This window comes from Panicum hallii, chromosome 1 (genome assembly GCF_002211085.1).
Source record: "Panicum hallii strain FIL2 chromosome 1, PHallii_v3.1, whole genome shotgun sequence".
Lineage (NCBI taxonomy): Eukaryota > Viridiplantae > Streptophyta > Magnoliopsida > Poales > Poaceae > Panicum > Panicum hallii.
This window is the reverse complement of record NC_038042.1, coordinates 56339401-56584169: the sequence shown is the minus strand read 5'-3', so window position 1 is coordinate 56584169 and position 244769 is coordinate 56339401. Positions and strand designations below refer to the sequence as shown.

Genomic DNA, 244769 nt, shown 5'->3' with positions numbered 1-244769 from the left:
AGTATGGACCTAGAACTTGGTCGTCCTTTGGTCGAGGATGCGGGCCGAGGCTCTAGCCAATCGGCCGGCTGGTTGGGACCAGAGGCCTAGACAGTCTAGAAAAAGTCACGGCCCATGAGGGCGCCCGTTTGATCCACACGTGATCTTAGGCCATCCACAATTCTAGTAGGGAGTGGGCCCGCTGGGGACCAGGTCTCTGGACCCGTCAATCACCATATCAATTCACCAAAGCACCGACCCGTTATAAAAGCTCATGTCGTCGTTTAACCGACGCATATAATTATGTTGAACCTTGTATATGGATTTTCACTACAATTTGGATATTTTGATAGCGATTTGGACTATCTTGTATGTGTATTGGACTCCATTCATAAAATCTAGAAATTCTACAAACTTAATCCTACAAATTTAATCTCATAAACTCGTTAATCTCATTAACTGTATTATCACGCAATCACCAAAATCTCGGTCACGTTCCTTAAACAATGCCGGCAGGTGCGCGGGTGCGCGGAAGAAGGCTGAAGGCAGATGCATGTATGTTGGCCTCGATCTCCTTTCCAAGGCGCCGCGACGGCGACAGGAGCCAAAAGGGGAGGATACGGCGTGCCGCCGAAGACAAACCCATGATTGCATCGAACTGCAAAACTGTCCGATGTGGTAGAGTCAGACTTCCGGTAGTCAGTGAACGGTCAGGGTCCATGTCCAGGGGTTTCAAAGCCACTCACACCACAGGTAGAGAGCGAGTGGCTGCTTAATCCAGAATTCTTATTTAACCACCCGCTTAGATCTCTTTTGGTTTTTACGAATTAACTTTAGCTCCTTTGTATAAAAAATCTTATTATTTAAAAATATTAAATAAAATTTTTCTAAAACACTTTTTCACATATCAGTGCTAATTCGCAAGAAAAAATTAATGGGTCTAATTAATCCATAATTTGCAATATTGATGCTACAGTAACCATCTGCTAATGGTGGATTAATATATCTCATTAGATTCGTCTCACGAATTAGCCCCGAAATTCTACAATTAAGTTTATAATTAGATTTCATTTAATACTTCTAAATAAATTTTTTTTACGTGACAGGGCTTGCACCTGACTATGTCTCCGGAGATTAACTGGCCTGCTGCTGGTGTCAACGGTGTCAAGTAATATTGATCTTGACAATCAGTAAAAACTTTCTTTTTCGGATTGTTTTCCTTGTTCAATGCAAACAGTAAACTTGGCCTGCTGCTAGTGTCAGCTACCTATCTTTCAGGTCAGTGACTGATATAGGGGCATCTAGGCAGCTACACCCAACTAACCCAAGTGCCCTCCCTACCCGGAAGCCGGAACAAAGGACACCGTCCAATGTGTAAACCACTGCACAAACGGTACGGCATTTATCAGCAATGTCGCGACTCGCGCGCGGCCTCTTTCCGCGGCGCGCATGCATTCTATAATCGGTGCCCAAATCCTTCTTGACTTGTGCCGGCCAGCCTTGCAACTTGCTGCCCTCGATCACAACCTGCGGTCGAACTGGACGGCATGAAACGAGACGAAAGAACCGAAGCCGCCGCGCGCGGCGACGCGGAAGCGATTCCTTCGTCGATCGCTCCACTCCCTCGAGAATAGAGATGTTCATGCTCTCGGTCTACTCCTATCTGACGCAGATCGGACGCTTCCTCCCAGCTTTCGCATCGCCTTTCGCACGCGCGTGCTCGATCGTGCTCGTGCAGATAGGTATCCAGGCACCTCGGTGGCCAGGCGGAGCACTCGTCAACCCGAGGGGCGCCTGGATATCCACGTTCCCGGCCTATCCCGTGTACGCCACTGACTTATGCCTCATCGGGGAGGAGTTTTTAACCAAACCGGAGGCGGGGTAACTGGGCGGGTAACTTTTTGGCCCGGGGGAGGGGCCGGGGTTGGAGGAGAGGAAGGTTTTCTGTGGGAGGACGACGACGACGGAGGCGATGCGGATCCTAACAGGAGCGCACCACGCCCTGCCGGCACGGGAGCCCGCACCAGGGCGATGCATCAGCAAGCACTACTGGCCAGCCAGCAGCTGGCGAGCAGGACGCGCGCGCGCCGTGCCCTGATTGCCTCCATTAGCGAGGAGGTGGAGGTGGATGCCGGCCCCGCCGTCTCTCTCCCGCGTGGTCACTTGCGAAAAGGCGCGGCGCCACCGCGATGCCGATGTGTGCTCTCCTCGACCCCTAGCTCCGCCCTAGCTAGCTAACTGCTCTCTCGTGCCTTCGTTATTCTTTGCTTGGACGGATCGAGGAGGAGGCACGACGGACGGATGATGTCTGACGAATGCTTTTCTCATTCTTCTCTGAGTGTGGGAGTTGCGTGTCCGCGACTAGTGTCTTTTTCGCTGACCCATGGACAGGCTGCACTTGTTGAGCTCAGAGGTGTGCGTGTGGCTCAACGGTTAAGATCGACTGATCGATGGATGCAGCAAGGTCGTAGGGCCAAATAATGATACGAAATCTGTATTTGAGCCAGCATTGGCATAGCCTAACGCCTACATGTTTGAAAGCAAAAGCCCTACGAGCTAGTAAGACATCTCCTCGCAATGGTTCACCTGATCAGCCATCTCTTCCGATTCCGTGGCAGGTTGAAACACAACCGTGAAGGAAAGGAGAGAGAGTGCTGCTACTAACTATGGATTAGTATCTCACAATCAACTCTCTCCTCCACGCAAAATAAATAATGCCGTGAATCTCTCTATAGCTAGGTGATTGTACCTTGTTGGAGATACCCAAGAGACGTCTGCATCTCGAAAACCAAGACAACGGCATGCCTAGTGTTGGAATAGGAGTCAGTCACCTTTTAAGATGTAGTGCCGTCGAAATATGGAAAACGAGAAATAATGTTTATTCGTACAAAATACAGGTATCTTCAGGATCAAATGTAGTCAAATTTACATCACGTGAAACACACAAGGTTGGGTTTCTCAAAGAATAATAAACCTACATCCTATGGGTCGTTGTAAAAATGGCATAGCTGCGTAGTTTAGGTTGTATATTCGTCAAGCATTTTGAATTTTTTTTATGGATTTTATAATTTTTTAAAAGAGTTATTTTGGATATTAGTCACAATTGACTTGAACCCTAGAAATAAAAACTAGAAACAAAAACTTATGATATATACTTGACTGAATCTTACACGTAAACAATGGATTTTTTTTAAATAACCCTCGCATGCGACCCTAGCTGATTGTGAAGATCTGAGTGGCACCATATCCGTGGGCCTAGGGCAGAGGTATAGTTACGGTCAATGTTTAGTAATATAAGCTCATTATGAAGAATTCCAGAATATATAACTCTACTTGAAATTCTACTCCCACCATGTAGTTTAGGCTTCATGTTGGTCAAACTTTTTTGAGTTACCATCAATATAAAAATTTTACAGTATTGGTATATGAGAAATATTTTTAACATATTTGATTACCATTGTTGGAAACATCACGTTTTCAGTGCTGATATTTTAAACCAACTACATTTTGAATTGGAAGAAGTATGTTCAATGTATATTGCAAGTCAAAGTGCCATACATATCGTGGCGATGCTTATATTTGGGATTGGAGGGAGTATGTTCAAGAGGTGGTTTTAGGAAATTGATGGCGACTTGACAAGCACCACCAGGGTGGTTATTGGAGCGATGATTATGATGAGTAGAACGGCGACGGTTATCGGCCGCGAGTCCCATCTGGTAGAAAGCTACATACCGCAAAACCAACCAAATCTAAACGAATTAATCTAGCCTAAAAACCCTACCACTGGTACACCAAACCTGCGGTGACGACTAGGTGAGATGCGCGGACGAAGCACGGTGAAATTTCTATTGAGTTAGGTCGGTGACAGCGTGCCGGCTAGCTGCTTCGAGAAGGAAGCCAGCAGAGAGACGGTGTGCTTGGCTACTGGAGTCAACGAGGCATCGTTTAGTGGATGGAGAGAGTGGGAGAAACGGGTTAGAGCAAAAGCCTTCTATTTCGTTCTGTCATGACGATTTGGAAAAAAGAAAAAAATAGAAACAACACAAGAACGACGATAAAGCCAAATTGCCAGCCCTCACATGGGAACTGTCCTTGGTTCTCTGCTTTCTTTTCGGCGGCATAGCCTTCGGCTTTCGAGTTAACCTGACGACGATCGAAGAGAATAACCTGACGACGATCGAAGAGAATAACATGTCATTTGTCCGGCAGCCCAGTATCGATGCCATATCTTATCAGATGATTAACAACATGTTCCATAATCCATTCTCTGCTCTCCCTAATCGTCCACGATGTTGTCGACAAGCACTAGCCAACTGGGGCCGTCAGATCTGAGAGACTGAGACCACTACCCAGGCAGGTCCAGCTCACTCCCACAGGGCTTGACCTGACGGCTCTGACGACAGTTAGTTCCTCCTCCCTGCAGCTAGCCGCAAGTATTCGATCCGATCGACCTCCTCTTCGACCGGGCAGCTGAAAAAGATGCCTAACACGTAGCGGCGTAGCCTCTACGTACAGGAAAAAGGTCACGCGGGGAAAGCTGGAGCAGGGCGGAGGGGAGAGCGAGGAGGTCGCCGATGGGCTCCTCCTTTCGCCGGAAGTGGAATATTAAACAAGGAACAATTAGCTAAGCCAGCACTGCAACAGACAGCCGGGTGCCGGTGACTCGGATCCATCAATGGCTGCACTTGGCATCTCGGCTCATCCAACTTCGATAGCTACTCCCTGCTGCTGTCCTGCGCCCACAGCCACAGTGTGATGAGGGCGCGCGCGGCTATATAAATGGTTCGGTGAGCTCGCTGCCTCCTCACTCCCATAGCTGCTTAACTGATTGTCTTCGATCAGAGGAGCTCGAGAGGTAGTAGCCAGCTCGTAGAAGTGAGTGTGTCAGGAAGAAGAAGAAGAGGCTTAATTACTAGCTTGGAGTTGTGAGAGAAATTAGTATTCGATCATCAGGCAGAATGGGTGTGGGGAAAGTTCTGAACGATGTGAAGCCGTACCTGGCCATGATCCTGCTGCAGGTAGGGTTCGCCGGGATGTACATCGTCGCCGTCGCCTCCCTCAAGCGCGGGATGAGCCACTTCGTCCTCGTCGTGTACAGGAACCTCGTCGCCACCGCCGTCATGGCGCCCTTCGCGCTCTGGTTCGAGAGGTAATAATCATGTCCGCTCCATCATCCATCCATCACCCCCCCTCCCCCACCATGTCATGCATCCATACTCGATCCATAGTTGTCTAGCTTTTCCACTTCGTACGTGCTTCGTTCATAGACGCATGATGATAGATGCTGCATGCAGAATCATGATCGTCAGCGTTTCATGTCATGCAAGAGCATACACCAGGAGAGAAAACAAGAGCTGCGACATGCATGCACTCGCATTCGTGTTCTGATGTTCATCCATCACACAGGAGGGTGTCCAACTGGCAACTTGTTAGTCACGCATCGGATCTAGTTAGTTCATCCATTTTGTCTGCAGAGCCGACGACGACGACGTAGCACTTCACTGGTCGCTTTTCACATGGTGCATGGTCCACGACCAGCACTTCCACATTCTAAAATCGGCAACATAAAGCAGCACGTCTATTCTATTTCCCTACCTGCATCCTGAACAAAAAGTACATTCTCTCGCGGCCATCGCTGTCATCAAGTGTTGTTAAATCAGAATACGTACACAGAGAAGAATTTTTTTTTATTTTTGTGGCCTAAAATCATAGTACACGCTACTGGACCACCATGGCCCAGATGTCACCAGACAGTAGTCCATTCAGGGTGATATGATGGTGGTGCATGAACTGCATGCGTGCACAGTTGACCGTGCAGTAGTTTTGTCTTTGGGATGGATTGCACGCATGCCAGGTCAGCCATTGAACTTGCCACATGCCCTGTGCCCTGTTTTACTATTTCTATTTGCATCTTTGTTTCTCTCTACTTAACTGTGCTCCCCATTGCAACGTGATGCAGGAGCGTGAGGCCGAAGATGACCTTCACCATCTTCCTCAAGATCATGGGGCTCGCCTTTCTCGAGTACGTGCAAATCATCATCTACTACCACCAATAGCACACCAATGGCAACACTACTACAGATAGAGATGTAGATAGATCTCAATTAATTAAGCACGTGCATGTGAACCCGTTGGTGCAGGCCGGTGCTCGATCAGAACCTGTACTACATGGGGGCGAACCTGACCTCCGCCGGCTTCGCGTCGGCGCTGATCAACGTCCTCCCCGCCGTCACATTCGTCATGGCGCTCATCCTGCGGATGGAGAGGGTGCGGCTGCGGAGCATGCACAGCCAGGCCAAGATCGTGGGCACGGCCCTCACCGTCGCCGGCGCGGTGCTCATGATCCTGTACCACGGGCCCGTGATGCAGTTCCCATGGACCAAGGGGCAGCACCACGATGCCGCCGCCGCCGCCGCCCAGGCCGCCGGCAGCGGCTTCCTCGCGGGGACTATTTACGTCATCGCCGCCTGCGTCGCGTGGTCGGGCTTCTTCGTCCTCCAGTCCAACACGCTGCAGAGCTACCCCGCGGAGCTGTCGCTGACGGCGCTCATCTGCCTCATGGGCTCGCTGATGAGCGGCGCCGTCGCGCTCGTCGCCGAGCGCCGCAACACCCACGCCTGGGTCATCGGCTTCGACACCCGCCTCTTCACCGCCGTCTACGCCGTAAGCTAGTCTCTTCCCGGCACGCGCTGTTCTTACTGAGTGTGCATCGTCGTAAGTGCATGTCCCCTGACAGCAGCAGCCATGGACTGTTGTGCTGTGATTCCTTCCAGGGCATTGTGTGCTCCGGCGTGGCCTACTACGTGCAAGGTCTCGTGTCGAGGCAACGAGGCCCGGTGTTCGTCACAGCCTTCAACCCTCTGTGCATGATCGTAACCTCCGTCATGGGCTCCATCATACTCAAGGAACAGATCACACTTGGAAGGTACGGGTACTACGAAACGTGCAGTCCACGTGCAGTGTATGCATGGTTCTATATGCTTAATTTATACATCATATCCAGATATTTCTGAAGATAAACAGGTATATATACAAAAAAAAATTGTAGTACTACTAGTACTATGTACTAGCAGCTAGTGCTAATGCCCCTTTGTTCGTTCAGTGTCATCGGCGCAGTGATCATCGTGTTAGGCCTGTACGCGCTCATCTGGGGCAAGAGCAAGGACCACGAGAACCAGGTCGCCGACGTCTCCGCGTCCGGCGGCTCCAAGGGCGGTGCAGCGGCCGGCGAGCTGCCCATCACCTTGGCAGCGCAGCCCAACGGCAACGGCAAGCACGAGCAGCTTGGCAACACCCGCGGCCACGTCTTCGACGTCGAGACCCCAGCGACCAACGGCCACTACTAGTACTCCTATACATACTCCTAAAAGCATCAACGACTCCATCGTCGATCCATAGATCGACTGAGTTGGAGCATACGTGTGGTGCGATTTTTCCTTCTTCTTCTTTCTTCCGTTCTGTTAGTTCCTCCTGAAATTCTTGTGAGAGAGTGCTAGAGAGAGAGAGAGACAGAGGTGGACCCTTACCTGATGTAATGGATAAGGCCAGGACGTACGTGACCGGGTTGCTTAATCAATCAGCAAAGATCGATCAGCTCTTCTGCTTACGTAGAGCTGGAATTAATTACTCCATCAGTGCTTACTAATGCCCTTCCTTTAATCCGCTTAATGCGATCGGCCGAGACGACGATCGATCAGCCTCGCAATTGCCTGCTCCCTTGGTGCACCCACTAATTGCGGGCTTTTCCTTGCTAATTGCTGCCTGAATCGACATGGAACCCCCCAAATGTGCTCGCTTTGGGGATGTCACACGTTGATTCCTGTCATTTTCTGCTTTAATTCTCTATGCTTACTGGTTAGTAGTGGCTGTCAAAGATTGCTTTTAAAAATGCAAGTGGAGATGCGTATCTGCTGACACTCTTATCACTGGGGGGCTGTGGCTCGTTCTGTATTCTTCCGACTATGGCGGGAGATGGGAATGTGGAAAGAGTAGAAGACCAACAGGCGTTGACTCTTCTTCCCCTCTGCCTCCGCGTTGAATAGACAACACCAAGCAAGGCATCGGAGGCCCAAAGGAAGGCCCGGGTCGAGAGCATGATGCCTGCAAGGGCGCAAGGCCCATTTCTTCTCCGTGCAGACGCTTTCTTCTTCCTCGATCCTCACCTCCGGCTTGGTCACCGGCTCACCGCTGCTTGCCTGCTTGGTTCGATGGGAATCGGAACCCCAGGTCTCCATCGATTCGAGCGGGCGCGGCTGGTAGAGCAGAGGAGCGGAGGGCCGGAGCGGAGCGACATGTAAGGGTACTATTTTCTGCTTCTGGAAGGGACGGAAAGGCGGCGGCGGCCGCCGGTGAAGGCCCGGAGGATGAGGGGAGAGACCGAGCACCCAACCAGGGTACTTTGCAAAATAAATATTTAAATAAGGGGCCTATTTGCATATATTCGGATCGCGATTATTAACTGCGATCCGGGGGTTATATGTAAATTCTAGGGGTCAATTTGCATATAACCGGATCGCGATTACTAATCGCGATTACTAATCGCGATCCGAATCAGGGGGTTATTTATAAAATTTCGAGGGGGACTTCTGCAAATATTTCTCCGGGAACATGGCACGAGCTAGCACAGCCACCGCCGACCTCCGCTAGCCCCATCGGCCGCGGCCAAGTATGCAGCTTGGCGAGGCTCGCAGATGGCGCTGGCTGCGCTAGTATTATCCCCCGCATGAACTGAAGGCATCCGCCATCCCACCCTCTCGTCACCTCGCCGCGATATTCGCCGAACTCGCCGCCGCCCTCCGGCGAGCTTGTAAAGAATGTATTTGGAGCTTGCTCATCAACTAATGGCGTTCACTTTCATTTATACTCGAGTTACAAGCTCGCCGGCCGTTGGCAGATCCGAACTGCACGGCACGTTAATCACGCACACAGAGCACTACGCGTTCCACATGTTTCCCTGAGAACTCGGTCACTAACTATCTTGATCTGATCCTAGAACGTGACACACATGCATATACGGTTCATAATACACACCGTATACGATACATTTACATGTACACAAGACACCTACATTCTTAACACGCACCCTCAATCACAACCGTGCTGACAGAGGTTGAGATTGCTGCATATCAAACTGAATGGTGACTTGGACAATGGCTTTGTAAATATATCTGCTATCTGCTCTTTTGATGATATGAACCGAACTTGCAGTGCTCTTCTTGCTACTTGCTCTCGAACAAAATGAAAATGAATTTCTATGTGTTTTGTTCTGGCATGGAACATAGGATTGGAAGTCATATATGTAGCTCCTAAATTATCACACCACAATACAGGGGCATTCCACTGAAAAATTCCCAGTTCTTTCAACAGAGACTGAATCCAAATCAACTCTGCAGCCACATTAGCAATTGCTTTGTACTCTGATTCTGTGCTTGATCTAGAAACTGTAGGTTGTTTCTTTGAACTCCATGACACCAGATTTGATCCCATTTTAACTGCAAACCCACCTGTAGAACGTCGATCATCCGGACAGCCTGCCCAATCTGCATCAGAGAAGGCATTCAATGTATTGTCAGACTTCTGAAATTGCAACTTCTGATCAAGAGTTCCTTTCACATATCTGAGTACTCTTTTTACTGCTGCCCAGTATTTATCCGTGGGTCCTTAAACATATTGGCTTACTTTATTTACTGCAAAAGAAAGATCAGGCCTGGTGATGGTCAAGTATTGGAGTGCTCCCACGGTACTTCTATACTGAAACTGCTGTTCTTCGTTCAGAGTATACCCTGCATCTTTTGTTAACTTTTCTGTGGCTGCCATAGGAGTTGAAATTGGTCTGCACTTATCCATTTTTGCTCTTCTCAATATATCCTGAGCATATCTCTTCTGTGATAGTGCAAGTCTTCCTCTTTCATGCTGTACTTCAATACCAAGAAAATACTAAAGTTTTCCTAGATCTTTAACTGCAAACTGTGAAGTAAGTTGCTTGACCAATATATCTGTTGCCACTGCAGAAGAACTTGCTATAATGATATCATCCACATAGATGAGCAAATACATTGTGAGATCCTTCTTCTTCAGAATAAATAAGGATGTATCTGCTTGTGAGGAAACAAAATCAAGTTCCTGCAATACCTGGGTTAACCTTGAATGCCATGCTCTAGGAGCCTGTTTCAGTCCATACAGAGCCTTATGCAGTTTGCAGATGTAGTTTGAAGGTACTGAGGAATACAGAGCCTTATGCAGTTTGCAGATGTAGTTTGAAGGTACTGAGGAATTCTCATAGCCAGGTGATTGCTTCATAAAAACTTCCCAGTGGTTGGCTTTACTACAGGACTAAAGGTTTCTGAATAATCAATTCCAAATCTTTGTTTGAAACCCTTTGCTACCAATCTGGCTTTATATCTCTCTACTGATCCATCTGCTCTTCTCTTTATCTTGTAAACCCATCTACTGTCAATCAAATTAATTCCTTTCTTGGAAGGCACTAAAGACCAGGTCTGGTTTTTCAGCAAAGCTGCATATTCTGTGTCCATGGCCTGTCTCCATTCTTTATATTTCAGAGCTTCACTCAAGCTACCAGGTTCTTTAACTGGTTTTGCCACATTTTCCAGAGTAGCTGCAGCATTGTACCTCACAGTTCCATCTGTAAACTCCTTAGGCTTCACAATATTATCCCTCAGTCTTGTTCTCATCTGATGCAGAGGTTGAACAACAGACTATACAGCTTCTGCAGTTTCTGATTGTTCAACAGATGGAGTAGTAGAAGTGCCCATTGTGTCATCTTCTGACCCTGCAATAGAAAGGTCAACTCCATCAGATTCATTAGCTACAGGTTGAGATGGCTCAACCTCAGTTAGTAAATCATTTGTTACTGGGCTGCTTGGAGAAGATGAATTAGAGACAGACTCTATTGTCGGATGGATGTTGAAAGGATCGATGGACCAAGAGGGCGGGTGAATTGGGCCTTTTTCAATTTCTAAAACAAGATAAAGCAACCTTAACCTATGCAAAACTAGAAAGGCACCAATTCACCAACCGGGTAACTAAACTACTTACGCAAGCTAGGAAGGATAAAAAGAGACAAAGCCTAGCAAGGTAGAGCTCACTAGTGATCCCTAAATCAAGCACATGAATGAATTGCATGAAAGATAATGCTTGAATAAGTAAAGTGGACAAGGGACAACCGGATTTTTTCCCGTGGTATCGATGTGTTGGCACACACCCCTAATCCACGTTGTGACACTCACAAAGAGTATTGTCACCTCCCAAGTCACCAAGACGAGGGCGCTCACTAAGAGTCTCCGTTCACCATCCCGGTGTGGTGGAGATCAAGCCACGTACAATCTTCTTCTCCGGGCTTCCACAATCCTTGGCAAGCTCCGCGAGAATCACCTCGATCACCAAGATCGCCTAGGTGATGCCAATCACCAAGAGTAATAAGCTAAGGCCTTCACTTGAGTAAGAACCAATCACCAAGAATGGATGCACACAAGCTTCTCTCTACTCAAGTCCTTAATCTTGCTTCTTGAATGATTGAATGACCAAGTGTATGAAAAGATGAAGCTCAAGGTGGCTCTTGACTATAGTATGTGTGTTTGGGTGTTGCCTAGTGTCAAGAGTATTAGAATGACCCATTGGAGGGGTATATATAGGCAGCTCACACGAATAGAGCCGTTGGAGAAAAAGCTGCCAGAAAACTGCGTAGCGCCGGTTAATCCGACGTCCCCCCAATAGTCATCGTCGGTTTAACCGGTGAATGTAAACTGCCCCTTCTGAAAATAGCCGTTACATCTTGGTCAGATTAACCGTCGTTGCATCGGTTTAACCGGTGAGTGTAGTCATCCATTGAACAACTGAAGAACCAAGTTACTGGACAACTGCACCGACGTCCAATTTCAAATAGCGTCGGTTTAACCGGTGAGTGTAGTTGTCCACTGATCAACTAAAAACCAAGTCTCTGGACAACTGCACCGATGTTAAATTTAAATATCGTCGGTTGAACCGGTGTATAGACTTGTCCAGACCCTGCTGACCTCGTTTAACCGACGTATAGAAAACTTGAGGCGTCGGTTAAACCGGTGTTAAGGATTTTTCTGACTTTGTGTTTTCTGACTTGAGTCTTGAATGAAATCCAAATATTTCTTGAGATATAAGTTGAGAGCCACTTATTTGAACTTCTAGAAACCTGAGTGACCATTGTGTGCATCCATTTTCAAATGACCATGTCCATGTTCAAGTTACTAAGTCTAAACCCCTCTTAATAGTGCGATCACTACAAAACTATAAAACCTATACCAACCTAAGTGTCCTTCTCAACCTTATGACACTTAGGACTAGAAAGATCCTTAGTCTTGACATATTATTGAGTTGAATGCCGAGATCGCCTTTTGGAATAATGAAAATTAGGGGCCTCTTTTGACATATAACCAAATGAGCGATAATGATCTATAAATCTGCACAAACTCATTAGTCACAATAATGGTTGTCATTAATCACCAAAACATACCTTGAGGGCCTAGATGCTTACAGATGTCAGTTAGGAACTCTTCAGTGTAACAGACAGTTGGCAAGGAAATGGGTTGTGGATCAGCAGAGGCAGTGTTTTGGTTTTGATCGGGAATGGTTTTGAAAGGGAATTGATTTTCATCAAAGACAACATCTCTTGAGATGTAGACACGACCTGTTTCTCTATCCAGGCATTTGTATCCTTTGTGGTTTGGGCTGTAACCAATAAAGACACACTGTTTGGATCTGAAACTCAGTTTCTTAGAATTATATGCCCTCAAGTTTGGCCAACAAGCTGACCCAAAAACTCTAAGGATTTTATAATCAGGTTGGGAGCCAAGAAGTCTGAAGATAGGAGTTTCATTGTTTATAGTTCTACTTGGCAGCCTGTTTATAAGAAAACATGCAGATTGGAATGCATCATCCCAGAATCTGACAGGCATATGAGGTTGGGCTAAGAGGGTAATTCCAGTTTCTACAATGTGTCTATGTTTCCTTTCAACTAACCCATTTTGCTGATGAGTATGTGGGCTGGACAGCTGATATTTGATCCCTACTTTGCTGAAATACTTATGCAGTTTCAGGTATTCACCCCCACTGTCAGATTGAACAGTTAAGATCTTTTTGTTCAAAAATCTCTCAACTTGAGTTTGGAACTGAAGGAACATAGATTCAACATCAGATTTATATTTCAAGAAGTAAATCCATGTAAATCGGCTATAATCATCAACAAAACTGACATAGTAACTAAAACCATTTACAGACCTCCTAGCTGGACCCCACACATCAGTGTGGATTAGTTCTAAGGGTCTAGTAGTGGTATGAGCTACAGAAGAAAATGGCAATTGATGAGACTTCCCCTGTTGACATGCATCACAGATGCCAGGGTTTTTATTTTGCACTAAAGGAAGATGATTTCCAGCCAAAATCTGATGAATAACAGCAGATGAAGGATGGCCTAGCCGATAGTGCCAAAGATCTTCAGTGTTCCTAGCAGTGAAGAGAGCTCGACTGATGTTTTTATTTGGGAAGTGGTAAAGTCCATTGGTGCAGCTTCCTTTAAGAAGAATGGTCTTCGTTGCTTGATCCTTAATAAGAAAATGTGTGGGATAAAATTCAGCATAAGCATCATTATCAGCAACTAATCTATGGACAGAGAGAAGGTGTCTATTGATTTCAGGAACATGAAGGATGCCTTTTAAATGAATAGGTCTATGTGCAGCAGTAACAAATGAATTACCAATATGAGTTATAGCCAAACCTGTGCCATTTGCCACCTGAAGCCGATCACTGCCATTGTACCTTTCCTTCACAGAGAGGCGCTCAAGATCATTTGTCACATGGTCAGTTGCTCCTGTGTCGGCATACCAGTTGGTGTCAACTGCATAACCACTTGCTGCCATTGCTGCAACACGATTGGTGTCTTGGGCCACATAATTCTGATCAAAATGATGGTAACACGCCGATGCAACATGGTTGTCACGGAAACAGATCTGGCAAAAAGCTTTCTGTCCAGCGCTAGTGTTACCTTGGTTGGTATTCTTACCACCACGCCCACCAAAGTTGCGGCCTCCATTGCCGCCACGGCCACGGCCACGCCCCCGGCCGTTCTGGTTGAAATTGCCGTTGCCACCACGTCCTTGAGTGCGGCTGACTTGGTTCACCTGGGATCCTCCAGTGTTCTTCTGAATTCTCAGCTCATGGCTGAGCATGTGGGCGTAGACATCATTGATGGTGAAGACATCATTGCGGGTGGTAAGACTAGTGACCAGAGATTCTGTGACGCCCTGAAAATTTACTCAATAAAATCATGCACTAGAGCGATTCGGTTCAACGTCAAAACCCTAACCGGAGCGTTGTTCCGTTCCGCACCACTCGTCCACGCGCGACCGTCCGCCGTAATTAACGCAGACGCGACCCCCTTCCTTTTCCCCTCTCCTCGTGCCGCGCGCATGGCCGACCGGCCGCGACCAATGCCGCAAGTAGCGCCGACGCTCCTCGTGCCGCGAGCGAACCCCCGCGCGCGCGTGGCCGACCGGCCGCGGTCGCCGCCGCGATCGGCGCCGGCGCGTCCTTTTTTTCCCTCTCTCTTTTTCTCTTTTTCTCCCTCCCATTTCTTCCTTTTCTTTTCTTTTTCCAACCTCTCTCTCTTTTTCTTTCTCTCCTTTCCTCTCTCCCCTTTTCCTTTTTCTTTTCCCTTTTTCCTCCCTCCTTTCTTTTTCCCTCTTCCCTTCTCCTCCCCTCTCTCTTTCCCCTGACTCTGCTCCCGAGCGCCCGAGCGCCGCTGCGCGCTGGCCCCGCCCGGCCGTGCCGCACGCGCACGCGCCGTAGCGCGCCACGCCGCGCCGCGCCCCTGGCCCGCGCCACGCGTGCCGTGCGCGCACACGCCCACGCTCGGCGCCGCGACGCCGCATCGCCCGCCGCGCCGCGCGGCGCCCGCGTGCGCCTACCCCGCGCGTGCCGCGCCGCCCGTCGATTGGCCGCACCGCACGCTGCTGCCGCACACCGCCGCCGTCCTGCACCTCCGCGCCGCTCGCCGGCCCCCCTCACCGGCCACCGCCCTCCGCTGCCCCGGCCGCCTATAAAAGGGGCCGAGGAGCACCCCCAGCCTCCCACAAACGCCGCCGCACACCTGGCCCCTCCTCTCCTGGCCTCCCCCGCCGCCGCGCCGAGCCGCCGTGAGCCACCGCCGCCGCCCCCGTGGGCGCGCTCCCTCGCCCCACCCCGGCCCGAGGTGAGGCCGGGGATCAGTCCCCCTTGCTCCCCTGCCCCTTTTTCCCCCTACCCCGGGCCACTCTTGAGCCCTGGCCGGCCGGCGCCGCCCGCCACCGGCGCCCTGCCTCCCCTCCTCTGTTTTGCACGGGGGAGAGGAAGGAGAAGGGTGTTTTTACCCAAACCCCCTCCCCTTTCTGGTTTTTTTCTCAAAAACCCCCTCCTTCCTATGAGCATCCCCTTATTCACTTCCCTTTTACAAAAGAAACCCCGTGCTTTCCATTAATTCAAATAGAACCCTCTAATACTTGAACCTAGATACACTTGACACTCTTTAGCATGCCCCGAGAATTTATAAGATTTACAAAAAGGCCCTCGCTCTTTCCGGATACTTACGAATAAACCCCTAGAGCCCTGTTTAACCACCCGAACCCCTTTAGCTCGTCATTTTATGTGCGAAACGACCTCCGATTGACCCGAAACTTTACCACTCCACTTCTAGTATAGTTTTAGCTATGCCATTAAGAAACCACCCAGAGATATTGCCCCTAACTCCGTAACCGAATTATTTCCGATTCAAGCCTATCGGTAAAAGCTTTTAGTTCTTTCGCTTGATTGTGTGTCTGTTTGTTTGCGTCGTAGGACACGGAGTGAACGACGAGGTTCCCGACCGCGACCAAGCGACTGAGGACCAGTACTGCGACCCCGAACCCGAAGGGCAGTGCTCCGATCAGGACTTTCCGCAAGGGTTTGACGATGGCAAGTTCAATTCCGCCCTTTGATGCATGTTTCTGTCCTAGTTTTTATAAACACAACCCAGTGGCCTGTTTTATAAAATTGCATTGTTTTGCGTGTTGAAAACATGGTAGGATAGCCACCCTTGCCGTGATAGCCATACCTTGAATACCTGATTTTATAAAGAAAAATGCGTGTGTGTGGGAAAGGGTAAAGTGTGGATTTGAGAAACGAGTCGGACGGGATGGATGGCATTTCTGGGTGAATTGCCGTTGGTGTGCTCGTACCTGTGTGGTTGAGCGAGGAAGGGAGATATCCATCCTGTCACCCCTAAGGACCGAGTTGATGTGACATCTCACCTAGCTTCCTGTCGTGCAAGCCACTTGACCGTTGTATGGGCAACGGCTTGGCCTAGCCCCACTAGTTAGTCTGATAGCCATCGGGAGAGCTGGGAGCGACGGGTGATCAAGGAGACGGGATAAGCTCTGTGTGACTTATGCCCCGGTTAAACCTCGGTGATAGGTCGAATGACCCCTTGATAGATCCCGTGGTGGCTAGTCAGGTCTAGCTAAGGTGGGTAAGGGCTTCGATGGGATCTGCACCGGCACTAAGGTGTTCGTGCTGTGGTACCCCGCCTGTGGGTAAAGTTGCACACCTCTGCAGAGTTAAAATCTATTCGAATAGCCGTGCCCACGGTACTGGGCAAGTTACGGTGTGGTCACATAACTAGCGTTTTCTCTCTGGGAAGGGTTGATCTGGTGTGAGTTGTTTGAAAAGTATCCGGCAATAGTGCTGTGTGCTACGACGGACGGGGAGTCCGGTAGCGGCTTGAAACTTGGATCCGTGAGGATCGACATTGTGCATTCTTAGACACTTGTTTTGAAAAATGCTTTTAAAACGAACCCTGGCATATAATTGTGTTTCCGCAAAAGAACCGTAACTTTATCCTTGGATTATCCTGTGCATCTAATTCTGTTATAACCCCCCCCCCCCCGTGGGTGTGATTGGACTTGCTGAGTACGTTTGTACTCACCCCGTTCTTACTTTACAGTGGAGGATCCCGACTACATCCCAGAGAACGACGAGTAGGGTCCCGTCCTGCACCCAGTCTTGCCTGTGGGTGAGGTCACCGTCGGAGCTCCGCATGGCGCAAGACTCTGATGATCCCTTGTTCGTAGCTAGTGTAGTTGTGTGGGTTCTGGTTGTAATCCTCGCGATAGTGGCGCTTCACTGCCCATTACCGCGTAGAGTTGTACGGTGATGTACCATCTGATGTAATAAAAGTGTTATCAGCCTCCTGGGACTGATAAAGTGACACTTTTAAGTCTCCCCTGATGGGGGGGGACGCTTCAGGTGGTATCAGAGCCGTAGGCTGGCCGTAGGACGTGACCCTAGGAACGAAACCCCTTTTCAAGCCCTAGGGTTTGTTCGGACTTAGATATTTTTCTACACTGACACTCACCACTGGTTTTTACCCTGTTCCAGATGGCTGACAACGGATGGGTCAACGGAGTCTGCTACGCAGAGCCTGGCCTCCCTAAGTTATTGTTGCTCAGCCTGGAACGCGTTGGGGTTATGGAAACGCCGGAGTACGCCTACCGAGAATACATCTCCGGCGGCACCCTTCGGTGCGACACGATGATCTTTGTGGAGAGAAGCACCCGCTACCCTGATGTGGACCCTTGGTTCGTCTCCACCACTGGCTTTCGCTTCCCCGACACGTACCGAAAAGCCGCCCGTAAAGCCCTACGCCGACTGCGTGTGCTCTATAGGCACCACCTTCAGCGGACTCCTATGGGAATTTTTCCCACCCGCTGAGGGAAGAGGGCGCACTTGGATTGTCCGAATGAGGGGACTTGGACGAGAAGAAGAAGACCTGGAAGACACGGTCTCCCACCTGTCCATCTACCTCACTGGCTTGGATGCACTCTGCCGCGAACAGTCGGCACAACTGAAGAAGCTAATCCAGGGGATTGAAAAGATAACCCAGGAGCTGGAGGAACAACGGACAAGAGCTGCAACCGCCGAGTATTCCTTAGCCGCCTTCCAAGTCCAGATGCAAGAATACGAGACCCGCAACGGAATAGGTGGATGGATAGAGGAAGAAGAAGAAGAACCCATGGAGACCCATTGGGATAAGGGTACACAGACCGAAAACGAGATGGATCGGTTCCTTCCAATAAAGAAGCGCTCCATCAGGACCGAGGAAGAATCCCCATTATAGGATTAGCACCCCTAGCAAAAGCCCTACCCTAATGACCACGTATCCATGAAAACTGTACCACCCTTGTTGTAATAATAAATATCATCTACTCTCTTTTGCACCTGTACCAGGCTGTTTACCCTACTTCTGTTTCAGATGGCTGAGGAAGGATGGACCCAGGGCGACTGCCAAGCTGCACCTGGCTTCCCCAGCCTTTTGATCGACACCCTGGAAGGCCTTGGCGTTACGGAGCGCCCAAGGTACTACAGCCGAGAGTACGAGCACCATGGTACCCTCCGCTGCAGGGTGATCCTGGTCATCGCCAGGAGCAACCGCTACCCCGACATCCAGCCTTGGCGAGCGACCACCACAGGATTTAGACACCAAGATACCTACCCCCTGGCCATCAGAAAAGCACTCCGTTATTTGTGCCGGATTTTTGAAGAACACCTCGCCCCCACGCCAGCGAAGTTCTTCCCGCCGGCCATCAGGACCCCAGTCTGGGAAGCACGCATGAGAAACCTGGAGCGACGACGCCACGAAGAAGGCCCCCTGTACCAAGTGGCTACTTATCTAGCCGCCCTGGACCACCTCTTTGATGAGCAAGCCAACCTTCTGAGGGAGCAGACCCATCGAGCCGAGCAAGCAGAGCTCGCAGTGAGACTGCAGCAGATTCGAGCCGCCCATGCTGAGGCAAGAGCCGCAGCCGCGGTTAGCAGCGAAGCCGTAGCCCAAGAAAGCCTCAGGCAAGCTCGAGACCGGCGTATGCAAGATTGGACCCGTAGCGGAACGCCAGTCCCGGCAATTGGAGAAGACCATGTTTTACTCGGGACACCCGTCATAGGATGGGGGACGCTCTTTGGAAGCACACCAGCACCACCCGAGAACCCTGAAAGCTCTGCTGCCGCCGTCGAGGGAGACGCTGCGGCGCAACCCTCGACCAATGGAAATCCAGAGGAAGGCGAGCAGGGATCACTCACACTTCCCGCCCCAGAAGAAGGCCTGCCCCGCGAGTAGAATGACCGACGCCACCCTAGCGATGTACACCCCAGCCCCTTTTGTTTAAGTCGTGCCTTGGGACATGACCCTGGACGAGTAGTACGAGACCTAGTCTCACCCTAAGTTGTACCCCCTGGTAGTAATAAAGTTGTTTGTGCCCTTGCTTGTAATGTTGTGTGCTGTGTTGTTGTATGCGGCTTGTTTATATAGCTACCGGCAGAAGGTAGATTCTGCCTTATATACATACGAATTAAACAACTTAAATATCACATAATCGTAACCCTAGTTTACCCAATCAACAGGTGACCCCCCGGAACGTCGCGAGGGCCTCCCGTGGCCGGAACCCCGTAGCCGCTAGTGTCGGAGCACATTCCGTTGAACAAGATCTTCCCCGAGGAGAACAAGAAGTAAGCCAGAACCAAGGAGGAAGTCAAGAAGGAGAACAACTACCACCACCTCCACCCCTCGGAGACCTGGCGCAGATCATCCATAACCAGACCCTCATACTGGAGACTCTGGCGAATGCCCTCATTAACCGGCAGCCTCGAGGGCAGAATATGAACGACAAGCTGACGGCCTTTCTAAGGACCAAGCCACCAACCTTCGCCGGATCCTGCAACCCGTTGGATGCTGACGACTGGTTGCGAGTAATTCAGAGGAAGCTCGAACCATTCGAATGCCAGGACCGGGATAAAGTCCTTCTGGCAGCCCACCAGCTCACCGGAACGGCATTATCCTGGTGGGAAAACTATTGTGCCGCAGCCGAAGATGCCTCTACCATCACCTGGGGAGAATTCGTAAGGGAGTTCCGCCGCTACCACATTCCTTCAGCCACTATGAAGCGCAAGGCAGATGAATTCCGCGCACTACAACAAGGAACCATGTCAGTAGAAGAATACACCCACCGGTTCATAGAATTGGCCCGGTACGCGCCGGAAGAAGTGAATGACGACGATAAGAAACAAGACATGTTCAAGAAGGGGTTAAGCCCAGAACTCCGGACCTTGCTTACTCCCCAGATCTATCCGGACTTCAACACCCTAATGAACAAGGCCATCCTCACGGAAAGGGCCAAGGCCGAAGAAAGAAAGGACAACAAACGCAAGTTCTTGGAAAGTAAGGCTCGCCAACAAGACCGTTTCCAGAAGCCGAGAAATTCCAGCTATACTGCACCAGGAACTCAGGCCCCAATGCAGTATAGAACTCAGTCCCAGGTGACAGGATCACAGGCCCCGCCTAGAAGCCAGAATACCTCGAGGGCCCCGCAAAGCAATGCAAGTCAGGCCACCCCCGACAACAACAATGTTAGAGCTTGTTTCAACTGCCGAGAGACAGGGCACTTCATCGCCAATTGCCCCTACGCCAAGAATAAGCCGGCCACGTCAGCCTTCTCCAACACGGTGAATGGGCCCAGACCAGCCCTGACCGGTGCTAACCGAGTGCCCGTCCGCAACAACGACGGCAGCCAGCAAATGAAGCAGCAATCCTTTGGACGAGCCCGCGTCAACCACATCGACGCGCAGGAGGCTCAAGAAGCTCAAGGCGTAGTGCTCGGTGAGTACTTAGTCAACTCAGCTCTGGCGACAGTATTATTTGATTCTGGAGCATCACACTCGTTTATATCCTCGAGCTATGTGGAGAAGCACAAAATACCTACAGTACTACTAAAAACACCCCTATTAACCCGGACGCCTGGAGGCGACATAAATTGTCAATTAGGTTGTCCCCGGGTAAGGATCAATTTAAGTGGGGTAGACTTCCTAGCAGATTTGGTAGTACTTAAGCCTGGGGGAATAGACGTAATCCTTGGAATGGATTGGTTAAGCCGACACAATGGCCTCATAGGCTGCACCGACAAAGTGGTACACTTAACAAACCACGAAGGAGTACAAGTGATCTGCCATACCCGGGATAGTAAATTTGACCCAATGGTGTTTAACATGGAAGCCCAGCCCTTAGAAGGAGTCCCGGTGGTGAACGAATACCCAGATGTTTTTCCCGAGGAACTTCCCGGTATGCCACCAGACAGGGATATAGAGTTCGTCATTGACCTTATCCCTGGAACCTCCCCTATAGCCAAAAGACCCTATAGGATGGCGGCATCTGAGTTGACGGAATTAAAGAAACAACTAGAAGAACTGCAACGCATTGGTTTCATCAGACCAAGCTCGTCGCCGTGGGGAGCCCCAGTGCTGTTTGTCAAGAAGAAGGATGGGAGTATGAGGTTGTGCGTGGACTACCGAGCACTGAACGAGGTTACCATTAAGAACAAGTACCCCCTCCCCAGGATTGATGACCTTTTCGATCAGCTAAAAGGAGCCAAGTACTTTTCCAAGATCGATCTAAGGTCAGGATATTTTCAGCTTAAGATTAAGGAAAGTGACATCCCTAAGACAGCTTTCGTCACCCGCTACGGGCAGTTTGAGTTCACCGTAATGTCCTTTGGACTAACCAATGCCCCTGCCTATTTTATGAACCTCATGAACAAAGTGTTTATGGACGAGCTGGATAAGTTTGTCGTAGTCTTTATCGACGACATACTTATCTACTCTAAGAGTATTCAGGAACATGAGCAACATCTGCGGGTAGCATTGGAAAAGCTAAGGGCACATAGGTTATATGCCAAGTTCAGCAAGTGCGACTTCTGGCTGGAGAGAGTAGCTTTTCTTGGTCACATTCTGACTGCGGAAGGCGTAGCAGTGGACCCAGAGAAGGTCGAAGCTGTTTCCAATTGGCAGCGACCAACTAACGTCAGTGAAATCAGGAGCTTCCTTGGGTTAGCCGGGTACTATCGGAGATTTATCGAGGGATTCTCCAAGATAGCCCGACCCATGACGGAACTTCTTAAGAAGGAGAAGAAGTTCGCCTGGACAGAAAGTTGTGAAAGAAGTTTTCAAGAGTTGAAACGAAGGTTGACAACCGCCCCAGTGCTGACTCTACCGGACATCCATCGGGACTTTGTCATTTATTGTGACGCATCCCGACAAGGATTAGGGTGCGTACTGATGCAAGATGGGAAGGTTGTTGCATATGCCTCCCGCCAACTCAAGACTCATGAGCAGAACTATCCGACCCATGATTTGGAACTAGCAGCCGTAGTGCATGCCCTTAAGATTTGGAGACATTACCTGATCGGAAATAAGTGTGAGGTTTACACCGACCACAAGAGTCTGAAGTATATCTTTACCCAGCCGGATTTAAATTTAAGGCAGAGAAGATGGTTGGAGTTGGTCAAGGACTATAATTTGGAAATTCAGTATCACCCCGGAAAGGCGAACGTGGTAGCCGATGCCTTAAGCCGAAAAACCTATGGACCCAAGGACGACCACCTATGCGAGGAAATGGCACGGTTAAATGTGCACATCGTTCCTCGAGGTTCCAGTCAGGTGCTAAACGTCCAATCGACATTAGAGGATAAGATTAGAGAAGCCCAAAGCTCGGATCAGGAGTTAATGAGGGTCCGTAAGCAAACTGGAGAAAACAAAGCGCCGGGCTTCCGAGTAGACGATAAGGGAACATTATGGTACGAGGATAGGATTTGTGTACCCCAAAATGGAGACTTCCGGCAGATGATCATGGACGAAGCCCATAACTCGGCCTACTCCATCCACCCAGGATCCACTAAAATGTATATGGACATAAGACAAAAATATTGGTGGAATGGAATGAAAGCGGATATTGCGCGATTTGTGGCGCAGTGTGATACTTGCCAAAGGATCAAGGCCGAACATCAAAAGCCGGCAGGATTATTGCAACCCCTACCCATTCCAGTTTGGAAATGGGATGAGATAGGGATGGACTTTGTAGTAGGACTGCCCCGAACACAGAAGGGACACGATTCCATATGGGTAATTGTGGATCGACTCACTAAATCGGCACATTTCATACCCGTAAGGACCACTTATGGCGGAGAAAAGTTGGCAAAACTTTACGTGGAAAATATAGTGAAGTTACATGGAGTGCCCAGCAGAATCGTCTCGGATAGAGGGACCCAATTTACATCTAGGTTTTGGAAAAGCCTACACAAAGCCATGGGCACTAAGTTAGACTTTAGCTCCGCATACCACCCACAGACGGATGGTCAAACCGAGAGGGTGAATCAGATCATGGAAGATATGCTGAGAGCGTGTGTCCTGACCTATGGAAATGATTGGGAACAGAGTCTGCCCTATGCAGAATTCTCGTACAACAATAGTTACCAAGCCAGCCTGGGCATGTCGCCATTCGAAGCTCTCTACGGAAGAAAGTGCAAAACCCCTCTAATGTGGTCGGAAGTTGGGGAACGTGCCCTAGTAGGACCCGCACTTATAAAAGAAGCTGAGGAAAGAGTAGCGGAGATCCGCGAGAAATTGAAAGCAGCTCAGTCCCGACAGAAGAGCTATGCAGACAAGAAGAGGCGGGAAATAAGTTTCAACCCGGGAGAATTTGTTTATCTCAAAGTCTCACCCATTCGGGGGACACGAAGATTTCAAGTGCAAGGAAAGTTGGCCCCTCGATACATTGGACCGTATCGAGTTCTAAAGAAAGTCGGAGCGGTAGCATACCGACTGGAGTTACCAGAAGAAATGTCGGACATACATCCAGTATTTCATGTTTCGCAACTAAGGAAGTGTTTGAGAGTACCCGAGGGTGAACACGTGCCGGTAGAAACAATAGACCTGCAGCCGGATTTGCGATATCAGGAAGTGCCGGTCAAGATTCTAGACACTGTCACTAAGAGGACCAGAAACTCCGAAGTACGGATATGCAGAGTTCAGTGGAGCAGACACGGAGTAGAAGAAGCGACCTGGGAGCGCGAAGAGGCTCTGAAGAAGGAATTTCCCCATCTGTTTAGGAGCCAGCCGAATCTCGAGGACGAGATTCATTTAAGTGGGGTAGGTTTGTGACGCCCTGAAAATTTACTCAATAAAATCATGCACTAGAGCGATTCGGTTCAACGTCAAAACCCTAACCGGAGCGTTGTTCCGTTCCGCACCACTCGTCCACGCGCGACCGTCCGCCGTAATTAACGCAGACGCGACCCCCTTCCTTTTCCCCTCTCCTCGTGCCGCGCGCATGGCCGACCGGCCGCGACCAATGCCGCAAGTAGCGCCGACGCTCCTCGTGCCGCGAGCGAACCCCCGCGCGCGCGTGGCCGACCGGCCGCGGTCGCCGCCGCGATCGGCGCCGGCGCGTCCTTTTTTTCCCTCTCTCTTTTTCTCTTTTTCTCCCTCCCATTTCTTCCTTTTCTTTTCTTTTTCCAACCTCTCTCTCTTTTTCTTTCTCTCCTTTCCTCTCTCCCCTTTTCCTTTTTCTTTTCCCTTTTTCCTCCCTCCTTTCTTTTTCCCTCTTCCCTTCTCCTCCCCTCTCTCTTTCCCCTGACTCTGCTCCCGAGCGCCCGAGCGCCGCTGCGCGCTGGCCCCGCCCGGCCGTGCCGCACGCGCACGCGCCGTAGCGCGCCACGCCGCGCCGCGCCCCTGGCCCGCGCCACGCGTGCCGTGCGCGCACACGCCCACGCTCGGCGCCGCGACGCCGCATCGCCCGCCGCGCCGCGCGGCGCCCGCGTGCGCCTACCCGCGCGTGCCGCGCCGCCCGTCGATTGGCCGCACCGCACGCTGCTGCCGCACACCGCCGCCGTCCTGCACCTCCGCGCCGCTCGCCGGCCCCCTCACCGGCCACCGCCCTCCGCTGCCCCGGCCGCCTATAAAAGGGGCCGAGGAGCACCCCAGCCTCCCACAAACGCCGCCGCACACCTGGCCCCTCCTCTCCTGGCCTCCCCCGCCGCCGCGCCGAGCCGCCGTGAGCCACCGCCGCCGCCCCGTGGGCGCGCTCCCTCGCCCCACCCCGGCCCGAGGTGAGGCCGGGGATCAGTCCCCCTTGCTCCCCTGCCCCTTTTTCCCCCTACCCCGGGCCACTCTTGAGCCCTGGCCGGCCGGCGCCGCCCGCCACCGGCGCCCTGCCTCCCCTCCTCTGTTTTGCACGGGGGAGAGGAAGGAGAAGGGTGTTTTTACCCAAACCCCCTCCCCTTTCTGGTTTTTTTCTCAAAAACCCCCTCCTTCCTATGAGCATCCCCTTATTCACTTCCCTTTTACAAAAGAAACCCCGTGCTTTCCATTAATTCAAATAGAACCCTCTAATACTTGAACCTAGATACACTTGACACTCTTTAGCATGCCCCGAGAATTTATAAGATTTACAAAAAGGCCCTCGCTCTTTCCGGATACTTACGAATAAACCCCTAGAGCCCTGTTTAACCACCCGAACCCCTTTAGCTCGTCATTTTATGTGCGAAACGACCTCCGATTGACCCGAAACTTTACCACTCCACTTCTAGTATAGTTTTAGCTATGCCATTAAGAAACCACCCAGAGATATTGCCCCTAACTCCGTAACCGAATTATTTCCGATTCAAGCCTATCGGTAAAAGCTTTTAGTTCTTTCGCTTGATTGTGTGTCTGTTTGTTTGCGTCGTAGGACACGGAGTGAACGACGAGGTTCCCGACCGCGACCAAGCGACTGAGGACCAGTACTGCGACCCCGAACCCGAAGGGCAGTGCTCCGATCAGGACTTTCCGCAAGGGTTTGACGATGGCAAGTTCAATTCCGCCCTTTGATGCATGTTTCTGTCCTAGTTTTTATAAACACAACCCAGTGGCCTGTTTTATAAAATTGCATTGTTTTGCGTGTTGAAAACATGGTAGGATAGCCACCCTTGCCGTGATAGCCATACCTTGAATACCTGATTTTATAAAGAAAAATGCGTGTGTGTGGGAAAGGGTAAAGTGTGGATTTGAGAAACGAGTCGGACGGGATGGATGGCATTTCTGGGTGAATTGCCGTTGGTGTGCTCGTACCTGTGTGGTTGAGCGAGGAAGGGAGATATCCATCCTGTCACCCCTAAGGACCGAGTTGATGTGACATCTCACCTAGCTTCCTGTCGTGCAAGCCACTTGACCGTTGTATGGGCAACGGCTTGGCCTAGCCCCACTAGTTAGTCTGATAGCCATCGGGAGAGCTGGGAGCGACGGGTGATCAAGGAGACGGGATAAGCTCTGTGTGACTTATGCCCCGGTTAAACCTCGGTGATAGGTCGAATGACCCCTTGATAGATCCCGTGGTGGCTAGTCAGGTCTAGCTAAGGTGGGTAAGGGCTTCGATGGGATCTGCACCGGCACTAAGGTGTTCGTGCTGTGGTACCCCGCCTGTGGGTAAAGTTGCACACCTCTGCAGAGTTAAAATCTATTCGAATAGCCGTGCCCACGGTACTGGGCAAGTTACGGTGTGGTCACATAACTAGCGTTTTCTCTCTGGGAAGGGTTGATCTGGTGTGAGTTGTTTGAAAAGTATCCGGCAATAGTGCTGTGTGCTACGACGGACGGGGAGTCCGGTAGCGGCTTGAAACTTGGATCCGTGAGGATCGACATTGTGCATTCTTAGACACTTGTTTTGAAAAATGCTTTTAAAACGAACCCTGGCATATAATTGTGTTTCCGCAAAAGAACCGTAACTTTATCCTTGGATTATCCTGTGCATCTAATTCTGTTATAACCCCCCCCCGTGGGTGTGATTGGACTTGCTGAGTACGTTTGTACTCACCCCGTTCTTACTTTACAGTGGAGGATCCCGACTACATCCCAGAGAACGACGAGTAGGGTCCCGTCCTGCACCCAGTCTTGCCTGTGGGTGAGGTCACCGTCGGAGCTCCGCATGGCGCAAGACTCTGATGATCCCTTGTTCGTAGCTAGTGTAGTTGTGTGGGTTCTGGTTGTAATCCTCGCGATAGTGGCGCTTCACTGCCCATTACCGCGTAGAGTTGTACGGTGATGTACCATCTGATGTAATAAAAGTGTTATCAGCCTCCTGGGACTGATAAAGTGACACTTTTAAGTCTCCCCTGATGGGGGGGGACGCTTCAGATTCATACTCCGATCCCAATCCTCCGAGCAGGTACGATATGACCTCGTCGTCTTCAAGTCGTTTGCCGATCACAGCTAGGGTGTCGGCCAGACTCTTCACCTTGCGGAAGTATTCAGCGATGGACATGTCCTTCTTCTGAATGTTGGCGAGCTGCATCCTGATCTGCATGATTTGGGCACGTGAACTCGCGGCGAAAGCGCGTTCAACGGCGCACCAGACATCACGCGCCGAGGTGCACCCAACCACCTGTGCCAGAACACTTTCACTCAAGGATGCAAGCATAGCACTCATTACCAGCTGATCTTGTTGGTACTAGTGGCTGAACTCTGGGTTCACCACTTGCTGCACGGTGCCGTCGCTGCCTATCTGGGCGATGGTCGTCGGAGGACGTTCACTTGTCCCGTCGATGTACCCCATGAGCCTCTGGCTTCTCAGATAGGGGAACAACTGCATTGTCCACAACAGAAAGTTCTCACCAGTGAGCTTGACTGTAACCATCTGGCTGAACGCCGGGACGGAGACCACCCCGGCTTGCATTGATGGCGTCGCTCCTGGAGCTTGGGCGCCGACGACAGAGCTCGACTGAGAGTTGGTCGTCGACATGATTTTTTTTCTTGCGTGGATTGGATAGTAGCTCTGGTACCATGTAAAGAATGTATTTGGAGCTTGCTCATCAACTGATGGCGTTCACTTTCATTTATACTCGAGTTACAGGCTCGCCGGCCGTTGGCAGATCCGAACTGCATGGCACGTTAATCATGCACACAGAGCACTACGTGTTCCACACGTTTCCCTGAGAACTCGGTCACTAACTATCTTGATCTGATCCTATAATGTGACACACATGCATATACGGTTCATAATACACACCGTATACGATACATTTACATGTACATAAGACACCTACATTCTTAACAGAGCTCTCCATCTTGCGAGCAGGAGCTTCCGTTTCTTCAATTCTCAAGAATCCCTGTCTTGTGCTCTCGCCCTTGAGCGCCCGGGTGTGCCGGCCATGGATCGCGGTGACCAGGCAGCTTAATTTCCTGGCCGATCCACGCCTTCACGGCATGGTGCGCTGCTTACTGCCTGCGCATATGCTTTCGTGGTGGCAGCCAGGAGGTGTTGACGGGGAGGAGGCCAAGAGGAGGTCAGAGAAAGCTGATGGCGCCGTCGACTAGAAACCCCGTCCAGTGGCAGCTGGATGCCATCATGATGCAAGCGTTTATCATGGTATGGATAATGGATCTCGGACAAAAACAGAAGCCACCGATATATTAAAGGCCATATATGCTTGCTGTTCCTCGCCACATTGTGCCTCTACCGTTGCCCTCTGCAACTGCAATCAGCCATCAGCCACCGTGATGGTGAGGACAGGCGTAGATAGCCATACAGCCACAGAGAAGGGAATGCTGAGGCAGCCAGGTGTGGTGGCTTGAGGGGAGAAGAACAAGACTCCTCCCTTGCCGCCATCAACTTCTCATCTCCAGGCCACCAAGGCTTAGAGGATATGCAGTCTGTTAGTTTCTGTTGCTTTCTTCTGCATTGTTCTCCCTCCAACGGCTGCTAGCCCGCCGCTCACGTGATGCTCGATCAATGTCTGAATGGGGATTGCATTTTGTTTGCTGTATTATTCAAGATTAAATGCTGTTGATTTGATTCCTGGCCGTTCTGTTCAGCAGAGCATGCACCATTTATTCGTCAAATCAGCAGGCCTCAGCTTCTCTTTTCAGGCTAGCACCATTTTAGGCCATATTTTTTAGCACTCTTTTCATGATGTTTGTGTATCCATATTGCATATTGACTTATTGAGCAACACAGTCTAGCTGACGAGTTTAATTGATAAGTTGCTTAACGAGATTGAAACCAGTTGTTATTCTATTTCAATTGCTGGTAATTTGCAGGAAGAAAAGCTTCAGAGATTGATCCATCTAGACGAAATCACCAGGTGAAATTTCAACCATAAGTATGGGTATGGCAAATGTTCTGTTCGATTGATTGCCTCAGTACTTGCCCTTGTCAATATAATAAATGGGTAGTACGAATTACATAGAATAATTGCTCCAACAGATTTATATTATTTTTCTTGGTTTAAAAAATAAGTAGAAGTATTAACCTTTTTGTTGCCACTGGGAATTTTGTGCCTTAACCTGTAATATCTGATGAATATTAGTGAGAACAGGCCACAATGAGTTATCTTGCTTACCCAGACAATTTATAGTTCTGTTGTGCTCATGTAATGTGCTTTCGGGTCAACCGCTAGCATCAGTACATAAAGTTTTTATAGATCAGTTTCCAGTTCAAATAAATAGAGAAATATTACTTCTAAGAATTGAGATCGTTGGGTAGAGCCGTAGGAATCAGTGTATGTGCTACCATAATTATGTGGTACTGAACCATGCAACATTGAATATATGATGGTAATTAGCAACTATGAAACATTTGCAAAATTTTTAATGCTGACTACTCAGTACATCATAATATAAATGTCGTACTAATCATTCAATGTCTCACTCGCATTGTAGCAAAATGTTTACGGCTTCTCAGTTTAACAATATTTTTTCTACAGTCTCAGTTTACTGAATCCTGATGATGAGCACCAAGAATAACAAGGACAGTAAGCCCTGAAAGGCTGAAAGCTCTTTGGCATGCGGCATAACCTGATCATGAACTGCTCCAGGAGAAACACTGAATTCAGAGCAGAGCAAGCAAGGAATTCTCATTGATGGGCTGTCCATGGGATCAAAATCATGCTTTATCGGTGTTGTTTTTTATCCTATTTTGCTTCAAAAACATATTGATAGGAATTGTACCATACTCAACAAAGATATCTTCAGTTCACACTGATCGAAGATGGTTCTTTTGTGGCTGGACGTGTGAGTGTGACGACGAAGCCCACACTGACCGTACAGGCGAAAAAACGAGTTGGTTTTGCACTGATTTTTGGAGAATTCAGATTTCAACCCATGGCTGAAAAGTTCGATTCCAGACGACAAGTCGGCAACCAGAGGTGACAACCAGTATCAATCCACCAGATCTTTGGAGAATTCAGATTTCAGCCATCAAGTTCATCTTTATCATTAACCAGACATTGAATTCATCTTAATCTATCATTTGTTGGTGCGGAATATTTTGCATCTTATCAGATTGAAAAGGATGGATCCGGCCGGAGTAGTTTGCTAGAGAAACAGAAACAATTCATTCATGTTGTTACCTGTAAAGTTTTGGCCTAATCACCTGTGAAAGATTCAGTTTAGATATTTCTTTTTTCTTTTTGCGAAGAAGATTCAGTTTAGATGTGCCTCTTGCCTTTCTCTCAAGTGGTCTAACCGTAGAATTCTTTGAGCAAAATGCAGTCCTTTGTTTTTGAGCAAAATTCACTGCCTTGGCATAGACAAAATTCAATCTGTTTTCCAATTGCTTTCGTCCTGTCTGCGATACAGTACAAATTTCGAGAATTTATTTATTTCTTCAGATTGCGAACAACAAGCTTTGACACGTCATAACGGGCCCCGCTTGTCATACCCCGTCGCGTGAAGACGGCATCACGTGATCACGTCACGTGCGCCCCTCTCTTTCAAAACTGCTCCCCGACTTCTTCAGCCGTCTCCAGCTGACAGGTTCCCTTCCTCCCCGAGCGACTCCGGGAGGCGGAGATCCCTAGGCCGGCGGCCAAGATGGCGGCCGCGCTGGCCCTCGCGGTTGTGCTTGCCGTCGCGTCGCTCCACGCTGAGGCGGTGTGGCTGGACGTGCCGCAGTCGGGGACCAAGTGCGTGTCGGAGGAGATCCAGTCCAACGTCGTAGTGCTCGCCGACTACTCCATCATGTACGAGTCCCACCCCTACTCCCACCCCACCATCGCCGTCAAGGTAATCTGTTCTCTTCCCGCGATTCTGTTCTTCGCCTTTCCCTGATTCTGTGTAGCGAACCTTGATGTGGATGCCGATTAGTCTGGAATGCTAGAGTTTTAATCCAAGGTGATTTTCTGCATTAAATGGAGCTGAGCAGTGTAAAAAAATTGGATTTACTGGGTCCTGGGGCTGCACGCTTCCGGATACCAAGAATTTTGAATTTATTAGGAACTGAACTACCTGCCAATGATGATGCTCAATTGCTCAATTTCGTGCTGCAGATGTGCAGAAACTTGTGCCTTTTTATTTTAGTGTATTCATTTTACTATGAGTAAATTGTTCATTTTCGTTAACCTGTTTCCCGGCTGAAAAGCAAGGAATTTGTTGCCATCTACTACTTGAGCACTCTATGTCTGTATCTAGACTTGTTTTGCTTGTATGATTAGTCATGTACTTTTAGTTTGTCAAAAAGCTGGCTCTAGGCCTGCTGCTTTAATTAGATTCCAATTACATAATTCATGTTGATGATGCAGTTTTGATTCTTAAACCATGCTGGTTCATTCTGTCTAAGTAATTGTGGTTTCCACCTAGGATGATTCATGTTGATGATGCAGCATTGATTCTCAAACTCATGAGCCGGACAGAATATTAGGTGATTCATCTTAGGGGATCTGGATATTTCTTTTCCAGTGAACTATGTAAAAATTCCATGAGGTTAAGAAGTAGACGGTAAAACTGTAATCAATAAGAATCGTTCTAGTGCAATGGAATAAGAAGGCATGACAAACAGGGAAAATTGAATAAGTTAGAGCACTGAGGTGAGCCAGTGAGAGCTGAGCTCAGCTTTTTATATACCTTTTTTATATTTAAAAATCCATTTATGTCTACTACTCTAAGTTTTGTGCCTTTGTCTAAGGAAAAGCTAAGGTAACAGGCATGATAAGATACCTTAACTGACTTTTAGATCTTGTAAATTAGCAGAGTCAAAAGATTATTCTTGTCCGCATCACCCCCATAATACAGAGTAAAGAATCGGCTTCATTCCTCACCTTAGATTCAATGTGCATTGAACATCCTTTGATCAACATCTAGGTACTGAGCGTATGTTCTGTTATGTTGAGGAGTGCCTATAGTCGTTTTAAGGATGTGTGAATGGCATGATTTTCAAGTATAAATATATTTCAAGGTCAAATTTTTCGACTTCAGACAAGTCTCAGTATGCAGTAAAGAAATGCTAGTTCATTCTGATCGAGTTTCCGATTTGCTTCTTCTGTTGTTGAGAATATCGAGACTTGTCCGAAGTTGAAAAATCTGATTTATGAATTAATGGTATACTGTAAACTCTTCCTATCATTTTTATAAAAAATCTGATGCTTTGTCCAGGTTACTTCACCATTCGGGAACACCTTACATCACAATGAGAATGCTACAGTTGGTCAATTTGCATTCACAACTGCTGAAGCTGGAAACTACCTTGCATGCTTCTGGATAGATAGTGCAGAGAAAGGATCAGGAGTATCTGTGAATCTTGACTGGAAGATTGGGTTTGCAACAAAGGACTGGGATGCTATTGCTAAGAAAGAAAAAATTGAGGTTGGTCGTTGGAATATGAACTGTAGTACCAAACCACATTTCTGTCCTAGTGTCATGACTCATGAACTCATATTCAATGCAGTATTTGGTGTTGTCAGTTGAATGCAGCCTCCCTTTTTTTTTTCTGCAGGGTGTAGAGCTAGAGCTTCGGAAACTTGAAGTCGCAGTACAAGCTATTCATCAGAATTTGATCTACCTTAAAGCAAGGCAAGTCATCTCTTCCACCTGTCTGTGGAAACACCTTTTATAGCTATATCTGTTCTGGCAATTGAGTCTTCTAATTAAACATAAATTTGGCATATTGGCACTAGAATGTGCTTGTGTCCTGGAGATATCAGTTCTGTGGATTTCAACTTCCAATCTGCTGTATAGCAGAGGGTTTGTTTTACCTTTTCTTTAGAAGATCTTTTGCTAATGAACTTACTACCTTAAAAGTTGTTCCTATGACAAATGGGTACGTGTGAGATGGGAAGCCTACAGATTTCTTGCCCTATAGGATTTTCAGGTAGCGGCCTCGCTAATGATTGCTTTGATCTGTCCATGCAGGGAAGCAGAGATGCGAACTGTGAGTGAGAAAACAAACGCAAGGGTAGCCTGGTTCAGTATTCTGTCACTAGGTGTCTGCATTGCGGTATCAATCTTGCAATTGTGGCATCTTCAAGGGTTCTTCAGAAAGAAGAAGCTCATTTAGATCTACTCGTCTGATGTTGCACTGTGCCTCAAATGTTGTTCATCTTGAAGGAGACGATTTTGTCTTATTTGGAACGTTTCACACCAGTGTTGGCTGATGAGCAAGTTGTACTGTATGTAATTTAACTACGTTTGAATGGAATATCTATGTTTCTGGGAAGTTTTGCACATCTTCAGGCTTAGGCACATAGATATAACCAGGATATTCCATCCTGGCATGTTGTATAATCAGAGGTGAACACATCTCGGCTGCAAAATTTGTGACTACATGGGTTCTTGTTGCCTTCCAATTGTTATTACCGATGCTAGCTCTTGGAAATGACGATCCTATGAGATGCCGAAGTACGACGCTACGAGTACAAAGCGTAGGTGTGAGCTAGAAAAGGGGCAGATTTCTTGGTGCCGCTTGGGAATTTGTACAGCGCTGTGGTACACCGCCTACACCGAGTACTGGTGCCAAGAAATCTTATCAGGAGCATTGTAAGCACCAACGGAACATCTTGTTTTGTTTTTGCTCATCACAACGTGATGCACGCTCGCACTGACCTTACTTTGGGACATCACTTCGCAACAACTGTATTGACTGTCTTGGATGCACAAAATTGAAATTGGGGAAATTGATAGGGACGCAAAATAAACGGAAGGCCTTCTGCAGCAGCACTTTACTGGATCAAACTCGTTTTCATGTTTGGTTTGACAACAGATCAAACTGGTGGTAAATCCAATCAATTCGACCATCATTCTGCCGCTAAATCCTGGCGTCTCAGCGTGACGCAACTGCAACAGCTTTTAGACCAACTATTGGAGTTCATGTGCAACTTACCAATATACCTGGAGTTTTTCTGCAAGTAGCACAAAAATAAGTCTGGTTCTTAAACAAGAAAAAAAAAGCTTTTCCTAGTGCCTCTTGATGCAACTAGATGGAAAACTGTAGAAGAACAAAAGTCAAAACAACCGGAGCTAGAACCCTTTTTCTACGTTCAAAACTAAACCAACAACCATTGACAGCCGGCCTATGTTGTTATCGTTGGGAACGTTCTCATCCACCGCTCCTAACACCCAAACCCGTCCCCATTCACGTCGCCGTTGCGGCAACGGCGAGCACCAGTGCCAGCTTTTCGGTTGCCCCCCAACGCAACGCAGCCGCCGCCTCCAGCTTAGATGATCCCTCCACACTGACGAGCCGAAGAGAAACGAGTGCCAGATGCGCTCGCCATGGGCAAGGCCGGTCGCGCTGAACCTGAGCAGGCCTTCCCCAACGCTGCGCCGGCGGCCAGGTTCAGCCGCTGCCGTTGTGGGGCAGTCGCCGGCAAGGTGGTCAGTGCAACGTGCGTCTCTGTGCTCCTCCTGGCCGTCGGCGGCTTCCTCTCGGCCTTCTTCATGCTGCTTCATCTCCGGGCATCAGGAGGAGGGGTCCCTGATGACCCTGACATACTCGCAGGTAAGTCCAGGGACTTCACTCATTCCGTAGAAGAACAACTAATTCAAAGGCTACATGTTACAGCTCCTTCAAAAAAAACAAATAAGGCAAAATCTTCAGTAAAGAAGAACATGAAAACACAACTTGTGTATAGCAGAACAGCAGTTCGTCCAGTTCTCCCCCCGCATTCTTTTACCTTCTTTTAACACCCAAAGATTCGTTTCTCAAGCAGAAATCGAGGCAGGCTTCATTTTGTTAGTGCCAGAGTCACAGATAGCTTCACAAGGCGGGACGCTTGAAAAGGAGATATATAACCAAATAGGCGTGCCCAATAGTAAGGTATGAAGTTCACTTCAGTACCACAAACAATTTGCCAAGTAACTGAATATTGGATGAAAATTCTGCAGGTTTCAGTTTCCATGCGTCCATACAATTATACGAATACCACTTATGTGAAATTTGGTGTTCTTCCAGACCCAAGAAATACCTCCATGAGCATAAAATCCATCAAGGCACTAAGAACATCTTTGATAAGACTTACACTTCAGCAGCTGAATTTATCTCTGACGCCATCTACTTTCGGAGACCCACTTTGCTTAGAGATCCTGGGATTCCCAGGAGGGATTACAGTGTTGCTTCCACATAATGCTTCCCGTGCAGACTCAATTCAGCCTATTTTCAGCATCACATTTGACTTGACAATTCGTGAAGTAAGAGAATTTCTTGAGGAGATGAAGAGTGAGCTTGCATTAATATTGCAGCAGACACCAGATGAGGTCACCCCCACTCTATCCCTCTCGTGCGCTAAATTCACATGTACCTTGAATATTTTTTCCTTTAAAGATCTTGACATGAAGTCGCAGCATATTTATGCAAAAATGCAAATGCAGGAATTATTTGTCAAGTTAACAAATACGAATGGCTCAACGGTTGCAACACCAGTTACAGTCCAAGTTTCCATTTCCCTGATAGATCGCAGCAATTTTCTACAGCCTTACAGGCTGAAACAGCTAGCCCAAATCATCACAGAATGGAGTTCAAGGAACCTTGGTCTAAATACCTCAATTTTTGGCAGAATTAGAGATCTGAAGTTGTCTCCAATCCTGGAAGCTTTCCTTCCATCCTGTGCTCCTAGCATGCCTCCAACACCAACACCATCCCTATTCTGGCCTCCAATATCAGAGCACCCAAAAACCAATACATACCGGGATTTTTCATGCCCTGCTTTGGTGAAAAGACAAAACGAAGCCACTCCGCATCGCAGGTTAATGGGTGTATCTTCCATGGTGATTTCTCCACAATTGTCAACATGGCTTCACAGGAAATATGCATCTGAAGGCAAGAAAAACAGCATTGCAGTGGTAGAACCAACATTCATTGCGCCAGTACCGGAACCAAAGAAAGTAAGTTGTTTTAGGTTTTATCAAGACAGCTCTAAAATTTATTAAGTTTTTGTTATAAGATTGATTTACATCTTGTTAATGAAAAACACATAGCTTATCTTAGCATTGTTGCAACTGCGAAGCTTGATATTACCTCAAAATTAGAGTGCATGGCATTACATGGAGACAGGACTTTGGATATATGCATGTTGGTTGCTTGTCTGAAACTCTGAATATTGTTTCTGCAGTGAATGGTCTCTAGTACTTCAACAGTTGAGTAAGTTTCCAAAGCTCTGGTGTGTTCATGCAGTTTATACCACAGCATGATCCTTCAATGCCGTTTTCTGGTTACACCAAGGTGGGTATGAAGTAGTTGTACCTAGGCTAACGTTGTAAGGAATTTCAGTCAAGTGTAAATAGAAAATGGGAAGTTATTTACCAGAAAGCTGGATAACTCCCAGGCTCCAGGTATAATAGTGGGGCAACAACAATTAAATGGCTGCCCATCTGTCAGTTAAAATAACTTTACCCATTGCCCCCAGCATCTCATGCATTCTTGTTCACGTGGGTTTACTGGTGAATCTTGTTTCAGCATTGAAGTTTCTCTATACTTCTGGTTTTATGCCCTTCTACTTCTGTGTGCCTAGATTTCACTCCTTATTCCATGAGGTGGTCTGTTCAATTATCTGTATTTCCCTATAAGATCATTGACCATCATGACGTATATTTTTGAGGATCCAACATAAATATTTGGATGTAACCTAAAAGAATTACTTATAGAATGCAATTCAGGAAAAATGAAAAGCATGTATCTCAATCAACGAAGTTTACGACACACATTATGGTATCAATTGATAATCTTACAGCTGGAGTTATCGATTCATAAAATAAACTCATATTCTTTTCACCAAAAAATGCCTCCTTAGTCCTTACTGATCAAACACAGAACAAATTTTCTTCTGTATGAGCTCCACACTCAGACGGGGCGATAATCTGGGAAGTATTTCCTGCAATGTGAGTATGGAACGACAAAAGGATTAGGGAGGAGCTGCACGAAACAAAGTACTTTCATGAAGCATGCTTCGTAGTTGGTATATAGCAAGGGAAAGCTTGAACCCAAAGGGGGTAGAGGCGAGCAAATCGAATAAGAGAATAATGCAATGATACCTCGGTCCCGTCGGGGAGCACCTTGGCCAGCACTGGGATCTCGTACTGGTACAGCCGCTCCCACTCCGGATTCGTCGTGATGTCCCTCTCCTAATTGGCACCCGAAATCCAAGTCAAGCAAACATCTATCTCGGAACGAACTAGTTAATAACTTAATACAGTACATAGTAGCAGACTAGTAGTAGAAGGAGCTAGCAAATGCATGGGCGAGCAAATTGGCTTGCCTGGAGCTCGAGGGACGCGAGGGAGTATGGCGTGCCAGCGAGCAGGGAGGCGGCGTGGAGCTTCTCCTTGAGCCCGTCACAGAGGCAGCAACCCGGCTTGGTGTACAGTACCAGCCTCCTCTTCGACTTCGAGGCCTCGCCGGCCGCAGCTGCGGCGCAGAGGGCGCGGAGATTAGGCCGGCGGCCACACGGCGCGAGGCGGGAAGCGGCGCGCGGGAGCGCGGACAGCGCCGCCGCCATCGGCTCGGCTCGGTTGCTTTACTTGCTTTGCTCGGCGGCGGGTTATTGCCGACGAGGCAGAAGCGTTGGCCGCGCGGTAAGTGGTGACGGCATGACGCGCGGCGGCGCGGGTCAGGTTGGGGGTATGGGTGGTTGCTCGTCCGCGGGCCGGGCGCATAATCCGAACGCCCCGTCAGCAGATATGGGCTGCATATGGGCTAAGTGCGGACTAGTGGGTTTGCGGGCCACATTAGGCCCAGTCTCGATTCGTCGTTCAACTTCAAACTCCTCGTCGCCTCCCTCTCTCGGCGACGGCCGCCAAGTCGCCTCCCGCAAGGCCGCAATCCCACCGACCTCGGTGCCGACGAGGACGGGGAGTAAGATGCCCTCCCTCTCCAGGAAAAGCCTCGAGATTGATCCGGATCCTCTGATCTCAGGCCCTCTAGTCTGCCCATTGGCCAGCGGCACTCGTCCACCCTCACTACCCAGCACGCACGCATCCACACAGCCCCCGATGGTGTAGGAGATCTTCTGCGCATCCGGTGGCTTCGTGGCTAGAGGTTTCCCCACCGATGAAATCAGTGTATGGTTTTAATGAAGGGAGAGGAGAGATCGTGTTCCGAGTAAAATGCTGCGAGAAAGGATCAGTTACGCCAATCAATGATTATTTTTTCAGTGAAGATTATTTTTGCAGGATATTTCAATTGCAGTCATATAATGCACATCCTAATGTCTAATTTCTGACCCAAGAGATTCTCTCATTTGCGTAGATTTGTGTCATGTCTACACTTGAAGTGAAAACTGCACTACAATACTGGAAAGCCACAACTGACATGATGTGCCTGATAATCGCAATTGTTCTTTATGCTAGCTAATTCAGAAATTTCCTAAAGGGAATCATTATCGCAGTGACTTAACTCCTCCAGCTGTTGTGCTGTAGATAACTGTTGGACTGTCCATGCTCCGGTGTTCTGCATTGGAATAAGCCGCCACCCAATGTCTCTGAAAGTGGAAAGGTTGCTATCATGCTATGGCTAAATTTAATCTTGATTTAGATGCATGCTTCCTACTCCGTAATATGGATGAGCATTCCCACCCTTGAATAGTTCTCCAATGTCTGGTCCCTTTTTAGTTCAGTACTACTATTCAATGGCCCAATGGATGTTCCTGATCTGCTATTATATTTGTATAGGGGAAAGGTTCATGGGCTCTGGGCTTGCTTGTGATGAGATGGTGCTACTACTCTGTTTGATGTCAACTTGTTGATGTGATTAAAAGAATACTAGTTTAAGGTAAACTTTTAGCAGCTGTTTATTGTCATTAGCAAGATTTATCAGAACAGATCGTATTTTGTTGGTTACATAAATCAGTCTGTACTTAGGGATGCAAGCGGGTGGGCTTTGCCGCAGGCCCACTGGCAAAACCCGCACCGCAATTCAGCCCGCATAGATGAAGCGGTGCTACGCGGCTTGCCAACGGGGCCCAGCGGCGCCGCGGAGCCTGCAAGAAGAAAGGGTGAGGTCCCGGTTCGAGGGATAGAGGCGGCGGCGCCCCGGCCGAGCGCGTCCACCCTGCCTGCGCCCCCCCCCCCCCCCCCCCCCCGGGAAGAGCTGCGGATCACTAATGGTATCAATGTCTGTAAAATCAACAGGAGTGAGAATCCTATTGTCACCAACGAATAGTTCCCCTTCCCCATCTGTGTTGCTTCCAAGTAAGTGACTATATAACTGTTAGATCGTTTATGCATTCAATTACTACTTTTGCATAGTAGATGCTGTCCTAGTAGCCAAGTGTTTGCTGCTAGGTAAAGGCACAATATTTCATTGTCGATGTGCTGCTCACATTTTAAATCTGATAGTTCAAGAAGGTTTGCTTGCCATGAGCAATGCTGTCACAAGGATTAGGGAGAGTGTAAAGTATGTGAAGAGCTCACAAGGACGTAAACAAAGGTTTGAGAAGATGATTAAAGAAGTAGGGATAGCTTGTGATAAACGACCTCCACTTGATGTTGCAACCCGGTGGAATTCCACATATCAAATGCTCAAAGTGTGCTCTGGAGTATGAGAAGGCATTTGAATCTCTGACCCGTGAGGACAGTCAGTATGTACATCAGCCTTAAGGAATGGAAGATGGCCAAGAAGCTTTGTGACATCCTGAAGACATTTTAGAAATATTGGGATCTATGTTTCTTGCAAATATGTGTTCCAGTCATCTTGGACCCTAGATTTAAGTTGGATTTTCTTGAGTTTCGTCTAAGCAAATGTTTTGGTGAATCATCACAATACTTCCCTATAGTTGAGAAGATATTCCGAGATCTCTTCGACGAATATAACTGTGGCAGAACCAACCTAAATTATACCGGCTCGAGTACGCGAGTCCACTCCCGAGGGCTCCAACGTGCTTCAAACGGTATAATCCCTTGGCCTGTCGGGTAACGTCCCGATAAACCACCGATCAAATAAGGTTACCTCACACGAGGGTGAGTCCAGAGATACAGTCACCATCATATTTTACATCACAGGAAATTACAATACAAGAGTTTCTTAAAACAGTACGAAGTTTCAAACTTAGGGAAAACATTACAAACTGTTAAGGTTATGATTTTTGGCAGCGGAGAACATACGCGAGGATTTACAATAAGTTGTCAAGACGGATGTCATGCTAAGCCCGGGCACGACATCACTCGGTATCATCAGTGTTGGCTGGGGACGGATCCCATTCCACGGACCAACCATCTGGAAGAGTACAGGACCAAGGCAGGGAAAGAGTAGGGTCTTCAAAAACTTTACCTGAAAAACATATAACTAGCAAAACTGAGTATACTAATACTCAGCAAGGCTTACCCGGGATTGGGTATACTTTAGCCCGTAACTAGACTCATGAAGGCATTTCAATGGTTCTGGGTTTATTTTTAGCTGAAAAGCAACATTTCAATGGTTCTGGGTTTATTTTTAGCTGAAAAGCAACAAAGAGTAGGTCCTTAATTTTGACTTTTAGCTTTCAAGTTCTATGTGATTATTCATTCTAGGTAGGCACCTATAGCTATTCAGGCATGGTAAATACTTTAGCCAAACATCATCTTTGATAATCATGAAATTTCTCTTGTTACTCTATGTGGTAAAGGGATCAAGCAGTCTCAATCCTCGTGAGAAGCGGACGATTCTGAATCGAATTCAACCTTGCAAGGTAAACCTAACTCACACGCTTGGAACACCAAAGGGTCGTTCCGAAGCAACCGTTTGCCTTTCATTCCGACTCGTGGATCAGATCCACCACAAGCGACTGCAGGACCATACGCACTTCCAAAGTGCAGGACATACGTCTGTAGCGCGACTACAAAACCCGTATTCCTGGTTGCCCTTGCAACACGTATTCCCACATGTCGAATCAAGTAACAGGAAGAACCAAAATACGAGTGGTGGGAGGTATGTCCACTCCTCGGGCCGATTGGCTACTAGGCTTGCCGCTCACCCAAAACTCACGGCATGTGGTTAGTACTTTCAAACGCTTAACCCCGATCACCACACACTGCTACCTTATCAATTTCAACAACACAGACGGGGTATCACCTCCACCACGATACCTCACAAAACTCCCGTCCGTCATCCTTATAGTGATAACAGGAATGTAAACATTACAACTCCTATATCGCGCGAGTGACAGGAATTCACTCGACTTCTACCGGTCCTATTAGCATAGCAGCTAGTCGGACTCAAGTTCTAGTGTTCAGTACATCGGTTCCTGGAATTATGCAACTAGGGTTCCAAGCAATTCCTAAGAACTTAATGCATAGAATTACATAAATAAATATAGATTGCAGTGTAATTAAAATAGTGGGTTATGTCCGGGGCTTGCCTTTACTGGTGGGGCTGAAGTCAGAAATGTCAATATCTTCCGAACTTTGGTTCGGGGCTTCAGTTAATCCCTTGGTGACGTTCACTTAGTCTTTAGAAACATCCTCTGCAGACTTCTGAGAGATCTCGTAGGTACCGTTTGCAGAAGTAGTCGTATCTACATGCAATGCAACATTACATTCAAGGTGTGCACATAAAACTATCTTACTTCACAATAAAGTTGCAATCCAACACTCATTTAACATACTACTCACATAACAACCAGAAAGATCTGAACTAAACTTAGACAGAGCTTTAGGAGGACAACTAATTAGAATTGGCTACTTGTTGAAGATTACAACAGAGCCGATTGGAACAACAGGGGTTTAGCCGATAGAATTGGCAAAGGAGAGAACCATCTACACAGTACTAAGAGATCTGCTGATTTCTGTTTGAAAGAGAAATCAGTAGGAGCAATCTCGGTATATGAGTAGAAAAGATTAGCCGATTTGATTCACCTGAGGTTAAATCGGCTGATATGGAGAGGAACGTTGAAGGTATAATACTTCAAGGACAGAAAAAGGGAGGATTTTGCCGATTGGATTATCAGCATGTTTCTGGTCTATCTAATTGGTTGGTGTATCGGCTTGCCTTATTCGACGAGGGTGCATCAGGTTTAGCCGATTGATGTGTTTAGGTCGTGTCTAACAGAGGTGTGTCTACTGTGCTATCTTGTTGATCCAGGGTTGTGTACTTTGGCCTATGTAGCCGATTTGATAGGTGCATCGAATTCCTAATTAATCGATGAAAGCATCGATTACGTTAGCAGAGGGTGATTCCTAAAGCAGCTGCGTCTTAATTGAGATGTACTTAAGTGTTATCCTAGGTAACTAGGTGTGGTTGTGTCGGCTCGATTACGTCAGCACAACAATTAAGTGACGTACAGCCGATTGGAGTGTGGTTGAGGGTATGTGACCGATAGATATATAGCCGATCTTTGTCGATAAATCGGCTGGTAGAAGTGTGTGGATAAGGATGGGAAAACTAAGGATTAATCGGCAATAACCGATATGGAAAAAACTAGAATCGGCTTGGATCAGTCGATAGCAAGAATCTTAAGATCGTGTGTGCATCTCCGATACATCGACTATGTGCAGCCGATGTAGGACAGAACAAAAGAATTGTATCGGCAGTAGCTGATATGAGAAAGATAACAATCATATCAGCTAACCAGCCGATGGTAGAAGCATATCAAAAGAAATGCATCGGCTGACAACTGTTACACAGAAACATCATAAACTCAAAGGAAACAGATGCTTAGCGGCTGAGCTGATAGCCGACGCTGAAGCATAACTGCAAAGATGTATTAACTAAGCAGCAGATATACACGGACTAATAAGGATTCCTATACGAAAGTGGCTTAAGGAAACTGCAATCAAAACAAGGACAAAGTCTTGATGGCAGGGACATGAGCACTCGTGGAAAAGGATTAACTAAATATCACACATCTCTACTTAAGACATACATCCTATGATTTACCCTTTTAGCCACAACACATGCATATCATACAAGGTACAATAAAGCACTCATTCCCTAATACTTAACCTAGACCACACTTCAAAGACTTCAACTCAAGATCACAACATAAACTTGTGAACTTTGACCTAAAGAATCAAATAAAACTGATTTTGTATTTTTATGAACTTCTTACTAAAATCTATGAAATGTAGTTGTTCACTGGTTTGAAATAAGGAAGGCTCTGGAAATTTTACATAGAATACCCTATAACTTTCTAAATCAAAGCAATTAAGTCCCTGGTCAGGAAAAACAGAGAACAGGAAGATAACGACGATGTTCCCGCAAAGGAGTCGCCGGCATTAGGAAGATTCAGTGAATTAGGGCAAACCTTGGGGTAGCCTTGGTTGGGGAGGAGAATAGGTGGAAAGTGAATTCCCGTGGCGAGTAGAATCAACGATAAAAAGAGCTCGACTGTGGCGAAGTTCCGTGGGTGACGAAGAAGCTTGCCAGGGAATTGTAGTGGGTGGAGGATAACCGAAGAGGTATTCCTCACAGTGATACGTGATGATGGCGGTTGGCTTTGCCATGGCGATGATGTTTCAGCGAAGGGATCCGAAGAGGCTCGATAAGAGGGTCCAGGAGTTTCTTCGAGGTGGTGTGGTCTTGCTCAGCGATCAACGAGGGAAAGGTACTGCTGGATGTCGTGGACTCATGGAAGAAGCCGATAGGGCCGGATTGGTTCGCTATGCCGACTCCTTCGCGAACCTCAGGGTTTTTCTGCACACGGCTAAGCCTTCTCTGCTCACGCACGTGTGCCGCTGAAGCATGGCCGGCACACCCGCGTAGCTTCCTACAGGAACGCCGCGCCTGGTCGCATCTCCGGTGCGCCGCTTCTGCTCTGCTCTCACACCACTGGCCCTCAACTTGCTCGCGCGTGGTCTGTTGCTTTGCATACGCACGCACCTGCGGAAACGAATCGAGTCGGCCACTGGCAAAACACTTCCGCTCGCACTCACGAACGCGCCGGTTCAATTCCGCTCGGACCTCCGGGTCCTGCAACTTCGCCGTCCTCTCCACCTACTGTGACACCATCAGGGCCGGCCTACCACCGCCACTGGTCTTGCGCTGCGCGTCAAATCTACGCTGCGTTGCTCCTGCCTCGACCTCCGTATGGATGAAGGGGGCTCGTCGTGCCTGGCTGCACCGCATCTCCTCCGAGCTCGTCATGCCCGACCGCCGCCTTCACTTCGCCGCTTCTCCTTCCGGCTCGCTTCGCCATAACCGCTCCTCCGCCTCTGCTGCTCCACTACTCTCTTGCGCGTGTCTCTGCTGCACGCACGTCCACTCCCTGCTACTTCTCTTCCTCCTCATCTGCTAGACCCGCGTTCACCTCGGCCTTGTCGCGCCGCACCTGCGCACCGTTGCCCTGCACACCATCGCAATATCCGCCCGACGGCGTCCTGCACCCTTGACGCCTCGTCCAGCAGCAGGACCTTCGCATTCTTCAGCACCGCACGCGCCAGCATATCGTCAAACACCTTGGCTGCGTCCTCGATACGGCTAAACTTGCACCACCCAGAGATCACCGTGGCGTAATCAGGGTCGACGCCACCGCGTTCCCGCATCTCGCGCATGACCTCAAGAGCCGCCTGGACTTGGCCGTGCGCCTGCCCCATCAGCCGCTCGCCCGCTCACGCGCGTCTGTCCGCGCTGCTGTTGCTCCACCCGTGTGCCTAGGCCGCTTCGCTCATGCACCGCCCGCGAGCCGCTCCTGCGCCGCCGCCGCGCACGTCTGCTGCCTCACCCGCGCCAGCGCCGCCCGCGCGCTCCGCCGTGCGTCGCCCACGCACGCCTGCTGCCGCTCGCGCGCCCCGCTCTGGCGCTTGCGCTGCTCGTCCACAGCCGCGCGAGCCGCGCCCACGCGCCAACGCTCCGCTTCCGAGCCGAGCCGCCCGCCGCGCGCGCCCTGCATCCGCGCGCCCCTCCAACACTGCGCTCCACGCCTGCGCATGCTGCCGCCCGAGCCGAACTGCAGCCGCGTCGCGCACGCCCTGCGCCAGCGCGCTCGCCCGCGCCGGCGCCTGCTCGCGCCGCGCGCCGCCGCTTGGGGCAGGAGCGCCCCTGGGCGCCGCCCTGAGTGAACAGAGGGAGGGAGGGAGGAAGCAAATGAGCGCCCCCAGTGGAAAGGAAAAGAAAGCGCCCGGGAGAAGATAAACAGAGAGAGAAAGGAAAAACAGAGAAGAAGGAGGAATGGAATTCCCCAAGGATTTATGCGCAATTTCAGAAAACTGCAAGGGCCTTTCTGTAAAGCATAATTTCCCATCAATCTAAATTCCTAATGAAGAAATGCCCAAAATGAAAGTTGGAGAGTTTTTCAAACTCTACAACATTGCTTTAGGGCCCAAGTTCATGTAACATCCCAATTTTCATCACTTTGAAGAAGATGCAAGGCAACTCTCTAAGACTTTCTCCATTAAGCAAAAGCGAGATATTTTTAAGGCAACTCTCTAGATCCTTAGCCACTAAGCCATAGTGAGATATTTTCAAGACAACTCTCTAGATCCTTAGCCACTAAGCAATAGTGAGATATTTTCAAGGCAACTCTCTAGATCCTTAGCCCCTAAGCAAGAACAAAATATTCTCAAGGATCCTTCTCCACTAAGTAAGGGGGGAGATATTTTCCATGGAAGACTCTAGAAATAGTAATAAATAAAATTTTGAAAATGTTAAGATATTTTGGAATTCTCTAGAAGGAGGACACTTGTCCTAATACCATGGCTTCCCTTGACCTATAAATAGAGCCTCCTCCTTGCCATGACATCCACCCATGAGCAAGGTAGATAGGTTATGGTAGGGCTAGGAGGGTTAGTGCTGGACTAGCCACTTAAAGGCGCGTGTTCCTTCGGGACTTTGCCGCTCCAATAAGGTAAGTGTTTTTATAAGCGTTAGCCTCCTAGTTAAACTTAAGTACTTAGTATATAAGTTGTGATTCAAAAGAACCCGGTACACTAAGTAACCAGAAGCCTCTCAAGTCACCGCACCACGCCCTAATTCTCAGATAATCATAACAGCGCCTACTTCCTTCGCAATAACTTCATCATCCCCTGGAAACCACAAAGTACTCACACCATTGACCTTGGAATAAACCGTCATGCACAGTGCCGGCCGAGATATTTTTCCGCCGCGCACGCTCGCTCTCTCCCGCGCACGCGCGACACGCCGGCCCCACAACGGGACCGCGCACTGCCGCCGGCACCGCGCCGTGCCGCCCACCTCCGTGTCCCCACCTCGCCCACGCCACCGCAGCGTCCTCGCCGGCTTTGCCGCCTCGACGCTCGCGCCTTCAGCACCGTCACTGTTTGAGTTGACGGCGAGCTGCTGCAGCCCACGCTGTCGCCCGTCCCCGTGCGACGCCGCTGCTACTCCCCTCGCCTATAAAAGGAGCGAGGCCGTGACGAACTCCATCACCAGCCCAAGCACACCGAGCCGCTTCACTCCGCTAGCTGAACCACTCCTCACGAGCCCAGCTCACTCACGAGACGAAGCCCCAACAGTTGACCCTATTCCTCGAGCTGTTGCACGCCAAGGTGAGATGGCAGGCAGCCCCGACCATTAACTCCGCAATACTAATAAAGGCCCAAAACATCCACCAGGCCGTGAGCACCTAACCCAAATCATTCTATTTAAGTACCAACCAAAACTATAAACCCAATATCTCCTTCATATCAACTCCTATTGTCATTTCCATTTGAGCTTATTTTATAGCTTGCTTGTCGGTTGTGCCGTTTCCGCCCGTACATCACGGAGTGACCGAGGAGGAGCCTGCCAAGGAGCCAGAAGACCCATACCGCGAGCAGGAAGCCGCCGCCAACGACGCATACGTAAGCGAAGGCAAGTTTCATCGACCCCTACGTGAGCGGTTGCATCCATGTGAGGACGTCTAGTTGTAGCCCTGGTTTAGGAATTTGGCTGAGGCTAGGGCAGCTGGGTATGCTGGAAGCCGGCGCTACCGTGGTGGTAGACTGGCAGGTGAGTGCTACCGTGGAGGTAGGCTCGAGTTGATGTGTTGAGGGATGACTGCTGCCCTGGCGAACCATAAGGACCGAGTTGTTTTGACATCTCACCTAGCTTACCTTAGTACGACCACAGGTTCCGTTATGGGGCGAACTTAGCCTAATCCCGCTGTTTAGCCTGACGGTCGCGGGGATGTTTCATGGGTATAGACCATTGTGGTCAGGGCCCGAGGGTTTGTGCGGCCGGGCTGGGGCGTGACCACGGCTGGGTGTCGGCTATGTCGATTGTCCGTGCGGGCAGTTGAGCTTGTGGGTACAGTGTACGACCTCTGCAGAGTGTAGAATCCATTCGAATGGTCCGTGTCCACGGAATGGACAAGCTACGGTGTGGTCCTAACAACTAGTGAGCTACCTACTGTGGGTTGTGTCGGGAAGAAGGGCGTACCATGAGTTGCATTACATATGCATTGTGGTTAATGTGAGTCATGCATGGCATTCCCCTCCCGTAGGGTGAGGTGGAACTTGCTGAGTACTCTTGTACTCAACTCTTGTTGATTTTTCTCCAGAGGATCCCGACTTTGTTCCAGAAGACTGTGAGTAGATCGTGTCCGCACCCAAGCTGGTCGAGTGGAGTCGTGATGGATGAAGAGCTAGTCCTCCACGCCGTCATGATAGTCACTATCCTATGTTTGAGTTGTGTAGCTCTGTGTTGTCGCATTACTCCTCGTGTACTTGTAGAATAAAGCTCTGTATGACTCTGGACTCCACTTGATGTAACATGTATTATGCCGGAGACTTTGTTCGGTAATTAATACATGGTTTAGCCTTGATCTTCGGGTCGGGGCGCTTCAGTTCAAAAACTCAAAACTTGCATCTTTACACGCGAAATTTTGAACAAAAGTTGGATTTGAATTACTTTTGTCCTAAAGAGTGAAATTTTATAACATTTAGGACCTAAATGCAAGCATTTATGACACGTCATGATGACGGGATAGACACGTCATAATGATTGGATCGACATGTCATGATGACTTGCACCTTTTACACTTTAGTCCTAAGTAATTTTGAAAGTTACTTTTGTAAACCAAATACTTGCATAAAAGGACTTGTACTTTTATAAAATTACATAAATACCCCTATTTTCACAACTTTACCCAAATTTTTATACAATTCAACACATGCATTTTAATGCAACTTTTGGATAAATATATATTTTTTTACAAGATATAAAGTAAGAAAAATATATTTGCAAAACCACCCTTCACTTATTTTGAAGTTACCTTCTATCCAATTACATTTTACAAAAACAACCCTAGGTTTTTCTGTAATTACAAAAATACCCTTTTTATTTGCACTTTAATTTTTCAAAAGCTTCACATAAACACACACAAGCTTTACACTAACAAGCACATACTTCACACTAACAAATTATGTGCCTAGTTTACAAGTACTTGATTGTCATAATAACTCACAATCAAGTGACGATACTCATGATTATGCAAAGTCAAATAGTAGTGTTGAAACCTATGTTGGTAGAACCAACCCTTGGGCAGATTGGAGCTTACACCACAACTTGAATCAAAGAAGAAGGGTGAGCGAACTCGATAAGTATTTGGAAGAAGAAACAATCCCTACGGATGCTCCTTTTGACATTCTGCAATATTGGAAGACATCTTCCGCTACATGTCCAATACTTGCACGTATGGCACGAGACATATTAGCCGTTCCAGCATCAATGGTGGCATCCGAATCAGCTTTTTCTAGTGGAGAGAAAATTATCAATGACTACAGAAGCAGGTTGACTAGCGAGACAGTGGAAGCATTGATCTGTCTCCAAAATTGGATCAGGGGGAAGGGGAATGGTATGTCACCCATGATGAAATAGCTAATCCATTTCAATTATTTCAATTATTTGCCTAATCCATTTCAATTATTTCAGACAATATCACCCATGATGAAATAGCTGGACACTCAATTGGAGATGATCAGATGATGAAACTTAATCCAGGTAAATCTTCAGCCCAAGCTTTTACTAAGTAGCTGAAGAGACTCAAAATTGGGCAGGCTGGCTGCCTGATTGGACTGAAGCCAGCATATGGTTCAGACTTCAGATTTTGTGAAATCCTGAATGATCACTAACAGGCAGCATACCTAGTACGATTCAGAAGTAAAACGAACTTGTGTCGATAAAGTTTTAGTGATACAAATGTCAACTTTTATCCTGACTAAGTGCAGCCATAAAGTTTTTATTAGAGATTACAGATCTACCATCTGAATGACTTTTTTTTTGAGATTGCAGCTAGATGATTGATGTCATAAAGGAGAGTTCATGAAGCTTATCATCTCTTTGGTGGCCAGTTGCTTATGATTTGATACTACACGTAGGAGCATATAGTCTATTTAACAATGTAAAAATATGTTTCGCAAGATTACTAGTAGTTCAAACGGCACTCTTTGTAATGTGTTTACTTTAATATTATTTATTGTTATTGTGATAGACAAATACAAATTATGACCGGTAATTACTTTGCCACGATTCCTTTCAAAAATGAGTTTTATTTTTTCTAATTTTTGAAGAATTTTGCTAAACCTGTGTAATACACTAGTACAATTATCCTGCATGCCAGTTCAGCCACTTCCTGCATAGCGGGGAGCATTCCTGCATGACCGCGTGCCGTTTCTTCCAGCGGGCGCGGCCAGTTCCCCCTAACTATCCAGCGGGGAGCATGCGGACTGCCGCGAAGTTCCGCAAAAATAATACGGCGATATGCGGGCTGCCGCGTTGCTCCGCAAACAATCGTGGCTCGTGCGGACGCGGGGCGGGCAGCTGCAACCCGCCCCGCTTGCAACCGTATCAGTGATCCTTTTTCTAATTCATTCAGTACGAACTAATAGGCATTACCATTTCTTGGTTCTCTTCTAATGGGGTTATCACTACTTTTGTGTAGGTCAGGTTGACAGGACACACTAATTATAATTTAAAGATTGATGCCCTAAAACAGCAGACGACGTTCCTGCTCCCTGTAGTTGGTAATTTGGTATGTTTTGTTACGATACTAGTATAGTTTTGTATTTCCGTATAATCTTTTCTTAACCAACAGTAAGTATCATCTTCACTTACTCTGTCATAACCACTTTATGGTGCTTTTGCCAGTAATTTTATGTTGTATTCAGTTAAAGGTGTGAATGCAATCTTACTTTCACTATCATTTGAAGATTGCTGAATATATGCCTGCAGCAATCCATATGCTGTTAAGCACTATCAACATTCCACGGGGGGATTGCTGCAGGGTAGGTCTACTGCTCCAGAAAAATATGCAGGTACCCTTTCACCAGAATATCTGGGTAATACTGCACACATCCGGTGGTTTTCTAAACAGTTGAAATGTACTAGTTTTTACGGTATGATCTTATTTCATATACATTCATCCATGAACTGATAACATAAAACTTAGAAATATGCGGTAGTTTGATCTGAGCCGTTGGGTTGTAGTTCTGTGGCCCATATCAAGGTGGAGATGGAGACTAGTCATCACTAGCATTCAGTGATTGTAAAAGGCAGATCACTGAGGTGATAGTTGCAAGCACTATTAGCTCAAGTAGGTAGTAGTTGGAATCTCTTTATGTAAAAAGTTTTTGCAGGATAGCTGTCGCTAATTCCTAAAACTTTGCAGCACATTCCTTCTTTATTCCCAAATCTCCTTGCAACATAGCCTGGTTTAAATCTGAAACTTTTGAAATGGTCTTGAATACTGTTGTCGGTTGATGTGGATCTTAGGTTTAAAAGTACAAAAGAACCGAAATTCTAATGTCCCAGATTCTGGATCTCGATGGGTGTTGTAACTTGTAAAGGATGATCAAGTGAGTCTTGATTCCGGCAAAACGTCTGCTCCTCTTTGGCAAAAGCTATCCCTAACCATTGGTCAGACAGCACACTCACACAAGTAGAAGAAACCTGTGCAGCACAGTTATTCGATGGTCGTCCTTTTCTGGAGCAAGAAGTGTTGCAATGTTTTCTGAATAAGTGAACAGAAGATTTTTTTAATCACCCTAACATCAAGTACTAACCCGTATACAGCAGGAAACAGTAACTGCGCAAAGTTGGGCAGGAGATCTGAAACCTAAAACTAAGCTACAAAAACGCAACCTCATGCACCAGGAATCCCAGCTGTTAGGCAAGCAAGTAGGTAACTGATACCCCTGCAAGTTCTCCAGCAGGCAGAATTCTCATACCTTTAGCTACTACTAGTCAGGTTAACACCCTCCCCTCACATGCACAATAGAAAACCCATCGCCCAAAAGGCAAGACGCGAATCATCTTGCACGCTCGCACGTACCCGGAAGCTTCCCAACCCATCCGCTGTCCCCTGCTCCTAATGCAGTCCAGCTCCTTGCCGGCGAGGCCTGAAAGATACGCCTGCAAGGGTTAACCACTCCCGCTGTCCATTTCCGTCCACTTTGACGATCCATCCGACGAGCCCCGAAAAGAGAGCGAGGGGGAAAAAAACACGAGCTGATGGATGGATGGATGGCTCTCGTAAAGCGATCGCATCATATCGGAGGATCTTTTCTTCTTCTTCTGCGGGCTAGGCTGTTAAACCGCGTCGCTCGTGGGCCTCTGACGGCAGCTGATCCGTTGGCTTGCGCGCGCTTATTTATGAGCAATCTGCTGACCTCTCCGAGACCTGTTCTTGCTCCTCTTCGTCGCGGGACACCTGTCTGAGGCGGACGTCTGCTGCTGCATGTTGCGAGATAAGGGAAAGATCTGAAAGCAATGTCGCCCGATTCAATGTGGCGCTAGCGAACGAGTATAGTATCCGATCAGGATGTGATGTTAATTCCGTTTGAAAAATGGGGCCAGGGTTTTTGGTCGCTAGCTTGCCTTCCTGGATTTTGACCCTCCTGAATTTCAGGTTCTCCATCGCAGTTACAGAAGACCGTCTTTTGTCTACCTCTCTCTTGTCAGTGTATGTCATCTTTCTTATATGTGTACCGTGGCAAACAGGCAGTCGAACATTACCGGCACTAAACTACGGAATAGTCGTGGTCAGGCTGGATATCATGAGGTCATCATGCATAGGCAGCCTTGTTCACTGCATCTTTTCCTTTGATGGTTGAAAGTTGCAGCACTCAATCTGATGTGTCGTCGAGGGATGCTCGTCGGCAGGCCGTGCCTTTCACACAATGTGCTCCCAGAGAAACACTGATTCATGACGGCCATCTCTTTGTTTTGTTTGTTTTCCTCGATGCGATGACAGGTGTCTTAGAAAGTGAGTGCAGGTTGGTACGTGTACTACAATATTACCATGTGTGCGTGCTCTCACAGTAGGGATTCCTTTCAGAATTCAGAAGGCAGCACTTTCAGAGTTCTAGTAGCAATGGTAAAGCACCCACCTGATCATAATGTTTAGCTTTCTGACCACATTTTAGTTGTAAACCTTAATCAAGCATCGCATCATGTGAAAAAGGCTAACTAAACATCGCATCATGTGACCACCGTTCACTGACTTGACTGAGAGACTACACGTACGCTCATACAAACTACAATCGTCTGGACGCCATTTTATTTTTACCTATCTTTTTCTTTCCTCCATCATACAGGATTAAGCCAAGAAAGAAAAAGAGCCAGAGCCCTATGCATCCTACTTTGACCAACTAGTGCCTGGTCGGTAATTAGATACTCGTACACTCCGGCATCCTGAGCAATTAGAGGCAGTGTAAAACTCCTGCAGCCATGCCCTACCTGCCCCCCTGGGCCAACAGAACCCCAGCCAGCCCAATGAATGCATTGCACCAAGAACATCTTCCCGATTAAACAAGTACACAACCGAGGCCGCAGGGTATCTTCCCGGAGGAGGGATATCTTTTCTCACCGTTTGCATCGCATAAACAAGCTCATCCTGAACAGGTCATGGGGAATCCGTAGTATTGTTTTACTACTAGTAGCAGTGGCGGTAGCTTCCTTGGACCAATCGCATGACATGGGCACACGGAGACCACCAGCTAGCCGAGCATGAGATTTTCTGCGTGCTCTGTGCGGCTGCTGCTAGCTTCCTACTAGCTAGCTAGTAGGTTCAGTTCAGTTCAGATGTTCAATGGCGACGATGGCATGCAGCAGCATGGCAGTCGGATCGTGCAGGGCCGAGCCGCCGAGGGCAGGGCATGATGGCATGGCGTGGCCGTGGTCCGTGGAGTGTGTATGTACGGAGGAGAGGAAAGTGAGGACATGGAGATGGAGGGGACGCCCCAAGTCAAGATCGGGCACGCGGTGGGGCTCGGATCCGGAGGGCAGCAGATGGTGCCCTGGAACCATGCGGCGGCGGCGTCATGCCGGGGACCCGGAGTTGGACTAGCCGGCCAATCAACCACGCTTTTCGATCTGGACTAAAACGACCATTTCTCTGCATGCTTACCGGTGTACGGCTTCCTGTAGCGATGGCTCATGGCTGAATGCCGGCCTGGCTGGCACCGGCCGTGTGGAACGACGCAGACTGATCTGGAGCATTTGCGGTGCAAGCTGATCTGATGGGTATCGATCGTTCAGTAGTTGCATAGCTGATGTTCAGTGCGCGACTGCGAGCTCCTCATTCATTGTTCCCTGCGTTGCATCAGTACGTGAAACAGGTCACGAAAGCTACGCGTCTGTGTTCATCAACAACAGTCGTCGGACAATCTTGACGGTTGGTGTGTTTGAATTCTGAGGTGAGAAAGCATGGCGTTTGTGAATGTGGGAACCCTACTTGTTGCTCGCTGACAGTGCCGACGTATACATGCGCTCAAATAAACCATGCATTGCGTCGATGGAGGACGAGGATAGGTTTGCGTTCATACAGGCTGAACTCTTCAAGCAACTGCCTGAAGTCCTGATCCAAGGCTGCTTACGCTGGCACGATGCGCTCACCGTCACTTGTGGCACATTTTTGTCATTCCTCCCGTGGATTAAATCGGCACAGCAACGCGCCTTCGAACTAGCTAGTTGTAGCTCAAGCTGCAGTACAGTGAGCATGTGCTCGAGTCTCACGCCGTACAGATCGATCGCACGGCAGCCAGTGCCAGCCGGATCATGTACTGACCGATGCGATGCCCCCACAGAACCCAGCAGATCGATCATCGAGGACGACGAGAGTCCTACGCAGAGCTACGTCAGCGCGACCAAAGCACGGAAGGAAAAGGAAGCATCGCTATCCGGGCACCCCCGGAGCGGAGAGAAATCCCCCACCACACCACCCATCATTTCATTCCCTTGCCCAGTCGCGGCCGCCCATGGACACAGGGACAGGGCACGGTAGCTGATCGATCTCGAGGCCATATCCCTCTCATCACCTGTCCGCATCAGCTCGACGCGGTTTGCGGTCGGAGGCCAGTGCGGCTCCAGCTAGCAGCTGCCCCGCGACTGACCAAAGCTATGCCCAAACGCTAGCGGAACCCACCCCCACCTCCGTACGCGCCGGTTGGTTGGTTGGTTGTTGTGCCGAGCGTGCCCAGGCCGTGCCAGGGCTCCCCGTCTGCTGACGCCGCGCGCGCCCGACCCCCCTGACGGCCTGACCCCTCCTCTGCCTCGGCGCGGCGCCTCCAGCTCTCCGCCATATCCAACGATCGGGTCGCCGTCGCGGCGTCGCCCCCACACCGTGCGCCAGCTCCCTCGGACGAAGCTGCGCGCGAAGGCGCGCCCTGCCCCCCGCCGCGCATGTTACCGGCCGGTGGCACGGTGTCGCGCGCGGCGCCCTGGCACGCGGCGCTCCACCTGGCAAACAGGTTCGAGGCGCGCGCGTGGTTTCTCACTACTGTGCACGCGCGCAGCTCGGCATGTCCGCGCCCGTGCGGGCTGCCAGAATTCCGCCGCCGCCGGGGACGCTGATCCAAGCGCGTGCCAGGCTGCCAGTGCTCTGCGCCCTGGGCGACGCCGCGCTCGCGTGCCGTACGGCCGGGGAGACGCCGGACGCTCGAGACCGACGGAATCTGCCGCGCCTGCCGATGGTCTCCGCTGAACATTGGCCAGGCCGGGGGCGCATGTGCCCGCCGGGTTATCTTCTCTGCGCGGAGCGGAGGTAGAGGGGGATGGGCGGCGCACAGTGCGTTCCTGTGCGTGGTCAACCGGCCGGCTGTTCGCGGCGGAAAGTAATTTCGGCACATGGTTAAGTGATGGGACTTTTGCTCAGCTGGGTGATGGCCTGATGGGTGTGTTAGCAGCTTAAAATCTAAAGTGATTAGACTTTTTCCTCAGGTTGTCTCGCGTATCGCTAGCTGGCCGGCCCTGCTGGACATGTAAACGGGCGTCGACGGTGTGGCGTGGCTAGCCAGTGGAGCGTGCTTGATGATCTGATCTGAACAAGTTTTGAGTACATGGTTAGCGTGACGAGCGGTGACGTATTGAGTGTTGACTGGTGACTGAACCTATGTTTATAGCAGTATAATCTGTCGGGGCAGCCGTGTATACAAATCAACCTTCAAAGACGACATGGTAAACACAGACAGAAGGCTAGCAAGAAGCCCAACAAGCAATCTATGGAGTACGCACTACACGAACGTTGGTCTACTGCTACTAGCACCGCTACGCCAACCACCAAAACCGGCAGAACAACCAGGCGAGTCCGGTTTGCACATCTGTGCAGCACAGAATGATGATCGATCGATGGATCGGAGCACGGCACGCCAGCACTAATCATACTTATCATGTAGTATCATCCATGTCCATTGCATGCTGCTGCTCGTGGCTTATCCACACTTGAGTACACTGGAAGCATACGACCTGTCCTCGCCGAGCCGCTCGCTGACATGCTGCGTACTCCCTCCGTGCATATCATATCCTAGCGTTTTCCTCTGAATTATAGCGGAACGGGAGCAGTACGATCGAATACCGACGCCAAGTGCAGGCAATACCAGCGTGATGTGATCAAAATCGGTATAAAATTGGGCCGCGCCACACGCACAGCTAAACGAGGCGAGACAAATAATCTGGTGCGGCCGCGCCCTATAAATAAGCCACCGGACGCTGCGCTCCGCACCAGCCGATAGCCACACACACACCTACCCCAGCTAGCCACTGCCACGCTCGTCGCATTGCGTTTCCTCGACCGAGCTGAGCTCTTGCACTCCTCCTAAACCGTCGGCATCACGCATCGAACTCTGCTAGCAGCCAGAGCATTGATCGTCGTAGGGACAGGCGGCGTCAGGGCCCGCGACATGGTGAAGGGCGGCGCGCATCAGCTGCAGGACGCGGCGGCCGACGGCAATGCGGCGGCGGCTGCGAGGCAGCAGGGCGCGGGCTGCGGCGGCGGGAAGCGCCAGTACAAGGGCGTGCGCATGCGGAGCTGGGGCTCGTGGGTGTCGGAGATCCGGGCGCCCAACCAGAAGACGCGGATATGGCTCGGCTCCTACTCCACCGCCGAGGCCGCCGCTCGCGCCTACGACGCCGCGCTGCTCTGCCTCAAGGGCTCCGCCGCCGACCTCAACTTCCCCGTGCACCTCCCCTTCCACATCCCCGCCGCAGCCATGTCGCCCAAGTCCATCCAGCGCGTCGCCGCCGCCGCGGCCGCCAACGCCGGGTGCAGCCCGCTGCAGGCCGGCGCGCCCTACTACCCCGCCGCCGCGGCCATCAACGCCGCCACCCCGCCGTGCAGCTACGGCGACGCCTCGTCGGGCGCGAGCTCCCCGGAGACCGGGAACGCCGGCCAGTACTACCGGACGGCGCACGACGACGTGGACGTGACGGGGGACGCGGACCTCGCCGCGCTCGCGGACATCGAGGCCTTCTTCCAGTCGCCCAAGTGCATGGAGTACGCCATGATGGACCCATGCAGCTCCTTCTTCGCTCCAGCGCCCATGGCGACGGACGCGGCCGGTGAATGGGAGGAGGAAGGTGAGATCAACCTCTGGAGCTTCTCCTCCGTCAACTGATCGATCGGCTGCTAGCTCCTCCACCAGACATCAGCTCGGTGGTCAAACCTCAAGTGATCATCATCATTCATCAACTCAATACTGACTGATTAATCACTACCGCAACAGACGTGATCAAGAATTGGTCACGGTATAATAAACATTATTATATATATACGATTAAGGATTATTTGATTCATATAAACTACTAGAAGTTAATTATTGTACTGCATACTAGTGCTAGGCTAATTGTGCAATGTGGGGGAGCTCTCATGGAGCTACATGTTTTAAGGCAGCTTTCCATGGAGTCAACCTCCTCTCATCAGTTGCATGCCATGCTATGGTGTAGAATCTGTGTGTTCTGCAAGTGCAAGTAATGAAATATGATGATGTACTCCTACTTGTGTCCAAAGCATTGTCCCTTTTACTATTTCAGCCATTGGATGATACCATATACTAATGTACTATTATAGTATCTTGTAGATGCTGGATTTCTGGGATCCTTGTGACTGAAAATTTTGTGTGGGCCATGTATGACTTCTTATGGGCCCTAGTGGCTTGCCCTATGCCCTTTTTTTGTGATTATACTAATACACAGGAACAAAACTTCTCATTATGTTAAACCTGAACCTCAGGTGTGAGATTTTCATGCTTTAAGCTACTGCGGTAAGGGAAGGAAAGGAAAGGAACAGGATCTGTTACTAACTAGAACTCTGATTTGGAAAAGGAAGAAATCACGATCAGGCGTCTCCTGGACAGTGAAAATTCAGGCCGGCGTTGCTTCTACTGTTCTACTGCTTCTGTCACTAGATTTAAATGATGAGGAAATGTACAAATGGAGTAATTGTCGGTGCGAGTTCAACAACACATACTCATGTCAAAGCAGTAAGATCCAAGCAAGGAGGGACGGATTCCAGTAAAAAAAGAGAAAACCCAAAAGGAACAGAAAATTCACTTTGTACAGCCACCATCTAGATTTGAATGACGAGGAACCTGACTTTCAAAGAGAGTGAACACGAGCTGCTCGACCTCGGCTCCTCGTCATATGCCCGATTCGAGAGCCACTCGATTGAATTCCGAGCCGAGCTCAAGCCTCATTCTAGGCTGGCGAGCCGAGCTCGAACTGCTCGGCAAGCTCGCTGGCGTTGCAGAAGCACGTATGACGTCATATATTATTCCTGGTCCAATTCGACCCCCTGACTCCAAGGCCCAAGAGGCTTTTTTCCCGAATCGGAGCCTGACTCGAATCTTCGGCTTTCCTTAAACTTCGACGTCCACGCTGCCTGCAGCCGGCCCACGAGATTCGCCGTCCAATCGATCTCGCGCTCGAGGCTCGGCTCGCGCTCGAGCTCGGCTCGTCGACAGCCCTGTCCCTCGCATCCGCATCCGAGAAACCGAGACGCCCTAAGCGCTAGCAGCCGGTCTTCCCTCTACTCGCCCGCCGCCGCCGCCGCCATCGCCGTCGCCGTCGCCAGCCATGGGGTACAGGAAGGACCAACTCCTCGCGCGCCTCCAGGTCGGTACCCGCTTCCGTACTCGGCATCGTCCTTCTATTGCTCCCACTCCCAGCCTTCTCGGACTGTTTCCTCGCGTGGCGCCATGGCCACGGAGATCTACCAAATCGGCACTCTGGCCACACCAGTGCCCTGTCTCTATCGTCATCCATATACTTCCTTCGAGCTTGAATTTGTTGGGAATTAGCTTGGCCGTAAACCCAGCGCTAAAAGGCGCGAATTTCTCCCTGAATATGCATAAATCGAAGTGCGAATAGTGCATTTATATCAGATGACTGTCTCTAGATGTTGCAACCTGAAAACAGTATGCTTCCTAGCATCACCGTGGAACTTGCCAGTTAGATTTCAATTTGGTGCTATTTGTCTTCTTCAGGAGCTCAAGATTGACTTCACGTGCTACGATCACCCTGTCGTGTTGACGGTGGAGGAACAGGTCAGTGAACCAAGGAGTCTGTACTTTTGTTCTGCGATGGTTTCTGATAAATCATTGTCAGTGCTAATTGACCTTTTATTTGGTTTTGCCAGGCCAAACATGTTGGCCATTTAGGAGGTGCTTTGAGTAAAAATTTACTCTTGAAGGTATGTTTGTTGCAACTGATGGCATGTAGTTCTCACTGATTCACATGATTTGATGCATTGATGTTCCTGAATTCTGAGTTTCAGGACAAGAAGCATCGGTTATATGTTGTTTCTGCCCTTGCTGAAACCAAAGTTGACATGAAAAGTAAGTAACTTTGCCAATGATTACATCTTATTGTTGCTTATTTGGGCATTGTGTTAATTAATTTTGTTTTCCTTAAAATTCTAGTTCTTTCCCAACGTCTTGGTTTGGGAAAAGGCGGTCTACGAATGGCTCCTGAGGAAAATCTTCTGCAAGTACTTCAGGTCAGCCACTTATATGCTGTTTTAGAACTTTCAATTAATCATAGGAGCAATGATGCCAAAATAACACGGTGCATCTTTGAGTTTCATAATTCATGAGCATCATGGGGGCGTAATAGTGTCCTTAAGTTTACCAGTTTCACTGAAAGAAACATGCAAATAAATTTGCTGCTACTATTTGTTGAGTCAGGACCTCCTCTGTTGTTCTGTAGAGAGCTTCATCGTTACCAATTGTGTACTCTCAATGTGCCTTATTTGCTGGAAGCTTTGCTTGATAAGTTCAACAACAGAATTTTCTGTTTGTATTGAAGGTTTCTCCAGATGATAAAGTTTCTGATTAGTGATTACTGTTTATTTGGTTCAACACACGAAGAAACTTTCTTTCTCTTCATGTTTAGTGAGGGGATTACTTGTCTTAGGTGCATGTGGGCTTTGTTAAGATTCTAATTGAATGGCTCAGTTATTTACTGTTTTCCTTAAATGACTTGCTAATCTATTTTGTCTTCGTATTATGTCCAGGTGCCCTTAGGGTGTGTTACTCCCTTTGCATTAATAAATGAGTCTGCAAGGTATGGAGTCTTTCTCTGACTGTATGATTGGCTGTCTCTTATCTTTATCAATTATGATACCCTGATTGATGGGAAGTTGTTACCTACCATAATTTTGTCCCAACTGTGATATGATAGTAGTGGGAGTCTGGCCCATGATTTGTGAATCATATTTCTGATAGCATTATAGAATCTGTTACTGTTGAAAGATAGACCGCTTGAGTGTTTTCAATCTCCTTCTTTCTTTCCAAGATGTTTTTTTTTTCATGCCTAAATTACTTCTGCTTCATAGCGCTCTACTATTCTGTACTCGGAAGTAGGGTCTTGCTATTTTTCTATGGCCTTTTCAAGTAATCTATTTAACTGATTCATACAATTGTGTTTTCGTGGGCAGTGCTGTTTCACTATTACTTGATAAAGGTTTCAAGTCTAAACAGACCTGCTACTTCCATCCACTGACAAATGATGTGACGATTGGTATGCTTCAGATAACAACACTTCTTTTACTTATGGCATTCCATTTCTTTAACTACTGATAATTTATAGCTGCTATTCTCGAATGAAAACTGTATGTTGGTCACCCATGATGCTTCCGTGAAATTATGCAAATGATGTACCCTGACCTGGATAATGGTATATACATATCCTTAAGTTTGATCTTTGATTTCTAATGTGCTTCCTCTCAGCTCTTAGCTCAAGCAATCTGGACAAGTTTATCATCTCCATTGGAAAGCAACCAGCATATGTGAACTTCGAGGTAATACTTGGATCGCCTATGCTTTCATTTTTATTTTTTTGAAATAAATATGCTTTCACTTTGAATTGGAGAGATATGTTGATATCAATGCTGTGATGCAGGATGCACCAGCTGTTGGTAAGGATAGTCCTCCTGATCTAGCACATCTGGTGCCATCTGGTGTCCCAAATTCCTCAGAACAACCAGTTGAGAACACGACACCTACTAATGTTCCTCATCAAAATAATGTGCCCAAAGCGACAGGTCAGCTATTGACGCATGCCATACTTCTTTCGAATTTCATCCCTTGCAGCTATTTCCTTAGTATGTACTGTTATATCATATATGACAGGAAAAGAGAAGTGCTTGGTAGCACTAAGCCACTAACCATCATAGTGCAAGGAGGTTGCAACATTTTGTTGCTTATTGTTCATTGCGTGCTTATATATACATGCATTTTATTTGTAGCTTTTACTGAGCTTAGGATTTCTTAAATTTCAATAGTCAAGCATGATAATTTGTCCATGATCAGAAGTGAAGGCTAAGCCCAAAGTTCAGAGCAAGGGCCCAGAAACGTTGCAGAGCAAAGTAGATAAACCTACTAATGCTTCCAGTGTTGACAACTTTGTAAATGATGTGTTTGACATCATCTCCCCATTGTTCTTGTCTGAGGTAAGCCAGAGAGCTTATCTACAATACCCTTCAATATAGTGTCTGCACATTGTGTTGATAGCATTGTTGTGCAGGCATTGAAGAAATTGGATATTAAAAAAGAAGAGCTTTCTTCTATCATAGATGGCATTAGGGGACGGGCTGCCCCAGATTTGGAGAGTATAGCGGTTGGTTTCTCTACTGCTCTTTTTAGAATACCTCATTTTTTTTCATGCATGATTAAACACATTAAAATTCTGCTTTATTCTAAAGTGTATTAAATTATGTATGATTATGTATGCTGTGAAGAGGGACCTCTTCGTTTGAAATTTCCCAGCTGAACTTAAGCTGAAATAATTCCTCACTCATGCAATGCAACTTAACTTCATTTCTATGCTATAAGGCTCTATGTCAGGTATCTCAATACCTACATTTGTGAGGGATCATTGGCCCATGTCAAGTGGGAAAATGTAAATTTAAGCTTCATTATGCATTTCAACACATAATCGTGAACAAGTTTGGTCCAATACAATAATATAAAGCTGATGTTTAGTGATATATGTGCGGTTTCATTTTAGTATATCCACTAATAATAACAGAGGAGCCCATTTTTCTAACATGCAGGACCTTTGCCTTTAACGTTGCTAAGCATAGCTAACCTGGATGTTTTCCTTGCAGAGGAGTCTGAAGAGTGCATCATACACCTCAGGGTTTCACGCTGGCTTTGAAACCATGCTAAATCGTGGTTTAAGCGGCCGACCCTCTCGGAACTAAATAGGATAGTTTGATACAAGAGACAGGAATCTGATTTTTACATTTGTGTATGCTATTGACTATTGAGTGAAATCGACCTATCTATGACTTCCACATTCCCATGTTTTTTTATTTGGTCAATTTCTTTCTGAGAGTTGATTGATCAATGAGAAAAAATTTCACCACACCGTGCGATTTTCCATAGAACATGTTTTTACAAGATTCTGCAACTCGTCTGCCAACATCTTCCACATCACATAGAATGTCTGCTGCATGTTCAGAAACTAATGTTACCATGATCGTATGATACATCATTAACTGTACATGGAGCCTGCCTTGAATTTGACATGTTCCTTTAACTATGTGTAATTTACACGCCATTTACAGCTGGGCTCCATTTCATTTTCACAAGAGAGCAAGCCTACATCTTCACAACAGGCTTCCACCATTCACATTGAACTGACAGAACAGCTGCAGAGTTAACCTGCAATTCATCAATTTGCTGTTAGGTTGCTAGCACGGCGGCATTTTTGAACTAGGATGAGAACCTGATCAGAACACTTAACTGGGATACGATTACGTCTCCACGGAAGCAGTTACTTCTAGAAGAGAAACAGAGAGCGCCACCACGCGTAGAATGCTGAAAGCAAATGCAAGATGAGAAAAACAGCTTGGAGCAAGCGAAGTTGATTGAACGGCAGGTCACAATCAACTTTGCGTGTTCCTCCATTATGTCGTGATGTCGTCGTGGTACAACGTCCATGAAAGACGTTTTGAGCTTTCGACATGGCTCAGACGAAGAACGAGAAGAGAAAAACACAGCTTGCCATGAGAACGAAAGACTGGAGGGCCGTCATGTCATTACCGCCGGCGTCGGCCGCGTCGTGCTGCCTGCCGCGGCGCCTGTGCTCCCACGCGTCGTCGGGGTCGTCCAGCTCCCGCGGCGGCCACAGCCACGAGAAGGGGCCCCACCGCACCATCGTCGGGGGCTCTCTGTCCCGCTCCCTGTTCCCGGTGCCGCCGCGAGGTGCGGCCTGCTGGCTGCTGCCGTTGGAGCCCCCGCCGGGCAGCTGGTAACGGCAGACCGGGCAGGAGTTGTGGAGGCGGAGCCACGGCACGATGCAGTCGGAGTGGTGACGGCTTACGGCAGCTCTGCCGCGCCCGCCTCCCCGAGCTCGAAGTCCTCCTTGCACACGGGGCACTGCGGGCCGTCCGACAGGTGCGCCTCGGTGATCCGCACCGTCGGGAGCGAGTCGATGGCCGACGACGGCGCCGGCGCAGGACCCGGCCGGTCGTTCTGGGTGAGCTCCTCGATGAGGTTGTTCAGGTTCGGCCCCGTGAAGTAGTTTCCGGGGTCGATGGCCGGGGGCGTGGACGGCCGCCGTGGCACCGGCGGCGGCGGCGGGGAGGGCACACGCCGCCGGGGCGGCGCCGGTGCAGGCGACGGAGCCGGCGCTGGAGCAGGTTGCCGGAACGCGCGGCCTGGTACTGTTGTCGGCTCCCCGCCGTATATGACCCAGCGGCGCGGGTGGCCGTCGTACTGGTGCTGCGGGTGGAACGGGTGCGGGAGGAAGTGCGGCGGCGGCGGGAACGCGGGGCGCGGCGGCGCGTCGATCTCGTGGAGGAAGCGGCCGAAGCAGCGCGGGCAGAAGACGTCGGTGGACGGGTAGGAGATGATGCGGAGCGCGCGGGCGCACTGGTAGCACCAGTACATGCGGCACGTCCGGTGCCGCGTGCCGCCGCCGTGGTGCGCGGGCGCCGCCGTCGACATGAGCCGGCTGGGCGCAGTTCCTTGCGTCGCGTCGGTTCGAATGCCTGATCAGCTGTAGCTCTCGGAAAAGATCGCTTGGGAGCTCTGCATGAGGTGAGGCGGCGCTGGTTTTAAAGCAACGGCAGGGTTTGATTGGTTGGGAGTTCCTGGAAATTGAGGCACGGGTGGGAAAGGATGGCTTCGCGGGGAGACGAAAGCGATCCTGCAGCGAGGTGAAGTGAGGTGAGCTTGAGCTCGTAGGGGGGCGTGCGGTGTTCGGCGAGGGTGACTTGTGCGTGGTGCCAAAGCGCGAGTTGCTTGCCGGGCAGGAGGCGATGGAGATGGCGCGAGGGGGGAAGTAACTAACTAGCTGTGGACGGTTGGTTGGCTTGGGCGTGCGAGCAAGGCAAAAACAGCTGCCAGGAGCGCGTGATGGGCCTGTGGCCCGAGTAGGCCATTTCTTTGGCAGTGCTCAGCCCAGCCAGGGCCCAGACGTGCCCAGCTAAGTCATTCGTCACGCCATCTGTGCGCATTTTTCTGACCAAAGCAAAAGCCTCCATCCGTCTATCGTGCGGGTGTGGACCTGACCGTCGGTCCATCAATCGGGCGGCCCCCTCCTGGAAGGCCACGGAGCCGCATCTGGCCCCGCGAATCTACATGGGTCAAGGGGACGACAAGCACAAGACCGTCCCGGTGGAATGTTGATTTGCATATCCTGGGCACCAATCTACTTCCCGTCGCCGTCAGTCGTCGCGGCTCAAGGGCACGAGCCAGGGCCCACGGCGTGCGGACATGCATGGAAAAACAAGGGACATTAGCTAGGCACCGACCATTTCACCACCAACATATAAATGTGGAGTAAGGAGATTAGAACGAAAGAAAGCCGATGGGAAAAGCCGAAAAGGTACTTCCAAAATTGCTCATCTGATCTTATCAGAAGGTAATTAGGTTTAGCCCATCCAAAAGATTATAAATGCTGCGAGAAATGTTTAACACGTCTTATTGGGCGTAGGTTACATAAAGTGGGCCGTTCGCACCCCAACTCCAGCCGCAAACGGCGCCACCAACCGAGCGCTGGGACCTCAGTCGCTGGGCCCCACACTCAGCGAACCCCGCTCCGCCGCCGCAGCCACCAAAGAGGTCGATGCCCTAGCAAGTTGGAATCCCGCCCCTTCATATTCGCCTCCGCCTCGTCGTCGAAGCCACGCGACCGTGAGAGCTCGCGGAGAGCACCACCAGCCCCTCCAAGCCCCACGAGAGGGACGAATCTTCCGAATCTCTCGGCGGCGATGGCGCTCTTCGACCGCTCCCGCGAGTCGCTCCTCCCGAGCTTCCTCTACGCCTCCTCCTCCTCGGCGCGCTCCTTCGCCGCCACCCCCTCGAGCCTCTCCGTCCCCGTCCCCGCCCCGGCCCCGGCCGCAGCTGCAGCTGGTGGCGGCGCGCCGTCCTCGATCCAGGCGCCCAAGGAGAAGATCGAGCTCTACTCGCCGGCGTTCTACGCCGCCTGCACGGCCGGAGGGATCGCCAGCTGCGGGCTCACCCACATGGCCGTCACCCCTCTCGACCTCGTCAAGTGCAACATGCAGGTGAGCGGGCAGCGGTCTAGATCTGCGGGCTCGATGCTTCCGGGCACCATTTCGGGGAAATCTGCGCGGATCTGGCGGTGCCTGGTTAGCTTAGTGCGGGGCTCGGTAGTTGTGTGCTTCTGATCTCCATTTTCGCACTTCATGATCCGATGCGTGAATCTTCCGCTTCCTACTAGTCACTATACGTGAAGTTTTGCATTGCGCTTTGTCTGGCTCGTGTAGGAGTTTGTGAGTAGTGCTGTTTGCTAGTAGATGAGTAGCTGTTGAGTGGATAGCGATTGCATCAGGCTCCCGTTTGAGTTTAGTAGTTGCTTCAGGTAGATTTTTGAAGGCGTAGCTAGCCCTCTGAGCTTGATCACTGTGCTTTACCCCTGTGAACAGCCAATGTTGTTAATAGCCACACCTTTTGTTTTGTCCTGACATGCTCTCTGTTTATTCCAACACAAGGTGCCTTTTGTTTTCTCTCTGTTGGAATTGGTGACTAGGATATGCTAGTTCTCTAAGAGCACAGCTTTCAACATTTCTGTTAATTATAACTTTGTAGTTGTGTTCATGTCTCCCTACCAAAATCATTTAATTGTAATACAAACCAAATTGATGAATTTGTTGTCAAATGGCTATCAATTAGGATAGGCATGATCAGGTTTGGAACCAAATGAACCATAATTGTGAATTGTGACAGTTGGCTTGTTTGGTTTAATAGGTTGATTTCAATTCTGCCTGTCTAAACTTGTGAACACTTTCTATTTATGGCTTTATGCATGTATTTGTGCAATTTTGGTCCAGTAGAACGAACTTTTACCAATTTAACTCAATACTTTAAACAACTGTTTTAGTTTGTAATCTGGTATCTGCCTAGCTAACTCTCTGGTTTCGCTAACCCATAAAACTTCACTCCCTGTTCAGTGGAGTGTCATTTTCTCTGTTTATCTACTGTGACGTTTAATTAATAGTTTGAGATAGATAGATAATCAGTACAGTCATTATCTGATGAATTGTGTGAGAAACAAATGATGACATGCTTGCATTAAGGATTTTGGTAATAACACGTTGTGGTTTTATTTTGCAGATCGATCCAGTGAAATACAAGAGCATCTCATCTGGATTCGGTGTCCTGTTAAAGGAGCAAGGGGCTAGGGGCTTCTTCAGGGGATGGGTGCCTACCTTGCTTGGTTACAGTGCTCAGGGGGCTTGCAAGTTTGGCTTCTATGAGTTCTTCAAGAAGTACTACTCAGATATTGCAGGGCCTGAGTATGCCCAGAAGTACAAGACTCTAATCTATCTGGCAGGTTCTGCTTCTGCTGAGGTAATTGCTGATGTGGCTCTCTGCCCCTTTGAAGCTGTGAAGGTACGTGTGCAGACGCAGCCTGGATTTGCTCGTGGGTTGAGTGATGGGCTCCCCAAATTTGTCCGATCTGAGGGTGCTCTCGGGTAAGTAAATGTGCTTGCTCAAAATCATCATGATTTGACACTTTCTTGTCCTCTATGTTAACAGATCTTACTGCTTAATAATTTTAGGCTCTACAAGGGACTTGTTCCTCTCTGGGGTCGTCAGATTCCCTGTAAGTTCATATCTGTTATCATCTTGGTACATTCATCTTTTTTTTTTTAACTTCATTTGCATTAAGTGACTGCTGGAAAGTTGTGGGTCACATGGAAATGCTCTAGGAACTAATCTTGTCTGTGTGGGACAACTCTCTTGATGTCTTGACACCTTGTGAACCGACTATTTTTTTTAATGTCTCTGTTGTTACACCAATCATTTCAGCTTTATGATAATTCCCTATAATTATTTATTCTGTAGAACTATTTGTTATACTTTTGTTCACCCACTTTATAGAGTTTCTTCACCTTCTTTTTAGTGGTTTTCACTAGAGTTCACCTTTCTCTAAAATCCAGGACATCAACACATATTTTGTCAAAAATGCATGTATTGTACTCTGTATTTGAACAATCAATTTATCTGTTGCACGTGGCCCAACAAGAAGAGAACCCATACCACTCTGTTTCAGTTTTGGTATCTTCCAGTATCAGCTTTAAATTGTTTGCAAATTTTTTTATTGGGATTTCCATTTTGATTAGAAAAGCATGATAGCCGTTTATTAAAAAGGCTTTGGATGCTGTAGTTGTCTATCAAGCACTATGAGCTTTAGTGGAGGTTTTCTTCACACAAGTCGACTGCTTCCTAGATTGTTCCATACATTTTATTTAGGTATGTAGAATTGCATGACACCAACTAAATAAAGATGTCTGTTGATATTTTATACCAGGAATCTCATAGTATCGCCATAGTTAACAGCTGTAGTCTTGACATTTCCTCTAAGCAGAAATTGATGTAACTTTAAACCTTTACTATGCAGTGTGGAGCTCCCATGCCCTGTTTCTTAGTGATTATGTTCATTTTCTTAGTTGTATTATATTATTTGCTCTTATATAAGCTATCTTCTCCTGTTATAAGATGTACTCATAAGTTTAATTCTTGCATGATGCGTGCAGATACCATGATGAAGTTTGCTTCCTTTGAGACCATTGTTGAGCTTATCTACAAGCATGCTATGCCTGTTCCCAAGTCTGAGTGCAGCAAGATGACCCAGTTGGGTATCAGCTTTGCTGGTGGCTATATTGCTGGTGTCTTCTGTGCTGTTGTTTCTCACCCGGCTGACAACCTTGTGTCTTTCCTGAACAATGCCAAGGGTGCTACAGTGGGTGATGTAAGCATATTCCAGCTTTTGCCTCAAACCTTATTTTCTTGTCATACTTATGAGATGTTGGTTAACTATGATATTGCTTTCTGTTAATTGACTGTATGTATTCTTGCAGGCTGTTAAGAAGTTTGGTCTCGTGGGTCTTTTCACCAGAGGACTTCCTATTCGTATTGTCATGATTGGTACCCTTACTGGAGCTCAGTGGGGAATTTATGATGCTTTCAAAGTCATGGTTGGACTGTGAGTATCCCCTGCTTCTTTGCAAGAGCTAAATTCTTTTGATATATCACCAATTAATGGTTTACTTTGTTTCCTCTTTCAGCCCAACAACTGGTGGTGTTACACCTGCCCCAGCAGAGGCTGAATCGAAAGCCAGCGCTTGATTTTTTCTGTATCCCCGGAGATGGTATTTGGTGGATGGAATTGTATCAGTCACTCAAGAGCTTAGTTCCCAAGCTTTTGTTTTTTTCTTAACGGATGATTTGTCCGTCATCCTTTTGATGAGAGGAACTCATTAAACAGGTGAAAACAGGCGAAATAGATCTTTTTTTGCCCCCAGGAAAAGTTTATGCTCGATGCATAATAATTTCTAGGACAGCAAGACTGTTAGAGCGAAGATTTTGTTTACCTCCTATACCGAGGAATGCTCACAAGTCACATCATGGAGTTTCTGGAAGCATGCACCAAATTTGATGCTCTTCATTTTGCCCTTGTTCTGAACTACAACTCATTTGCTCCGTTTCTTTGTAACTAATTTGCTCCCTTTTTCTCTTTACTCTGCATCACTGGCTCTAGTTGTTCAAAATTTTCAAATCGAACATTTGCGTTGCCTCTTTCATTTGGCCCATTTAACGGTGTCGGGTGAGCATTCTATCATTGTCCTAGTTTCATCTCTCGACATTTCTATCAAACAGATCACTGCACTTTACATGCAGAGACGTCTTGTCGATCATCTCTTTGAGAAATTTTATGACTTGCCACCAGACCATTTCCTTGAGTTGTATAGCTGATTGGATTCTATCATGAGCAACAATGTACATAAAGATTTTGGTTTCAAATGTACTCTACAACTCCATATTCTCAGTACCGTATATCTATCACTTGCTGGTCTCTGACTCCAATTCAAAGGACAGAAACCTGTAGAGTTGACCATTCCGCGAGGAACTAGCAGGCGTGTATCCGTGGTCAATGCATGAGGGTATTTCGGCCTTTCATCCTCACCCCCTTTGAATTTCTTTTCTTCTTTATCTGTTAAAAGGAGAAGAGTGGGAGAGTCGAGTTCATTCATTGTCAAATAGTGTTTGGGTCCGGTTATGTTGTAGTGTTGGTTCTGCTCGAGCTATGCGTCAGTTCGCCTAGAGTGTTTGCCTGATTGGTTGGCTGCAGGATGAGGTGGTCTAGAGTGTTTGCCTTAAGTATTTCAAAAGCTTTGCGATGGAATGTTAGATCTCTTGTCTAAATGCGGCTCGTGACTTGCTTGTAATGGTTGCTCGATCTCATGCTGATGTTATCTTTTCATCATGTGCACGGCCTAAAATCTGAACACTGCTCCTGTTGCAACTTTAGGCCTGATGCTGACATTCTGTCGTGTCGTTGTTGACTTTCTTGCTACCATGAAGCCGGCGATCGGGCTTTATTAAGTTTTGTGCCACTTGCATAATACTAGTAGCAAACAGTCTTTATCACCAACTGTTACAGGCTTCCCCATACCGTGCAGCAACCTGAACGGAGCAACTACGGCAGTCTGCCGGGCTTCCGCCGACTGAGCCACTGAACCACCCCCCGGAGCCGCACGAACGCCGGCCGTGGATGCACACGCCACCGCCCAGCTCACTCCGCTGCCCGCACAAGCATCTTGCCGACTCAGGATCCTGATGCATGCATCTAACGGCGTGGACACGGCCCGCATAACCAGCTCAGGCTCAGCTCAATACGTTGGTATAAATTATATAGCGCATCAAGATGCTTCTAAAATACAATTGCAACTTTGCAAGGAGATAAGAAAAACAAGTCCCAGAAGCCAAAAGAAAAACGGCTCTACCAGACGAGCACATCAACGTTCAAGAATGGTCATTGTTTAACTAGCTAGCCTACGAGTTTTTGTAGGTCGGGTGAAGGTACGAGTTGGACAGTGGCCTGCATCTTTGGGCTCTGCCGCCAGTGAGCTGAGACCATGGCCTTGAGAAAACTGACATGAGAAGCTCTGGGAACGAGCCCGGCAGTGAATTTCCTATTGGCTGCTCTTTTTCCTGGCTAAACTTGTCTCCAACTCTCACCAACTCTCCATGAGACCATGATTGTGCACTGAGCATTTGAGCTCAGGTTTAGTTTTTACGCCCACTTGCACGTACGCCAATTGCCTACCGGCGGGGGCGCAGCGCCTCATGTGAGCTCCGCGTCATCTCCCGCGAGATCTGGGAGGGGTGGCCGCGCGGAATCGTGCGTGCTCGATAAACAAATGGCCCTGGGCGGCCAGCCGGCGCGCGAGAAGAGGCGAGGCGGAGACCGGAGAGGCCGCATGAATCATCATGGATGACATGGCCGGCGCACTAAGGCCGACTCCAGCGGCGTCCTGTAAAAGGTTCGGTTCTCTATTAACGGAGGCTACTGTAGCACCGTATCGCTCCATCGGTATTCTCCAACGCGTGCGGTAAAATGAAGGATATCGCCTGCGTCCCGCACAGAGGGGCGGCGCGGGCGGCGGGGAGGCGGGACGGCGCGACTGCGCGGGCGGCGGGGCTGCGGGGCGGCGCGGGAGGGGGGGGGGGCTGCGGGGCGGCGCGACTGCAGGGGTGGCGGGGCGGCGGACGGCGCGACTGTAGGGGCGGCGGGACGGCGGGACGGCGCGACTGCAGGGGCGGCGGGGCGCGGCGCGGCCGGCGGGGCACGGCAGGGGCGGCGGGGGCGGCGGCCGGCGGGGAGCGGCAGGGGCGGCGGGGGCGGCGGCCGGCGGGGCGCGGCAGGGGCGGCAGGAGAGGCGACCGGCGGGGCGCGGGAGGGGCGACGGCACCGTTCGGGAGCGGGAGCGGTTGGAAGAAAGGATAGAAAAGTAATATAAGATTGTGGGGTACAGAAGATGGAAATAGAGGATGTTGTTGGAGTTAAGTTTGGTATAGAGAATGAAGTTGATATGGAGGAAAAAGATAAAGGATGGGATTCGAAGGATACTATTTCATAGGTACTGTAACTGACAGCAGAACAAGCAAAATAGTGACACGATTAGTAGTTAGTACTAGTACAGCTGCTGTCATTTTGCCTCGTTCCAGCGGGCAATCATTAGCGATCCATTTCTTTGCTCGTTTTATGTGGAAGTAACAAGACAAAGTGCAGTCTCGATGTTCATCGTTTGGTTTCCTGAATGAGGAAAAAAAATACTAGTAGTGCACACAGGGTCAGATTCAGAATATAAGAGCACAGCGTTCTGCTGTTTCGTTCTCTGAAAAGACGTTCGATCCATCGATTACTCTTTCCTATCCCTAGATCCGGACGAGTAGCCGTTGAGCTGGGTCGTTTCTTGGACGGTTTCCATGGATGAAGAAGCCTTGCTGTGCTGATGGCTCCTGGTAGGACACCAAGCGCAGGCACCATAAACAATCTCATCCGCCCACGCTGCCGGCGATTCGCGCACGACGTTCAACCTCGCCACCATCCCGCGGGCTCCGAATTTATTCAGCGGTGGCGAAACAGGCGGCGGCAGGCGGGCAGCCGCACCTGCGCCTGCACGCCGACGACGCAGCACGCCAGCACCGGCCGCAAGTCGTCGTCGCGTTGCATTATTTTTATATGTCCAGCACCGCCACCCAGATCCCACCGCGGCCAATGGCGCTCGAGTCAACTGCCCTGCCACAAACCCAGCCTCCCCCGGCCCGCCATGCCTTCGTCACGCACGCCTGCGCCTACCCCACCGCCGAACGCCCGGTGCCAATGCTATGAGCCCGCCGATCCACGGGCGCACCGATGCCGACGCGTCCCCCACTCGCCGTCCTGCTGCTGCTCCTCCTCCTCGGCGCCGCCTCGCTCCGGGCGCGCGGCGGCAGGATCGCCACGGAGGTGCTCGCCCCGGACTTCTCGGCGTCGTACCTGCTCTTCATCGACACCTTCGGCGTGTTCCTCGCGTCCCGGAGCGGCGCATTCCAGGCTGTGGTGCACAACCCGGCGGGGCAGCAGGAGCGGTTCTACCTCGCCGTGCTCCACGCGCCGTCCAAGACCTGCGTCTGGGTCGCCAACCGCGCCGCGCCCCTCACCGACCGCGCCGCGCCGCTGCAGCTCACGGCGCGGGGGCTCTCCGTCGAGGACCCCAACGGCACGACCATCTGGTCCACGCCGCCGTTCGGCGAACCCGTGGCCGCGCTCCGCCTCGACGACCGCGGCAACCTCGCGCTGCTCGACGCGAGGAACGCCACGCTCTGGCAGTCGTTCGACCGCCCCACGGACACCATCGTGTCCTCGCAGAGGCTCACCGCCGGGGCGTTCCTGGCGTCCGCCGCGTCGGACTCCGACTATTCGGAGGGGGACTACCGGCTCAACGTGACGGCGGCCGATGCGGTGCTCACGTGGATGGGCTCCATGTACTGGCGGCTCTCCAATGACGCCAGCTCGACCATGGACAGGGGCGGCACCGTCGCGTACATGGCCGTGAACGGCACCGGGCTGTACCTTCTCGCGGCGGACGGCGGGGTCATCATCCAGGTCTCTTTGCCGGCAGCCGAGCTGCGAATTGTTAAGCTTGGCTATGATGGGAAGCTGCAGATCTCAAGCTTCGCGTCGGCGAACTCATCGAGGACGCCGATGGACGGCGGGTTCGCTGCGCCGACCGACGGGTGCGCTCTGCCACTCTCCTGTGGCGCGCTCGGGCTCTGCTCGCCCAAGGGCTGCATGTGCCCGCCCCTGTTCGCGGCGTCGCACGACGGCGGGTGCGCGCCATCCGACGGCTCCACCCCGCTGTCCGTCTCCTCATGCGGCGGCGCCGGTGATGGCAGCAGCTTGCCGGTCTCGTATGTCAGCCTTGGCAATGGTATCGCTTACTACGCCAACAGACTCGACCCGCCGACCTTGGCCGGCGACACCATCTCTTCATGCCAGGCTCTCTGTACCAGCAACTGCTTTTGCCTCGGTTACTTCTACGACTCCTCCTCGTTGTCCTGCTACTTGGTGCAGCACCAGCTCGGGTCCTTCATGAGCGCCAACTCCACCGATGGCTCCGACAAGTTCGGCTACATCAAGGTCCAGAGCTCGCAGCAATCGAGGTCATCGGACAGTTCTTCAAACAGCAACCTCATCGCCATCCTGCTCCCAACAGTCGTCGCGTTTGTGCTCATCGTCGTTGTCAGCGCCATCGTAATCACGTCGTGGCGTAAACAAGGGCGGCGCTCGTCGCGTTCCAGGGACCTGCAGCTCCGGCGGCAGCGCTCGCCATCGGATTCCGCGCACCTCGTGCGGGATGTTGACGACGACAGCAACGACATCGCCATCCCTGGCCTCCCGACCAGGTTCACGCACGACGAGATCGAGGACATGACCAACAGCTTCCGCATCAAGATCGGGGCCGGCGGGTTCGGCGCCGTGTACAAAGGCGAGCTCCCGGACGGTTCGCAGGTGGCCGTGAAGAAGATCGAGGGCGTCGGGATGCAGGGCAAGCGCGAGTTCTGCACCGAGATCGCCGTCATCGGCAACATCCACCACATCAACCTCGTCCGCCTCCGCGGCTTCTGCACGGAGGGTCAGCGCCGCCTCCTGGTGTACGAGTACATGAACCGCGGGTCCCTCGACCGGTCGCTGTTCCGGCCGACCGGCCCTCTGCTGGAGTGGAAGGAGCGGATGGACGTCGCCATCGGGGCGGCGAGGGGGCTGGCGTACCTCCACTTCGGCTGCGACCAGAGGATCATCCACTGCGACGTGAAGCCGGAGAACATCCTGCTCGCGGACGGCGGCCAGGTGAAGATCGCCGACTTCGGGCTCGCGAAATTCCTCACGCCGGAGCAGTCCGGCCTCTTCACGACGATGCGGGGCACGCGCGGGTACCTCGCGCCGGAGTGGCTCAGCAACGCGGCCATCACCGACCGCACCGACGTGTACAGCTTCGGGATGGTGCTGCTGGAGCTGGTGCGCGGCCGCAAGAACCGCAGCGAGCACGTAAGCGGCGGCGGCGGCGGCGGCGGCGGCGGCGGCGGCGGCGGCGGCGGCGGCGAGGCCTCCAACTCCTCGGACGGGACGACGGGCAGCTCGTCGCGCGGCGCGAAGAGCGACTACTTCCCGCTCGCCGCGCTGGAGGGGCACGAGGCCGGGCAGTACGCGGAGCTGGCCGACCAGCGGCTGCAGGGGCGGGTGGTGGACAAGGAGGTGGAGAGGGTGGTGAAGGTGGCGCTGTGCTGCCTCCACGAGGACCCTCACCTGCGGCCGAGCATGGCGGTCGTGGCCGGCATGCTCGAGGGCACCATGGAGCTCTGGGAGCCGCGGGCGAACTCGCTCGGGTTCCTCCGGCTGTACGGCCGGGGGTTCTCAGGGCCGGTGGACGGCGGAGGCAGCGACATGAATCTCAACCATGTGGCGTCCCCCGGGGACCGATCGGGGACGACGACGCTGACGACGATGAGCGGATGGCCGTCGTACATGTCGTCGACTCAACTCTCCGGGCCGAGATAGCGAAGAATTGGCGCGAATTGTTCCTAGCGTGAGAGTGTACGAATCCATTCTTGATTTCGCTCCTTGGCACTAGTAGAACAGAGGAATTCATCTTTGTATCTACGAGGTATCCGGTCCATTCGACGCGATTTTGTTGCATTTCATCTACGCATCCCAATTAGTTTTAGTTTAGTGTCTCTACATCACTACAGCTAGAGGCGCCAGCGCCACGCACATGTCGGGTCGATCGATCGGTTCAGTTGCGTCTGCCTATTCCTCCAGCATCTATGCAGCACTCAATTAAACTTGCTAGCATTCTTCTGCACGCGATGTTCCCGGCCAGCTGCACGGCTAGTCAAGTTATGAACTAGTCTTACACGAACAGATCACAGTAGAGTAGCAGATATAGGCTTCCTTCTGACTTGCCGGAAAACCCAGTCCACAAGCACTAGAACACGACCCAGCCTTCAGTGCAGTAGGCCCAAGCCTGAAAATGTGAATTGAATTAACTGTTTTTTCTTGGGGGAAATAGGTCCTGCTATTGGTGCACCCAGGTCTTTGGAAACATCTAGTAGATATGCCAATATGAATGTTCTGATGCATTTTCTTATATATTAGAGCTATGTTATATGGAAATACTATGAACAAGCTAAACTTTTCTTTCTTTAGTTTGGTTTCATTTCATAGCAGAAATAATATGTGATTTTACTAAACGTGCACACCACCTTTTTTCAGTGATTGCGATACTTGCTGGGCATCACGGACGAGGAACGCCAGCAAAGACGTGAAGAGATACCGTCAACAAGGTAAGCAAATCCACGATACAAACATAACAGACATCCTTTTTTGTGCTTGTAGGATTCTCAAGCGTGATGTTTGAGAACACTCATTGTGTCATTTTTCTGGTGGCAGTCTGAAGGATCTCGAGGAGTTTGCTGATGCATGCAGTTGAAAGCATCAAGGGGTGGTTACTGTTGCTGTAGCATCTATCACCTGATGATGTCGAAGCTGCAAATAAGGAAAAACCGGCATTCCCAGAAGTAAAGAAGTGCCTGTGAGGTCCTCCGCTCCTGCCTTTGCAGGATTAGTTGTGAGGTGATTTTTCAAGATTTCCACTTCAGGCCTTGACCAGACACCAATGACTGCCAAGCCTGGCAATGTATCCATGACTCCATGTAGCACATGGCGAGAGCACCATCTCCACCATGGCTGTAACTGAATTCTGGCTTCTCCTTTCCCATGCAATTTTTGGGGGGCAATAATTAGTTCAAAGCCAGGAGCGAAGCACATCGGTATATGCTGGATTTCTCACGTTTAGCGATGCTGTGTTTCCCCATGTAAGCTCAGAGCTCGAACAAGTCGGATACTGTGATTCAGACAGAAAGAGGACATGAGATCTGCTGAAATTGTTTATGGTTTTCCATATTCAGTACACCCTGTTTCCATCACACAATTTTTTCGACGAATGTTTAGGTCACTATCACACCAAGGTTTGCTATCTATGATCTCTGTCGTCCTGACCGAGCCAGACAAATAGGAAACATGAATCTGCCCAAGGCACAATTAGCGTTTTTCCAAGCAGAGGAAACTGCAGCAGTGATGAATTTGGCTTCCTGCTCTGCCGGTGGTGCTACTAAGCGGAAGCGACGGCCACGTCTCCTGCTTCTCCGGCCGTCCGGCGAGAAGCTTACTAGCGCCAACATTAGACGCTGCTCGATTCGCCTTGTCAGAAACCAGGCCTGTCAGAACCCGGCGACCCTCGCGGCTGGCGGGACCGCGGGAGCGTCCAGTGCGGAGGCCTCGCTTGCTCTCGGGAGGTTGCGGTTGCAGTTGTGAGGTGGGAGAAGCGCAGCAGGGATCGAGGAGGCCGTGGCCCTGCCGAGAAGAATGTCTCCGGCGGGAAAGTGGGCGGCGCGAGCAGCCGCCGCTGCCGTAATCGCCGGGAGCGAGGAGGTCTCGGAACAATTGGGCGATGCCGTAGACGTAAATATGTACACATAACCCCCTATACTAAGCGCGATCCGAATATTTACACATAACCCCCTGAACGGATCGCGATCGTGATCCGATATAGGGGGTTATGTGTAAATATCCGATCCAACATTTTTGTGAAAAAATCCTCGCTCAACGGCGGACGGAAGCAGAGGGAGGCGGCGCACGGGCGCAGGGCGACGGCCCGCCGGTGAACGGTGGCGAAGAGGTGCTGCCGCTCTGGCAGCTCTGCTGCGCCTGGTGCTGCTGCTTGTGCAACTGGGCGGACGCAATGGCCATCATGGACCTCACCTTAGCGACTGTCGCGGTCTTCTCCGGCGGGCAGCCTCGTATTGCCACCCGCAGCGACCGCACGGCGGCGTCCGGCTGCCCCGCCCCCAGCGCCGCGCACGCCGCACGGCACGCCTCGTCCGCGACCATCGCGTCGTAGCAGGCCGGAGGCGGGGGCGGGGTCGGGGTCGAGGATATGGGCACCGTGCTACTACTAGAAAAGTATTTGGCAGCATTCCTCCACTCGAGATGTTCCCGTGCAGCTGCACGGCTAGTCAAGTCCCTTTCGGTTTCGGAGCCAAAGTACACTAGCAGTATAGGCTTCCTTCCGACTTGTGGGGAGACCCACAAGCACTAGTCTGACACGAACAGATCACCGTACCGCGAATTCAGACCAAGCTAGCCGGAAATGCGCGCGGCGTATATACCAAACATAACAGGAAAACGAGTTTCTGGTAGGTGCACTCCACGGCCAAAAACGCGAACACGCGATCCGCGATGCCCCGTTCTTCTCAGATTTCCGGTTGCCAAACCTCGGTGCCGTGCGCAGCCAACTCCGGCAACCAGGCACCAGCCACATGCTACTCACATTGCCACACTAACTGTCCATGTATATGTATGTCTGCTGCTGCTTCAATGCTCTTAGCCAGCAGCGTGCGTGCAGGAGCAAGTGCTGGGATCGATGGGAGAAGTGCATCGGAGCGTGCAGGAGCTGGCGGCGTCGCTGGGCGCGCTGCCGCCGGAGTTCGTGCGCCCGGAGCACGAGCAGCCGGCCGCCACCACGTTCCCGGGCGGCGCCGCGCCGGACGCGCCGGTGATCGACCTGTCGGAGCCCGGGTGCGGCGCGCGCGTCGCGGCCGCGGCGCGGGAGTGGGGGCTGTTCCAGGTGGTGAACCACGGCGTGCCCTCCCCGGTGGTGGCCGAGCTGCAGCGGGTCGGGCGGGCCTTCTTCTCGCTCCCGCGGGAGGAGAAGGAGCGCTACGCCATGGACCCGGCCTCCGGGAGGATCGAGGGCTACGGCACGAGGCTGCAGAGGGACCTCGAGGGCAAGAAGACGTGGAACGACTTCTTCTTCCACGTCGTCGCGCCGCCGGAGAAGGTCGACCACGGCGCCTGGCCCCGGAGCCCCGCCGGGTACCGGGAGGCCAACGAGGCGTACTGCTGCCACGTGCAGCGGCTGGCGCGCGAGCTGCTCGGGCACCTCTCGCTGGGGCTCGGCCTCGAGGAGGGCGCCATGGCGGAGGCGTTCGGCGGCGGCGACCTGGTGTTCCTCCAGAAGATCAACCTGTACCCGCCGTGCCCGCAGCCGGAGCTCACCCTCGGTGTCGCGCCGCACACCGACATGAGCACGCTCACCGTCCTCGTGCCCAACGAGGTGCAGGGGCTCCAGGTCTTCAAGGACGGCCACTGGTACGATGCCAAGTACGTGCCGGACGCGCTCATCATCCACATCGGCGACCAGATCGAGGCAAGTGTGCCAATGCAGAACACGGTCACGAGCCGATGTGTCTTTCTTTGTTTTTTTTTGAAAAGATGTCTTTCTTTGTGTCACGTTGAACGTGCGTGTCGACAGATCTTCAGCAACGGGGCGTACAAGGCGGTGCTGCACCGCACGACGGTGAGCAAGGAGAAGACGCGGATGTCGTGGCCGGTGTTCGTGGAGCCGCCGGGAGAGCTCGTCGTCGGGCCGCACCCGCAGCTGGTCGCCGGCGAGAGCCCGGCCAAGTACAAGGCGAGGAAGTACCAGGAGTACCAACACTGCAAGATCAACAAGCTCCCCATGTAGACCGGACACGACATGCTTGCAGCACGTTTCTCTGTCGTACACTCGTACTGATGACAGTTTGTGTGGCCGGCCACGCGCAATTATCCCCTTTGTTCTTTTTTTTTTTTGCTTTGGATTGGGCCACCGACTGTGGGCTGGTTATCATCTACTCTATTGTAATAATGGCCCGACCTGGTTAGCTAAAGTAAACTGTGGTATATGGGCCGGCCTGGTTCGGTTTAAACAACTGTAGTAAATGGGCCTTTTATTTTGATTTGAGTTTGGAAGGCAGCATGTTCTTTTGGCCTGCATCTCCCTCTCATTTGTGAGCATATTTTCCTCCAAATAAACACACACAAGTCAACGTCTGTGTTTCAAAAAAAGTCAACGTCTGTGATTCCTCCATGTATAGCTGCAGCTGGGAGGGCGACTGCAGTAACGCACCCATGACAGGTAGTGATTGGAGCACTAAAGTGGATCACTATGTGTACTATGTTAGGTTCCTGACGTTTTCAGTCGAGGACCAAAGTGTGTCTGCTGGACAACAGGCCAATGCGTCCATGGTCGCCAGCTGGTTGCCCATTAGAGCGCCGCCCATTGCGGACCAGAGGAACATGTCGTGATCGGCAGTGAATCCGCTTCACACGCTGATGCGGAGAACGGGTCCGCGTCAATGGCGGCTCGGCGAGGACTGCAGTCTGCGGACCAGAGGGCAGGGTTGAAGAAGAGTCCGTGTCTCCATTGTTAGAAATTTATGCAGATTTGGGCATATTTTAATTCCGAATATTACCAGCAAATTCAAGATACAAATTAGTGATCTCATGACGACAAAGTATGTGCTTGTATTCATGTTAATTTCATCAATTAACATAAATATAAGAGTAAACCGGAGAATGAGAATGTTTAGAAAGTACCCCAAGGCAGGACCTGTGCTGGAGGCACCATTTGCGTCGTTTCCGGTGTTGAACATTGTGTTGGTACGCGTTTAGTCGAACTAAGTCGAGTTCTGATGACCTTCGGGAAGTAGTCAGAGTGATCTTGATGTTCATTTAGGGAACACAGATATGATCACTGGGAAGTAGTCTTACGAGCTTCAGAAAGTAGTCGATCGAGGCACCGAGTAATCGTATTTATTGAGGAAGTAGTCGCACAGCTTCAGGAAATAGTCGTACGGCTGGAGGGAGAAGTAGTCAATTGGGGAGGAAGCGAGCAATCGCGTGAAGACGCTCTCAAAAACGTGATTGCCCGCTATCCCGTACAGAACCTTCAACGTGCAGGGTTTCGGAGGCCTGCTCTCGCTAGAGCTGTGCGCGCAACAGAAAACAGAGAAAAAGGAGAGATCTCCTCAGCAGGACTACCAAAGTGTTCAACCTTCAGAAACTAGCTAGAAATACATTGCCAACCCTCAGGAAAATGGAGGCAAGCGATATATGCCCATTGTGCAGCCGAGAAGTAGAATCAAGCTATCACGCCATTTACCTGCTCCTAGGCGAGAGGACTACGAATGGCCATGAGAGATCACTGACAGCTACCAGCTGAATCACAATTCAGGAACACGGGACCTGACTGGATACTACTACTGCTGGACCAGTGTTTAGACTCGGTGAGGGATCAAGTTAAGCTGTTAGTATGGAAGACACAGGCAGTACATAATAATATCACGCACCAAGCCAGGCCTACGAGCATTTCAGAGGTTGTTCATGCCCTCTGTGCCATGCAGTCCACGTTCTCTGAAGAACTCCCTACTGACGATAAGGTAGGAGGCAAGGGAAAAGCTCCATATTTACCGTCCGACAATAGGAAGCAACGTACAGCGATGCCCAATGAGACGACGAGAAGAGCACGGTGGGAGCCGCCCCCACCAGGCCGGGTGAAATGTAATGGGTCCTTCGTTCCCCATACGGGGGAGGCAGGTGTTGGCGTCGTAGCCCGCGACAGCGAAGGCCGTATCATTCTCCCCGCCTGGCGCGTGCTCTTCAGGTGTTAGGATGCAGTTGAAGCTAAAGCCCAGACATGCTTGGAAGGTTTTCGGCTGGCAGCGCAGTGGATACAAGGCCCGATCATCCTTGAATCTGACTGTGCCCGTATTGTCCAAGGCATGCAGCAGCAGGAGTACCCTCAACGCATCGTTTCGTCCTGGAGGAGGCAAAAGACCAGACGCAGCTGCTGGTAGACTAGCAAATCGCCAAGCTAAAGAGATAGTGCAATCTAGTTGCTAATAAGTTAAGCATCTAGCTAGAAGAAATACACACACTGCGTGCATCGCAGATCTGATTAACCCTTCGTGCTAATAAATAAAGCTCTCTTTTACCGGAAAAAAATAAGAGGAGGCTGGCTCTTTATATAGATGATAGGAGAGAAATCTGGACACAACAATGACAATTAAGGCACACCATTTACCTGCCATCACATCTTTATTTTAATCACCATTTATAACCTAACTCTTACTCTCCTCAATTACTCATAAGGTATTAATCTTCTCTTAACTCCTCAATATTAACTCATGGATCTTTTAATTCTTAATTTATCATTTAAATAAATAAGTCTAACCCAAATATTCCGACATCCATCGTCACATGGCGAGGCGTCTCCTTCTCGCAAGCGACGTCCCGCCATGCCTCCTCAGCTGGGCCTTCGCTTCATGGCGACGCATGGCGTCTTCGGGCACGCATCGCTGCGCGTCGTCGGAGGGATCTGTCACCAAGTCAGTGCCTTTCGTTTTAGGAGTTGACTCGAGTGCTCGACAGGTGTATGATGCCAATGCCCATGTTTACCGCATCGGTCAGACGAACCGAGAGTGATCCACGCACTCACGGATCCACTCATTTTCCCCCTCCGGATCAGCCTGATGCGTCGTGTTCGACCGCGCCGCGTTTCTCTGCCAGTTTTGCGTTGCTTCCGGCCGCCCTCTCGAGTCTCGACACCAAAAGAGGAGTGCCGGAAATTAAGCAGCTAGCTTGCTAGATGCCGGCGTGGTGCCATCGATATGTGCCGGCGGCCAGCCCCACCACCACTTGTATCGATCGCCCACTCGATCCGACCACCTACCTAACTGTCACGGAACAACCACCGGTCGTCAGCCGCCACTCAATCCGATCGAGCGACGGAAACTAAAGAAACCGCCCCGATATATGAAGCGAGCGAGCAGGCCAGGAGGTCCCTACCGCTACTTGTGGATACAGGGATAGCTTCGACGCATGACCTTTCCACGCCATTGCTGGCTTGCTTGTGGTTCTGGTGTGGGCGTGGGGCGCAATAACATATGCATAGATCCTTCCTTCCAGCATCTGGGCTCTTACCTCTACGGACTCTCAAGTTTCAATGGCTGTAGCTATCATGCTGTGCGAGAGTACTGCCCCTCTGATTAATCTACTTTAAATAATGCTGTAACCATGGGATCATCGTAATTTACTGTCACGAATTTTATGTTTCATAGAAGCTGATGAACATGTGACTTTGCAAGCTTATTATTAAATGACGAATGCAACCTCGCCATCACCACCCCACTAGCTTATTATCGACAAATTAACACTTGCATGATAAAGTGTAGATGTACCTGAGGATATGTTTTTTTTCCGTTGTCACTTGTCAGTTAAATGCAGTGGGATTCCGAGGCCTCCTCCAAAGGAGCTGAGTCAGCTAGCTCATAACTATGCTACATCAGTTTTTTTTATCCATGTGGAAGAGAGATAAAGAAAAGCTATCTCTTACTTAAGAGATAGTCTCCTGCACACATCCCTAAATTAGTGAGGTTGATACATGGGTCTATCTAGATGTATGAGCTAGTATCTGACTCTAATTGTTGGAAGATATAACCCTTACGCTATCTTATATGTATAAGGTAGCAACTCACTCTAACATAAGTATATTTTTAAATAAACAGCAGGAGCACTGCTATATCATTTAAGAGAGGAAGCAATCAAGCTCCCTCTAACCTTACCTTTGGAGGAGGTCCGAGAGTCGTACTGGCAAAGCATGTACGTCACCAAGTGATTGGTCCTCCCTCTTTGCACGCGAAAGAACATGGTTTTAGATTTCTGCTGTCTGTCCATCTCCAAACTTCGCACTGTGCCTTTTGCACTAATCCAAACACTTTCGTATTTTTTGACAGTGTCAGAAATGTGCTACAGTACCCAATTCTCGCCTACCTGCTCCAGTTGGCAATTATCATCTTTTTTCTCCTGCAATGACACGTCACCAGCCATCGACCCATCTATATATATGCTCGTCCGTCGTCCCTATGCTTCGATGCTCAATTCGTTGCTGACTTGTTGTTAGGTGTTACAACGTACGGCGCCATTGTCATTGCTCTAGCTTGGTTCTCGGCCTTTTTTGTCGCAGAAGCATGGCCGGCGCCGATGAAGGAGACGCCGCCGGCGGCTTCTACAGCGACTTCATGGTGCTGCGGCCGGACAAAGGCGGGTTATACGACTTCTTCCACCTCCTCTTCTCGTGCAAGGTGGCGGAGAACGCGGCCGTGGACTGTCCCGCCGGCACGGAGATCGCCGACTGGCGGCGGCGGTGGGCCGTGTTCGTCTCGCTGGTGGCGCAGGTGCTGCTGCTGTGGGCGAAGAAGCCGGTGGCGCTGCTCGGGAGGGTGACCGAGTACTGGATGAACCTCCTCGACGAGAATGGCGGCGGCGTCCTCGTGCTCGTCGTCAGAGCTCTGCAAGGTTCTTACACAGTTATTACACCTGAGGGTCTTTTGGCACGGCTCCGTAAGGAGCTCCACCACCAGCTCCTTCCATGAGCTCTACCAAAGCGTAGTTTTTCAAACAGCTCCAGCATTGAAGCTTTCACGGAGCCGGAGCTCTTCTTTATTGATGCAGTGGAAGTCAATAGAGCTGCAAAATGTGGCTCCTCCGGCTCCTCTTGCTACAGTACGGAAGCCGGAGCCGGAAGGAGCTGCGCCAAACGGGCCTGAATTGTGTCGCGAGGAGCACCAAAAATTCACCTGCATATATTTGCTGGCCTAGATATGAATGCCTTACTACAGCAGCGCTACATCGACGTTGGGTTAATATGATTCATTTATAGCCCTTTAGGTGAATTCTTCCATTTGCTTCTGATCACATCACACGCATGAACATTCCTTCATGATGTTAATGATGTGCAGTCTAGCTAGCTTACTAACTGGACATCTATATTCATGTTGTTCAATTTTAAGAACGGAGCAAGGAGTATATTCATGTTGTTCAATTTCTGTGCTTTCAGATTTGTGCTCTTCAGGTTTAGTTCTGATAATTTTGGGGCTTACAAAGGGAAGTCAATCCGAGCTCAAAGTTGATGCGTATTTAGACAGATTCAAAATACTTTTCTATATCATACTATATGTTTCTCTTCCCCAACGTGTTAAGCAACTAAGCTGAATAATGTTGTCATTTGCTTGCTGCTAGGGACAAGTACTAATCAATACACCATTTGAGAGAACAAATCGACAATTTCCCTAAAATGAAATCATATAAGTTGCGTGTTAAAAAAAACTCTGGTCAAATATAGGCCTGTCATGTCCTTATCGATTCTATTTTCAGATTGAGAAATGAACACTTCTCATAGTTTACTCTGAATATTCTGCTCATCTTATCCTCTTGTCATTTTCTGTTCTTAAAGCAGAATGTACTAATAAACTTGTTCTACTACTAGAATAAAATAAAGGTGTACAAATGCTAACTGCCATTTCCAACTTTTTTTGCAGGAAAGTTGAAATTTCCGGACAGATCATCCCCCACTTACCGCTCCTGCGTTGGACTACTCGACACCAGAGTTGAACTGAACAAGGAAATTAAGCATGGGGATAGCAACTACCACGCTGCTCTATCGATCATGGCTGCCAAGCTAGCCTACGAGAATGAGCTCGTCATAAAAAATGTTGTTGAGAAACATTGGAAGGTGAAACTTTAAATCATCTCCGCTAAATCCTAGAAATCAGAAAAGGTTTTCAAATATTTTAAATTTTTTTCCATTTCTTCAGATGAAATTATTGGCGTGCTACAACTGCTGGAATGGTATGAACAACAATGGATCAGCACTCGTGCATATACTAGCAAATCCCATACATGCATGGAAGTTTTTTCTTAATAATCTCCAAGCATGTGTGCTCTTCTCCAGATTTCCAAGGGGACTACACGACGCAGGCGTTCGTGCTCGCCGACAAGGCGGCCGACGCGAGCCTCGCCGTGGTGGCGTTCAGCGGCACGAGGCCTTTCGACACGGAGCAGTGGTGCGCGGACGTGGACTTCTCGTGGTACGAGATCCCCGGCTTGGGCAAGATCCACGGCGGCTTCATGAAGGCGCTCGGGCTGCAGAGGCACGGCGGCGGCGGCGGCTGGCCGAAGGACCTCGCCGACCAGGGCGCCCGGAGGCCGTTCGCGTACTACGCCATCCGTGAGACGCTGCGGAGCTTCCTGTCCGGGAACGCCAGCGCCAGGTTCGTCGTGGCGGGGCACAGCCTCGGCGGCGCGCTCGCCGTGCTGTTCCCGGCCATCCTGGCGCTGCACCGGGAGGAAGGCGTGCTGGCCCGGCTGGAGGGGGTGTACACGTTCGGGCAGCCTCGCGTCGGGGACGAGAGGCTCGGGAGGTTCATGGCCAGGTACCTGGACAAGCCCAGCAGGTACTTCAGGTTCGTGTACTGCAACGACATCGTGCCCAGGGTGCCGTACGACGACTCCGCGCTCCAGTTCAGGCACTTCGGGACCTGCCTCTACTTCGACAGCCTCTACCAAGGACGGGTCGGTCAACACTCAACACTTCGGTTTAGTGATTTTTTTTTTGTTCTTCATTAACCTACCCTTTAATTTAGAGGCTCGGACTTAAAGCTGAATATGTTTTTAAATAATTTTATTTAGAAAAAAAAGAATAATTTTTGTTTTTTGTTATATACCTGCAGCAATTATTCCATTTCTCAAAAATACTGGAAGTATATATATCCATAGAGAAGAATCCATATGACTGGCAGTAGGTTAAACTTTCAAGGCAAGCAAGCAAGACTTGGAAGCAAGAATTTGATCCAAAGAGAAGCTCCATGTGGGGCACCATGCATCCTTTAACCTCCCTAGTAGAGACTAGACCCTAGAGAGAATCCCAAGCTTCCAAAACCCAGGGCCTATGTTTTACAGCAACTGAACTGACTACGCTTTTTTCTGCCGTTGGATGGAACGGAAAGCAGGTGACGCACGAGGAGCCAAACAAGAACTACTTCTCGCTGCTGACGGTGGCGCCCAAGGTGGTGAACGCGGCGTGGGAGCTCGTCCGAAGCTTCCTCATCGGCTACATCGCCGGGCCGGAGTACGCCGAGGGGTGGCTGATGCGGCTCGCCAGGGTCGCCGGGCTCCTGCTGCCGGGGCTGCCCCCGCACTCGCCGCGGGATTACGTCAACTCCACCAGGCTCGGAGCACACTCGCTCGGCCCGCTTAGCTAGTGCAAGACTAGACACAAGTGAACATTCTGTGTAGTTTGGTTTGAACCAAGAGAAACTGAACATTTTTTTATCAAAAAAGAACAAGATATCAATTGGACCATGTTTAAATTAGACACAAGTAATCTTTGCTTGGATTGCAGGCTGCTTACCCACCCACTTGGATAGGAGTACATGGGCTGGCCGCCAGCATGGGCCACCCTGTTGTAACATAAATCTCACATTTAGCTTTTCTTTTTAAAAAAGGGAGCATGTCCAGGAAAGGTGAAAAGTACCACAGATTCTCTGATGCACTTCCACTTTTATGATGTTCTAGTTACTCCATATCAGATCCTATTCTACATCATGATTCAGATCTAACATGTTCCCACGGTCGGGACACAAAATGCAGCCAAACTTTTACATCCTTGTTGGCTACAAATGTCATCTTTCTGTTCTAGTGTTTCTAACAGAACAAAATGCTACCACACCCCCGCGACGCTACTCGAATAGATTAATTGAAAGACCAAGTACATATCGTAAGCATCATCTCACAGCTGTCAGTCAAGCATAGGCAATTCCTGTAACTGAGGTTGCTGACAAGGACAGGTCTAACCCAAGCTCTTTGTTGCTAGAAAATGCTGCGAGCTTCCAAGACGCAGTGATAGTTGTAAATGTTCAGGGAAAAATGCAGGATATAGTTCATAGCTGAGGATGAGTTTCAGAGACTCTGAATGGTTGCCAGTATCGACAAGACGACAAAATATACGACAAGGCCTCTTGCATTTCGATAAGCTCAATATACAAAATACATGCAGTCATCCTTGTAGTAACAACATATAGGCTCTCTACAGGCTGCAGATCATAGTAAAATAACCAGAAACATAGCGAAGGACAGTCAACATGGCCAGAGGGCAAACTTGTCAGCTATTGTTGTCAAGAAAGCAGGCATAACCAGGGATCTGTGTAAGCTCAGTTCTGCCAGTACCAGAAGAAGGACAGAAAGGGCGGTATCACCAACTCTGTTTCCTCCAAATGACAATCAATACTCAAGTCAGCTAAATTGAGAGTAATATAGATTACTCATACTCTACAAATAACTTGAAGAGCAATCAGCACCTCTCCAATAAATAGTCTGCCGACGGTCTCTTCCCCTAACTGATCTAGTAAGCATGGTTCCACTAACAGGTTTGCAGAGGCCAACATCAATCACTGAAGTAACTTTTCTTTTCTCGTAATCCTCATCAAAATGCATGTCAAACAGCATAGCCAGGCACATAACTTGGTGAGTCAATATATACTCCTCACACGATGAAGGTAGGCTTCTAAGGATGTGAAGATTTACCTGCAGGCCATAATAGTAAGCTTAGCACTACTCTGAGAAGTGCACTAAATAGAACATGCTAGAAAATCTATTAGCACAAACCTCAGTTTCCATTGCACGGAGGTCATTGAGCCACTTCAAAGTTCCGGACTTTTCTGAGAGCAAACGTAAGCTGAAAAGGGGAGGCCTGATTGGATATTCCATGCTTATCTTAACCTGTGATAGAAGTTACACTATCAGAAACCAAGATTATGAGAGATGCATGAAGGGTAGAACAAATAGTCATGGCATAGTTTACCTTGGCTTCCAGCACAACTTTTGGACCATTCTTCATAGTTTTACTCAAGACCATGGTAAACTCCTTGGAAGCATATTCCTCCCAGGATTTGTCTATAATTAGGTTACCTTTTTGAGTTTCTTCCTGAATGAAGGGCTGGTCCTCCAACTCACTGTCACTATACATCAAGATATCTAGATCATCCTCATTTCTACCAAAACTGTGTGAGACACTTAGCTTAGATGGTGTTGCACTCTTTGATATTAGGGATAAGCCTCTAGAATGGCTCCGAACTTCAGGCGACATCTCAGAGGGCAAAATTGCAGAACTGTTTGTCTCATTCTCAGCATGAATGACAACCGGGAGCTCCCCATCCTCTCTGATACTCTCAGTTTCTTCCCAGTTTGTCACAGATCTTCTCTCTAGATCACTGTCAACACTGCTTGCAGCCCCACTTACCATCAAACTAGAACGAGACAATGGCTCAGGAAAGGAACCTGTCAATGACCAACTATGCAAACTACACAATGGGGTGCGTGATGCCCACGGTGTATTCTTATGTTCTATTCGAGGCCACTTCAACTTTGTCAAATAATCAAGTTGCCACCTGTAATCAAATAGACTCGAAAACTTCAAAGGGATGCTACCAATCGAACAAGTAAAGCTTAGCAGTCATAAGTAATTTCAGAAAGATGGTTGCTAAGAACTAGAATCAATTGAAAACATAGGCTCAAGCTAGAGGGACGTTTCACAAACTCAGCCCGTTAAATGATTCATTAAGTATTCCCATATCTCAGAACGACATATGCAAAGAAGCAAAAGCATTATTAGCGTAAAATTGTCAGCAATTACATTCTATACTGAACTACCATCCAAATTTTGTCACTGATGTCCCAAGCAGCAAATACTGTAGAGACTCACATAAGAGCCATCTGTGCAACTTTCCGCGAGCGGATTCTCTGCAAAATAGTCTCTGCACGGTTCTGCTGACGGTATAGAGCAAGCCCAGATGACAAATCAGAGCTGCTCAATGCTCTGTTAGAATCATCCCCAACAGATGGAGGGACTTCTGGCAAAAAATCGATACCAGCCAGATGCTGTGCCCACTTGTATGGTCTTGCAGTCTTGTCAGTAAAGTTTGGACACTCCCCAGCATAAATCTTAGCCATCTGCACAAAATTGATAATACAGTCACTCTTTCAGCTACAATGAGAACCACCAAGAAGGTAAAAAACATAGTAACACAAGAATTCACTGCCAGTTGGAAAAAAAGCCCCACATTACTCATACTTCGTACAACTTAGTCCCCGTTCGGAACTTTGGATCCATTGACTAAACTTTAGGCATGAAGTTTAGTCCATTAGATGATCCAAACAGGTGGACTAAAAATTAGTTCCACCCCAACTAAACTTTAGTCCATTAGTCCTCTAAACCCATCTAATTTGGACTAAAATCAACCTAAGCAATCATCAAACCGCAAAAAGACCAGAATAACACCCCCCCCCCCCCCCCCCAAGTCACCTAAAGTTTAGTCCAGATTCATGAACAACCACACATATAACCTAAAGACCAAGACCATCCAACTCATGAACAATTGTTGTTGCTACATAAACAGATAGCAGAACTTCCAATAGGAAAGGTGTGAATATCAATTAAAATCACCTGCCTTGGATTTTAAACTACATACCTGGTGAGGCAGCTCTAAACCAGTGTCATCTGGAAATAGGTTGCACAAGATATTATTGTCCAGGCCCTCAGATTCTTCAATTCCGACACAGACAACATTCAACTTTGCCAAGTATTCAAACCTCAGGGTGATGAGTTTACGACGTTTGGCACTACAATCTTCAGTATCATATACATGGACAATAAGTTTAAGTGGATGAAGTTGATATGCCACTGCAGGATTATTAGCTTCCTTCATGACATTCTTTTTGGATCTTGATCTTCTTCTCTGAGCATCTTCATCATCATCAATTACATCATCGTCCATTCTGTTGTGGTCACCATTTGATAAGGTTCCTGCTATTACATAGATACAAGACATGGTGCATGAGGAAGATCTCCAAATTTTGGCAATCCTTATCCATAAGGGAAAAGAGATTACATGCAAAACAAACAGACATATGATACTGTACATTGAGAATGCATGCCAACTTTAACAATCTTTGCTGTCACAGTGAAAAATGCTATATTCAAAATCAATAGAGAATCAAGCAATGTGCCTCTAGTCTCAGACTTAGACGAATAAATAAGAAACTGCACACTACATGTATGCTGTTATAAATTACGAATATTAAAAGAACATGCCCTTCCAGAAAATCTTGCTAAACGTTGCTATGCAGCAGTACTGAACACAAACTGATTTTCTACCTTTTCAATAGAAAAATGCACATTGCCATTGAATGCCTGAGAACACCAGCCTATTGCTTTTGTGAAAAAAAAAACTCAAAAAAGGAATTTGTACAGAGTACAGACTGCAGCCTTGCAGGAGACATCGAAAGAGACCAATTTGTTCTCAAGGACATCAGCGATCCAGTATTTAAAAGCAGGAATGGAATGCAACAAATGACTAATTGCAACTTCGCAAGTAGGCATAGCTGTGACATATGTCAAGAAAGTGCACACGCACCATTTTCCTTCTTGGCTTGCTGTTGAGCAAATATTTGGGCATCCTTTGTGCTTCCCATGATCTCTACTTCAATATTCTCTCCAAATGCTTCTTTCTGCCCTAACAACTGAGTGTATGCTATGTAAAGTGGGGTTGGAAGCAACTCGGCAGCATGGTGCTGCTTTAGTTTCTTGGTATGTTGCATGCCCAGCTGCTGCTGCACTGGCAATGATGCTTTCTTCAGTGATTTCAAATGTGATGGAAGGCTTGAAAGAAACTTTTTCTGACTAGCAATTGTCTCCAGCAAACTGCTCCTCTGGAGTTCCAATTTCTCATGTAGCTTGCACAACTCTTTCCGCTGGTTCACAGATCAAATTTATTTTAGAAGCCAGAAATGAAATAATGAAAACAACATAAACGATAGCGGGCTAGCACCACCTCACAGGGACATTAGACTACCCTCCTGGACTCCAAATCATGTGGGCAAGTAAATAAGGAAAAGGTGAAAAAATAAACAGGATACAAGGTTTATCAACTTAAGATATGAGAATAATGGAGATGATGTAAATCCTGAGCTGAATGAAGGATATATGCACAAACTTCACGAAACAGGTTATAGGAGATATTATTATAATCCTAGAAGTGATAGTTGGAAGTTGTGTGAAAATCCAAATACAAGTTTAGCAGGTCCATGAAGTAAACTGGTCTCCTAGGATCCTAAAATTAAACGAACTTCAAAGGCAGCACAATCCAATTCGTCAAAAAAAAAAGTGATACAATCAACCTGCCAAAACAATACTAAGTCTGGCAGATGAAGTTCCATTAGCTTCAAGTGCAGCTATTTCTTTCAAAAAGCTCAACAAATCATGGTTGCATATGCAACCCTCAACGTTCACATGCAAGCCCCTCAAACATTGAACGGAACAGGGCAAAGTAACTTAGTGATAAACTGATAAGTAGAGTTCCCATAGGATTGCAACGAGTAAGAATACACAACCTGGACGAGCTCAAAGTTGAGGCGCTTGAGCATGAGGTCGTGGGACGCGTCAGCAGCGAGGGTCTTGTCGCGGATGTCCGCCGGCGCCGCACGCTGGAACTCCTCCTCCGGCACGAGCTCTATCCCCGGGTACTTCGTCTGGAAGTCTAAGCACGCCCTTATGGCCTTCACGTAGTGGTTCTTCTCGTACAACAGGTTGTGCAGCTGCAGCGTCGTGGAGTCCACCGGCGCCTTCGCGGCCTCCGTCTCCGCCTTCACCCTGTCCTCCTCCATCAGTATCTCCCTGTTCACCTGCGCAGATCAAACCCAAATTAGCACCATAGATCTAGAGATAGGGCTGGGTGGGTGTGGGGCGGGGGCGGGGGGCTAGGGTTTTGGAGCATGACGTTACTTACTTGGCGGAGAGTCACGAGGAGGAGCGACATCTGGGTGACGAGCTCGCGGAGCTCCGACTTGGGGACGCCATCCCTCTTGATGGCGAGCATCCGGGCGGCGACCTTCTCGATGGAAGCGCGGGTCTCGGCCAGGAGGTCGTGCGGGGAGCGGTACTTGGTGTCCGAGACGGTGGACGGCGGCCTAGCCGGTGCCTCGACGTCCATGGCCTCCGCCGTCGGTGCCGCCGCCATCGGTTCGGCCGGCGCGTGGAGAGACGACGCTAGCGGCCTGAAGTGGGACTGTGGAAAAAGCGGAAGTGACTCGGGTTGTGGGCTTGTGGCCCTCGGGTCTCTAACCAGAGTCCAAAACGGCGGCGATCGTCCAGCTAAGATATTTGGGCCGTTACTTCAAGACTCAAGTTGGACCCGAACTTGCAAGAGATATAACCAGAAGTTGGCCCGTAAAGGAGAATATGTCGGCCCACAAGACTCATTGTGTAGGTAGGTAGGAAGTGATTTTCCAGTTGCTACAGCAGCTTCCACTCTTAAAAAAAAAGAACTGCCAGTACAGCACCTCTAGAAAAAAAAAGGTTGCTACATGATCGATCAACAGCGCTGTTCCTTTGTGGCCTCAGTGTAATCTTTATTTTGAAATCAAGACTGTAATCGTGGGGCTCTTGTACTGTTTCAACTGTTAATCAAGCATGGCTTTTTCCGTTGAAAAAAGCTGGCTACTTTGCCGTGCCAGATCTTGAAAATAGGGCTGTAAATTGCGGTACCAATTAATCCAATGACGTGACAGAGATCCAGCAAATCGCCCCTGCATCTAAGCCATATGGCGAAAAGACACCGTCCTTATCGTGCCTGCACCTAACCGGTCCATGCGTGATCGGGGTTTTAATCCTAAAATCTAAAATTTAGCTCTATCACGTCCTGATACCAATTAAAAAAATTAGATATAAGCTAACTATAAAATTAATTGCAGAAATTTAAGAATAATTCACGAGACAAATCTATTAAGCCTAATTAGTCCATAATTAGCGCATATCTATTGTAGCATCGTATGGACTAATTATGAATTAATTAATTTTAATAAATTCGTATCGCGAATTAGTCTATATTATACAATTAGTTTTATTATTAATCTAAAACTTTTAAACTAAACATTCGATTCGATACGATAGGCTAAAATTTAGACCTGCCCCATCCAAACTTACCTCAGTAGCCTCTCACCGTCTCACGCTCTACGTGCCTAGCTCTTTTGTTGCATCAAATCACATTCCATCTATCCATCCGTCCATCCGCCATTAATCCAGCAATGACAAGAAACAAGAACAGGTAGAGCAGCCGTGCTGGATGAAGAATCAGAGAGGACGGCACTGGAAGAAATGAGCATCAAATCGCGCTGTACTCGCTTCCTACCATACAGTAATCAAGCAGACAAGCACTACGCCACTGTTAGTGAATAGTGATGGTCACCGTATCGTTACGCGACTTTGTTCTTAAAAGCATCGCCGCGCGCTCATACTCATTCACGCTGCAGAAGTGCAGCCTGTTTTCTGTGTCACTCTGAAAGGAACAGGGGCCATACTGAGCAATGATCGCACAGTTGCATCCATGTAACCTCATGCGCACGCGACTACTACTAGTTCGTTTCATCTTTGCTACTCGTTCTAGAATGTAGAGTAATATTTTTCTTTGTTTCAGCCTGGTGGCTCTCATCCCTGTAAGAACTGAAATACAAGCACATGCAAATGCAGGGATAAAAACAGTTCGAGATAAGGATGCAGATGGAGCTACAGTCTGCAACCAGAGCGGAATCTGGAGGAGCACTAGTACATTGAGAATTGAGATAACCTCAGTACGAAGTTCCAGGTCACCAAAAAGTTACTTCCTCCTAGGTCACGAACCAAAAGTTACTGAAAAGGGTGCGAGGAGACGCAGAGGGTTGGAAAGCAGACACACACCCACACGCACAGTGAAAAATGATGCCGCACAGCGCGGCACAGCGCGCATCGCAGGCAGCACGCGACTGCGGCAGCGCAGCTGCCTCTGCCCGGCGAGCACGGCACTGGCATCACCTCGAACGAAGCACGCGGACGGAAAAAAGAAATACACTGGCGACGCGGGCCCGCCGGGCTCTCACCCTGCTGTAGCCCGTGGACCCTGTGCTGGTGGCCTGGCGCCACGGCCCACGGCTCCCAGCTCACCTCGTCCCGTCCGGCTCCGGCCGTCCGTGCACGACGGAGCATGACGAACGGGGGCAGCGACCACGTGCCGGTCAGTGCAAGCGTGGGCACCCCTCCCCTGGCTCTCCCCACCTCCGACAGAAAGATTCGCGCCAAGTCAAAAACTCCTCCGACGCCCGGATGGACCCGCCCCTCCTGTGCCGTGAACAGCAGCGCTGACGAACGGGGCGGCGTGGCCGGCCCTCGAGTTCGCGCATCAGGCGGGGCCCAGGCGGTCGCCGCAGCGACGGAGGGGGGCCCCTGTGTCGCCAATTCGATTCCCCGTTTGCTCTGCCCGGGTTGAAACTTTGCCGCACTCGTCGGCAGCCAGAAACCCTGTGCGGCCAGTCACGGTGCCTGAGATTCTGCTGTGCCTGTGCAGATGAGATGCGAGGTGATATCAGCAATCAATTTGTTCTCTGTTGTAAGATTGCCGGTGTGGCATGGCATTGGAATTTGTAAGCATGCTTCGTTCGTTAATCCCAGGCGAAGGAGATGAACATGGAGAGAACTGATGGATAGGGTGACCAGGCCGCGTGCGCCCGCGCGTGCTTGCTTGACTTGTGGCGCCGCGTTCTCACGCAGCCAAGCTCGTTCCAACCGTCGATCCCCGGCGGCAAGTTCACACAGCACTGAGCACTGGGCACTGGGCTGGGCACAGAGCACTGCAGGGCACGCACGGCACGGGGCACGCCAAAACATTGCAAGGCTTGCGAGGGAATGTAGAGGAGGGGGATCGAGCCCCGCGGCCGCGTCCATCCCCTCCACGCGCCATTTTTAATCCCGCGAAACCCCCGGTCGCGCCCCGCTCCACTCCACGGCCCCGCACTGGCGTCGTCTCCTTCCTCGGGGAATGCGACCGCGCGCCCGAGCATGCCCCGCCCGGAGCCCGCGCTAGGGTTCCCCGCCGCCGCCGGCCACGACGGCGCGACCAAGCCGCCGCCCGAGCGCCGCCGCAAGAAGCAGCCGCCGCCGCGGAGGCGGAGGCGACCCGCCGGCGCCGCAGTAAAATCTCTCTCTCTCTTTCTCTCTCTCACCCTCCATCTTTTCAGTTCCCACTTAACCTCCACATGGTCTCGGCATGGCGTGTCTCGATTAATTATTAGCTAAACTATTTGCCAAGTAGATGAGGGCGCAGTAGAAGTCAATAGATCCAAATCCAAAATTCCAAACGCGCGCTTGTCTCCTAACCCACATGGGATCCGAGGTTGGCGATGGCGTCGACTCCAAAACCTCCCGCTAAGCAAAAGCATAAAGCCAGAACAGCGGAGCGGATTTCGAACGAACGAAGCACTAAAGCGGAGCCGCGCACCTCACTCGCCTCGTCGCTTTACTATCATTGCTCTTTTGGTCGGTTCCGGCGGCCTACCGGATCGCGCGCGGCGCTCCGCTCGTCGTGGGGCGCGGGCGCGGCCCACCGTGAGCCGCCGCGGCCGCGCTCACCGTTTCGTTTCGTCTTTGCTGCCGTGCGGTGACGTGACGCCTCTGCCGTTGGCGCTTTCTGCAGCAGCAGCAGCAGCCGGTGGGGACACGCGGCGCGGCCGATCCAGATCCGCCGCCAGCCTCCGCGCTGCTGCCCCTCCCCAGCAGCGGCAGCGGCTTCGCCACGCGGGGCACGGCTGCGCCAGGTGCGTGCCGTTCACCCGGCTGAAATCCCAGTGCTCGCACGCTGCCGCATTCTTTGTCGCCGTGCGTTCTAACCACTCTCTCGCGCAGACGAGGAAGAGGGGAGGGACGGCGTGGCGTCGGCCGGGTCGGAGGAAGAGGCGGAGGCAACCAATGATTCATTCTCCAACTCGCTAAGGGGTAATCTCGTCTGATAAAATGTTAGTTGTCTTGAGATGAACTCGTGGGAAGTGATTGCTTATTGATGGTGAAATCTGTTTGTTTGTTTGTTTGGTAGAGTGCCAGAAGCAGCGGCGGCTTAAGTCAGAGGGGTCTGGGCTGGTGCGGCCACCGGCCTCGCATGAGCTCAACGGTGGTGGAGGGATTGAACTTCTGGTGCTCTCACCCAGGTGTTTGATTGGGGGTAATGCGGGAGGAATGAGCAAGAGCTCGACGGCATCATCGCGGAGCAGATCAGGCACTGGCACGTTCCCGAGCCCTGGGACTCCGAACTACAAACGGCATTGTGCAGGCAGCATGCAGTACTCCAAGGGTTGGAGTTCAGAGCGTGTGCCACTGGGCACAGGTAGCAATAGGAGGTATGGGGGCAGTGGGGTTGTGCTTCCTTTTAACAATGGGAGGAAGCTGCCATCAAAATGGGAGGATGCAGAGAAGTGGATCCTGAGTCCGGTTTCCTGTGATGGGGTTGGAAGGATGTCTGCACCGGCTCCGCATCATAGACGTCCCAAGTCGAAAAGTGGTCCACTTGGCCACCCAGCTGGCATTCCGGGAGCTTATGCAGCTGTTTCACCGCTTGTTCCCTGCTTTGATGGTGTTCTCGCAGCAGCTAATTATGCAGGGCATTTACCTTTCTCTGCTGGGGTTCTCATACCTGAACATGGGCGCATTGGTGACTTCAGCAGTGGAAGAGGCAGGTCTGGTGATGATGGCAGCAGCAGATCCTACTCTGCCGAGAAGGAGCCATATATATTGAGGTCTGCAAGCATACATGCATGGACAGAAACGCTTATGGAGGCATCTGCTTTTGCTAATATCTCGGAAGAAACCACAAAAGGTTTGCTTTAGTCTTTTCCTGGCAGTACCATTTCCTTATGAGTTGTTTCTCTTTCATAATTTTTTTTCCTTTTGCTGTTTTGTTCGTTCTAGTTCACTCCATGGATTTGCAAGCAATTGAGCATGCTGATTTGGATTTAGCTACCCCAAAAGTTGCTTGTCTAGTACAATCTTATATTCCAATATTCATTGTTGGTTGGCATGTGCTTACAATGTTCATCGGGATAGGCCAGTTCACTTGTTTGAACTTGAAAGTTGAAAGTCAACTGCTATAAGTTTAAACTTTGAAAGTAGTTTTAAATTACCTAGTTAAGGATTTCTCAAAACAAATATGGTCAATATACTGCCACTACAGTCTTCACTATGTAAATTTCCACTACTTTGCATTTTATCTTGCCATTCATAGACATTGATGAAGAAAATAATTGCACGTGTATTGTATGGTGTGTCAACTAAACTGTCAACCAATAGATGGTGAAAATTGGAAAACATCCACCTTCTAGCCTTCAAGATGTTACTAAGCCTGCTTCTTGAAAGCTGGCAGACATGTCCATCCATTGTACTTCAACATTTGATGTTTTCTCTGTGGAATTTTGGCTCATTTTTGTTGCTACGAGTTGAGCTTGAGAACTTGAACATAACAGAATTAGTTTCCACCGTCTGTTTCATTATATCATTTACTGTTTGGACATTGTCTGTATCATTTGTGCCTAATAGAGTTGATTATGGCTCTTTTTCAAAAAAACATAAGCCCACCCTACCTAGCAGGTACCACTTTTTATGACACAGCTTAGAACCTAGGAAAGCTGAAGTATCCGTCGATGTTCTTTTCCAAAAACCATTCTATTCATATGCTAACTAATAGGATACAACATATATGTTAGTTTTATCTTGCAAGCTGTGAGTGAGCTGGAAAAATTTGAAATGAAAATGGAATGTCCTTTTATCTGCTACGAGTGATGCATGTTTTAGTTGACTAGCTCTTCAGTTTTTGTCTCCCCGACATCTAGTGGTTAATTTCCTTTTGATATCGAGGAAAATCAATCTTAATATCTTCCACCCTGAACACAGATAATAAACATCAAGGCCATGGGGACGCAACTTCTGTTATTTCCAGTCCAATCATAAAGAAAGATGTTGCTACACAGATGAGTCCTGAGGATAGCATATCATCTTCTCCAAAAGCGAGGCATTCCTGCTCTAGCCTGCCATCAGGACATCTGCTAAGAGAAGCAAATAGTCATACACCTAAACCTGAAATCAGGGATGTGCAGGTAGATGATCAAGTAACTGTGACCCGGTGGTCCAAGCGACATGTAACACGAGGCTCTGATAAGCGGTCAACAAATATTATTGAATGGAGGAAGAAGACCACTGAGACTCGGGCTCCATCTTTTGATGAAAAAGAAAGAGAAAGATGCATGTCAAAGTAAGATATTGTTTACGTTTCCATGGCGCCTTCTAACAATCTTCACCGCTGCCTAGTTTTTAATTCGACTAATGCAAAAGAATATAGTGATTCTATAGTCATCTTGTAACTGTTATACTGCAAGCTGTCAATGACCTATAATTTGTCATTGTTATTAGAAAAGGCAGCCCAATACTCAAGTGAAGCTACTGTGGCTGTATACCTGTTTAAACTCAGGGAGTGAGAGAACTAAGTGTAGAAAGTGCCGCTGAATGTAGATCTGACTCTTATTGTATGACCTGCTAACATGCTGCTTGTGTCATTAGTGAAATAAACATGAAACATAGTATATTGTGGTTCAGAGAAAGTTGCGTACCTTGAAGTCAGGGTCAGATGGAATACAATGCAGATAGTGGACTGAGGTGGGCAGGTGGCACTTGAAATAATTTTACCCCCTCTGGTGCTAGTTGCTCATTTTCATTCTATACAGCTAGCAGTAAATACCAAATCGTTAACTGCATTTCCACTTTCCATCAGAACAGGCTATAAAGGGCTAAATCTTTTTTCTGCCTGACAAGGATGCACGTATGAATTTGGGGGGGGGGGGAGGGGGGGGGGGTGGGGGATTCTAGAAATTCATTGAAGCCATTCATGTGCTTGCTTTTCTTCTTGCGCAAAAGATGTTAGTGTTATTGATTTTTGAGACCTGGTTATTGTGTGTTAAGGTGCAAAAGGGAGGAAGCAAAGATCACTGCTTGGGAAAATCTACAGAAAGCAAAAGCTGAGGCTGCTATACGGAAGTTGGAGGTATTGTTTGTGGTCCACATGTACAATTGATAAAAAGTTCCAATTTTTCCCTCTATTAATTTTTTTCATGAAGATTATGGAATACATTAACAGATTATTATCTAATTCTCTGTTCTTCAGATGAAACTTGAAAAGAAAAGATCGTCGTCAATGGACAAAATTTTAGGCAAGCTCCGCTCTGCTCAGAAGAAAGCAGAAGACATGCGAAGCGCGGTTTCTTCTAGTGAAGAACAGTGTGGTGTGAGGGCAAAAAAGAAGGCATCTTCCTTTGGGAAGACTGGCAAGCCCTTCAGCTGCTGCTTTACCTACCGTGCTTGCTAGTTGCGTAGTTTGTGGCTGTGGGTGCAGCAACGGATTTTGAACTATTTGGTGAGTTTCTTCAGCATTCATATAATTTAGCATCTAAAGATTCCACTAGTTTCCTGGTTGCAGATAGTTTATGAATCTTATCCAAAATTGTTGTTTTTCTTGAAATAATTGCTGACGTTACAAGTGTGCATTTCTCAAGAGCGTTACAGCTCCTGTCAACCAACAGATATGGGGCCTTTAACTACAAACTTGGGAGAACCTGTTGGCCTTCGTACCGTGGAGGTAATGGAGCTGCTAAATAGTGTTTGCACGATGCAATCACTGATGTGGGGCACTAGAAGTCGAAATCATAGAGCGAAAGCCCTGTAGAAGCTGCTCCTTTCTTGAGCTTCATGCTAGTTAAATGCCAGGTTGAGCTGGTACTCATTCCGCTTAATGTATGTCATTCCTGGAATTGAGCATGTAATGCAAATCATGGGGGCTGTTACATTGGAGCGGTATTGAAAGAAAGATATTAGAGCTGCCGGCCCTCTTGCTCTGTTCCTCTCATGGGAAACTTGTCTGGTTCAGTTCCGAGCCTTGTGACGATTTCAGATCTGGAGCTGGCCATCCAAGTTTTCCGCCGGTGCCAGACTTGTCTATTAGGCAGGCGATTTCAGTTTCCTAGCTTACAGAGTCAAGAGTCACTAGCTTTATTCTGATCCAGAATCCCTGCATTCGCATCCTGTGCCAGGCAACTGCACCTCCTGGTTGCAAGAGAGTTCATCAGAACGACGTCCTCCTGTCACGCATACAAATCCTTGCAAATAAAAATCTCCCTTTGTGAAGACGATTATTCAACATGGAGCGTTGGAACATCCTTTCATCTTCCTCCAGCCAAACAGCCGCCGCCTACCCCGTCTCCTAATCTCTACATACACATTGTCCACTACGCATGCAATTAGTTTCACGCCGTGCATTGTACTAGCGTATTACTCCCATCAAGACGGGACCCCAAGAGGCGAGCTACGAGCCTACGATCCTGTATGCATCGCGGCATGGCCTCTTGGCTCTCGCCTCTGCCCTTGCCATGCAGTAGATCGCCATCCCTACTGTATATAAACACCTCCATGCACAAACTTAGCACACGCATCAGTATTGGTTGCAAATGTTGCATCTACTCGTTGCCAGCTTTGCTAGTTTTCGTAGCACATATATATAGATGGCGAGCAAACGGGTGATCTTGTCGAGTTTGGCAGTCTTGGCCCTAGCGGCCGCCGCCGGCCACGGCGCCGTCGAGGCCGAGGAAGCCTCCGGCCGCAGCGCCGCCTTTGCAAGGGCGAGCTAGCGGGACGCGGTTCACGCTCGGCGGGCGGCCCTTCTACTCGAATTCGAACGGCTTCAACGCGTACTGGCTTATGTACATGGCGTCGGACCCGGCCGACCGGAGCAATGCGGCGGCCGCGCTGGAGGAGGCGGCGGCGCCCGGCGTGTACGATGAGGAGGTGTTCAGGGTACGTCGCATCGGACGGCCGTAAAAGCTCGGTCATTTGCTGATTCTAGAATCTAGGCCGTTGGTGGCATGCATCACCGAACACATCGCAAGTAAAACTCTCCTTCCAATCCAATCTCCTAACAAACAAATCTGGTTAGTAAGACATCACGCATCCCTTGTGTTTAGTTACATTTCCACCTTTTTCTGATTTTTTTCCCCACCTGCGTGGGTGATGATATATGGTTGTGTGCACAGGTGCCAACAATAACCGTAACATCAAAGTGTCTATTTGTATAAACGCAGGGACTGGACTATGAAATAGCCGAAGCAAAGAAGCGCGAGGTCCACTTGATCCTGAGCCTGGTGAACAACTGGGACGGGTACGGCGGAAAGAAGCAGTACGTTCAGTGGGCACGGGACCAGGGGCACTACCTGAACGCTGACGACGACTTTCTTCACGAACAGTGTGACCAAGGGCTTCTACAAGAACCATGTCAAGGTCTGTTGTCCATTCCCAAGACCTGTGTTAATCATATGAACATCTCAGATGACCTCATCAGTTACATCTGACGCGTTGCTGATCTGTTTGCACGTGCACGCGTATGCAACAGGCGGTCCTCACCAGAGTGAACAAGCTAACCGGCGTGGCGTACAAGGACGACCCGACCACCTTCGCCTGGGAGCTCATGAACGAGCCTCGCTGCCAGACCGACCTCTCCGGGAAGACCCTGCAGGCTTGGATCGCGGAGATGGCCGGCTACGCCAAGTCCGTGGACCCCAACCACATGGTGGAGATCGGGCTCGAAGGGTTCTACGGCGAGTCCACGCCCGACCGGAAAACGGCAGCTCAACCCGGGCGGCTACGCCGTCGGCACCGACTTCGTCTCCAACAACCTCATCCCCAGCGTCGACTTCGCCACAAACCACTCCTACCCGACCAATGGTAAGTTGAACGCTCATGGCGCGCCAATGCAATGGCGTCCACCGTGTTGTTGAACACTTGAACGGCGGCTTCCGTGTCCGCGTGCGCGCAGGGTGCCCGGCGCGAGCAGCGACGCGCAGGCGGCGTTCATGCGGCGGTGGATGGCGTCGCACGCCGGCGACGCGGCGGAAGCCGCTAGCTGCTGGTGGCGGAGTTCGGCTGGTCCCCGCGGGACGCCTACTTCAGCATGGTGTACGACGCGATCTACGCGTCGGCGCGGTCGGGAGGGCCGCTCACGGGGGGTCTCTTCTGGCAGGTGATGGAGACCGGGATGGAGGGCTGGACCGACGGCTACGACGTCGTGCTCGGGCGCTGCCCGTCCACGGCCGCCGTCGTCAGCCGCGAGTGCGCCCGGATCACCAGCCTCAACCAGGTGTCCTAGCCTCCTCCTAGGTCTAGGCGTGAACACGGGCCGATTGACATGTTTGCAATAATTGACGTCCAGAATTTCGTCGGAAGAAAACAAAAGGCGATAAAAACCAATTGATACATTGCAATAATTCACGTCAAGATATTCGTAGAAAGAAACAGAAAGTACTAATAAGATGATCGAAGGAAAGGCAATCAATCTTAGCAATCATTTTCACGATAGGAGTTTAGTCTACAAAATCAAACCCTAAATGGCCAAATCCTATTAAAACTGCTCACGAAATCTAGTACGCTTCTGTAATTTTCCTTTAAGAAGAAAAGCAGCTGAGCTTCGTGATTAATAAAGGTGACGTTTAAACCCCGAAGGGGAAGCGACAAAGAAAGTCTCGCCTAAATTCTTACAAGTACAAATTACTTGTTGGCACTTGGCACAAGATAGAAGCCTCGCCTAAAGAAACTTGTTGTGATAGCTTAAAGAAATGGTTCCTTGACTAGATGTTGCATCAAAAGAAACATGCAGGCACCGTCGGCAGCAGGCAGCAATGTCAAACAGAGCCTCCAGACCCGCATTACAGTTCTCTCGAGGCGACGACACGCGTGTGTCTGTGTTTTGGACGAGACTTCAGGCGTCGGCTTGATCACATCACCCCAGACGTCGACGTGAGCCTGATCCATCTGTGCAGTGCAGTGGGATTCGGCCCTTGTCCAGGGCTTACTAGTGGAAACCACCGGCCGGGCCGGACGTGCTCGTTGCTCGTCAGAGAAACGCGGAAGCAGCCCGGCCCACAGCCACCGGTGAGACGACGGCGGGGTCGGGGTGGACCGCGTCGCGTCGCGTCATGGCCGGTGGCCGGTCGGGGGTGGTCTCCGGCGCCGATCCGGCCGTCCAACCTGTTCGTCCGCGCGCGCCAGGATGCTCCCACCTTGCGCGGCCCCATTGGGTGGCCCGTCGCGTCGCCAGCCGTCAGCGTCGTGCGGAGGCCGCCACGTTTCGCGCTCCGGAGCGGCGGAGCCCACCACCACACCCCACGTTCTGTCTGGCGAACGGGGATTAAAAAACCCTTACCCCACCCGTGCGCTGCACCCAGCAGATGCTGCACCACACTGACATGTCGGCCCTGCCGGGAATTCGATTCCCCCACGGCACAGGGAATCCAGCGCGCGAGATCTGAGGCCGCAGGGCTGTGTACGGGCGCCGGGTGCGCGAGGCGGAAGGGGTAGAAGATGGAGTACTTTATTACCCGGCGCGCACCCAACTCGTTGAGATTTCGTCGCGGCCTCGGGGCCCGGCGGCGTTTTAAACGCCCCCACACGGCTCCTGCGGGGCGACACCTGTCCACCATTCCGCTCTCCCTCCCCCTGGCCTTCGCCTCGTCGCCGCGGCCGCGCGACGCCCCGCTTCCCGCACCCACCAACGCGCGTCTTCCACCTCGCCCTCTCAGGTCTCCACCGAATTCCTCCCAATCCGCGGGATTTCCCTTGCTAATTCTGGCAGCTCTTGTCGCTAAGCCACGCTGCTCTGCCTAACCCCTGCTCTGAGCTCTTCCGATTGGCGGCTCCGGCCTCTGGGCGCGTGCCTGCGAGAGGGTGTTTTGAAGCGCGGGTTGGTGGATTTGGTGGGCGACGACGAATCAGGGATGGATTTCCCGGGAGGGAGCGGGAGGCGGCCGCAGCAGCCGGAGCCGGAGCACCTGCCGCCGATGACGCCGCTGCCCCTGGCGCGGCAGGGGTCGGTCTACTCGCTCACGTTCGACGAGTTCCAGAGCGCGCTCGGCGGGGCGGGCAAGGACTTCGGATCCATGAACATGGACGAGCTCCTCCGCAGCATCTGGACGGCCGAGGAGACGCACGCCGTCGCGGCCGCCAACGCGGCGGCGGCGTCCGCGGCCGCGGCGGACCACGCCGCGCGGGCGGCGTCCATCCAGCGGCAGGGATCGCTCACCCTCCCCCGCACGCTCAGCCAGAAGACCGTCGACGAGGTCTGGCGCGACATCATGTGCTTCGGCGGGCCCTCCGCCGCGCAGGCGGAGGCGGCGGTGGCGCCGCCCCCGCCGGCCCAGCGGCAGCAGACTCTCGGGGAGATCACGCTGGAGGAGTTCCTCGTGCGCGCCGGCGTGGTGAGAGAGGACATGACGGCGCCACCGCCCGTACCGCCGGTGCCGGTGACGGCGCTACAACCACCGCCTCCTCCCCAACCGCCAATGCTATTTCCCCATGGCAATGTGTTTGCTCCCTTGGCGCCTCCACCACTGTCTTTCGGGAATGGGTTGGTGTCTGGAGCTATCGGTCAGGGAGGTGGTGCCGCGCCCTCGGCGGTATCGCCGGTGAGGCCGGTTACGTCCAACGGGTTTGGCAAGATGGAAGGAGGGGACTTGTCCTCTCTGTCGCCATCACCGGTGCCGTACGTTTTCAACGGTGGTCTGAGGGGAAGGAAGCCTCCAGCTATGGAGAAGGTGGTTGAGAGGAGGCAGCGGCGGATGATCAAGAACCGGGAGTCCGCCGCGAGGTCGCGCCAGAGGAAGCAGGTAAAGTTCTGTCTATAAGCATCTTGTTGGTGCTGGCATTATCCAATAGTATCAAATCGTTATGTCTCCTGCTTACTGTTACAGTGACGTGTAACACGTGCATACTATTTTCGCTAAACATGTTAAGTATTTCGCAAGAACAGTGTTAAGAAAGTACAACATGATGATCTTTGCATCAGATTTGGTTAAAATAAACCAGGATATATTTCGTAGTAGTGTGTATAGTTACAGTACCCTGTACTCCTATACTGATCTAAGCGTGCTCGATTATTAATTGTATATGTCTATAAGAATCTCTATTGCATATACTAATATGAATTGCTCAAATCGTTTGGAGAGCTACTGAGGGTGTAGCAATCTAAATGGAAGCTATTTCTGAATGAATCTAGTATCCTTGCTGTGGGGCTTCAAAAACATTTTGCGATTTTAAGTAAATTTATATGTTCTTTCTTATATGTATCAGGCATATATGATGGAGTTGGAAGCTGAGGTGGCAAAACTTAAAGAGCTGAACGAGGAGTTGCAGAAAAAGCAGGTACGCTCATATGCTGTTTGCATTTCATTGTTTTGATCATGTTCATGTTTTACTTATGCAAATATCTATTTGGAAATAGTGAAGTTCAAGTAGTTTAATTGGTATCTTGCAGTGAACCTTCTGTACTTTGGCACACTAAACTTGTACATTATTTGCTTTGGGTTTTCAAAAAAAAGGGGCCAACCTATCAATTTTTTTTATTTAGGTTATTCACCATCTGCACATTTTGGTTCCTAGCAATAGGCAATACGGATCAGTTTCTTTATGGTCATCATTTTAACGACAATCACCATGGAGCATTAGACTAAGTGAAGGAAGCCAAAGTCCACCAAATAAAACAGTAATAGAATCTTTGCATCTACAGTCCATGTTCACTAAGACTGGTCATTTTCTTCTATAAGTTCCTCTCAAAATTAGGTTTATCAGCTAAGCAAGTTCCAAATCTGCCACTTATGAGCATTTGCTTCATTGCTTGCCCCCTTCCTATGATTTTTTAACCATATTTCTGTTAAATTAGAACTTATGAGCTCTGCACCCTGTTGTGTGACTATTTCCTATTGTATAGTAATATGAGATTCTTTATGTATACTGCTCTAGTAACTGATCATCGTTTCTAATTTTCAGATCGAAATGCTGGAGAAACAAAAGAATGAGGTAATATTGTGCTTTCCATTTTGAAGAAATTATTTTTTTGCTCTGGTTACATGCTATGGGTCCATCTCTCGTATTACTACTAGTAGCAAACTTGGTTGATGCTAAGGAAATTATTTTCTAAAGTAATTCTATAATATGTGAATTCCCTTGTCATCAAGTATCACAGTCAACCCTATCAACATCATGAAAATAGTGTAGCTCTATGATTGTAGCAGTTGCCTCATTTCTTTACTTGACTCGGAATACAAAGTTTGAAACCTCACCAAATTATTGGTAAGAAAATAAAGTTTCCTAAACCTGTGGTTTTGATTACTTCTTGGAATGAGAAATGTTTCGATTGACAGCTAATGATATCCAGAGAGTTCTGCCTTCAAACTATCAGTTTATCATGCCCATATATTTGACTTAAGCAATACCTTATATGTAAAGTAAAGCTGTACTCAAATGGAGAAATGATAAGGCCAGGACCGATGTGGATGTCATTAATTGTATTTTCATACAACTGGGGCTAGGTGGTAGCATTTAAGCGGCTAAAGTTATTTCAGAATTTTCTGAATTGATTGGTCAACTTCCATCACTGTTGTTGCCCATGTAGCTACTATGTTTTTCTACAGCAGTTCACCTATTTTAACAGCGGGACTGTTTTTATGTACTCTTATATTGACCTAAGAAAACCGACAAGGATGAAGAAATACATAATTGCTATTTTATACCACTAAATGTTATGAATGTTTGTGTAGATAAATATACAGGCTTCTGTCATGGTGTGCTGATGTTATGAGAAATGGGAACGAAATTGTCCATATTAGAGCTTCATTGTTAAATTTTACTTGCATGAAATTTTCCACTGGATGTCGCGCAAAGTAAACATATTATTTTCCCAAGATTCCTTGAAATTTGTGGCCAGATTTATTTACTTCATTTTTTTGTGGACTGTTTTTCTTGCCATTGGGCTATCTTTGTAACTCATGGAGGAAAACGTTAGCTTTACCCGTGATGGGATATCATTTGCTTCTTAAACTAATCATTTGCAAACTTCTTGAACTGAATGGGCTATTTTGGGGTTTCGGGGAACACCTATTTTCATGCATGTTAAACCACTATTTATTAGTTTTGTATAGAACATACACATTCAGACTTTTGCTGTTATTACCAAATCAATATTTCTGAACAGAAAAGCATACCTCACCTCATGTTCAGCTTCTATAATTCTTTTATATACCTCAGGATACTTGGCCTGCTTATTATCTCAGAGAAGTTTTCAGAATCCTTGGTTGTTGGTGTTAATGAATTTGGTGGCATATACATTTGAACTTTTGCTGTCCAGCTTTCAAATTTTCAAGAAGTAATTACCTCTCCATGGCTCTATGGATATTGCCATATGAAGCTATAGCCTTTCTGATTGCTTGGTTCTTGTAGGTCGGCACCGTCCTGTTTGCTCAAACATAACAATTGTTTGATGTTTTCTGCAGGTCCTGGAGAGAATGAGCCGGCAAGTTGGACCCACGGCAAAGAGAATTTGTCTGCGGAGGACATTGACAGGTCCTTGGTAGGCTGTAGACATGTACCTAGCAGTATCTCTCGTCTGGAGGAGTGTATATAGTAGGTGCACATGAACTCACCATCGCCAGAGTTGCCGTTGTTGACACAGCCATTAATCCAGAGCTTCAGTCTCGTAGGCGGATAGATTGCCTGTAATTTCACTGCATAGGTTTTGGCCCTTCGCAAAAAGTGTTCCAGTGAGTAATAGAGGAGTTTGTATGTAGTCTGGTCAGTTTAATGACCCCGGGAGTGCGTGCTTATACTCCATTTAGGCTTATGGTTTGGTGTGATACCATGTATCATTACTTCAGCATGTTAGATGTTATACATCCGGCGAATTTGTGTGCATAAACCATAGCACTATGCTTTGTAAAACCAAGTTGCATATGCTGTAGATCTTCTGCAGATGTCCGTTGTGCCCAACTTACAGGACACTGCTGAAACAACTATGCTGTTGTATACTTATTACAGTTGAAGGTGTTCGGTTTGGTGCCCACATTTCCTATATGTAACTAAGCATATTTTCTTCATTAGCATGGGTGTCGTCAACTAACTTCTTGTCAAATTTTGAAAGCCAGCTGTGGCGACGAGTGATTGACAAATTCCAACCAAATGGAACAGTATCTTCCAGAAGCTTCCGATGTTGGTTGTGGAAGCCGGAGCCTGCAACTGCAAGTCCATTCGGGCCACCGTCGGTGATGCTTGCCGGTCGCGTCGGTTCGTTGTGCTTGATGGGAAAAGGGAATCAGTGGGGAGTCGCACAGCGAGCGAGTGCCTTCAATCAGACGACGCTACAGAAACCTACGCATGGTGGTCTCGGTGAGCGCTTGGCCGGGAGCGCGTGTGGTGGTTCGGCTGGCCAGCAGGGCACAACGCGCAGCCACGCAGGCGGTGGTGCCATGTTCGCTGTCGTGGTCGCAATTAACTGGACCTCGCCGTCAAGACACGTGCGCTGTCGGATCGTTCCGCCGTCTCGGCCCCGTGTGTAACGCATGCGTCGCAGGACCCCCTGGACTGAAGGCGTCTCACGGTGCTGCTCATGGAGTCGGTCCCCTGAAGACAGCACGACCAGAAGACGCCGCACGGTTCCAGTTCAGACTAGAGGCTACAGACAAGCTTGGGAGGTGCCGTTCCTCCAGTCCCTGCAAGCTCGCCGTACAGTGTCTCCCAACGAACCCGAAGACTGAAACGTCTGAAACGGGTCGAGTCGAAGCAACTAGGAAGAAGATTCAGGACCGCATTAGCGCTGGCTTTGATTACTCGAACCACACTGCCGTCCTTGATTATGGTTGATTGGGCCCGTGCTGGACCAAGGCCGAACAGCACAATTTAACAGACTCCATCCACTCCACCAGCATTGGCATTGCTTGCAATTGCAAGTAGTATCAGTGCCTTCTGCCATTAAGAGGAGCACGATAGACGAGCTGCACGGCGGCGCCCGGCACTGAGCAGAGTCCGGGTGCGGTAAGGGTGAAGTGGTTAGCGGACCCTGTGCACAAAAGAAGCTGCGTTACTGGTCAGTGGTTGGTTACCGGGAATTGGTGTTGCTCCCATGCCCCCCTGCTGTTGGGGTAGGCGGCAACTCAACGTGAGATGGGCTAGCCGCGAGCATGGCGCAGGGTGGAAGGGAACGAGGTGCCGTAACAGCTAGAGACAGCTCGCCGAGCCGAAACGACAGAAAGGGACAGCCGAACTCCAGACGCCCCGCCCCCCCTCTCTTCTTTCCCACTCGTCCAGACGGACCACAGCTTTGTCCGCTCATCAATCACTCGTGAGAAACAATTCTCTGCAATTGCAGGGGTGCGGCAGCTGCTTCAACGACCAGACAGTTTTCCCAACCAATCCAGTTCCTGCTGCTTTTGATGAAAATTCGTCTCCTTGCTGCTGATCCGCAGGCTATGGAATGACAGATTCCATCGAACCAGAAGTCCGGGAACTGATCAAGGCATTCAGTTGCAAAAGAGAGCGGAAAAGAAACATCTGTGCGAATTCACCAATCATCATCATCAGTGTCATTGAGCAAGCCGGCAAGAGGAGTAATGATTTGAGAAGAAAATTAATCTGCCTCTTGAAAGAAATCATGTACATACACAGACGAGAAACTACAATGGATTAGAGGAAGCAATATGATTAATAACCAAAGTAATTAGGCATGTGTTTTTGTCTTAGACATGAACGGAATCACCATCATCATCATGGTGAAAGAAAGTTGATTAGCAAGCGGTCCGAGATAGGATAGGCCAAGGTGCAAGCGGCGGCCCACCAAACCCTAATAACAGAAATTCTTTTATCTTTTTCTTTCAGCCCGACGCGGCCGGGATTCCTTTCTTCTGCATCTCGGGTGATTTCTCTCCTCCCAATGCAAGCTAGCGGCGGCGACGGCATGGCCATCCCTGAGTTCAGTGGCGGCTCAGCATGGATAGCGCGACCACCTGCGCCCACTGCTTCAGCCGCATCTTCACCGTCTCCGGCGTGTCGCCTGCATGAACGAACGGGTCAGAGATCGAAACTCTAATGATCTACTGTAATCACGTCGGGCCTCGTGAATGAACTTAAAAAAACGAAACTTGATCGCGCTTGAATCGATATGCAGTAGCAAATTACCGTACAATATCCTCACATGGCACAGGAAAACTACTGTACTATCGGATTGGATGCGAACACGAGAGGCTGGGGCTTTACCTGGAGAGAGTATGGACATGGGGCTGCCGAGCGGCGACTCGTCGGAGGACACCTCCGACGCGGCGCCGCACGCGCACGCGCACCGCTCCGCCCCGGCGCCGCCACCGCCGTGGACGGCGTAGTAGAGGTCTAGGGCCGGGAGCGTCTCCAGGAGGCGGCTCCTCCCGGCGCCGCCACACGCCGCGCACCCGGACCCGGCGGCGGGCGGCTCGAACCCGAACCCCAGATCGATGCACCCGCGGAGCTCGTCCAGGTCGTCGTCCGTGACGCTCCGCACGCGCCGCAGCGCCGACCCACCGCGGCGCATCCCGCGGCGCCGCCGCTCCCACGCCTCGTCGCGCTCGATGTCGGGCGACCACGAGTTCTGCTTCTGCAGCCCCATCGCGGGCGCCGCGGTCGGGCCCATCTTCCTCCCGGCCCCGCCGCCGACGCCGCTGCCCATAATCTGATGCCGCCCCGCCTTCTCCATGGCGCGGCCTTCCCCTCCGCCCCCTCGCAAGGCGAAGGGGGGGATTTGGAGAAGCGAGCTTCGCGGTGGGTGGAGGCGGCCGCGGCGGATTTTATCTCGCGAGCGCCGGCTGGCCTAGCGGATGCGGGCGCGGTCAGCTGCGTGACGTCTGCCGACGTAACGAGCTCGTATATATAGCGAGTACCCGCCCTGCACGCCGGGTACACGGAATCGAACGGTGGATTTTCGAATTGGAAGGCGAGGGAGGGTAATTATGAGGCATTGATTTCGGTCACGGGGGACGGTGGCAGAAGCGAGAAAAGGACGGGCAGAAATTTTGCACTGAACACTTATTTCGGTTTTAAATGGCACACTTTTGAATCCTACAGCTGAGAGTGTTTGATTTGAAAATAAAAAACGTTTCACTTGTGGTTCAATACCACCAACGGCACTACGGCGGCATGAATTTCCAATCAAATTTAAACTAGTGCTACCTCCGCTCTCAAAACTAATTCAATCCATCTTACCGTTTCAGTACGCATTTTATTCGTGTGATGCGCATCGAGAACCCGATTCGATTAGGCGCGGCAGGAATTGATGGAGCAGTTCGCGAGCGGAAAGGCGACAAGGACACGCCGTAACTGCTACCGGTACGTGACAGTGGAGAGGGTGAAGGGCAGCTTTTTTTTTCCCCCCCTCCGGCTCCGTGAGAATGTGAGGCGTCGAGACTACTCCTTGCTTGCCCAGGAAGAATGGAGGTGGATCGATCAACCGAGGCTTCGCATGATGATGACGTGGATCGTCTTCTTACTGCACCCCTCGCCATCAGTCGCGATCTCTCAGCAAGATCACACAAATATCTGCGGGTCGATCCCCAGATTCACCACACAGGGGTGGCTCCCGGTGAAGATTTCAGTCCGGGGCAAATGATCGGAGCGAGATTCAGACCGCAAGGCAAAGTATCTGCCCGCCCAGATCCGATTCACGGCTAGCTTGCAAATCACACTATCACAGTTATCGATCGATCACGGGTTATGACTGAACGATGCCGTCAATGATAGCATCAGCTAATGATGAGTTCGTTGATTTCAAGCTCCTTTACTTCTGCCGCCGTTGCAGCAAATTAAAAAAAAACAACTTTTTTCGCAAAGAAAAAACCAACTTTGTTTACTGCATCCGATTTCTGCCTGAAGCAGGTCCTGCCTGCCAACCTTTTCTTCTGAACCTCTGACCGCTCTTCTTTGGGGTGAGATTTGGAAGCAAAGCATGGAAAAAGACAAGGCGTGTCGCGGTACAGTGCTGAAGCGAAACTTGCCTGAAGTAGCAGATCAGTGAATCAGATCTCTGTAGCGTGCCGTGGACAATGCCATGCCATAAATTGCACGGCATGCCTTGCCTCTCGCTTGAGTTTCCAGCCTTCCAGACGGCTGACATGGGAATTAAGCAAACTGAACTTTCTCCAGGGATTCTGAATCATTTTTTTCCTTCAGAGAAGCAAATACAGATCCTCCACGGATACTGTTTCCAACTCACATTTATTTCACGTCATGGACTTCGAACAACATGTATAAAAAAGAAAGAATTATACTATATTGGTGCGCAGCAAATATGAATATAATAATATATTGGCAAGCAACTTGTCCTGTTGCTCGATCGTCGTTCCCATGGCAAAGCAAGCATCTGGATCAAGCTCAATATATAATGAGAACGACAACGTCACGTTTCAATAATTGCGCTTCTCTAATATAATGGTGGCTATTAGCAAGGAGATCCCACGGCATTGGCAGGCCAAGATACGCATATGCTCTTATCATTATCTTCCTGTTGGGAGGTTGTTGAGTCTAGATGAACTACCATCTGCCCTGCAGATGTATAGTCGAATACATCAAGTATATTTCCATGATTGCTTGCTTGTATGCGTAGCAGTCTGAATAGAAAGAAAAGTCCGTTTTGCCTATCAAATTAAACAAGCCTTTTACTGAAAAAAAATATGTGGAATTATAGGTCTTCAACCTTCTCCAGAAGAATCCTATTCTGTGTTCGGAGTATTTTGATCGGTTGCTAGTTCCATCTAGTGGCAAGATGACCTGTTGCGATTGTTTTTTCTTTAGAAGTGTATGCATCAGGACAGCTGACTCGAGCGTCTTCATCTTTTCCCCTGAGATGATAACAGAGCTTCCTGGAAGCAGAAGGCAGTCCCTGGTCGCAATTGCTATAAAACAACAACATCACATTCGATTGCAGTACTAGTTTTGTCGTTGCCACAGAAGACTTGACCTAGGTTAATTAGTTACTGACACGGAGCACAGGACCTCGCTAATCCTCCAGCGCCCAGCCTGAATGGACGCAATCTCAAGCTAAACATCTAGATAACCAAACCCTGTCGTCCTGGTCGCTTGAACATGTCAAGATCTCCAAAGTCCAAGTTGCCTACTACTTGCATGTTTGAACATGTCACGATACAGGACGACAAACACCGTCAATTCTTATACAACGCGTCAATGCCGTGAATCGCGAGGTATGCTTACCTTCGAACGCAGGGTACGGCAGTATTAAACTAGCAATGGGAAAGACCTACACGGAGAGGTCGCCGACTCGCCTGTCACCACTCACCACCACCAGAGACTCTCCCGGAGTATTGAAAGGACGGTAGCAATGGAGAAACATGACTTCAGCGGCACACTAGTAACCTTTCAATCTGATCTGATGCGGTTGCATTGTATATGCAGGTTCAGTGCGTGGACGATGGCCGCCACGACCGGGCCCTACCAAACCGACTCCGACGTGGATGGCCGGGAAAAAGAACCGGCGGCGGCGGCGGCGGCGGCGGCCGGCCCCTCTCACCTTTTTGCAGCGCTCGCTGACACGCCAAAAGCTTCTTCACTCCCGCGCGCGTGCCTTCGGGCAAAAGATATCCCCGATTCCATTCGTTGCCGCCCGAGCTCACCTTTGTCCGGCGCACGCTCGACGGACGGAATCAATCGCCGGCGGGGGTCAACGGCCGCAACGCGAGCTGAAAAGCTTTGGGGCTCGTTCCTTTTTCGGGCTTCACCCGTCAGGATTTCGCACGCACACGTAGGCTTTGATCCGGCGATGAGATTGGAGCGCGAATTTTCACCGACGCGACAGCGACGGCGGACGCAGCATGTATCGATGTCCGTAGAGGGTAGTAGAACGTAGGCGGTCGAGCGATCACCTGTGACATGGGTGCAGCTGCTCGGACCCACCTCAGAGCACGACCCGGTGGCTGCCGCCGGCCGCCGGGCTGGTCATCACGGATCTGCTGGCTGCTGCTGGCGGTTGGGCCGGCGCGGACGCCGGAAACCTGGACAGTGGACACGGTACGGGGTCGCTGCACGCCACGCACGGGGGCACCAACCAAGGTGCCCCTTGCCCTGCTCCGGCGGCCGCGCTGGCCGCTCGTCCCCGTCCGTACCACCGCGCTCTGCTGTTGGGCCATAATGCTACGCGTTAGTGCCTCATTTGATTAGAGTGCGTGGTCTCAAGTGGCGATGCATGTCGGTCGGCATCCATCCATCGTCGTACCGTGATGCTTCGCTTTGTCATTACCTGCGTACAGTATTCGTTAATCCCTGGGGTGATGATTGCTTTGCACGGGGTGAACAGAGAGGTTCCCTTGGGATGGTCTCGAGGTCAGGTACAGTACCGTGCGTCCGTGCCGAACTGTCGTCGATGCAGCAGGCTCCAGGCCTTCGCACGGCACCGATTCCAAGAGTAGATAGCACGGGCAGCAAGTCCGCCGGCCCATGGGCTGCGCCTCGTCGTAAGGAGAGCGCGTTTGGGCCGCTAGCCGCGTTAAGCTAGCACAATACTGGGCTTTTCCGGGTAGGTTCTCAAAACCTTAGGCCCACAAAATTAGTTTGGCCCAGAGAATGATGGTTTTCAGCTCAATGTGCCTTTGGGCCAAAATGTACTGCACCTGCTGTCTCGAAATATCACTGGCTCCTCCTCCTCTCCGTTCGCCGCCGTGGCCTCGCCAACGAGGTCTGGCGGTCGCTGCTCTCTCCCGTCCCTGGGCAACAACAGAACAGAGCCACAGACCTATCCACTCCTCCATGCAGCACCGCGGCTAACTTCCCAGCCACTACTTGCGCCATCCCCACGCGCCGCTCAACCCAAAACCACCGCCCCCGTCGAATTCGCAAAAACCCCGACGAGCCACCGCCACGCGACGCCTTTCCCCCCGCTCCGCCGCCCGCCCCGCCGCGCGAGGCCGGGCCCGTGACACGGCGCGCGCCGTCCGTACCATGCCGTGACGCCCGGACCCGCCCGCCCACCGAACCGGCCCACATGCACTTCCCCTCGCCGCGCGCGCACGCCATGGCCGCGCCGGCCCTCGCCCGCCCTTGTATCCTCCCCGGTGCTCACCTCGCCTCGACCTCTTGCCTGCTGGTTCTCCGGGTCCGGGGGCGCGAGCTCGGGCACGGCCGAGCGGTGGCGGCGGTGAGGGCGCGCGAGCACGGCGCCGCGCCGCCCGACCCGGCGGCCATCCTGCGGCGGCCGGAGGTGGCGACGACGACGTCGGCGGAGGAAGAGAGGGACATCGACGCAGGCTCTTCGTTGGATAGGCCGGTGGAGGAGGAGGTGCCCGAGGAGGAAGGGGTTCAGGGCAGGGGGAAGGCGCCGGAGAGGGAGTGGGTCGACTGGGAGGACCTTATCCTCGAGGACACCGTGCCGCTCGTTGGCTTCGTCCGGATGATCCTCCACTCCGGCAAGTACGCAACGTCTCCTCTCCACTACTTCTGCTTTGACTAAGTTTGTCATTAGGAATTCATTACTAAGTTTGTCATTCAGCCTGAATTTTAGTATAGTCACTGGAATTATTTTTGCTGTGCACGCACTCCCGTAGCCAAACGCAATTCATCGAACAGATGGTGTGTTTGACCTATGCTTATGACACTGCAATGCAAATGACTATTAGCCATTGATGGAGGCGCAACGGGACCAATTTACATTTAGAATTTCAGATCGAATTCCACTCAGATAGTGGCGGCATCTAGATTGGTATTGGACAACACAATATGCCCTATGCTGAGAAATCAATGAATGAGGGGAAATTGGCTGAATGGGGTTCATTTAATTGGTTGGATGAACCTATCACAGATTGTACGTTAGTCTAAATTATATATTGCAATTTGAGGGGAGACCACACAATAACAGGCTTCAAGCAAACCGATGATATCTCCCACTATTCATACATGCTTGTACGCTTACGCAGTTACGCTTAGCACATCCTCTTTCTTATTCCCCGATCAAACTTGATTACCATCTTAAGTTAATTGGGCAATTGGCTATTGTGACTGGAACAATGTCTGAACTCTGAAATACAAGTTGTCATGGAACCATCTGAACTATATAGCACGAATAGGTGATTGATGCTGAAATGTGTTCCCTTCCTGAATAGGGTCCACCATTTCCTCTTCACCATCCTTTTCACATTTCTCTGAAGATCATGAGATCTTCCTAGTTACTAATAGGGCTGGGCATTCGGTTTATTCGGTGAGTTCGGTTCGGTTTATTCGGTGAGGAAATATTTCGGTGTGATAAAAATAGGAACCGATCGGTGCTAAGCGGAACCGAAAACCGACATGTTCGGCGATCGGTTTTTTGGTTCGGTACCGGTTTTTACTGAACTTCAAGAACTAGTGCAGATGTACACACGCAAGCTGCAGCTAAGAAGGCAGAGTAGCAAGCGAGCAAGCAAGCAGCAGCAGCACGCATGCGAAGCTGGAAGCAATAGATGCAAATAACCTGTAGCCGGCGCAGCAAGCAAGCAGCGGATGCAAAATTGCAAAAAGCCTGCAGCCCGCTTCAGGCCAGCCCCGTGAGGCCGCGCGTCGTGGTGCTGGTACGGCCCGCCGCTGTGTCACTGCTGCTGCCTGCTGCGGCCGCACATGGTTGTGCCGCGCGCCACCACGCATCGACTGCTGCGGCCGCGCATCGTGGTGCCGCCCAATGCCGGGCCCTTGCTGCTGCGGCCTGTGTGTCGTGGTGCTGCCCGCCGCCGCTGCTCGTGTAGCGTTTCTGCCGCCACCGCTGCCACTGCTCGTGGAGCGTTTCTGCCTCCGCCGCCGCCGTGCATGTGAAGAGATAAGGTTTGGAGGAAAAGAGGAGGCTGGTGGAGTGCGACCGTGGGAGCGCTGGCGGAGTGCTTGGGTAATACGCGCTTGTGGGCTGCGACCTTTGGGCCGAGGTGGGCTGGAATTGTTTGGCGCACGGTAGTATGGAGGTGGACTTCTCGGTTTTTACGGTTGTTCGGTTTGGTGAGTGTTGAAAACTGACTGTGACACCGATCACCGAACTGCTAAAAAACCAAAACCGACACTGACCCCGAACACCAAAAACCGACAGTTCAGTTCGGTTCGGTTTTCAGTTTACGGTGTAAAAGTGCCCACCCCTAGTTACTAACAGCTTTACATCATTTCTACAAACACTCGGTTACAGTATATCAATCTAGGTTATTAAGTCAGCAGAACTGGTTCATGCACTCACTTCATTTGCTGCATCTGATGGAATGATTTGGGGTTTAGGCAACTGATTGGGTCATAATGTTTAACAAGATATCATGCAACTTGTGTCGTGCCATATGGGTGCATTCTACTTCCTTTTTCATCCTGCAGAAAAAGTCAACTTTTGCGAAATTCAGTTAGTTTCACTCTATCCAAGTTTCTCATAAAAAAATGAGCCTCATTTCATTGTGGAGAACATGAAACTGTTCTGTAAAATTTGGTCCATTCTACTATGCTATTAATTTACCATGGCCTTGCCATCTGAAACATACGTATTTATGATTACCATATCAAAAAGTAAGAAATTTGCATTGTTACTTGCAAGTTGCAACATATGCTGTTTGTTATTATGGCTCCTGACTAATGGACCACAGAAAGTCAGCACTTGATTTGCTTTATGATAAGTCCTATATAGTACTAGCCTACTAGGTTTGCCATGTGGTTCCACAGTCATCCAACAATCAAGAAGATTCAATTTTAAAACAGAACTGACTACAGAAGCCTTAGGATACAACAATGTGTATAGCTTTTGTTGGCTGAATTGGATTTTCATTTATATTTTAGCATCAGGAAGTGTAACTTTCTTCCTAAGCTAGTTGTTGTGACTTGCAGTATGTGCTATAACTGCATATCTTTATTTTATTAAATTTCACCTAGAGAAATTGTTGCAGGTATGAAAGCGGCGATCGGTTGAGTCCTGAACATGAGAAGGCGATCCTGGAAAGGTTGCTTCCATACCATCCACAATATGAGAAGAAAATTGGATGTGGTATTGACTACATCACGGTACGTTGTCTTAAACATTAACAGAGTAAATCAGCCTAGATATTATCTTTAATAAATGGAGAGTTAAGAAATTAAATTAGCAACCATCTCAGCATCCCTTGTTGCTGCTGAGTTTTGACTTTTGAGCATGCACGCTTGATCGGCATATGTCAACTTTGTTTTGCAATATAGTCACATGATGGCAATAAATATCAGAGTTTTTCTGTTCTGGATAGAGATCTCTTTTTATGGGGGAATTCGAAGATTTTCGTTGGTTGACTTTTGTATTGTATACTAAATGAGTGACTAACTCTGAAATTCAAATGGCAGTTTTTGCTTGATTTTATGGAATGCTATTGTGGACTGTTGCCTCCGTTGTCATCTGACTTCTTTGGGAACTAACAATTAGTATCATTTTACAGGTAGGATTACATCCAGAATTCGAAAACTCAAGGTGTTTATTCATAGTTAGGAAGGATGGTGAGCAAGTTGATTTTTCTTTCTGGAAGTGCGTCAAAGGTCTCATCCGACAAAAGTACCCCATGTATGCGGACAGTTTCATTCTCAGGCATTTCCGCAGGAGACAAGATTACTGAAGTAGATGGTCGCATGATTGTTTCCGTGTAACATTTCTGTGATATTGATTTTGTCCACATGGCTTTAATATCCTGCGATTTTGCATTTGTTGAAATCCATGTGGAGTGGTAGGTTCCAAAGAAGTAAAGATCGCTTGCAGATGGAATTTTGGTGCTCCACTTGTTGGTATACTCTAGCGATGTGTTTATATTATTTCTTCTATTTGCTTAATGCACAAGTGTCATCTGATCACGAAAGAAGCAGTTGTTTTGTTTGAACACGGATTGGTTTGTTGCCAGATGAACGCGTCCGCCAAGACCAAAAAGTTTAGTCTGACAATTAGGGGCAACCAACTTGACCCCCCCTAAGTTTTGTCCAGCTTTGGCTCTCAAGATGAACTAGAATATCATATAAGATGCATGTTTCGTTGCCTGGGTGATGAAGTTCGGAATATCCTGTTGCGGAACAATTAAGATGGGTGTAAAATTTCCACACTAAATCCACTACCGGCTAAACATTGCCAAGCCTATCAAAAGTTGGCAAGACCATTGTTTTTGTGGCACATGATAATCGAAGTTTCCTTTTTTCTGCCTATGAGTTTCGAAATTGTTCATTTCGTCTGTTCTGAGCGATAAGAGACAACACGGCAGATTTCATGCTGGCAACTTCTCGCCCGGCAGCAGACGCTTCCAAAATTCAGATAGGAAGCCGTAGGATCCCAGCTAAAACGAGCGTGCTCGCCTCCCGCAGGTCCCGTGGCCGAGACGCGCCCCCGGGGCGGGAGGTTGGCGTCGCCCAAGAGGCGCCCCGCTCGCTGCCTGGCTGGCTGGCTGGGACATCACGATGGATTGGATGGGCACGTCGCCCTTGTACGCGCATCAAAGGACAAAGGCCCCCCCCCGGCCGCGGCGTGTGGCCTCCAAATGTATGGCCGCTGGAGCCCCCCAAGCCACGGCGCCATCTCGGCCGTCGCTGGCTGAGCCAGTGAGCCAGCACCGGTAGACCCGTGGTTCGGTCCGACCGGGCAGAGCAGAGAGAAGCAAGGCCACGCCTCAGTCGCCGGACCCGTGCGCGGGCGTCTCGCCGGCGAGCGACACCGACCCTTTAGGCGGCTCATGGGGCGCTTTGCTTTCCCTTCGCCTGTGTACCTGGTCGCCACTTGTTTAAGTTATCGCAGGTTCGTGTGTATGTGGCCTTGGCCTCGATCTGATTGGCGAGTTAACTAACTAGCACACGAGCTTTTCTTGGTCACCCCCTCCCCCGCATGTTAGCCGCGTCCCTGGGCTGCCCCGGCGAGATTACCAAACTGCCCGCCCGGCTCTTGGATGTCTGGTCTGGGTGGGATGGAGGGACGCCTTCCTTCTCTGCCTGCTTCAGGCTTCAGCGATAAGCGAAGCGCCAAGCGGGGTCTGAAACCGGGGCAAGGTTTGCCTCTGCGTTTTGCTCCGAATCAGCTGCTCGCCCCTTGGTTTCTTCACTTCTTGGCTGTGTTGTAGACTTGTAGTCCACCTGATGAATATGATGTATGTCCTCTCCAGAAAATTTAGCTGCACAAATTTTTTTCCCCCCAAAAAAATGCATATAACGTAGGGCAATGCAGCATATGCCGTAGCTATGCCAAGCTGATGGAAGTATAAGTACTTATCCTTCCGTTTAGGGCAAGTTAATTAGTTAAAAATAAAAAACCAGCTCCATTGTAAGAATAGAATGAAAATGCATGAGAAAAAACACGAATAGAAGAACATGGTTTGCTAAAGTTCTAGAGCCTAGAGCCGTACCCGGCGGGACGTGGGCACGTCGGTAATTCTGCACCCGGTGGCTGCCATTTCGCGCCGCATCCGCCCTCTTGAACTCCCCAAGGGCCAAGAAGCGCCGCGGCGCGGCCCCTCCCGCCCCACAATAAACAACCACTCGCTCGCCACCCATGGCCACCACCATCACCACAGCACAGGCGCAGGCACAGCAGCCGCAGCAGCAGTGCCACCGCCCGCACCAGCCATGGCCTCCTCCGCGTCCCTGCAGCGCTTCCTCCCGCCCTCCGCGCACGCGGCGTCGTCCTCGTCCCGCCGCCGCCCCGGCCGCGCCAGGGCGGCCGTCTCCGTGCCGCCGCCCGCGCCGGCGGCGGGCGAGGTCCCCTCGGAGCGGCTGGAGCCGAGGGTCGAGCAGCGGGAGGGAGGTTACTGGGTGCTCAAGGAGAAGTACCGCACGGGGCTGAACCCGCAGGAGAAGGTGAAGCTGGAGAAGGAGCCCATGGGGCTGTTCATGGAGGGCGGCATCAAGGACCTCGCCAAGATCCCCATGGAGGAGATCGACGCCGCCAAGCTCACCAAGGACGACGTCGACGTCCGCCTCAAGTGGCTCGGCCTCTTCCACCGCCGCAAGCACCAGTGTACGTCCCCTCTCCGCAATGCTAGCCGCTTGCTTGCCGTCGCCGGCAATGCATTCGGTTGTGATTTGATTCAGGCGATTAACAAGCATTCGCTTACTCTGTTCTTGGTACACTACTAACTACATGTTTGCGATAGATGATTGGGAAGTGTTCCCTGAGAGATACAATTGAGAGCATGTTAATCATGCTTATAGCTCGCTTGTGGTGGATAATGGTTTATGACTGCTCTGCAGTCTGCACGTTCGATGCTTCCATCTGACTACCACCATGTGCTCATGTTCCTTTTGGGCTTGATCTGCATAATGTTTTCTTTCCAAGGGGCTCTGCGTGATGTTAGCACGGGCAGTCAAGTAGTTTTTACGTTCGCAGCTGATTAATGCGATGCTTAGTATAGGGATTTACGCAAATGTGCACGCATGCTGCGTGGGAGCTTTAGCCTTGTAGTAGGATGCAAAAAACTTTCCTTGTGACCCAAAATCCCAACTGGGTCTCAGACTCATCTTGGATTGGACTTCATTAGATTTTTTTTCTTAAAAAAGGCTCAGCTTGGACTTTAGAGTAGGCACAATAGAAAATTTCTTGGTGGCATCAAGGGGTTATTTGCAACAGTTTACTGTGAGATTCTTTATAGGACGTCTGTACTAAAATACACCTGAAGGGCCAAAGGTCAAGTGTCCCAATCGTGCAAATGAAATGACACGTAGTAACTCGCAGCGATTGTAAAGTGTTTTCTTTTTCCTTGTGGTCCATTCCTTATTTAACAACTCAGCATGCTTACTAGTTCAAAACCTGCTAACTTGTCGATTCCTGATTCGTACTGCAATTTCTTTCTTTTTCCTTTTTAGGAACGATTCCGTTTCTGGGTAGAATCGTGAAACTTAAAGCTCCTTGGTGTCAAATATGCAGCAAAAACTTTATTTATAGATTCCATATACAGAGCACGAATGAATATACTTGTAATCAGTATCACAAAAGCAGAGTTTCCAGTTCCGTTGTTGGCTTGGTTTATCCCAGACCGGTGGCTTCAAATCCCTTTCTTCCCTGGACCATTCCTTGATCGGTCTGGTCCTACGGATGAGGATAGAGACGTGTTCTCCGATTGACTGATGCGCTGCCCTGCGTGTGCTGCAGACGGGCGGTTCATGATGCGGCTGAAGCTGCCCAACGGCGTGACGACGAGCGAGCAGACGCGGTACCTGGCGAGCGTGATCGAGGCGTACGGCGCGGACGGGTGCGCGGACGTGACGACCCGGCAGAACTGGCAGATCCGCGGGGTGACGCTCCCGGACGTGCCCGCCATCCTGGAGGGCCTCCGCGCCGTCGGCCTCACCAGCCTGCAGAGCGGCATGGACAACGTGCGCAACCCCGTCGGCAACCCGCTCGCCGGCATCGACCCCGACGAGATCGTCGACACGCGCCCCTACACCAACCTGCTCTCCTCCTACATCACCAACAACTCCCAGGGCAACCCCACCATCACCAACCTGTGAGTTGAACTGACATTGCTGTATCATCTCGATCGGACATGCTCGTCTGCCGACTGCCTTCAGTCTCAGTGACACGGCTAGCTGCTGGTGGTGGTGACAGGCCGAGGAAATGGAACGTGTGCGTGATCGGCACGCACGACTTGTACGAGCACCCGCACATCAACGACCTGGCGTACATGCCGGCGGTCAAGGACGGCAAGTTCGGCTTCAACCTCCTGGTGGGCGGGTTCATCAGCCCCAAGAGGTGGGGCGAGGCGTTGCCGCTCGACGCCTGGGTCCCCGGCGACGACATCATCCCGGTCTGCAAGGCCATCCTCGAGGCGTACAGGGACCTCGGCAACAGGGGCAACCGCCAGAAGACGCGCATGATGTGGCTCATCGACGAACTCGTAAGGCCTCCTTCAATTCGATTGATGCTTCTGCTGATCGATCCGATGCTGTTCAGATTGACGAGCAAACACTGCGTGCAGGGGATGGAGGTGTTCCGGTCGGAGGTGGAGAAGAGGATGCCGAACGGGGTGCTGCAGCGCGCCGCGCCGGAGGACCTCATCGACAAGAAGTGGGAGCGCCGGGACTACCTCGGCGTGCACCCGCAGAAGCAGGAGGGCCTCTCGTACGTGGGCCTGCACGTGCCCGTCGGCCGGCTGCAGGCGGCGGACATGTTCGAGCTCGCGCGCCTCGCCGACGAGTACGGCGCCGGCGAGCTCCGCCTCACGGTGGAGCAGAACATCGTGCTCCCCAACGTCAGGAACGAGAGGATCGACGCGCTGCTCGCGGAGCCGCTGCTGCGGGAGCGCCTCTCGCCGCAGCCGTCGCTGCTGCTCAAGGGCCTCGTGGCGTGCACGGGCAACCAGTTCTGCGGCCAGGCCATCATCGAGACCAAGGCGCGGGCGCTGCAGGTGACGCGGGAGGTGGAGAAGCGGGTGACCGTGCCCCGCCCGGTGCGGATGCACTGGACTGGCTGCCCCAACAGCTGCGGCCAGGTGCAGGTGGCGGACATCGGCTTCATGGGCTGCCTCACCAAGGACAGCGCCGGCAACATCTGCGAGGCGGCGGACATCTTCGTGGGCGGCCGCGTCGGCAGCGACTCGCACCTGGCTGACGTGTACAAGAAGGCCGTGCCGTGCAAGGACCTGGTGCCCGTCGTGGCCGACCTCCTGGTGGAGCGGTTCGGGGCCGTGCCCAGGGAGAGGGAGGAGGACGAGGAGTAGGAGAGCACCGGACGTGGCTGTTCCGGTCATGTTCAGAGAATCAGAGCCGACTTGCCGTTTGTTTGTAAAGTAAAGTAGACGCTGCTGCCTTGTTCCATGGCACGATTTGTTTTTGGTGGTGTTGTAGCCAAAAAGGTTCCCTTATTCACGTTACAGAGAATGGCGATAAATAAGAATGACATGCTGCCTGTCACAGTGTCACTGATCCTGCTGCCGCTGCACATCGCCCTGTTTAAACATCAGCAAAGCCATAGCCATCATCCCCCGTGGCACCTCCAGACTTTGGTGTCAGTTTGCCTTTCTGTAAGTCCAATTGAACCTCTAAGCGCCTCTTTAGCTGGGCTCCCGCGCCGGCTGTGGCACTGTAGTGCCACTGTAGCGCGGAGCCGGGGGAGCCAGAAAAACTGCCTCCGGGCAGTGGCGGAGGATGGGAAAAAGTTAAGGTATAGCGAAGTTTAGAGCCAAAAGCCCTGGCGTCGCCCGCCGGCTGCCTCCGCATATGCCGGTTACGTCATTTATTGGTAGTTTGCGTCGTAGACTAGCATGGTTTGTTTCTATCTCGAGGCTGGAATCAGGGAGTACGAGCGTGGGAGAGGGCTGGTGTGGTCGTGGGATTAATGGGTAGAGACGGGCCAGTAGTATCGGGGTCTTAAAAACAGTTTATCTGGGAGCCGAAACAGCGTCTTCTTTCCTTGCGCGTCTTCAAATCGGAAGCTGCAACAGCAGCAGGGCAGCAGCCATGGCGTCTGTTTGTGTTTGTGGCCGGATCAAGGTATGGCGAGTGCCATACCTCGACATACCAGATCCTCCGGCCCTGGCTCCGGGGGCTCCGGCTGTATCAGTGAGAGAGAAATGAACAGTGCCATAAACAGTATCGCTACCCGAAGCCATATCAAAGGGGATTTAAGTGGTTTCTAGTGCGACACCAAATTTTGTCAGTAAATTCAATGTATCTGTAAGCATAGAGATCACCGGCTACCAGCGTGCATCGGCAAGGATTACATGCGACGGGTGAGCATGCATGCTGATGATTCACAAATTTGACTTGTTGGGATTTAATGATCACGCTGGAGTCCAGGAGGTTTATTTAAATATTGGCTTAGATTCATCGGATTGGTCAGCCAAGGTGACTAAAAGGTAAGATTGAAGGAAAAGCCTCCACGTATAAACAAAGGCGATTAAATAAAGAAGGAAAGATATGGCATGTGTGTTTGTTTGCCTTGCTAATCACACATACGGATTGGTCTTGGCACATATGGATCGGAAAGAAGTTTAATGGAGGAGGACTCTGCAGAAAGAAATTAGAATTCTTGTATTTAATATTATTAATGTTATTAATCTGTCTAGATATTTCTTCTTTAGTAAGGTTGGTGTACCATGACCGGCTAGGTTATCTAGGATATAAATATGTATCCGTCCATTGTACTAATCATACAATCAATATAGCAAACTCTTTTCTTCATTGTCGGTGACTTCGCCAAACTACAGTTTCGTAGTTTTTTCTTTTCGACGAGTTCTTCCGGTAACGGGGTTGCATCGCCTCCAGCTTGTGAAAGGATCTCAAGATGCCTAGAGGGGGGTGAATAGGCAAATCTGAAACTAAGCACTTTAGACAATGTCAGTAACACAGATGTTCGGATACTCCGGATTTTGTGTCCGAAGTTTCCGGAAATATGTTCCAGAGAGTCCGGATATGAAACAATGTTTGCACTAACAAGATATTGATGCTGCAATTTAGATCGAGTAAATTTAGACAAGCTAGTGGTACCTTAGGAGTGTTTCTAAACGGTTGTCTTGCTCTAGAGACTAATATAAATGTAGATCGATCTCAAACCCTAGAAGACTAGTCTCGCAAGCAAATATATAATAAAACTAGTAAGAAGCACAAGAAGGAGATAGAATTTGTTTCCTGAAGTTCACTCCGAACTACGTCTCCGTTGAGGAAAGATTCAAGAGACGGTACTCAAGAACCCCTATACTCCTCTTCCAAGGGTGAGACCAACGCTCAAACCCGAGGATATTTACTATGAGTTCCTCCACGAGGAATGAAGATTACAAACTTCTTGTGGTGCTCACAACTTGCTTGAACACTCACAAGCGACGTCTAGCCGTCTAGAAGCTTGAAGCTCCAAAAGTAATAAACTTGAATCCACCGGCTAAGGATTTTGTGCTCAAGAGATGGAATGGAAGCTTGTTAGCAAGAATCTTTGCTCTTGCAACTATTTCACTTGATTCCCCTAAGAAAATCACTCAAGAATGGAAGAGGGGAAGTGAGAGAGCTCTCCTTTTGCTTGCTGGCTTGTTCTGTTTCGAAATGAGCAAGAGAGTGGTAAATGAAGGGGTATGGGGGTATTTATACCCCCTCTCACAGAAACTAGCCGTTGGAAGAAGGATACCCGGATACTCCGAGTATATGTCCGAATACTCCGGACATAGGGGTCCAGAGACTCTAGTCCCAGAGAAACTTCAGATGAGTAACAGTTACCCGGAGACTCCGGGCTACTATCCGGATACCCCGGATCACAATGTCCGGATATTCCGGACATGGTACCGGACATTCCGGATAAATATGGATTTTCACGGGAAATCTATTTTTAGTGGTAGGTTTGATTCTCATGGCTTTTGTAGATTCTCTTGAGCACAACTACCACATCAACACCTGTGGATCAAAATCCCTCTTGATAGTACGGCGCTCCTATACTCAATTTCAAAATAAAATCTAATTCTTCAAGTAAATTTGAAACACCGCTTTTCATTTCCCTTTTTGAGGGGTCATATTTTTGTAATACGCTTTGCTTCATCATTCTTAGCCCCTGCACACATGCTTGATAACATGATTAGATATACATGTGCTATGTCATCTTCCACCAAAACCCACTAAGGGGTCTAGATATCTTTCAGCTTGCTGGTAAGTTTCGTATTTATCGAGCAAATTACATCTTTGATTGACGGTGCATCGCTTCCTTCTCGATCTATTTAGTCATTAGTTATCGATATTTGCTACACTTTGCAAGGTTGATTCATTTAATCTTATGTAGTTTAGTTTTTATCACAAGTTACCCAGCTTAGATCTTAGGCTTTCAATCGGCTGTGGTTGCACTTTATTGTTTTGAGTTAATGCACAGAATATAGCTGATTAGATCTGAATGTAAGTGTTGTTCGTGAAGTAGTACTGAGTAATCGGTGTTGCCTCTCACAGTTGTTTTAATCCGATTTTTTATCATATTTGTATCGAGCTTCTGGCCAATACTCCTTCCGAACGGTTCGAAAATCCAGCCGATATGTCATAGTATTTGACGATTGTGTTATTCCTTATCAATTACAGATCAAATTGACTGCCATGCTTAGCACCTATACGAAGCCGATTTCAGCAATGGCACAAAGCAACAACTATTAGGAATGCACACAGGCAAAGAAACGTATCACTGATTCTAGAGTTCCACACTTCCACTCAAAAGCAGCAACAAGCTACAGCCAATGGAAAAACATATCACTGATTGCAACATAATACTGGTTCTACAGTAGATTACGCTAGAGTACGCCGGAGTGAAGATCTCTTAGGTGCTGGTGCGTGAGCAGGTGAGAAGCCAATCGCCGGTTTTTGAGCAACAGCAACAATGCGACTCGAGCCAGTAGCCCAGCAACAAGATACATGCTCTGTTGGTATCAAAAGCTCTGTTGGTATCAAAAGTCATCACTGTACCCCCTCAAAAAGAAAAATTCATAACTGTAGAACCTTAAGTCCTTATGTAGATGAAGCCATTTCCTTCCAAGTTCCAGTACAGGTGCATCAGAGACTCAGAGTGAAAAATGAATCAATTTCACACTCTCACCCCTTCCAGTACGAATGGATTGGAGGAGATTTGTTTGATTTCAGACAAAGCCTAAAGGAAAACCAAGAAGCCACTTTATGATTCCAGTCATGCATCATTCATATAACAAGAAAATTTATATTGGGCATTATTCATAAAACCGTACTAAATGTATGCATTCATCCTCGCTTTGTTTACGGATGAAGCTAATCTTTACTACATGTACAGTTTCAGAGTTGAGCTCAAATACTGGTTGTGAAGTTATACTGTATATAAAGCTAAGAAAAATGTCGGTCAAATCTGCTAAGGCTCTGTGTGCCGGGCGTACGGAGGCATAAATCTGGCTCAGATTTTCTCCCAGACGGCGTAGCCATCACCGTGCGCCACAACCTGGAAGCCTGCTGGGATGAGGTTCCCACAATCGAATCTTGATCCGATCTTCACGATGACCTTGCCGTCGATCTCAGCGAGGTAGAGGTCGGCGTCAGCCTCGATGATGCGCAGCTCGCTGTCCGGCTGGATCCCGTGGCGGTTCCTGATGGACACCAGTTGCGCGATCTCGTTCTTGAGGCCCCAGTCGAAGAAATGATCGTAGAACTGGAGAGGAAATACAACAGTTTCTTCAGTCATCACGATCATGTGCCTGTCAGTTTAGAGCTTAGAACGCAGAGGTAATATAACTCACGATCATTGGGGTGCCGGGGTGCGTGAGGATGTAGGCGTAGCCCTGCATGACCTTGTCGGCGGGGAAAGGCCACATGTGCTGCGTCGAGCCGGTGTCATGGTTGTCGATGAAGGTCACGGCCTTTGCCGGCCACCACCCGATCATGCCGGGCGCCTTGCCGTCGGCGCCGCGGAGCCGCCACAGCTCGCCGTCGACGGCGACGTTGAGGATGCCCTTGGTGGTGAAGTCGAACGTCGTGGCCGGACCGGACCGGCCAACGCGGTCCACCCAGTTCACCAGCTCCTGCCGGTGCGAGTTCTGGTCGTAGTAAGGCTTGCCGTCGCCGCCGTACGCCAACGAGGTCCATATCTCGGCAACCGCGAAGCTGGGCTCGGTGTTGTCGATGTAGATCTTGGCGACGTCGGCGGAGTAGCCCTTGGCGAAGTCGAGGCGCCAGGCGTCGAAGCCGATATCCGTCTTGAGCCAGTTGAGCCAGCCGATGAGCTCCTGCTGGACGCGCGTGTTGAGGTGGTCGATGTCCGGAGCGCCGCCGAAGTCCGCTCCGGTGTCAGGGTTGCCCGTGCCGTCGGAGTAGGTTCTGTCGTCGCTGCAGATCATGTGGGGGCCCCAGTCGAGGCGGAAGTCGGGCGTGCCGCCCTCGAACATGCAGTAGATGCCGCGGCTGTCTTGGTGCTCCGCCGTGCGGTGGTTGATGACGATGTCGGCGATGACCTTGACGCCCTTGCCGTGGAACGCCTCGATCAGGGACTTGAGCTGCGCCTCGTTGCCGTACTTGGACGCGTCAAGATCGTACAGGCGCCCCGGCAGGTATCCTGTGCACGCAGCCACGCGAAGAGATGTGCAGCAGTCACAGGTTAGCACACGCAAGCTATACTGTCACAGAGCAGTGGTAGGATGGGAGTGGAAACAGGGTGAGACCTTGCTCGGCGAGGGAGTGCGACGCCGGAGGGAGCCAGACGTGCGTGATGCCGGCGGCGGCGATGTCGTCCACCTTGCCCATCAGGAAGTTGTACCATCCCCCGTTCTGCTTCCAGGATTCCCAGTTGAAGCCCTGATGCAACCATGCAGGCACATAATGATCACAAAGTGAGAGAGTTCAATCACCACTCGAATGGCAGAAAATAATGTGGTGTATTTTACTTGCTGACGATGTCGATCTTGCGGTTCTTACCTGAAACAGCACCTGGCTGATTGCCAAATTGGAGGACAATCCCAGAAACGCGAGGAGGAAGCAGACGCACAAGCCTGTGCGAGCCATGGCGTACCCTGTTGGTTTACGCTGCAGGTGTAATAACCTTGAAACAGATCGAGATGTGTGGGAGCAACCAGTGTGACTGGTCGTTATTTATAGGCGAGCAAGTTCAGGCCGCTGCTCAACTTGCACCTCGTTTTGGATGCGCTTCGACATTGCTTTGGGACAGTGGATTGGCGCCGGATCGATTCAGTTATTGCCTTATTGGTCGCAGAGCCACAGGAAGTTAACGACTACTATGTGATGAAGCTTATATGCCAACTAGCAGAATGGCCTGCGCCGTTGCAAAACTCACTTGCAATCTCAAACTGGAAGCCAGTCGTAATGACAGGTAAGCTATCACTTATAAGTTATAACTTATTTTTTCTATGGTAATCCTCACAGCACGAAGAAGCTGATAGATGATGCGGTTAGTATTTGTTTTGAAGCTTTAAGTACTTGAACTACTAAGATTTCTATCATTGGTTCCAGCCCGTTGAAATAGATCTCAACAACACTTGGAGAAGCTGATAGCGTAGATTGCTGGGATGGCGCGGAATTGGCTAATTTTGTGTCCAGACTCCGGTGGATAAAAAGGAATTAGCAAGTGCTATCTCAAGTTTAAGACAGATTGGGAGCAGATAAGGGAGAATTACCTACGTACTGAAGAACAAAATTGACAGAGATTTGGAGGCGTTTCTGATGAAGAGTTCTTCAACCCGAAGTGATGGTGAGATCCCTGCGCATGGAGAAATGGTTCACATCTGACAAAACCATGAAGCCGTCGGTGAGAGATTAGGTAATAAAGATAAGAAAGTGTATATACGACTTTTCTTGAATTACTAGCCCGTGCTAGATCACAATGTGTTATATTGATTTATGGAACATGGGAACACGGTGAATGGGGGAGTCAGGTTCCTCAAGAATCTCCAAAGTGCTCTTTTGAAATAAAAGGAGGATATCCCCTCAAAAGGTGGATCTACGTTTAAAAATAGTTTAGGCTCAGCATCGAAGGGGACGTAGCTCATATGGTAGAGCGCTCGCTTCGCATGCGAGAGGCACGGGGTTCGATTCCCCGCGTCTCCAGTTTTCTCCGTTTGTTTTTTATGGTTCCTGATTTTTTTTTTTGAACTGTGTTCAGGTATTCAGGGTATCAAACATTTCCTGATGAGTGTGCCATCCAAAACTCTTGTGCGCATTCAGTTGAGTACTTGAGTTGGTCCGGTTCACTTCTAATTTCTGAAAACTGAAATGGCATCTCACAGCTTATCAGCCAACCATTGCAGGCAAAGGGAGTGTGCTTATGACAAAAGTTGAAAAGCTCGAGCAATGGCCAGCAAAAGTCCTTTGGATTCGAAAAGGATGCGGAGAGTTGCAACCGCAGGGCAAGGCCCCTCCATATTTCTTTTTCTCCTTGGAGTACCAACCGAATTAAATCGGCCAATTTTTGCTGTGCCCTACGTTATCCTCGCCAAGAAATCGACGTGGATCACTTATGGTTCTCGAACGAATACAGCTCCGGATAAACTCCACGAATTGCTTTTGATCCGGGTATGGTAGGGCACAATAGCTGTCGAGTGGTTCAGATTATCTGCTGGAAAATTCTTGGGCTCGAAGCTCATCTCCCAGAGTTATCCGCTTCGAGAGACGCACCATATCCTGAAACGAACGTGTAGATGTAGATCCTACCGCAAGTGATGGAGAACTACCGCTTGCACAGTACTACATGTCCATGGCTTCTTCTGTTCTGAACATTCGTGCAGATTTCTGTTGCAATCCGCAGTCCATTTTCATCAGCGTCGTCGTCGTCGGAACTCACACCAAGCAGCAAACGCCATCATTTTGTTTCCCCGCCAATGGCGTGGAGGCTGCTCCGCCGCGTAGACGCTTGAAGATCGCTCACGTTATCTGCAGGCAGCAGCAGGGTAACTGAAATACGTATTGACCGGTGCTGCCTGTTGGGAGGGCTCCGTCATTGGCCGTTAGGTCGCCTACGGGCTCACCGGCCGATGACGAATTCCGGCGGCGTTCGGCCGGCATTAATGCGCTGTCCCAAAGCACCGCTCGAGCTGAGGCACGCCGCCGCAGAATGGCTGCAAGTTGATCGCTGGGGCTCCGGCATGGTCACCTATAAATACCCGGCCAGACACACCGGCAAGCTCCATCCAGCCATCTCCTCCAGTTCCGAGACACACCTGCAGAGCTAGAGAACATGGCGAACAAGGGCTTGTTACTTGCTCTGTTCATCGCCTTTCTTGGCCTGCCGTCCAACTCGGCGGCCGGGCAAGTCCTGTTTCAGGTAAGATCGTTGTCACTCGTCACTCTTATCCGTGTTGTAATTGTTTGGACTGAGCCTGAATCCTTGCTACCTTCCATCAGGGCTTCAACTGGGAGTCGTGGAAGCAGAACGGAGGATGGTACAACTTCCTGATGGGCAAGGTGGAGGACATCGCCGAGGCCGGCATCACCCACGTCTGGCTCCCTCCGGCGTCGCACTCTCTGGCCGAGCAAGGTGCTTTCCTTAGCTCTGTTTTACTCAGCAGCTCCCACCTGCATCACAGCAGTAGAGAAAAGCTGTATATATAGCCCGCGTGGGCTGACGTGTGACCCTTCCACATCTCCTTTATTTGCGTGGTTACGTCCACAGGCTACCTGCCCGGGCGCCTGTACGATCTTGACGCGTCCAAGTACGGCAACGAGGCGCAGCTCAAGTCCCTGATCGAGGCGTTCCATGACAAGGGCGTCAAGGTCATCGCCGACATCGTCATCAACCACCGCACGGCGGAGCACCAAGACAGCCGCGGCATCTACTGCATATTCGAGGGCGGCACGCCCGACTCCCGCCTCGACTGGGGCCCGCACATGATCTGCAGCGACGACAGGACCTACTCCGACGGCACGGGCAACCCCGACACAGGCGCGGACTTCGGCGGCGCCCCGGACATCGACCACCTCAACACGCGCGTCCAGCAGGAGCTCATCGGCTGGCTCAACTGGCTCAAGACGGACATCGGCTTCGACGCCTGGCGCCTCGACTTCGCCAAGGGCTACTCCGCCGACGTCGCCAAGATCTACATCGACAACACCGAGCCCAGCTTCGCGGTTGCCGAGATATGGACCTCGTTGGCGTACGGCGGCGATGGCAAGCCTTACTACGACCAGAACTCGCACCGGCAGGAGCTGGTGAACTGGGTGGACCGCGTTGGCCGGTCCGGTCCGGCCACGACGTTCGACTTCACCACCAAGGGCATCCTCAACGTCGCCGTCGACGGCGAGCTGTGGCGGCTCCGCGGCGCCGACGGCAAGGCGCCCGGCATGATCGGGTGGTGGCCGGCCAAGGCCGTGACCTTCATCGACAACCATGACACCGGCTCGACGCAGCACATGTGGCCTTTCCCCGCCGACAAGGTCATGCAGGGCTACGCCTACATCCTCACGCATCCCGGCACCCCAATGATCGTGAGTCATCGCCTCACCATTATTCTAAGCTCTAATAAGTTGCCGCGCATGGCCGTGATGAACTGAAGAAAACTTGTGATTTCTTCCCCAGTTCTACGATCACTTCTTCGACTGGGGCCTCAAGAACGAGATCGCACACCTGGTGTCCATCAGGGACCGCCATGGGATCCAGCCGGACAGCGAGCTGCACATCATCGAGGCTGACGCCGACCTCTACCTCGCTGAGATCGACGGCAAGGTCGTCGTGAAGATCGGATCGAGATTCGACTGCGAGCACCTAATCCCCGAAGGCTTCCAGGTCTCGGCGCACGGCGATGGCTACGCTGTCTGGGAGAAGATCTGAGCCAAATCTGTGTCTCTGGCACGAAGAGCTTTTGCAGTTTTGATCTGCAAGTTTTTCTTACCTAATATATGGGATAACTACCACCTATATGCGAGATCAAGAACTTCATCCTAAACAAAGAAAGGATGAGAGGCATATATTTTTATAATTGAGTAATAATGACATGTACTAATCTTTTTTTCACTAGATATGAAATGGTGCATGGTTGTTACAATACGTCTACGGTCTAGTATCCAGCAACGGTACCACATAGTTTTTCAGGATTGCTACATGACACCTGGGTGCTGGCGCCTCTGGCCCACCCATTTTTTTTTCTTTTTCTTTTTTTGTTCCCGTTTGTTACTCCTAAGTAGCATGTATGGAAGGTAATGAAATAAAATTCAGGCGTGTGCTTAAGGTCTCTGGCACTTGAATTTCTGATTACAGTGAATTTATCCTGGATTTATAATCAATTATACGATGAACTAATTATCTTATCTTAAACGTTATATGTCTTGAAAAGGAGGGAGCATCATAAGTACAGATATTTTTATGTGATTCCTAAGCCTAATTGGTGTGATCAAAATTCGTTGTTGAACTCCTTGGATGCACATGATTTTTGCAACACATTTAATCGAGATGCTCAATGCTAAAAATACCGGAGCATTTTATAAAATCCAGAGGAAGTCAATAGCCGGTGTCCCTGCTACTGTTGGGTAGCACATGTTCTGTCCTAAGCATGGTGCGGGCGACTGTCCTAACCATTTGTCTCTGAGGAAGCCTACAACTTCGTTTTCGGCCAAATTCAGAGATGGACCGAGAAACTTTAGAAATTATTTTTAGCTCTTTAGCTATGATGTTTTCCGTTTCTTCCCTTCGGCTCCAAATAAACTTCAATTATTAATTCTTGTAACACCCCGAAACGAGGGTGCTCGATTATTCCTGAGCCACCATGTGTCGTTTTCTCAATTAAAAAATAGCCATCCGAATCGAAAATTCCTCATTTCGTTATTTCGGTGGTCGAAACTCTGAGGTGAAATTTAAAGCCTAATTTAACAACTTCTGAAGCCGACGTGTTGGCGACGAGCCGACGAGAGGAGGGCGCGACGCGCTCCGCCGGCCTCGCATGCATAGCTGTAGTAGGCTGTAGCTGGTGGGGTGGGCCTGGGCCGGCCGACCTCATCGGCCCCGAATACTAAAACTCTCCTCCAACCCCGATCTTATCTGGACATGCAAGTGGGGTCCTGCGTGGGCCCATGCCGGTGCGCCACCGCCGGCCCGCTTTGACTTCTCTAGTGTGGAGCAGTTTATTCAGTTCAACGCCTGGTCAGGGGTCCCCTCCTCTCCCAACATGTGCAGTGCAGAATTGCAGATGGGTTTTCAGCGTTCGTTCCGCTAGGGGGGGGGGGTGGCAACCCCAGCCCCAAGCGGCGAAAACCGGCTGTGGAAACAGGCTGGGCAGGAAGAGAAATGACTCGGTCCACTCCACACTGCCAGATACTAGTAATAAAGCTACAGTTTTTCTACTGAATTTCTTTCTACACAGGACGAAGAAAACATGCACGTGTGATTTTGTTCGAACGAATTTGTGTGATGGTTTCATCTTGTTTCGGACTTCCAGCCCTGCTAGTGATGCTATGTACTTCTATGTGACTATAGTACCAACAAACGTTGACCCGGATTGACGAAATACGACCACTAGCATCCAGAGATCGGCATACTGCTGATCAAAGATCGAAATGGCTTCAGTGGCAGTACTTAATTTGAACACAAAGCTGCAGTGCGGCAGCACGAAATCGAGCTCATGATCCGCGCTAATCATAAGATAAGAACGCCAGATTGCACAACACTGTATGATAGTGGTGTGGGAAGTGTGAACCTCGCCAGCAGATTAAGATACACTCTCACCAAATAAAAAAAGATTAAGGCGCGCCACTATATGGCAGGGCGCTCGCTCCTCTGCTGGTAATTCGTAGTATCTTAATTAATTTTTCGCCACCGTTCCCACCCCTTGACCGGAACGTGCGGCAATCCCCGCCGCTTGGACTCCGCGTGCGCCTCGTGCCGGTGGCTCGCGGGCATGGCGTGACGTCGTCTTCTGCTCTCGCGGCATATAAAACCCACGGCGCATGGCACCCTGAAACATCGTCAGGAGGCGAATCATCACGAGACAAGAGAGAGAGGTTGACGCAGCACGTCGCTCGTCGCCACTTCCTCGCGACACCAACCAGGCGCCACGTCGTCGCAGAGGCAGAGCCCGGCTCCCGCCATGGCGCCGAGGCTGGAGCGCGGGGGGTTCCAACTCCCGAACGCCGAGCAGGAGAACTCGCTCCTCCTCCGCGCGCTCATCTCCGTGGTGTCCGGGGACAACGCCGTGCCCGCGTTGGAACCAGAGGAGGCGCCGCCGGCCGTGGCTGCTGCGGCTCCCGCTCCCGCTCCCGCTCCCTCTCCTGCCGTGGCGTGCGCCGGGTGCGGCGCGGACGGGTGCGCCGCTGGCTGCGAGCTCCTCGCCGCGGCGGGGACCGGGTCGAGCAGCGACAGCGAGGACGGGGGAGAGTGCTCCGCGAGCCGCGCGGTCACCGGAGGCGTGGGCAAGCGGCGGAGGAGGATGAGGGTGAGCAAGTACCGTGGCGTGCGGCGGCGGCCGTGGGGCAAGTGGGCGGCGGAGATCCGCGACCCGCACCGCGCCGTGCGCAAGTGGCTCGGCACCTTCGACACCGCCGAGGACGCCGCGCGCGCCTACGACGTCGCCGCGGTCGAGTTCCGGGGCCAGCGCGCCAAGCTCAACTTCCCGGCCGCCCAAGCTGCTGCCGTGGCCCCGGCTCCGGCATCTTCTTGGGCGCCGACCTCGACGTACCACCACCTGACGCCGCAGCCGCTGCCCGAGAGCCTCCACGAGAACTGCGGGTCGAACGCGGCGTCGCCGGCGCCGGCGGGGCAGCAAGGCACGAGGTCCGCGGCGAAGGAGCAGGACATCTGGGACGGGTTGAACGAGATCATGATGATGGACGACGGGAGCTTCTGGTCGTCCATGCCATGAACCCGCAGCGTCGTCATCCGTCAATTCTTCCTCTTGTTTTCACTTTCGCAAGATTCCTAGATTTTCCCATTTCGTTGTGATTGAAAAACGAGTTGAAGAAGAAACAAACATTAGCAGCTAGATCCTACACCTTTCGCGAGATCTTTTGACATGGAGGCGTACGTAAAGTGAGTTTTCGTTGCTTAGCTGATAGTGGCGGCAGGTCAGCTGCCTGTAATGCTTGGTCGATCTGTTCGCCACCCATCGCTTTCATACGGTTTTACACTGCCTTTTGGGTTTTGACCGCACGACTAGCCAGGTGAGGATGCTAATCCGTGGATCAAAACAGAAGCCGCCGTTCACCTCACCGTCGTTCGCTTTGACTTTGACCACGGGCACTGAAGAAAAGAAAGGAAAGGGGAAGAAGGAATGCGCTGTACAGTGATGCGTGGGGACAAGCAACTCCGATCTGTCATCCGTTCTCTGCAAGGTACGCGCAGCACCGCCCAGAGCTGGCAGCAGACTGCAGATTGGATTCGGAGTCGTATTGTTGCAAGTACAGCGTACAGCGAAAAATACGTAGATTCTTCTTCCTATCTACGTGCAAGTACGTCGGTACGCGGAAGGCGCGTCTCGCGCTCCGCGAAGCCGATCGCCGCCCGGCCAAGATATCAAGTAGGTCGAGTTGAGCGATTGATCTTAGGTGCATCATCAATCACAATCAGGTGGTTCCCTCGATGTCTTTGGACTTTTAACTTGATTCTTCTAATTTTCTGTTAGAACTTTTGATTAAAAAATACTCCATCAGTTCTAAAATATAGATCGTCTTAGTTTTTCTAAATTTATAGTATTTACTTTAAGAGTCAGAATCCCATGTGCTTCACTCAAATCATTCGTACAAGTAGATGGCCGGTGGTCCTTGCGCGATTGTATTTGTATCACTAGTTTAAAATGTGCGTCAACTCGGATATACGTGTAGCTAAACTTTCAAAACTTCTGAAGGGGAAAAAAAAACTTGCCAACAGGCGAAAAATCTGTCGAAATTATTTTTTTTAAAAAAAAAGATTGCAGGAGCTCTGCTATCGCTCCGCGACTCTATACCGGGGCGCCTGTCGCGGCCCCTGGGCGCGGCTACGTCGCCCCGAATTCGCGGCCGTCGGATCGTCGTCATCCGGCCGGCCGCAAGCACCCAGGCAGGCGCGTGGACGTTTTTCAGAAAGGCCCTCTTCTTTCCCCGGAATCAACCCGAGGTCCAGAGAGGCCCTCCGTGTACAGTAAATACGTTGGTTTATTTTTCGTACCAACCCTTGTCCTCTAAAATATTTCAACATGAAGAAGAGAAAATTCGGAACTTCATGGCATATTTGCAGAAAAACGCCCGCCGTAGCTTTTGCGGAAACACCCTTGTCGTAGTCGCTCCAGCCGCGGTTCGAGTCCCGTTCTCGTCTTTCACGTTTTCCTTTCTCCGCTCTTTTTTGTTTCTCTATTCTCTCACTGTTCGCCGTTCGCGTCTGCCGCCGCCACCGCGGTTGCTCAGTCCGCCACGGCAGATCACGGCTCACTTTCAGGGCATTTGGACGCGCCCTCTCGGCGCAGTAGCTGCAGTCGTCTTGTTAGCGACCCCAGCCCCGCTCCATTCCTTTAGAGTCCTTCCGGCCACCCTGCCAAACCCGCCGGCCCTGCCGCCGCCGCGGCGAGTCCGCCGAGGCCGGGGGCATGTGGTTGTCGTTGGCTTGGCGTCGGAACCGTGCGCGGGGACGGTTTGGGGGCCGGTCGCGGCGCAGTTGGAACTGGAACGGGCGATGCAGGCGGAGGCGACGGCATATGTGTCGGCACCGCGGTTGGGGCGGACAAGCACGACGAGGTGGAGCACGTCCCCTTCCCCATCCTGCAGCTCCAGGTACACATCCGGATTCCCTCGCCCCTCACCGATCTCGTCTGCAAGGGCGCCGGAGGGAAGTCTTCTGTCTGGTGAAGAATCGACTCCTTTTTTCTCTCAATTGATTGTGCTTCAATTGAACGCCCCCAAGTGTTGCGGCAATGTATCTAGGTCTGTCCTTCAAGGCGATTTAGTCTACTGTGATTTGTGAGTGAGATTGAGCTAATGTCTGACCTGTTTGAACTGCCAAACATTGATTGGGTGCCTAGACATGACGTTTCTGATGCTTATACCGTCAGATCATGTAGTTCATATTGTTACACTTGGCAATGTATGCATAAAAATTTAGTTAATTGATTGATTGGTGTAGTAGCTGTTGTTTGCAACGTGCGTACCATTAACTTTGTTTGCTATGAAACAGAGTGAGGACTTCAATGTGTACCCTGGAAAATTCTGAAGTACAGTTTTACTCATTGTAGCAGTTGCCAAAGCTTGTGATGTGATATATATTAAGAACCAAGACAATCTTAGGAGTGGTACTTGCAGATTCGTTATGCTTTTTTTTTGTTGATGTTTTCTTTGCAATTGTTTGGCTGCTGGAAAATTATGGTTTTTGCTTCTTGGTCCGGCAAAGTTGCTACCCCTTTTCGCATTTCGATTTTCGAGTGCTCTCCTAGCTCTGTTTCGCTGGCAGATGGATACTTATGTTAATCTGTGAACTCAGCTTGTTTTTTTATACTGCTAATTTGTATAAGCATGTATGAGCCTAACCATTTAGATGCATTGATCCATGTAGCTTTTGAAGTTTTGGAAATTTTTAGTGGATCTTAACATTGCTTGGTTTGGTGCCGCACAGAATCTGAACAGTTGCAATGTAGTCTGAGCTGCTTTTCATATTTTGCAAAGCTGCAATAACATTCGTCTTCTTGTGCACTGCAATGCAGTAAAGACTTGAATTATGGATTCAGGTTAGAGTACATATGTGCGATGTGCTGATATAATTTGGTCCAGCATGATTGCTCCATCATTGCATCTGCCATATCTGCAGGCGAACACTAGAGTTTTTCAGTCATAGTTTGAAGCTGCCTTAATCATGTACATATTTTTGTTTATACTGAGCATATTATTTTGTCCTTTTACAGTGGGATTGTAGCTATGGTGTTTGGAGCTACTGGGTTCATTATGGCGTTATCTTGTGCAACAGTTTGGTGAGATGATAAGATTATGATGCTGTACAAATTGAGTTATGAATAGAGAGATTACTAAAACATCGAATTTTATTCAGCCAATATGGGATTTCCAGTGCTTGTCCCATTCCAAGGTTCCGAGGATTGTCACCGCCACCTGAAGATTATGGGTGACTTGAGTCAGGTAAACCAGTAAAAAAGTAGCTTCACCAATTAACCCATTTTTCTATATTTCTATTTTTCATCCTTTTACAGTGTGCTTTGCCGGTGGCCAAGGCCCCATATGCTGCTGGGTCTGGCGATGGGATGCAGCACCCCCTTTTCCGATCCAGTGAAGGTGTGCCCTTCCTCTTCTTTTGCTTTCCCTCTGCTCTCCTTCCCATAAGCCTTCATTGGATAATGTCTGGAATTAAAGTGTTCTGTGTATCTAGAGAAAGGAAGACGACATAGAGGAGCCACCTACTGATGCGTGAATTGCTCTTGGTCTCTATCATCACGCTGGATTGTTAATGTTTCTGTGATAATGTGCAATATCGAGATTAAGTTTTGCTTGATTTTGCTTGGTTTGATTAAATAATGCCAATAATTTTTGATTAGTTATTAGATACTCCCTTTGCTCTGCAATGATTGTCGTCTTCAACTGGAATGCGTAGTGTCAGCAGGCCGAAGTTTGTATTTGGAGGTTATGTAAATAAAAAAAGAGGGACTGTGTCAATAATGGTTTGAACACATGGTACGCCAATACTACGCACCTGCCTATGCTGTCCTATACGGGAAAAAATTCTTCTCAAAGCAACTTTGAGATATTCACGGATCAACCGGTCCATCTTGTTAATAAGTTACAGCAGTAACTAGAAATATCTGTTCTTTGTTCTAAAAACCTGTATTTATTACCTACCATGTGAATGCAACAAACTGTATTGCTCCAATCAGAACTTGAAATAAAACTACATTATTTATAAATGCGCATACTAATATCAAAATTGATTGATTACAATTTTCCAAATGTACCTAACTCTTACGGGTAATTTCTTTCATGAACAGTCATTCCTGAAAAAAAGATCTCTACCCTTCCATTTCCATTCCATACAATCGAACAACCATTCGTGAACTTTTGCGCGCCTCTGGCGCGCCGCAGTCTCTAGTTTCATTTAAGAGGGGAAGCAGTCAAGCTTCAAAATTAAATAAAGTGAAGAAAAAGATCCGAGGCACCACTGTCTCCTTTGCAGACGAGCTCGGCCCAATCGGGGGCCCATTTTCTCTTCCCGTGTCAGCCTGCTGCAAGCAGCAGGTCCTGGCCCCGCACAGATTAATGTGGCCCAAGATCTCCCCACCCCGCGCAAACAGTTTTGAGCTTTTCCATCCACCCCGGCACCGAAGCCAAGCAATGAACGCCTCTAATTCCATATCCAGAGCTGGGAGCCTGAGAGAGCTTCTGCCCAACATCCACAAACGCCCCCCCAAAAAACAACAAGAGGAAGGGCCACCGCAGGCTGTTAGTTCAGCCGGTGAGCGACATCTCCGGTTGCAGCCATGGCGTCCACCGTAACCGCAGCTAACAGCCATGGGAGAGCCCTGCACACCTGTACAGCCTCCGCCAGTGCGCTCACAGGTTGGAGCCGGCGCGCGCTCGCCGTGCCAGCACACCGCGTGCGGTCGCCGAGAGCTCGGGTCGTCGTCCGAGCCATCGCCCAGCGCGCGACCTGGTTGCCCGGGCTGGACCCGCCTGCTCACCTCGACGGCACGTCGGTTATCTGAAACTCTGATCTGCCAGTGCTTTTTTTTTTCTGCAGGTGACAATGTTTGTCAGGTGATAGTAGCATCTCTGATTGCAGGCTACCGGGCGACTTCGGCTTCGATCCCCTGGGGCTCGGGGAGGAACCTGCAGCCTTGAAGTGGTACGTGCAGGCCGAGCTCGTGCACTGCCGGTTTGCAATGGCAGGGGTCGCCGGCATCCTTGTAACCGACGTAAGTTACCTTGCCGACCTCGTTTTCTTACTCGCCTCAGCAATTGGAGGGAGCGAGAGAGATTTTTGAATAAATTTTCAGGGAGATGTGGATTAGTGGACGGGGCACCACATGAATAATGAATAATTAATTAACAACTGATGAATAGCGCAAAAAATTTGAATTAGCAATTGTAGGGCTTTACCCTGGTTAGAGGGAGCCCTTCCAGAAATTCTCTGTGGCCTGGGTGGGCCGCAGAGGGGGTTTGGAAATAGTTTTCAACCAGCAATTGACGCGCCTCGGTATTACCTCACTAGCTGCGTCATTGCCCCAAGCGCAAAGATGGGTTGCAACGATCGCCCACAGCCTGGCTTTATACACCCCTTGGGACGCGCGTCTGCTAATCCAGGCGGTGTGGTACTAACTAAGGGTCTGTTCGTTTCCAGCCTCTAAAGTCCAAAACCTCTGAACTTTAGAGGCTGGGATCCGAACGGCCATCTAAAACCGCTCTGATAGGACATTTAGAGGTCCAGAAATTTTAGAGCCTCCAACCCCTCTAACAGCCTCTAATCCCCGCCGCCGCCCCTTCCCGGCGCCTGTCGCCCGCGGCCCCTCCCCTGCCGCCGCCCCTTCCCGCCGCGGCCCCTGCTTCCCCCGCCACCCCTTCCCGGCGCCCCTTCCCGGCGCCTGTCGCCCGCCGCCCCTCCCCCGCCGCCGCCCCTCCCCTGCCGCGAGCTCCTCCCCCGCCGCGAGCCCCTCCCCCGCCGCCGCCCCTCCCCTGCCGCGAGCTCCTCCCCCGCCGCGAGCTCCTCCCCCGCCGCCGCCCGCCGCCCCCGCGAGCTCCTCCCCCGCCGCCCGCCGCGAGCCCGCCGCCCCTGCTTCTCCCCCGCGCGCTCGCCGCCCCTGCTTCTCCCCCCGCGCGCCGCCGCCCCTGCTCTTCCCCCGCGCGCCCGCCGCCCGCCGCAAGCTCCTCCCCCGCCGCCCCCGCCGCAAGCCCCTCCCCCGCCGCGAGCCCCTCCCCCGCCGCCGCCCGCCGCGAGCTCCTCCCCCGCCGCGAGCCCCTCCCCCGCCGCCGCCCGCCGCGAGCCCGCCGCCCCTGCTTCTCCCCCGCGCGCTCGCCGCCCCTGCTTCTCCCCCCGCGCGCCGCCGCCCCTGCTTCTCCCCCCGCGCGCCCGCCGCCCCTGCTCTTCCCCCGCGCGCCCGCGAGCTCCTCCCCCGCCGCCCCCGCCGCGTGCTCCTCCCCCCGCGTGCGCGCGTTAGGCCCTCCGGCCGTGCCGTGGTTTTAGAGGCCGTAACGAACACCCCTCTAATATACCTCTAAAATGTTTATACCTCTAATTTATAGATGTATATTTTAGACCCCTCTGATGCGAAACGAACACACCCTGAATAGCAAACCGACCTAGTACTTGTGTATCTGCCGGACTAGAGTTGCCGAATTGGGCCTTCCCTGCCTATTTCACGCCCTAATGATCGATCATGGGCCTAGTGGTCCAGTCGAGATTCACATGGTTCTAACGATCGGTAGAACAAAAGGCTCCATGCCTCCCCATCCTGATGTGTTCTGTTGCTTGTGCAGTTGCTCCGCGTAACAGGGATCCGGGATCTGCCGGTGTGGTTCGAGGCAGGTGCAGCGAAATTTGACTTCGCCAACACCACGTCACTCTTCTTCGTTCAGCTTCTCCTGATGGGGTGGGTAACTCAGCATATATACAGCTAAAAACATCTCGTCAGTGGTTAAAGAAAGTTCCAATGGCTCCGGAAGTTTAGAATGGCCTACCCTCTGATCTGACTTCACGGAAAACAAGACTGAATCGTTTCCTATTTGTAACTCTGATCCCCGGCAGATTCGCTGAAACCAAGAGGTATATGGATTTCAAAAATCCAGGATCACAAGCAGAGGAAGGGACCTTCATAGGGCTAGAGGCTGCACTCGTGGGTTCACAGCCAGGGTAAGTGCTGGAGCATTGTTTACCTGACAGGACTTTGCTTTTGCTACGCTCATTAAAAATCTTCATTTCATATTTCGACAGCTACCCTGGAGGTCCACTGTTTAATCCGTTAGGACTAGCGAAAGATATAGAGAATGCACACGAAGAGAAGCTGAAAGAAATCAAGAATGGTAGCTACATTCCTCTCAGTAGAATTTGCGAGCGAAGCAAGCCTACACTATAGTATTTACAGTTTGCTAACGTGGTTTATTACTGTCACAGGGAGGTTGGCAATGGTAGCAATGCTTGGCTTCATTGTGCAAGCATCTGTAACTCATGTTGGCCCCATCGACAATCTACTGACCCATCTTTCGGACCCATTCAACAAAAATATCATTCACGCACTCTCCTCTTCCTGAGAATTCTGTCCCCAATGCAAACTTTTGTTTTTCCTGTACAGTGCTATGGCACAAAAAGATCACAACGTTTCCCAACAGGAAGTGCGTTCTTTTAGCTCTGCTCTTTGCAAATTTTTCAATCATGATGAACGCTAAATATGGAACTTCAATAGCTAACAAACTGTGATTCTTGCAATTGATCGTAGTCGACCACATGCACTATGTTTGTACTCGACAACAAGCAGCATGCTGTGCCATTCTAACTAAATTAACCCAGGAAAAATCTCGCCTTCAATATAGATACAAGTTGAACCTATACATGAAAATTGCATGCCGGACGTTCGAGAAATAAAATGCATTCGCTTGTACTGTACATATATGAAATGAACAAAGAAAAAAAAAACCACATCTAGTTATCTACCATTCATCCGTATCAACTAGCTTGAGCCCCCAGCTCATATCTTCACAATGTCTTACATGCGGAACAAGCTTTCCTGTATCAGTTCCCCTCCTAGCTTTGCAATCATAGAAAGGTGGAGCATGAAAGCATGGTTCCATGGACATAACTTGACGGCAAGGTGGATTAGGCGCAGTGTGGTTTTCAGGTTTGAACATAAGCCACGTCTTCAGACCACTCAGAGCCTGAGCAACATACCCAAAAGTTGACCATGCACTTGTCACCATAACATCAGACAAGCTTAACAGATAAATCTCTGCCCATGCTTTCATGTTATGCATTTTCTTGTCAGAATCCTGATGCTCCTCGTGACTTGGCTGGTGAAAGCTAATGATCTCACCGTTCGTCGTTGGATGTTCCCAATACATGTTCCTGATTCTTTCGTAGTATCCAGAGTTCAAAGAAGTAACCAGAACAACTTTCGACCTGACTTTCCTTGTTGGGACAATTGGCAGTTGTGCATTAACCTCTGGTAGTAAATTTTCCTTCAGTGTACAAGAAAGGACCTGATCCAAGACATGCTGAAATGGACCGGTTTCAGTATCAAAGACTCTGATCTGGATACCCAACTTCTCGTCAGCTCTGGCAAGATAAGAGTCATAGTACCTTGTAATCAAGCCCCAGACAACGTTTGTAGGGTGGAACAAGTAACGTCCCAAGTGATGGAAAACAGCATCTTTCTGAGGAAACAGCCTCATGAGTTCCTCATGGTATGCTGGGATCAGAAAAAGTGAAGGTACAAAGTAATTATCTGATCTTAAGATCAGCCATGTGATCCTCTGAAGATGTTGCTGACTATGTTCGCAGAAAAAAAGCTTATCATAATCATCATAATCATGAGCCAGATGAAGATAAATAAAGGCAGGTTTGGGACCCTTGAAAGAACCATCAGAACGAATATTTTCAGTTTTCAGCATTTTTCCGTAACTCTCAGGGGAGCCAGTATTGAAGTTCTCAAATTGATTAATAGGGAAATCCGACGGTAATAACCACGAAGTTTCAGGGAATGGTTCACAGAAAAGATCTGCAGTGCCTTTATCTCCATCTACAAGTAAAACTCTATTTGTAAGGATGGCATAGAGAAATGCTGAGGTAATAGTTAAGATCCTGTTGCCAAGGCCACTATAAGATACCCATACCAAATAGTTGCAATCTCCAACCTCAATATCCTGACCAGATTTTAGCTGCTCAATAGCTTTGTTGTATGACTCTGTATGTGGGCCACATTTCTTCTGGAGAACCTCATGTTCTCTTAGTCTTTCCAGAAGGTATGTTGATGGTAAATGGGGCGATTCTTTACGATACAATGCTGATTGGTATCTACTTAGACATGACTGTTCATCAAAACCAGGAGCTAACAAGCCACCAATGAGTTTGTCCCTTTGAACTTTGGAAGACTCCATAGTTCCATGGCCCCCTGAAAATAGCCAGTGAATAGGCTGTTATCAGAATTCAGGTAGATAATTCATTTCCATCTTTGCAAAGATAAATGGAGATTTAAATCATTATTTGATTATCAGAAAACAACAGGAAAGAAAGGTCAGCTAATGGTGAATTACTAGAGTATTAACTAGAGTTCTCTCGAATTACCATTCCAGTAAAAAAAATTGTAGAATTTCAGATGCTACTCAATCTTTTCTAGTAAATGCTGAAAATGGGGTAGCACAATAGAGTAGGTATGCACCAGGCAGGCGGTGAATAAACATCAAGGCAGAACTTGAGTTCGACCTTTTGCCACTGTTTAAGATGGCAAACCAGAATAAACTAATTTATCTCAAATGATAGTGCAAATCAAAAGTCATGCAGCAAGATCATAGTACAGCATGCAGAACCCCACACATGAAGAATGGTGTTTACGTTGCAGGCGTAAAGCAGAGTAGGACTTAACGCGCACTGCGCCTAAAAATTCTACCATGAGAATTGAGAAGTGAGAAGACATTTCCAGTGACAGTGACCATCCCTCCCCCAAGGATCAAACTGTTGTAGGAAAACGAAAGGCTTGGAAACTTCTGAAAACTTTTTTACCCTCGAAACATACGGTGGAGTATGGACATCTCATGGAGCCTAAACATTCATTAAATACGTGACGTCTGCAATACAAGATGTCACGTCGCCGCCCATACAAAATATACTCGGGAATTCAGGACTACGACCGGACGGCGGTAGAAGAACAAGCCAAACAACGAATGCAAACTGCCAAACCGATGACCACGCACATGTAGTTAGTTTTTGACGTACCATCGCGCGGGCGGGCCTGGTGCAGGTCGCCACGGCCGTCGCCGGAGGGCCTGGCAGTGGCAGGATCCGCGTCAAGGAACTGGCCACCCCTCCTCGCCGCGGAGCCGCCCGCGAGCAGCAGCAGCAGGAACCCGCACGCCACGAGCGCCGTGACCGACAGCGGCAGCCCCGCGACCCGGCCCTTCCTCCCGCGCGGGTGCCCTGGCGGGGCCGCCGCCTCCGCCTGCGCCTCCGCCTGCGCCTGCGGCGTCGGCGGCGGCGAGCGGCGGATCCGCTCCTTGATGTCCATGCGGCGCGGCGCCCAGAGCCGAGCCGAACCGACCCGCGGGGGTTCTTGGGTTCTGGGCTTCCGCCGCGGGGGGGGGGCGCCCAGTGGAAAGCGCAGCACGGAGAGGTGTCCGCGAGGCGGGCGTTGCGCTTGCGCCGCGGCACGGAAGGCGCGGTTCGGGTGCGGAGCGGGCCCGCGCGGCTGAAATAGAAAGGGAGGGTGTGTACGTGGGACACCAGGGGAGCGGCGTGGCGCGGCACGTGACGGGGACCGAGCCGCACAGGGGGTTTTCGATGCGTTTGAGGTGAGGAAGGGTGGGGTCGGGACAGGTACGACGAGCGAGGACGTGATGGCACGACGGCGGAGTGGGGGCGGCGGGACGGGGGCGTGGGCGTCGTCGGCCCGGCGCTGCCGGCGGAACTGGAGCGCCTCGGCGTGGCGACAGCGCCAGGACGAGGAGACGTCGTGGCCTCGTGGGGCTTTCGCCTGTTCGGCTAATGGCCCCCGCTTGTTTCACTTTCACCAGATGCGGCGTCGGCGATGGAAAAAGCATGGACTTCGAACGTGCTACGGGCGAAACGCCAGAAACCCCCCAAAAAACCCCAAAAGCCGGACGGACGGCGCCGTCTGCCGTGCGGCCGTGCCGGTGCCGGGGAGTGGTTCTGGTTCCTGGCCTGCTGGGCGGGGGCGGGGGCGCCGGACACGCGGATCAGCGGATCGTGTGGCCGTGTGTGCGGGCCGGCCGTCCGGCCGGGTCATGAGGCTCGGATGGTGGGTTGGTCTTCCGCTTTTGGGCGCAATGAATGGGACTCCCGGGCGTGTGTCCAACTGTCCATGGACCTGTCACCACGCGCCAGTGGGCTCAATTCCAGTAGGGAGAGTGCAAATAGTGATCTTGCAGAACGGCAGAAAACCTGTCTCCTTCGATTTCGAACAGACACCTGGAAGTGGAGCAGCTCTACGCAAGAAGATTCATCGCCTTTTCTCCACTCCACATGTCGACAAGTCACAGAGACCTCGCTGACTACCCTACTCACTTCGAAAGCCGAGGTGATCCCATCTCGACAAAGGTAAAATGCAACATCCATATCACCGTGAGAAGCACCACGGCAGCCAACTTCATGTGCACTCTACGTTTCTAAAGAGACACACCTCGTCTCTCTTCTTTCCCCTTTAAAAGAACGTATAGTTCATCTTTTTCCCCTTAAAGACGGTTCCATTCCTCTTTACATGCAAAGATGATTGGTATCCTTCTTCGACTAAGGGCCTGTTTAGTTCCACCAAAACGCAAAAACGCAAAATGCAAACTTTTACTGTAGCAAAGGAATCTTGCTAATTTGAAGTACTAAATGAAGTCTACTTGCAAAACTTTTTGCATGGATGGGTTGTAAATCACGAGACGAATCTAATGATGCTAATTAATCCATAATTAAGCAATAATTAGCTGATGGTTACTGTAGCATCACTGTTGCAAAACATGGATTAAGTAGGCTCATTAGATTCGTCTCGCGATTTACAACCCATCCATGTAAAAAGTTTTGCAAATAGACTTCATTTAGTACTTCAAATTAGCAAGATTCCTTTGCTACAGTAAAAGTTTGCATTTTTCGTTTTTGCGTTTTGGTGGAACTAAACAGGCCCTAAGGATGTTTCAATTTGAAGTTGAAAAAAGGGCTTAGAGTTCAAAAGTAGAAAACAAAAGGCAGTACACTTCTGCTTTTCTATGGCTATAATTTAGGTTTATGTTCAGTTCATATCGATATATGCCAGCCAAATCTATCTGCACACTGCTTTCTGAACTTTAAAACCCAGCTGAACATCAGTGTGCAAATATAAACGCAGCGTAGCACCTCTGTCCTCAGGGCTTGAGGGTGAACGGTTGCACTCATGAGTATCTGAAAACTTACCACCTTCACGCACCAATTCTTCTGCAATCCATCAATATCTTAGTTGGGAAAACGCATCAATATCTTTGGTCGTTTGGACTCAACAACCTGAACAAGTCTAAAACAATCATCAGATCGAGAAAACCTCCTGATCCATGGTTTGGTCCCTGGCGTCATGTTGCTTGAATTTTTTCTTGACGAAATCAAAGCAAACGGAACCTTTCAGCTACCAGATCCACCTAAAACCTGCTCTGAATTTTCAACCCTTGTAGAGCTTTGGATCAACAAGCTTCAAACCCCAGCTCACGTCCTGGCAGTGCCTGACGTGCGGCAGCACCTCCCCGGTGTCCATCCCGCGCTTCATCTTGCAGTCGTAGACGTGCGGCGCGTGGAAGCACGGCTCCATGGACACGTCCCGGAAGCACGGCGGGTCCGGCGCCGACGTGAGGTTCTCCGGCTGCTTGTGCAGCACCCACGGCCTCGCGCCGCCGAGCCCCTGCGCCACGTACCCGAACGTCGACCACCCGCTGGTCACCAGCACGTCGCACAGGCTCAGCAGGTACATCTCCGCCCAGGCCCTGCCGTCGTGCGACCTCTTGCCGAACTGCTGCTGCCCCTCGTGGCTCGGCTGGTGCACGCTCACATCCTCGCCGGTCGCCGTCGCGCGGTCCCAGTACATCCCCTTGATGCGCTCGTAGTACCATGACCGGAGGGAGGTCATCAGGACGGCCGTGGACCTGGCGCCCGGCGCCGGCGCGGCGTGCTCCTCCGTGGCGAGAAGCTCCGGGAGCAGCTTCTCCCTCCACACGCACGACGTGATCTGCTGGAGGATGTGCGGCGACTGCGCGTGCCTGGGGTCGAAGTTGCGCACCTGGATGCCGAGCCGGAGGTCCGCCCGCGCCAGGTACGCGCGGTAGTAGCGCGTGACGAGGCCCCAGACGTGGTTGGTCGGGTGGAACAGGTAGCGCACCAGGTGGTGGAACACGGCGTCGCGCTCCGGGAAGAGCGCGTCGAGCTCCTCCTGGAACGCCGTGAGCAGGAACAGCCCCGGCACGGTGTACAGGTCGGTCCTCATGACCAGCCACTGGACGTTCGACAGCAGCCGCTGGTCGTCGTCGCAGAAGAACATCTTGTCCTCGTGGCCGTAGTCGTGATCGAGGTGGAGGTACGCGAACGCCGGCAGTTCCGCCGCCGGCGCGTCGGCACTGAGCACCTTGTTCCTCAGCATGTTGCCGTAGCTCTCGGCGGTGTCGATGCTGAAGTTGGTGTAGCTCGCCAGGGGGAAGTCCCGCGGGAGCAGCCACGTCGTGCCGGGGAACGGCTCGCAGAAGAGCTCGTCCATCTCGTTGCTCGGGTCGACGAGGAGGACGCGGTCGGTGAGCGCCGCGTAGAGGAACGCCGAGGCCGCGGCGAGGATGCGGTTGCCGAGGCCGCGGTACGAGATGGAGACGACGTACTTGCACTCCGGCGAGCCGACGCTCCTGCCGGTCCGAAGCTGCTCGATGGCGAGGTTGTACGCGTTGGTGTTCGGCCCGCACCGCCTCTGGAGCTCCTCGTGCTTCCGCAGCTTCGCGATGAGGTGCGGAGAAGGTCGCCGCCCCGGGTTCCGGCGGTACATGGAGGACTCGTACCTGCTGCGGCACGATCTCTCGTCGAGTCCGTCGGGCAAGAGGCCGCCGAGGAGCTTGTCAGGCGGGCTCCTCGCGTACGGGAAGGAGCCATCGCCGGAATCTGCAGCGGAGCAAATTGTCAGGTTGATGATGGACACGGGAGGTCGCGTGTGATGAGTAGCACGCACGCTGCGCATACCGAACATAAACTAAAGTGGGCTACATCAACCAGCCTTAAGCTGCGGCTACCATGCGAGCAACAGCAAAAGCAACATGGTCGAACTCACCTCGGCGCAGCCGGGCCCTGGCGGCGGCGATCCAGACCGCGGGCGCGACGCCGCCCCCGCCGTAGACGACGACGAACGGCGGCACGGCCATGACGAAGGCGACGAGCACGACGTTGACCACGGTGTTCCACCGCTTCCTGTCCAGAGCCAGGCTCTTCTTGCGCGGCAGGGGCCAGCGCTCCGCCCGAGCTCCCTCGGCCTCCGGCCAGCCGTCGCACGCCATCGCGCCCTGTGACACGGGGATCTCCGGCGCCGCGCCCTCGGCGGCGCAGAACTTGGGCTTGCGCTGCTGCATTTCTGCTGGATCGCTGGCTTGCCGACGGCCGGGTTTGGGTGTGCCTACTGCCTAGCTTAAGATGCAAGCGAATCCACGAGCTAGGAGTTGAAAATTGTACGTCGTTTTTGCGTTGGAATGGTCACACTGCTCATTTGATACTCACCGAGCTTCGTTTCTAGCAGTAGATTGGTAGGAGTAATTTTTTTCTTCTATCGATGCAGGGGTATTGGATTTCCTACTAATCGTAAGCTGTACTCCTGGGTGCAGCAGCTGCTGCCGCTATCAACAGGACACATTCGATTAATTACTGCAGAAGAGTATCTCCCTAGCTCGTCATACACTAACCAGTTGACTGGATCGAGTAGCGCAGCTGGTGGGTATCTCGAGGTGACCTTCTGACTCGTAGGGATCGGGCATTGTGGAAAGCTTGGTAAATGAACTGAAACCTAGACATTTTTTTACAGCACGGCAGAGTCGGAATGGTCTGCACATGGAGTCCAGATGAACTCGCTCTGGGAGAAAGCAAACTTTACTGCGAAACTTCGATGCTTCAACAAAAGGTCTCACCGACACTCAAAAGCTGCCAGACTCCCACAATACTTGCTAATCAAACAGTAAGCAGGCCAGAACAACATATTCTCAGGCCCAATAGTTCCTTCGTCAAGAACACATAATGGGCCCATCTTTTTTTCATTCGCTCTCTATTACATGGGTGGGAGAACAAACATAGGATTTCAGAAAAAAAAGAAAGATATTGAAAAGAAAAATTGACTTTTAAAACCCTTTTTATATGTAATGAAAAAGAGTTGCGATTTCTTCTTATTCCTGTAGAACATCTAGTAACAAGAATATAAAATCATAAATAGCGAATTTTTTTTGCCTTGCTCGATCTAAGTCCAAGGAAGAGATTGTTTTGCTTATTTGGATCATGAAACTGTTCGCTATTATAAAGTGAAATAATTTTTAATTCTGCACTAAAATAAAGTGTTTGTATATGTTTAATTTTTCAACTCATTCCTTCATGTAATCATCTCCCCTACTGAGCTGGGCATGTTTCCCTCCCGAGCTGGGCCCTTATTTGGGCTAAACCATTATTATTATCTGCTCTAAATGCTGTGCACTTAGAAAGCTGAGGGATTTAGCAGCCATAGGATGGAGAATGGGTGGCATCCAAGAAGGAGAACGTCACATGTGACTTTGCTTCCGCAAGTTAGAGAATTCACGCCGAACCGCATTGCAATCTTGCTGACTTTTGTTCTCTCCAACTCGTTTCCTGGTTTAAAGGCAGCAAGCGCTTTGATATGAAGCTAGACACAGAAAAATCACAAGGGAACTACACGAGGTGTTTTGTTCATTATAGTCATAGAAAAGGATGCCAAGACTTGGCCAAGATAATGACCAGGTGAGCATTGATCAGACAGTAAGCATATTTTCTTTTCATTCTTTTCCTTGGAATCAGAGAGCGAACAGATTAATGGACCTGTTTATCAACTTATCTACAGTTGGATCAAATACAGGAGAGGGAAAGAATACTACCGTATAGTTTCTTTTGCAACAAGAAAAAAAGAATTCTGCCCTAGTTAGCAAGAAAATCTGTCTCGAGTCCTGACAAAACTACAGCTACAACTGAGTTTCATTTACAATCTTCAGACCCCAGCTCACGTCCTCGCAGTGCCTCACGTAAGGCACCACCTTGCCCAAGTCAGTGTCCCTCTTTGCCTTGCAGTCGTAGAAGGGAGCCTGGTGGAAGCACGGCTCAATGGACATGGCACGGCCACACGGTGGGTCTGGCACCATGTGGTTCTCCGACCTGAACATGATCCATGGCTTCAGGCCAGCAAGCCCCTGAGCTGCGTACCCAAACGTGGAAAAGCCACTGGTGATTAGCTCATCGTTCATGCTCAGTAGATAGATCTCGGCAAGAGCCTTCATGTTGTGCTTCTTATTCCTTGACCTCTGGTACTCCTCGTGGCTTGGCTGGTACACTTTGACAGTAGTGCCATCAACTGTTGGGTGCTCTTCGTACTTCTTCTGGATCTGATAGCTGTACCAAGAGCTCAAAGAAGTAGTTAGAACGGCGATTGTTCGGTTATTCTGAGTATCAGCTGCTGCTCTCTCCGTCATACCAATTTCTGGCAGGAGCTTCTCATTCTGTGCACATGAAAGGATCTGATTCAAAATGTGTGGGAACGGGCCATTTCTTTGCAAGATGCCTTTGGTTTCATATATTCTGATCTGAATTCCCACTCTTTTTTCCGCTTTGGCCAGGTAGGACCGGTAGTATTTTGTAACAGAATACCAAATATTGTTTGTTGGATGAAAAAGATAGCGTGCTAAGTGATGGAAAACAGTGTCTTTCTCTGGAAACAGCCTTCTGAGTTCATCTTGGAAACCTGGAATTAGAAACAGGGACGGCACAAAGTACATGTCTGTTCTTATGATCAGCCATGGAACACCTAGCAGGAACTGCTGGTCGTCTTCGCAGAAGAAAAGTTTGTCATGGAAACCATAGTTACCATCAAGGTGGAGATACACATAGTGAGGTTGAATACCAGCCAAAGATCGATCTGTATTGCCACCGGCAACTTTATTCTGCAGCATGTTGCCATAGCTCTCTGGACTACTCTGAGTAAACTCGCCATAGTTCAGAGGGAAATCTGAAGGGATTAACCATGAGGTTCCAGGGAAGGGTTCGCAGAAAAGGTCACCAATCTCCTTGTAACGGTCCACAAGCAAAATCCGGTTTGTAAGTAGTGCATATAGGAATGCTGAAGTAATCTCAAGCATCCGATTCCCCAAGCCAGCATGGATAGTCAGTATCAGATAGTTGCAATCTGTCATATTGATGCTCTGACTGGACCTTAGCTGCTTTGATGCTTCCTTGTATGCTTTGGTTCCTGGACCACACCTTTTCTGCAGCACTTCTTGTTTCCTTAACCTCTCTATGAGGTACGGTGAAGGTATGCTTGGTGACTTGTGATAGCGTGCAAACTGATACCTGCTTCTACAAGATTTCTCGTCAAATCCCTCAATCAGAAGGCCACCCAGAAGTCTATCATACTCAATATATGGGGACGGAGATATATCATCAGACATATCATCTTGTATATCTGAAGAAGATGAAAAGGTTTTGAGTCAGTCACTGCAGCTTGTAATTCACTAACATATAACGAAACATGATGTTGGCACATGAGGACCGCCAAAGCCACAGGAGCTATGGAGTACTAGAAGTAGTTGGTACCATGTATCATTAAAAGGAAAGGTTACGAGAAAGCAGGCTGTAGACAAACACAATGCCAGGAAGAACCAACAGAAAGAGTGGCTATTCAATGAACAACGATGAAGCATGCAACTACGGTTAGCCCATAACAAGCCAATGTTAAATGTATGCATCTACCAATTTGAATGTAGGTAGGTTGTTTGATCTTTTCCCTATTAAAATTGCTTGCAAGTTGAAATAAATAATGCATCTACTTGGAGATCATTCATCACAGGCCTGCCCTTTCTGTAACTAAAGAGACTAGACAATGTGAAGGAAGCAGTTCCTTGCTGTTCCCTCTGCAGGAGGCAGTATTATACACATTCTAACACCATGAGCTGGACATGCATACACTTGTACTGGTATTCTTTGTATCGTATCACCAAGTGTAACATCTCCTCTGTTTGCCTACATTGCAGATCAATGTATTTTCCCATAATGAAAATTTTACTCCAGATTTTCTCACAACGAAGCAGGGTAGTATCTAAGTTTAAGTACATAATAAGAAAAATGTAGTAAGAGTCATCAGGACAACAACAAACCTCCTGACAAAGGACTATCTAGAATTCTCTAAACACAGTAAATCCTCCTGCTCCCTACAGACGTACTGTAAGGAGTAAGGACCACACATTCAAGAGACCATGGACAAATTGAACAAGCTGTCGCACAATTAGATCCATATCATTACAACTTTTTATGTTATGAAAGATCCCACTACAAAGTCGAAATCAGGTCACTGACATTGCAGTTTGTTTAAGTTTGAGACATGCCACTGATACACGTATACTGCATGTACTTTGCACATATCTGACAAAATTGCCCTTATCTTCAACAACGCAGTGATGATCTGATTAACCTAACTTACTTCGACAGGACTAAATTCAAACAAATTGAAACTTCCGATGTATTCCCTCCATTCTTTTTGATAGTTCTATTTCTAAAATTAAATCAACGCATGTACTTCTTCTTGGTCATTGTACCAAGATGAAATAGGACTATCAAAAAAAGAATGGAGGGAGTATCCACAAGTAGCCTTGCGGCCGAATGCGCATAAATAACTGACAGGTGAAGGCGTGAAGCTCACACAACCGTCGTGTGCTCCTACGAATACGGGGATAAGCAAGGCAGGAGCATGACGGCCAGGACACCGAGGAAGCACACCGTCAGCGCGGCGGGCCAGAGCCCCTCCGCCGCTGCCCTCTTCGTCTCCCCGCGGCCCGTCCCCATCGCCATGCCCTCTCAGTCACATGAGGTCGGCAGCGGCTCTTCTTTTCGTATTCGCGCCAGTCCGCGTGCCAGCAAGCGAGCGTCGCTGTCGGCTTTGGCCTTTTTTGGGACAGCAAGGGAGGGAGAGGGAGGGAGGGAGGGTCGAACGGTCGAACGAGGACGACTCCTGCCATCATCAGCGTGGGAGCAAGTTGAATCGGCGCAGGTGTGGGGCTACCGGCTAGTGGGCGAAGGACCGGTAGTGGCAAGTGGCTACCGGTCACTTGACGAATGGAACAGCAAGTGGCTGCTAGAGTGCTACTACTCCGTTAGCAGCCCCAGCCAGCTGCAGAAATCGGGCAGCCCTGCCTGCCCATGGCGACAGGGGAACAGAGGATAGCGTGTCGGGCCGGCCCTCTGCCAAAGACATTGGACCAGGCCACCAGGGACGAGGCCACGAGGGAGAAGGAACAGGGGAAGCGCGCCTCTGTTGCCTCTGTACAATTTTTTTGAACTTTATTACCCACCAGTACAAAATGGGAATCAGTGAGCTACTTTTGACACGGAACCACCAGTACAAACTTTATCATCCATGCAAAACGAGTGTTTTCTTTGAAAAAAAAAAGGCAAACATTTGAATTTTGCAGCGGATGAGCGGAACCAGGCCAGGATAGGAAAGGAAAGAAAACGTCAATTTTGTTTGATCTGGCATCCACCACGGGCCAAGTGCATGGAAGTTGCCGCAGGCGGCAGGCCGGTCCGGCCGGCCCTGTTCGGATTTTCTGTGGGCATCGCACTGGGTTTACCTGGCCGATGGCTATTGGCTAATCATAATCTCTGCATTTGTTTTTTCTAAAAAAAATCATATTCTGCATTTTGCGTATCATTTCAAAGCTAAAATTTATTTGTCAACTACCATAAACTAGTAGTACCATGAATGAATGATGGATGCGACCAAGCTCTCTAGTGGACAAAAACTACTCCGGATAAAGTAAGCCGGAGGTGGCAAAGGAATCTGCTTTGCTGGTCCGATCCAATCTCCTTGCATACCCATCCACCCGACGAAAGCCTCAAAGCTTCGATCCATCCCAGTCCCAGCTCTGATTTCCTGTCTACCGCCCATCGTGCTTGCTAGTGCCGTGCTGTCCCTCTGGAATCGCAGAGGCCACCGCTGTCGCACGAGGGCGAATTCTGCGTGGCCGCTCCGCATCCGATCCATGGGCGAAGAAATCGGCTCGGCTTAAGGATTATACTACCATCCATTAACCGGTGATCACGAAAGGTTGTACGGGCTAGTAGTTGCCATTGGGATTTGGCCACAGTTCATGTGTAGAAGAAGCAAGAACATACGGGTAGTGTGTGTACGGGCTTCGGGACGGAGTAGGCGCGGGCGGCGTACCTTGGTCGTCGTCTTCCTCGGGGGCCTCGAAGTCAAAGACCCACTGCGGCGAGGAGTCGGCCTGCCACCGCAGCAGGAGCAGGACGGCCGGGACCGTCAGCAGGCAGAGCACCAGGCCGGCGCGCACGGACGCGCGCCAGAGCCTGCCCCCGCCCCCGCGCCGCGCCTCCGTGAGCTGCTCCGCGGCGTGGTGGGGCGGCGGCGCCCGCTCCGTCTCCAGCCCGCCGCGCAGGGGCAGCCGCTCCTCGTCGCCCCCGCCCCCGCCCCCGTGGCTCTGGCTCGGCCTCCCCATCACCATGAGCAGCTAGCTACCGTGGACGCCTCATATATGCTCTGCGTCCCTCTTCGATGTCGCTCGCTGCTCGGCCCGGGGTCGTGGGCTATGCGGTTATCTGCTCTCCCTCCTTCCCTCTCGCTTCCTCTCTGTCTTGGTCGTGGCGGAGTGGTCAAAGGAGTACAGCCGCCACCGCGTGGGAGTGGGAGAAGGTTTGGACTTTGGAGGACTTCCACGGCCTGCAACCGGACTGGACGGGCCCAAGATGGGTTATGCCCATTGCATGGTTCGATGCTGGGCCATGCTCCAGTTTGATTTCGAACACGGGATTATCGAGTTCCCATGGCAAACATGGAGACAAATCTTCAACTCGCATCGCATGCCTGTATGTTGGAAGGTATTTTCCATAAATGCGATATCTTAGATATGCGCAGAAAAATAATAAGAGCTGTTTAGCCCAGCTACAAATTTATGTGCAGATTCCACAGAGATTTAAAATACTTTTAAATTGTATAAATCCATTTTATGAGCTAAATGCAGCTCCACTAGTTAGATTCTTTGTGCCAGAGCTTTCACATCAAGATTTGTGTCTTCAATTCAACACATGTCCATAGATAGCAAGTAGCCAAGTACTACGATAAATTTGTCAATCCTTATATGCCGGCTAATTATCTCCCAGAGGCATGTTTATACGAGTACACCATGTGTGCGCATTACCGTCACACCTCTTCATAGGTCACCCAAACTACTGTCTACTGTTCAGCTATCAAATTTCCCATTAATCCGAGGCATTGTAAATCAATAACCACTTATTAAAAGACCCATTAATTAAAAATATATTTTACCTCAAAATACAACGCATAACTTTATTCAAAACAGCCTCAAAAATTGTACTAAGACTGTTCTCTTTTATTATAGCATATATTGCAAGAAGATTATGATAATTTAAAGCACAAGTAAAATATTGAATCTAATGGTATTATTTCTTTACCATTATTATATCTAAGTATTGCTACGAAAAGTCTACAAAGTTTGAATATTAGAATGCGTGCGCACCTTATGTAGAAAGAAACAAATGGAATATATCGCTGTACACGGGTGTAAATTGGTGATGCTTAGATGCACCTTCAATTCTTTTTAGTTCAAATATTCATACTACTTCTATAAAATGATATCCTAGTTTAGAAAATTAGCACAAATCTCTATCTCTACTTTTTCTAAAGCAAGCAATGATTCCTTGCTCCGTCGATCGGATTCGTAATCGGATCTGGACAATCAATCGGAATTCTAACCGAAACTCGGAGAAAATTAGTCGGAATCCGGACAATCAAAACCTCGCGCGGCACGATATGTATACCGAATGAAAAAAATTGGTGGTCTCATGTTGGTCCAAATAAAATTTATATTACACGTATCAAGGCACGGATATTGTGCTGGTATTTGAATTAAATAGGGTTGAATCCAAGGATCGTCACTTTACACCCCTATCGATGTAGGACTTCCATGGACTAAGATTTGAAAATTTTGGCCATCAATACTTAAAGAATTATGTAAATCAACAATTCTGTTATGCAGTTATATACACAAGCTGACTTCAAAGCTAAGGGAACAACTTGAGACCTTTGTGCTCGTCCTCACAGTGCCCGGCGTAAGGCACCAGAGCTCCAATGTCCGTCCCCTCCGCCACACCGCACACTCGTCGCGGCGGCGCCTGAAGACAGGGCTCCACAGTCTTCGATCGGACGCACGCCGGATCAACAGGCGCTTCGGGCGACGGTGGCCGGAGAAGCACCCAGGGCCGCACGCCGGCGAGCCCGTGCGCGATGTACCCGAACGTCGACACCGCGGTGGTCACGATGCGATCGCAGAAGCTCAGCAAGTACATCTCCGCCAGCGCCCTCTGGTTGTGAGCGCGCGCCTCCGTGCGCTGCTCCCTCTCGTGGCTCGGCTGGTGCACCTCCACGAACTCCCCGGTCTCCGTCGGGTTCGCATAGTACACGCCGCGAATGCGCTCGTAGTAGTCGGAGAAGAGCGACGTCACCAGTATCGAGGTGAGCTTGTTGTTCCTGCTCCCCGACGCCACGGCCGAGGAGTGGTTCGCCGCCGCGCCGTCCTTGTGCGCAACCTTGGGCAGCAAGCCGGCCTCCTGCTCCGAGCACCTGAGGATCTGGCCGTACATGTTCTCGAACGCCACGGGCATCTCCGGGAAGACGCGTACCTGGAGGCCGACGCGCTCGTCGGCCCTGGCGAGGTAGGCCCCGTAGTACTTGCGCACGATGCCCCATACGTCGTTGGACGGGTGGAAGAGGTACCGGGCGAGGTGGTGGAACACGGCCTCCTTCTCCGGGAACAGCCGCGAGAGCTCGCGCTCGTAGGCCGGCATGAGGAAGAACATGGTGGCGAAGTACACGTCGGACTTGACCACAACCCAGTTGAACTTGGCGAGCACGCGCTGGTCGGCCTCGCAGAAGGCGGCGTCGGTGAAGGACTGGATGAGGTCCAGGAACACGTACGCGGGTAGGCTCTCGGCGGTGACGTTGCGGTGGTCGCGGCTCACGGCCCCGGCCTGCCGCATGTTCTTGTAGCTCGTCGGCGACCCCATGGTGAAAATGCCGGCGAAGTCGGTGATCGGGAAGCCGGCGGGGAGCGCCCAGGAGCTGCCGGGGAAGGGCTCGCAGAAGAGGCCGTCGAACTCCTGCGGCGCGTGCACGAGCAGGACGCGGTCGGTGAGGAGCGCGTACAGGAAGGTGGATGCGAGCGAGAGCATGCGGTTGCCGAGGCCGTTGATCGGCGTCCAGACGACGTACTGGCACTCCGAGCGCGCGGCGTTGCGGCCGGACCGCAGGTGCTCGACGGCTTCCTTGAACAGTGGCGCGCCGGGGCAGCACCGCCGGTGCCGGGCCTCGTACCGCCTGAGGCGCTCCAAGAGGAAGGTGGATGGCCGGAACGGTGACGGGCGGCGGTAGAGAGACGACGCGTACCGGGAACGGCAGGAATTCTCGTCGAAGGCCGGCGAGAGGAGCCCGCCGAGGAGACGGTCCTGGTCGTGCCGAGTCGGCGGGGCCGGTCCCGCGACATGTTCATGGACAAGCGATGCTTCGTAAACTGCACGGTACAAATGAAGTCGATTAGTTTGGCACCTGAGAAATCTCAGATTTCTGAGGGGACGACGTACAGTTTCAAATCATTAGTTTGCTTAACAGATTTCTTCTTTCTAAAAATCCAAAACTACAACTCCATATGTCCAAATTAAAACGTCAGTGTTCATAACAAACGCGATAAAAAGCGAAGAAACCGTTCGAGGAATCCACTACTCTGCGGCTAGGTTGACTCAAACTGAACTCGGCATGCATGCGCACCACCAAACGAAGAGCCAAAGTTCACCATTGGTTAATGTTAATACCTGGCTTTTGCACGAACTCGCTTCCTGGCGACGATGAGAATGAGGGCGGGTTCCCGGCGCCGCCGAAGGCCAGCACGAGCAGCGTCGAGGTGGCCAAGAACCCCATCACGACCACCTCCACCCGCGCGGGTGCGCGCCATCCCGGCCACGGCCACCGCCAAGCCTCCTCCTCGTTGCCGCCGCTTCCGTCCCTCCCGGCGCCGTGCCGCTCCCCGCCGGGCACAACCTTGCTGTGCGCCGCCGCCGCGTCCATATCACCGCACCGGCAGGCACCTCCGTAGAGGCTCACGCCTCTTTCTCCGCTCTCCGCGCCCCGCCCATATACTAGTGATTTTGCAGATTTTGCATCGCACGCAGGAATGCACACACTGCTAAATAAACTACTGTATTATTGACACTGCTGCATTCCAGACGCCGGTTGCCGTCAACGGCTTTGCATCCTCATCGTGATGCAGTAAACTCAGCAGCGAATAGCGTAAGGACGGGGGCAAGCTGAGACGCTGACCGTGCATATAAAACACACAACGAGGGGAACGCTTGCTCGGCCAGCTCGCGCTGTCGGCTCCTTGCGCTCTCCCGTCCCTGCGTGCGTGCGTGCGCATCGAGGTATGCGACGCTGATAAATACTCCTATAAATAAACGAGTGCGGCGTGGATCACTGTGTTGATAGAAAAAAAAACACGCCATCGAATGAGCAGTTGAGCACTGAATGTCTAGCTTCCGAAGACTCTCAGTGCAGTGACTGTGCCTCTGCGAAAACCGGATGCATATGGAGTTAGTGAGTTGAACGTTTGAAACGCTCTCTTTGGAACTGCTTGTTTTGCACCCACACGTCAACACACCAAAATTAGTTTGTGAAGTCTCATGGTGAATTATTGGCATTGTTATTGTGGAGCTCTGATTGAAGCTTTTGTGTTGCACCTTTTTTTTTCTTAAAAAAAATAATCTCATGCTTGCAGGTTCCAACGTCGATTTCATCATGAAGACAATAAAAATGCAAAGGAAACAAGTCCAAGAACATCGATCTGCATCGCTGAATTCGACATGCGTGTGTACTAGCACCAAACGAACTTTACCTGGCTTTTGAACGAAGAACCCGGTCCCTGGCGCCGACGAGAACGCGGCCATTCTTCCGGTACGGCCGCCGAACACCATCACGAGCAACACCAAGGCGCCCAAGAACCCGACCGCGGCCACCACCCCCGCCCGCGCCGCGGCGCGCCATCCCCGCCACCGCCACTCCTTGTCGCTGCCGCCAGGCTCGCCACTCCCAACCGCCACCTTGCGCGCTCCCCGCGGCGTTCGCGCCCTCGCGTCCATCGGCAGAGCAGAGGAGCACCCGCTCTTCCCTCGACGCGCGCGCTTCCTCTGCCCTCGCTGACCCAACAAGTATATACCGGCAGCACGTACAATGATTGTGTTCGTTTGCCGCAACACGCATCGCATCTTCTCGAACCATTGTTGACGCCGCCTTCCAGACGCCAAATCGTCGTCGTCAACGGCTTCGCATCATGGATACATACATGACGATGCGGCGAGCACGCACGGCACAACTAGGGGAATGCTTGCTTGCTCGGCCAGCCTAGCACGTGGACACATTGTTAATTCCTACCTGCAGGAAGTAAGTTGCACCCGTGACAGGTACCGGTTTTACATGGACACTTGGCGATCCCGCTGCGGTGCCTCGTCGGGCAACCATGCCGTGGCCGTGGAGGAAACGGCCTGCCCGGCGACTCCACGGCACGGGGTTCCTCGCCAGATTTTAAAACTGGTAACTTAATCATTGTCGCGAGCAATTTATAATCCAGAGATAAGAAACAGTTTATGTTCCTGTTGATAAGCTCGATCTGTGTGTACATATTTGCAAATTGTTTTACGACGAACGAATTTGAATACGGTGCAGAGAAAACCATCTCTGCAACTTCCGCTTGTACAGGTCGGTACCGGAAACGAATGGAATACAGCGAATGCTCCAAAAGGCCTGCCTAATTACTCGTACTCCACAGGGGACGCAGTTCTGATTCTGGAAGGGGAATCGGAATCGGATTTTGGATTCGGATCAAGCGACTGCCCGCGACTCAAGAGTTAGCTGTCGAACAGCTTGAGGCCGAACCCGACGTCCTCGCAGTGCCGGACGTAGGGCTTGACGGCGGCCACGTCGACGTTCTTCTTGGCCCTGCACCCGAGCTGGGGCGGCGAGTGCAGGCACGGCTCCACGGACGCGGACCGGACGCACGCGACCGCGGAGACCTCCTTGTCCCAGTCCGGCCGGAGCAGGATCCACGGCTTCACGCCGGCGAAGCTGTAGGCGACGTACCCGAAGGTGGACCACGCGGTCATCGCGATCTTGTCGCAGTAGCTCAGAAGGTAGATCTCCGCCAGCGCCTTCTGGTTGTGCTCGTTCGACGTGTACTGCTGCTGCTCCTCGTGGCTGGGCTGGAACACCGCCACCACCTCCCCGTTCCGGGTGGGGCTCTCGTAGTACATGCCCCGAATCTTCTCGTAGTACCCCGAGTAGAGGGACGCGATCAGGACGGCCTTCACCTTCCCCGCGGCGCCGCCCGCCGTGTGGTTCGCCGGCTCGGCGGCGCCGGCGAGCTCCGGCAGCAGCCGCTGCTCCCTGATGCACCGCATCAGCTGGTCGTACATGTTCTCGAACTTGATCGGCTTCTCCGGGAAGATCCGGATCTGGAACCCGATCTTCTCGTCCACCCTGGCGAGGTACGCCTCGTAGTATCTTCTGATGATGCCCCAGACCTTGTTCGTCGGGTGGAAGAGGTACCGTCCCAGGTGATGGAACACGGCCTCCTTCTGCGGGAACATCCTCGCGAGCTCCTCCTCGAACATGGGCGTCAGGAACAGCGCCGGCGCGAAGTAGCTGTCGGACTTGAGCACCATCCAGTTGAACTTGCCGAGCACCACCTGGTCCTCGTCGCAGAAGACGTTGTCGGAGAGCTTCAGCTGGAACTGCTCCACGTGGAGGTACACGTAGGGCGGCAGCGACGACGCCGGCACGCTGTTGGGGTCGTCGTTGCGGACGACGCCGCTCTTGAGCATGTTGGCGTAGCTCTCCGGCGCGCCGATGTGGAGCTTGTGCGGGTTGTTCTCCGGGAAGTCACCCGGGAGCACCCACGAGCTGCCCGGGAACGGCTCGCAGAAGAGGCCCTCCTGCTCCGGCGCGACGTGCATGAGGAGCACCCGGTCGGTGAGCAGCGCGTACAGGAAGGTAGAGGCGATGGTGAGCATGCGGTTGCCGAGCCCGTTGCAGGGGAACCACACCACGTACTTGCACTCGGAGTGGTCGGCGTTGCGACCGGCCTTGAGCTGCTTGACGGCACGCCGGTAGCGCTTGGTCCCCGGCCCGCACTTCTTGTGGTACGCCTCGTACTTGCGCAGCTTCTGCGCGAGGTAGGGGGAGAGCGGGAAAGGGGATGGCTTCCGGTAGAGGTTCGATCTGTAGCGGCTCTGGCAGGAGGATTCGTCGAATCCCGCCGAGAGCAGTCCTCCCAGAAGCATGTCGGGGGAAGGAGATGATGCGGTTGATGCAGAGACGTTCTTCGGAGTAACAGATTCTGGTTCTGCAGAGAAGATTCTTCACTGGATGAGTTGAAAAAAAAATATGGCGGAAATTTTTTCCTCATCATAATAAGTTCAAAAAAATATCATTCAATAAGATACTGACAGGTGGGCCCTACGACCATACCATCGACACCTGATGATGGTTTCTTTCCCTTTAAAACCTGGATGGTAGCCGGTGGATATATGGAATCAGCATGCAGTACAAAACGTTTAGCATACAAAGCACCATGATTCTGAAATTTCACTGATGTTTCGGTATCTGAATGTATGGTGTTTTCTTACACGCAACCATCTATATTCTTCAGAAGCACATAAGAATGGTTAGCGTCTTTCTTTTTCTGAAAGCAATTGGCTAGATGCTTCTTTACTCTGGCCAGAAACAGGGCCATCGAGCTAGTCATCAGCAAGAAATTAGACAAGAGAACAAAGCCAAAACCCAAAAAGTCAGTTCAAAATATACAAATGGATTATTGCCAGCTGAAGACCCAGCATATGTTTCATCTCTCGTACTCTCAAAATACCAAAAAGAAAGGATTAGAAAAGGGAAATTCTGAAATTGTGTCCATTTCATTAATGGCTTGTCACGTTTCAACCCTGAACTGGAATATCATAGCAAAAATATGGGCAGATCATCACTTTCTTAAGTTTCAGTTTTGAGTTTATATCAGCATTATTGCTGGGGATAAATGTGATCACGGGAACTGTACACTCTGGACTGGGAGACTATTCTTTTCTAGAAAAAAAAAACCCTCCATTCCCCTTAAGGCCCCGGCTAGAGGCTACTTTAAGAAGTAAGAACAATAGTACGTCTCCTGTAGCCTGGGCCACTCAAGCAAAGCCTGGGCCAGTGGGGCCATCTAGAAGACATTTCGCAGATGGGCAGAAGCTACCCCTTTCAAAGAAACAGTGGTGAGGTAGGACAAGATCCGGGCAATGATGCACCGACGTGGTGCGGTGGTGCCATCAGGACACCGCGCCCACGCTGACACAACAAACAGGGCTCCTCTGTATCCCTCCAGAAGCTCACTGTTCAAGCACGCTGCAAGTCGGATCTGAGTTCCCGATCCCGGGCCCAAAAATGGATTTGTTCGTGCATGAAGTAGATCGGCGATCACAGCACAGATTTGGACTGCCTAGGCAAGCCTGATCCGCAGTTCGTACGCAGAATTCAATTAAAGTGATCTGATCAGGACGCGGTTTGCTCCGCCATGGCCAATTGGCCGTAATGCCAGTGTACCAGATAGAAGCACGACCGGATCAACGGTGACGTCGTCAAGAATAGGAGGCTGAGCTACCTCCTGACGAAACGCCAATCTGCTCTGCCCCTCCGCCATGAGGAAGGAAGAAGGAGCAGAATTGCTTACGACACCAGCTGCTTGTTCATACGCCAACGGCCAACCCCGTCCGAGAATTGGGGCGCAAAACGCGAGAATTTCCCACGCGCACGCCGCCGGTCAACGAGCTTCTTCTCCGGCGTGGGAAGGACGCGATCTCCCGAATTCACAAGCCGAAACAACGGGGTAGTAGCAGAGGGCAGGAAGCTTACTTTTGCTTTGCGGCGTCGCGCCGCGGTCGCCGGCGGCGACGTTGCGCGCGACGACGGGCGGAGACGGGGAGGACGAGGGGAAGGAGCCGCTGCCCCAGCGGCCGCCGAAGACGAGGAAGAGGAGGGGCAGCGTGAGGAGGAAGCCGACCAGCACCATCTCCGGGCGGACGCCGGCGCCGCGCCACCCGGCGCGCTTCTTGTCGTCCTCGCCGCCGGCCGGAGCCCGGGGGCTCCGCGACCGCTTCACGTCCATCCCCTCTTCTCCACACGCCTGCGGCTCCCTTCTTGGCTGCCTCTTCTATGCTCTCGTTTGATCCGTGTGTTGACACGGCTTGCTTGTGCCGGCTTTTCTCCTTGTCCTTGTAGCTGGTCAACCTGGTGGAAGCTGCGGGCCGGGGGCTTGAAATGGAAGGAGACGGAGTGACGCCGACGTGTGCCCGATCCTACATTGGCCGCACTGTTTGTTCCCTTGTTGGTTTCTGCGACGCGAGCTTATTCTATTCGCATTTACGAGTACTTAACTGCTGTGTATATTCGCGCGGGAGTTGTTAGCTTTGATGATCGCTGAATTAGTTATCTTGTGGGTCGTCGACTCCTCGTGATGGGAACGAAGAGCAATTTTCTATAGCTCCCGCCATTTTTAATGGAAAGCTCCTGCCCTTTCCGTAGTTCAAGGAAAGTTTTTGCCCTTTCTAGCCAAACTGTAACACTTTAGTGGTATTATTCTCGTCCTCCTATGTTCATCTTCCGATTCTGTACTTTTCTTCTGATGAAGCAGTAGACTTGAGTCGTCCTCCCTGCTTGGAAGTTGGAACACACCGGCGGTAAATTTTAGGGGAATTATTACTACATAAAGGAAAAGACAAGAAAGAGATTTCTACTCGTTTCCCTGTAGTCACAAATAAGTGATGTGCTGGCAAAGTTTTCGCAAAAAATTGTTTAAAAATGTTTGTTAAAAATCTAGTCACTTATTTATTTATTTATTTTGAATGAACTTATTCAGTACCCAAAACGTCACTGTATATTTATTTTCAAACAACTTTATGCATGTCGTGGACTTTTCTCCACCTATCCTAAGGTTTAAAAGCAGCTCATGGTGTGGATCCGTGTTTCAATTGATATGTGGCAACAAAAGCATATGACAGTGCTCAAGGGACGCCGTATTTGGGACGCTTGGAGGGACGGCAGGTCTACACTGCTCCCTTATGCGGTGCGCATTTGGTGATCTGGGACTACGGAGGGAGGGCATGTGTACACGTGCTATGCTGCGCAGGGTGTCCTCTTGTTGCAGGAATCGACTCCCATCTCCGATCCTGGCCATGCCGCCATGCCGACGCTGCGTGTTCCTTCCTCCGGTATACCCCCACATGGTTTCTGCTAGTTTTTTACGTCCCCTGCGCATCTATCTCTTCACTTGTTTTTGTGCGATTGGGCTCACCGGGACACGGCGGCTTTCGCAAGGACGTGTGGTTTGATTCTCCGAGAAGGTTCACTTCCCTTTCATGGGTTGCAGAAACTGCAGACTAGCTAGGGATCGAGCTTAATTCAGATATTCAATGGTGGTAGGTAGGTGGGGTGGAGTGCTAGAATATGGCCCTATGGGCGTCTGAAGCATTCAACGCCAACAAGATCTGAAAATGACACGATCGACCCTATGCTAGTGGCGTGTGTGCGTGTATATGCTTGTTGAATACTTTAGCATCCATCGTAGAGCTCATCCGTCAGCGTCGCCACCGGGGAGAAACCCCAAGCTCAGGCTACTCACAGACGGCTTCCTGTGTGCGAGGAGGACAGGAGGAGGCTGCTAAGCTGAGCTGAGCTGAGCTGTGCCGGCTTACTTACAATGTCATTCTTCTTGGCAGAGGTGTTTTGTTCTGTCATTTTCAGTCTCTATGTTGAGGTGCCCATCGCGCAACCACAAAAGCGCAGAAAGTGGAAACTGTCTCCAGAAGCTCTGTGATTTTCTGCGGGGCACAGGCTCGGTTGGTTGATCCGCAGAGATCGATGTGCTAGTACTAGTATGCGTGCGTCTTCCGAGGAGGGAAAACTGCCATGTGGCCACGTGACAACATGTTGAATAATTCAGTAATTCACTCACCGCTGTTGGTGAAGGATAAACCTTTCTGCTAGGGGGGAAGTTCCTGGCGAATCCAAGGGATAGACCATGTGTCATGGTCTTAGTTCTCCCTCGCTGTCCTTCCTCCGATGCCACGGTTTCCTAATTTGCAAAGCCCATTAACTTAGTTAGGAGATTGATAGGAAACGGATCGGAAGCCGTCAATAATCCAGCGCCCCTACGCAAACCAACCAGCGAGGCCATCAAGTGAGCCTGTCGCCGAGAAATGGAACACACCAGAGGCTCCACGCAATCACGCATCAGGCCGTGGCCTCATTCATCATCGTGCCTCGTCGGTGAGCGGGCATAATTGCGAGCGCGCATTTGCAGCGCCGCCTGCAGCTATCCCTGCATGCATGCCTCGAGACGTGGCGGAGCCATCAGGCATGGGCACCGGCAACACCGCTTTTACTGCCCGGCTACACTGGGAGCACGGCACGGCCGCATCATGTCGCTGCCGCCGGTGGTGACTGCCCGCCCACATGGCTTTGCCGCTTGGCGCCTGGCCCCTGGCGGATTCACTGTGCGGGGGGCAGGTCGAACAGGCGAGGAAAGGGATGGGTCGCCGTGCGCGTCGGTGCAGGACCAGGGGTGCGTGGATGGGCGGCGGCGGAGACCTTCCCGCGTGGCAAAGGGAGCCGGGGAATCTCTGCGGCGGCGCCATGACAGCGCGCGCCTGGACGAGGGACGACAGCGGCTCATGCTTCCGAGCCCGAAAGGCCGAAACAGAGCTTGTGACGGAAGCCTGAGCCCAGATAGAAAGCCCAATACAAACAGGAGATGATGAAGTGGGGGGTTGGTGGGCTGGCGGCCTGTTGCAGTATTGGGCCCCTGTTTCCTTGACTTTTGCATTTTAGACCCAGTTTTTCCATTTATGCTGGGAATTCTTCAGAGGCTCAATCCGCGTTTGCGGTGTTTGAAAATAATCCCCCGTTGTGGTCCTCAGCATCTGAGCCGTTTAACTGAAGCAAAAATCATGTAGCAATTTAGCCGCACGTGAGTTAGCTGCTCTGCCTTTGGGTGTCTCTGCTGGAGAGGAGGATCACATAGTTTCTTGTCTCTCTGCATGTACTTTGACTTGGTTGTGATTTAGCGGTCGGTTCAGTTTAACAGAAGTTGCCACACCATCTTTCTCGGGCTAAAAATAAGAAATGACGCTCGACCTTACGAAGAGTATACGGGCATGCGTGCGTGCAGCAGCACCGCCCATGACCCGCAAACCTATCACGGCCTCACAACTTCTGCAAACACTCCTCCCTATATATATAAGCATCCGCGTCCATGGACAATCAACATTCGAGGTCTCTCATCACCACTGCACAAGCAAATCCACCACCACCTAGATCAACAAGTTTGCAGCTAGCTACGTGAAACAATGGCTCAGAGGAGGATCGCCATGGCGGCTCTATTCATGTTTGCTCTTATGGCAGCGGCGCAGGTCGCGAGGGCAGCCGAGAAGCCCGAGAATCCGGAGGAGAGGGCCAAGAAGGAGGTGGAGGAGCTCGACAAGGAGGAGGAGAAGCTCGAGAAGGCCGAGAGGAAGGCCGCCGGGAAGCCGGAGAAGGAGGCCGTGAAGCTCAGGAAGGAGGCCGGGAAGCTCGAGAAGGCCGAGAAGAAGGCCGAGAAGCTCGAGAAGAAGGCCGAGAAGGACGACAAGTTCGTCAAAGAGTTCAAGAAGAGCTGCAAGGGGGTGTGCGCCAAGGTCTGCTCTAAGGAGAAGGACGTCCCCGCCTGCAACACCAATTGCTTGAAGGAATGCAAGCAGATGAATGACAAGGAAATCGACAACATCTTCACCGAGATTTCAAAGATAGTCCAAGCCGCCGCTGCCAAGGAACAACCTGCTGCCGCCGCTGGGAAGGTGTAGAAGAAACAACCAGCTGCCACCGCGCGCACTCCTTAAGCTAGCACGCGTGGCCATGACGCCGTCCTATCAATTTTTGCGCAAGATAGCCTTTGCGGATTGCACAGCTAAAGTTTATCATCCCTGTTTTTTCTTTTTTTTTGGTTGGGTTGTACCCATGTTGCTATTCCTAGTAGTCGAACAATCTGTGTGTTTGTACAAGTTAGCAATCTTCAAAGACTTGCTGGTTGCATGTTAAACTTTTAACTGGGATATGGAAATAAATATATATATATATTATTTCTATATATAGCGAGACTTTTGCCTGTGGATCTTGTTTTGTTATCCCTTTTCTTTAACAACAAGGAAAAAATGTATTTTTCATCCCTCAGGTATTGTAAAAGTGTTGCATTCATCCTTCATATTTTATTTGGTGCAAATCAACTTCTTAACTAATTAAATAGGTGCATTTATCATCCTCTTCTCAATTTAACCATAATTTAGTATCATATAATATTGATTTAAGTCATATAATTATCTTACTAATCATTGCCTAGCCACATCTAATATTAAGTCAATCGTTACAATAGTTCGATGTGAATCAGTTCCGTTAATTTTTCGGATAAAGTTGATATGGGATACCCAATTTAGAGGATTTATTTGTTTGTTTTGAGCTTTCTGTCTTCAACTCAGCATATTACATTGCTAAGTAGGGATTAGGCGCGGTGTAAACCACTATTAGGTAGCATTAAACTATTGTTATACTAAGGTGTGATGATAAATACACCAGTTTAGTTGGATACGAGGTTGATTTGCACCAAATGGAACATGAGGGACGAATGCCACACTTTTGTAATACTTCAGGGATGAAAAATATTGTTATCACCCTAATTTGACTGGGCCAAAGGATGGGCCGAGAGCAACATGGGCTGAAGGAAGTCGTCGTCACAGTCTGCAAATTGGCCTCTAAGCGAACGTGTCAAGGGCCAGGATGGCCGTGTATCTAAGGATAGTTTAAATATAGTAAGTTAGAGATTGTACCGTAATCAGCTAGGATTAGTTAGAAAAGATTAAGTCTCCGGATTATAAATATGTATCGTGAGATTCAATCAAGACAATCGATCATTCACAACGAACTCTCGACGCATCGCCACCCCTTCCCAAGGGCTTTTTCCAGGTAATCGTCATGCTGCTCGGACCATGCTCCGCATGGTCGAAGCAGCGTTATTTTTAGCTGTTTATCATTGTGTTTCTCGTACTGAAGCATTTTTTATGGCGAGTAACACTAGTTATCTTAAACGATTATGATGCTGCATTGGTTTTGAATAGTAGATCCATATTTTGCTTGCTGCTCGTAACCGTTTAGCTGCTCTTGTACGCGATCTCGGGTGCAAGGGCAGCGCCTTATTCCGTCGTCGCTTAGTAGATCCAATCTGTTATGGTGGTTCTTTGTGCTACAAGGAATTGGTTTAATATCTGTATGATTAGGCCCTTCAAACGGGTTGAATGTTCCGGCTGCATGTTTGGTGCCTTATGGTAACCTGACGAGGGATTGTTCCGGGGATCGACTTGTTAAGTTGGTTTTTAGGCCTCTTTTCGGGTTAGCATGTTGTTATCTTTCATGTACGTTAGGCTTAACCACGCGTAGGATGCTCCGGTCATACGGTGAAAGCTCTTACCGTCGCAGATCGAATTGGCTTGGTAATGACAGAACATACTTTTATTCTCCTATCGGATTCATATAAAGTGTTCATATGTTTAGTAGATCCGGCTTATTAAATATAGCAATCGGCTTCTTTCAGCCGATTCTGGAAGGTACCCGAAGGACTGATCTAATACAATGATTCTATCGGCTTCTTTGGCTGATCTGAGAATCGTTGTCAGAGCCGATCACGGCTCGGACTAATGTTTAATTTGGCTGTGTACGCAGAAAAATAGCTGACGAACGGTTCCAACACCTTCTTGATCAAGTATAGGTCAGGTGGCACGCCTAGCACTTCACCAAGCCAGGGCGCGTGCCGGACTTCTGGGCCGTTGACCGAGTGACCGGGGCCCACCAGCTGTCCCGGAAGCCTCCCGGCTCCTCGTGTTGCCTGTCGCTGCTCGCCGGTGGGTTTTGACCGACAACAAATATATACTTTTCCCCAACAATAATTGTGCATAACAATATATAAATGGCATAATTGGACCCGTTCTATACTTGTACAAATATTTTCCTAGTTTTTAACTCTAGGGGTGAAAATGGTGTTGATAATTCCCGCATCCCATCCAGTCCTAATCCGAACTTTGAGGATACGGGGAAGGAATCCAGATATGCTTTATATGAGGTGGAGGGAGTATGGGTCAGTATAGTAAACTCACAAGAGGTTGTTGTCCTTCTTTTCAAAAGATAATAACAGCAGAGGTTATTCTTCATGCTTGTAGAATCTGCTGACCTTTGTATCCGGTATCTGAACCCCCGCTTGATCTCTTGTCAAATCCATACCATTTAGTACACCCCATATGAGCGGATTACGAATTACAACAAGCACGAAGGGAGTTTAGGTACACAGACAAAAGGCCCGGACACTTTCCACGCTTCGGATTACTTACAAATACTAATCACTCCGTTTTAGAATATAGATCGTTTTTACTTTTTTAGTTCATAGTTTTTACTACACACCTGGATATACGTAAATGCATAACAAATACTATTAATCTAGAAAAGTCAAAACGAACTGCATTTTAAAACAGAGGGAGTACTAAGTAGCGCAATACACACCCAGCTTAAAATCTTAAATACAGTCACTCTGCGATAAGAAAAATAAAATAAAAGAAATACATGCATTCTGATATCCACTCGCAAGACGAGAAAAAAAATATTAACAGGATAGCAACACGAAGGACCATGGGAGCAAAGCATCGCCATTTCAGAACCATCGCCTATCTAATCATGCCGAGCGGCGTGGCCGGCGCCCCCATCACCGTGCCGCTGGCAACGCCTCGCCTCTGCCGGTCCATGTTGGCATCCCAACCTTCTCACGAATAGACACGGGACGTCAGTATCCAGCAGTGCTTATGAGTATGAGCACACCCACCCCGAAAAGAATCGCTTGCTTTATTTCCAAAAAGAAAAAAAAATGCTTGCGTTGAACTGTTGAAGCAAGCTACTACCCAACACCACAATGCCACCACGGCACCACCTGAGATAACTCGAGAGTCGAGACTGAAGCAAAGGAAGCGCTTACCGATCCCCAGGTCGAAGCCGCGGTTCTTGAGCTCGCGGTACTCCTGGCAGAGCGCCAGGTGCTCGCAGCAGCAGTGGACCAGGAAGTCGGGGCACTCCCCTTCCTCCAGGTCGTACTCGGCCCTCAGCCTGGACCGGTAGAGGCACGAGTAGAGGCAACCCATCCCCGTCGACGCGCAGATGAGCCCATAGATCAGTCCACTCGCAATACAAGCTGCGAAGTCAAGGTTTGATTTTTGATTCTGCAGCGGTGAATTCCCCGGCAAGATCTTGGGGTGTTTGCGTAGCAGGCAGTTAGGAAGCTGAAAGGAGGAGAAGAAATAACAAACTCACAGCAAGTGCCTTTGTCCACGATGTCAGCGATCTGCCCGAACGTGATGCAGGGGCACAGGCATGTGATGAGACCTGATTTCCACGAAAGAAACGGATGTGTGAAGTAGTGAGTAACTAAGCTCCAGTGGCCATGGCATGGCAGCCTAGCCGTTGCTCTGAAGTCTGAACTCTGAAGAAGAAGAAGAAGCAGCAGCAGCAGCAGCAGCGGCGGCGAAGGGGGCGACGGCTACTTACAGTTCCCCGGGTCGTCCATGCAGTGGAAGAGGCCGGTGGACCATGTCCGCAGCGCGGCGCCGGGGCGTGAGGGGTTCATGTTCACGGCCCCGTGCTGCTGGTACGCTGCCGGCGGCGGCGCCGTTGGCGGAGCTCCGGTGTTGAACTTGTTATACGCGTCCGGCGGGGCCGAGGGATACATTGCTTGGGAGTACGACCTGTTGTTTATGCGCGAGGGGCGACGCACAAGGCAGGACCTGGTTCCGCTTTTAATGATTCTCTCCACGACGCCAGGCAGACAGGCCCCAGGCGGCGACTCGACTCGAGAGTCTCCGGCAAGTCACGCAGTGGCACTAAATAATGCACCACGGCTGAAGCTTCCTCCTCTTGGACTCTTGTGATGGTTGCTATGCTCATATGTAGCACTGCACGTTTCGTTCATATATTAGTTAGCAATTATCGTGCTCCTTTTGGACGGAAATCATATCTGATGCAGGTGCAGGTCCTTGATTGCAATGAAGAAATGGTTGTTACCGATGTTTTAAATAGCGGGCTATAGGATTTAGTGGTAGGGTCCTCAAAACGCTATTAGCGTCGCTGTAGTCCGCTATTGCCCGCTATAGCGCGCTATTTTGTACTGCAGTGGTTTGCCACTATAACAGCGCTATAGCCTGCTATTTAAAATATTGCTGGTTACTGAAGCACTAAGTATCATTAGCATTAGCATATTGGCATATATGCACATTCAGATGCACCATCACAACATATCTTATTCCTCTACGAGGTCATAAAAAGAAGGATGATACTTGGCACGCGTACATGGGTTTTTCAAGAAGCTAAAAACATAATTAATGACAGCTACCAGCAGAGGGTGAGAAGTGGATGACTTGTACTCCAAAGCAATGAGTCGTTGCAAAGTGCTAACCGCATGATTCAGAATCTGACTATGGAACTGGAAAGAGCCGCAAAATATTATCCTCTGATTTAACAGTTAAGCAGCTCGTTTTGCTAATGAACAATGCAGTCCTAGTGGTGTGTGTGGGTGGGTGGGCGGGGGGGGGGGGGTGCTATCTGGAGGTAAGTTTGTCACCAGTTAGGTGAAAGATCCGGTTCTATTGAAGTCTAGCTGTCAGAGACATAAAAAGGGACGTATTCAGACTTGAATCGATGGACACAGTATTGGTTTGCTCGTCCTTGAAGACTGCTCCTCACATGGGAGAGCTTTGGAAGTTCAATACTCAATGGCATACTAATTTCCTCTTATCTTGGCTATTGCCTAATGCTACCAGCTGTGAGACCGATTACTTATGCTATAAGGCAGAATCAACTTAGGATTTGCTGAAATTCTTGACCAACACTTACCTAATGGCTAAGCCTATGCGTCATTGCTCCTCAGAAGCAATCTGCTGGTCGTTACGAATCTGTGAGCAACGTCGCGTCTCGACCATCTTCTAGAAACTAGAGCATGCTTACTTGGTTACGACTGACAGCATGGTCGTATACTGGCAACATGTATCAATACTTGCTCTCATTAGTATCGTCGTTGCCGCGTGAGTTACAAATTTGTTGCCAGATAGACAGGCCACCAACAACCGAGCAGAAGCAGGCAACAGGACCACTCGTGAACAATGCAGGCGCAGCAAAGGGAGAACGCATCCGATTCTTCAACTGATCCCTGCTCGATCTATCTCACCCTATCCACGAATTCTGATGCCGACCTTCCCGTTTCAAGCAACGAATCTTAACCATCTGTCAAAAAGCCAAGCCGTCTCCGGGGATCAGCTCGTTGATTCTCCTCCGCCTAACAACGCACACGAATTCCACGCCCCCGTGCCGTCCTCGTCCACGACCGGCGCCGTGCTCGCACCAAGCGTGCGGCAACCGAACTGTGCAAATCTCCGGCGCCTTCTTCCGGGCGGCCTAACTGCGCAGACCGGGAGACAGTATATATAGCGGCGTTCAGAGGCATCAACTTACGTATCAGAGGCAAGCAAGGGAGGAGACGCCAACGTTCTGAGAGGAGTAGGGCGACGATCGATGGCGTTCATGCGGTACTACCGCGGGCTGCCGCACGGGGAGACGACGGTGGAGGAGTTCAGGGCGTGGCTGAGCCAGTTCGATGCGGACGGCGACGGCCGGATCAGCCGGGAGGAGCTGGAGGAGGCGCTGCGCAGCCTCAACCTGTGGTTCGCGTGGTGGAAGGCGCGGGAGGCGATGCGCGCGGTCGACGCCAACCGCAACGGCGCGGTGGACGGCGACGAGATGGGCAGGCTCTACGCCTTCGCGCACAAGCACCTCCACCTCAAGATGAGCCAGCTGGAGGAGTAAATTAGAGTGAAAATCATTTGTATATATAGTCGTGTGCTGCAAAAAGTTTGGTATGAGTTCGTGAGTTCATTCTGCACTGTTTCCTGAATGCAACTTTCATGATCTTGGACTATGAACTCTCATAAGTCCGAGAAGCAGTGATTGCATTTTCCTGTACATAAGTAGAGATTGTATTTCACGCAACAAACACTTTTTAAGAACTTGTACATTATAAACTATAAAGTTTCAACATATCGAGCAGTCCTGTCGCAAAGCATGCGTGGATTTGTAGATTTTTTTTTGAGGGGAATGCGTGGATTTGTAGATGCATCTTCAGGTCATTAATCTTCTGGTGCCAAGGAGACCTGAATTATGGACCAAACCATTAATCGCAAATTTTCAGGCATCGGGTCTTGCGATCCAATTTTTGGGTGGGCCCACGCCAAGTTGGATCGCGACTACTATCCAGGTGGGCTAGTTTGGGCTGCTATCTCCTCCGCTGTTTTGCCGCCGCCTACCCACCAGATTTATATGGGCCGAGTTCAGTCGCGATCCTAGGCCTTAATTACGTTGGCCCAGTTACAGCTCCCTCTTTCTCTTTCCCGCATCTTCCCCTGCACGCTTCCCCTTTCCTACCGCCAAAAATTTCGCAGCGCCTCCACCCCAATTCGTCCAGTTCCAGTCCCCAACTCCAATCGAACCCGACTCTCCACTTTCTAATCCCCCAAGGCGAAGCAGCAATCGAAGAATCCACATCCTCACCCATTTCCGCTGATTCACCTTGGGAGGCGAGGCGATGCCCTCGAGGAGCAAGCGCAACCGACTCGGCCTCGACGGCGAGGAGGAGGAGGAGGAGGAAGAGATCGCCACCATCCAATCTGACCCCAACGACTCGGAGTCGGAGGCGGAGCGCGGGGCCGAGGCGGATGACGACGACGACGAATACGTGGGGGAAAGCAGTGACGCGGGCGGCGGCGACGAAGCGGAGGAACGAGGCAGCAGCGACAGCGCCAATGGGGGCGGCCACGGCGACGGCGGGAAGCCACTTCGGAGCGGGAGGCGCGGGGTGATGGCTCCCGATAGGGAGAGGAAGTCACAGAATGTCGATGCTCTGGTCAGGTACGCTCTGATGCCGTCATTTCTGGCGCTGGATATATGTGCCTGTGAGCTGGTGTTGTACTAATTGACGCAATATCACCGGTCTGAATACGTACGGATCTGGATTTAGGGGGGGGGGGGGAGGTTTCCGATGAATACCTTGAATGATAGCCTTGCGAGTTTCTATTGTGACTTCAGCATTCGTTCACTTCAGCCAATTCACATATGGGCGCTTTTAGTCCTCTTCGCAAGTTTAGCTTAATAGCTCCATCACACAAACAAAAGACAACTCCATACACTGCCTTGTTCGGGCAATGATACAATAGAGTTTAAATCCCCACTCCCATGTGGAGCTAAGACAGTGGAATTGGACACCTAAAAACGTGACATGGTCTGATCCAATTGAGGATTGGTTGTTTCATCAAGTATTTGATGGTTTTAGTCCCTGAAAGTATATGTTCTAGAATATCCAATGGCTGGAGCCTTGAATGTCTAAATGTTGGTTTAAGCCCTCTGTCTAACTTAACGTGTGTTGTGTACTAACTCATGCATGATGAGATAACAAGAATGTCAAACAAGTTTGACAAGTAAAGTAACATTTTCTGAAATATTATGAAAAATTTCTCAATTGAACTTCCTGATAGCATGTGGTGCCAGGAGTTTAACAATTTTCTGAGACAAGGGACAATGCACATGAAACATGGTATAACATGTTAAACTTAAATAGCTGATGATTTTGCATGTTTGTGGTATATCATATGCCATGCATTGCTTTCATTATTAGATTGATTGGCTGGTGGAATTCGCAATACATGCATGGGCCTCACTGAGAAGTTTGTGGCTTATGTCAGCAGTCCAATATGCCTACAAAATAGATAATTGATTGCTAATCTGACAGAGCATGGTTTTTCCCTGATAGACTAAAAACTAACAAGCACATTGAAATTATCTTGTTTGACTTGATTTTCCTTTTCTCTGTTTTCTGTCAGGGGTAACCTGGTTGTAAGGAGACAGCCACTCATTCCACGTATCCTTTCAGTTTCTGATGCGGCGGCAATAGCTCGAAAGCCATTCAAACCTCCATGCCAAAATGGATATAGTGAGAATAATGAGCATCTTGCTCGTCGCCTTTCAGCTCGTAAAAGATTTGTCCCGTGGGGTTCAACACAGGCATTTGCGGTTACACATAATCTTCCACAATCACCTGCCGTTACTAGTGTTAGTTCATCAGAAAAGGAGGAACCTCTTCCACCTGGCATAGAGCCATTGGTTTTGTGGCAACGTGAGGAATGTGACAAGGAAAACTGCAATGCTTCTGCGATCGAAGTTGATCACTTGCTTGTACGTTACCTCCGACCTCATCAAAGGTATTATGCTCTTCTGTTATTTTTTCCCGCATTCTTACACACTTGATCTTGATTTTTGGTGATACGTACATGATGTATTGCAATTATACCTGCCACTCAGGGCTAAACCATGTTTTTAGGAAAGCTGTTTTGTTCTTTGTAGTAAAATCAGTTATATGCTAGTTGTGATTTAGTTCAGCATGCATCTTTTGAAATGTTTATGTCTTAATGCAGGGAAGGAGTTCAGTTTATGTTTGATTGCGTCTCTGGGTCGTTGAGTGATGATGGTATTTCTGGTTGCATTTTAGCTGATGATATGGGGTAATAAGCTGGACAATTCTCTCCTCTCTTTTCCATTGCTAAACTTTCATGCAATATGCAATACTATGTTTTTTGCAACCATTCATTTAATCACTATGATAAAAAGCTAGTTCTAACCTTTACTTTATACTTGTCCAGATTGGGGAAGACTTTACAGTCAATAACTTTACTATATACCCTTCTTTGTCAAGGCTTTGATGATAAGCCAATGGTTAAAAGGGCTGTCATTGTAACCCCCACAAGCTTAGTTAGCAACTGGGAATCTGAGATAATTAAGTGGTTAAAAGGAAGAGTGCAGCTGCTTGCCCTCTGTGAAAGCACACGTGCTGATGTTCTTTCCGGGATAGAAAGTTTCTTAAAACCCTTGAGCCGTCTTCAGGTTTTCTTTGGTTACTCATTATCTTCTTTATATATGCTATACTAAATGAAAATATAACTTCAAGTTGATGACAATGTCTTCTCAAAGTATATGTTGGGTATGAATCTTCTTCAGGTACTTATCATATCTTATGAGACATTCCGCATGCATTCTTCAAAGTTTGAAAGACCGGGCAGCTGTGACCTTCTGATATGCGATGAGGCCCACAGGCTGAAAAATGATCAGACACTGACAAATAAGGTTCATCAGTTTGTGATGTTCATTTTATACACACTATTCATCTGTTCTCTGGGTTCCTCTCCAGCTTTGTCTCTGCTGAAAGCACTAAAATCCATAATGTGTAGGCATTGGCTTCCCTTCCTTGTACACGGCGCATCCTCTTGTCCGGTACCCCAATGCAGGTATTTTTTTGGTATCCCCCACCTCCACCCCCACCTAGCAAAAAGAGAAGGGAAAACACCTATGCTGGAACAATTTATTTGAAATTTGATTTATTCAATATTTTCTGGTGCTGCAGAATGATTTGGAAGAATTCTTTTCAATGGTGAATTTCACAAATCCAGGGGTTTTGGGGGACGCTTCATATTTCCGTCGATATTATGAAGTAAGTATGGAGCTTGAAATGAAAGGCTGTACTGCCAAATTACAAGTTACAGCTGTTCACTCACAGATAATCAGTGTTTTCATGTATGCTAAGGGGAACACATGATTGGAACTATCCTATAGTATTTTTATTTACTTTCGCGCCTATAATCACATACCTTTCCTCTCTGTTTACCTCTATATCATCCACCCCTAAATGAAGGCACCGATCATATGTGGAAGAGAACCCAATGCAAGTTCAGAAGAAAAGAAGTTGGGATCTGAGAGATCTGCAGAGCTGAGTGCAAAAGTAAATCAGGCAAGTCTTTACCGCTGAAGAAGTTCATTCATAGTACAGAGTATTCCACTGTGTTTATGATGTGCATGCTATGCTGTTTTACACCATTAAAGTTATTTTGATGTATTCACCTGTGCTGTTTTATGCTAGATGGAGACTAATTGAATTGTGTTGTTTTCTTTACGATATCCAGTTTATACTGAGACGAACAAACGCCCTGTTATCCAATCACTTGCCTCCAAAGGTATGCTTTTCTGTCTGCTTAGACATTTTTGATGGTTCTGTATTGTACAAGTTCAACAGATATGCTAACCGTGCTTTTGATTGAATTTATTTTGTTATAAGGAGTTGCCTTGTAGTTTCTTAAGTAGATTTTGCCCTTTCTTTAAAAATGCTTTATCTGCCTTGCTTAACATCGCTATTGTATAGATTGTTGAAGTTGTGTGCTGCAAGCTGACTCCTTTGCAGACAACGCTGTACAACCACTTCATCCATTCCAAAAATGTGAGGACCTAATTTTACATTGATTTGGGTCTCAAACGATTTTTATTAGTTAAATGTTATATGGTTAGAGTTATGTTTGCAACAATCTGTTATTGATCCTTTCAGGTTAAACGCCTGATATCCGAAGAAGCAAAGCAATCCAAAATTCTGGCATATATTACTGCACTTAAGAAATTATGCAACCATCCAAAGGTAAATAATTTTAGTGTTTCTCTCAAGATTCATTTATCTTAAAGCTTTAAGTTTCAACTAAAGTGTCTTAAACAGTATGCTTTCTGCAGAACAATTTGTTATGTCCACTACTACTTTTTCAAACAGTAGGATTAAGCAAGAACAATGTAAATTTGTCCTTTGATTGTTAACATGTACTATTCTTTATTTTATTCTGAAATTCTCAGAGTTCTAGCCTCTTGATGGTATATAATTTTTCCATGAAAATGTGTGCTCTACAGGTTGATTTGTGATATAACACCATAAAACATACTATAACGAAATTCTTGGAAAATAGCTTGTATTAGCTTTCTAGGCATCATGAATTTGTAATTCATATTTTTGGTTATAAGAAAAATCCATGATATATTTGTTGGTCGGTTGTCTTCATATCGCAGCTGATCTACGACACCATAAAAAGTAACAATTCAGGTGGCTCTGGTTTTGAAGATTGTCTGCGCTTTTTTCCACCGGAACTGTTTTCAGGAAGGTATTTCACACGTCTCTCTGTATCTTTTCATTTTTGCTGAACCAACTTACAAATACTATTTGTTTTATGCAAAGATCTGGATCATGGACTGGTGGAGGAGGAATGTGGGTAGAACTATCTGGAAAAATGCATGTATTGGCAAGATTACTGGGCCACCTGCGTCAAAAAACTGATGATCGTATTGTCCTTGTATCAAATTATACTCAGGTCAGGTATTTGTAGTACAATACTTTGATATCATGCCCGAAGGTATAGTTGACGTACATAACTTTATATTTTAAACACCAAGATAAAAACAAATCTTTTTGACAGAAAACTGTGAGGGAAGTCCCCACAACATCTTTCTTCTTAGATGAACGCAATTCTGTACATTAGACGAAACATTAAAGTATACAACTAACTGGTGACTACATTTTTCTTTCAGAAATATTGGAATACTGAATGCATGTCAATATAATTGCTACCTAGAAATTTTTCTATGCTTTCCTTAGCTCTTACTAGCTTCTAAAACCAAAAGGGCAAATGAGATTCTTGATATTAAAGTATTAATTACTTCTGCAAAACAATGAGAAAGTGGTAAGCCACCACTAATCCTAAATTCTACATTGGCTTTACTTTTTTGTTTATGATCATACCAGATATGGACAATCAGAAAAGCTTCAAATGATATTGTTTAACCAGCAGTCCCATAATTGGCTGCTCTATCCCAATCCAATATCACAAAAATTTTGTTTGTTGGCTCAACAAGATACGGATTGGGCTGTACCGTGCGTTGTAGGATAACCAATACAACATATTTGCCTCACAGTCTCACACTCTATTTTGGGACATATGTTTGGTTTCCCTCTATAACTGTAAAAAATGGTAAATCCAATGTGCTTGTTTGTACACACATTCTGCACATCTTAAGAAAATCTGCCTGCCTATGTTGTCCATGCTTGTCATCAAATGATAACATGCGGTGCTTTAAAGGTGCACATCTAACTTTATTTCAAAGGGACGATGTTAGAGTGAGGTGCACATGGACCACGGGGAAGAAAAATAATCAGTAAACTGGTTCATCTGGACCATATAAAATTGTTTATTTTAGATGTGTAGTGAAGTGGTGCACCACCATCATTTCGGTCCTAAGCTTCGCCCCTGTCTCTGTTCATGAAGAATATTACTTATTGTAAGTAATTGCTTTTTGGACACCCTCAAAGTTTGGAATGACTAATTGTTACCTTTTTTTTTTTGTATCAGACATTAGATCTATTTGTTCAATTATGTCGGGAAAGAAGGTACCCATATGTTAGACTTGATGGAGCAACATCCATTAGTAAAAGGCAAAAGCTGGTGAACCAATTCAATGATCTATCTAGGGTACATAAAATCAGCCCTGTATCTTGAATAACTTTTACAGTATACCAGTATATCTGAAATTTTTGATTTGGTAGGATGAATTCGTCTTTCTACTTAGTAGCAAGGCAGGTGGTTGTGGGCTTAATTTGGTAGGAGGAAATCGCTTGGTTCTCTTTGACCCTGATTGGAACCCTGCCAACGATAAGCAGGTTAATATCTATGCATCTCTTATTTCATCACCTTCTGAAGGTTCTTTTGCTGTGACCTGACCTATGTGATCTATTGCCATCTGGAAAGGCTGCTGCTCGAGTATGGAGGGATGGACAAAAAAAGAGAGTCTACATTTATAGGTTCTTAAGCACAGGAACCATTGAGGAGAAGGTTGCCAACGTTGAAACTTGTATTTTCACTTGTCTTTTCCCATTCCTTTTCATTATCTGGTGAAGGGATGATGATTCCTTTCTTGTGCTGCTAATTTGGTATGCCTTATCGTTCTATAGGTATATCAACGGCAAATGTCAAAGGAAGGCCTCCAAAAAGTTATTCAGCAGGAGCAAACGGACAACAAAATGCAGGTTTAAGTACTTGGAGTGACTTTTACTTTCCTTTTAATACTTTTAAGTGCCAAATATATTGATTTCTCATCTTATTTTTACAGGGAAGTTCTCTTTCAACAGAAGACCTGCGTGATCTTTTTACTTTTCATGAACAAGTCAGGTTAAATCTGTTCCTCTGAATATACAACTTATCTTTTCTTCTTTGATTATCTTGTTACGGTAGGAAAAGGCATCTACAAATGAGTTCCAAAAGAACAACAGGAACCAACTGATGATTAATCAAATTGGACCTGACATTGGATAAATGAACTGGGTTAGGAAAACATAGCCATCTATTTTTGGTTAATCGTTATCATCAAATTGTGCTGACCCTTTATGTAGTCAACCTAATTTTTCATCCAATTGACATAGAATGTTTCATCAGTTTTCATTCAATTAAGTTGGTGTAATTACCAATTGCTTTCACATTCAAATTCAGTTGTGAGGAACTGAGGATTAAGAAGGCTGCATGTTCTTGTATTATGTAAAACACATGTCATTGTTAATTGATAAATTGTTTGGTAAATTAAATCATTATCGTGCGCTGTAGGTGGACAGTATAATATCGAACCATTAAGGCCAATTATAAAATCTTCAAGAATAGCAGCAGTTTCTAGCTTGCAATTTTAAACTAATCAGACTCCCAATCAATTCTTATGGTTGGTCTAAATATCCTTTCATTACAATTTTTCAATATCTGTAATTGGCAATCTGTATCCACTATTTTTTATCAATATCAAAATGCAGTATCTTAGTTGATATCTTGCATCATATAGTTGCTTACCTGAATTTGGTGCACAGGTCTGAAATACATGAAAATTTGAAGTGTAGCCGCTGTAACAAGGATGGAATTTCGCTTTTGGGTGGTAATGAATTTGATTTAGTAGCCACTGAGCATAAGCCTTCAATGCCAGGAGTGCAAGATTATATTGATATTGGTGGGTTTGGAGAGATATCTGGATGTTTGCAGATAATGGATAGTTCACATCATCAGGTGAGTTTTTGTTGAAATCCTATTTGTTTGCTATCTAACTCTACACTGCGGTAGCAGTTTCAAAGCTCAATAGCTTTCATTTTCTGTTTTATTCCCACACTTGTCAGATTGGAAGACCGTCTGAAGAAGATTTAGGAAGTTGGGGACATCACTGTGATCCATCAACTGTACCTGATACTATACTGCAGTGTTCTGCTGGTGATGAGGTGATGATCTAAGCCATCAATGCAATTTCTATGTCTGAACTACTACACCCCAGAAGATACCAGTTTCTACTTTTCCAATGAAACTGGATCCACTTGTTTGCTTCATTGGATTTAGATAGTTTTTTTTTTTAAAAAAAAGCTTGATTGAGAAGCTTGCCTCGATAGCTAATAACTTGTGTCTTTGAGGAGAAAAAACCTTTGAACTAAAAGAATATGTATACTATGCTGCAAAGTTTAGTTTGACTTGGTTTTCAGGCAACAACTACAAGAGTTACAAATCACATGTGCATCTTGCAGGTTTCTTTTGTTTTCACCAATCAGGTTGATGGAAAACTTGTTCCGGTTGAATCTGTGGCACGGTCAGCACCTCATCAACCAAATGAAATAGCAGCTCATGGAGACAAGGAAGTGGGGAAAACCAATTCTCCTAGCAAGCCCAGGAAACAGTACTTACTTGGCAAGAATTTGAAGATGATGGGATTTAATTTAAAGAATTCATCTTTGAAATGTCCAACTAGGTCCAGAACTGCATCACCAAATTGCTTGCAAGGGTTGAAGAAAACTAGCCTCTCTTTAGAACAGCCACAAACTAAAAAGCTTCATGTTGCTTCTGATATGTCTGATGACGACTTTGTTTGAATCAGAATTCAAATCTCCGTATATAATGTCATATGTTGATCTGCTGTCTGTTGTTTAAAAGCTGTCATCTGCTTGGTAAATACTGCATCCAAGCTGGTGAGTTAACTAGTCATCTGAAGGAATTTTCTCATCTGCTCTCATCACTTTGCAGAAAATGAACCAGATATATTTCTTAGAATGGAAGTGAAGTATAACTTTTTATTGCTAATCACCTCTTCTAATTTGCAAAACCTGGAAAACACTTAACAAAATACTATCTGCTGACATGGCTGTTGATTACTTGCAGTTCATTTCAAGCGGAAGGGCCAGAAACCCAATCCTTGTAGCATATTACCATAAAAAGGTCTGCTTCTTTCTATTTTATTTTTCATACATACACTTGTATTGTTTGGTGTGGATTCTGCATTATTCTTGGTTCTTATCTGCTGCAGTGTTAAATGCTTTTGGCTATTTGATAAATATTTTCTCTTAGTCTACATCGATGATTTTCCCATAATAAAAGTTTTTTTATTTGTAGCATGCATTATGAGTGTAGTTTTGATAAGTTTGTCTAATGATTATACTACTACATTCTCCACATGGCCTTGGGGATTGTACCCCTCCTGTCCAAAGTTAGTCGGCGTGTAGCGGGTTCCCAAAGAAAGGTTCAGAAAAGAGTGAGATCTGCCCCAAGGACAGGAGACCAACTGGTAGATTTAAGCTTGCCATTCCGACAAAGAACTACACTAGCCACTTGGATGATATGCTTTCACCTCCAGCTGTCCTTTATTGGGGCCTTTCCATGTGGGTGACATCCACACTTTTGAGTTCTAAAAGTTTGACGTGTGCACTCCACTCTCTCCCTTGCATAGTCAAGTCAAATAGACCTGACAATTACGGTTCTGTTAATTCTTAGCATACGCTGCAGGGATGAGTGTTCCTTAATTACCGTGAAAGTATAATTTTGTTGCAGTATATGGGGATTACTTTTGGGGGTCACGCTTTATTTTTGTGTTGATTTGAGATGACTTTGGACCCTTTACATAGTTTGAGATCTGTACTCTGGAGGGAAAACTGTTGGTGTCTATTTTTTCTCTCGCTGAGATCTGTAGGATTAAAGGTAGGAGTCAGGATCACAATGAGGCCAGTCTTCATTCCCATCCCTCACATGTGCAGTCACAATGGTTAAATACATACTGGAAGAAAAGAATTGGTGCTGTTCATGTGCTCACATGGGTTCTCTAGATCTTAAGAGCTTTGCCTAAGCTCTGTCGGTTTGACCATTATGAGGTATTCCAGGTCTTCATGCAAGCTAACTTGTGAGAGTCCCTTGATAGACTATTGTCTACTTGCTGCATGGTTTAATTTCACTTGAGATGATTCAGGACTTCTGAGAGAGGAATGCTCCAAATTTTTTTTTTTTTTTGCAAATTGGGTGCAGAATCTCATTCCAGATTATGGTGAAAAATATGGACATGTGTTTTCCCCATTCCACTGTTGCCTCGTGATTTGGGGTTAGACACTAAGGGGCCTAGTTTTTATCAAGCTTTGCACATGTTCCGTTATTCCGAAATTACTGTATCAGAACAATACTAATGTCCTAGCTCCTAATGGAAGGGAATGGAAGCAAGTGCTAAATTTGAAAAGCTTCTCAAGTTGCATCTGATCATCATATTTTGCATGTTTCTCTTGCCTTACTATGTCCATATTCTGAATACCAATTGGCACCAAAAGAAAGAGAGGGTAGAGTTGGGTATGTCAACCTTATGATCTATTTGCCATATGGTACATTGCAAATAAGGATGTTTAACACATGATTCTTCAGACTGGTGGAAAAATTAAATTATCTATGCTTTTTATGACTAGAAGGGGGTAGTGGCACCACTTCGTAACACTGCACAACTGAATCTTGAGCTCCGGGTTAAAAGGTAGCAAGAACCCTACTTGAGTTGGAACTCTGTTTTTCTGACTTCTATTGGAGCAACCTCTTGCTCAGCATAAGAATCATGTTTCCTGCAGTATATTTTTGTGGAATATGTTTTATGGCACATGATACTAGTGTTAGTTTATGAACAGCAATGTTAATCTCTTTGTCCTGCTGCCAGTCAATTTGCCATTCAGGCAATGCAACACTGCAGCACTTACCATGTGTGCTTTTTTTCTGAACCAGAAAAGGAAAAAAAAAACTCGATCTGCGAGGGGCAAGCTGCCCCCCAAGCATTGTTTAAGAGAAGGTCTCCCACACAGACCGATAAAACTTCCGAACCCCTATCCCACCCTTGCATGGGGTAAGTTGCCATAAGTTCTGATGTGAAGTATAACGATGAAACCACAATGGTGTTTAAAATGGTCCTATTTCCAATAGTGGTGCTGTCGTGATTTATTACAAATAGGACCCAACATTACAATGGAACAAGATCTCTTTGACTGGTCCGTTGTCACCTGGTGGCACAAGACCAAGGACTTGTGTTATCATTGCTTGGTCATAGAGGTGGAGCCAAAATGGGGAGGATTCTTGGGGATCACATGGTCCTATTCCGAGAGGTCGATGTCGCCAGCTCACCATGGCTAATAACAAACCGGTCAAGTATCAGTCTAATGATTTTGTCACCAACTTCCCCTTGCTTGTGCTCAGCTCATTGCCTGATTATACCTCCGGACCTTGTTAAGCTAGATATTTTTAACATGATTGTGCTCGTGTTCATTTTACTATAGCTGTGATTATTCCTGATCTCTGATGGTTCCAATCGTGGATAGTGTAGAATTACAGTTTTCATCTTCGTCAGTTTCTAGCTTTCAACAAATCAAGTGGATTCTACCAACACTGGCATGATCTGGCTTTTCTTAATTCTTTGCATGTGTTGGCATGTTGCTTCACGAATCTATACTTCTGTAGCTCTTTGAGCCTTGTGGTGGGGTGGTGACAACGTAAGAGTGTTTCTTGACAAAGACTTACGTTTTCATGTCGAAAGTCGAGTCATATGAAGTTTTACCTCCACTTTGACGTCAGAACCGTCACACTTCTCTGATTCTATGCTTGGTTCTCGTGTACTCCAATTTGCTTTGATCGCAGGTTACCTGCATTTAGAGCTCTTAATCACGGAGTCGCTTTCTCCCTGAACAGCATGTTTGTTCACTTCTAATGACGGTCGCTTTCTGGGCTCATCTTGTGTGCTCTTCGTCTCAGGTTCTCAGCAGTAGCAGCTGGTCCCTAATCCGCGCCAAGAAAGCTACCACCGGCCTACACCCCTGCACCGTCGGCGGTTGGGCCGTACGGGTTTCTTGTTCCTTGGTATTCGGTTCATGAACGAAGCCTCAAGTCCCATCGTCCTGCATGCTTTCGAACAGTCCCCCGGTGTGATTCTGTGTCGCATGGTGGATCACCAAGTGATCGATGACGAAAGCGACTGCTGCCCACGCCTCGGAACATCGCTAATCTCCCCCCTTCCCCGCAATTATGGACTGAGGCTTGTACTCCACCTCTGGGAATGCAGGAAAGGTTAGCTTCTCGGTTTATGTAGACCACTAAATTATTAGATGTTGCTACACAATTATTACATGTCCGATCAACATTAATAATCATGTCGTACTGGTAGCAGCAAACAAAATCTAGACACGATGATAATATCGACTTGGGCGCCGGCCCTCAACATTATGAACCGTACTGGATACTGATTATTCGCGGCGAGCTGGGCCCTGTAGACAGTAGTGTATACAAGAGACGAGGGGCGGTTTTCTGTACGATTGGCCGGTCAGACCTTATAATCGGCATTTGCTTGTCATCGTTTCTTTATACTACCTCCGTCTCAAAATATAACAACTTTTTAACTTGGTCAAAGTTAAATATTTATATCTTTGACCAATAATATCTTTAAAAATAATTATTTTTAAATAGAAAAGATTACATATTATGATAGTTGGTTTGATTATGAATATACTAATATCATTTTCATGTTATCAATCTTTATAGTTTTTTTACAATCCATGACCAAAGTTTAAAAAGTTTGACTTTGAAAAAAACCTAAAAGTAGCTATATTCTGGGACGGGGAGAGTACGATCACTTAATATTTTAAAAATGTAAATATAAAAATATTTGGTTTGACACGTTGAAATGATATTTGTAGGGACGTTTTTATATTTATTTTTCATACCGTTATGGCTTTACTGTGTATAATTTCCTTGATGTATGTTTACAAAGCAATGGTCCAAATGTGAGCATTTGAGCGTAAGTTGAGTTGAAACGAGTGAATGTGGATAGAACTTAAGATGTGATTAGAACATGCAATTTCTGGTGGGCATTACTTGTCTGGTTGCCAACTTGTATTGCTGCCTTGCAGGACGTGCCTTTTGGCTTTGTCAGAGTAAAAGAATGCAACGGCGTTAGATGGAAGGTAATGCATCGTCCTCCAGTACTGTAGTACAACAGACTCAGGACAAACACCAATTCGAGAAAAGGAGAAACTACAGCTCATGGTGCCCAGATCCACGTGCGCAACTACTGAGAGGGAGTACCAGAATTCAATCTATCCAACCACCAAGTTGGTTTTTTATAAACTGCATGTACCTTCGCAGTATCGCCAAAGAACATGCATGGAGGCTTGGACAAATATAGTTTGACCACAGTCAAACCAGGCACCAGCAGCATTTGCTACCTATGCAAGCAACTCTACCCTTTATATGGAGAGAAGAGAGAATCTATTTTTCTGACGCCGACGCTCTCGATTCTTCCCCCCACGTACGTCCATGCGTCGTCGGATCCGTATGGAGACGTGCGATCCATCATCCAACCCCTCGAGATCGCATATCAGCGGCCCAGCCTTCTTACAGCAAAGAAAAGTCAGCAGGTTTGGGAATCATCTCATTTTCCTCCACATGACTTGCCCGGGGGGGAAGCTTAAGAACTCTGGGACTGTAAAACAAAATTCTGGCACGAACAGATCACTCTGTCCTCTTTAAGAAATGCGTGTATGCAATATGCAGTGGCCACCGTATTATTTTCATTTAATGCTAATATATATGCTGCTAGATTTTCGTTTTGCAATATTCAGTTATTCACCTTGCCTGTATACCTAGAAGGCACAAATGTTATGTAGACTTTTACGGAATTTTGGCATTATTATTGTTGTTATTACTAGATAGATGTAGCGTCAAATTTGCTGAAATTGTGTATGTATTACTCAGCTAGTAAAGTTTCAGGTATGCGGTTTGGACAAATATTATGAAACAGGAGGAGTAATTTGAGTTTGAGAGTTTACTTTCATTATTAAGAAAATATATAACTAATAGTCAGAGATCGTCATAGTCAAAGTGTGCATGGAAGCCAATAGAAGAGATGGAGGTGGTACGTGTAATAGTCAATGGCACAGGTTTACAGCATATGATCGATCATATATATTGATATATATATTAGTGTTCACTGTAAGTAACTATTTCTTTTTCGACAGCACGTTTTTCATTAAGAGAGGTAACAGTAAGGAGAAGGATATTACAAGTCACATTCTGGCCTCTGCACACCTCAATCATCTCCATTTACTCTTTGGCGGTGCTAAACAATTGCATCGCCCATCCACCGGAGACCTTCACGCTACGCATTTCGCTAAGCCCCTCTTCCTTATATAAACCATCCAAACTAACCTGCCAGCGCCCAAACAGTGACTAGACCGCCCACTCGGTACACCGTCTCGCTTCCGGCCGCTCGCTCGCCCTCACGCACCACCGCTACCACCACCACCCCACCACCTTTTAAAAGCCCCCACCACATCCTGCGCTGCACGCGAAGCTCAGCTCATCAGCTCACGGTGGAAGAGGAGGAGGCAGCGCACGAGAGGGAGCAGAAGCGCGCGAGGAGGTCACGGTCAGGCGACGCCCACCACCAGCACAGCCACGACCGCGCGATGGCGTGCATCAACATGTACAACCCGGACGGCGCCGCGGGGTTCGGCGGCGGGCCGCAGCCGCCGGCGGCGCTGGGCCCGCGCATCTCCTTCTCCAGCGACTTCGCCGTCGAGCCGCCGCCGCCGGTGCAGAACCGGGCGATGAGCCTGCGGTGCCAGGAGGAGGACCTCAACTTCGAGTTCTCGGTGGGCAGCCACCCCATGATGGCCGCGGACCAGCTCTTCTCCAAGGGCAGGATCCTGCCCTTTAAGGACAACGGCGCCTTCGCCGGCCGGCCGCCCACCACGCTCCGCGACGAGCTCCGCGGCGGCGGTGCCAGCGACGACGACGAAAGGGCATCCGCCAGCAAGGGATCCAGCCGGTGGAAGGAGATGCTCGGCCTGCGGAAGGCGCTCTGCGTCGGCGGCGGCAACGGCCCGGCCAAGAAGGCTAGCAGCAGCGACAAGGGCATCGCCGATGCCGACATGGTCACCGCCGACATGGCCGCGTCCAATCAGGTCGGTATCTCCTGCATGCGTCCACAGCTGAGCTTAATTTCGGTCGACACCTTGTCTCATCACTGATTTGTTTGCTTCGCGCAGCAGGAGCTATGATGAGGTGACCGACGGGGAAGATGAGACAGGCATGGGGCACACGGGCACGCACTCCACATGAAGCTTCTGTCCTCAGCTCCCTCCTTCCTGATGCTGTTGATCAACCTCTTGAATTGTGCTTGTCGCCATCCATGGGCTAGGTTTTGTAGATTGTTGTGAGTTTGCTTGTGTGCTAGATGGCCCGTTGAAAAGAGCAAAAAAAAATTGTGTATTTTTCTTGCATCAGTGCTCTGATCTCTCTCTAGTAAGCTATCCACTCACTCGATCCATCCATGGTCAGTCTTTGCTCCTCCTCCTTTCACTTGTTCTTGGCTTCCTCCACCCTGTACAAAGTGGCTGTGTAGATGGGAAATTTATGGTGCAATGATTAGATTTGCCAGGTGGCCAGATCTGTGAAGTGAGGAGGCTGTAGTTACCAGTGATGGCGCCTTTCTGGCCGCCCCTGTGGGGATCAACAGTGTTCTCCTTTGTCTCGTTGCTCCGCTGGACACGAGTATATAAAGAGGGACAAGAGCCTCAGAGCGAGCATGTGTGAGGCGACAGCGAGAGCTAGTGGAGGAAGGAAGGCTCATCCCCTGCCCCTGGCCTGCATAATGATCATTTTTGTTTTGTTTTGTTTTGTTTTGTTCCTGGAAAAATGATCTCCATCCTTTTCAATTGAAAAACCTAGTGGACTTGATGAAGTGATCCATCCTCCCTCTGGGCTCCCGACATGTCCTCTGCAGCCTGTCATGGATGCACAGCTAGCTGCCTCTATGCTTGCAATGCTTTCAGATCCATCGAATCCTCCTCGCGCGCGGCCAATCAAGTAAAATAAATCCATGGGCACTCATCAGTTTATTTTTTTTAGAAAAGAAGAAGAGGAAGAGGAAGAGGAAGAAGAAGAAAACTTCTAGAGGATATACAATTCAGCAGCGCGCGGCACTATTGTATTGGTGCGTGCGAGCATGGCAATGGTGATGTTCAGCTTTCCCATCTTTAATTTACAGGCAAATAGGACTGCCAACAAACGCTGATGTTCCTTTAGCGGATTTCATGGCCGCCTTGTCTCCATTATCGGCCGTCGGACGGTACGGGCGTCTAGCCGTCTAGGCATAGTGGATGGATAACAGGATAAGCATGGCGCCACAAGATCTACAAAAAATGATGGATATGTACAGATGTTGCTCAAGGCCACTCTGCGTACAGTTAGAAATGCTTTAGATTCAGAGGAGGCCTGCATATACTATAGCTTTAAGAGCGTGTAGTGGCCTTGGAGTGTAATGCAAACAAAGCTCAATGAAAAGAGCCGGCAGGTAAATGGCATGTGTTTTTTCTTCTATTACTACTGTCTGTCTAGCATAGCAATGCAACTAAGTAAAGATGAGAACTGGTGCCCCTAAATATGATCATTAGCGATCCTCTTTAGATCAATTAGTTGAATTTAAGAGAGTTAGGGGCGCCCATTCGCACCCTACAACCAAGCACGCGATCGACCTGTGTAATGAACACACCTGTGAGGCTGTGACGGCATTGGCAAGGTAAGGGATAGATGTGTAGGGCACAAGAGTTTAAAGGAACCCATAACGAGTCACGGAGGATATGTCGCGTCAAAAGCGCACCCAAAAGCGTGCTACAATGCAGTGTCGCCATGAAACAGCAGCGATCCATGACGAGAGCAATAATAACGGAAGCGATGATTGGTGCCTTGGTGGTGCAGAGAGAGAGAAGCCGTTCTCCCTCTCTAATCCGGTTAGGCATAGCCATTAGGGCGAAGGCAATAATGCACTCCCCTTACCTCTGAAGCTGGATTAGGAACTGTTGCCACGGCAGCATCACGTGGAGGCTACGCCCTATCGCTAAATCGCTAAACTCGTTGCGCCGGAGATCTTGGCATGCACCCCCTGTCTGAAGTAGTACGAAGGAGGTTCAGATCGTGGTAACATAGTAGCATCACTGTTATCTGATGGCTGATACAACCGAAAAGGACCTGAATTCCTGGAAGTTGAATCAGATTTCGAAGAGAACTTTGGCCAGGGAGCCGATCGAGGACATGCGATGGTCACAATGCAACTTTGTTTCGAGCAGATCTTTGCATCGCAGCTAGCTTGCGATGTCAACAAAATTATGGCGATAGACTGATAGGCCATCTCGATCTAGAGAGAGATGTATCTGAATCTGTTGTTATCATTGCCAATCAAACGGTGTGCGTGCGTGACGTCCTCCCAGAGCCACAGGCCACAGAGAGCTCAGTAGCTCACAGCTCGCCGTCCTCCGCTCCCCATCCGCGCGTCGCCCTGTGGACATTGACCGGTGGCGGGGCACGCCGGCCTGTCCTCGCACACCGGTCGGTCTTATCGGCGGACGCAACGCGACACCGCCACACATGGCCGATCCGGCTCAATGAAGCGGGCGGGCTCCTCGTCCCGGCGAGGCCGTTGGCCCGTCCGCCCGACCTAACGCACCAATCCGGTCGCGAGCAATCAGCAAGTCCCGTCGCGTCGCGTGCCGCTGCCGTAGCGTCAATCTGTTACAGCTGGGAACGCTCGCTCTCGCGCGCCGCGGGGACGAGCGAGAGCGAGCGTTCCGATCACCCACGGCGCGGCCGTGCGCGAGGTGAGCGAGATCGGCCCGGCAGACAGACGCGAGATGCGGGGCGCCTCGATCCACCCGCGCCCCGTGACCGGCGGCGCCGGCCATACGGCCGAGCGGGTCGGTCGGTTCCGGCTTGGGGCGCGGCAGTCACCGCACGAAAGCCACGAACGCCGTGCCGCCGGGGCGGTGCGGGACGTGACGCGAGGCCGGCGCGCGATCCGCCTCGGCTGGGCGAGGTCGAGCACTTAGCGGTCGAGCCGACCCACTGGAAAAAAAACCGCGGCGCGATGGGCCGTGGCCCAATTTTGGGCTGAGGACTCTTCACAAAGGTTGGGGGGAGATGGGCTTGAATTGTTTAAACTGGATCCACATGCGTGTCCCATTGCCGCCGAGCAGGCCTTCTCCCATGGGCCAAGTTTCGGCACCCGTTCTCCTCCTCTTACTAATAACATTCAGGTTTTCAGTAAGCAATCACCCTTGTCCAATCATTCCCAAGAGATAACGTACCTCCATTTTTTGTTCACCTCAGATGTAAAATGGGGATGTACAGTGATGATTTTCCATACGTCCATCCCTCGGCAAAAAAAAAAAAATGCAGCAGCGCCATTCGCCCCGTCCGTACCAGATCCAAGCAAACCCGTAGCCGATCATCCCGTGATCACATACGGATTTCGCACAAATACCATCCACCCACCCCGTAATCACAAACCCGACCCGCTCCCTTGCGTACCACGCAAGTTGCGACGCCAATGAATGCGCCAAGCAACATCAACGGAAACAAGCGGCACCGTACGTACAGCGGAAGTACCCTTGACACAGTGCCGGAAGAAGATGCGGTTGGCTCGCAACCTCGCGCAGCACAAAACCGTCCTTCGCCCGTACTCCCCGCCCACCGGCTCGGCGTCATTGATGGGTCGATCCGCCTGTCGCTTCACCTGAACCGGATCGAATCGCTAGCTGCTGCTCCACCGGAATTTGCAGGCACCACAGTTAACACGGGGGGGGGGGGGGGGGGGGGGGGTCCGTACTCGTAGCGGCAGAAGATTATGCCGATCCATGGAATTGATGGCCAGCATCTGGGCGTTTAACTGACGCCGTCTGCCGTAAACTCTGGCACTCTGCCATTCCCTGCCTAGTTTCTTATCATTAGCCACTGTCAGACTGTCACGCACAGCAGGATCCCCTTTTCGAATTTATGCTGCTGTATCAGGTTCTCTCTCGCCTCAGCAGATGGCCTCGTCTAAAAAAGGGTTTTCTTCTAGATGGGAGCTGCAGATCTTGGCGGACCTGACGGCGGGAGGTTGGGCCAGCAAGTGACAGGAATGAACCCTGCCAGTCTGTGCCACTACCGGACCCCAAAGCTAGGACCCAAAGTGGGGGTACAAAAAACCAGAGTTTCAGTGCCACCACTGGATGGTTTTCGCGGAATGTCTCACCGGCCTGGGGATCCTCAGCTTCCTCGGCGCTGACTCCGAGGCCCGCCACGCTTCCCCCAAAGCGTACTTGCCCCCTGATTTTCATATGCTTCTCGGCGTTTTTCTAAGCAGCCCGGTGATGGTTCGCTCTCTGGTAGTCTGGTCGATGGGATGATGCGCTTGCCTCCTCCCGGCTTCCCAAGATCTCCCCCACCATCCACGGATCTCGGCTCGCCGCTAAGCCTACTTGTTTATTTGCCATCAATAAGGTCGAACGTGACGTGCTCTCGACTGCTAGATCATGGCGCCCATCTCTCCCAGCATACACCCCCAATCATCAACCAGCCTCTTTCCTCCACATCTGCTGGACACTATTCTACGCAACCTTCATCTCCTATGCTCTCAACTACCACCACGCGAGAGTCTCTAAGAAGCGCTGCTCCATGTTCCATCGTGGCAACTGGCAATGTCATGCCGGCCTCTAATGATAATGTTCCTGGCCGCATAAGGTTGCCTAGAAAAACCTCTGCATAATCTTTAATCTTTTGCCGTTGATTCTTTTTGACAGGTCTGTAACGGGAAAAAAAGGATTCTGACACTGAATATATTCAACTTGGATGTCGATATACTACTAGGCAGCTGCACAAAAACCCAGCGGAGTGAATTTTTCCATATTGGGCTAGACCTAGTAGGCTAGTAACCGGCCGGCCAGAAAACGGAGAGGGGAGAGCCCATGGGCAGCGAGGTAAAGCCACGGGAAACAGTGGTCCAGCATTAAAAAGGCCCCACTCCCTTTCAGTGCAAAGCCAGCAAGCGGCAGTGGGCGACGCAGTGCAGTGGCGCCGAATCACCGCCTGCTTCCCTGGCCCTGGCCTTCCTAGTTTTCACCAACCTACTGAGCAGCCCAGATCCCGATGGCAGTAACATTCCTTGCTCCCACCCCCTCCCCTTCCGACCCACTTGCCACCCTGCCCATCCCATGTGCTCACATGATCCAAAGCCATCTCTCTCATCTCATCATCTCCCAGTAACATGTGTCCTGACACTTGTTTAATTACGCCAGCGCCACGCTAATCATGCTGCACGGCTTACTTTAATCGCGCCTTACTGCGTAACCGCGGGTTTTTAACTGCCGGGCTGATGATGATGGTGGCAGGCAGGAGGTGACTTGCTTCCACTAGCAGCGCGCGATCCGCCTCGGCGAGAGGGAGCTAGCAGCGAGGGCCGCTGGGTCCCCACCTTCGCCGTAACCTTCTTTCCACGGCACGCCATAGAAGCCTCCACTGCAGTTTGCCTGTCCTGGGATACAGTAGTAGATGCATGGGGATTATGCTGCGTACCGCTGCGCCCTGTCAGATGCAGGTGAGGGGATAAAATTAATCTCGCCGAGATCGCTCGTGTGCGCTCTACGTCACCATGGCTTCTTCTTCTGCTTGTGCTTGCATCTCATCAAGATGCAAACGGCGTAAATATAGCCAGGTAAAACTAACTTTGAAAGATTCCTTACGAATTACTTGCAGGTTTGACTTATGGGTATGTGCATAGAAACGTATGGTAAATCTTTCACCTTGAGGTGCGGTGAGGTTGATACGAAACGAAGTACTACCATCCAGATGACCAGATGGATGGAACATAGCGTGATGCGGAAGGATGATCAGGATTCAGGACCAGCAACAAAGAGAGAAGAAAATAAATATCCAAACGGCGGCGGTTAACTGATCAGACAATCAGATTTGCAAGGCAGCTAGCTGCTGTACAGTGAATTAAATTCCATCCAAAATACAGGAGAGCAATTACAGTGAGCGGATGATCTATAGGGGTCAAGGTAACCTCTCTGGATAAACAGTAAACACTACCGATGCGATTCTACAAGCTACTTCAGGAAAAGTAAGGCATGGACGAAAAACAGTTGAATGGTGGTTAGGCTATGATGCTTCTTCTTTGGTTTCTCCTTTTCCGTTTTTTTTTTTTGGGCATCCTTTTCTCCTCCTCTTTCTAGCTTCCGATGATCCCTTTGTACTGCACGCTCGCTTCAGATGCTGACCACTGGGGTCCACTCGAACCGGCCGCCGTCGAGGGGCACGCCGCGGACGACGTCGAAGTTGTACCTGCCAAGGGGAGAGCGCAGCCGCGCGCGTCAGATTCTATCACACCGAGTCACGGCACGCGCCACGACGACGGGAGGAGAAATTTGCGTGCGGTAAGCCAGTAACGTTACGCTGCATGCTACTAGTAGCACGCGGTAATTTTTCCGGCCGCTGGTGGCTTACGAGGTTACTTACTTGGCAGCGAAGCGTTCGGCCTGCGCCTTCTCGGCCGCCGCGAAGAAGGCCTTGATCTCGTCCGCCGGTGGCGTGATCAGCTGGGGAGCCGGCGACGACTGGCCGTTGTTCTTCTGGCCCGCCAGATCCGACTCCAGATCGCTGACCTCGCCGTGCGCCCGGCTCGATGGCGTCGTCTCTCTCCTGAATTTTCAAAAACCACGAGGGGAACAACGTCAGGAGCACGCCGGAAGGCATAATTCGACAGGATTTGGGAGAAACAAGGAGAATTCTCCAACCTCTCGCGCTCCGGGCCGCTCCCCGAGTTGCTCGCGGAGACCTCCAGGTTGTGATCCCCGCCTGCCTGTAGAGCCACAGAAGCGAAGGAAACAACGGAATTCAGCAACGGGAGGCGCTGGAGATCTCGAACCATTTTCGAATTCGAATTCTAGGGTTTCCCCTCTCTCACCTTCGCGGCGTCGGAGCGGCAGGCAAGGCTCCTGTCCTGACACCCCACGTCCACAGACGACGCCGTGCTGGAGCATCGCGACAGCCCGGGCACGAGCGCCGCCGCACCCTGGCCGGCACCAGCAGCCTCCGCCGGCACCGGAACCCTCGGCGCCGAAGGCTGCTGAGGCGGCGCCATGAACAGCGTCCGGCTCCGCAGCTTGATGTAGCAGCTTCCGCCGTCACCGCCAGCGGCAGGCTCCCCCGCCGCCACGTTCGGCGGCGCCAGCGCCTTCTTCCTCCTCGGGGCGACCTTCGCGACACCGCCGGCCGGCGCCGGCGCCGCCGCGGTCCGCGACCTCGTCCGGACGCCGACGACCTGCGTGACCTCGACGCCGGCGACCTCCTCGCCCGCGGCCCCCCTGCACTTGCGCATGTACTTCCCCATATGACGCACGCCGCCGCCCCGGCCTCCCCTCGCTTCCCCTTGGCCGCTTCCTCCTTTTCTCCCCCCCTCTCACGCCTGCGCGGCGCTGCCTGCGGCTGCCGCTTGCGCTTTGGATTCTCTCGACCCCTCCGTCGGGCGCTCGCGTGCGCGTACAAATATAAGATGCCGCGGCGCGGGGATGGGATTCCGGATCCGACGGCCAGGATCGCTCCCCCCTGACGGCGCCGTTAGCCGGATCTGGCCGTTGGGCGGCGGACCGGACGCGCCGCGCGGTGCCGGTCGCGTGCGGCCGGCCCCACCCGCCGCGGCCGGTACGCGACCACGCGCCCGCGGGGGCGACGGGGTGCAGCCGGTGAGAACGGCGTGCAGGCCACCGAAGGGACGTAACGGAAGGAAGCTTCCGCGGCTGGCACGCGTGCTCACCAGATAGGCGGCCCCCCTCTGTCCTGCGGGGCCGACACGTGTAGCGCGGCGGATCCGACGGTTGGCGTGCCGCTGGGGGCTTGGGGTTCGTTGTGGGATTTCAAATTCGAAATCATAACGGCGAGGAGCGCCGGCGTTTAATCGGCAGCACCGTACCGTGCGGTTCTACGGAGAGGGACGTTGCGAGGGTCGCGTTACAGGCTTTGTTCCCGTTGATGAAAACGTCGCGGGGGTACATATAACAGGGTGAGGGGCCAAAAAAGGAAAAGGAAAACGTAACGGACGGGCTCTGGTGCGGCGCAGCCTTACCTGAAGCACGAAAGAAACTTGGGCTAGGCGGACACGGTTTCTGGTCTGCGGCAGACGGAGCAGTATACAGTACAGGTACAGCAGTGGAGTAACTCCCGAAAGGTTCTCTCTGAAAAAGCGTGCTCTGTCTGGCACAGCAGCAGGATTGGGGGCAGGTCCGGGCCCGGCCCGGCGAACAGTGCCGGGAGGCTGGCCTGCTCGATCAGGTTCTATCCGCCGCCTGCCACTGACGAGAGCCTGTCGGCCGAAAGAGCTCTGCTGCAATCGTCTCCATTTCGCCCGATAAACACGACGCCTGAGAATTAGGAACCGGAACGAGTAGGTTTTCGAATTTGGAGCATGCCTGGCCCCGCTTGCCATTGCGTCAGATAGGCAGTGAGCAACTGGGCATGCCGACGCAGCAGCAGGCCGTAAATGGCAAGTTGGCAGCGCGAGGCATAAATGTCAAACAGGGGCGGCCGATTCGGGCGCCGATGCCCACCGGCCACCCGTACAGATCCACGCAGGACGCGGCCGTGTCGTTCCTTGTACCGGACCGTGCTCCTCGTAGTCCCAGTCCCAGACTCCCAGCAGGCAGAAGCACCAGCCGGATCGATCACAGTATGCAGCAACCTTGGCAGAGCAGGTCCCCGACGGATCGACGCGCGCGAGGGGACGGGAGCGCGCGCACAGAGGCGGTACCGCTTGTCTCGCCCCGACTGGACGGGGCCCTGCGGGAGCCGCGCTTGCAGAGCAGCGAGCAGGGGCGGCCGTTTCGATGGGCAGCGGGCGTGCACGTGTGTCAATTGTCATCATGCCCGGGCGCGCTGGGCTCGGAGGTCTGCCGGGCGATGCGCGCATGGGCTCCGTCGGGCTGGCCGCGTCGGGCTTGTACTCTTGCGGAGTTGCGGTCTTGCTGATCTTGGCGATCGAGGGCACACTAGCTGATCATGCCGTTTTCCACGGTTTTCGCGGTGCAGTGCACTGTCCGTATTGCTTTTTTGGCTGGGCTTCGTGGTCCAGATAAATGGGCATCCAAGTGACAATTCTACCTCTATTCGTTTATTTTTTTAAAAAAAAATCTACCTCCATTTCCATGTTGTTTTTACTGTATCTTGTTTTCAGTCTCTTGGTCCAACGCTCTTTTTACCAAAATTAGTTTCTTTTTCCGGAGTGCAAAAAATAAATCATCTAAGAGAAAGCCATTCGTTGACCACCACCCATGCATGTATGCAAGGCGAGTTCTTTTTTTCTTTTTTAGGATTGACGCTAGAGGAGGAGTTGACGGGCATACCAATGGACAGTGACAGTACCTGACTTTACCTGCTCTCATACGCCCTTCAAGGTGGACGGGAAAAAGAATGTTGTACTATGCTCCAACCTCTGGTGCAGTGTGGCCTTGGATTCTCTCCCTTCGTTGTGTTTTTATATAAGACGGTATTTCGTCGTTTCCGCTCCGAGTACAAATGGATCCGATGCCCTTTACGGTCTTACCACATTACGAACAAACACCTCATCATAGGATTCAATAATAATAGCCGGCGCATACAGATTGGGAATCATCCGTTTAAATAAACAAAGGAAGGGAAAAAGGGAAACAGGCAGATTTCAGATTGGGCAGTCTTCAGCCTCAACTTTGAAATACTGCATGTATAGTTTGACGAATCGGTGCCATGATATGAAGAAAACAGGGAGCAAAAAGAAGATCTGGTCACATCACATGCATGGCTTCGATCTGACCAATCGAAGTTTTGCGCCATCTTCTGATGTAGTAGCATGTGGCTCACTAATCGCGACAGATGGTTCGATCTGAATCGCACTTAAATTACCCAGCGACGCTATCCTCTGATTTGAGCTTCTCCCGTCAGAGACCCAAAAAAAAAAAGGAGTATGAGTAGTACTAGATGAGCTTCTCTCCGGTAAGCCGGTAATAGATGGGTTCCAGATTAGTACAGCCGACCTAAACAACGGCGATATTCTGGATAAAATTAAGACCGAGCCATGAGTAATTTACTTGCCTCCTGCTGGAACGACTATTAAACAGTAACTAGACTGACATTTGGAGTAAGTAAAAGCAGAGTCGGCTTGTTGGGGGCATGGAACATGCACAGATGGTACTAGCACTGGTATCCATTTCCAAATAAGACTGTCTCCAACGAGAGACTCTAAACCGTTCTCTATCCTATATATACACAGAAGATTCCGTTCTCTACATGCTCCAGCAGCATTCTCTAAATGGATCTCTAAGATAGAGAACGCTACAGGTTTCCTCTATATATAGAGATTCTCTCTCCTCTTCTCTATTTTTTCTTTACGCTTTAAATACTGGATTAAATAAAAATAAAATATATCCATAGCATTTGAGGTATGATAAATACGTACGTACAAAAATTTGGAACAAAATACGTTTCTAATATAGGGTTTAATGTATAGAGAACGAGATTTAGAGAACGTTGTTGGAGAGAAATGAGATATAGAGGAGAGAATTTTGTAGATAAGTCTGTAAATGACGGATATAAAGAAACATACAGAGAACGACGGTTGGACATAGACTAAAACAGGAGCGCGCACACACTGCATCCAAGAAATATACCAGACCTGCAAAGCATATACCGGATCCTCCACCCAGGAATCTCAGCAGCACTACTGCTACAAAGACACATTGACTATGGCTGTAGCCCAAACAATGGCAGTGTCAGTCAGTACTAGGATTAAAACAAATAAAAAGAACTGCAAGTTGAGTAGCTAGATGCTCATAATGTTGTTTTGGCAGTAATTCCTATAGCTGACAAAAAATTACACCGGTGGCAGCAAACAGCAGTAGGGAGCACAAGATCAGAGCTGAACAACAGATGTTACAGGCTCCTACAGAGCAAACATCAATGAAAACTCGGCCTGGGCGCTCTGGCAGCAAGAACCTTCTCTTTTGGCCCCTTGGCACCCCTCCCTGCGCCAGGCCAGATGGTCCCCGGCGTTCCGTGCCTGATGAGACGAGCGTGGAAGGACGGTGACAGTGGCGGAGCAGCGGCGCACAGTGAATCGGCATGGGCTGGTGAAAGCGGAGGGCGCCGCATGGACGGGGGGTCCTGGCAGCTATTCGGGCGGTTTGTTCTTTTCCCCGCCCTCCCCATGCCGGATCGCTCGCCGTACCGCGCCCTCCCATTGCCGAACGCCGCTTGCCGTTTTCCCAAGGAATCCGATGCGATGCTCTCCTGATGCTTGCATTGGCTAGCTATCCGCTAGTACTCGTAGGAAGTAGCAGTAGAAGAACCATCCGCTTCGCTGTCCATGCTCGCTTGGCTACAACCTTCTTGGACTGATGCAGGTGAGCAAGATCAACGTGGTTACCAGCAAGTTGGGCTCAGATCAGCCCATCTTATCTCGAAACGGGTGGCTCAGAAGACCTGCTCTGCTCGTGCCGTTTGAGAAGATGAAAAAGGGTGTGGGGGTCGCTCTCGCTTGCTTGCAGGCGACGTCGGCAGCAGCGGGGGGTGGACCAGACGCGGAGACACGGCGGTTGGTGTCAGTCATGGAAGGCAAGGGCCAAGGGGCATGCACAGCTGGTCGAATCTAGCAGCGGCGCGCGTGGCTGCGGCCCAGCGCGACCGCGGCCGTGGGAATCAACGGCATCCTTTCCAAGGGGTACTTGCCGCGCCGCTGTTGCGTTGCTTTCTGCTGCCGCCGGGCGAGATCGATCCATCCATCCCCTGGTGGTCTCGGCAGCCAGTTTTCTCCCATCTCCTCCCAAGATTCCGTCCCAAGTTACTCGGGCAACCGCCAGCATCTACCACTCGGAACGATCCAAATCCCCGGCATCTCAACAGGGTCCAGACTCCAGACTGAACTGCTGCAGAAACTCCATCCGTCGACGAGGCTACACGGAGCGGTGAACTGCTGCCGTGCAGGGGAGGAGGGCCCAAGCACGCGTGCGTGGGAGCTGTATCAGTTACAGTTATTACAGCACCCGGTAATATAATGCGGTTAGTTGTTAGTTACCGGGACCAGCGCGCGCGACGGGGTACTCGATCCCACCGTGTCCTAGGCCGCCGCCTTGAATTTGCGCGTGGGACGGAACGGAAGGCGTGATCCCGTTGCCGTCGCGCCGCACGGGCCCCCTCGTGATCCGTTCACGGCGGCCATTTATGCCAGACCATGGCTGCTCGATCGCTCACGGAGGCGGAGGCCAGGAATCATGGAAGCCGCCGCCGCTCCGCCGGGCATTCATGGCCCTCATGCGCACGGGGCCTGGCCGGCGATGGACGAGGCGCGTTGGGTTCCAAGCGTAAATGGCCTCACGCACCGCACCGGCCGTCGAATCGGGCCGGGCCGTGCGCCGCGGATCACACAACGTTCGCCGTTGCCCACGCTATTTTTTTCTTCTGCGGCTGAATTTGTTTTACATCCAGTAGGATACTTCCACTCCCACTTTTACCGATCAACACGTTCCTCCTCTAGTTCTCGACACGCCGTAGGCTAAAAGTTTTGGCAATTTTGGGCAGGGGGGTTTTCTACTGGACGCGCTCGATCGAGTGCATGGGTGGATGGCGAGATACTGAGGTGACTGCTAAGACCAGCAGCTACAGCTTTGTGATGATGAGTGAGAGAGAGAGACGGGCAAAAGGAAGGGAAAAGGTGCTCAAAGAGAGTTTGATTAGTAGCGCGGGAGACGACGGTGGATCGCGTAAAAGCGTCGTGTGTCATGATTTCGTGCATGATAGGGGGTGGATGAGCAACGAAATATTCCCTCCTTTTTGGCCCCGGCGATAGGAGAAAGCTACTACGTGTCCCCGAAATAAAGATTAGAGGATAAAAAGCTCCCTCCTTTCCACGATTAGCGTAAAGCTGTTATGCTAATCATCGGCTTGGCCAGCACCTCCCCATGTAACGGTATACTAGCTCTTATGTGCAACCGGGAAAAGAAAAGACAGCGTGGCAAAAGAAATCAACGTTCAGTAAAGATTAAAGCCTCTTCCTCTGTCCCCTCGTACTGAATTGGCATGGCAACAGACAGATTTATCGTTGGAGAAAAAGACTTTATACACAATCGCCTTACGTCCAGTATACGGTATAGGCTGAGACTCTGAGCAATCAAGACATGTCTATCATCCGTTACACACCAACCGGCCAAGAATTTTTCAGCTAGCCGAACTTCGCCATGCACCAGGTAACAGCGTTGCATCTCTGAATCTGAAATTTGAAATTTCCAAGCCAAGAAACAATGCGTCAGTCTCCTATAGTGCGTTAGACCACGTACATGAAAAAGAATCTTGTTATTTAAAAATATTAAATAAACTTTATCTAATTTTTTTTCCACATATGTGTGCTAATTCATGAGACGAATTTAATCAGCCTAATTAATTTATAATTTGCAACAGTGATACTACAATAACCATTCGCTAATCATGAATTAATATACCTCGTTAGATTCATTTCGCGAATTAGCCTATAAATTCTGTAATAAATTTTATAATTAAACTTTATTTAATATTTCTAAATAACAAAATCCTCTTTAATACGATATGACGGAACGAGACACCACTTACGGCTTAGGCCACTTCTACGATCTCTTCGCTGCTCCTGGTCCTGGCGCAGTTCTTCTGAACCACCATGGCCCTGGGGCTCCTGGGGCTCTGCCACTGATCTTCACACCAAATAGACTAGGACTTTCACGATCTGATGTCTTTGCGTTGCGTTTCCCGTAACAGAATAACTAGTCTATCAGTCCCATCAGAACAAAAAAAAAAACGCACAGCTGTAGTGGCACTGCCAAAGATATGTGAAGAAAAATGTCAGCAATATTTGAGCTACAAGGTGATTTCTAGAAGAACGCAAGCTTCGTAATCTTCGTATCTGTATGTAGTTGTAGGTCTGATTGTACACGTATGTATTAACAAATGCTACAGCTGTACCAGACGAGAGGCGTCAAAAGAAAATATTTTTAAGCTACAAATAGAAAGCGGGTTCTTAATATTTGAGCTTTAGTAGCAGGGATAGCAATGGGTACCCGAAATCCAATAGATTTTTACTCCATTAGGGCACATATTTGCATTAATTTTTAGACCCGTGGGTTTATTAATGGATATAAAATCCTACCCGTTGGGTTTATGGTATGGGTTTGTTCCTACAATACCTGAACCCGTAAACCCATGGATTTTTTGAACCCGATATTATTTTATTTTGTAAATTTATAATAAACTTAACATCCCTTCCCTTCGCTTCTTATTTTGGTGAACCCTGAATATTTTGGTAGTAGGTAGGGGTGTTGTATATTTTGGTAGTAGGTAGGGGTGTTGTATATTTTGGTAGTAGGTAGGGGTGTTTGTCGGTACATACAGACAGGGGTACCTCCTGCTAGGGTGACCAGACCCTTGGCGTCTCGCTATCCGTAATCTCCCCCTTGCCTTCCGGGGGACGTGGCGTGCGGCCCGGGCCTGACAGCTGGGGACCGTGGTCTCCGGACCCTCCCCGTGCTGTTCCGGGACCGGGGCCCCCACGTCCCCAGGAAAGCTGGAGAGCTCTCGGTTAGCCCCCGCGGACCCGAACTCCCCAGGGAGGTCCGGGGCCGCCACATGTGATGGCCGGACCATCACAGGCCAGACCGCTCCGACCGGCCTCGGGGGCTCGGACCCCCTCCCCCCGGGAAGGGGTCCGGCGCCGCCACGCGCCGTCCTGCGGTGGGAACGGGGCTGGCCCTGCCACGTGCTTGCGGCTGGAGGCCCTTCGCGGGTCTCCAGCCCACCTACCAGCATTTAAAGCGGTAGCTGGGCCGTGCGTGCCCAAGTCAAAAGGAACAGCCTGCCACTGACACACGGGGCAGGTATGCTGACACTACGGTAGCCTGCTTGACCTGAAGGCGGCGCGTCATATCACCGTGCACAGTGCGCGGACTGTGTACAGTCCTGTCACGGCGCTGCGCGCGTGATGATGGCGTGTAATAGGCGAGCCAAGGCGTGCGCTATAACAGTGCGCACACAACAGGTCAGCGCTGTTTCACCGCCTGACTGGAGGTTCCATCCCAACAGTGACAGCACGGCTTCACTGTTGCGCAACGCTGACACCAGACACTGCGCAAGACAAGGCTGTACACGGCCATATCCTAGCTGTGGAAACGCACATCAACTTCTCGGTCGAAGAGGACTACGGAGAGGAGCTCGAGGAGATGACCTCCATATCTCTCGTAGAACAGACTTCTGTTGGCCAGGCCCACCTGTCGGGGTCCGGCTCAATGTAAGCACTCCCCTTGGGCTATAAAAGGGAGAGTGCACTCGTTAGAAGAAAAGATTCAGACACACACGAACACAAACTGAGGGGCATCCGTGCTCACACAATCAACACAACACCAAAGTGGACGTAGAGTATTACGCTCCGGCGGCCTGAACCACTCTAAAATCCTCGCGTCTTTCCTGCGTTCATCGGTCCACCGATCTAGCGCTTCTAAGTCTCCTCCAAACCCATCCTTTACTAGGATTAGGCGGGTGCATTCCGCCACCCGGTTGGAGTTCTCCTCCGACAGTGTTGTTGCTTTGCAGTTGTATTGTATATACATATGATGGATTTGTGAGTGTGTATGGTGTTATGATCATTTGAATATAGAATTTGTTATTTATCTTTTAATTTTTTAGTAATTTTTAATAAACAATGAACTTCTCACTTATCATGTAATTCTATACGCTGTATTAAACTTGTTGTATTAAATTTGTTGATCACGATGAAAATTAGTATGGTAAAATGTAGATCCATGGGTGATTCGTGGGTACCCGTTAATCTGATGAATTTGGGTTTGGGCTAAATTCTAAATCCATCACGAATATGGATTTTTCAACAGGTTCAAATAGTTTTTATAGGTTTGGATTTGGGACTGTAAAATTCAGAGGGTTTGAACCTGTTGCCATCCCTATTTAGGAGCAGCAGCTGATCAGCTGTGGACGAAGAGGAACAGAGGATGGAACAGTGACTCGATTCGACTCAGCTCCGCACAATCCGAAGATGGATAGGAATTCGGAATTGTGGATGCCATCGGAATCCAGCCCATGAAGGCCCGTCAGGACATGCCGCCGGAATCCTGTTAAAAGCCCAAAATTCGGAGCCCACGTGACTATTCGCGCCTTTCCCCAAACCTCCGAGCGCCGACGGAACACCTCCCCCTTCCTCCCGGCGCGCCGCCACTTCGCCGCTGTCGCTCCTCCCGCCATGGGCAGCTCCGTTGCTGACGGCGCTAAGCTACAGCCATCAAGGGCAGGGAGTCGCCTCTGTGTGCGGTGCGGCGAGAGGAAGGCCGCACTGAAGCGGCCCAAAACCCTAGAGCAGGTGCGCCTCGTCCTCGCCACGCTTCCTTTGTAATTTGTTCCGATGTTTTAGGAAAATTCTAGAGCTGGGGTAGCCAACGACTTAACTGTAAAACATTAAGGTGGGATCGCAGGGCTTTGCTTTAATTTTGCTAAGTTAGGCGAAGAAGAGATGTCGTCTGGTGTACTTGTGAAGTTTTGTGAAGAATTTTGTTTGTTTATGATGTTTTACAAAAGTTATGTGATTCATGTATATCTGTGTTTCTTTGAATGTTTACATTCTATCCTTCCGTTGAGCTATAGTTTTGTGGATGTTAGTGAATATCGTGAGCTTCTTTCATCTGACATCCATAAAAGAGTGCTTAGATTTCTTCTTTTAGATCTGTAGGGAATGCTTCTACATCGTCTTTGAGGACGAAATTCATCAAACTATTGTCGACAATTCTTTGTTTAAATCTGGTGAGCGTGTGGCAATCGGTGCTTCTGGTGGAAAAGGTATGTCCAGACTTGTACGTGCCATCAGTAGGTAAAGAAGTTGTAGCTGCATTTTATATTTTGTTATGGCAATGTGTGCACCTTTTTAGTTTTCTGCATAAATGCTTGAATATCTACAGACATGCTTCATTTACCTGTCTAGGTATTGGTGAAGCTATTATATTCTCTTCTGAAAATAACTGCATGACCAACACGGAAGGCGATTATGTCTTCTTGTTGGGAGCTCTATGTCTGCATTTCATTGATCTATACAGTTTAGGTTTCATAGCAGTAGGTTAAGTGCCATTCTCCCATGAGTATTATAAACCAATCGTCGTTGATAGTATCGGGTCATTTGTGTTTAGCCATAGAGTACAAACGAAAGTTATTTACGCACTCGTGCTGCATACCACATGCTTCTTTCTTGTTTAAAATGCATGATCTTCCTGCAAGTTCCAACATTTATTTTTATTTCTATCATGCAGATTCAACAGTGCTTGCATACGTGCTATCAGAGTTAAACCGTCGTCACAACTATGGCCTCGATTTGTTCCTTTTATCTGTTGATGAAGGAATCACAGGATATAGAGACGACTCACTAGAAACAGTTAAAAGGAATGAAATACAGGTTCCCCCCTCCCACATCGTGGGCACACTCCCTCAGTTTGTCTGGACCTTCAACTGTCAATATTATAGTGGGTGCTATTCAGACATTTAATTCAGTAAGTTTCACCATTCCCTTGTTGCAGTATGGTCTGCCACTGAAGATTGTTTCCTATAAAGACCTCTATGGCTGGACAATGGATGATATTGTTAAAGCAATTGGTCTGAAAAATAATTGTACGTTCTGTGGAGTTTTTCGACGTCAGGTAGTCCCTACCTGCAAAACTTGCACGGAGATTTCTTTTCTTATCTTTAACTAGACTCTGCCTTCACTGATAATCCTTTTCTTTGTAGGCACTAGATCGAGGTGCTGCTCTCCTGAAGGCTGATAAGATTGTAACTGGGCATAATGCAGATGACATTGCAGAAACTGTCTTGCTGAATATTCTGCGTGGTGATATTGCAAGGTTTATGTTGGTTGCAGCATTGTGCTGTTTTTCCTTAGTTTCCTTTTTAATACTTTTGGTTTGATGTTGTGTTGCTCCTTTATAGGTTAAGTAGATGTACCTTTATAACTACTGGTGAAGATGGGCCAATCCCAAGATGCAAGCCTTTCAAATACACCTACGAGAAGGAGATTGTCATATATCCTTTCTATGAAACATCTCATATTTTCATATGTTACTTGTTTGCTTTATTCAAGTATATTTTAAATCCTTGACTGAATGACACGTATGCATACTTCAAAAAGCTGGACTACTTCTCCACAGAATGTAATATCTGGTTCTTTTACTGTGCAATCCTTTTTTTTCACATTGAAAAATAATAGTTCATTCCAATATCCGAAGATGCTAGAATGGTACGTCAATAAGAAAATATAGATCTCAATCATCACTGCGTTTTGTTCCACTAATACCATACACTTACATATGAGTCTGCTTAACTTCATTTCTCCAAAATCGGTGAATACATAACACAAATCTATTAATTTTGTTGACTGCTCTGTGCCACAATTCTGAAAGAATAGAAAATGTCTCAATTTGGCTGTATTGTGATCCAGGCATCTATTCACCAAATGCATACCGTGGTTTTGCTCGTGAATTTATTAAAGATTTAGAAAGGATGAGGTAAAGGTGCATTATTTCCCTATATAATGCAGACCTCTGCATGTTCTTACCCTTGGCTCAGTAGATAATCATCGTTGCAGGCCTAGAGCTATATTGGACATCATAAAATCTGGAGAAAATTTCAGAATCTCCACAACAACAAAGATGCCAGAGCAAGGAACGTGTGAACGCTGCGGCTACATTTCTAGTCAGGTATGGCCATTACATCAAATATGGTGTTATGGTGCATATGAAATATGGATAACTGAACATTTTGCTTCTGCTAAGACACTTAAAACAAGCCCTTATTATATTTGAAGAGCAGCTTACAAACTGATTAATTCCAGTGGAACAGCTTACATGCATGCAGTGGCTCAATCCACCTTGTTGACTCCCTAACCTATTCGAAACATGGGCGATGTGCTAAGGGTCCTTTGCTTTGTACTCGCGGCATGCCGGCATTGTTTACCAATAATGCGAACTGCATGAATTTGCCCTCGTTATTTATCTTGGAAATTCTTAAACGTTTTTTTTCTATGGAAGTAACTGAAAAATTGATGAACGTTTGGGACAGAGATTATGCAAAGCATGTGTCTTGCTTGATGGATTGAATCGAGGCTTGCCGAAACTAGGCATTGGAAGGACCAAAGCTGGTGACGGTAAGGAACACGCCAAACATTCAGAGAGGAATACATCGAGCTTACAAGGGAAACATGGGAACTTCGACTTCTAGATCTCAATTGCAGTTTTGCTAAAAAGAAAGAAATACTGTAATAAAATTTTATGTAATCTGTAATTTTTGTATCATTGTTGTAGTACTTGTTACTGGTCATTTGATCATTTCGATTGTTGTGGTCGTTCATGAATCATGACTGTATAAATACAGCCGTGAACCACAAGAACAGGTCTTCGAGTCTTGACACATGCTTACGAAGATATATAATCCTGGTCCCAAAACAGGTACGTCACATATCAGATTTAATAAATTACAGTTTTCGGAAATTATGCACGTTCACCAGAAATTAAAGTTCTAAAAGAACTGATCGTGTTTGTAATATGCAAAATGATAAATTTAAAATAAGATAAAAAATTGTTATTTTTTTTTCTCACAGATGGGATCGAAGTTGAATTAAACTTTTGCATGTATGCAGAACATGCATCCACCATAAGTCTGTTAAAGATTTTCCCCCCCAGAATTTTGGACAACCTCTAAATATGGTTCGTGGAATTGCACTTATGAGTTGCACCCGCCTCAAAACAGCATTTCTATTTTGATTGGCGCTAATGTGCCTTATCAAGTTTCCCATAGTGAGCTAGAACAGATAATGATCCCATCTCTATTGCGTTTAGCTTCCTCCTGTTTCGTATGACAATTTCAGACATTTTAATTTCCAAAGTTTAATAAGTCAGACAATGAAAAACTGCTCCGTAAGGCAGCCTTTACCACCACGGTTCTGCATATGTCCAGTAAGTAAACAGGTAAACACGTAATAAGAACAAGCAGCAAAAGATTGAACATAAACCAACCTCTCTTTTTGCTAGCAATATCATTCAAAATTGCAATGCACAGACTATAGATTTTCGACATAACCATCTTCCTTCTACAATTTCATACAACCCAATTTGTTACATTTTGCAATTTGGACCACCTCTGTCAAAATTTAACAGTACACAGTACAACAGAAAAAAAGGGGGTGGCGGATCCTCAGGATCCCCAGCACACTAGATTCCCAACCGACATAGTGGGTTGCTCTTGATAAGGTTGAAATCAACCTGGAAAGAACATGACATGAATAAAGAAGGGCTCATGATAACAGGAGAAAATTTCAGTACGGCAATATGGCACAATACCTTTGGTCCAAAGAGGTCCCTAATGTTGTCAATTCCATATAGAATCATCGTCGGCCTGAATGAAGAAACAGAATCCAGTAAGTAGATTTCTTGCAACTAGCTAGATAATTTATGGTCTCAGCAACCAAGGGAGAAAAGTTCGAAAAATCACACTAGGTCCAAACTTGTTAAATGTATGAACAAAGAAAACCTCACTGTGAGCAAGCAATGTCATACCTTTCAAGTGAAAGACCCCATGCAATAACATTAACACCTTCTGGCAACCCCATGGGAAGCAACATCTCAGGCCTAAACATGCCTGAATTACCAACTTCAACCCATTTCTTTAAACCATCGTGGTAACTGAAAACAGAACAGCAAAAATCATTCACAAACAACAAGAATCATGAAACTAAGAACAAAGCCAAAGGAATTACTTCTGACCTGAAAATTTCCATGCTTGGTTCAGTATATGGATTGTAGGCAGGCTTGAAACGCAGCTTTGACATACCTAAGAATCACGAGAAAAGATGACAATAATTAGGGGCACAATCTGTGCATGATGTATCATATGATAAAGCAGATGGTTTAGCAACCTAGGCTTGAGAAGAAATCCTCCAATACACCAATCAGATCACCTAGCGTCAAACCATAATCACAGATAAGACCTGAAAAAACAAACATTACATGAACATAATCTAAGAGATTTATATAGAAATGCAATAGGACATGAATGCTATATTAAACAAAAACTTCCACTTTTGTCTTGGGACATCAAATAAACAACTATATGCATAAGACAGCAAACAGCTACCTTCTATCTGGTGGAATTCAGCAAGATGAGTTCGGTCAACAGCTTCATTACGGAAAACCCGATCAATGGAGTAATATCTCTTCGGGGCAAAAGGTTTCTGAAAAGTCAACATCAATCACAAAAATCATGAACCATTCAAAGAGACATGCGAATTTCATTGCAGCACTGAACAAACTATATATTGGAAAAGTTGCAATACTAGCAACTTCAATGTAGTACAACACTTACCTCTTGAGCAAGCTTGTATAACATTCTCGTGGAAACAGCAGTTGTATGAGTACGAAGAAGATTTTTCTCCGCTTCATCCCGCTTCCAGTCATAACCATATCTGCAGACAATAATCTTACATGACCGAAAACTTTGGAGCTAAGGTGCTACACAAACATCAGAAGTATACCCTTTGGAGCCATAACCACCAGACTGATGAACTTGCTTTACTTTCTCAAGATATTCCTCAGGCAACTGTCTCGTAGCTGCAGGGGCTGCATAAATTTGATGGACAATTAAGAGATGCAACTTTGATCAAGAGACCGTACAATATCTCAAAAAATACCTTTCAGGAAAAAGGTATCATGTGAATCCCGAGCAGGATGCTGTTGTGGCTGGAACAGTGCATCGAAATTCCAGAAGCTATATGAAAGAAGCAGCAATCACATGTAGCATTAGGAACACAAGTACTGGTAAAATGGGGCCCGTAGAGAGCTGCATTTCTTTTCTTTTTTAGAGCACAACATCATCACATAGAAAGATATGGTTGTTCCGAGTTGGGTGCAAATATTAGACCACACACCTGCTTTCAACGAATTTGTTGGTTGGCATCTCTGTGAATCTGCACCAATACAATGAATTAATACATTTTCTGAAAACATCTTGCTGAATACAAACATGACAAACAGATTGTCTTATTTACCCCATCATAATAAAGATGTTCTCGATTGCCTCACGGACCTGAAGCAACACAAGTTATAGTTGGGATTTATTCAGTTTATCAGAAAAAAGGCTATGTTAAATTGCAGAAACTATAGATATACCTCCATCAAAGGCTGCACATAACCTTTGGCTATAGGTTGTCCCTGAGCTCCATAATTATAGTCTTTGAATTCAAGGTCCTTCCAGTCACCACTAAAGAGCAGAAAATTAATTCCAAAATGAAAATAAAAATGTATCAAACGTTCCATATCCATAAAGAAAAACATTGACAAACAGATCATTTACGATATTGTATGCATTGATAAAACATACTTACGTACATTAGTTAAAAGTGCCAAATTTAACATGATAAATCCTGCTCTATTTTGGAAACTAATTCGAGAGAAATGACATAAAATTACCTTCTAAGGTGTTCTGTTGTCACATCAGTTGCCAAAGTTTTTCTCTTTACAACAAACTCAGGCCCTTTCTTTAGTGAGTACCAAATTGATTTCCTGTTAAGCATCAAGGTAGATGGAACAAATTTGTACGATCACAATAGTACATACTACGAAAAAGAGCTCATCTCTTCAGATCAGATGTACTTACTCTTTCGTAATAAGCTTCCTTCTCTTCAAATCATCAATCACTTTATCAGGAACAACCTACATCAAAATGCTTTTCTTTTTCATAAAGGGAAGAATCCACAGTGAAATGCAGGGACAAGGTAGCTAACAATGTTTTAGTACAATATCTAGAGGAACATTTTTATTTTGTACAGAAAACTGAGCTCAGCAGAAGTGAACGGATCAAATGCGCTAAAGTGTATCAGATAGTGAGCTTGAAAGCACTGTCCGCAAATGATTCCAATGAAAAATGCAAATGATAGGAGTAAATGCGGAGCCCAAAGTACACAAACCTCCCCTTTCTCTAGCTTTGTAAGCTGCTCTTGCAACTCATCCCTGACGTTCTCAACCTGAATAAAGATGGGAGTGCAAGTTATATGTGACATCTTGAGATTGAAACTGAACCAGCGCAGCCCGCAAAATCACTTTAGAAGAAAAGGCATAATTATGCGCCACCATACCATTAAGTTGAAACCTAGATGTCAAAATACCACCCAAAGTTTTGACATAGCCAAAATAGCATCAGCACAGCTGTGTCTGACACTTGGGTCTTTGACAGTGTCTGATATGTGACTTTGGATGGTATTTTGGCAATCAGCCCAGCAACATAATGGTTAATTTTGCATAGCAAAATTCTACAAATTGGTACTAATAGATTCCAGTAGAGAAATAGATAATTTCTGGAAACATCACTATGCCAAATAACCATAAATCTAAATATAAAGCTGCTCGAAGCAGCGTTACACATACCCACATTGCATAATGGGAGTTCGAATCCATACCTTCCTGAGGACCAAATCCTTGTTGCCCTTCTCGAAACCTATCCATTTGTTCCGCGCAGCTGCCTTCATGCCGACATCGAATGCATCCCCCAATTTCGCCTAATACACACCGAATCTACGTATCAGCATTCGGCAAAAGCAAAACCCTCCAGTCACTCTCGGAGGATAGAACACTACAAACAAAAACTCACCTTGAGTGCATCCTTGGAGGCGCCCTCCGGTGGGATGGCTGCGACGAGCTGCGCCTCGGGGGATCCCCTGGCGGCGTAGCCCTTGGCCTCGTCGGTGAGCACCCATGTTTCCTTGATGATGTCCTGCGAGAAGGCAAGCAAGAGCCCGTCAGGCCTCGGGTTTGGAGGATAAATCTAGGTGCTCGGAGGATGGAAAGAGGAGGAGGAGCGTACGGTGCTGTCGACGATGCGGAAAGCGGAGAGACTCTTGATTACGCCCTCAAGCTCGAGGTGGGATACGCCGAGGGAAGAGGCGAAGGAGCGGGAGTCGGGGACATCGCCCGTGGAGTTGAGGTGGGCGAGGAGACCGGCCTCAACGTCGGCCGCCGGTGACTTCTCCGCCATGGCGCAAGGAAGCGGTAGCGGCGGCGGCGGCGAGGCTTCCGAGAGTCAGATGACAGAAGGGCAAGGGGGTCGTCGTGACGTCGTCTTGGGAAGTTGGGGGTTTAGGCCTCCGGTTCATTTTAGTGGTGGGCCAACTTGGTAGCCAAGTTTCCACCCAGCCCAGAAATCGTTTTGAAGGCCTGGTATTTATGGCCTGATAGCCCAGTTTCCCCTCCCTTCCGGCCTAAGCCAACGGCCCACTATGCCAATGGCGAAGCGCAGGCCGGCGCAGCGCCGCCGCCGCGGCGGCAGCCGCCAGCACCTCCTTCCCAAGTTCCCAAACCGCCACACAAGCTTGCACGCCCGCAGCCACACACATACAACTCTCGCGGTGGTTCCGCTCGTCTCCCCAGTCCCCATGGCCCGACCATCGTCGCCGCGCCTCCTCTCCTCCTTCCTCGGCGACCGCCTCGCGCTCTCCTGCAGGCCGCTCCTCCTCCGCTCCGCTGTCCCAGGTACCTGCCGCCTGCCGGCGCCAACTCCCGCGCTGCCACTCCGTGGCTGCTCCCATGTTTCAGCGCGTGGGCCCAGGGCAGCAGTTCGCTGAGCCGGCTCTCTCTCCCTCTTGCAGGAAGCAGGCGGGTGGCATATCAGGCGACGAGAACGCTATGCAACTTGGTGGATATCCTCTTCAACAGGAGGTGCGCTTTCATTCCCATCACAAGCGTCATCTTTCCTGCTCCCGGTTTGTTCGATAACTAGTACAGCATGTCAGCATCTGAGCTGCTCTGAAAGGCCCCCCTGGGTATATGTGATCATAATTTTTCTCCTAGCTTTACTTGCCATTCGCAGTACACAAATTCTGGTTTATGGACTTATTTTGCTACTGAAGGTTGAACAGGTGACCAATTGTAGTCATGATATTAAGAATTAAGAAAAGGAGATGTGACTTTTTGGTAATCCAATGTGACCGACTGTTTATTCTATGGTATTGTTGTGCCGTTTTCAATTTTCATGGGCAAAAAAGGGCTAAGGAGTGATTTGGTGATTACACAGTTGGTCAGTTGCAGTAGAATTAGATACACAGTACTTGAAGTGATTGAGATTAATTTGGTATGGAATTTCAATGAACTACTTACCTTGTTGGATGTGGACCATTTCTTAAATCTTCTGCATACTTTTCTATGCTTATATAGTTATACAAGTTATTATTGTAAAGATTATGGCGTACATTATGACCTGCATTACACATTACTGTTGGCAAGTACCATTCATGCGAATCCACAATTAGATGTACTTACTGTGACAAAAATTTCGCAGAAGTTGGGATGACGCACCAGAAAACAACCCTAGACGCCTACGTCCTGGGAAAGTATCTCCACGCTTAAGTGTTCCGAATCATATACAACTGCCTCCGTATGTCAATTCTCGTCAAAGACCTGGTGTGACCAATGGACCTGAAATACATGATGAGAAAGGGATTGAGTGCATGAGAGCTTCTGGAAAGCTTGCTGCGCAGGTTTTGAAGTTTGCTGGAACTCTTGTAAAGGTAATATCGTGGTGCTACAAAAGATTGATTGTTCGTTTCAATCAGAAAACCATTATTTCTCTCCTTTCAAAAATTTCAAAGCACATGACATAACTGAATCTACATGCTAGATACCTATAACTTCTTTTCTCAAGTAGAGGTTACTTCTCTTTTAAATTATCAGTATCATTTTCTCTGATATGGGCAATAACTCTTGTCTCAACGTCTGTTTCTTGGTGTGATCTAAATCTGGAATATAGAAATAGGTAGCATATAAGGAAGCAAGAGAGTCGGTTTTCTTTCCAACTGATGGGTGTCTAAGATTTAAGTGCAAGAGAATGATTTTATCTTATTGACAGCCAGGCATAACGACTGATGAGATTGATAAAGCAGTGCACCAAATGATAGTCGATAATGGAGCATATCCTTCACCTCTTGGTTACTGCGGATACCCAAAGAGTGTCTGCACTTCAGTGAATGAATGCATCTGCCATGGGATACCAGATTCTCGTCCACTTGAGGTAAGCCATCCAAAATCGAGAGGTAACAAGTTTGAGCACATAGAAAACAGTCACTTAATCTTCTTTGTGGCAGGATGGCGATATCATCAATATTGATGTTACTGTCTACCTCAATGTAAGTCACTCAAAACTTATCTATACCAGCTGACATGTTTTTTTGGGTTTATTTGAACCTTCTGCGCTTACTTTAACTATCACCAGTGCTTTACAACGTTTGTAATGATTTTCTCGAGAGATATCTTCTGATTCCTTGCATGGTCATGCACATCGTTCCGTTTTCGCAGTACGCAAAATGTATACATAGGTTAGAGGCTTTTTATTATTTTTTTGTTCCCATCTATTATTGATATGGATCGCTGCAATTTTGATCTTTTAATGCATGCACAGTTATGCCACTGTCCATTTCTGAAATGTTCCATTGCAATTGTATAATATTTATATGTTCTATTCCAGGGCTACCATGGTGATACATCCGCTACGTTCCTTTGTGGCGATGTTGATGACGAAGCTAAGAAATTAGTTCAGGTGATCTCAACTGGTGGTCAGTTTTCAGTAATCAAGTACGATAGGATTTGGAATATGTTTGCATAAAAGTTGAATTTATATCATGTATTTAAGAGATCTAATTGATGATAGAATGTTAGACCAAAGTCCTTTGGTTTTCCTTAATTCATTGTACAGTTTTTGGTTACAAGGCAATATTCTCCCAGAAGTTTCTCTTATCCCAAAGAAATTTATTTACTATGATGATTGATTCTGAGTTTTATGTAACCTTTTGTCCAATCAGGTGACAAAAGAATGCCTTGACAAGGCTATATCAATCTGTGCACCTGGGGTGGAGATCAAACGAATTGGCAGAACCATACAGTATGTAATTGAGAAGCTGTATCACTGGATTTGCATATGTGCTTGTATATTTTTCATCTCTATTTTTTCATAGTGCTTATTCTTGAACTATTTTATTAAACTCTGAATAACTTTTGGAAACTTCCTGCAAAGAAAATCTACGAGTCCTCACCTTTTGGTTATGGCACATCTATCACGGAACCTGACTTGAATTGTATAATAATGAATAGCATCAGTAGCAACAAAACCTCAAGTTGGGCTAGAGATGAATTCCAAATGAACATGGGAATGCTTGTTTATTTCTAATAATCAATGCTCTTAAACAGATGCATGGAGTATTTTTATTATGTTATGATGAAAAACAGTATACAAACTATCCATAAGTTGTATGGTCATAAGCTTTATTATTGTCTTAAATGTACTGATTTCTGATTAATTGATACAAGTACACTGCTTGTTGCAGACTGCATGCTATTGGAGTAGTTTTTCTGTAACAGACCTGATAATCAAAATAAACTCTTATTCCTTCTGTAGCCTTCTAGTCATTGATTCATCAGAAGGTTGTGTTTTAATCATGATTTCAAACTGACAACTAGTGTACTTACGACACTCAATGTTTGAAGGGATCATGCAGATAAATTCAAGTTTGGTGTGGTTCGACATTTTGTTGGCCATGGGGTAGGAAAAGTGTTTCATGCTGAGCCTGTTGTGCTTCATTTTAGTGAGTTTCACACTTTAACAAAACGTCTTTTTAAATTCTGTCTTGTTCTAAACAATCTCGAGCTTCTGTTGCACTATCATATCAGCATTAGGATCTGATATCAGAGCTGTGGACTAATGACTTTGGAATTTGCAGGAAACAATGAATGGGGTCGTATGATGTTGAATCAAACATTTACTATAGGTACGTGTTTCTACAATTTGCCCTTATTTCACCTGTAACTAAAATCATTGCCCTTGTTCCATCGATTTGTGATTAATATTTCACATTCTGTCATTGAACCTAGAGCTAACATGTTTTCAAAAAAAACAGGTACATTTCAGTTGCGTTTCTTTCAGGCATGATCATAGATCACTGCATTTGGTCACTGCCATCTTTCTGCACATAAGTACTACCATTTCTTTTTTTTTCTTTTTTACTCTTGAGCATATTTATGGCATCACTGGAAGCTAGTTGTTTTGATGGCTAGAAAGCATATAAGGGTGGAATAGAACTCTTAGTTTAACTGATATTTACGCATCAGGATAAAGCATATGAAGCTAGCTCACTTCATCTCCCTTTTTTTGTCATCAGAGCCCATGCTAACCTTGGGGAGCATAAATCCTGTCATGTGGTCCGATGACTGGACAGCTGTGACGGAAGACGGCAGCTTGTCAGCACAATTCGAACACACGATACTGATTACTGAGGATGGCCCGGAAATATTAACACAGTGTTAACAGAAGGCGGAAGAAGAACAGTTTGATAGTCGGCTGGCCAGATCCTGCATTTTGTGCACTAATTGGTCCAATCTAAACTCATGCAAAATGGCATATTCACGTTATAATTGATCTCGTTTATTTGAAATTGTACTGTTTTGACGTTAAATTTGTGTCTTGTTCTACTGGTGTTTGGTTACGATGTCATGGGGCGGCCGGGTGGTTGCAAGTAGGTCTGACAGTTTTGATTTGAGTTTGTTGGTAGGGGGGCTTGCCGAAAGGCATATCTCGCCTCATTTGTTAGGCCGTGCACGGACCTTTGCTTGATTCACACTTTTGCGCTACCGACTGACCAGCTGTTCCCTCGATCACTCAAAAGGACAGAGATCAGATTGGTGGTTGTTGCTGATGCTTGTATCACTAAAGGAATGACAGCCCTGTATACGAGATTCTAATACCTTCGAGGCAAGTTATCTGAAGCTTCGAACATTAAACAATGCAGCAATTTGCATTAGACAACACTGACCCTCACTAATTATTTAATTATATTTGTGCTAATCACAGTTGCTAATGATTGCATTCAACTTAGCCCTCACTAATCAATCCAGTGTACTAGTACCATACTCCCGTCCCTGTGTCCTGTCTCGCTCTTACTGCTGATTCGCTGAACACCTGAAAACCTCCTAAGAAACCTTCGCAAAAAATAGATCCTAAGAAGCTAACCTGACAAATGGGCCCAAAATGCTAGCGTCAACAAAGCACAAGGGAAGGGGAAGGGATTGCTTCGTATTCCGACTTCCTTTTACCGCCGGCCCCGAATTCCCCCCCTTTCCACACCTGCGGCAGCGAGAGAGCCCAAAGGAGTAGCAAAATCCGGTGCCGCGGCCTGATTCCAGAAGTTCCTTGCATCGCGGCGTCGGCGTCGATCGAGCGTAGCCTGCGCATTGGTCATTGGTGTCGGTCGCGCGGTGCGGCGCTCGTGCGAGATCGAGGCAGAGCAATGCCGCGTCGGTAGGGATGGCGGCAGCGCCATGGCGAGGGGCATAGCGCGGGCGGTGTCGTTCGGGGGTCGCGCGACCGCAGGCTGGTGCTCCTACCGTCGCGTCACCGTGGCAGTCTGCCTCGGCAACCTCGTCGCCGCGCTGCTCGTGCTCCGCTCCCTCACCGCCCCCGCCTCCTTCGCTCCAACCGCTCCCAACCGTGAGTGGCATCCCTCGCCATGCTTGCATCTTTGTGTTTTTTCTCTCTGATCTGATTGAATATTATTTTAATCCTAACTTCAGCCGGCGGAGTGGTGCAGTACACGGAGGAGCAGATTAAAAGGGTGGAGGAGTCGATCCGAATCCGCCACCAGGCGGAGCCTGTCGAGCTCGTGCAAGCGGTACTAGTAGTGGACAATCCTTGTATATTTAATAAATTTTTGGTTGATTAGTTCTCAGTAACGCAATCTCCACTGAAATTCTGGATGCCAAAGGTGAAGAAGCTGCAGAAGGTTTTCGCGCGAGAGGAGAAGCGGCGGAAGAAGCTGCCACTGGTGCTGAAGCAGAAGATCTCGTATGATATTGTACACCGGCTGCAGGACTTGGGGGACAACGGCAGCCTTGCTCAGCAAAGAGGTCTTCTGCTTAGTGCTACCATTTTATGTACTAGAGATAGGAGTATTTTCTAGACTACATGTACTTGGCCTTAATGTATATCTTATGCTGCTCGTCATTGCCCAGTTGGAATCCATTTGAGCTTAGGGTCAAATTTTAAGCACGCCATTGATGCATTCAGTGAATAGCTGAAAAAACTGATTAAAAATTACTCAGTGCTTGTTGCATTTGTGAATCATGCTATAAATGCTTTCTTACAAGTGGCTTCGGTTACTTTGTCGAGTGGTTCTTCAAACATAAAGAGATTATGAATTAGCCTTCAAGCAAAATAATGAGATACTGGTCTGAGTCATTAGACATTAGCATTCCTGCAGTTTCCTATTAATTTGTATCTATTATGTCTATGTTACTTCCAAGATTAGTGCTAAAAGTTACCCTTTTTTTTTGGCTTGTGCTATGCCTGCTTGCTCTCTTTACTTTTGCAGCATGCAAGTTCTGAATTGATTCGTGACCTAAACACAGCCTTCTAGTACTCTACAGATGATTCAAGTATTCATCTCTTTTGCCTAATATGACAGAAGTTGTCGAATCATGGCGTGCTGAGAAGTTGAAAGACATCAAAAGTGCATCTACTCAAAATCAGTCAAGTTTGGACCTATCCAATGAGGAAACTAGTATGTGAGCATTGCTTTCTAATAATTTGGTATCTTTGGTGCTTCTACATATTTGGTTTTCTAAACTGTAAAACTTGAATTTGATCTTTCCCTATAGGAATGTTAAAACGAGCCCTGGAGTTCAACTGGCGTATGCTTATGGAGGATATTGGCCTTTGGATACCAGAGGAAGTCACACATACTGTACATGATGACAAACCTGAAAATGAACCAGAAGGTTAGTTCCTTACATCATGCAATGAGTGCAAATTAACTTATCGTGTTTAGAGCACTTAAGGTGTCAAGTTGGACCCTTTGTGTTTTTTACTTAATGATTTTTTTAATTGCCCAAAGAGAGATTTGAATTATAATTCCCCATGTTCTCTCTTGTTGCAGAACAAGAGATAATAGCAGGTCCACCTTTGTCCCCACAATGTAATGCTGAGCTACATACTGATTATGGTGGTGCTGCTGTTAGATGGGGCTTAACACACCACAAAGAATCAGCTGCTGATTGTTGTCAAGCTTGTCTCGATCAAGCTAAGAATGCAAAGCCAGGGGAATTGAAGTGCAATATATGGGTTTATTGCCCATCGGAATTTGGATGCTACTCGCCAGACAAATATGAACATAAACATCAGGAGTGCTGGTTGAAACAGGTATTATGTCTGTTTAATCTGTATTTTTGCAAGTATTACAGCCCTTTGTTCTTTTTCATCTTTAGCTTTAGATGACTTTTAGCAATTTCTGGTTCTTCGTGATTCCTAAGGACATCAGTGTTCTGTGCATTTTGTGTGTATCACATAGCTTAGTTGTTACTCCCTCTGTAGGACAAGCTAATTTGTTCAAGTCATATATTTAAATTGGAGTGTTAACTGTATGGATACTTTCCGGTATCTAGGATCAATGCTTCAGAAAGATGGAGACATTGATGAAGATGTTAGACATAGAATTTCAGCCGGATGGTTGAAGTGGCGGCAGGCTTCGGGCATCCTCTGTGACAAGAAGGTGCCACAGAGGCTAAAAGGTAAGTTCTATAGGACGGCGATTCGCCCAGCGATGCTATATGGTGCTGAATGTTGGCCTACAAAAAGGCGACATGTCCAGCAACTGAGTGTAGCAGAGATGCGTATGCTGCGCTGGTTCTGCGGGCATACAAGAAGGGATAGAATCCGGAACGATGAGATTCGAGATAGGGTCGGGGTGGCACCTATCGATGAGAAGTTGATTCAACATCGGTTGAGATGGTTTGGACATGTACAACGGAGGCCTCCTGAGGCGCCGGTGCGTAATGGAGTTCTAAAGCGGGGCGATAATGTAAAGAGAGGTAGAGGTAGACCTAGACTAACTTGGGACGAGACGGTTAAGAGAGACCTTAAGGAGTGGAATATCGCTAAGGAATTAGCTATGGATAGGAGCGCTTGGAGATTAGCAATTAATGTACCTGAACCGTGACCTTTGTTACTTTTTGTTTAACCCCTAACCCTTCCTTTGGCTTGTGTACTTTTTGTGTTTCTTATTCTTGTTTTCTGTGGGTTTCATCTCTAGCCTACCCCAACTTGCTTGGGACAAAAGGCTAAGTTGTTGTTGTTGTTGTTGTTGTTGTTAACTGTATGGAATTAAAGAGATATTTGTGTATTTGTTCCCAAGCTGAAGAGCACTGTACTTTCCGATAACTAGTTGCAAATGATTTGAAAGCAGAAGCAAATTAGAAACATAGTGCAGGACATGTAACATGTAGTCATCACATTTGTTTCCAGCTTTGATTTTGGAGTAATCTGATTTTTTTCACAAGCTTGTAACTCAATGAAGCTTTTGCACTCGTAAAGTGCAGTTTTTCTTACTGCAATTTCGACCTAGTCTGGATAATAAGCTATGTTGATGTATGGACAAGTTAGTGGCATATAGGTTTACATTCTTAGCTTATGCTGAGCCATTTGTCTGTGCTTAGCTGCTTGCTTTATTTTAGCTATTCTTTGTAAAAATCTCTAGTCATGGTAACAATCAAGTTTCCTCTTATTATATTGGATATGAATGTTTCTGTTATGCTTTATCATGCATAAGTCTGGTTTAGGATTGATCGGTTGCATCACAGTACTAATGGATAGTTTGAGAAAACCTAAGGGACAAGTATTTCTTCAAGTGGGAGCACACGAAAAAGAAGTCATTTTCGTTTCCTTGGCAAATATATCTCACAATGGTTTATGCTGTTCGTTGCAGGCTGACCACCCCAAACTGAACTTCAAAGACAAGTATTCAGAGTCTTACAGAGATGTTCATCCCACCGCTCCTGTTGTTGTGCCATGGATGTCTGGTGTCATCAGTGCATGAGCAATCAGTCTCCCAACAGCTCAATTGAGATTCTTGCTGATGCAAATGCAACCTCAACACAGCCATACAACTTTTCTTTTGTTTTCTTCTTTTTTTTTGCCACTATACTGCTTTATTTTCCTCCTTCTTTCTGACCCAGCATATACAATGTAAAACTTAGCTTAGTCAACTAGCGAAAGTTTTTGAGGGATGATGTTGAAGTACAAATGCACAATCGGAGTTGGTGGTGGTCAGCTCAATTTAGTGTTTCATTTATCGGTGGTCTTCCAATTTACTCTGACTCTGATCGATGTTTTTGTGTGATCCTGAGTTCATAGCGATGTGCATTTGTGCCCTCCCTGAGACCCTGAACAAGCTCTCATACTGCCATACTGCCGCTGATGACCTGATGTCGGTTGTGTGGTGTGATTTCGACAGAGCTCCAACACGAGGAGCGCACGGCGCAAATACCGTGTGGGAGACTTGGCTCGCCACACTTCGCGGTTGGTTCCATTCGTTATTTCGTTTTCTAGCCCATCATCGCTTACGCTACGCATCGCGGCAGCCACCAGCAATGTCAGGCGGTGAGGGTGGAGTCCGTTCGATGCGATCCGCAGCTTCCCGTCGACGCCCGAGTCGCTCATGTCGCAGATCGACGCGGCCGTCGCCTCCACGGAGTACGCTCGCGCCTACGCCCTCCTCGCCCACGCTCCTGCCTCCGCCTCCTCGCAGCCGCAGCTCACGCCTGAGGATCCCGGGGGGGGAGGGATGTCGCTCCCCTCCGGCCTGCTACGACGCGAGGGTCGTGGACGATGCGTACCAGGCGGCGTGCGGGGCTCTGGGGGCGGGGCGGCCGGACGCCGCCGTGCGGTCGCTGCGGGTGGCGCTGGCGAGCTGCCCGCCGGAGAGGACCGCGGCCATCCTAAGGTGAGGTCCATGCCGGCCATCGCGTCTGCCCAGCTGCACAAGCAGCAGCACCTCTTCGCCACCGTTCACCGGTGGCGGCGGGCCGCCTCCCTCTGCTTCCGTCCGCCGTTGAGCGTCGCACCCGATACGAGGGTTTTTTCACAAAAATGTTGGATCGAACATTTACACCTAACCCCCTATATTGGATCGCGACTATTAATCGCGATCCAGTTTAGGGGTTATATGTAAATATTTGGATCGCGGTTATTAATCTCGATCCGATGCAGGGGGGTTCCTGTAAATAGTTGGATCGCGATTATTAATCGCGATCCTGTTAGGGGGTTTTATGTAAATATTTCCTTTAGCCGTTGGATCCAACTTGTACGGGCATGATGGAACCATGGGACCCACAGTTCATCGACCTCATCGCTCCCGGCGGCGGCGGCGGGCTGCTCGCGCCGCCCACTTTCCCGCCGGAGACGTTCTTCTCAGCAGGGAGGGCCACGCCCTCCTTTGCCGCGCTTCTCCCACCTCGCAGCTGCAGTCGCAACCTCCCGAAAGCGAGCGAGGCCTCCGCACGGGGCGCTTCCGCGGTCTCGCCAGCCGCAAGGGTCGCAGTTCGCTGACGAGGCGAACCGAGCAGCGTCCACGGTTGGCGCTGGTAAGCTTCTCACTGGAGAATCCGGAGCCATGGCCATCCCTTCCGCTTTGTACCACCAGGCGCACCACCAGCAGAGCAGGAAGGCAAAGTTCATGCTTTTAACTTTCCAAAAAAAAAAAGTTGATGCTTTCAACTGCATCGGCGATCGAGAGTAGCCTGCGCATTGGTCATTGGTGTCGGTCACGCGGTGCGGCGGTCGTGCGAGGTCGAGACGGAGCAATGTCGCGTCGGTAGGGATGGCGGCGGCCGCGGAGGCAGCGCCATGGCGAGGGGCATAAAGCGGGCGGTGTCGTTCTTACCGTCGTGTCACTGTGGCCGTCTGCCTCGGCAACCTCGTCGCCGCGCTTCTCGTGCTCGTCCTCATTGCCCCCGCCTCCTTCGCCCCGATAGCTCCCAACCGCGAGTGGAATCTCTCGCCGACCGCCGCGCTTGCATCTTTCTTTTTTCCTTTGATCTGATTGAATTGATCTTAACTTCAGGCGGCGATACACGGAGGAGTAGATTAAAAGGGTGGAGGAGTCGATCGGGATTCGCCGCGAGGCTAGCCTGTCGAGCTCGTGCAGGCGGTACATAGTGGATAGCCCTTGTATATTTAATAGATTTTTGGTTGATTAATTCTCAGTACTGCAATCTAATCCACTAAAATTCTTGATGCTAAATCTGCAGAAGGTTTCTGCGCGAGAGGAGAAGCCGCGGAAGGAGCTGCCACTGGTGCTGAAGCAGAAGATCTCGTATGATACTGTACGGCGGCTGCAGTACTTGGGGGGTAACGGCAGCCTTGCAGAGCAAAGAGGTATTCCGCTTAGTGCTACCATTTTATGTTCTAGACAGGGCATTTTCTATACTACACGTACTTAGACTAAATGCATATCTTATCCTGCTCTTCATCGCCCACTTGGCATCCATTTGAGCGAAGGGTCAATTTTAAGCACACCGTTGATGCATTCAGTTGATAACTGAAAAAACTTCTCAAAATTACTCAGTGCTTATCAGTGATAATTGCAGTTGTGACTCATGCTAAATGCTTCTTACAAGTGGCCCTGGTTACTTTGTTGACTGGCTCTTTGAACATAAAGAGATTATGAATTAGCCTTCAAGCAAAAACTTCGTAAAATTACTCAGTGCTTATCAGTGCTATTCAAATTGGAGTACTAACTGTATGGAATTAAGGAGATATTTGTGTATTCCTTCCCAAGCTGAAGAGCACTGTACTTTGCATAATTAGTTGCAAGTGATTCGAATAGTAGAAGCGAAAAATAATGTGTTGCAGGACATGTAACATGTAGTCATTAGCTTTGATTGTGAAACTCACTGAAGCTTCTGCACTCATAACGTGCAGTTTTTCTTGTTGCAATTTTTACCTAGTCTGGATAATAAGCTAGGATGATGTATGGACAAGTTAGTGGCATATTAGTTTACATTCGTAGCTTTATGCTGAGCCATTTGTCTGTGCTTGGCTGCTTCTTTATCTTAGCTATTCTTTGTAAAAATCTCTCTAGTTACGATAAGAATCAATTTTTTCTCTTATTATATTTGAAAGAAAATGTTTCTGTTATGCTTTATCATGCATAAGTCTGGTTTAGGATTGTATGGTCGTATTGCAGTACTAATGGATAGTTTGATAACTAAGGTTTTCACGTTAGGGTTGTTTTTCCCCCAAGGACAAATATCTGTTCAACCATATGCTCACTTTTTATAGAATTTATCATGTGGGAGCACATGAAAGAAAGTTCGTTTCCCTGGCAATATATCTCACGCACGATGTTTTATGCTGTTCCTTGCAGGCTGACCACCCCAAACTGAACTTCAAAGACAAGTATTCAGAGTCATACAGAGACGCTCATCCCACCGCTCCTGTTGTTGTGCCATGGATGTCTGGTGTCATCAGTGCATTAGCAAGTCTCCCAGCAGCTCAATTGATATTCGTGCTAGTGCAAATGCAACCTCAACACAGCCATACAACTTTTTTTTCCCGCCCACTATACCGCTTAGTTTTCTTCTTCTTCTTTCTGACCTAGCCTGTACGATGTAAAATGTAGCTTTGTCGACCTGGGAGATACTGTTTTTGAGGGATAATGTTTTAGTACAATTGGAGTTGGTGGTGATCATCTCAATTTAGAAACTCCAATTGGTCACATGTGAATTGTACTAAAACATTATCCCTCAAACCGCATTATCCCTCAAACCGCAGCAGTTGTTTTTGAGGGATAATGTTTTAGTACAAACCGCAGGAAGCAAAGTATTCCAATTGATCGCTTTGCTTCTAATATTAGAGATGAAGTTAGAAGGGCTTTCATAGTTAAAGGTCCGACTCAACCAATTGGTCATAATTTTTCCAAATCAAATGATAAAAGGAGCTTTCAAAAACATTGGTTTAGGCAACATACTTGGTTGGAATATAGTTTGCAGAAGAATAAGGCTTATTGCTTCTATTGCTACCTTTTTAAACATGATCGAATGGATGATAAGTTTTGTTATGATGCATTCACAAAACTTGGCTTCTCACAGTGGAGGAATGCTTCCTTGGCATTTTCCAAACATGTTGGTGGGTCTAGTAGCATACACAATGTTGCAACAACAGCATTTCATGATTTTGCTAACCAAAGGTCAAGTATAAGACATAAGGTTTCAAGTTATACTAGAGATGCATTGGTTAAATATGAGACTCGATTGGAAGCGTCCTTAAGTATTGTAAGTTATCTAGCATTGCAAGGTGAGCCATTTCGGGGACATGACGAGTCTGCTACTTCTTTGAATAAGGGAAATTTTTTAGAATTTCTTGATTGGTACAAACAAAGGAATGAGGAGGTCAGACAAGCTTTTGATGAGTTGTGTCCGAAAAATGCCAAAATGACTTCTGGAACAATTCAAAAAGAACTTGCAAACTGTTGTGCAGAGGCAGTCACAAAGGCAATAAAGGAAGAAATGGGGGACTGTCTATTCTCTGTTCTTGTTGATGAATCCCGTGATATATCGGTCAAGGAACAAATGGCTATAGTTGTGAGATTTGTCAACAAAAAAGGAGAAGTAATAGAAAGATTTTTGGGTATCAAGCATGTCAAGGACACAACATCAGAATTATTGAAGAAAGCATTGGTTGAGATGTTAAGCGATCATGGATTAGTTGTTGCAAGGCTTCAAGGGCAGGGGTATGATGGTGCTTCTAATATGAGAGGAGAGTTTAATGGTCTTCAGAAATTGATTCGTGATGAGAACCCATTTGCTTTCTATATACATTGCTTTGCTCATCAGTTGCAATTGGTAGTTGTTGCTGTCTCAAAATGTTGCTCATCTCTTGAGGATTTCTTCAACTACGTGACATTGATTGTGAGTAGTACTAGTGCTTCTTGCAAAAGGAAGGATTTACTGCTTCATAAGCATCGCTTAACTCTCTTGTCTAAGTTGGATAGTGGAGAAATTTCATCAGAAAGAGGTCTACAACAAGAAACATCATTGGCAAGACAAGGAGATACAGGATGGGGATCTCATTATAAGACTTTACTTCGTATTGAGTCTATGTGGGATTCAGTAATTGAAGTTTTAGAAATTGTGCATCAGGATGAGCGCAATCCATCGGGTGCAGGAGGCTTGGTGGAAAAAATGGAGTGTTTCAGCTTTGTATTTAACATGAAGATGATGTTGCAAATTCTCCGCATCACAAATGAGCTCTCTCTTCTCTTGCAAAGGAAGGATCACAATGTTGTTCAAGCTATGTCTTTGGTTGTTGATGTGAGAACACGTTTGCTTAATTTGAGAAGTGAAGGTTGGGAGCTATTATTTGAAGAAACTAAAGTATTTTGCCTTGCAAATAATATCCCAATACCAAATATGAGTGATGCTTTACCACGATATGGTCGGTCAAGGAAAGGTGGGAGAAACAATATCACTCAAGAGCATTATTATCGTGTTGATACTTTCTATACTGCTATAGATTCTATTATCACTGAGTTGGATCATCGCTTTAATGAGCTATCCTCGGAGTTGCTTGTGGGTTTTTCTTGTCTTGACCCAAGAAATTCATTCTCTAAGTTTGATGTGGATAAGCTTGCTCGGATTGCGAATATCTATCATGAGGACTTTTCTTTTGATGACTGTAAGACTATAAAAGATCAACTAAAAACTTTCATTATTCATGTGCGAAGAGTTGAAGAGTTCAAAGCTTGTTATGACCTTGCGAGCCTAGCAAAGACAATGGTTCATCTAGAGAGACATATTGTGTTTCCATTGGTGTATCGGCTTATTGAGTTGGCATTGTTATTACCAGTGGCAACTGCAACAGTTGAAAGAGCCTTCTCGGCTATGAAGATTATTAAGACAGAATTGCGCAATAAGATGACCGATGGTTGGCTAAATGACTTGATGCTGTGCTACATTGAAAGAGAAATATTCAAAGGACTTGATCTTCAACAAATAAAAAAAGGCATTTCAAAATAAGAAAAATAGGCAAATGCAATTGCCTAGGTCTCCTAGACCTAAGCGCAACTAGAGGTATACTTTATTCCTCTTTTTAAACATTCTTCACTTAAATATATCATTATTAACTCATTTTTATCTTTTTTGCAGATTTTTAATTGCTATATTGTAATTGATATTTGGCTATTATTTAACATGATCGCGTCATCACGATGACCTCTTGATAAGGTATTTTTTCGCTCTCATTTTAGTCTCATTTTACATTTGCTTGTTGCGAAAAACGTTTAAATTACGGCATGCATTTTTTTAGCTGTTATCTCGGCAACACCTTAATTTTTTTTCGTCCTCCGCCACTGGATTCATCTATTGGTGATCTTCCAACTTTACTGTGACTCTGATCGATGTTTGTACGATCATGAGTTGATAGCAATGCACACTTGTGATCTCGGGCTCATTATGAACAAGCTCTCGAGTCTCATACGACCCTGATGCCCCTGATTTCGGTTGTGTGGTGCGATTTCGACAGAGCTCCAGCACGAGTGGAGCACGGGCGCACGGCAGCGATACGCAAGAATCGGATCGGGGTCAGACCGTGCTTGGACTTGGTGCGCCGCACTTCGCGGTGGGTTCGGTTCATTTGCTGCCCAGATTCATCGCGTCTGACCTCCACGGCTCTTCTTCCTCATCGCTTACGCTACGCCACCAGCAATGTCAGGCGGCGGCGGGCGGCGAGGGTGGAGCCCCTTCGATGCGATCCGCAGCTTCCCGTCGACGCCGGAATCGCTCATGTCGCAGATCGACGCGGCCATCGCCTCCACGGAGTACGCTCACGCCTGCGCCCTCCTCGACCCCGCCTCCGCCTCCGCCTCCTCGCAGCCGCAGTCGCAGCCCACGCCCGGCGAGGGGGCCGCGGCCTCCCCTCCGGCCTGCTACGACGCGAGGGTCGCGGACGAGGCGTACCGTGCGGCGTGCGCGGCGCTGGGTGCGGGTCGGCCTGACGCCGCCGTGCGGTCGCTGCGGGTGGCGCTGGCGAGCTGCCCGCCGGAGAAGACCGCGGCCGTCGCCAAGGTGAGATCCATGCTGGCCATCGCGTCCGCCCAGCTGCACAAGCAGCAGCACCAGGCGCAGCTGAGCAGGAAGTGAGGCGCTGCTTCTCCATCGCTGCGGGATGCAGTGCAGATGTGATTAGATCTCGTCAAGACAGGATTTGATGCATTGATGTTCCAAGTTCAATGCGTTCTGTTCTAATTGCACCGGCAGCAAATTATAGGAAGGGAACTTGCTGTGTATCCGACTGCGATCTGCCGCCATCTGCCGCCAATCTAGATAGTCTCTGAGCTAGTTATTGCCCACAATCCATTTGAGCAAATCTCATCATCTCTTTCTCTTGTGCATATTGTGTCAGAATTACGTTGTTTGAGTACTGAGCTAACATGAGGAAGCACAGCTGAACTAGCAATCTAGCACACACTATTGTGCTGCGCTCATCACTCTGAGCTAGTTCGTCCAATTTTTTTTTTGAAGTAACTAGTTCGTCCAAAATTGCATGTGCAAGTGACCATTCTGCTGCTGTGATGGAGAGGGTGCTGTAGCCGTGTAAGCTGATGTTATATCAACAGAATTTGGCATTCATCTGCGGCGGGCAAAGGTTGAAAAAAAGCAATATCATGGCAGGTAATCCTGTAAGCGGATAAAGGAAAGCTGAATGATGTTCGGTTCATCGCCAATTTGCATTGCGTAGGTAAGAAATCCATCAGAAAAAAAAATGGAGAACAATATGCCAATCCATAAGCATGTGGTCTGGTCTCGGCTCACAATGACAGCCAAGGAATTGACCAAGATTCAGCTAATTTACATAGCCAAAGTTTGGGTCTCTGCAACAGATGTAGGCTGTATTACCAAGGTCTGATTATGCTATCCTACGAGTTGATCCGGGGACTGCTTTGTTAATTTGTTATGCAAAGGACAGCAACAGGCTGAGCAAGAGGCCATGAGACTGAACACAGAACACCACAGAAACAAGCTTGTATACCTGAATTCGCTCCACACGCATCTCTCTGTCTCTGCCTCCGTTCCCATCTCGCCTCTACCTCTTTTTTTTTTGAACGCTCCTCCTTCTAAGTCATTCACCGTTTCATTTTTCATCCCCACAGCAGCTTAGCCACACTCTTTCTTTGACGGCTTCACCTTCTGGCACGGCGAGTTGGGGAATGCAGGCTGCAGTGCAGATGTGACTAGATCTCATCAAGACATGATTTAGATGCATCGATGTTGCAAGTTAATGCATTATGTTCCAAACTTCCAATTGCAGCGGCCACAAATTATAGAAAGGGAACTTGCTGTGTGATCCCACTGCGATCTGCCGCAGGTCTAGATACTTCTAGGACGCCTACAGAATGAAAATCTCCCACAATCCATTTGAGCAAATCTCATGATCTCTCCTGCATATTCTGTCAGAAATAGAATTACATCTGATTTGTTTGAGCACTGGCACTGAGCATATTGCCACGATTGTGCTTCGCTCATCATTCTGAGCTCCTTTTTACCTCCAAAATTGCGTGGGCGAATCACCATTCTGCTGCTATGATGGAGAGGGAGCTTTCGCCGTGTAAGATGATGTTACATGGCCAGAATTTGGCATTCATCCGTGGCGGCAAAAGGTCGAAAAAATCAATATCAGGGTGAAGGATCCAGTAAGCAGATACAGGAAAGCTGGATGATGATCGGTCCATTGGAAATTAGCACTCGGGTAAGGAATCCATCAGGAAGATGGAGAACAGTATGCCAGTGTATAAGCGTGGGTTCTCAGCTCGGCTCGCAATGACAGCCAAGGAATTGACCAAGATTCAACTAATTTACAGGGCCAAAGTTTGAGTCTCGGCAAGAGATGCAAGTCTGATCATGTTATCCAACGAGGTGATCCCAGTACAATTTGTTGCGCAAAGGACAACAAGAGATGTTTTTCTGCCTCCATTCCCATCTCCTAATTGCAGATGAACTCAAAGAACACCTGACCTGCTTGCATACCGGAATCCGATCCGCACCCGTCTCTTCCTCCATTCCCATCTCCTCGCCTCCCCATCGGTCATTCACCATTTCATTCCGTCCCCCCAGCCACACCCTCTCCTCTACGGCTTCGTCTTCAGGCAAGGCAAAGGCTTCCACGGCGGGGACCATCTCGAATTACACCATCGCGGCAGCCACCAGCAATGTCAGGCGGCGGGGGGCGGCGAGGGTGGAGCCTGGTCGACGCGATCCGCAGCTTCCTGTCGACGCCCGAGTCGCTAATGTCGCAGATCGACGCGGCCATCGCCTCGACGGAGTACGCTCGCGCCTGCGCCTTCCTCGACCTCGACCCCGCCTCCGCCGCCGCCTTCTCGCAGCCGCAGCCGCAGCCCACGCCTGAGGGTCAGGGTGATGGGGGCGCGGCTTCCCCTCCGGCCTGCTACGACGCGAGGGTCGCGGACGAGGCGTACCGTGAGTCCATGTGGCGTGCGTGGCGCTGGGGGCGGGGCGGCCGGACGCCGCCGTGCGGTCGCAGCGGGTGGCGCTGGCGAGCTGCCCGCCGTTGAGCGTCGTACCCAAAATGAGGGGGTATTTGCAAAAGTTGGATCGATTATTTACACAAAACCCCCTAGATTGGATCACGATCCAAATCAGGTATGTATATGTAAATATTCGGATCGCGGTTACTGATCGCGATCCGATTCAGGGGGTTATGTGTAAATACTCGGATCGCGGATACTAATCGCGATCCGATCCAGGGGGTTTTATGTAAATATTTCATCTACTGCAACACCCATTGGACGGGCTACTCGCAGCCGTTGGATCTAATATGTAGAGTCAGGATTGAAGCGTTGGACCAACAGTTCAACGACCTCTGTCTTCCCGGGCTCCGGCGATTGCGGTGCCCACGTTTCCGGCCGGAGAAGTTCGTCTCTGCAGGGCCTTGTCCTTTTGATCCCTCCTTCGCTTTGCCCACTTCGCTCAGTCACAACCTCCGGAAAGCGAGCGAGGCCTGCGCACTGGGTGCTTCTGCGGTTCCGCCACAGCGAGCTACAACGCGAGGGGTCGCCGGTTGTTGGAGTCACTGGACGCTCAAACAAGTAGAATAGAGGATAGTGAGAGGTGAAATACAATGGACCGTGGCGAGAGACAAGCAGTATGCGCCCAAACACCCAACGCTCTGGTGTTGGTTCTTTTCTATTGCTTGCAGTTCATACAAACGAGCAGTATAAAGGTCGATATATAGCATGCAGCCTGGGCTCCCTTGGAGTATGTACTCCACAGCCTAGCTTTGCTGCTGATCCGCACGGCACCAAGCGCACGACGCGTCATGCTTGCGTATGACTCGCTACTGCCTCTAACGGATCACCACGACTCCCTAGCAGACTCTAAACTCTGACTCCGTACGCGGCAAGCTACACATGCATGCACCACGGCAAGCTACATCCGCACGCGACGCACTCACGCCTCCAGCTCTTGCTGCATGCACACAACCGCCGCGCGCACGCACGTGCCACCGAGCTCGCCGCCCACGTGCGCACGCACGCGCCGCCGAGCTACCTGTCAGCCGTGCACACACACGCTGGGTTTATTCCTAACACCGGTCGCTGATGAGGCGTACCGAGCAGCGTCCTCGGTTGGTATGGCCATGGCTTCCTCTTAGCAGCAGCGCAGCAGCACGAACACCACCAGCAGAGCAAGAAGCCAGATTCACCATGGATGCAGTTTCTTCTGCTTGGATATCGCTAATTAAACAGATGCACAACAATTTACGGCATGATTGGACAAATCCATTTTCACGATTGGAAATGTTAAGCGAAGCCTATTTGTACGGGCAGCGCTGGCGAGCTGCCCGTCGGAGAAGGCCGCGGGCGTCGCCAAGCCAGGTCTCCATGCTGGCCAATTGGCCATCGCGTCCGCGCTGCTGCACAAGCAGGCAGCAGCAACACCAGGCGCAAGCGGAGCAGGAAGTGAGGTGCTGCTTCTCGATCGCTGCAGGCTGCAGATGTGACTCGATCTCATCGGACATGATTACATGCACTGGTGTTTCAAGTTAATGCGTTCTGTTAAAATTGCAACGGCCGCAGATTATAGAAAGGGAACTTGCTGTTTCATCCGATTGCGATGTGCCGCACATCTAGATGCTACTGATTGCCTTCAGAATGGAAATCTCCCACGTTCCATTTGAGCAAATATCATCTCTTCTGCATGTTGTGTCAGAAATATAATTACATCTGACTTGTTTCAGCATTGATGTTACAAAATAAATGTTATTAGATTAATCATGTAATATATTTTCATACTAAATCTAATTGAAGACATAAATGTTAGTAATTTTTATAAATTTGATCAAACTTAAATTGTTTGCCTCCTCAGAAAGCAAGAGTTGCATTCTTTTAGGGACGGAAGAAGTATTTGTCTAACTTGATCAGGACGACAGAGATCATAGATAGCAAACTCAGTGTGATGGTAACCTAAACATTCGTCGAAAAAATTGTGTGATGGAAACAGGGTGTACTGAACATGGAAAACCATAAACAATTTCAGCAGATCTCATCTCCTCTTTCTATTCTGTCTGAATCATTGTGTACATCAGTACATCGACTTGTTTGAGCTCTGAGCTTACATGGGGAAACACAACATCGCTAAATATGAGAAATCTAGCATATACCAATGTGCTTCGCTCCTCGCTTTGAACTAATTATTGCCCCCTGAAAATTGCATGGGAAAGGAGAAGTCAGAATTCAGTTACAGCCATGGTTGAGGAGATGGTGCTCTCGCCATGTGTTCCATGGATACATTGTCAGGCTTGGCAGTCGTTGGTGTCTGGTGAAGGCCTGAAGTGGACATCTCGAAAAAACACCTCACGACTAATCCTGCAAAGGCAGGAGCGGAGGACCTCACAGGCACTTCTTTACTTCTGGGAATACCGGGTTTTCCTTATTTGCAGCTTCGACATCATCAGGTGATGCTACAGCAACAACAACCCCGGTGTCCTTGATGCTTTCGACTGCATCAGCAAACTCCTTGAAATCCTTCAGGCTGCCACCAGAGAAATAACACAATCAATGTTCCTCGTGTAGCAAACATCACGCTTGAGAATTGGACAAGCAGAAAAAACGATGTCTATGATGCTTGTATCGTGGACTTGCTTACCTTGTTGATAGTATCTCTTCACGTCTTTGCTGGCGTTCCTCGTCGGTGATGCCCAGCAAATATCGCATTAGACTGAAAAAAGGTGGTGTGCACGTTTAGTAAAATCACATATTTATTGTGCTATGAAACCAAACCAAATAAAGAAAAGTTTAGCATGCTCATCGTATTTCCATAAAACACAGTAATATAAAAGGAAGAAATGCATCAGAGACATTCATAGTAGCATATCTACTAGATGTTTCCAAAGACCATGGTGCACCAATAGCTGGATCTATATCCCCCAAGAAAATTCAGTTAATTTAATTCACATTTTCAAGCTTGGGCCTACTGCAGTGAAGGCTACGTCACAGCCAATGTTGCTGGGCTGTACTGCCCATGAATAGGCCTATGAGTGACAAGACAGCTGGTTTACAGTACCACCAATAAGGCATATCATCAATTATTGGTTGATTTGTGCTGTACGAGAGTATGCAGCACAAACAGAGGTTTACATACCTGCTGTAACCTTTAGCATCAGGTAGCTGGTAGGCGTCAACATCGCCTATGGTTCCAATAATAGCTTTTGTGAGCGCATCATCATCCATTTCTAGCTCTCTAAGGAATTTTGCCGTCTCATCATAGACCTCTAGCGTTTTCAGCAAGTTTGGATCACGATATGACAAATACGAGAACACTCCTGCAACAGTAAATAGTTTTAGCATTATGTGAATAATTTACCCTGGAGAAAGTGCCATGCTTATATCCAATAAATAGAAAAGGGCAATGGGACATACACTTTTCTACTGTTTTACCTGTTATTTGGGAAAAAGTTGAAACAACATGTCAAGAAACAGGACAGAATAGAAGTACCTGAATGGGTGTCAAAATCACAAAAACCTCCATATGCGCCACCGCTAACTCGAACACGGTCCCATAACCACGTATTGCTTATGTGCTTTGAGATGACATAGGCACTTCCATTGAGCTGGTATCCACTTTGGTAAAGGTTGCCAGCTTTTCCAACATAATTTACCTTAAACAATAGATAAAATAATATTGAAAATTTACTGTACCAAATTCCATTGAGGAATAATCTCTCAATTATTGCTGTAAGCCATTCAGACTAATAGCCCTTACCTGAGTTGGGACAACGATGGCTTCATTAACAGACGGTAGTCGAGAAACCCATGGATCACTTACAAGGGATGGGCTACTTGGTAGTGAATCAAGAAACTTGGCAATATGTTGGCTTGATTTTTCAAGATTTTTCCAGTCACTTGTTAGGTTGATCAAGCAACCATTCTTGGAAAAGAGTGATTTTCTTATCTCCTCAAGTGAAGATGATATGCTGTCCCAGTCTTGATCAATCTTAGTTTCCAGTTCCCGCAGATACTCAAGATAACTGCCAATAGCAGCATACAGATAAATGAATATCTCAACACAGTAGCATGTTGAGAAAAAAAATATAGAGGCTACTTTCTTACAAATGGCCTATCAAAGCACTAAAAGACAAGTCCTTCACGCAAAAGAAAGAAAAAAGAAGAATAAACCAAGAAACCGTATCATAGTGGTAACCTACAATAGGCTACAGCAGAGTAATGCAATATGCCTACGAGGTAGTAGTTATAAATTCCACTGCAGGAGCCAGCTGACTTGACAATCTGCATATATGCATATACCATAAAGAATCTTACCTAACACCACCCAGTTGTTCACCAATCCATCCAGCTGCATTTAACTTAGCGTCCATTCTAGCAGCTGCTATGCCATGGCCACTGCCCCTCAATCGATTCTGTATTGGACAAATCATTACATGAACACATCAAAGGCATGTTTATGGCAATTTAAACACAATGATGATAGTTTAGTACCTCCATTCTTGCTTTACTTTGAGAAACAAACTGCTTGAACCTCTGTTGTTCTGTGAACTGAACATCTTGAAGAATGGTGTACATCTGAAATAAGAGAAAATTGTTTAGCTCCCTTATGCAAATATGCGAGCAGCGATTTCATGACAAGATCAGTTCTCATGCAAGTTAACAGATTAAGCACCAAGCATGTATTCTGCACCCTAGCATTCCCTTTGCCATATATAAACTATATAGAACATTAGCAAAAGCATACCAGATTAAACAAATCTTCTACTCGTGGCGCCATTGCCTTTCCCCGAACGATGATGCGAGTAAGAGGATCTTCTTTACCCCTAACTGACGATGTGAATGGGTAAACTGATATGCCTCCAGTTTTTCTTCCAATTAATTGATTAAGTTGCACAAAGTCCATGTCTTTTGTGCCCATCTCCAGCAAGGATTGGCTGGCACACATGCTCGTAGTTAGTTCAAATTCAAATGCCACACATACTATACAGCAAATCTTCATGATAAATCAACAACAATATCAATCAACCAGCTCACCAGAACAATGGTAACAACTGTAGGTGCTCTTTCTTCATTGAACCCATGTCAAATACAACTTCAGAGTAGACAACATCATTGGTGAAGAGATCGTGTTGCAAAACCTTGACACCATTTATCTCTCCAACCTGCATATATGCATATGCCATTTATGGTCATTTTTCTAGTATAGCTAAAACAATAAAAGGAAGAATGCTAAAACTATATAACCAACTAAGGAACAACAAAGGCAGCAGTACTAATTATTTAAACGTTCATAGCTCTAACATCATCAACCATCCAATACGTATTCCGAGGAAAAACATTTTGCCAGTAAATAGAGTAGCATTCAGCCCAGCCAATTTGAGGGACAAGTTAGGAGCTGCCTAGATGGATATCTCTTCCCTTCCCCAGCAAAGCAATTAGTCTTACCATGAGCAAGGAGGCTATTTGATATGCAGAACTTTGGCTGGTAAAAAATAATTTTTTCCTAGCAAATTTGGCCTACCTGACAAAAAAGACTCTCTTAATTTCACATCTTCACCACATAGTCAAATTAACCCTTCTAGGTGAAAGTTTTGAGAAGTGGGGACCAGGAAGATTCACATCCTAGTTAAATTTTCTTGTTACAAGATGTGGCAGCAAGTTCTGTCCAGTATATGTAACTCTGGTTAAGACTAAATTTTTCAAAAAAAAGTTTACATTTTAGCTTATTGCACTAAGTTGGCCAGACTGCTGATTTCAGGAACTACTTGGATAACTTCACTAGGGACAATTCAAATGTATCATTAGGCTAGTTTCATGACTTTTTTAAAGCTCTGATGGAGCCAGAGCTTTTGGCTAAACTGGCATCAGAGTTCCAACTGAGGTAAAATAAATCCAGAATACTGGGCCAATTATGTCATAGTTGCAAGACAAGGAAATACCTCTATTGGTATATGAATAGGCTTTTTCGGGATATCTTGCAATGATAAACTAGGGACAGCCTTGAGAGCCTCTGGAGGATCTGGTGTTTCTTGTTTCTCCTTTAGCTCCTTTGTAGCACGTGCCAACTCTGCAAGATCCTCCTGAGTCATTCTAGCTTTCACTTGTTTTAGAATTTCCCTCTCAGCTGCTTCATCACGTGATGCTTTCTCTGGATCAGGCTGCATATTAAAGGTTAAATTTAAAGTATATCTGAAGCATAAAGAAAACTCTATCACGAATCTGAAGTGAGAAGTCCTCTGCTGACCTGCATTTCAACTGTGACACGATGTGCATTCTTCAAAATAAATTTTTCAATGAGTGGTGAGAAAACAGCTTTTGATCCCTCCCCTGCAATGCGTGCTTTCAATTCTTGCAATGGCTGTTCATATTTCAGAGGCTCAAAAGGGTCCATATCATATATCCATTTGGCCTGCAATTTTTCGTGAAGTTGAAGATATTACATGGGTATGTTGAAACATATGCCTGTTCTTAAAATGAAAGTCATGAAATAGTTATTCATACAATCGAGCGAAGCATGAGTGATAAGCCTCGAGGGAATGATCCCGTATTGTTCTCCCTAAGAGCAAATTCGATTGTGTTCATAGAAGCCTCCACTGCGTCTGATGCAAAACCTTCTTCTGCCAAATTCTTCAAAGTTTGCATAACCAACTCTTCAACTTTTTGAATGTTATCCTCTGATACACCTTTCAGGCCAATACTAAATTGTGGTTGAAGGAGCTCATCCTCAACACCACCACCCACTATAGCATCTCCTAAACCACTTTCAAGAAGAATCCGTCTAAGTGGTGAAGCAGGAGTCCCCAGCAATAGATGATCCAGGAAACCAAGTGTAAGCTCAGTTTCTACATCTAGTGGCTCCTCTGATAACAGCCAATTAATGCACACCATATATTTCTTTGTTAAATCGCCTTCTTCACCAGCAGGGAACTTCTCTATGACCCTCACTGGTTCTTTGAATAGCCTCTGTGGCCAAACCTTTGATTCATTAGGAGCAGTGCTGGCTTCAAATTGGTCAAAGTATTCTACAGAAGAAAGGGGTAGGAAAAGGACATAAGTTTTAAGAGGGTAAGAAAAAGGAAAGCTTGGAGCATCATGAAAAGATGGTTCAAGGAAAACAAGCATGTAATAAGATGAGCCTCCTAGATTTGCAACTTACCACTTAGAATGCGCAGCCTCTCTTTTGGGTCATCATCACCATAGAACCAGATCCTCGCATTGCTCGGATGATAATACTTACTGTGGAACTCCTGGGCACAAGGCATACAAAAAAATGTGAAAACTAAATTAACAACTAAGAATCTAAAAAGCTTAATGCTACTCCAAAATATAGAAACATTTTTTTGGTGGAGCTATAATGAAATCAGGTGCGCTGATCTAGCACTTGATCTTTATAATTTTAGCAAAAAATACCAATTATTGAAACCCCTAATTATAAAAGAGTAAAAGGCCCTTGCTGGCCCAAGCAATAGCTAACAGCTCAAAAGATACCATGAAGTACTCTGTTGCTGGTACAGAGCATATAATAGCAAATGGCAAAGTAATCAATAAAGAAAATCCCAAATTTGGATCCAGATTAAGATCAAACCTTGAATTCTTCAAAAGTAAGCTTTGGGATTTCATTTGGGTCCCCGCCACTATCGACACCATATGTGTTCTCAGGGGAAAGTGCCTGCAGAAGGTTCCAAAATGTTAAGCATTCTACTTCTACCAACTGGCAAAACACTATCATGACTATGAAAAAATGTCTTAGGGATCTCGAAAGAATGGCAAAAGCAGGTATCCAGACCTATTAGCACAAATGAATAAACCAGGAAAGAATCCGTCAATGAGGCATACACTAAAAATAAAGTTACTGCTCCCTAATGTACTAAAGTTTAAAATAAACCCAGCTGAAACAAGAAGCAAAATGAATATCAGAAAAATGCAACATCCCTGGACCCAGGTTCATCGCAATGCTTAGTTAGGCAAGGGGGTCGATAATACCCAAGTCCGGATCTGGTTGAAGATAATGACACAGTACAGAAATTAACAAAAAAATTCAACTAATCTATAGGGTCAAAGTTTAAACTCAGCAATAAATGTAGACTGTAAAAAAGGGCCTGATCATGTTAGGCCCTCCACAAGGAGATCTCAGGGCAATATCACGCAAAGTACAATAAGAGATGTAATTGCATTCTCCAAAAAGCTTATCAACTCGAACACAAGAGGCAAAGAGATTGAAGTCTTGAACAAGTGAAACAGAACAATTAATTTACCTGCTGGGATACACGTCCCATTATGTTATCGGGTTGAGAGTAAACTCCTTTCATCTCATTGAAGACAACACCTAAAGTGAAAGATTGAACGATCATATCCAAATACTTTTTGGAGGACAAGTAACCTCACATATAAATGTTCTTGCTCCATTGGGTTAGAATTAATAACCAAACCTTTGTACGTTATCTCTTCGGCAGGGTTGTCAAGCTCATAGTGCCAACCTTCTTGTTGAAATGTTTGGAAATCCTCCACACATTTAGGGAAAAAGACAGCATCAAGGTATACATCTACCAGGTTGTAGAAATCCTGGAAAGCAATCAAATGTGCGATGACGATGTTAAATAAAGAGTTAACTAGCGCAAATGACTGAATCATATTTGCGGCCATTAGGTATTACCTTAGTGTTTGTTGATGCAACTGGATAACATGTCCGATCAGGATATGTGAATGCATTCAGGAATGTATGCAAACTTCCTTTTAGGAGCTCAACAAATGGTTCTTTCAAAGGGTATTTTCTTGATCCACAGAGAACACTATGTTCAAGGATGTGGGGTATACCAGTCGAGTTTTTCCTGGTAATAAAAAGATAATTCTTTAAAACACCACAGTAAGCTTACATGCAATGATTCTTTACTTTTATCTATGTGGAGGACTGAGTAGCTAATTTTTGGACAAATCCCGTGTGAAATGAAAACAGCATACTAATGTACCATCAACAAAACAAAGAAAACAAGGACTAGATTCACTTACGGAGGGGTCCGGAAAACAATGCCAAACACTTTATTCTCATCATCGTTTAACACGGACATCACTTCAGCACCCGTCTTCTTGTGCTTGTAAAGAACAGCAGTTGATTTGCACTCGTCTATAATCTGTTCAGAGACCTTTTCAAATCCGAGCTTTGCAGCATACTCATGCACATCATCTGTATCTGCTTATGTCAGAAGAATGAGGTCACACTCTTGATAAAAAAATATAGCCTTGATTTTTCAAATAGCAGAAGTATGTAGTTTCAATGATGGCTCCCATTACAAGTAGTGTATTATCAGATTCAGCTGCCTCATGTCAAAATTATGAGCAAAACAACATAGCAAATGTGCAGTTTGTATGATAAAAAAAATAATGTTAAGACCTGAATGGTACACAAAAGGAAATCCCGGCATACACTAGCCATCACAATGAACCTTTTACATCTATATTCCAAATCAACTATGTGCTTCTAAGCCATCCAATACATTGCTTCCTTTTGCTTCGGCAATTGCAAGTAAAACAGCACACCTCGTTACCCTTTCCACTACTGAATACTGATAAGGTCGAACAGAAGCAGTTATCTTCTCACCATAGGGCACAGGAGAGGGCGAGGTAGAGACGGCGGGCGCGGACAGCCTTCGCGCGAGCCGTGGCGTGGCGGCCGGCCAGTACCGCCCGGAGCAGTGCAGCGGCGCAGCCGCGGCCAGGAATCGTGCGCCGCCGCCGGGCAGCGACGAGTAGCCGCGCGCCGGGAATGAGGACGGCAACGGCCGGCGCGCCAAGGACGAGGAGGCGGCTGCGGGGACGACGGCGGGCCTGCCCCCGCGGCAGCGGTGTAGGAGGCGGCGGCCTGAGGTGCGGAGCAGCGCCACCCGCTCCATGCCGCAGGTGTCCAGCTTTGCCGGTGTGCCTCTACCCTCTAGGAAGGAAGTCTGGATTGGAGTTGGAGGGGAGGGGGCTGAGGGGCGGCGACGTGGCGGCGTAGCTTGTTGTGATTAGGCTTTCGGTTCCTGGGCTTTTTCGGTCGCGAGGTTTTGCTTGGGCTTAAAGAAGGTGAAGACTGAAGAGAGAAGAAGAGAAAAAAAATCTTCGATTTTTGCCGGACCCTTTTCAGTTTTTTATGGTGGATTTTTGGATGGCTGGGATTGTTTGATGGAATTTCGTGTGGTTGATGGTGAGTTGGTGTGAATTGTGGTACACGCAAAGCGTGTTGCAAATTTTGGCGTATGTGGACGTGTCTTCAGCATGGACATTGGACTATAGGAGAGGTGTGGTAGAGTTTTGCAAGTCTGTCTTGGGCGTTCTGGAAGTAGAGCTTTTCGTTTGATGTTTTTATTCTTCCGTCCTCAGAAATTTTTATTTAGCAGAAAATCCCATTTGACCCTGTAACGGTCTCATGGACGACATGTCAGTTTCAGCTTAGAAGCTGGACACACTATCTCTCTGGACTGTGTAATTTCTAAAAAAAAATATTTGGAGTTGGGCTTTTCACACCCAAATGCAGTTAGCCCATTCTGAGTAGCTGGCCCATGGGCCGCCGAATTCCCTCTCGTTCTGTTTAGTTGACTAGAAAAACGAAACCAACCTAATTGGCAACAATTCCTCCTCACCATTAGTCTCCGCCACGTTCATATCCACGGCTCGCTCCGCTTCCCTTCCTTTGTGGCTTCCCTCTCAAAATCTCCTCGCCGCGACGCGCATTTCCAGAGGCGAAGGCGAGGCCAACGTCGCGATGGAGCTCATCACGCCGCCGCCGCAAGAATTCCTGGTCGGCAGCGCATCCGCCGGCGCCTACACCCCAAAGTCCGCGATCATGAACCCGTTCGCCTCCGGCGACGAAGTGGCGGCGAGCAACCCGTTCCTGGCCACGGCGGTGACCGCGCCCCCCTCGCCCAACCCGTTCGAGCACCTCCCGCCCGGCGCCTCCGACGCTGACCCCTTCGACCTCTTCCAGCACTTCACCAGCGCCCCCGCCAGCCCCGCGCGGGCCGCCGCCATATACGCGCAGTTCGACAGCGTCGACGGCGGCGGCGGCGGCAAGGTCGACGGCGACGCGGGTTTTCAGCCCCGCGTGTCCTACTCCACGGTCGCCTCCACCGTGCCGTTCAACTGGGAGGAGAAGCCGGGGAAGCCGAAGCCCGAGTTCGCCAGCGTGGCCGCCGTGACGGTGGAGGGAGGCGAGGTGGACGACACGGACTTCGACTTCGGCGTCCTCCTCGACAAGGCCGCGCAGGCGCAGGAACTGACGACGGCCGACGAGCTCTTCGACGAGGGAAAGATACGCCCTCTGAAGCCACCGCCGCGCTTGCTCGAAGGCGGCAGCGTCGGATCGTCGCCACGGTCGGCGAGGTCCGTGATGTGGTCTCCCCGGCTGCGGCGGAGCCTTGTCAGGCCCGGTGGCGCCGACTTCGACCCGTTCGCGGCCGCTCTGGCGAAGGCAGCCAACGCCCCCTCCCCTCTTGGCGCTGGCAGCAAAGACGACGTGAGCGGCGTCGAGTTAGCCTCGTCACCGGAGAACCCAGCAGACCCTGCCACGACGGCGACCTCCACTCCCCCGACCTCGACCAATGGCCGAAGGAAGAAGTGGCGGCTCAGCGACCTGCTCCTGTTCCGGAGGGTATCAGGCAAAGGCCGCGACGCCGGCAACATTAGCAGGGACCCGGTGTTCAAATACGCACCGGTGCAACAGCTTGGCACGCCGGTGAAGACGGCGAGCTCAGGACCCGCGGCTGCCGAAGGAGAGGTCTCATCGAGCAAGCACAAGAAGCAGAGCAAGAAGGCGGCACCAGAGGGCGGCCTGCAGCTGCCGCACCGGCAGGGCATGATGGGGTGCGTCCGGCTGCACCCCGGCCTGCACCGGCTGGCCAAAGGGTTCCACGGCCACTCGGCGCACCTCGGCGCCCGCGGCACCGCCAGGTCGGCCATGAAAGGGTAAAAGTTTCTTGGAAGAAGAATGGTGGACGTTTTTCCGTATGCATTTCCTTCGCAGTTCCGTGAGACAGTGTACAATTCGATTCATTTTTCTCCATTTTGTTTGCCCTTTTGGTGTACTATGCCCCGATGTATGATGATGATGATAGAAGAGATTATCCAATAACACGCAGTTAATTGGCCACCGCTCCTCCTCCTCCTCCTGCTGCTGCTGCTGCAATGCTTAAGAACATGCTCTCGATATTATGATGATCAGCAACACCCAGCGGCGCCCGAACTTGCAGAATGCGGCGGCTAGCCGGAGCGCGGTAAGGTCGCCGGCGCTAGCGGCCCCCGTCTCCCACTCCGTGGCATAATGCCGTTGTTAGATGATACACTGACGTAGTCTGAA

At 49.0% G+C, this 244769-nt stretch overlaps 38 protein-coding genes, 4 long non-coding RNA genes, 2 other non-coding genes and 2 pseudogenes across 60 annotated transcripts; 30 read left to right on the top strand and 16 right to left on the bottom strand.

The window, feature by feature from the left end:
- Window positions 1–4937: 4937 nt before the first annotated feature.
- On the top strand, window positions 4938–7610 carry LOC112893956 (WAT1-related protein At1g21890-like). The gene is made up of 5 exons (XM_025961498.1): window positions 4938–5128; window positions 5939–6001; window positions 6120–6642; window positions 6753–6904; window positions 7082–7610. The coding sequence occupies exons 1-5, from the start codon at window positions 4938–4940 to the stop codon at window positions 7323–7325; spliced, it is 1173 nt and encodes a 390-aa protein (XP_025817283.1). The 3' UTR covers window positions 7326–7610.
- A 375-nt stretch (window positions 7611–7985) lies between these two features.
- Window positions 7986–29877, top strand: LOC112881305. Its single transcript, XR_003226450.1, has 3 exons — window positions 7986–8372; window positions 28930–28997; window positions 29595–29877. It is a non-coding gene; the product is annotated as an uncharacterized LOC112881305 (long non-coding RNA).
- Window positions 29878–30608: 731 nt separating this feature from the next.
- On the top strand, window positions 30609–33446 carry LOC112881202 (transmembrane emp24 domain-containing protein p24delta3-like). The gene is made up of 4 exons (XM_025945914.1): window positions 30609–30894; window positions 32260–32469; window positions 32600–32676; window positions 33016–33446. Exons 1-4 carry the CDS (start codon window positions 30703–30705, stop codon window positions 33158–33160), a joined length of 624 nt encoding a protein of 207 aa, XP_025801699.1. The 5' UTR covers window positions 30609–30702; the 3' UTR covers window positions 33161–33446.
- An 854-nt stretch (window positions 33447–34300) lies between these two features.
- On the top strand, window positions 34301–36505 carry LOC112878396. 2 transcript variants are annotated; one of them, XM_025942822.1, is made up of 5 exons: window positions 34301–34600; window positions 34812–34918; window positions 34987–35355; window positions 35470–35982; window positions 36210–36505. In XM_025942822.1, the coding sequence occupies exons 1-5, from the start codon at window positions 34375–34377 to the stop codon at window positions 36210–36212; spliced, it is 1218 nt and encodes a 405-aa protein (XP_025798607.1). In that variant the 5' UTR covers window positions 34301–34374; the 3' UTR covers window positions 36213–36505. The 2 variants fall into 2 exon arrangements, with proteins under 2 accessions (XP_025798607.1, XP_025798606.1); XM_025942821.1 differs by lacking the exon at window positions 36210–36505 and having other exon boundaries at window positions 35470–36109.
- On the bottom strand, window positions 34515–36352 carry LOC112878439. Its single transcript, XR_003225766.1, has 3 exons — window positions 36116–36352; window positions 34776–35911; window positions 34515–34666 (listed from the first exon to the last, which is right to left on the bottom strand). It is a non-coding gene; the product is annotated as an uncharacterized LOC112878439 (long non-coding RNA).
- A 243-nt stretch (window positions 36506–36748) lies between the features above and the next one.
- On the bottom strand, window positions 36749–37699 carry LOC112878422. Its single transcript, XM_025942823.1, has 3 exons — window positions 37353–37699; window positions 37129–37218; window positions 36749–36968 (listed from the first exon to the last, which is right to left on the bottom strand). Exons 1-3 carry the CDS (start codon window positions 37590–37592, stop codon window positions 36891–36893), a joined length of 408 nt encoding a protein of 135 aa, XP_025798608.1. The 5' UTR covers window positions 37593–37699; the 3' UTR covers window positions 36749–36890.
- An 18256-nt stretch (window positions 37700–55955) lies between these two features.
- Window positions 55956–57607, top strand: LOC112872700 (ethylene-responsive transcription factor ERF013-like). Its single transcript, XM_025935775.1, has 2 exons — window positions 55956–56794; window positions 57447–57607. The coding sequence occupies exons 1-2, from the start codon at window positions 56119–56121 to the stop codon at window positions 57479–57481; spliced, it is 711 nt and encodes a 236-aa protein (XP_025791560.1). The 5' UTR covers window positions 55956–56118; the 3' UTR covers window positions 57482–57607.
- Window positions 57608–58162: 555 nt separating this feature from the next.
- On the top strand, window positions 58163–62027 carry LOC112878919 (prolyl-tRNA synthetase associated domain-containing protein 1). Of its 2 annotated transcripts, none has more exons than XM_025943191.1 (12): window positions 58163–58327; window positions 58699–58758; window positions 58851–58904; window positions 58989–59049; window positions 59134–59210; window positions 59727–59776; window positions 60150–60232; window positions 60442–60512; window positions 60614–60755; window positions 61027–61163; window positions 61238–61330; window positions 61821–62027. In XM_025943191.1, exons 1-12 carry the CDS (start codon window positions 58289–58291, stop codon window positions 61914–61916), a joined length of 963 nt encoding a protein of 320 aa, XP_025798976.1. In that variant the 5' UTR covers window positions 58163–58288; the 3' UTR covers window positions 61917–62027. The 2 variants fall into 2 exon arrangements, with proteins under 2 accessions (XP_025798976.1, XP_025798974.1); XM_025943189.1 differs by having other exon boundaries at window positions 61024–61163.
- Window positions 62028–62064: 37 nt separating this feature from the next.
- On the bottom strand, window positions 62065–63811 carry LOC112878920 (annotated as a pseudogene).
- Window positions 63812–64727: 916 nt separating this feature from the next.
- On the top strand, window positions 64728–68756 carry LOC112892848 (mitochondrial phosphate carrier protein 3, mitochondrial-like). Its single transcript, XM_025959958.1, has 6 exons — window positions 64728–65231; window positions 66301–66662; window positions 66750–66793; window positions 67728–67942; window positions 68052–68176; window positions 68259–68756. Exons 1-6 carry the CDS (start codon window positions 64935–64937, stop codon window positions 68317–68319), a joined length of 1104 nt encoding a protein of 367 aa, XP_025815743.1. The 5' UTR covers window positions 64728–64934; the 3' UTR covers window positions 68320–68756.
- Window positions 68757–71893: 3137 nt separating this feature from the next.
- Window positions 71894–75963, top strand: LOC112882336 (G-type lectin S-receptor-like serine/threonine-protein kinase At5g35370). 2 transcript variants are annotated; one of them, XM_025947367.1, is made up of 3 exons: window positions 71894–74614; window positions 75293–75363; window positions 75470–75963. In XM_025947367.1, exon 1 carries the CDS (start codon window positions 71894–71896, stop codon window positions 74576–74578), a length of 2685 nt encoding a protein of 894 aa, XP_025803152.1. In that variant the 3' UTR covers window positions 74579–74614; window positions 75293–75363; window positions 75470–75963. The 2 variants fall into 2 exon arrangements, with proteins under 2 accessions (XP_025803152.1, XP_025803159.1); XM_025947374.1 differs by having other exon boundaries at window positions 71894–74684.
- Window positions 75964–77501: 1538 nt separating this feature from the next.
- On the top strand, window positions 77502–78651 carry LOC112882371 (flavonol synthase/flavanone 3-hydroxylase). The gene is made up of 2 exons (XM_025947420.1): window positions 77502–78287; window positions 78393–78651. The coding sequence occupies exons 1-2, from the start codon at window positions 77502–77504 to the stop codon at window positions 78603–78605; spliced, it is 999 nt and encodes a 332-aa protein (XP_025803205.1). The 3' UTR covers window positions 78606–78651.
- Window positions 78652–82845: 4194 nt separating this feature from the next.
- On the top strand, window positions 82846–86599 carry LOC112882366. The gene is made up of 5 exons (XM_025947411.1): window positions 82846–83257; window positions 84280–84473; window positions 84556–84589; window positions 84693–85312; window positions 85750–86599. Exons 1-5 carry the CDS (start codon window positions 82930–82932, stop codon window positions 85999–86001), a joined length of 1428 nt encoding a protein of 475 aa, XP_025803196.1. The 5' UTR covers window positions 82846–82929; the 3' UTR covers window positions 86002–86599.
- Window positions 86600–86743: 144 nt separating this feature from the next.
- Window positions 86744–91904, bottom strand: LOC112882351 (THO complex subunit 5A-like). Of its 3 annotated transcripts, none has more exons than XM_025947385.1 (9): window positions 91582–91904; window positions 91187–91477; window positions 90211–90547; window positions 89266–89603; window positions 88500–88747; window positions 87600–88185; window positions 87404–87517; window positions 87097–87322; window positions 86744–86999 (listed from the first exon to the last, which is right to left on the bottom strand). In XM_025947385.1, the coding sequence occupies exons 1-9, from the start codon at window positions 91810–91812 to the stop codon at window positions 86950–86952; spliced, it is 2421 nt and encodes an 806-aa protein (XP_025803170.1). In that variant the 5' UTR covers window positions 91813–91904; the 3' UTR covers window positions 86744–86949. The 3 variants fall into 3 exon arrangements, 2 of the variants coding, with proteins under 2 accessions (XP_025803170.1, XP_025803177.1); XM_025947392.1 differs by having other exon boundaries at window positions 89266–89600; window positions 91582–91902; XR_003226653.1 differs by lacking the exons at window positions 86744–86999; window positions 87097–87322; window positions 87404–87517 and having other exon boundaries at window positions 88067–88185; window positions 88431–88747.
- Window positions 91905–94415: 2511 nt separating this feature from the next.
- Window positions 94416–99547, top strand: LOC112879431. Of its 2 annotated transcripts, none has more exons than XM_025943685.1 (8): window positions 94416–94793; window positions 95299–95416; window positions 95505–95594; window positions 95692–96468; window positions 97539–97896; window positions 98601–98682; window positions 98803–99051; window positions 99191–99547. In XM_025943685.1, the coding sequence occupies exons 1-7, from the start codon at window positions 94662–94664 to the stop codon at window positions 99001–99003; spliced, it is 1758 nt and encodes a 585-aa protein (XP_025799470.1). In that variant the 5' UTR covers window positions 94416–94661; the 3' UTR covers window positions 99004–99051; window positions 99191–99547. The 2 variants fall into 2 exon arrangements, with proteins under 2 accessions (XP_025799470.1, XP_025799465.1); XM_025943680.1 differs by having other exon boundaries at window positions 95296–95416.
- A 645-nt stretch (window positions 99548–100192) lies between these two features.
- Window positions 100193–101829, top strand: LOC112898935 (putative mannan endo-1,4-beta-mannosidase 9). The gene is given in 8 exon segments (XM_025967256.1): window positions 100193–100309; window positions 100311–100484; window positions 100769–100915; window positions 100917–100964; window positions 101077–101301; window positions 101303–101442; window positions 101500–101582; window positions 101585–101829. Coding segments are annotated over 8 exon segments (1179 nt in total).
- Window positions 101830–103080: 1251 nt separating this feature from the next.
- On the top strand, window positions 103081–107277 carry LOC112879445 (bZIP transcription factor 23). The gene is made up of 4 exons (XM_025943695.1): window positions 103081–104341; window positions 104805–104876; window positions 105501–105530; window positions 107003–107277. Exons 1-4 carry the CDS (start codon window positions 103454–103456, stop codon window positions 107081–107083), a joined length of 1071 nt encoding a protein of 356 aa, XP_025799480.1. The 5' UTR covers window positions 103081–103453; the 3' UTR covers window positions 107084–107277.
- Window positions 107278–109109: 1832 nt separating this feature from the next.
- LOC112879455 lies at window positions 109110–110370 on the bottom strand. The gene is made up of 2 exons (XM_025943708.1): window positions 109755–110370; window positions 109110–109551 (listed from the first exon to the last, which is right to left on the bottom strand). The coding sequence occupies exons 1-2, from the start codon at window positions 110221–110223 to the stop codon at window positions 109472–109474; spliced, it is 549 nt and encodes a 182-aa protein (XP_025799493.1). The 5' UTR covers window positions 110224–110370; the 3' UTR covers window positions 109110–109471.
- A 3843-nt stretch (window positions 110371–114213) lies between these two features.
- Window positions 114214–118262, top strand: LOC112878081 (protein DCL homolog, chloroplastic). Its single transcript, XM_025942485.1, has 3 exons — window positions 114214–114938; window positions 117404–117518; window positions 117920–118262. Exons 1-3 carry the CDS (start codon window positions 114514–114516, stop codon window positions 118091–118093), a joined length of 714 nt encoding a protein of 237 aa, XP_025798270.1. The 5' UTR covers window positions 114214–114513; the 3' UTR covers window positions 118094–118262.
- A 1686-nt stretch (window positions 118263–119948) lies between these two features.
- Window positions 119949–123361, top strand: LOC112875847 (ferredoxin--nitrite reductase, chloroplastic). The gene is made up of 4 exons (XM_025939849.1): window positions 119949–120462; window positions 121594–121948; window positions 122050–122338; window positions 122420–123361. Exons 1-4 carry the CDS (start codon window positions 120072–120074, stop codon window positions 123158–123160), a joined length of 1776 nt encoding a protein of 591 aa, XP_025795634.1. The 5' UTR covers window positions 119949–120071; the 3' UTR covers window positions 123161–123361.
- Window positions 123362–127317: 3956 nt separating this feature from the next.
- On the bottom strand, window positions 127318–128879 carry LOC112877387 (alpha-amylase type B isozyme). Its single transcript, XM_025941688.1, has 4 exons — window positions 128829–128879; window positions 128576–128708; window positions 127658–128469; window positions 127318–127569 (listed from the first exon to the last, which is right to left on the bottom strand). Exons 2-4 carry the CDS (start codon window positions 128655–128657, stop codon window positions 127318–127320), a joined length of 1146 nt encoding a protein of 381 aa, XP_025797473.1. The 5' UTR covers window positions 128658–128708; window positions 128829–128879.
- A 1022-nt stretch (window positions 128880–129901) lies between these two features.
- On the top strand, window positions 129902–129974 carry TRNAA-CGC. The gene has a single exon. It is a non-coding gene; the product is annotated as a tRNA-Ala (tRNA).
- Window positions 129975–131100: 1126 nt separating this feature from the next.
- LOC112885432 (alpha-amylase type B isozyme-like) lies at window positions 131101–132922 on the top strand. Its single transcript, XM_025951053.1, has 4 exons — window positions 131101–131187; window positions 131268–131400; window positions 131536–132347; window positions 132439–132922. Exons 1-4 carry the CDS (start codon window positions 131101–131103, stop codon window positions 132688–132690), a joined length of 1284 nt encoding a protein of 427 aa, XP_025806838.1. The 3' UTR covers window positions 132691–132922.
- Window positions 132923–134829: 1907 nt separating this feature from the next.
- On the top strand, window positions 134830–135860 carry LOC112885443 (ethylene-responsive transcription factor ERF109-like). The gene has a single exon (XM_025951065.1). It carries the CDS (start codon window positions 134939–134941, stop codon window positions 135707–135709), a length of 771 nt encoding a protein of 256 aa, XP_025806850.1. The 5' UTR covers window positions 134830–134938; the 3' UTR covers window positions 135710–135860.
- Window positions 135861–137116: 1256 nt separating this feature from the next.
- Window positions 137117–139496, top strand: LOC112885449. Of its 2 annotated transcripts, none has more exons than XR_003227225.1 (4): window positions 137117–137588; window positions 138710–138775; window positions 138853–139091; window positions 139186–139496. It is a non-coding gene; the product is annotated as an uncharacterized LOC112885449 (long non-coding RNA). The 2 variants fall into 2 exon arrangements; XR_003227226.1 differs by having other exon boundaries at window positions 139170–139496.
- A 672-nt stretch (window positions 139497–140168) lies between these two features.
- On the top strand, window positions 140169–143149 carry LOC112885434 (photosystem I chlorophyll a/b-binding protein 5, chloroplastic). The gene is made up of 6 exons (XM_025951059.1): window positions 140169–140499; window positions 140590–140722; window positions 142281–142393; window positions 142549–142653; window positions 142735–142823; window positions 142915–143149. Exons 1-6 carry the CDS (start codon window positions 140288–140290, stop codon window positions 143049–143051), a joined length of 789 nt encoding a protein of 262 aa, XP_025806844.1. The 5' UTR covers window positions 140169–140287; the 3' UTR covers window positions 143052–143149.
- Window positions 140899–141045, bottom strand: LOC112879164. The gene has a single exon (XR_003225988.1). It is a non-coding gene; the product is annotated as a U4 spliceosomal RNA (small nuclear RNA).
- A 288-nt stretch (window positions 143150–143437) lies between the features above and the next one.
- On the bottom strand, window positions 143438–146014 carry LOC112885421 (galactoside 2-alpha-L-fucosyltransferase-like). The gene is made up of 2 exons (XM_025951046.1): window positions 145726–146014; window positions 143438–144904 (listed from the first exon to the last, which is right to left on the bottom strand). The coding sequence occupies exons 1-2, from the start codon at window positions 146012–146014 to the stop codon at window positions 143448–143450; spliced, it is 1746 nt and encodes a 581-aa protein (XP_025806831.1). The 3' UTR covers window positions 143438–143447.
- Window positions 146015–147960: 1946 nt separating this feature from the next.
- Window positions 147961–149906, bottom strand: LOC112875080 (galactoside 2-alpha-L-fucosyltransferase-like). The gene is made up of 2 exons (XM_025938783.1): window positions 149777–149906; window positions 147961–149610 (listed from the first exon to the last, which is right to left on the bottom strand). Exons 1-2 carry the CDS (start codon window positions 149865–149867, stop codon window positions 148139–148141), a joined length of 1563 nt encoding a protein of 520 aa, XP_025794568.1. The 5' UTR covers window positions 149868–149906; the 3' UTR covers window positions 147961–148138.
- Window positions 149907–151462: 1556 nt separating this feature from the next.
- Window positions 151463–156364, bottom strand: LOC112890914 (galactoside 2-alpha-L-fucosyltransferase-like). Of its 3 annotated transcripts, none has more exons than XM_025957797.1 (2): window positions 155918–156364; window positions 151463–153163 (listed from the first exon to the last, which is right to left on the bottom strand). In XM_025957797.1, the coding sequence occupies exons 1-2, from the start codon at window positions 156213–156215 to the stop codon at window positions 151674–151676; spliced, it is 1788 nt and encodes a 595-aa protein (XP_025813582.1). In that variant the 5' UTR covers window positions 156216–156364; the 3' UTR covers window positions 151463–151673. The 3 variants fall into 3 exon arrangements, with proteins under 3 accessions (XP_025813582.1, XP_025813595.1, XP_025813589.1); XM_025957810.1 differs by having other exon boundaries at window positions 155869–155975; XM_025957804.1 differs by lacking the exon at window positions 155918–156364 and adding an exon at window positions 154397–155854.
- Window positions 156365–157603: 1239 nt separating this feature from the next.
- LOC112873727 (probable fucosyltransferase 8) lies at window positions 157604–160920 on the bottom strand. The gene is made up of 2 exons (XM_025936758.1): window positions 160671–160920; window positions 157604–159296 (listed from the first exon to the last, which is right to left on the bottom strand). The coding sequence occupies exons 1-2, from the start codon at window positions 160912–160914 to the stop codon at window positions 157792–157794; spliced, it is 1749 nt and encodes a 582-aa protein (XP_025792543.1). The 5' UTR covers window positions 160915–160920; the 3' UTR covers window positions 157604–157791.
- Window positions 160921–161405: 485 nt separating this feature from the next.
- Window positions 161406–165122, bottom strand: LOC112902309 (galactoside 2-alpha-L-fucosyltransferase-like). 2 transcript variants are annotated; one of them, XM_025971331.1, is made up of 3 exons: window positions 164720–164825; window positions 163298–163334; window positions 161406–163172 (listed from the first exon to the last, which is right to left on the bottom strand). In XM_025971331.1, the coding sequence occupies exon 3, from the start codon at window positions 163108–163110 to the stop codon at window positions 161680–161682; it is 1431 nt and encodes a 476-aa protein (XP_025827116.1). In that variant the 5' UTR covers window positions 163111–163172; window positions 163298–163334; window positions 164720–164825; the 3' UTR covers window positions 161406–161679. The 2 variants fall into 2 exon arrangements, with proteins under 2 accessions (XP_025827116.1, XP_025827110.1); XM_025971325.1 differs by lacking the exon at window positions 163298–163334 and having other exon boundaries at window positions 164720–165122.
- A 6255-nt stretch (window positions 165123–171377) lies between these two features.
- LOC112899814 (cell number regulator 1) lies at window positions 171378–172760 on the bottom strand. Its single transcript, XM_025968428.1, has 4 exons — window positions 172472–172760; window positions 172238–172309; window positions 171906–172118; window positions 171378–171692 (listed from the first exon to the last, which is right to left on the bottom strand). The coding sequence occupies exons 1-4, from the start codon at window positions 172650–172652 to the stop codon at window positions 171601–171603; spliced, it is 558 nt and encodes a 185-aa protein (XP_025824213.1). The 5' UTR covers window positions 172653–172760; the 3' UTR covers window positions 171378–171600.
- A 1644-nt stretch (window positions 172761–174404) lies between these two features.
- Window positions 174405–174996, top strand: LOC112876778 (probable calcium-binding protein CML17). Its single transcript, XM_025940958.1, has one exon. The coding sequence runs from the start codon at window positions 174488–174490 to the stop codon at window positions 174776–174778; it is 291 nt and encodes a 96-aa protein (XP_025796743.1). The 5' UTR covers window positions 174405–174487; the 3' UTR covers window positions 174779–174996.
- Window positions 174997–175405: 409 nt separating this feature from the next.
- Window positions 175406–188462, top strand: LOC112899624 (DNA repair and recombination protein RAD54). 4 transcript variants are annotated; one of them, XM_025968177.1, is made up of 24 exons: window positions 175406–175876; window positions 176845–177222; window positions 177436–177522; window positions 177661–177901; window positions 178016–178141; window positions 178246–178302; window positions 178419–178505; window positions 178707–178802; window positions 178975–179025; window positions 179211–179285; window positions 179391–179477; window positions 179894–179985; window positions 180060–180192; window positions 181228–181347; window positions 181422–181535; window positions 181624–181707; window positions 181827–181901; window positions 181985–182043; window positions 182724–182916; window positions 183024–183122; window positions 183420–183857; window positions 184048–184104; window positions 186928–187239; window positions 188079–188462. In XM_025968177.1, exons 1-21 carry the CDS (start codon window positions 175554–175556, stop codon window positions 183759–183761), a joined length of 2919 nt encoding a protein of 972 aa, XP_025823962.1. In that variant the 5' UTR covers window positions 175406–175553; the 3' UTR covers window positions 183762–183857; window positions 184048–184104; window positions 186928–187239; window positions 188079–188462. The 4 variants fall into 4 exon arrangements, with proteins under 4 accessions (XP_025823962.1, XP_025823953.1, XP_025823969.1 ...); XM_025968168.1 differs by lacking the exon at window positions 188079–188462 and having other exon boundaries at window positions 186928–187509; XM_025968184.1 differs by lacking the exons at window positions 186928–187239; window positions 188079–188462 and adding an exon at window positions 185911–185996.
- Window positions 188463–189215: 753 nt separating this feature from the next.
- Window positions 189216–190697, top strand: LOC112900101. 2 transcript variants are annotated; one of them, XM_025968849.1, is made up of 2 exons: window positions 189216–190133; window positions 190221–190697. In XM_025968849.1, exons 1-2 carry the CDS (start codon window positions 189636–189638, stop codon window positions 190227–190229), a joined length of 507 nt encoding a protein of 168 aa, XP_025824634.1. In that variant the 5' UTR covers window positions 189216–189635; the 3' UTR covers window positions 190230–190697. The 2 variants fall into 2 exon arrangements, with proteins under 2 accessions (XP_025824634.1, XP_025824625.1); XM_025968840.1 differs by having other exon boundaries at window positions 189226–190133; window positions 190218–190697.
- A 5219-nt stretch (window positions 190698–195916) lies between these two features.
- LOC112892456 (cyclin-dependent kinase inhibitor 1-like) lies at window positions 195917–197515 on the bottom strand. Its single transcript, XM_025959618.1, has 4 exons — window positions 196949–197515; window positions 196779–196843; window positions 196501–196683; window positions 195917–196326 (listed from the first exon to the last, which is right to left on the bottom strand). Exons 1-4 carry the CDS (start codon window positions 197372–197374, stop codon window positions 196251–196253), a joined length of 750 nt encoding a protein of 249 aa, XP_025815403.1. The 5' UTR covers window positions 197375–197515; the 3' UTR covers window positions 195917–196250.
- Window positions 197516–206195: 8680 nt separating this feature from the next.
- Window positions 206196–209491, top strand: LOC112895099 (cytoplasmic tRNA 2-thiolation protein 1). The gene is made up of 10 exons (XM_025962979.1): window positions 206196–206392; window positions 206751–206865; window positions 207330–207472; window positions 207594–207713; window positions 207802–207914; window positions 208000–208092; window positions 208180–208220; window positions 208508–208574; window positions 208655–208766; window positions 209128–209491. The coding sequence occupies exons 1-10, from the start codon at window positions 206276–206278 to the stop codon at window positions 209284–209286; spliced, it is 1080 nt and encodes a 359-aa protein (XP_025818764.1). The 5' UTR covers window positions 206196–206275; the 3' UTR covers window positions 209287–209491.
- Window positions 209492–210070: 579 nt separating this feature from the next.
- On the bottom strand, window positions 210071–214176 carry LOC112889777 (phenylalanine--tRNA ligase alpha subunit, cytoplasmic). Its single transcript, XM_025956550.1, has 18 exons — window positions 213919–214176; window positions 213706–213828; window positions 213515–213613; window positions 213026–213082; window positions 212716–212771; window positions 212529–212621; window positions 212229–212319; window positions 212108–212145; window positions 211988–212026; window positions 211751–211827; window positions 211595–211679; window positions 211426–211525; window positions 211198–211294; window positions 210980–211051; window positions 210828–210894; window positions 210621–210746; window positions 210405–210459; window positions 210071–210326 (listed from the first exon to the last, which is right to left on the bottom strand). Exons 1-18 carry the CDS (start codon window positions 214087–214089, stop codon window positions 210276–210278), a joined length of 1497 nt encoding a protein of 498 aa, XP_025812335.1. The 5' UTR covers window positions 214090–214176; the 3' UTR covers window positions 210071–210275.
- A 152-nt stretch (window positions 214177–214328) lies between these two features.
- Window positions 214329–218551, top strand: LOC112889133 (methionine aminopeptidase 1D, chloroplastic/mitochondrial). Of its 3 annotated transcripts, XM_025955638.1 has the most exons (11): window positions 214329–214583; window positions 214700–214769; window positions 215389–215617; window positions 215956–216117; window positions 216188–216232; window positions 216571–216642; window positions 216905–216984; window positions 217587–217684; window positions 217820–217867; window positions 217997–218072; window positions 218258–218551. In XM_025955638.1, exons 1-10 carry the CDS (start codon window positions 214331–214333, stop codon window positions 218026–218028), a joined length of 1089 nt encoding a protein of 362 aa, XP_025811423.1. In that variant the 5' UTR covers window positions 214329–214330; the 3' UTR covers window positions 218029–218072; window positions 218258–218551. The 3 variants fall into 3 exon arrangements, with proteins under 3 accessions (XP_025811423.1, XP_025811417.1, XP_025811412.1); XM_025955632.1 differs by lacking the exon at window positions 217997–218072 and having other exon boundaries at window positions 216191–216232; window positions 218258–218530; XM_025955627.1 differs by lacking the exon at window positions 217997–218072 and having other exon boundaries at window positions 218258–218530.
- Window positions 218552–218846: 295 nt separating this feature from the next.
- Window positions 218847–223235, top strand: LOC112889154. Its single transcript, XM_025955648.1, has 7 exons — window positions 218847–219582; window positions 219666–219763; window positions 219857–219998; window positions 220556–220651; window positions 220749–220868; window positions 221027–221289; window positions 222851–223235. The coding sequence occupies exons 1-7, from the start codon at window positions 219414–219416 to the stop codon at window positions 222959–222961; spliced, it is 999 nt and encodes a 332-aa protein (XP_025811433.1). The 5' UTR covers window positions 218847–219413; the 3' UTR covers window positions 222962–223235.
- Window positions 223236–224753: 1518 nt separating this feature from the next.
- LOC112889164 lies at window positions 224754–226634 on the top strand. The gene is made up of 3 exons (XR_003228029.1): window positions 224754–225073; window positions 225174–225300; window positions 226292–226634. It is a non-coding gene; the product is annotated as an uncharacterized LOC112889164 (long non-coding RNA).
- A 2751-nt stretch (window positions 226635–229385) lies between these two features.
- On the top strand, window positions 229386–230474 carry LOC112878715. Its single transcript, XM_025942925.1, has one exon. It carries the CDS (start codon window positions 229629–229631, stop codon window positions 230061–230063), a length of 435 nt encoding a protein of 144 aa, XP_025798710.1. The 5' UTR covers window positions 229386–229628; the 3' UTR covers window positions 230064–230474.
- A 1464-nt stretch (window positions 230475–231938) lies between these two features.
- Window positions 231939–233937, top strand: LOC112898928 (annotated as a pseudogene).
- A 507-nt stretch (window positions 233938–234444) lies between these two features.
- LOC112885725 (presequence protease 1, chloroplastic/mitochondrial) lies at window positions 234445–242485 on the bottom strand. Its single transcript, XM_025951356.1, has 19 exons — window positions 242037–242485; window positions 241448–241628; window positions 241095–241269; window positions 240871–241003; window positions 240697–240767; window positions 240027–240110; window positions 239598–239688; window positions 238943–239463; window positions 238686–238850; window positions 238381–238599; window positions 237476–237603; window positions 237186–237375; window positions 236933–237016; window positions 236756–236853; window positions 236199–236463; window positions 235932–236094; window positions 235578–235758; window positions 235083–235154; window positions 234445–234968 (listed from the first exon to the last, which is right to left on the bottom strand). Exons 1-19 carry the CDS (start codon window positions 242326–242328, stop codon window positions 234827–234829), a joined length of 3255 nt encoding a protein of 1084 aa, XP_025807141.1. The 5' UTR covers window positions 242329–242485; the 3' UTR covers window positions 234445–234826.
- A 559-nt stretch (window positions 242486–243044) lies between these two features.
- Window positions 243045–244560, top strand: LOC112891105. Its single transcript, XM_025958042.1, has one exon. The coding sequence runs from the start codon at window positions 243180–243182 to the stop codon at window positions 244380–244382; it is 1203 nt and encodes a 400-aa protein (XP_025813827.1). The 5' UTR covers window positions 243045–243179; the 3' UTR covers window positions 244383–244560.
- Window positions 244561–244769: the final 209 nt, after the last annotated feature.

Coding starts and splice junctions, on each gene's coding strand:
- LOC112893956 (XM_025961498.1), top strand. CDS start 4,938: ATGGGTGTGGGGAAAGTTCTGAACGATGTGAAGCCGTACCTGGCCATG. Junction 5,129..5,938: donor TTCGCGCTCTGGTTCGAGAG/GTAATAATCATG, acceptor AACGTGATGCAG/GAGCGTGAGGCCGAAGATGA. Junction 6,002..6,119: donor ATGGGGCTCGCCTTTCTCGA/GTACGTGCAAAT, acceptor CCGTTGGTGCAG/GCCGGTGCTCGATCAGAACC.
- LOC112881202 (XM_025945914.1), top strand. CDS start 30,703: ATGGCGGCCGCGCTGGCCCTCGCGGTTGTGCTTGCCGTCGCGTCGCTC. Junction 32,470..32,599: donor CTAAGAAAGAAAAAATTGAG/GTTGGTCGTTGG, acceptor TTTTTTCTGCAG/GGTGTAGAGCTAGAGCTTCG. Junction 32,677..33,015: donor TTGATCTACCTTAAAGCAAG/GCAAGTCATCTC, acceptor CTGTCCATGCAG/GGAAGCAGAGATGCGAACTG.
- LOC112878396 (XM_025942821.1), top strand. CDS start 34,375: ATGGGCAAGGCCGGTCGCGCTGAACCTGAGCAGGCCTTCCCCAACGCT. Junction 34,601..34,811: donor TGACCCTGACATACTCGCAG/GTAAGTCCAGGG, acceptor TTTCTCAAGCAG/AAATCGAGGCAGGCTTCATT. Junction 35,356..35,469: donor TGCAGCAGACACCAGATGAG/GTCACCCCCACT, acceptor ATGCAAATGCAG/GAATTATTTGTCAAGTTAAC.
- LOC112878422 (XM_025942823.1), bottom strand. CDS start 37,592: ATGGCGGCGGCGCTGTCCGCGCTCCCGCGCGCCGCTTCCCGCCTCGCG. Junction 37,219..37,352: donor TCGCGTCCCTCGAGCTCCAG/GCAAGCCAATTT, acceptor GGTGCCAATTAG/GAGAGGGACATCACGACGAA. Junction 36,969..37,128: donor TGCTCCCCGACGGGACCGAG/GTATCATTGCAT, acceptor CTCACATTGCAG/GAAATACTTCCCAGATTATC.
- LOC112872700 (XM_025935775.1), top strand. CDS start 56,119: ATGGTGAAGGGCGGCGCGCATCAGCTGCAGGACGCGGCGGCCGACGGC. Junction 56,795..57,446: donor CGGTGAATGGGAGGAGGAAG/GTGAGATCAACC, acceptor CCTGAACCTCAG/GTGTGAGATTTTCATGCTTT.
- LOC112878919 (XM_025943189.1), top strand. CDS start 58,289: ATGGGGTACAGGAAGGACCAACTCCTCGCGCGCCTCCAG. Junction 59,211..59,726: donor ATCTTCTGCAAGTACTTCAG/GTCAGCCACTTA, acceptor TATTATGTCCAG/GTGCCCTTAGGGTGTGTTAC. Junction 61,164..61,237: donor CCCCATTGTTCTTGTCTGAG/GTAAGCCAGAGA, acceptor ATTGTTGTGCAG/GCATTGAAGAAATTGGATAT.
- LOC112892848 (XM_025959958.1), top strand. CDS start 64,935: ATGGCGCTCTTCGACCGCTCCCGCGAGTCGCTCCTCCCGAGCTTCCTC. Junction 66,663..66,749: donor CGATCTGAGGGTGCTCTCGG/GTAAGTAAATGT, acceptor TAATAATTTTAG/GCTCTACAAGGGACTTGTTC. Junction 67,943..68,051: donor AGGGTGCTACAGTGGGTGAT/GTAAGCATATTC, acceptor GTATTCTTGCAG/GCTGTTAAGAAGTTTGGTCT.
- LOC112882336 (XM_025947367.1), top strand. CDS start 71,894: ATGCCGACGCGTCCCCCACTCGCCGTCCTGCTGCTGCTCCTCCTCCTC.
- LOC112882371 (XM_025947420.1), top strand. CDS start 77,502: ATGGGAGAAGTGCATCGGAGCGTGCAGGAGCTGGCGGCGTCGCTGGGC. Junction 78,288..78,392: donor ACATCGGCGACCAGATCGAG/GCAAGTGTGCCA, acceptor GCGTGTCGACAG/ATCTTCAGCAACGGGGCGTA.
- LOC112882366 (XM_025947411.1), top strand. CDS start 82,930: ATGGCCGGCGCCGATGAAGGAGACGCCGCCGGCGGCTTCTACAGCGAC. Junction 83,258..84,279: donor CGTCGTCAGAGCTCTGCAAG/GTTCTTACACAG, acceptor CTTTTTTTGCAG/GAAAGTTGAAATTTCCGGAC. Junction 84,590..84,692: donor GTGCTACAACTGCTGGAATG/GTATGAACAACA, acceptor GCTCTTCTCCAG/ATTTCCAAGGGGACTACACG.
- LOC112882351 (XM_025947385.1), bottom strand. CDS start 91,812: ATGGCGGCGGCACCGACGGCGGAGGCCATGGACGTCGAGGCACCGGCT. Junction 90,548..91,186: donor TCAACTTTGAGCTCGTCCAG/GTTGTGTATTCT, acceptor TCTGTGAACCAG/CGGAAAGAGTTGTGCAAGCT. Junction 88,186..88,499: donor GTTGCACAGATGGCTCTTAT/GTGAGTCTCTAC, acceptor ATTTGATTACAG/GTGGCAACTTGATTATTTGA.
- LOC112879431 (XM_025943680.1), top strand. CDS start 94,662: ATGCCCCGCCCGGAGCCCGCGCTAGGGTTCCCCGCCGCCGCCGGCCAC. Junction 95,417..95,504: donor GCGGGGCACGGCTGCGCCAG/GTGCGTGCCGTT, acceptor TCTCTCGCGCAG/ACGAGGAAGAGGGGAGGGAC. Junction 98,683..98,802: donor CTGCTATACGGAAGTTGGAG/GTATTGTTTGTG, acceptor TCTGTTCTTCAG/ATGAAACTTGAAAAGAAAAG.
- LOC112879445 (XM_025943695.1), top strand. CDS start 103,454: ATGGATTTCCCGGGAGGGAGCGGGAGGCGGCCGCAGCAGCCGGAGCCG. Junction 104,342..104,804: donor GGTCGCGCCAGAGGAAGCAG/GTAAAGTTCTGT, acceptor TATATGTATCAG/GCATATATGATGGAGTTGGA. Junction 105,531..107,002: donor TGGAGAAACAAAAGAATGAG/GTAATATTGTGC, acceptor TGTTTTCTGCAG/GTCCTGGAGAGAATGAGCCG.
- LOC112879455 (XM_025943708.1), bottom strand. CDS start 110,223: ATGGAGAAGGCGGGGCGGCATCAGATTATGGGCAGCGGCGTCGGCGGC. Junction 109,552..109,754: donor CATGTCCATACTCTCTCCAG/GTAAAGCCCCAG, acceptor TCGTTCATGCAG/GCGACACGCCGGAGACGGTG.
- LOC112878081 (XM_025942485.1), top strand. CDS start 114,514: ATGCACTTCCCCTCGCCGCGCGCGCACGCCATGGCCGCGCCGGCCCTC. Junction 114,939..117,403: donor ATGATCCTCCACTCCGGCAA/GTACGCAACGTC, acceptor AAATTGTTGCAG/GTATGAAAGCGGCGATCGGT. Junction 117,519..117,919: donor GTGGTATTGACTACATCACG/GTACGTTGTCTT, acceptor ATCATTTTACAG/GTAGGATTACATCCAGAATT.
- LOC112875847 (XM_025939849.1), top strand. CDS start 120,072: ATGGCCTCCTCCGCGTCCCTGCAGCGCTTCCTCCCGCCCTCCGCGCAC. Junction 121,949..122,049: donor AACCCCACCATCACCAACCT/GTGAGTTGAACT, acceptor TGGTGGTGACAG/GCCGAGGAAATGGAACGTGT. Junction 122,339..122,419: donor TGTGGCTCATCGACGAACTC/GTAAGGCCTCCT, acceptor CACTGCGTGCAG/GGGATGGAGGTGTTCCGGTC.
- LOC112877387 (XM_025941688.1), bottom strand. CDS start 128,657: ATGGGCAAGGTGGACGACATCGCCGCCGCCGGCATCACGCACGTCTGG. Junction 128,470..128,575: donor GCACTCCCTCGCCGAGCAAG/GTCTCACCCTGT, acceptor CTGCGTGCACAG/GATACCTGCCGGGGCGCCTG. Junction 127,570..127,657: donor ACCCCGGCACCCCAATGATC/GTGAGTTATATT, acceptor TTTCCTCTCCAG/TTCTACGATCATTTCTTCGA.
- LOC112885432 (XM_025951053.1), top strand. CDS start 131,101: ATGGCGAACAAGGGCTTGTTACTTGCTCTGTTCATCGCCTTTCTTGGC. Junction 131,188..131,267: donor CCGGGCAAGTCCTGTTTCAG/GTAAGATCGTTG, acceptor ACCTTCCATCAG/GGCTTCAACTGGGAGTCGTG. Junction 132,348..132,438: donor ATCCCGGCACCCCAATGATC/GTGAGTCATCGC, acceptor TTTCTTCCCCAG/TTCTACGATCACTTCTTCGA.
- LOC112885443 (XM_025951065.1), top strand. CDS start 134,939: ATGGCGCCGAGGCTGGAGCGCGGGGGGTTCCAACTCCCGAACGCCGAG.
- LOC112885434 (XM_025951059.1), top strand. CDS start 140,288: ATGGCGTCCACCGTAACCGCAGCTAACAGCCATGGGAGAGCCCTGCAC. Junction 142,394..142,548: donor GTTCAGCTTCTCCTGATGGG/GTGGGTAACTCA, acceptor GATCCCCGGCAG/ATTCGCTGAAACCAAGAGGT. Junction 142,824..142,914: donor GCTGAAAGAAATCAAGAATG/GTAGCTACATTC, acceptor TTACTGTCACAG/GGAGGTTGGCAATGGTAGCA.
- LOC112885421 (XM_025951046.1), bottom strand. CDS start 146,014: ATGGACATCAAGGAGCGGATCCGCCGCTCGCCGCCGCCGACGCCGCAG. Junction 144,905..145,725: donor CCAGGCCCGCCCGCGCGATG/GTACGTCAAAAA, acceptor GGCTATTTTCAG/GGGGCCATGGAACTATGGAG.
- LOC112875080 (XM_025938783.1), bottom strand. CDS start 149,867: ATGGCCGTGCCGCCGTTCGTCGTCGTCTACGGCGGGGGCGGCGTCGCG. Junction 149,611..149,776: donor CAGGGCCCGGCTGCGCCGAG/GTGAGTTCGACC, acceptor GCTCCGCTGCAG/ATTCCGGCGATGGCTCCTTC.
- LOC112890914 (XM_025957797.1), bottom strand. CDS start 156,215: ATGGTGATGGGGAGGCCGAGCCAGAGCCACGGGGGCGGGGGCGGGGGC. Junction 153,164..155,917: donor CGAGGAAGACGACGACCAAG/GTACGCCGCCCG, acceptor CATCTTCTTCAG/ATATACAAGATGATATGTCT.
- LOC112873727 (XM_025936758.1), bottom strand. CDS start 160,914: ATGGACGCGAGGGCGCGAACGCCGCGGGGAGCGCGCAAGGTGGCGGTT. Junction 159,297..160,670: donor GTTCTTCGTTCAAAAGCCAG/GTAAAGTTCGTT, acceptor TGTACCGTGCAG/TTTACGAAGCATCGCTTGTC.
- LOC112902309 (XM_025971325.1), bottom strand. CDS start 164,972: ATGGACGTGAAGCGGTCGCGGAGCCCCCGGGCTCCGGCCGGCGGCGAG. Junction 163,173..164,719: donor CGCGACGCCGCAAAGCAAAA/GTAAGCTTCCTG, acceptor TCTTCTCTGCAG/AACCAGAATCTGTTACTCCG.
- LOC112899814 (XM_025968428.1), bottom strand. CDS start 172,652: ATGTATCCCTCGGCCCCGCCGGACGCGTATAACAAGTTCAACACCGGA. Junction 172,310..172,471: donor CATGGACGACCCGGGGAACT/GTAAGTAGCCGT, acceptor CGTGGAAATCAG/GTCTCATCACATGCCTGTGC. Junction 171,693..171,905: donor CGGCTTCGACCTGGGGATCG/GTAAGCGCTTCC, acceptor ATTCGTGAGAAG/GTTGGGATGCCAACATGGAC.
- LOC112876778 (XM_025940958.1), top strand. CDS start 174,488: ATGGCGTTCATGCGGTACTACCGCGGGCTGCCGCACGGGGAGACGACG.
- LOC112899624 (XM_025968177.1), top strand. CDS start 175,554: ATGCCCTCGAGGAGCAAGCGCAACCGACTCGGCCTCGACGGCGAGGAG. Junction 175,877..176,844: donor AATGTCGATGCTCTGGTCAG/GTACGCTCTGAT, acceptor GTTTTCTGTCAG/GGGTAACCTGGTTGTAAGGA. Junction 178,506..178,706: donor ATTTCCGTCGATATTATGAA/GTAAGTATGGAG, acceptor CCCTAAATGAAG/GCACCGATCATATGTGGAAG.
- LOC112900101 (XM_025968840.1), top strand. CDS start 189,636: ATGGCGTGCATCAACATGTACAACCCGGACGGCGCCGCGGGGTTCGGC.
- LOC112892456 (XM_025959618.1), bottom strand. CDS start 197,374: ATGGGGAAGTACATGCGCAAGTGCAGGGGGGCCGCGGGCGAGGAGGTC. Junction 196,844..196,948: donor GCCGCTCCGACGCCGCGAAG/GTGAGAGAGGGG, acceptor GTGGCTCTACAG/GCAGGCGGGGATCACAACCT. Junction 196,684..196,778: donor AGCGGCCCGGAGCGCGAGAG/GTTGGAGAATTC, acceptor TTGAAAATTCAG/GAGAGAGACGACGCCATCGA.
- LOC112895099 (XM_025962979.1), top strand. CDS start 206,276: ATGGGCAGCTCCGTTGCTGACGGCGCTAAGCTACAGCCATCAAGGGCA. Junction 207,915..207,999: donor CTGCGTGGTGATATTGCAAG/GTTTATGTTGGT, acceptor GCTCCTTTATAG/GTTAAGTAGATGTACCTTTA. Junction 208,575..208,654: donor AAAGATTTAGAAAGGATGAG/GTAAAGGTGCAT, acceptor TCATCGTTGCAG/GCCTAGAGCTATATTGGACA.
- LOC112889777 (XM_025956550.1), bottom strand. CDS start 214,089: ATGGCGGAGAAGTCACCGGCGGCCGACGTTGAGGCCGGTCTCCTCGCC. Junction 211,680..211,750: donor TGATACCTTTTTCCTGAAAG/GTATTTTTTGAG, acceptor AAATTTATGCAG/CCCCTGCAGCTACGAGACAG. Junction 210,460..210,620: donor TGGGGTCTTTCACTTGAAAG/GTATGACATTGC, acceptor TTCTTCATTCAG/GCCGACGATGATTCTATATG.
- LOC112889133 (XM_025955627.1), top strand. CDS start 214,331: ATGCCAATGGCGAAGCGCAGGCCGGCGCAGCGCCGCCGCCGCGGCGGC. Junction 216,643..216,904: donor AAGCTAAGAAATTAGTTCAG/GTGATCTCAACT, acceptor TTGTCCAATCAG/GTGACAAAAGAATGCCTTGA. Junction 217,685..217,819: donor GCCTGTTGTGCTTCATTTTA/GTGAGTTTCACA, acceptor TGGAATTTGCAG/GAAACAATGAATGGGGTCGT.
- LOC112889154 (XM_025955648.1), top strand. CDS start 219,414: ATGGCGAGGGGCATAGCGCGGGCGGTGTCGTTCGGGGGTCGCGCGACC. Junction 219,764..219,856: donor CTGTCGAGCTCGTGCAAGCG/GTACTAGTAGTG, acceptor TGGATGCCAAAG/GTGAAGAAGCTGCAGAAGGT. Junction 221,290..222,850: donor AGGAGTGCTGGTTGAAACAG/GTATTATGTCTG, acceptor TGTTCGTTGCAG/GCTGACCACCCCAAACTGAA.
- LOC112878715 (XM_025942925.1), top strand. CDS start 229,629: ATGTCAGGCGGCGGCGGGCGGCGAGGGTGGAGCCCCTTCGATGCGATC.
- LOC112885725 (XM_025951356.1), bottom strand. CDS start 242,328: ATGGAGCGGGTGGCGCTGCTCCGCACCTCAGGCCGCCGCCTCCTACAC. Junction 236,095..236,198: donor CCATCGTTGTCCCAACTCAG/GTAAGGGCTATT, acceptor CTATTGTTTAAG/GTAAATTATGTTGGAAAAGC. Junction 235,759..235,931: donor TGATTTTGACACCCATTCAG/GTACTTCTATTC, acceptor TTACTGTTGCAG/GAGTGTTCTCGTATTTGTCA.
- LOC112891105 (XM_025958042.1), top strand. CDS start 243,180: ATGGAGCTCATCACGCCGCCGCCGCAAGAATTCCTGGTCGGCAGCGCA.